At 41.8% G+C, this 264,602-nt stretch overlaps 2 protein-coding genes across 4 annotated transcripts; one reads left to right on the top strand and one right to left on the bottom strand.

Annotated features, from left to right (window-relative positions):
* Positions 1–1,949: 1,949 nt before the first annotated feature.
* On the top strand, positions 1,950–172,229 carry ANKHD1 (ankyrin repeat and KH domain containing 1). Of its 3 annotated transcripts, none has more exons than XM_070940827.1 (35): positions 1,950–2,374; positions 29,169–29,322; positions 47,668–47,824; positions 50,610–50,757; positions 51,474–51,621; positions 70,406–70,639; positions 72,087–72,181; positions 73,886–74,123; positions 75,823–76,014; positions 77,843–77,952; positions 87,365–87,452; positions 94,416–94,543; positions 94,715–94,858; positions 96,220–96,322; positions 102,085–102,831; positions 115,165–115,304; positions 115,417–115,528; positions 115,930–116,075; positions 117,396–117,538; positions 119,316–119,529; positions 121,523–121,698; positions 124,030–124,192; positions 131,797–131,892; positions 138,373–138,489; positions 141,674–141,848; positions 143,413–143,869; positions 150,037–150,180; positions 150,736–150,846; positions 154,451–154,600; positions 154,697–156,306; positions 165,311–165,469; positions 166,951–167,202; positions 168,722–168,897; positions 169,777–169,941; positions 171,707–172,229. In XM_070940827.1, the coding sequence occupies exons 1-35, from the start codon at positions 2,072–2,074 to the stop codon at positions 171,764–171,766; spliced, it is 7,755 nt and encodes a 2,584-aa protein (XP_070796928.1). In that variant the 5' UTR covers positions 1,950–2,071; the 3' UTR covers positions 171,767–172,229. The 3 variants fall into 3 exon arrangements, with proteins under 3 accessions (XP_070796928.1, XP_070796929.1, XP_070796930.1); XM_070940828.1 differs by having other exon boundaries at positions 167,002–167,202; XM_070940829.1 differs by lacking the exon at positions 102,085–102,831 and having other exon boundaries at positions 1,952–2,374.
* A 43,784-nt stretch (positions 172,230–216,013) lies between these two features.
* SRA1 (steroid receptor RNA activator 1) lies at positions 216,014–222,234 on the bottom strand. The gene is made up of 5 exons (XM_070939156.1): positions 222,117–222,234; positions 221,870–222,043; positions 221,203–221,375; positions 220,047–220,155; positions 216,014–216,743 (listed from the first exon to the last, which is right to left on the bottom strand). Exons 1-5 carry the CDS (start codon positions 222,139–222,141, stop codon positions 216,595–216,597), a joined length of 630 nt encoding a protein of 209 aa, XP_070795257.1. The 5' UTR covers positions 222,142–222,234; the 3' UTR covers positions 216,014–216,594.
* Between the last annotated feature and the right edge of the window lie 42,368 nt (positions 222,235–264,602).

A 264,602-nucleotide genomic window follows, 5' to 3' on the forward strand; every position in this document is an offset into this window, starting at 1 on the left:
GTTGACATCTTTGAAACTAAAAAGAAATTGTTCCTTGCTCTGTATATCTGGATTATGGATTTGCAGTCAATCAATGAGTGCCCAGTATAATGGGAACATATTAGTAAATTACAACATAGGAGGAGTCAAAGTAAATTCTGCTCACAATGATTTATTGTAGATTACAAAATTTGGATTACCATCTAAAAAGGTAACCATTTCAACTTTGAACATGTTAACCTTGAAATTTCAGTTACAAAAGTAAAGGTAAAGAGCCTTGATAGTACAGTGGTCTAAGCACCCTGTTATTAACACAGCTGCCTGCAATTACTGCTGGTTCGAATCTCTCCAAAGCTCAAGGTTGACTCAGCCTTCCATCCTTTCTAAGGTAGGTGAAATGAGGACCCAGTTTGTGGGGGCAATAAGCTGACTTTGTATAAATATACAAAAGTATGAAGGCTATTGCTTAACGCATTGTAAGCCGCCCTGAGTCTCCGGAGAAGGGCGGCATATAAATCAAATTAAAAAAAAAAAATATAGAAATGATGCTTAGGGAATAAGTGTGAGACCTGACTGTATTGGGTGAACAAAAAAAAATCATTGTAAGGAAGCTAAAAGCATTTAAGAGAATCCAGATTTGCCACACTGATCTATTTATTTTTAATATCTTTTTTGGTCCTGTATAGGTTTCTGAAGCACTCTCTAATCAAATTAAAACATAATCCAAACCAATGAAACTAAAAACCATAGCCAATTAAAATATAAATTTATGTAGGTGGGAAGCCAGTAGAGAACCTGTTTTGATTTACATTTGTTTGTTTGGATAAAGGGGGCCCTTCCTCTCCACCTGAAAAAATAACATTCATTTTTTGTTCCTTTCTACATGCTTTGTGAATGGAAACAAGCAGATGGGTGCTCCCTGGCTTTTGCAGTACAGACAGTTCCGTGCATCATCTTTACAACCTGATTCACGTGTTGCTTTACAGCACAAGGTGCCCAGGATCCAATTGAAGCGCTCTCTTCAAACTAAGCTCCTCTGTTTACAGAAGTAAGTACTTGGGCACATGCAAGAGATAAAAAACTAAAAGCAGACATTGCTCAGGAAATAGCTCTGCCTTGTGCTCTTCCACTTCAAGTTATTTTCCTGGCACAATACTGGTTTATGAATCCAGGTTTTGACTGCACACTAAGCTTTAGGCAGTAAAATTATGAAACGTGAGTAATGACCTCTCATCTAACTAATCACAAAGGGAGCACGGTTGTAACTTTGAAAAGGTCAAACGGAATCCTTTACAATTTTTTGCTAACACAATTACTGATTGAATTGGCATATCACACTAGAGTCGACCATGGTTGCTTAATTATAGTTCGTTAAGGAAAACAAGTAGAGTGTTTCGAATATTAGCCATCAAATCAGACCTCAGGTTCACTTTCCAAATCATTTTTGCCCAATCGCCTTTTGCTAAGGAATGGTTTGAAGTGGAATGCATATGCTGCAATTAACAGACACACGTTCTTTCCTATCCTGACGCTATTTTTTTTTAAGCGGGGGAGTTTGATTTCTCCGGTCGAACATTTTAATAGAAAGAGAGGAAGTTGGGAAAGAAAGAAAGCATACACCAATCGGACCCCGCCAAGAAGAGAAGGCTATGATTGATGCTTATTCTGTTTAATCAAGCTTAAAGGTATTTCGAAATACCGTTGTCTTAGCCACTCAGATAACAAAATTTGGAGGCTAGAAATTGATTGACATAATAGCTATCTAATAATATCGAAGCAGTTTCAGGAAGCGAGCTTGCAGGACAAGTGGTGGGCGGGCAGTCTAAACCGCCTCAGCGTGTACTCTCAAAGTATCTTGCTGGTGGGAGGGTGAAGGAGCGCGTGACGAGATTCTAGAGTGACAACCATTGTATCCAATGGGGCTGGAAGCATCGAGATAATGTGACCAATGGAAAAAGCGAACTGGATTGGCGAGGGCAGCGCGGTGACTGTGGGTTAGATAGGGTGTGAGAAGTTAGTGGCGCTGCTGCTGTGAGGGGACGGAGACGGCGTTCCCCCCCCCTCCCACGGCTGAAGCTTGGATCAACGCGCGATGCTTACGGACGGCACAGCCGCCCCGACTCCCACCGGCGATGAGGAAATAGACTCGGTGACGCCCCGTGCTGCCCCGGCCGCCATCGTTGAGGCCTCCACGGCCGGGCCTAACCCGTTGGGGTTGCGGGCCGTGCGCCTCTTCGGAGAGGCTGGGCCCTGTGGGCCGATAGGCTCGGCAACAACTTCGGGAGAGGCCGGGGCTGCTGCCGCCGCTGCCGCCCTCGACTTTAAACTGGCGGCCGCTGTCCTGAGAAGTGGGGGCGGCGGTGGATCTGGCAGCGACGAGGACGAAGTGTCTGAGGTGAGAGAGGCCTTCGCTCCCGCCAGGCTATCCGCGGAGGATGGTCGCCGTCTCGAACGGAGCTCCCTGCCGCGCTGGGTGCCAGCCCCGCCCGTCAAGCTCCGGGATCCTTTCTGCAGGCCCTTCTGGTCGCATAAAGGAGGGTGGAGACCCAGCCAGACGCCCCAACACCCAAATCGGGCCCCGGTTGCTTCTCCGATTTTAGTAGTAGGAGGGCCGAGGCCTGCTCTTCTTTCTTGATTCATTGTGTAAAGGGAGAGCAACTGGAGACGAGCCCTACTCGCTCCTTATTAGCCCGTCTCTCTCGCCTTACCTGTTCAGGTCTCGATGATGGCGGAAGCGATCTTCGCTTTCTGCAGAATCTTCTTTCCCGCGCCTGCGAGGGTTTTTATTGTGGAAAGTTGTGCTAATTGCTTTTTCGAGGCTGGCGAGAGATCTGAGAGGATAATAAGAAAACCTTTTTGTGTTAGTTTTAACGTGTAAATTTAATTCAGATCCGTTTGACTGGAATTGTACTTGTCTTGATAGTTTCGTGTGTGCTTAGATGCAATTGAGGATTCCTTCTCAATGTATGAGTCTTCAACTTCATCTCATAGATAAAAAAGAGTCTAAGCTGTATGTATTTAAGAATGAATGCCAGAAAATTCAGATAGATGATAGTCTGATCTGGATATTCATATGGCTTCTCACATTCAAACTTAAATGTGCCTAACTAGACATGTAGGAGCATCATTTACAGTAGTTTGTACATAATTGTGTGGTTTATTTCCTGAAACGAATAATTGCTTTCAGGTATGTGTGTGTGTGGAGGGGGGGACAGCAGGTACTATTTTCACCCTGAATATTATTTCTAAGGAGGTATGTGATAATGGATAATGTGTTTATTGAAATTTGTTGCATTATTTACTTTCTATTTGTAGCTTCACATACGAAGATATTATAAAATCTTTTAAAAGACCACAGAATAATAGTGATCTTAATAGGAAATTCTGAAGGCATTTATGTGTGGTATAGAGGATGCCATTAGAATTAAAAATTAATTGCAAATATTTGTTGCAAAATTAAGATCTGTTTTCCCAGAAGGATTTAGATAGGATAGCATTAATACATTTTAAAAAAAGGGTTACAGGTAGTCCTTGATTTACAACCATTCATTTAGTGACCATTAAAGTTACAGTGGCACTGAAAAAAGTGACTTAAGACTGTTTTTTACACTTAACAACTGGTTGCGGTATCCCCATGGTCATGTGATCAAAATTTGGATGCTTGGTAGCTGGTTCACATTTATGAAATTTGCAATGTCTCAGGGTCATGTGATTACCTTTTGCAACCTTCTGATGAGCAAAGTCAATGAGAAAGCCGGATTTACTTAGATTTACTAAACAAGTGCCATGATTCACTTAACAACTGTGGCAAGAAAGGTCCTAAAATGGGACAATTTACTTAATCTGTCTTGCTTAGCAACAGAAATTTTGGGCTCAATTGTGGTTGTAAGTCAAGGATTTCCTATAATTCATTGTTCTCCAATCTAATGTTTTTCAGAATTATTGAACTCTCACAATAAACTTTCCACAATAAAACTCCTTTAGGAATTTTTGCACACGTGGATGGCACTAGATTGGGCAAGGTTTAATTCATTGGTGCTAGTGCTTGGAAGATAGAATAGAATTCTTTATTGGTCAAGTGTGACTGGACACACAAGAAATTTGTCTCCAGTGCATAAGCTCACAATACTTATTGTACATAATTGAGTACAAATTCTCAATTCCATCCATATGAAACAGAAAAAATAGTTACAGAACAGTCAATATTGTTACATGGCTCTCTACTTGATTTTTTAAAATGGAAATTGATGCTAATTTGATGAGGGCCAGATTATTAAAACTAACCAGATCTTGGTTTAGTTCTCTGATTTTTATAATGAGCTACTGCAAACAATTTTCTTTAAACGTTTGTCTTTTGAAGGGGATCTTTCTCAGCAGCCTGGTGTTGGATCTGTATACAGAGTGATACAACTGTTAAAGAGAAATCATTATTAAAATATAGGCTATGTATGTTCAATTTACATGGAAATAGTACTGTAAATTGCTATGGCTGTAAGATTTTGAAGTGGTCTGCAGAAAAAGAGCTTTGAAACCAACTTTAGTTTCTATATCAAAAATGTAGATTTCAGTTGTTAATTATTTCATTTTTCATGTTTAGTATTCTTAGGATCAAAAGCTATGGCATGGCCCTGTTTATATTTTAACTTATAATATTTCCTCTGTCAGCTTGCCTGTGAATAATCTCCTGCATGACTGCTTCAGATTATTAGTTTGGGTATGATGTTTTACAGTGTCCATGCACATATATGATTAGATCTTTGTTGGGTCTGGGGGTTTCATTATTACCTTACTTGGGGGGGGGGGAGGAAGCAGCTTTTCAGGCTTGCTAGTCAGACATTTGAAGGTGGGCCATTGGTTAAAATTATGGCCAAGTCAGAATTTAAAATCACAAGTTATAGATACGTTTTGTAGAAAAGTACTCATTTTTGTAGGCCTAAATGACACATTTCACATCTGAGATTAATATAAACTTAATTTACCTTTTCAGATACTTAAGCTGGTTCACTCTATGCTAAACCATAAAATGATTCAGTTTTGAATCATAAAGTAATCCTTGTACAAATCCAGCTATTATAATAAACCAGGGTTTACAAATCTTAATTTAATAGTGCAAAACTAAAATACTAACAAATGACCATGCAAAGGTGGCTGATACACCAGCCAACATAATAAGTGACTAGTAAACTGACTGATTGTAGTTTGCTATATTAGATGATACAGTACCCACTTTACCTGTAATTGCATGAATCAGTCTGGGTTGGTCTTGCACATTGTATACTCACTGAAATAATAGAATTTTAGGATTGGAAGGGACCTTAGAGGTCATGTGATCCAATCCCCTGTCCAATGCAGAACTCTGACCATCCCAAACAAATGGCTATTCAGTTCTAGGAAACCTCTAGTCATGGAACACTACAGTTCAGGAGGAGGCTGTTCCATTGCTTAATAGCTCTCACAATTAAGAAATTCCTCATTTCAGATTTGGATCCCTTACTGTAAACTGCCACCCATTGGAAGCTCTTATTTTACTCTTGGTTGCTCTGAAGAATACATCAACACTCTCTTCTCTGTGTCATTCCTTCATATGTATTGGAAGACTGCTGTCTTATCCCCTATTACTAAGGTGACCAGATTTTAACATTGGTAAAGACGGACACCATTGTGGGTGTGGCTTATTTTGTGGGCGTGGCTAGCTGGTCATGTGACCGGGTGGCCGTGGCTATGTGTATAGGGACTACTCAGAGGGCTGAAAAAAGTCATTTCTGACAGGTCCTCGCACTTTTGACTGGTCCTCACACTTATGACCATCCTCACATTTATGCCCGTGCAGCATTCTTAACAACCATGTCACTCATTTCACAACTGCTTCTCTTCACCATAGTGATAAGATAGGGCAAAAAACGTAAAATGTGAGGACAGTCGTAAGTTTGAGGACTGGTCAAAAGTGCGAGGACCAATCAAAAATAACTTTCAGCCCTCTGAGTACTCCATATGCACAAAAGGACTACCCAGAGGGCTGAAAAAAGTCATTTCTGAAGGTCCTCACACTTTTGACTGGTCCTCACACTTATGACCATCCTCACATTTATGCCCGTGCAGCATTCTTAACAACCATGTCACTCATTTCACAACTGCTTCTCTTCACCATGATGACAAGATAGGGCAAAAATGTAAAATGTGAGGACAGTTGTAAGTTTGAGGACTGGTCAAAAGTGTGAGGACCAGTCAAAAATAACTTTTTCAGCCCTCTGAGTAGTCCATATGCATAAAAGGATACAGCAATAGAGAGGCTGAAGGAAGGGAAGGGAAATTAGAATAGGAGTGAAGGTAAGAGAGGGAGGAAGAGAGGAGGAGAAGGAGAAAGGAAGAGGAAGTAGGGAGGAGAAGAAGAGGGTGGGGGAAGAGAAAGTAAGAAGGAAAGAAAAGAGAGAGGTGGTAGGTTTGAGGAGAAAGATTGCTGTACAATAAAAAAGATGAAAGGGAAGAAAGCCAACCCCAAACAAATATAAAGATATTAAGATAAAGAATGAATTGTTAAACTTTAAAGAATAAAAGAGAACAAATATGAATAAATAGCAATAATTAGAAACACACATACAAACATACAATGTATTTTCTTTGGACAGAATATTTGGCTGGTTCACAAATTTAAACAGTGTTTAGTCATTTCAATTAAATTTACAATTTCTATATTTCCTTTTTGCCATATTTATTCCTCATCTATTTTTTTTAAAAAACCAATATTACCCTTCATCCTCATCTCTAATCTTAATCAAATTCAATTTTTCCCTTCTATATTATACCCCTTCCCATTGTCATCTATTTTTATATCCATCCTCACATTGTTTAATTATGTAATTATGTTGTTTAATACAAATTCAACATTTTAATATAAATCAATTAGTTATATAACTATCTTTTTTGTATATTAATCAATATGAACATGAATATTCCAATTATTTCCATGCAATCCAATTTCTTATAAATCAATTAATTATATTTACCAATAATAATAAACCAAATAATTTCCCCCATATATTCCTTGAAACCACAACTTAACCATTTCTGCTTTCAACACAATATACAATTAATAGTATCTCAATTATTACAATTCCCTAGTTAAATAGAGCTTTTTTTCTTTTGTGTTTTAAAATCTTGAACTCCCCTCCTAAATTTCCCATTGTTTGCAGTGTTGCACCTACCTTTTTTGGTGAGGAAAAAGAAAAAGAAATCTCTCTCTGCCTCATTTTGTCACGTTGCACCAAAGACCCTGCTTTCGCTTTTTCAGCATAGCTAGGGGGAAAAAAATCTGCTCCAGGAACTCTTTACACTGATCACCTGTAGGGCGGCCCTTTGAAGCCCCGCGGCAAGAGTTTAAACAGTTTTTTTTCCCTCTAGCCATCAGCTGGGGCTCAGGAGGCAGAATGAAAAATTGGGACTTTTTTAAAATGCCGCGGGACGCGGGACAAATTGCTGAAAATTGGGACTTTCCTGCCAAAAGCGAGACGTCTGGTCACCTTACCTATTACCCTTCTCTTTTTAGGCTAAACATATCAAATTCCTTTAACTGTTTTTCATAGGATTTAGCCTCCAAGTCCCTTACCATTTTTATTACTTTTCTTTGCACTCTCCAGTTTCTCAGCATCTTTTTGTCCTACTGCAACTGTGCACCATACAGTCATATATCAGTTCTCATGATTTTGTCATACCTCTTGGTACAGCCTAAAACTGCATGCTGTTTTGGTAACTGCAGTATATTGCTGTTCATGCTATGATGAGAAAAATACATAGGTGAGGGGGATGTAGATAATTGCAGGAAGAAAGTTAATTGAATTCTTACTGTTCCCTTTCTATTCTTAAAATCACTTAAAGTTGCATTTCATGGGGTAGTTCCCTGTTTAAAGGAAGATTGCAACTGGGATCTGCCACATCACCCACAAAGTGGAGTTTTTTTTAAAAAAAGAACACTAAGGAGAAAGCAGCTTTTTTCTGCCAATTATCTACCTTCTCCCCCCCAGCCCCCCTCCATCTGATTTCAGAGCTAGATTCCAGCTGGGAGGAAAAGCTTAGAAAACAAACGGAGTAAGTGAGCCATGTGTGAGGGAGGCTAGGATTTACTCACCATACCACTATGAATTTGACCCACTATTAAATATGTAATTGTACACAATTGTTTAAATGTTACTATCCTATATTTGCTGCCATCATATTTGTCCTAGAGAAGATTCTTAAAAGCTTCAGTCTGATTATCCCTTTAGAAAAGTTTATTCATCAAGGCAAGGACTTGATTCAAACAAAACATTAATCTATAATGTGGCTTGCTTGTTTGTAACTGAAAATTTGAAACTAACAATTGGCATTTCTAAACTCTGATCTGTCTTTAGTGATTATGTCAAGGAAAAAATCCTGAGCGCTCCACAAAATGCCAGGGTTCTCTCAATGCATTTAGAAACCATTTATCCATTGATTTGATGCACTTTTTTCAATAACATTTAGCAAAATAATTGGGTTTGTGTTGGATGAATTCAAATTCTAAATACCAAACAACTAAACTGTTCATAAACTCAATGAATGTAAATGTAATCTGTGATCAGTACTTGTCAAATCTATCTCTTGAAACAATCAGTAGATCTTTACAAAATGCAATTACAGTAGTTCCTTGTTTTTTCTTAATACCTATTATTAAATAGTTTTGTTATAAACCGTATTTCCATTTGCACTTTGGTAGTAGCTGCATCTGAGCCAGTTTGATGGCTCAGGCTAAGGCATCAGTCTAGAAACATGGAGATCATGAGTTCTAGTCCTGCCTTGGGCATGAAGCCAGCTAGTTAACCTTTGGCCAGTCATTTTCTTTCAGCCCTAGGAAGGAGGAAAATGGCAAATCACTTCAGAAAAACCTTGGCAAGAAAACTGCAGCAAGTTATAAAGGCAGTATCTGAGAATTGGAGAACTTTCAATTTTTATGACAACATAGATAGAAGATCAGTATTAACTTATGAGGCAGTGGTGAGCCAAGGACCTGAATTTACTAGCAGTGGTATGAAGTGGCTTGCAATATTTTCTGACTTTCACATTTTTATGAATGTGAATTTTTATGAACCACCACCACCCCACTAAATAAGCAGAACCTGCTTTTTTTTTTTTTTTTTTTGCATAGAACTATATGTTTTAGCATGGAAATCAAGTTCCTTGGTTCAGAATTCTTATATGTTTTTATGCTTTTTATTGTTTATGTATATGCTCTATTATCCTTACAAATAATTCCAATGTGGGGATATAGTTAACTTTTAAAAAATAAAATGTTTTAAAAGCTACAGTTCAAAAAAAATCAAGTAAAAACATTAAAATGTTTTACCCATAAATTCCTTACGTATCTGAAACAAGGCAACAGTGCCAAAAAAAGTGCAGAATTTAATTAAGCTTAGGTGAACAGATACAGTGAATAAGATGTTTTTCTCATATTGCTAATATAGTGAACTGATTGTCAGATGTGATTCTTTCAAGAAGACATCATCATTAAATCTTTTAAGTGATGAGCAGGTGTCTCAGACAGCAGGTGCTCCATCAAATATTTCTAAATATTGTATTTGTATATCATCCTGAAATTAAAGTAATGGCTAACTAATAGCCTGTTGAAACCCTTTAGAATGAGTATGACATGACTGGCATGGTATGGGTGAGCATAGCCTTTGCATATTTTGTGTAAACTATAACTTATGGAATAGCTTGATCTGGTCTTGGAGCTTTGAATGGATTAGTGTGGTCAAGTTATTCTTGGTCAACAAAGGCCATTATTGGAGCTTGAAGAAAGCACTCCATATTATGGAGTTTCACAAGTCTAAAATCTGCCCTGGTAGTAAAGCCCAATACTTTTGTGTCTCTTCATAAATGAGAATAATTGCAGAATTCTTGGGTAGTAATTTAATAAGGTTGGAAATAGGATTTGAATTTACAAAATTATCTTTAGCTTTTTTTGTAGTCAACCTATACTAGTCAGGGACTTGAAAGTTGAAATTACTATTTTTACAGTCATGCTTTAATATAGTTTTAGCATCTAATGGCAGATTACTGTTTAGTCCATCTCCTTGAAATATCAATATCAGCATAGTACAATTCCTTACAAAAATGTAAAAAGAGTTTTAACAAATCTGTACTGTTTAAGATTTGTCTCTAAAATCCTAAAAAAGAGTTTACTGCCAAACTAATCGAACAAGTTAATTTATATTTATATAAGAATGCAGAGGAAATGATAGGATGAAACTTAGCTTTAGTGTTGCGGATGCTTGGATTGCTCTGATCAGTGACAAATTAAAGTCAGGTTCACTTCCTAGCAAGCCTCGTACCAAAGATGCAATCAGAGCTATATAAATATTTATACGTAAGGGGCAGGGCAATAGAATCAAATGTTTCCAATTAGGTATTTCTATTTAACTTTTTCAGGCAAAAGCAAAGACAAATACAGAGGAAAACTGATAAGCTAGAAGCTGCTTTTTCAGTGTCTTTTTACACATATAACCATAATTAACAAGATAATCTTACTGCAGCAAAGATAAGTTTCATTTATGAATTGATAATGAACAAAAATCTCAACTGAAATTATACCACAAGGATAGACCATAGAACATCGGACTAAATCAACTCTTTAATGTGCATAGTTCTTAAGGAAACACTGTAAAGCAGCTGACATGTTTTTACTTCAAAAACAATACTGACATAGTTCAGAAACACTTTCTGAGTACCTCCTACAAAGTATTTTGTATATGTCTTCCCAGGTGTTGAGGTTGAGAAGGCAACCACCAAGTATTTCAATAATCTTATGCTTAATAATTTCCCATCCTTTTCCCATTTTTTTTAAAAAAAACATGACTTAAGATTTTTATAGTTCTTTAGAATTACATTAAGTGTAATTAACCCAAGTACCTAGGGAGTTTTTCTCAAGACAATAGATTTTTCTGGAGGATTACATCATTCTATGCCACGGTGTGTAGTGGTCTGCCAGGAAGCTTGAGGATGTACTTTGCTAGATCAGCAAATCTTACGATCAATGCAATTGTATAAAAATTAAATACATTTATTCTTTTTTGAGTAGGTATTGCTTTAGACAGATTTCTTCCATTGGCTCTAAAAATTACACTTAGTGTTCAGATGTTATTGCATAGTTTTTGAACAACTAGCAAGTATTTCTTTATGGAGGGTATGCCAATTTCCTCTAGCTTTTCTCCAGATATGAAAACAAAACCAGATTTCTTAAACTTACCACATGCTATATATGAATCTTCATATGTGAGATTATGTATTTTCCAGCTGAAAAATTAAACATTGATTAAAATAACTTGGCAATATCAACTTTAACTTTTTAAAACCTAAAAATGTTCGAACAGAAAATAGGGCAGAATTATAATAATACATTAAACTTGTATGCTACCTGATATTGAATCTGGATGGCTCACAACAATCCAACAAAGAAATAAAAATCAGTAAAGAATAGATAAAAAATAAAACATCCGAGGCATTATGAAAGGGGTCCACCTCTTCAAAGGCCTGAGTGAAAAGCCAGTTCTTTACAGATCATCTAAATGACACAAGGCATCATGTGACCACAACAGATTTATGACCTCACTTCAGTGGTTGTCATTATACAAATCACCCAAGATTGTTAAGCAAGACATCCTGTGACTTTGCAATTTTACTAGTGACTTCTCCATTGACGTTGCTTATCAGAAGCTGGCAATCAAGTGCACAAAGATTAATCGTGACTGTGGAACAGTGCAATGTTTGTAAATGTTACTAGTGGTGAAGCACACGAATTTCGCTTATGTGACTGCAGGGACATTGTGACAATCATTAAGTGCAAGGATTGTTCATAAAGTTTTTCAGTACTGTTCTAATTTAAACAGTTGTTAACAGAACAATCATTACATGAGGACTACCTGTTTCCTCAGGTCTGGATGGCCTATACCTGTGATGGTGAACCTATGGCACGTGTGCCACAGGTGGCACGTGAAGACATATCAGTGGGCACGCGAGCTCAGCTCCGGTGTGCATGCGTGCGCTGGCCAACTGATTTTCGGACCTTCTGGGCCCACCAAAAGTAGGGAAATGGGCTGTTTCCTGCCTCCGGAGGGCCTGCGGGGTGGTGGGGAAGGCCTGTTTTTCTCTCTCACCTGGCTCCAGAGCTGCTCTATGAGTTTGGGGAGGGCAAAAACGGCCTTCCCTGTTCTGTCCCCGTCTCACACACGCACACCAGCAGTCGACCAAGAATTAAAATAAACTAGCTTTCAGTTTTGTCTGTCACAAAGCCTGAATGGCCACCACACCCCCTTTTATCCCCTGTGGGGTGTGGTCCAGTGACTCAGCTTAATCTCTGGCACGCCTCCTTCTCTGCTGCATGCGCTTGTCTTTCCGACGCTGTCGGGGATCCAGCCAAGACTTATCTCCGTCACTGTCTAACTGCGGCTGCTCGGAAATGCCTGGCTCCTGGCCTATCTCTTCTCCTTCGGAAGACACCTGAGGCATTGCCAGAGAGGAGGGTCCTGGAGAGGGAGGCCTTGCCAACTTCTCTCCTTCACTTTCGGAGTCTTCTCCCTCTGATAAGATGGGCTTGGGGGTCGGAGTCACAACATTCCCTGCCCTCCCTGGAGGTCCTCCGGAGGCCAGAAACCGCCCGTTTCCCAACTTCCGGTTGGACAGGAAGTGACACCCCCCCCCTGGGCACGCGATGGCAAAAAGGTTAGCCATCACTAGCCTATACACAGAGTCACTGACTCTTGGTAGAACTCAGTTGGAGACAGTTCCTCCCCATCCAAACCTGCATAATCCTTGTCCTGGGACTGTAAATATTAAAATATTGTAATGTAGATTAGCAGAATTTTCTGAGCTTCGATTAGCCCTTTCAGCGTTCCTAGCATAGAACAAAACAGATTGTTCAAAGATATGTTCTAACCTCAGGACAAAGTGAAAAATTCTCTTCAACATAAACTGTTCTTATATCCCAAAATTATTTTTTTTAGTAATTCCACATCATGGCGACTTGGAGTGCAGTATGTAATGAAACATAGATTGTATCTTGTGCTATTTGATAATGCTGTTTGTGGGCAAGGAGAATTAGGGAGAGTCCATTAACTACCTGTTCTGAGTTTGAGAATAATTTTGAACTGTTTGCAGAGAGATGTAAAATGGCTTGAAAATCTTGAGTTTTACAAATATGGAGTCAACTGTTATCTACCCAGGCATTCCCTACCCTGTTTTGCAAAAGTTGGTGATACAAGAGAACCAGTTTGGTAGAGGTTAAAGTGATGATGCAAAAACCAGGAGACTATGAGTTCTAGTCCCACCTTAGACATGTAAAACCAGCTGGGTAATTTTGGGCCAGTCTCTCTTTCTCATTAAACAGGATTGTTGTTGTGGTGAAAATAGGAGGAGAAAGAAATATTAAGTATGTTTGCTACCTTGAGTATTTATAAGGTAATAAACATAGGATTCTAAAATTCAAATAAATAAATAATGCATATTTAATTAATAATTATAGGAAGTATTGACAAGGGAAGAAAAAACCTTTTTATCCATACTTTCCGATAACAACTTAGGAATTAGAAAGAAGTTTCCTTTGCTTGATTCACAACAAGATGGTAGTAAAGGGTCCAGAATGCAGTTTCAAGGACAGTATTGTATGCAATTGCTTTTGAGCTGGATATAAAAGATCTACACCCATTACAGAATACAGATCAGCAGAGTTTAGACAAGATGCCTTGTGAGACTGCTTTAGCATTTGCATAGGCATCTCCCTCCCTCCCTCTACCTACACACACACACACACACACACACACGGATGCGGTGGCTAAGACGCTGAGCTTGTCGATTGAAAGGACGGCAGTTCAGCGATTCGAATCCTTAGTGCTGCGTGAGCTCCCATTACCTGTCCCAGCTTTTGCCAACCTAGCAGTTCGAAAGTACATAAAAATACAAGTAGAAAAATAGGGACCACCTTTGGTGGGAAGGTAACAGCGTTCCGTGCGCCTTTGGCATTTAGTCATGCCGGCCACATGACCGAGACGTCTTCGGACAGCGCTGGCTCTTCAGTTTGAAACGGAGATGAGCACCGCCCCCTAGAGTTGGGAATGATTAGCACATATGTGCAAGGGGAAACTTTACCTTTATATACATATACATACATATACATACATACATACATACATATGAGAGAGAGAGAGCTTGCAGATTATTTCTTATGTACCAACTCTACCTATAAATACCCCATATATCATTTTGCAAAGATATATGGGATAATTATGAATAGTAGAACATAACACCATTATAAATTTAATCTCAGTTTCAGTGATGTCTTTGTATTTTACCTCTCCCATTTCATGGTCAGGTGGTGGAGCAAGAAGATAATCTGCAAGTGTTTATAATAGATTCTTTTAAAAGTTTTTCTGTATATGCTTATAAATCCATCACAGTTAATCAAATTTTGGAGTGTATTTTAGAACGTAAAATTTTTAGCTTAATCATGAGTATATATATATGTTCAAAATAAAATCAATATTATAAAAGTATTATTTTCTCAATGAAGATCACAATGAAGATTGTGATCAATCTTTGATCATTGTGATCAATCAAAGATTCTCAATGAAGATCACTTAGTATCTATCTTCTCATCCTTCCTAGTACCTGTCTCTTCCCACTTATGACTATAACCATGTTGCTTGTGTCTTTACAATTTATATTGTTTTATTTGTTTCCTAGTATGATTTGATTGCTTATTAGTAATCTATGACTAATAAGTGTTGTATCTTATGATTCTTCATGAATGTATTTTATTTTTCTTTATGTACAAATTCCTTGTGTGTCCAATCACACTTGGCCAATAAAGAATTCTATTCTATTCTATTCAAACTGTTAAAGAAAAGGCAGAACTATCACACAGAAATTATAGGCTGCATTTGATAGGTGTTACTATTTTGCAATAAGTGTTAGAAAACTAATTGTTTGATATAGGAATTTTAAAAATGTTTACAACATTTATAAAACTCATTTTCTTCCTTGGCCTCATTTCATCAGTTGATATTTCTTAGTACGTACAAATCCCCTCTTTAATTTATTGGCCATATTGTGTAAAGCAAGGGATCAAGCTCTTGTCTTGAACTCCATTGTTCTCTACAATGGAACACTTGAACCATTTCAAGTATTGTTTTGTTTGATTATTTGATTATAGAATACTCAAAGTATTTTGATTATTGTTCTGTGAACACAACCTACATGGAACATTCCAATGGAATGCTTCAGTAGAGCTGTTTTTTTCTCAGCTCAGCTCCTCCCCCCCCCATTTCATGCATGCTCTACCGTGTTTCCCCGAAAATAAGACAGGGTCTTATTTTCTTTTGAACCCTGAAATAAAAGGCTTGGCCTTATTATTGGGGTCTTATTATTTTGGGGGTGCTCATGGTTGCTGCTCTGTTGCACTCCTGTGGCAGCACAACACTGCCGCCCGAGGCTGTGCTTGTGTTCTCACATCCCTGTGCCTGGCTCTTCAGGAGCCTGCTTCCAAGAGAGCAGCCGCCCGGCACCTTTTGCCACTTGGTGCCCACCCAGCGGACACCCTCCTCTCTGGCCAGGCAGAGCGCCACTCACCGACCGAGCAGTATCCCAGGATCACGATGAGGGTGAAGCTGGTGAGCACCAGGTCATTGAGGAGTCCGTGCCACTGCCATCCCAGCACTGAGGCTGGCTTCCTCTGTGGTTTCCAAACCCTGGCTGGAAGCGGAGAAGAGGCCGGTTGGGTCAGCTGCCTGCTGCTGAGTCTTCAGGAGCCAGGGCAGAGAGTCTTCCGGCAGCCGGGGCAGAGAGGTGTTGAAGGGTAAAGGGAGCCGCAGCCCCGCATGGGGAGTCCATGCTGCCACCATCCCAGCACTAAGGATGGCTTCCTCTACGGCTTCCAAACCCTGGCCTCTTCTCCGCTTCCAGCCGGGGTTTGGAAGCCGCAGAGGGGGGTGTCCACTGGGTGGGCACCAAATGGCAAGAAGTGCCAGGCTGTTCTCTTGCTAGCGGGGCGGGAGTTTTCAGGCAAGGTGGGTGGATAGATGGATGGATGGATGGCGGGTGAGCACCAAGAACTCTGGGGTAGCTCCCAATCAGCTCAGCTGATCCACGGGTTGCCATTAAGGAGTCCAGCTGCCATTAGCTGACTGGTGAAAGGGAAGGGCTGCCTTCTGTGCTCCCCATGCCCAACCCTTCACTAGGGCTTATTTTCAGAGGAGGGCATATATTTAAGCCCACCCCAAAAATCAGGCTTGGCCTTATTTTCAGGACATGTCGTATTTTCAGGGAAACACGATACTAAAAACACTTTTTTACCTATTTAAATAATAAAAAATACAGAAGCTGTTAATTTTAAAATACCTTTGTATTTTTACTAAATGTAATAATGAACTGTTCCATGGGATAGCAACTACAAAGATTTATTCCTTTGAAACTCAGAAATGTTTATATTGTACATGTTACTATTTATAAAACAATACATGTTTTGGACATGAAAGATTTCTCCAATGGCACAAAGAATATTTCTGTATTAGCACTAAATTGTACCTAGAATTCTTCCCATGTCAGTTCAAACCACATTTCTTTCTTAAAGTAATTCATAAACAAATACTAATTAACTCATAGAGTATCTAGTCTTCCTTTTTCTAGTTGATAAAACATAAGGAAAAAGAGGAGAGGGACATAGTAAACTTGACAGAACATAAGAGTACTACTGGACTAATAGTGAATTTTGTTCTTCATAAAAATGTAAATACTTATATTCACATTTTCTAGTTATTAGAAAGTTTGGTAAAGAAATGAGGTTTTTGCATGCTTAATGTGGGTTCTAGATTTCTGAACTAAGGAAGCAACTTTATCCCAGCTTGCAGCCCACTTAAATCTGTTAAAATTATTCTATATGCTGTGTTATATATGATGCATGTTTTGTTCAAGTAATAACATTAAAATTCACTAAGAGTAAGTGAGAAGCTTCAGTGGAAAAAAAAGAAGTGATCATGGTGGTGGTGTGTATGGCAAAGTTTGGGCTTAAACAGTAATGATAAGAGTAGCAAAGTATGTATGTTTCTATTGTTTCTACAGATTTCTTCCCTTTAGCCCTTTACAGATAACCAGACTCTTTATAGATATACTCATTTATATCCACTTCAAAGATACGACCACATGTATCTGCTCAGGATTAGATATCAGTTGGGCATAACTAGAAGTTTATAGAGTGGCATCTTGAAATCTCAAGATTCTTCGGAGCTTGAGGAACCTGCATAAATAAGTAGATCCTTATACTACAAAAGCTCTGCCATCTATGCATTGGACCTATGGCTAGGGTTGGTATAGTTAGCTGGATATGAGAAATTTTCAATGCCTCTTTGAGGTACAGTGATTTAATATTAGTGTTGTAAGATATTTTAATGAGATCATCTCTTGATCTAATCAGGTTAGACAATGTCTGCTAACCTTGAATCCCTTGTTTTTGAAGTAGGTTTTTAAGGTGGTGGAGAATTAACTGACAGCATGATTATCGCAGAATTGTTTTTAGTAAGATTTACTAAATTCCAGGCACTAAATGAACAATTTCTCATTTAAAGCTAGTATATCTCCACATTTGGGCAGAGAAATTTGATTTTTTTAAAAAGAGCCTTCCTTTGTTCCAGTAAGGAACGAGTCTTGAATTTGCACCTGGCTGTTTTTCATAACGGTCTCATGACTGGTTTAATTCTTATAGCATCTTATCCCTCGAGCTCTCTTCCTCTCCTTCTTAGGATGTGGAAAGTCTGTATTTCCATACTCCAGGAAAAATCTACAGTTGAACCATAACATCAAATAATCATTAGAGGAAATTGATAATCTAAATGGATGGAGAGAGTATGGTCTGACTAGATTATTCAATTCTGTTTGATGCCATCAGCCATTATGTCCCTCTGTCAGTTTCACTTTTATCTTAGTGGCCAACTATCAGATAGTAATGGAGGAAAAGCAATTGAACCTGTGTTTCCTGTCTCCCAAGCATTAAATCACTGGGACAGGAAATCCCTGTTAGGCATCCTCAGATGTACGAAGTAAAGAAGATGACCTTGATGGAAATATGCAGGAGTTGCTGCCTAGGAACAAAGAGCTAGAGCACTCTCTAAGCCCAGAATAGCCAGATAACATACAGAAGAGACTCAGATAGATGCTGCCCTAATTCATTGAACTATATTGATATCAGCCCCACTAAATGGGCCAGATTGCAAGTTCAACTCCACCTTTGAAAGTACATTATTGAAATTGATTATTATAACAGAATCTTACAAGTCTGATTGTGCAATACAACTGCCTCCTTTTGTAGGGGTCCTTTGCCTAACTTCAGCTGGTGTGGGAGTTATAGCCCTTCTAGAATTGGGAGATGTTGGAGATCTGCATGTAGGTGGATTGTTATAGCTTGCTCTGTATGGTAATTTGATGATGATAAAAAGTTACAATTGGTATCGAATGGAACAGGCAAGCTCCCAATGGATGAACCCCTCCATTACAGAATAATTGCTATTTTGTGCTTACTGGAGTCAGTGATTTCAATTCAAAGTACTGGTCATTACCTGTAAAGCCTAACAAGATTAGGTAGCAAAATATTTTAAGGGTGAGCTTGTTGAAAATGTTTCTTCCCTTCCATCAGATAGCTGAGAAGGGGCCTACTTAGAGTCTTGTCCTAATCAGACAGCACAGTAACAACATTGTTATAAAAGTAATTTGGTAACTAATGTCTGCATTTATAACTTTCACAGGTCCCCTATCAAAATGGCATATGCTGCCAATGGATATCCCCTACCCCCCTTTTTAAAAGAGTCTTTGATGTTTCAGATGTTTAGTGGAAAAGGAATTTAAAAACTTACTACTTTTTATTCATCATATTTGGTTCATTGTATTTTGAGATTGCTCAGTTGAATTATTAGATTGGATTAAACAAATTTGATGAATGAATTGATTTTTTTGGCAAGGAGAAATGTCATAAGGTTTTAACCTTTCAAGAAATCTTTATTTTTCTACTTTTTCTGAGTAGCTGAAATTGTACCATTATTGCTCCTTCGAAACAAATGTGTTTAAAATATATAATTTGAGAGCTCGGAAATACCAAAATGCATTTGTATTTTTATACAGGTAGTCCTCAACTTATGACATAATTGAGGCCAAAAATTCTGATGTTAGTTGAGACATTAGTTAAGTGATTTTTTCCCCATTTTATGACCTTTTTTTGCCACAGTTAAAGTGAATCACTGCAGTTGATAAGTTAGTAACCAGGTGGTTAAGTGAATCTAGCTTCCCTATTGACTTTGCTTCTCAGAAGGTTGCAAAAGGATAACACATGATCTTGGAACACAGCAACGGTCATAAATATGAACCACTTGCCTAGTGTCTGAATGTTGATCATGCGATCATAGGGATGGTACAAAGGTCATAATTGTGAAGAATGGTCATAAATCACATTTTTCAGTGCCATTGTAAGTTTGGATGGTCACTAAATGAGCTGTTATAAGTCGAGGACTACCTGTCTTGCTGTTTTAAGTGGTACAAGTAATCCTCAACTTACTATCACATTTGGGACTAGAATTTCTGTCATGAGGTGATGCAATCATAAAGTGAAATGCCACATGGATGCATTACTTAGTGATCACAATCCCAGTTTTTTGTCATTAACTGAGAGCCCCCTCGTCTAAGACATCTGGGGCTTGGCCCCTTCCAGCTCTGAGCCTCAGTATGGTAAGGGATTTTTCCAATTCACCTACCCATCTCTTCCCATCTCTGCCCTTTGTTCCCTGCACCTTGCCTTGCAGGGTGACATGCAGCTCTAGCCCAGTCCCAGCCGCAATTGCCCTTGCAACCCTGCACTCAAAGCCCCCGGCCATCCTTGGCTGACCTTTGGCATTTTCTTTCTTTCTTCTACTGACCATGCTGGACTGGCTGTTGGGCCCGGACTGGCCTTGACTTCGGCTGAGAAAAAAAGCAGCTCCTTTGCAAAGACCTTAAGATTCCAAAAACAAACCTCAAAGCAGTCCTCTTGCAAAGAGCAAGGATGGGGCTGATCAATTTTTTTTTGTTTTTGGAACTCAAAGCTTAGCCCTGCCAAGAAGGTCTATGCAGAAGGACTTTTTTGTTCCTCAGCCAAAGCCCAGACCAGGCTGGACCACCAGTCAGGGTGGGCATCCCTGGTCAACTGCGAGAGCAAGAAGATGCTGAAGGGTGGATGGATGGCAGGTAGAGGGAGCTGAAGTGCCCCTGTAGTTGCAAGTACAGGTGGTTGTAAATTAAAGACTACCTGTAAAGAGTTGGTATATTGATAGGCAATATGAAAATTCAGGATTTACATTTATAAAGTAAAAATATTTCCAGGTGACTTAAACAACTGAAAAATAGAAAACTTTTAGACATGCTAATGAATTTAGGAATTGTTTGACAGTAGCATTGCGTATTTTATCTGAAATTTTCCATTTTTCTAATGAAAGACCAATTCTCCATATACTAATTTTTCACTTTAAAAGACCAAGCACAGTTTAGATACAGTATATAGAATATACTGTATATTCAGTATATACAGAAGTGAGTACACCCCCTCACATTTTGTAAATATTTAATTATATCTTTTCATGTGACAACACTGAAAAAATCCTGAAACAAAAGTAGAGGTGCGCAAGGTCTCTTAACATCCACCAGCTCCGTGATGTCTTCATAGAGGAATGGAAGAGGACTCCAGTGGCAACCTGTGAAGCTCTGGTGAACTCTATGCCCAAGAGGGTTAAGATAGTGCTGGAAAATAAAGGGGGCCACACAAAATATTGATACTTTGGGTCCCATTTGGACATTATTACTTAGGGGTGTACTCACTTTTGTTGCCAGCAGTTTAGACATTAATTGCTGTATGTTGTGTTATTTTGAGGGGACAGCACATTTACATTGTTACACGAACCGTATACTCACTACTTTACATTGTAGCCAAGTGTCATTTCTTCAGTGTTGTCACATGAAAAGATATACTTAAATATTTACAAAATGTGAAGGGGTGTATTCACTTCTGTGATATACTGTACATTATTTTCCTTCTAGCAGGTCAAAGAATAATACTGATGTTAATCATAATTTGGAGGATCAGGAGCAAATACTGTTTCTTTTATCTCTCGTGGGTAATCAAATAAATAATACATCAGATCCACCAAAATGTGTTTTGGACAAGCCATTCAAACATTTCATATGCATTAGAAGAACATTATCAGCAAAATACATAATAATATGGGCCTTGCCTTACAAAAAGAGCCTTGATAGTACAGGGGTTTAGTGCACCCTGTTATTAACACAGCTGCCTGCAATTTCTGCTGGTTCGAATCTCTCCAAGGCTCAAGGTTGACTCAGCCTTCCATCCTTTCTAAGGTAGGTGAAATGAGGACCCAGTTTGTGGGGGCAATAAGCTGACTTTGTATAAAATATACAAAAGAATGAAGGCTATTGCTTAACGCATTGTAAGCCGCCCTGAGTCTCCGGAGAAGGGCGGCATATAAATCAAAAAAAAAAAAAAAAAAAAAAAAAAGCAGCACTATTAAATTTTCTGGACTGGTTGGCCTACAGCAACAACAATACGTTGACTGTTGTTAACATTTTAACTTTTTAATATTCTACGCACACTTAGTCTAAAAAAGTTGGCCATTGTTTTATAGTGAATCAGAGTTGGTTAATTCAGGAAGAAAAGAAAGCCTACGTTTTGTCTGTATTTTTTTTTTTTAAATTGTGTACCACGAGTACTTAAAGCAGTATTACAGGTAGTACAATCCATTTAGTGACCGTTCAAAGTTACAGCAAACTGAAAAAAGTGACTTATGACTGTTGCAGCATCCCCATGGTCGCATGATCAAAATTCAGACATTTGGCAAATGACTCACATTTATGACAGTTGCAGTGCCCTAGGGTTATGTATGGGGAAGAAATGGAGGTAGTGACAGATTTTATTTTCCTGGGCTTCAAAATCACTGCAGATGGGGACTGCAGCCAAGAAAGTAAAAGACACTTGCTCCTGAGGAGGAAAGCTATTGCAAATCTAGACATCATACTGAAAAGCAGAGACATCACCCTGCCAACAAAAGTATGTATAGTCAAGGCTATGGTTTTCCCAGTTGCAATGTATGGCTGTGAAAGTTGGACCATAAGAAAGGCTGAGTGCCAAAGAATTGAGGCCTTTGAACTAGGGTACTAGAGAAGAGTCCTGCGAGTCCCTTGGACTGCAAGGCGATCAAACCAGTCAATCCTAGAGGAGATCAACCTTGACTGCTCTTTAGAAGGCCAGGTCCTGAAGATGAAACTCAAATACTTTGGCCACCTAATGAAAAGGAAGGACTCACTGGAGAAGTGAGGGGGAATGCTGGGAAAGATTGAGGGCAAAAAATGAAGGGGACGACAGAACGAGGTGGCTGGATGGAGTCACTGAAGCAGTAGGCGTGAGCTTCAATGGACTCCAGAGGATGGTAGAGGGCAGGAGAGCAGGAAAGGGCAGGAAAGCCTGGAGGAACGTTGTTCATGGGGTTGCGATGGATCGGATACAACTTCTCAACTAACAGCAAAGGGTTATGTGATTATCTTTGCAACCTTCTGACAAGCAAAGTCAATGGGGAAGCCAGATTGACTTAACAACCATGTTACTAACTTAATAACACTAGTGATTTTCCAGAGTACTGCTCCTGCAGTCCATGGCTGGGTTTCTTCATCATCAGTTCCTTTTGACTGGGTGATATTTTAGATACATCTCTCCTCGCCCTGTGGCCACGCCCCCTGCTCCCATAATGCACCAGTCTTTTCATTCAGTCACTGAAGACTGGTGTGTTTTTCTCTCTTCGCTACCATTGTAGGACTTTAGCTTTCTAGCGTTTAGGCCTTTATTTATTTTTGTTTAGTTTTTTTCTCTCGGTGAGAGCCGGTATTAAAAGGAGGCTGCAGGGAGCAAGAATCGAGTCTGGGGCGCCAGTCCGTTCCTCCCCGGGGCTTCTGACGGCCGTCAGACCGCAGCCAGGGGTTTCCGACCCTTCAGGGCGGTTCCCTGCCTCTAATTAAAGCCGTTGGTGTGAGCGCGGGTGTTGCGGATCGCTGCGATCACCCCCACACCCTTTCCTGTGATCTGCTCGTATCGGCTCTCGTAGAGGCGGCTCCGGAGTCTTGTATGGTTTGCCCTGCAAGCTCTGACGTTTCCTTCGGCGCTTGCTGGCTAGGGCGACGGTTAGCGCAGCCGGATCTCCTTTCCTACTGAGTGTGCTGCGCTGAGGAGATTCTTCAATCGTCAGTGTCTGGAGCACCGGGCGAGCCCATTCGGCGGGCGGTGAGAGAGCGAGGCGTCCGACCTTCGGGCGGTGCCTTTTGAAGTTTATTACCGGTCTGTGTTCGAGTCGCTGTGATTGCCTTCAGAGCACGCCCTGAGCTAACCGCTATCAGCCCACGCGGTTCCGAGTGCCGCGGGCGCCATTTTGGGGGCGGTCGTCGTTCCGGTGGCCATTTTGTGTTAATCTCTCGGCCGGTCGTTCCCCTCCCTTGGCGGCAGATCTTTGACTTCCCTCTCGCCCACGTTGATTGCAGGACCTTAGTTTGGCCATCTCTGCCTCATCGCTGTCCCTGTGGCTGGGACCTGAGGCTTGCCTTGTTTACGCTAGGCCACCTTATTGGCCTTCATCTTTGGGGCCTTTCTGGACCTTTCTACTGCGCCTTTGCTGCCCCATCATACAAGGCCACTGGTGTTATTGTATATAGTTCCTGAAATTTTACAGTTATTGTTTTTATAGTCTATTAAAAAAAAAATACCAAAAATATCAAAAAAATCATAAAGACAATATAAAAAAAAAAAAGGAGACATTTGTATATATAGATACTTTGGATCACAATCCTGAGATGGCTGACTCTTACCTGTCTTCTGACTTGGAACGGGAGCCCAGTCCACCAAGGGCCCCGTCTAAACATAAATCAAAATCGCGTGGCAGGTCTACTGTCGCTCCTACTGATTCTCGCCAGCACAGACCTTCAGCAGCGGCGGAGAAAGACGCCCAGCGCCGACACAGAGCGCTCGAGAGGCAGTACGATAAGGCCAGACAGACCTCTTTGGCCTCTGTCTTTGCTACCAGCCAACACCTTTTCCTACAACATGGCTCTTCTTTGGCATCTGAGGCCGTTCCTGATCTCGGTGAGGAGCGTGACACCTCCACCTCTCAGGCTCCGACTGGTCTGTTCCACGCTAAGAGGGCCTCTGTCTCCTTACCTGACGTTTCAACCGTGGGCCTTGCAGAGCCTCATGCTCCATCTCCTCGTCGGGCAGAAGCAACGTTTACCCCGACCGCTGCCGGACTTCGGGGCCCAGATGGTCAGCTGTTGGCTCCCCAGGTCGACTTACAGGCGGCGTTGTCCACTGCTCTTTCCTCTATTTTGGCTGCAGGACTCCACCAATCTGTTCTTCAACAACCCCTTCCAGCTCAGCTTTGTACTTCTCACTCATCGGCTCCCGGTCGTTCCAGGTCTCCATCCCGGTTGGCTCACATCTCTTCTGATGACTCCGAGCAGGAGGGAGAGCTTCTTGAGGAATTGGAATTCTCGGAAGATGAAGGCCTTGCACCGGACACCCCTGCCTTTTCCGGCTTGTTCCGGTATTCGTTGTTTAAATCTCTGCTGCATAAAGCTAGGCAGGTCACCAATATGGAAGTCCCGTTTGCTGAACCTTCTACTTCCTCGGCTCCTCATGAGGCATTGTTTTCGTCATCCAAGCCGGGGAAGGACTTTATTCCTTGTCCTCAACTTTTTGCTGATGTTCTACAGTCCCCCTGGTCTCAACCGGGCTCTCTGATGGGGCCTACCAGCCTGGACAAAAAGCTATATTGTGGGGCCCCGGAATTGGACTCCTTATTATCTTTACCTGTGGTTGACCATCCGATTGCAAGCCTCTCCTCTTCTTCGCTATTGTCTTCGGACGCTTTGGACGTTCTTAAATCAGAGGACAGGAAGTCTGAACTCTCCTTTCGTAAGGAGCATCAATCTCTTGCTTGGACAATTAGGATGGCAACTGCTCGTCGTTCTTTAATAGAGCCACGTTGCTTTGGCTGAGGCAACTTCAAGAGAGACTACCGCCGGAAGACACACGTCTTCACCAGGATATAAATAAAATTGTGGCTGCCACCGAATATTCGGCGGATGCCTCGTTAAACTCGGTGAAGTTTGCCGCGAGGGCCTTGGCCTCGTCTGTGACATCTCGTAGACTGTTTTGGCTCAGGAATTGGAGAGCTGACGCCAAAGCAAAGTGGAAGTTGGCAGCGGCCCCTTTTAAGGCCCCGAACCTCTTTGGTCCTGCCCTGGATCCTGTCCTGGATCGAGGACAAGGATAAAAGAAAGGTGATGCCCATGTCTTCGTACCGCAGACCGGAACGGCGCTACGCACCCTATTCTCAACGTCAGCCCTTTCGAAGCACGTCGGGGTCGGGGGGCCCCTACTCACAACGCAGTTTCTTTCCGGGGGCCGACCGCTCTTCAGACAGACAATGGTTTCGGGACAGGTCCAGAACCAGCAGCTCCAGACGCCCCTTCCGTGGAGCCGGTTTCCGCCAGTCCCATCGAGGCAAATGACTACAGTTTGCAGGATCCCATTGGCGGGCGGCTTCAATTCTTCAACCAACAATGGGAACACTCGACCAAGGAGGACTGGATTCTTCGGACAGTATCTCAGGGCCTAGCCATCGAGTTTCTGGGACGCCCTCCGGTTCGCTACGTCCGCTGCCCGACCCACCTGTCCCCCGACAAGGCGGCTCTTTTGCGGAAGGAGGTCCTCCACCTGCTCCTTATCCGTGCAATAGAACCTGTTCCATTGGATCAGCAGGGCAAGGGCTTCTATTCGACTCTCTTTTTGGTCCCCAAACACTCGGGGGGTTGGAGGGCCATTTTAAATCTGAAGCAGCTGAATCTGTCGGTTCACTACTGCAGGTTCAAGATGCACTCCTTGGGATCCATCCTTGCTGCAGTGCGACAAGGTGACCTTCTCCAGTCTGTCGATCTCAAGGAGGCGTATCTGCACGTTCTGGTTCTCCCGGCCCATCGCCAGTACCTGCGTTTTCAACTTGGGGAGGACCACTATCAATACTGTGCAATGCCCTTCGGTTTGTCATCTGCCCCAAGGACTTTCACAAAACTGGTGGCCGGGGTGGCGGCTGCCCTCCGGGTGTTGCCTGTGAGAGTCTTGTGCTATCTGGACGACGTTCTGGTCCTGTCCTCCAGAAGCCAAGCACCTCGGGACCTGGCCCATGTCATCGGCTCCTTTCAGGACCACGGGTTTTCGATCAACTTCCCAAAGAGTCATCTGCACCCGACCACAGTTCTCCAACACTTGGGGGCGGTGATCGACTCTGTTCGGGGCCAGGTCTCCCTATCCCCGGACAGGACGGAAAGCATTCGCAACCTGATTCGGTTCATCCAGTCCAAACGGACTGTTCCTCTTCTACTTCTATCCCAGTTGTTGGGAAAAATGGTCTCGTGCTTCTCGATAGTGCCATGGGCGTGCAGACACACGAGACTGTTGCAGTGGTTCCTGCTATCCTTTCAGCGCACGGGTCGCAGCGATTCTCTCCACAAGGTTTCTCTCCCCCCTCAAGTTTCCAGGTCCCTCGACTGGTGGATAGGTCCCAACCTTCTTCTCGGCACACAGTTTCTGCTCCCGGATCGGCTGACATTGACTTCAGATGCCAGTCTCCTGGGCTGGGGAGCCCATCTCAACGATCAGATGGTGCAGGTTCACTGGTCGTCTTCGGAACAAACGTTGAGCTTCAACATCTTGGAGTTGAGGGCGATTCGCCTAGCTCTGTCATTTCCAGTCCCTGCTGCGGGGCCAGCACATCCTCGTCCTTACGGACAATATCTCCGCCAAGGCCCATATAAACAAGGAAGGGGGCACGAGGTCGAGGGACCTGATGTTGGAAGCAGAGAAGTTGTTCTCTTGGGCCGAGGGTCTCGTTCTGTCTCTGAGGGCCGATCACATCACGGGCGTGGACAATGTCAGAGCGGATTGGCTCAGCAGGCAACTGATAGACCAGTCAGAATGGCAACTGGATCCCGAGATCTTTCAGGAAGCCGCCAACATCTTCGGCCTGCCTGTCGTGGACCTCTTCGCCAGTCCGGCGAACGCCCAGCTTCCCAGGTTCGTGACACGTTACCCAACTCAGATGGCGGAAGACCACAACGCTCTACGGTGCCGCTGGCCTCCCGGTCTCTTGTACCCCTTTCCTCCGCTTCCGTTGATTCCTCAAGTCATTCGGAAGCTATTGGAAGAACGTGCGGAGATTCTGCTGGTGGCTTCCAATTGGCCTCGTCGGCCGTGGTATGCTGACCTGGTAGCCCTGTCCATACTTCCCCCGTGGGAGATTCCTCCGAGCCGTCTCTCCCTACACCAGGGAGCGGTCTTCCACCCAGATCCAGGATGGTTCCAATTGGCCGTTTGGCGTTTGAGCGGGTCATCCTGTGCAAGGACCGTCTCCCCGACTCTGTCATAGCCACTATACAGGCGTCTCGCAGACCTTCGACATCACGCATCTACGAGGCCTCGTGGCGGGCCTTCTGCATCTGGTGTGATGACAACTTGGTAGACCCTACCTCGGCTCAGGTCGTTGACATCCTCTGCTTCTTACAGTCTGGCCTGGACAAGGGCTTGTCACCGTCTACCCTTCGTCGACAGATCGCTGCCTTGTCCACTGTTGTTCGCTGTCCACCTTACTCGTCTCTGTCTCAGCACCCCCAACTCAGAGAATTTTTGCATGGGGCTATGAACTTACATCCGCCTCCAGTTCGTCGATATCCGACCTGGGACTTTCCCTTGTTCTTCAAGCGCTGATGAGTCCCCCTTTCGAACCGCTGGGCTCTGTGTCTCTTAAGTACTTGTCCTATAAAGTCGCCTTCCTCTTGGCGATCACATCCGCGAGACGGATATCCGAACTTTCAGCTCTGTCGATCCGGAACGACTTATGTATTTTCCACGCTAATACTGTTGTTCTTCGCCTGGACCCGGCTTTTTTGCCGAAAGTGAACTCATATTTTCATCATGCTCAGGAATTAATCCTTCCTGACTTCTGTCCGTCGCCTAAGCATCAACGTGAAAAGGATTGGCACACCCTTGACGTGCGCAGGGCCCTCCGGCGTTATATTCGCAGAACTGAGTCGTTCCGGAAAACGGAGGCCCTTTTAATATCTTTTCATCCAAGATCCTTGGGTCAAAAAATATCTCCATCGACGGTGGGCAGGTGGATTAAGGCGTGCATCTCCACTGCTTATGAACGCAAGGACAGGCAGGCCCCAGCTGGAATTTTGCCTCACTCTACTCGTAGTGCGGCAACGTCAGCTGCTTGGGCCACTCAGGCATCTGTCTCTGACATCTGCCAGGCTGCCACCTGGTCCTCGGTGACACCCTTTATCAGACACTATAGGGTGGATTCATTTGCCTCGGCTGAGGCTTCCTTTGGCCGTCGTGTCCTGCAGAGTGTTCTGGCGACACAGGACTCCGGGGGCCTCTAGTTTCCCACCCTTGTTTTTTTCTGGGCTTGGGTATATCCCAGCCATGGACTGCAGGAGCAGTACTCTGGAAAACGAACATTGTCTTACCTGAATGTTCCTTTTCGGAGTACTGCGACTGCAGTCCATCCCCTCCCTTGTATTTTCATTTCTCTATTATTGAACTACCGGTGTCTGAGCCGGGTCGGACTTGTTAAGGTTGTCGACCGGTTGGTTTTTTTCTTGGACTAATTTAGGTGGTCGCGCCTTCATTCAAAGACGTGCATTATGGGAGCAGGGGGCGTGGCCACAGGGCGAGGAGAGATGTATCTAAAATATCACCCAGTCAAAAGGAACTGATGATGAAGAAACCCAGCCATGGACTGCAGTTGCAGTACTCCGAAAAGGAACATTCAGGTAAGACAATGTTCGTTCAGTTAACAGCTATCTCACTTAGCAACATATATTTTGGGCTCGATTGTGATCATAAGTTGAGGGTTACCTGTATTCTATCTGAAATTTCATGCTTCTGTAATATTTGTCTGGAAAAGTAAAATTCTTACGAGAGATGAGATAGGATATTTTAGTAACATATCTCCCAGTTTTATATGTTAGAATCAATTTTTATATTCTTTTTCTTCAAATAGGTTGAATCATTTATTTTGGACCAAGAAGATCTGGATAACCCAGTGCTTAAAACAACATCTGAGATATTTTTATCAAGCGCTGCTGAAGGAGCAGACCTACGTACAGTGGATCCAGAAACACAAGCAAGATTAGAAGCTTTATTGGAAGCAGCAGGTAAGTTTTTAAAAATTGGCAGTAGTTTTTGAGGAAATAAATATCATAATACTTAGCAGTTTAACAATTTGAGATTAAAGCTAGGAAGAGAAATTGAATTTCTGGAATTAAGCAATTTTTTAGAAGAAGTGTTTTTAAGGAATGCAAGAAGTAGGAACAAACTAACTTTTTAAATAGATTTTTCTAAAAAGAAGACATGGTTATCTCAATTAAGATGCAGATAGCATATTTCAAATAATGTAAAATTCTAGGACCATAAACATTTAAGTAATTCAATAACATTCTTTTCTCAGTGCAAGGAAACATTGACAGGTGGCTGTTCTGTATCTGGTTGAAAATATCTAGGGAAAGGAAGCTCATTACTTCTTCTTATAACTGCTTCTACTATTGAATTCTAAAAACTGAGAACCTTTCTAAGATTTAATTAGAAAATACCTTTTCTAAATCCATAAGTCTATAAAGTAGCAGAAAGAGAACAGGAAAGGTTTATTTGGGGAATGTGTCCCCAAAAGAAGCCTTCCTCTTCTCCTTCCAGTGCTTTGATAAGGGAGAAGAGGGAGTCAAACACATTTCTCAACATAGCGAGAAGGAGAAAAGAAAAATTTAGGAGTTGTTCAGCGAAATAGTTCATTTAATAACCACCACAATTTACATCTTAATGGCAGGTCCATTATGGTCATAAATAAATCATAAATCAAGGACTATTAATTTGCTAATATTTCTCAAAACCTTTAAAAATGTAGGTTTTGTCACTCTGTCTACTTAGCAAAATTAAGAGACAGATCATCATAATATTTTGTTAGGTTAGTTGTAAACTGTTAGTTACAGCTTGTCTGCCAGATACAACCACAGCAAACAGTACTGTCCTACCATTTGGTGACGTTTTTGTTGTGTTTGGATAAGTGCTGGCTGCAAAAATTGTCATTCAGATTTATAGCAGGAAAAAATAGTATTGGTTGGCAAACTGAACATTAGTAAGTGGTGACATTTGAAATATGGAAAATAGAGGAAGGATTAAAAGACAGAAATTGGACGTTGGTCTTACCTGATACGTCCTTTCTCAGCATGGGGAAAAACGTCAGTCAGAGTGGGGATACGTCCCGTCCAGCCAATGACCGAGACCTTTGAAAGCCAAGGCACCGCCCCTTGAGGCCGCCCCAGTTCTTCGTTGAGGCGAAGCAAAGGACTCGAATGACGTGTCCTCCTGAAACGATAAAAAAATTAATATCACCCCCCCCCAACCACCACCGGAAAGTACCCAGGGTGGGGCTGACTGACGTTTTTCCCCATGCTGAGAAAGGACATATCAGGTAAGACCAACGTCCATTCTCCATCGAGAGGGAAAAATGTCAGTCAGAGTGGGGACAAACCAAAGCTTGATGTCACCCGGGAGGGAAGGTACTAGTCCGGTAACTGTCAAGCGAGATGCATCGACTGGAGGACCATTCTTCCGAATGCAGCATCCGCAGAGGCGAAGGAATCAACTTTGTAATGCCTTATGAAGGGACTGATAGTGGTCCATGTGGCCGCTCGACAAACCTCCTCGAGGGAGACCTGAGTCACCCAGGCTGCTGATGTAGAGGCGCTCCGCGTCGAGTGCGCAGTGATGGAAGGAGGAAGTGGAGAGTCAGATTGACGGTAGGCTAAGGCTATCGCGGCTCTTATCCAGCGACCTATGGTAGCACTTGAGACACGAGTCCCTAGGGAGGAAGGCTACAAAAAGGGCCTCCGTCTTACGATGACTTGCAGTCCGTGCTATATAAATCTTCAACGCACGGCGGACATCTAGCGTGTGCCAAGATCTCTCCAGCCGATGAGAAGGGCGAGGGCAGAAGTCCGGGAGGACGAGCTCCTGCGCTCTGTGAAATGGCGAGTTCACTTTGGGCACAAACGAGGGGTCCAGCCGAAGTATCACTCTATTGGTATGGAAGATGCATAAGTCAGCCCGCACGGAGAGGGCTGCCAGTTCCGAAATCCTGCGGGAGGAAGTGATTGCTACTAAAAACGCAACCTTGAAGGACAAGAAGCGAAGGGAAACAGAGCGGAGAGGCTCGAAGGGAGGGAACATGAGAGCCTTAAGCACCTTATTGAGGTTCCATGTAGGAAAACGATGTATTGTAGGTGGCCGCAAATTGGAAGCTCCCCGGAGGAAACTAGTGATGATTGGATGATGGGAGATGGAATCCTTCGAACCGCAAGACAGAATTGAAGCAATGGCGGCAACTTGGCGACGTAAGGTGTTAGGTCGCAGACTTTTGTGAAAACCCGCCTGAAGGAAAGTCAAAACATGGAGGATTGAGGCTGAAGTGGGCAACACTGGAATAGTGGAACACCAAGAAGCGAAAGACCGCCACGTGGCCTCATAAATTCGCATTGTAGAAGGTCGGCGAGCTGCTTGAATTGTGGAAATGATGTCCGAAGGAACCTTGGCCTCCGTTAAGAGGAGCCGCTCAACCGCCAAACGGTTAAGCGAAACCAGCCCGGGTCCGGATGTATGAGAAGGCCCTGGGACAAGACGACCTTGGAGGCAGGGATTGTCAAAGGGGGGGCCACGGAGAGGTTCATCAAGTCCGCAAACCACGGACGCATTGGCCAGAAGGGAGCCGCTAGCAGAAGCTGAGCCCGCTCTTCGAGTAACTTCCGTATAACCCTGGGAATCACAGGGAGAGGAGGGAAGGCATACAGCAGTCCCGATGGCCAAGGGCTGCGGATGGCGTCCGTGGCTTCCGCCTGGAGGTCCAGGAACCTGGAAAAATAACGGGGAAGACGATTCGAACGAGAAGCGAACAAATCTAGGACAGGGCAACCAAATCTCGAAATGATGTCTTGGAAAAGCTCCTGGGAGATAGACCACTCGCCCTGATCCACCTGCGACCGACTGAGAGAATCAGCTTGGATGTTGTTGGAACCCAAAATTTCTGATGGAAACCAGGTGCTCCTCTGCCCAGGCGCCCAGCATACGTGCCTCATCCTCAAGAGGCGAGATCTAGTGCCCCCCAATTTGTTAACATGGGCCTTAGCTGTCGTATTATCAGTAAGGATCAAGACATGTCTACCTTCCACGAGATCCTGAAATTGCAACAGAGCGAGACGAATAGCCCGCAATTCCAACAAATTGATACTGAGCAGGGCTTCCTGAGGAGTCCACTGACCTTGGCCATACGATGGAGAATATGAGCTCCCCATCCAGATAGACTAGCATCTGTGGTAATTTGGAGTCTCTGAGGTTCCCTGAAGAAAGATCCCCGGGACAAGGCCGGCGAAGTCCACCAGTGGAGTGAGTGGAGAACCGGGTCCGGCAGTCGAATGCGACGGGAAGAGGCCTCCAGGCTAGCACGTTGAAATGGCAACAAAAGCCACTGAAGCTCTCTACTGTGCAGACGAGCCCACGGAGTGATGCCGAAGGAGGACACCATCATGCCCAACAGACGGGAAAGAACCAAAACTGTTGCTGTGCCCGCAGATAAACATTTAAGGGCTAGGGCACGCAAATTGGACTGACGGTCCGGAGATAAACAAACCGTAGACGAAACAGTGTCAATTAAGGCACCTAAGTGAAGAATCCTAGTAGAAGGAGACAACTGGCTCTTGGACCAATTTATTGAAATACCATGGTCCTGAAGCAAGGCTAGGACCAGGGACAGGTCCTCATGAGCTACCCGAAGAGAAGAAGACATAACCAAAATGTCATCCAAATAAAACTGAAGACGAACTGGGTGGGAACGGATGTGTCCAATCAAAGAGGCCATAATCTTTGTAAATACCCTAGGGGCCGAAGACAGCCCGAAGGGCAAAGCCCTACATTGGTAGTGAGCTCCCTTAAAGGCAAAACGGAGGAAACGACGATGTGAGGGCAAAATGGGGACATGAAGGTAAGCTTCTTGAAGGTCAATAGAAGAAAGAAAGTCGGAGGTGCAGATAGATTCAAGAATAGACGAGAGAGATTGCATTTTGAACCGGCGGTATTTAATGTGCCGGTTCAAAGATTTCAAATCTAAAATGGGCCGCCACCCCCCAGAAGCCTTCTGGACCAGAAAAAGGCGGGAATAAAAACCATGGCCTTGTTGAGAGACAGGGACCTGTTCAGTGGCATTAATCTGTAAAAGATGGTCAATCGCTTCCGACACTAAACCTGACTTCACTGGGTCCCTTGATATGGGACAAGGAAGAAAACGAGAGGGAGGGGAGGAGGAAAACTCTAATGCTAAACCAAAGGCAATGGTGTTAAGCACCCATGCATCAGAAATGGAGGACGCCCAACGCTCCCGAAACAGTGAGAGACGACCTCCAATCGGAAATTGAAAAATCTGTTTATCGAGCTCTGCGAGCCCAATGACCCCCCTTCCTCCCCGATATGCTCTCCGAGGGGGAGCCCTAGACCCTTGTCTAACCTGGGAGTCCGGTTGAGGTCTTGAAGGAAAGGGTCGCTGGGTCCGAGATGGGAATGAGGAAGAACCAAAGGTACGAAAGGACTGAAATCTTGAAGTTGAAAAACGGGAATCAGACCGACGAGTAGCAGGAGGAAGGATTTTGCGCGATCCCTGGTCTCAACAAGCAAGGGCTCCAAGGCCGAACCAAAAAGTGATCCACTGGAATATGGAGCAGAAGCGAGTTGCCATTTTCTGCGCATGTCGGCCTGCCAGTTTCTGAGCCATAAGAGACGGCGAGAAGTGACATTGGAGCCTAAAGCTCTGGCCGAGAAGCGGGTAGAATTCAGTGTGGCATCCGCTGAATACTCGAGCGCAGCAGTGATCTTATTCAGGTCCTGGTGTGATCTTGCATCTGAAAGAGGAAGCCTGGCCTGCAATTGTTTAAGCCATAGCAAGGCCGCCCTGTTAAAGAAAGAAGCCGATGTTGAGGCACGAATGGACCAGGCCGTAGATTGATGCCCTTTCAGCAGGGTCTTTTCAGCTCTCTTGTCCTCGGGTCGAAGAGAGTCCTCAGGAGGACCCATGGGATGAGAAGAATCCGTTAAAGCTACTATGGGAGAATTAACCTTGGGGGCTTGTAAAATATCTGAAAGCGGAGGAGCCGAATTATAGAGGCGCTTATCCAAGCCATTAGGGCTAGGGCCAGCCCCTGGCAATGTCCACTGACGCTGGAGCACGTCGGTAAACAACTTTGGAGCTGGAATAGTCTCGGGTTCACTGGTAGGTTCTGCAAACATAGCAGCTGCTGGATCTGCTGTAGAGGAGGAAGGAAGCGCTGGGGGAGAAGATCCCAAACGTGTGACGGCAATAGCCTTAAAAAGGAGAGATCGAAATAGCTGTGGCTTGAAAAGGCCAATAAAAGCAGGTTGATCAGGCCCCAATCCTTCGTCATCCGACCAGGCTTGATCTTGATAATCCTCCCCTTCTGAAACCGACTCATCTAAGGAAACTTGTAGGTCAGATTGCTCCTGATTTAGCAACCTATTCTGGCGAACCTCAGAAAGAGGTTGAGAAGGGGAAGGCAGTGCGGGAACAACTGGTGCCTGGTTAAGGCATTCAGAAATAGTTTGGCGGATCGCCCTAGAAATGAGCGCCTCCAAAGAATCTGCCATAGGAGTGGGTGGCAGAGAAGGCGGCGGTGGTGGAGGTGAAGGAGCAGGAGGTAAGGTCCCAGGTTGACCAGAATCAGGTAGGGTCTGGAAAAGCCTCTGTGGTTCTGATGGGGAAACCGTTTGAGGATCCCCTAGAATATCAGGGGATAAATCTCTCACTGAACGAGGGGAGAGTGACACAGAAGGAGGTCGAGAGGCACGTCGTTCGGATTCCAAGGCCTGGGATTGGGCTCTCGAAAAAGCTTTCTCAATTGCCTTGTGCCTGCGTTGTTCCTCACGAGAAGCCCTGGGTTCTTTCAATTGAATATTATTCTTCTTTGAACGAGATTTTTTGTTAGGAGGGGGCATCGAGGAAGATGATCCCTCAAGGGGATCGCTGGGATGACGCCTGCGAAAGGAATGTCCTGAGGTACTTTGCATGGCGGCCGCCATTTTAAAAGCCGTAGAGCAGCCGCGAATGGTGCCAAGAAACAAATGGAGGGCAAATCCTTGTTAAACGGCAAAATCCCCAGCTCAGACGGCGATCCGTAAAGTCGCAAGCCCTCCGGCTATAGGCGACCTCTAGAAGCAAGGCGAGCCTCCGCTCCAGCCGAAAATGATCGCATGAACCTCCGCCGCCCGATCCGATCTAAAAGGGAGGTTTTTCTTCGTCGCTAGCCAAAGGGCTATAAACGCGACTCAGGTGGCGGCGGGAAGCCTCCGGCGGCGGGAAATAGCTGCTTGGACAATGCCTTTTAAACGCAGCAATGAAATAGCTCGAAAAAAGTCTCCAGCTGACAGGCGCGAAGCCTGCAGTCCGAAAATACTTGCCGATGGAAGCAGGACTCGGAAATCGCTAAAACGAGCAAGAAGTGAGGGAAATCAAGTTCTTCAGAGGAGGACATGTCCTGTCAGGCGAAGACCGAGACGAAGAACTGGGGCAGCCTTAAGGGGTGGTGCCTTGGCTTTCAAAGGTCTCGGTTATTGGCTGGACGGGACGTATCTCCACTCTGACTGACGTTTTTCCCTCTCGATGGAGAAAACATAAGGAAACAATTGTTTAGCTTCATCCATAAAATATATAATGAAAAATGGATACAGTGGATTTGTTCATATTGCAAAGGGGGAATTGGAAAGTTCCTCCTCCCATCATTGGAGATTTTTAAGAACAGATTGGACAACCATTTGTCTGAAATGGTATAGAGTCTCCTGCTTGAGAAAGGAGTTGGATTAGAAGACCTCCAAGCTCCCTTTCCAACCCTTTTACTTTTTATTCTATTTTATTTATGCTATCATAAAGCATGGTGTCACCACTTAGTGACAATACTGACAATTCTATTACAGAAATATAACGTAAAATTAACATAGTCATCAAGTCAGATGTTGTGATTATCTGAGTTCCTTGCTTAATGATGGCAACGGAACCATCAGAATCGTCACTAAGTGGTGCCATCTCATGACATCACACTTTATGACAGCATTAATTAGCAATAGAAATTCCAGTTGTCATTAAGAGAGTACTACCTTGTACAGTATATCTATTCACAATATGTTAACTTCGTATAGAGCAGTGGTTCCCAACCTTTCAGGCATCAGGGACTGGTTCTGTGGAGACAGGTTTTTCCGTGGATCGGAGGGGGCATGGTTTCGCATGCTGCGTGCATCCTGAAAGTGGGGCTTTGCTTGTAGATCGGTGCCTAGGGACCCGTGGTATAGAGTATTCATTTTCATTTATGGTTGTCATGCTTTAATTATATCAGAAGTGTACTTTTGAGGTGTTATTTACGTGAGCTGCCTTTGAAAAGTTTCTGGAAACGAATGAAGAGTTGAAGAACTTTGGTTCTCCTGGCTGCTGAACTTCCCCTCCCAATATTATTCAGAATTAACCATACTAATAGAAACAGCTGAGAATTATAGTTCAATAACATCAAGAATGTCATACCCACCCAATTCTAGTTTCACTTGTTTAGAATGCCATAATCTGCTTGTTGAATGGATCAATTACTTAACATGTGACTCCTCTAAGATATGCCTGCAAAAATGGAGTGTCATTTTATAACTGGTAGTTCTTATTTTTAAGGTTCTAAAAGGCTTGGGGCTGTATAAGAATGGATAAACCTTCTCGTGCATACCTGCATATTAAGATACTTTTCAAAACATCTAAATCTGGTACCTGGGCTGTTTTTTCAGTAAATATAAGTGAACTAAGTTCTTGGTTGCATTTTGGATATAATATAGTGAATATGGTTTTGGGGTGCTTGTGTGCAATATTGTGGTTAAAGCTATGTATCCTATCCATTATAATGTCCTGCTGATACTTGAAACTTTTTGAATCTGCAATCTCTGTCCCATATGACCCTTAAAATATTTGTAGGAAGAAAATGGTTATTGTAGCATATTCAGAGGAACTACGTTGAGATGATGAACATACTGCAAACCAAGGGCAGTTAAAACTATAGGAAAGTTGATTAGAGGTAGTTTCTTAACTTTAAAAGGTTGCCTTTTTAACTGGTATGTTCTCCACTGTGTCGGGGAGAGAGTTCAATGGAATGGGTTTTCACTCCTCAATCATTTCCTGGCCATGCCCCCCTTTGTCTGCGCATGTCCCAGTTTTGACTCAGCCTTCGAGAGAGCGGATGTATGAGCAAAGTGCTGGAGAGGAAAGAGAAAGCATTCCATTGGACTTCAAACAGTAAGATCGGCTCCAGGATATTAGACAGCCATAGGAGGGCCAACAAAGCGGCAGCTTCGGGTTTCATCGACCCAGGCTGACCCGTAAAAGGGCAGCGACTCCATTCCCCGGAGCGCAGAAAACTCCACAGCGACTCCAATTCTGGAGTGCAGAGAACCTCGTGGCTGACTTCCCGGCTTAGCCCGGCACAGCAGCTAGCCCTCTCCCTCCCCAGCAAGGACAGCAGTGGCAGTTCGGAGTCACCAGCAACTCCACCTGCAAGGGGGGCGGTGTTTCCCTATGGCAAGGCGCAGGGACTTAAGGCTGACTTCCCGGCTTAGCCTGGCATAGCAGCCGCACCGCCGTTCCAAATTGCGGGCAGAAGCTCACAATATATGGAGCGGAGGGGAGCAATTGCATCTGCAGGAGCAGAGTAGAGGCGATAAGAGCAGGGGTGAAATCTAAAAATTTTTGCTGCCGGTTCTGTGGGCGTGGTGGTAAGGTGACTGGGAGGATGTGGCTTGTTGGTCAGGTGGGCGTGGCCAAGTCAATGTCACTTCTTTGCCTTTTTTTAACCTACAAAACACAACACAACACAACTGGCTCACCCACAATATAAAAGCAGCTGTGCTAGACCCAAAATGGCCCCTGCAACAAGCGGGAACCTCACACAGCCACAAAAAGCCCAAAAAACCAACTTTCACACTTTACACACACAAAATTCCACATACAGCTTTGTGAGATTTTGTGTGTTTGTGTAATTAGAGTGAAACACTACAGAAACACACTAAATCTCAGAAAGCTGCACAAATATTGTTTTTTTATTTTTATATAAAAGTAGCTAAATTTAAAACTTCCTAAACTTTAAATGGCTAGGTCTAAAAAAGGAACAACTTAAAAAAAAATCCAATTAACTATTTTTTTAAAGCTCCCAAAGGGGGAAAAAACTTACCCAATAGAACAGGGGTCTCCAACCTTGGCAACTTTAAGACTTGTAGACTTCAACTCCCAGAATTCCTCAGCCAGCTTTGCTTTGCTGGCTGAGGGATTCTGGGAGTTGAAGTCCACAACTCCCTGCCTGCTTGATTGCAGGCAGGGAGATTCAGTTGCTTGCTGATGCAATGGATTGCAGGGATTACAGCAAGGTGTTGCGACCAGCAGTAAGGTAAGCAAGCTGAGAGGGGGAGGGGGAGGGATTTTTGCTACCGATTAGCAGGCAACTCAGCTGGGGTCGTCAGAGCTTGGCTCATTAGAGCCATTTAAAAGAAAAAAAAAGGCTCTGATGATCGCACGGCTCAGCTGGGCATGGGGGGCGGGGGCAGGGATTTTTTTACCGGTTCTCCAAACTGTCCACTGCCATCGCTACCTACTGACCCGAGCCGGTCTGAACCGGGAACATATCACCCCTGGATAAGAGCCTGAGATAGAGAAAATGGCAGCCCACGTGAAATTGGAATCACTGGAGACAAGCGGGGAGGATCAGAGGTCTCCTGAACCAACTCCCAACTTGTCCCAAAGCTCTAAGCTTGCCACCAGGGCAGCAAGAGAGCAAGAGACAAAGGCTCCTTCCCAAAGGACTACAAGGGCCAAGGAAAGAGACGCCTGAAGGCATCACAAGGCCATTGGTAAAAGGATTGTGAGGGCCGAAAGGGAAGAGGAACAAAGGGGAGGATTTTCCCCGAAGAAGAAGGGATTGAAACTTCCCGCGTTTCACCTGGGCTGCTCCAAAAACAGCCAATGGTGGTGCAGCAATGTATCCTTTGTCCTCAATTAGTACCACTAGAGGTGTCAAGAATCAATTTCAAGGGAAACCTCTGTGGCAAGAAACTAAGATTTGTGCTGCTTCAAGCCTGTTGCAAAAGGCAAGCAGCGATGTTTTCTCTGCTATAATTCTGTTGCAGACAGAGGATCAAGAGGAACCTCATGTGAAGAGGGGGAGGTTGGCTCCAGAAGCCACATTTACCCCAACAGCCGCAGGCCTCCTCCCAGAGGGACCCCAAGGGTCAGAAACGATGATGCAAATGGAGAGAATGATTTCTGCTGCCATAGGTTCTCCTGTCAAGGAACCCACTCAACTGACCTTCACCACTGATGCCAGCCTTTTTGGCTGTGGGGGGGCACACTGCCAGTCTCAGATAGCACAGGGACAGTGGTCACAACGAGATATCAAGAACAACATCAATTGCTTGAAACTCAGAGCAACACACCAAGCCCTGAAACAATTCCAGGAGATGGTCATAGGGAAACACATTCTCATCCTGATGGACAATGTGACCATCAAGGCCCACATAAACTATCAAGGGGGCACTCACTCCAAAACACTCATGCAGGAGGGCAAACAGTTAGGACTATGAGCAGAGAGACATCTGCTCTCCATCAGAGCAGAACACATTTCAGGGGTAGCCAATGTACAGGCAGACTGGCTCAGCAGGGCCAGGCTCAATCAGTCAGAGTGGCGACTGCATCCAGACCTGTTCAGGGAGCTGACGAGAAGGTTCGGGGAACTGATCCTGGCCCAGACACTGGTGGTTCGCAAACCTGGTCAGTCTGTCGGTATCTCAGCCCTGGAAGATACTGCCGGACAGGATCTCCCTCAGCCAGGGAGCTTTAGTGCACCCAGACCCACATTGGCTACAGCTGACCATCTGGCACTTGAATGGGCAGCTCTAAGACTATGTAAACTCAATGATAAAGTCATACAAACCATACAGGCTGCCAGGCGGCTCTCTACAAACACAATCTACAATGCAACATGGAGGATCTTCAGTATATGGTGTTCCAGAAAGGATCTGGACCCAATGAACACATCTATGCCTAGGATACTAGAGTTTCTCCAGGAAGGGCTAGACAAGGAACTCTCCCCTAGTACCTTATGTAGACAGACTGCAGCTTTAGCTTCAGTGTTGTCATGTGGATTCCTTGACACAACATCCATTGGTACACAGCTTCATCAAGAGCGCAACCAACCTGAAACCACCAATGGTACACAGATATCCCACTTGGGAACTATCTAGGGTACTAGAAGCTCTCACCTCAGAACCATTAGAACCACTAAGGACATGTAGCCTAAAATTGCTTACTCTCAAGGTAGACTTTTTAGTGGCTATCACCTCAGCCAAACGGATATCAGTGCTAGCAGCCCTCTTCATAAGAGAGGACCTGTGTATAGTCCACTCTGTGGTCCTATGTCTGGATCCATCTTTTTTTCCTAAGGTGAATTCCTTGTTTCACTCTAGGCAGGAATTAGTATTACCAGACTTCTGTCCAAACCCAACTCATGCCCAGGAAAAGAAATGGCACACCCTGGATGTGAGTAGGGCTCTCAAAACCTATATCAAGAGAACAGCCTCTTTTAGGAAGACAGAATCTCTTTTTGTATCGTTTCAGTCTTCCAAGCTGGCAACAGAGTGACTCCATGAACCATAGGCCGGTGGCTAAGGTCTTGCATCACCAGGACCTATGAGAGCCAAGGCCTGCCACAACCAGGTTGAGTAACAGCCCACTCGACAAGGAGCGCAGCCACTACGGCAGCATGGAACACACAGACTTCCATAGAGGAAATATGTAGGGCAGCAACATGGTCTTTTCCATCCCCATTCATAAGACATTACAAACTGCATGCCTTCGCTTTTGCCAAAGCGGCCTACGGCAGGCGAGTGCTTCAGAAAGTACATATGGATAGGGGGACTCAGGACCAGATTGCTACCCACCCTTAGGACTGCCGGCTTTGGTATGTCCCATTCCATTGGACATTCTACCCGACACAGTGGAGAAGGGGCATTGGTCTTACCTGACACGCTCCTTCTCAGTGTAAGGGGACAGAGTCCAACCCCACCTGGCAGTCATCAGGGCCTGAGTCCAGGACAGAACAGAACCAGCACTGGAAATTGTCAAGTCAATCACTACAACTTCATCAAAACTGGGACATGCGCAGATGAAGGGGGCATCGCCAGGAAATGATTGACATAGCCTCAAGAGGAAGCGAGGAGCAAAAACCCATTCCATTGGACTCTCTCCCCTTACACTGAGAAGGAGTGTATCAGGTAAGACCAACACCCCTTCCCCTTCCCTAGAAATCTTCTAACAGGTGTTGAGTAAACATTTGTCCAAAATATTATACTAGAATAGATCTTGTACTAGTAGGATCATAGATCCACTAAGCAGGGAATTGGAAAAGAGGAGCTTTAAGCATTAAAGCTTTAAGATCCATTCTAACTTTTAATGGTTTTAAGAAATAAAGTGTTCTTACGTGCCTAAAAAATAGGGAAGTGACAGTTTTTACTGCCTCTGCCTATTAAAAGCCAACTGGGATGGCAGTAAGGAAATGCATAGAGGGATTGGGTGGGCTGATAAGGAAATAAAGTGGTAAATGTGAGTCACAGTAATAAGAATGAGGGACAGGTGGATTTTGGCAAACAATAGGAATGTGAACTGAAACAGAAGTGGTTAACATACCGTACTTTTCAGAGTACAAGACCCACTCCCCCCCCCCCGTAAAAGAGGGTGGAAATGTTGGTGCTTCTTAAACACCGAATATAGCCATTTTTGGCCTCCCGAAACCCTGCCCCACGCGTCCAGTTTTTGCCAAAAACACCTGTTTCTCGCAAAAATAGGGCCTGCAGAGGGTTTGGGAGGGCTGCAGAGTGCTCCTGGGGGCTGGGGAGGGCAGAAATGCGATGCATGAGGGGTTTAGGAGACCAACAACAAGCCCATTTTTTGCAAAAATGGGGCACACAGAGGGTTTGGGAGGCATGCAGAGTGCTCCTGGGGGCTGGGGAGGGCAAAAATGCGACGCATGGGGGGTTTGGGAGGCCAAAAATGGGCCCATCTCTTGATGTAGGTGTGAAGGGCTCTCCTAACATTGAAGGCGTGCCATTTCTTCTGTAGGGAGTGGGTTGGTCCTGGACAGACGTCTGGCAAGATTATTTCCTGTGCCCTATGGAACAAGGAATTCACTTTGGGAAGGAAGGAAGGGTCCAATCGCAGAATCATCCTGTTTGAATGAAATATGCAAAGGTCTTCCCTTATCTTCAAAGCGCTCCATGGCTTAGGACCCAGTTATTTACGAGACCACCTTCTGCCTCCGATAACCTCCCACCGGCCAACACGCTCCCACAGAGAGGGTCTCCTCAGGGTGCCGTCTTGTCAGGCAATGTCGGCTGGCGACCCCCCGGGGAAGAGCCTTCTCTGTGGGGGCACCCGCCCTCTGGAATGAGCTACCCCCAGGGATACGACTAATCCCGGACCTCCGGACCTTCCGCCGGGCCCTGAAGACTTTTTTATTTCAGCAAGCCGGGCTGGGTTAAAATTTTTAATTGGGTGAATTTTATGGGTAACGGGGTTTTAAATTGGAGAAGCCTAAGATAATTTAATTTTGTTTTAATATATTTTAATATTTGTATTGTGTGTTTTTAATTCTGGCTGTTCACCGCCCCGAGTCCTTCGGGAGAGGGGGCGGTATAAAAATTTAATTAATAAATAAATAAATAAATAAATAAATAAATAAATAAATAAATAAATAAATAAATAATAAATAAATAAATAAATAAATAAATAAATAAATAAATAAATAAATAAATAAATAAAATAAAATAGAGAGGGCCAGCAGTTCAGATATTTGTCTGGCCGAGGTGATGGCCCCGAGGAAGGTTACCTTGAAAGTGAGGCAGCGTAAGCTGGCTGATTGTATCGGCTCGAAAGGCGCCGAGGTGAGAGTTTGCAATACTTTAGGCAGGTCCCACGTGGGGTATCTGTGTACTACGGGGGGCTTTAGGTTAGCCGCGCCTCTAATGAAACTGCATACAGTTGGGTGTTGAACGAGAGACTCCAGATCCCCACAGGATAACACTGAGGCCAGAGCTGCTACTTGCCTGCGTATGTTATTAGGGGACAAGCCTAGTCCCTGCTGAAGGAATTCCAGAGTTGGGCAACTGAAACAGAGGTGGGATCAATGTGAAACTTGGAACACCAATCACAAAAGGTCCTTTAAGTTGAGTCCTAGATTCTGTTAGTCGAAGGCCTCCTAGAGGCCTGGATTGTCTGTATGACTTCATTGGAGAAGTTACTTTACCTCAGGATTCTCCGCTCAAATGCCAAACGGTCAGTTGGAGCCATTGTATATCTGGATGAACTAAGGCCCCCTGACTGAGGGAGATTCTGTCCTGGGGAATTCTCCAGGGTCTGGATACCGACAGACTGACCAAATCTGTGTACCACGGACGTCTGGGCCAGTGGGGAGCCAGGAGTAGGACCTCTGCCCTCTCTACTAGCACCCTCCTGATTACCCCTGGAATGAGGGGGAGAAGAAGAAAGGCATATAATAGCCCTCGGGGCCACGGACTGCGGAGTGCATTGACCCCCTCCACCCCCGGTGTTGCAAGCCTGGTGTAAAATCTGGGTAACTGGGCATTTGACGGGGAGGCAAACAGATCCAGGATCAGAGGGCCGAACCTTTCTGACAGCTCCCTGAATAGCTGTGGGTGTAGGAGCCACTCTGAGTGGTCGACCGTGGTTCTGCTGAGCCAGTCCATCTGTACATTTGATGTCCCTGAGATGTGTTCCGCTCTGATGGAGAGAAGATGTCTCTCTGCTTAGAGGCCCAGTTGTTCGGCCACTTGCATGAGAGATCTGGAGTGGGTGCCCCCTTGGCGGTTGATATGGGCCTTGGTGGTCACGTCCATCAGAATGAGCACATGGTGTCCAGAGATCATGTCCTGGAACCGACTGAGGGCCAAGTGGGCTGCCTTGAGCTTCAGCCAGTTGATGATGTTCCTCAGATCTGCCTGGGACCACTGCCTTTGCGCCATCTGGGACTGGAAGTGGGCACCCCAGCCAAAGAGACTGGCATCTATGGTGATGGTCATGCGGCTGGATTCCTTGAAAACACACCCCTTGATTATGGCCTGGGACATCCACCACTGGAAGGATTGAAGTACATTTGGTGGTACCTGAACTCTGGTATTTGAATTGCTCCTGCCGGACCTTTGACATCCCTGCTGTAGGCCTGCTATGGCCTCTGAAATCATACTTTTCATCTGGTCAACAATTCCAGGATTTATTCTCCTGTTGGCGAAGTCCTGGCGCTGTGGATGTAAAGGTGGCCTCTGATGCAGCTTTCATCCTCTGGAGGTGGATCAGCAAAAATCTCATTGCCTTCTGATGAAAAGGATGATTGAGGGAATTGCTCTCTGGCGCCATCTGGCGACCCAACCTGAGAGCATAGTGGAATCTGTTGCTTTACATCGATTGGCCGGCTTAACTGCTGGGCTGGTAAAGCGTGGGAAAATTGAACCATTTCCTCTCTAGGGGGACTTCCCCCCTCCTTTAGTCCGCTTCTCTCTCAGCCATGTCAATTCTTTCGTCAATGGCCTCTGATTCTTCCAAGCGTCCTTTTCCTCAGCTTTTGAAGCTCTTTGGGAGGAAAGGGCTTTTGCCTTTAATTTGGAATTCAAGACTTTGGCCCTGCAGAGCTTTTCGGATGCTCTGGGTCTGAGCTGGCAATCCCTGGTCTTTCTCACTCAGCCATAGCATTCCTGGGCTCATGGCGTCCGCCATGTTAGCTTTCTGTCCTCCACCCCCCCCCGGGCAGTGGCAGGCTTGTTCCTAAGCGGAACCTTGCTGCCGTGGCTTTTCCCACCTAGCCGCTTTGGAGTATGCACTAGGCTTCAGCTGGGCACTGACTCCAGCCCTCTTCGATGCCAGTGGGAGCTGGGTAGGGACCTTGGCTCTATTCTGGAGCCAGAACAATAGCGGCTACGCTGTACGGACCGGGGAGCCATCTGGGATGAAGATGGCTGCGCCTGACAGGCCGGGGAAGCCAATCATGATGAAGGTGGCTATGCCAGGTAGACTGGGGAGCCAGCTAATGAACAGACAGGGTGGCTTTGCCGGATGCAGTCGTGATGAGGGCAGCTATGCTGGGCAGACTGGGGGAGCCAGCCAATCAGAAGGGGTGAGACGGCTATGCCGGACAGACCAGGGGAACCAGCCTAGCCATTCACTGTCTGTAAAGGCTTACACGGAGCTGGGACCTTACTGTAAGTTTCCAGAATCCAAGGAATAACTCCGTTCTTTGTTCTAAGAGCACTCTTCTGCATGTCTCCTCTGAACAAAGACTGAGTCAAAACTGGGAATGCACAGGCAAAAGAGGTATGACCAAAAGATTGATTGACTCAGTCTCCAAGCAAGCAGAAGAGCAGAGTTAACCCATTTCTTGGATTTTCTGCTCAGCACACTGGAGAAGCTCCATCATAACCTCTGTCAGACTCATGCTATGTTATTAATATATATCATAATAATTGTAGTATATTGATAATGTTTCCTTTTTTCTTTTGGTTGGATATATTTCCAGGACTAAGAGAAGTAATGGGCAATCCATAGGTTATATATAGCTCCCTAGTATTCTTAAGAATTATATTGCCTACATGTAGTGGCAAAATTATGCTATGATCCATAGGAGCATAGGATTTTTTTAAAAATAGTAAATCAGACAAGGCAACAATTATACTTAGCTGAATTTTGTTGAATCCTTCCCCCTCCTTTTCTGAGCTAATTTAAGTCAATGGCAACAAGGATAGAATCTTTACACACTGTCTTATTAGCTAGTGCACTTTCTCTAATTTCAAGATTTCAAGGAAGGAAGGAAGGAAGGAAGGAAGGTAGAATGAACATCAAATACATTGATCTAATTCAGGACATTTTAAATGGATTTTTCAAGCTTAGCACATTCTGTACACCTAGAAAAAGAGATGACACAGTAATGCAGACCTCTCGGTTTGAGATTTTCTATAAACATTGGAATTTCTTCCAGATTTGATAGCTAACTTGATAGCATGCTAGCAGTATGGACCAGAAGGAAATGTGGGGTATTAGGAGGATTCAGGGTAGGTTGCCATTACTTGTGAATTGGCTGAATGAGGTGCGAAATAAAAAGGATATTAACTTTGGCTCCAACCATTTTATTTCATGAGTCATATGCATGCATTCCTTACCATAGACTTTGTTTGCTAGAGATAGATTCTTGATCCTAACAAGGTTTCTGTATATAAATAAATAATTGCCAGCATACTTCATATCATTGTTTGAATGTTTAAAAATATTCTTGCTCTAGAGCAACTTGAAATTTAGTACAATTCTTATATAAAAATTTGGTCTAGATCCCTTATGAGCTATAAGTGACACAATGAATTATTTTCCAGTGGTAGTATCTTTCTTGAAAAGTTCCTTTTATTATGAGATGATCTACTGGGACCAAGGGAAAATTAAAAACATTTAATTTTTAAACAAATCTTAAAGAATTTGTAATTGTTAAGTATGAAATAAATAAAATTTGCATTAGAAAGATGTAAAATCTATATTTCTCTACAGTGGAAAACTTTTAATAGTAGTACATGTATGAATGAAATAAATGTATTAATTAAGAAGGGTAAGGGATAAAGGAAAATAGCTAATGTACTGCAAAAAAATGGATCCAAAATTAATTATCCTCAGCTTTTTATAATGAATTACTACATAAAATCACATCAATTTCTAGCATTCACTGTAAGTATGGTTAATTCTGCATCCAACTCATAGTGATCTAAAATAGTTCTAATCATCTTAAACTTCTAGGAAATGGATTAATTTATATAGGTGCATGTAAACATCTTTTAATTTGAATCCTCACCAGTCTTTGTACTACCTGAAAATTTGGGAAAACTGTAGTTAAAAAAATAATGGAAGCCTTATATTCCATGACCCTGAGCCCTTCTCCTCCTTTATTTGGGAGGAGCCCTTCTCCTCCTTTATTTTGGACTAGATTCTATGGAGATTCTCAGTCATCCAGATGATGGTGATCCCAAAGGTGCTTTTTCAAGAGGCAGCTGGACTTTCTGGTTACCAGAAAGTCCAGTTGCCTCTTGAAAAAGCACCTTTGGGTCTTCAGGTCTAGGTTTTCCATAAATGTAGCAGCTAGAATTATATGCAATGAGGATTGTCTTAGCCAGCTTTAGTGGGTTTTTAAATAATATATTTAAGCAATTGAACATTTAGTTCTTTGGCATGTTTGCTACTGGTGCTAACTAATAATGCATGTGGTTGAAGTCTAAAATAGTGTCTCTGCATTTTTTGTGTGGCTTTCATACTAATCTGATTGATGAACACTCATACGCTGAAGGGATTGGTAAATTGTCCACTGCCGATGGTAAAGCCTTCGCAGATCCTGAGGTGCTCCGAAGATTGACTTCTTCTGTCAGCTGTGCATTGGATGAAGCTGCTGCTGCACTGACACGGATGAGAGCAGAGAACAATCACAATGCAGGACAAGTGGACAAGTATGCACATTTATTTGTTTGTTTGTTTGCTTGTTTATGTGTTTGGCAGGGAAAAGTAGCATTTATGATACAATAGTTCAAAGTTTAGAATATCTTGTAATTTATGGTTTTGAGTTCAGCAACTTAGAACTAAAGCAGATATCTAGATTTGCATTTCAGAAGTATAACTAGAATTATAAACTGATTTAGGGGTCATGTTTATAGTTTTGGCCTATGCAGAAGATTTATTCCAGAATTGTATGCTTATTTCATAATTACAGTTGTGCGTTCTCACACTACCACAGTGGCAATTATGAAAAAAGATGTCATCTTTACTTGTCTAATTTATTTCCTCCTAACTCTTCAGTTGTTATTTCTTCTGTGTAATGTTTTGGGGTTTTTTGAATGCATATATGTTTTTGACATAAATTGTAAAACAAATGTACACAATTTAACTGTTTTTCTTTTTTGCAGTAATGTGATAGGAATACTGTTATTAAAGAACTCTTGAAATAATACATTAGATAGTACAATTATGCAAGCGGACAGTCATCAGTATTTTGAATTTTGAAGATAAAGAACTCTTGAAATAATACAGTAGATAGTACAATTATGCAAGCGGACAGTCATCAGTATTTTGTATTTTGAAGATAATTCCACCTAGGAAAAGAAGTCAATGTAGTTAATATATTTTTTACATTTACTGACTGCATACACTGTTTAAATACCTGCTGATTTTAACTATATTAAGCTGCTATAATCTTACAACTTTCTTTCATTCAAACAAGAATTTTAGTAATTTGAGAAATTCATCTAAAAGCGAGGTTATAGCAGGTAGCTATTTAGCTTCTGGTTGAACACATTTACCAAAGGGAAGCTCTCCACCTCCCTAGGAAATTGGTTATACAGGTAGTCCTCATCGTACGACCACAATTGAGCTCAAACTTTATGTTGTTAAGTGAAAAAATAGTTAAGTGAGTTTTGCCCCCTTTTATGACTTCTTGCCATATTTGTTAAGTGAATCACTGCAGTTGTTAAATTAGTAAAACAGTTGTTAAGTGAATCTGGTGAATCTGGTTTTCCCATTGACTTTGTCAGAAGGTTCAAAAGGGATATCACATGACCCTGGACAATGCAACCTTCATAAATGTGAATCAGTTATCAAGATCTGAATATAAATCACATGACCATGGGGATGCTGAACAGTCATAAGTGTGGAAAATGGTCATAGTTCACTTTTTTCAGTGCCATTGTAATTTTAAATAGTCACTTAATGAACTGTTGTTAGACAAGGACGACCTGTACTTCTGACCTTCTCTTACTGTTAGAAAACTTTTTTAACATTTAATTGAAATCTGCCTTTCAATAATTCAAATCCATTAAACCACATCTTGCAACTTGGAGTGATAGTGCTAATCATCTTATGACATTGTTTGAAGGCAAACAAAAATATTTTTGTAACAGTTATACATTCCAAATTCTTCCTGTTTCTCCTCATAGGACTTTGTTGATCATCTTTATTACCTTCCTCTGAACCTCTTATATAATATGACTTAATTGTGCAAAGAATTAGATAAAGTGCATGGAATGGTGTCTGACCAATCTGGAATTAAAATAAAATAATCATTTCCTTTGATTTTGGAATTACATTAACATTGATACAGTTAGTTCCATACTTTTGTTCACAAATATTTTATTAAGTCAGTGCTTTTCTATACCTGTGCATTTGATTTTTACTTTCTAAATTCTTATTCTTCATTAAGAACCCCAAGCTAATTTTTTTTGTTATATCATATATATTTTGTGTGCTTCCAAACCATACAACCATTAATTAAAATATTCCCAAATTGAATATTTTATTTCCTGCTGCCATGATTAAGTTTTAGGAAGGAAGGTACATTTCAGGAGAAGAAATTTATTGCTCAATTTTGTTCTGCTTAGGTATAGCTTCACTTTCTATTTCCCCCTCCTACCCCTTGCATTTATTTATTTGTATCCCTCCTTTATTATTTTTACAAATGATTTAAGGCAGCGAACATATCAACACACCTCCTTCCTCCTATTTTCCCCACAACAACCCTGTATGGAGGGGTGGGCTGAGAAACCCTTCCTCCTTACCTACATCAGTTCTCCCAGCTTAAATTCTTCATATTGACTTTGCACTTTTAGAAAGAGTCAGTTAGAAAGTCTGTCAACGTCTCTCCATTTTAGGAAGTATAATAAAATGTAATTAGCAGGTACTTTAGAACTGTATATTATATTTTATACATTTTTTACAAAATAAGCTAAGAAAAAATCATATAAATTTAAAATTCGGATTTAATAAACAACACCCTTTATTTTATTTAACCTGCTTACTAGTAACATTTGTTTTTTAAATTGTCTTATGTACATTTGCATTATTCTTCCATTGCAAGATACTTTCTTCCCCTGAGAGTGAAAAAACAGTAAATTACTTTCATGAACTTAACAGAATGAGCTAGAAATAAAGCTTCCTGTTCAAATACCTTTGAACTAGAGCATTCTGAACGATGTGTAGAAATATAAATCTCACATATATGATTGTTGGATATCTAAGTAAAGGTTCTTATTCTTCCCAAGTTTAGATATTTCATTTTTTTCTGGAATAGTATGAAATGAGGCACTATTCTATTTTGGACGGGAAAACATTGAGCTAATAGTTGCTAGGTTACTAAGCCTTTTTAAAAATATTTCATTAACCAATTTCTTAAACATATCAGCTGTTCTTAAATTAAGATTAACAGTGACTAATTTTATACAATTTTATTACAAATATATCTTCTAGTCGCAGTTTGGCAGAAGCTTGTTCTGATGGGGATGTAAATGCTGTTCGTAAATTGCTTGATGAAGGAAGAAGTGTAAATGAACATACAGAAGAAGGAGAGAGTTTACTTTGTTTGGCTTGTTCAGCTGGATATTATGAATTGGCACAAGTGAGTAGAGTTTTCCACACGTTTTCTAGACTTTTTGGTGCAAATGTAGCTAGATTGCTAAAGGGCCAGCCACCAGAGTGCAGAATAACATCTATATTAAAGTTGCTGCATTGATTGCCAGTAGAATTTTGAATCTAATACAAAGAGCTGGTGGTTATTTTTAAAGCTATATACAAGTGCAGTTCTGGAATATATTGGACAATGATTGCCAGAATTGAACCTGCCTGTCCACTCTGATTTTAGAGAAGCCTTATTCAGAGTCTATCCTCCTTTTGAGATACATGGGGCATGGATAAGATGATAAGCACTGCCACTTTGTGGAAGACTCCTCCAGAAGTACTTGCAATCTAAAAATAAGTTAAAATCTGTATTATTTCATTCAGACTTCAGCCCCTGCTGATTGAGGGTATCTGGAGATTTTGATCATGACATTATTTTTACATTGTTTTTGTTTTGTTTCATTTTGTTCTGTGTTCTTTGAGATTGAATGGGTTATAAGTAATGTAAATAAATAATTAAATCGTAAGATGAAAAGTTATCTGCGCAGACAAAGACTATTGTGCAAATGACCAGCACAGAGCTGATGTGCAAATGACCAGCATAGAGCACAACATTTTTTTGTAGTTAAACTACTGATTCTTTCGAATTATTTAGAAAATAGCTAAAGCTTTGAGAATAGCAGGAAAAAATAAGGCTAACACGTTTAATTTGTGCAGGTGTTGCTCGCCATGCATGCAAACGTTGAAGACAGAGGGAATAAAGGAGATATAACTCCACTCATGGCAGCAGCCAGCGGAGGCTATGTGGACATTGTAAAACTGCTCCTTGTTCATTGTGCTGATGTGAATGCCCAGTCATCCACAGGTAAGGTTTTATAAAATAAATGAGAAACAATTAATTTTGGGTGCAAGTCCCAGTTTCCTATTTGCAGCCTTGTATTAGATTTCTGCTACAAATAGAATCATATTTTAAAAAGTAATGCTAAACATGAGAAATAACTTGTCATCAATGTTTTAAATAATAACGTCAGATAAAAGTTGAAGAAGAAATTAAGTATCTAAAATATTTGAAAAACAGCATCATGCATTTTGAGAAAAGATAAATGGATCTATTGAGGTTTGTTAAATCCAATATTTATTTATTTATTTATTTATTTATTTATTTATTTATTTATTTATTTATTTATTTATTTATTATATTTCTATACCGCCTTTCTCCCGTAGGACTCAAGGCGGTGTACAGTCAAGAAAAATATAGACACACAAACATCATAAAATTGCTAATTAAAATTATTACTTAGTTTGTTTAATTAAATAAAACCCAGAATTAGATCACATTTAAAAAATCATTCACATGTTCATATGTTTAGGCCCGCCTGTTAGAACATCAGGGTCTTGAGGGCACGGCGGAAAGCACGGAGATCAGGGATATTCCGTATCTCCGGGGGCAGTTCATTCCAAAGGGTTGGAGCCCTCACAGAGAAGGCCCTCCCCCTGGGAGTCGCCAGTCGACATAATTTGACTGACGGTACCCTGAGTAGTCCCTCCCTGTGAGAACGAACTGGTCGGTGGGAGGCTATTGGTGGCAAAAGACGGTCTCGTAGGTCCTAAGCCATGGAGCGCTTTAATGGTGATAGATAACACCTTGAATCGCACCCGGAAGACCACTGGGAGCCAGTGCAGCTCGCGTAGGAGAGGTGTTACATGGGCGTAACGAGCTGCGCCCATAATCACCTGCGCGGCTACGTTCTGGACCAGTTGGAGCCTCCGGGTGCTTTTCAAGGGGAGCCCCATGTAGAGAGCATTACAGTAGTCCATACGGGAGGTAACTAGGGCATGAGTGACCGTGCGCAAGGCGTCCCGATCCAGAAAGGGACGCAACTGGCGGATCAGGCGAACCTGATAAAAGGCACCCCTGGCCACGGCCGTCAAATGATCTTCTAAAGATAGCCGTGAATCCAGGAGGACACCCAAGTTGCGGGTCCTCTCTGTGGGGAGCAAGATCTCATCCCCTATTGTCAGTGATGGTACCAGCTGACTATACCGGGACGCCGGAAGCCACAGCCACTTGGTCTTGGAGGGCTTGAGTCTGAGCTTGTTTCTCCCCATCCAGATCCACACGGCCTCCAGGCAACGGGACATCACAGCAAGGGCATCATTGGGGTGGTCTGGGGTGGAGATGTATAGCTGTGTGTCATCAGCATACTGATGAACACTCACCCCGAAACCACGGATGATCTCGCCTAGCGGTTTTACATAAATGTTGAACAGAAGGGGTGAGAGGACTGACCCTTGCGGCACTCCACAAATAAGGTGCCTCGAGGTCAACCTCTGCCCCCCTGCCAACACAAAACTCCGAACGGTCAGAGAGGAAGGAGGAGAACCACCGAAGCAGGGAGCCCCCTATTCCTAACCCCTCCAGCCGGTGCAGTAAGATACCATGGTTGATGGTATCAAAAGCCGCTGAGAGATCTAATAGGACCAGGATAGAGGAGCAACCTCTGTCCCGAACCCTCCAGAGATCATCCACCAACGCGACCAATGCTGTTTCCGTGCTGTATCGTGACCTGAAGCCCGACTGGAACGGATCCAGATAGACAACTTCATCCAGGTATCGGGGTAGTTGTCATGCCACCACACTCTCAACAACCTTCGCAACAAAGCGAAGATTGGAGACTGGACGATAATTTGATAATATAGCCGGGTCCAGGGAAGGCTTCTTGAGGAGGGGCTTCACAACCGCCTCTTTCAAGGCAGCGGGAAAGACACCCTCACTCAGAGAAGCATTTATAATCCCCTGGAGCCAGCCTCGTGTAACCTCCCGGGAGGCCAGTACCAACCAGGAGGGACACGGGTCCAATAAACGTGGCAGCGTTAAGCTTGCCCAGAATCCTGTCCACGTCCTCAGGAGTCACAGTCAAACTCTTCCCAGATAACGCTCTCAAGACCTGCCCCTGTCTCCTCCCCTGGATCTACCCAATCGGAGTCCAGGCCTTCCCGAATCTGAGCGACTTTATCATGCAGGAATTGTACAAAATCCTCAACTCGACCCTTTAAGGGATCTTCCCGTACCTCCACCTGAAGTAGGGAGCGGGTCACCCTAAACAGCGCGGCTGGGCGGTTCTCTGCAGTTGCAATAAGAGCGGAGAAGTAGCTAGACTTCGCCGCTCTTATCGCCACTAGGTAGGTCTTAATATAAGATCTCACCTGTGTTCGGTCAGATTCAGATCGGCTTGTCCTCCAATCGCTCTCCAGGCGTCTTTTCCGACACTTCATCTCTCTCAGCTCCTCGGAAAACCAAGGAGCTAGACGAGATCGGCATCGGGTCAGAGGCCGCAAAGGCACGACGCGATCCAAGGCCGCAGTAGCCGCCCTGTCCCAGGCGACCACCAGGTCCTCAGTCGAGTCGTGAGCCAGAGTCTCAGGAAATGGCCCAAGCTCCATCAGGAATCTTTTGGGGTCCATCAGGCGCCTGGGACGGAACCATTTGGTTGGTTCCGTCTCCCTGCGGTGGGTAAAAGTGACTTGAAAGTCCATGTGAAGGGGCTTCCGGTTGCGTCATGCTAAATGGAGGACTAGGAATTGTGTAGCTGCTTATCCTAGTTCTCCCTTTTCTGTGTTTGGCGGTTGTTCCTGCGCCATCGTGAGCCGTGGAGAGGCTTGCGAAGAAGGGGGGGCATCGGGGCATGCGAGGAGGTGGCTTTCCCGCATGCCGGCAGATTTCTTCTCAGGATACCAGCGCAGAAAGAGGGCGGCGTGGGATCGCCCTGAAATCGTGACTATACCAACTGGAGAGGGGAGCCCGCCAGCGTGGTGTAAGAATTCTACTTTACTAAGTTAGCTCAGAGCTGACTGAACCTCCTGCCTAAGAAACATATAAGATTTGCCATTTACTGGGGGAGCGGCTGAAACGGAGAAACGGCTGTCTTGTAAACTTCTTGCTGCTAGCTGTTATTTCCCCCTCAGAAGCAGTTATTGATCTCCCTTTGAACTTTGATATTATCAAAACTTCATCATCTCCCTTTTTTTATTTGAATATATTGTCTGGTGGATGGAGAATAATTGACTGATCTTGTTGAAGACGTAGCGAGATTTTCTCTTTTACTTCTCTCTTTGTCACATTATCAGAAGAGGTGAGCTTTTTGCCACATCTTGACTTGATATTTTTTTCTTTTTTCCCCACTGCTGAAGACGGAGACTGCCCTTGGTTGGTCTTCTACTGCCACCTAGTGGTGGATTGGGATATTACAACTAAAGGAAAGGAAAAGAAAGGAAAGGAAAGGAGGCGGGAAAAAGATATATATACACTGCCTCATAGTAAACATTGAAAATAGACTAATTTGGATACATCAAGAGCTGATGGATTAACTTATTTGATTTAAAAGACTTGATTGATATATTTATTCAACAAAGAGTAGAGGAACAGTGGTTGTTTTCAGCTTCTAGAAGAACATCGGAAGATATGTCGGCGACGGGGAAGACGCCCTCTATGCAGGCTCTTCAAAATATGTTACAAGCCATCCAGGAATCAATGGCTAAAAACCAGGAGTCGACATCTAAGAACTTTGAGGACTTGGAAGCAGATGTGAAAGTGGAAATGAGAGGGGTTAAAGAAGAAATTAAACAGATGCGAAGTGAACTGGGAGATATACGACAGACATTAATACAACAAGAGGAAAAAATGAAGGAGATAGAGAAGAAGACGGAGAAATGCGAAGGACGGATGGACAGTTGGGAGAAGAGACAAATAACCATAAATAGAGACTTAGAAGAAGAAATAATTTTTCTGGAAATGGAGCGATCTTTTTTTTTACTTAGAATACAGAATGTGGCGGAAGAGAAAGGGGAAAAACTGGATGACATTGTAGGAGAAATAGTTGCAGAAACTTTGGAGGCAGATAGACTCATGATCCAACGGGATATTGATGAGGCCTTTAGAGTATTCACTAGCTACGCAAAAAGGAACAATCTTCCTCAGGAAATTCATGTTCGTTTTAACAAGAAAGCTTTGTGTGAAGAATTTTATAAACGAACAAGGGATCAAACTATTACATATAAAGGCCAACCGATGATAGTTTTGAAACAAATCCCACGTCGGGTAAGGGAACAGAGACGCAGATATCAATTTTTGACAACTTTCCTGAGGAAAAATGCAATTTCGTATCGTTGGTTATTACCTGAAGGTTTATTGATGACATGGAGGGATAAGGTGAGGATTCGGAGTCTTCAAGAAGCAAGAGAATTCATGGAACAACAATTTAATTTGTCAGAATTAGATGTTGAAGGAGAAGGGGAAAGTAGAAGTTTGGAGGAATCGCAAGAGGAAGAAGAGGTAGAGGAGAGGAGAGGAGAGAAGAGAAGGAAAGGCGGGAAAGAAGGGTGGGGGAATACGAAAAGTCGAGGAATTAACAGCACCTCAGAGGGAGACAAGACAAACAGTTAAGAAGGCTATAACAGCGGGAAAGTAAAAACTTAGGTGAGAAAAGGAAATGGGGGAATTAGTGCGTTTGATATCTGTAAATATTAACGGTTTAAATGCTCCTAATAAACGTAGTAGGATTTTGAATAAATTAAGAAAGGCTAAGTATGATATTGTCTGCATGCAGGAGACTCATATAAAAAAAGATCAAAACCATTTGTTAGAATGTCGGGCATTGGGTAAAACTTATACCTCATTAGCAGGTCAAAAAAAAAAAGGGATAGTGGTATATGTACGACATCATTTGAAATCCCAACAGGTTTTTGCTGACCAGGAAGGTCAGGTTCTCATGCTCGAAATAGAAATTGCCCAGTGGAAGTCTTTATTGGTTTGTATTTATGCCCCTAATGACAATCAGAGGACTTTTTATCAAAACTTATATGTTAAATTGGGGGAACTGGAATATGAACATGTCTGTCTAGTGGGGGATTTCAATGCTGTAATGGATAGAATGAAGGATTATGTCCCGGGAAACATACAAGAAAGGTTAAAGGATATTAAGAGAACATTACCAAAAATATGTAATGATTTAAGGGAGGAATTTGGATTACAGGATATATGGAGGTTGAGAAATCCCAATAAAAATCAATATACTTATTTCTCTCCCAGACACCACTCGTGGACCCGAATAGATATGGTATGGATGTCTCTTGAGTTGAGGGGGCTGGTCTCGGAAGTGGAAATAGGGCCCAATCAGTGGGCGGATCATAACCCGCTAATGGTAACTTGGAAGATCCCACATTGTAGGAAGAGTAGATGGAGAATGAATATAGGTATCCTGAAAGATGAAGAATTCATGAGTAAATTTAAGAAGGAGTTATATCTTTTTTTCCAGGAAAATAAGAAAGAGGATACTTCAATATACAATACATGGGATACGGTTAAGGCAGTGATGAGGGGATGGTTAATCAAATATATGATTGACAAACGTAGGGCGGGTAAGAAACACCGAGACAACCTCTTGAATAAATTACAACGGGTGGAAGAAAGGATGCAAAATGGATTAACCCAGACAACATTGATAGAGGAAAGGGAGTACTGGCAACACCAGATTAAATTATTAGATCAAGAGGAATTAGCAAATAAACTAAAGTGGACTAAACAAAGTTTTTTTGAAAGGGCGAATAAAACAGGAAAATGGTTGGCTTACCGGCTTAGAAAGGAGCAGGAACAACGGAGAATAGAAGGGCTGAAAGATGTAATTGGGAATTTCCATTGTACTAAGGAAGGCAAGAGAATGGTAGCTCAGGATTTTTTCACACAGCTTTATCAGAAAGGAGAGGAAAATATCTGTGAAATTCGGAAATATTTGGAAAAGACAGACTTGCCTGAAGTCTCGGAAACAATGAAGGAAATTCTTAATGCGGAATTTACGATGGAGGAAGTAGAAACAGTTATGAAAGCACAGGCGAATGGCAAAACCCCGGGTAGAGATGGCCTTCCAGTTGAATTATACAAAATAGTGTTTGACGTGATAGGAAGACACATGACGGATTTATTCAATGCGGTTATGAAAGAGGCTCAGGTTCCAGTATCTTGGACTGAGGCTTTTATTTCTATTATCCCAAAAGAAGGAACTGATCTATCTCTTATTAAGAACTATAGACCAATATCATTACTAAACTCCGATTATAAGATATTTGCGGGGGTTCTTGCAGCTAGGCTTAGCTGCTTCCTTAACCAATTCATTCAATCAGACCAAAACGGCTTCCTTCCTAATAGATATCTACGAGATAATCTTAGAATTATCATGAATACACTAGAATTTTTCGAAAATCGCCCGGATAAACAATTAGCTTTAATTTTTGTTGACGCCCAAAAGGCGTTTGACAGAATCAGTTGGGAATTTATGATTTCTCAATTGGAATATATGGAGTTTGGTAGGAATTTTATTCGGGCAATTCGAGCTATCTATCGGGAGCAGACTGCAAGAGTTCTCATAGATGGAGAGGAGACGGAGAGAATTCAAATTTGTAGAGGTACAAGACAGGGATGTCCCCTTTCCCCATTGCTATTTGTATTAACTTTAGAGCCCCTGCTTAGAGAAGTGAGAGGAAACACGGAAGTAAGAGGAATGAAGTTTAGGCAGGAGGAAGTTAAAGTTCAGGCTTATGCAGACGATCTTGTATTTATCTTGGATCAACCACTGGACTCGGGCCTGAAATTATTATGCCTGATTAGAGAGTATGGGAAGGTAGCGGGGTTAAAGATGAATGAAGAAAAAACTAAAATCCTAGTGAAAAATATGACTCAGATGCAAAGGCAACAGCTGGAGCAGTTAATGGGCTTAAGAATAACAAATAAAATTAAGTATCTGGGTATATGGTTGACCGCCAGATGTTCCTCCATAAAGGAGGATAACTATCTTCCTCTTTACAGCCAGATGCTCAGAGACTTAGAAAGATAGAAAAATCTCCAGCTATCAATTTTGGGAAGGGTGGCAACCATTAAGATGTGCGTGTTACCTAAATGGTTATTTCTATTCCAAACAGTCCCGGTAAGGTTGAATAAAGAGTTTTTTACAAATTTGGATAGGAGTATATCTAAATTTACCTGGCAGGGAAAGAGGCCGCGGATTAGACTTAAAATGTTACAAGAACCCAAAAATAGAGGAGGATTTGGACTCCCAAATTGGGAGCTCTATCACCAAGCAGCGAACTTGATTTGGGTGAAAGAATGGATGGTCCGACAAAAGAGACGACTTTTGACATTTGAGGGAGCCGGTCTTCAACATGGCTGGCACTATTTTCTATGGCCGGGAGCATCCGGCCACCCTAGACACTTTGATGATCACTATTTACGTAGGACGCTTGGGTACACTTGGGAAAAGGTTAGAAGAAGAGTATATTCAAAAGTTCCATGTTGGATTTCGGCGCAGGAAGCTCAGATTTACCCGATATTGTATAAAGGGGAGAAAACCTTGACGTATGAAGGTTTCTTGGATGTTCAGGGTAATCCGAAGTCACGAGAATTATTAACTCTTCAAGGATATAAGATAGACTGGTGGTCTTATTCTCAAGTGCACTTCAGGTATAAAAAAGATTTACATAGTGAAGGAATCTACCGTAAAAGATAAGAATTGGATAAGGTCTTATTAGAAGGAGGGAAAGGGATATTATCTAAATGTTATGCATATTTATTGTCTCTGCAGATAGGACAGGATGTAGTGAAGGATTGTATGATAGCATGGGGGCGAAATTTTGGATATCCCCTTGACTTCCAGCAATGGGAACAGATTTGGTTGAAAAATATGAAATTAACCATGGCCACCTCATATAAAGAAAATATATATAAAATGGTATACCGGTGGCATCTCCCCCCGGCGAGATTAGCTAAAATGTTTCCCGGGACATCTGCCTGCTGTTGGAAGTGCGGTTACAGCAATGGAACCTATTTTCACCAACGGTGGACCTGCCCGCAGGCGGTTAAATATTGGAAAAAAATACGGCAATGGATTTTGGAAATTACACAGATTAATTTGGAATTAAGACCTGAGATTTTCCTATTGGGGGCAAAACCTTTGAATGTTAAATCAGATATATGGTTCTTGTTGATTCACATTATCACTGCAGGAAGATTAGCGTATGCGCAGGAGTGGAAAAATCAATACTTACCGATAGATTTGAAAATAATATATAAAATTAATGAGTGTGCGGAATCAGATAGATTAACTAGATTGATCAATGGTAAAAAATTCAGAATTTTATAACAGTTGGAAAGTATGGTACGATTGGGTCCAGAAAAGGTGGGATAGAATAGATATATGATGATGTATATATATATGGTGGCAAATATGTATGTATAAAGGAATGATTTTATACTTATGGACAATGTAATCATATTATACCATGGTGGCAGGATTGTATATTTTATTTGTGTATTAGTGTATAGAATATATTAATAAAAATTATATATATATATAAAAAAAAGTCCATGTGAAGGAGAGAATGATCAGACCATGACAAGGGCTTGATGTCTATATCCCCTATTCTTAGATCATTCAGCCACTGATCAGAGACAAAAATCAAGTCCAGAGTGTGATTCCCCAAGTGGGTGGGGCCTTGAACTACCTGGGTCAGGTCCATGGCCTTCATGGAAGCCATGAACTCCCGAGCCGTCTCTGACATCTCACCAGCGGATGGCAGGTTAAAATCCCCCATAACAATAAGTCTGGGGGTTTCCACCGCCCACCCCAGCTATAATGTCGAGCAGCTCAGGCAGGACCGCTGTTACATGGCAGGGAGCCAGGTACGCAATCAGTAGGCCCATCTGAATCCCCTGACCCCACTTCACAAGGAGGGACTCACATCCGGCTATCTGAGGAACAGTGGCCTCCCTTGGGCAAAGACTTTCTCTAATGATTGCTGCCACTCCCCCACCCCTTCCCTGAGTCCTTGGCTGATGGAATGCACGGAAACCTGGCGGGCACATTTCCACAAGGGGAACTCCTCCCTCCTGGCCTAACCAGGTCTCCGTAATCCCTGCCAGGTCAGCACCCCCCTCTGAAATAAGATCATGAATGAGGGGGGCTTTATTTACCACTGACCTGGCATTACATAACATCAGCCGTAGACCCAGGGTCTGAGACTCTGAACAACCCAGGAAACGAGCAGTGCTTTGGGGGTCGGAGTGGGCAATTGCTCGTAAACAACGAGTGCGGACTCCCAAAACATAATATGGCCCCCTGAAGCCGTCATATCTGCCCCTCCCACTTACTATACTAATGCCCATCGCTTCATCCCCCTGCATCCTTGTCAGATTTCTGTCCCCATCCTCCCCACCGTGATCATCAGACCCATTACCCCTTTCAGTGGATTTATGGATCCCCCCAGATCCATTCCCACAATCCCTCCCAGAACCCCTTAAAATAGAACTTAAAGATTTATCTAAAAACCCCCAAAGCCATCGGTTTTTTGCAAACCACCTCTCGGGGTTCCAAAACCCGTCCTCAAGGGCGGCCCTTGATAACTGAGAGGGCCAGACATGCGAGAGGGGGAAATCTCGCAGTGCAAGGAGCTCCGCAGTTGAATACATCAAAGATAGGAGCAAGTTGAAGGAGATGAAGGATCATTTTCTTCTAAGAGTGTTAGAGATGGTTAAGACAGGTAATTTAAAATAAGGGAGGAAATAGATGTTAAAGGAAGACCAGTATGTTACAAATGTCAATACATCGGAACATCATCGCCCTCTCACGACGATGGGAAGTCTTGTGGTTGCAATAAGTCCATCCAAAGGAGGTGGGAGTAGAGGTCTCAAAGGGTCGTCCTCTCACAGCGACCAAACCATTTGAAACAAACAAAGAGAAGGTGGTCTATCTCCCCATAATCCAAGACTCTCGATGTCTGTATCTCCTCCAGTCCTGATACCATAAAAAATACCATTTTTTACATCAAAAAAGTAAGGCAGAGCCACTGGACAAAGTATTTAGGGTTAAATAATCAGGGTAATCTTGGGGAATAGGTGGTAAATAAAGCTGCAGATCGATCTAAGATTGCAAGTTAACGCTGAGTGGTCGTAGTAGACCTAGATCTGATAAAGGGACAGAGAGGGACAGTTGAAGGGGAGAGTAAGTCATCATCTCCAGTTCGTAATCCTCAGTCCCTATCCCTCACCTTGCTCAGGTTACTTAGTTCAATTAGTTTAATAAGTCCTCAGAGTTTCAAGAAAGAGGAGTGCAACAGATCCCTAGAGGTTGAAGGGATCCAAACATTTATAGCCTTTGCAGCATTGCCCTCTCCTCTATTAACAACGAGGGCTTCCTTGCAGCCTCCTGGTGTTGCCGTCGCTGCCATTAGCGCCATTCCCCTCGCCATTGTGGTAACCCCCCTTGCCATAGACATCACCGCCGTGTTGCTACATGCAGCGCCTATTAGCCCAGGCATCATTATCGACACCCTATCCTGAGTTGATGTTGCCACCGTCTCGCCAACCTTTTCATCAGCTGTATTAGACTCAGTGGTTGACCCGGTCGTGACAGCCAGGCTTTGATGTTGACATCCTCCGCACCGCCCTCAGTCTTTTTACCAACAAACAGCTGATCTTCGGGTTCAGCTCGGGTTTTATCCTTGGGCTCCATCCACAGCTCTATAGCCAAAAATACCTCAGCTTGCTGGGAGGGGGGTCTGTGGATGGTTAATTGACCCCCACACTCTTGAAAATGTCGAAACATCTCCCTCCTAGCCTCGGAGTTTCAGCTCTGAGCTGCCATTTTGTTTTGCAACTGTCAACGGAATTTTGAATATTAAATTGGTCTGATTATGAAACATTTGATCCAGATCTAAGAAACAATTTTCAAGTGTAAACATGGCATAGTTTGCTTGGAACTGAGGAATAAAGACATATTAAAATGCATTAACCGCATTTTAATATTTCTGCCAATTCAATCAGAGACAGTATATCAATGAAGAAATTGAAAATAACTTTTTCAAAACATAGCAGGGATGTTATTAATTTAAAATAGACTCTATAAATTTTTTTCATATAGTATTTGGAGCAAGATTGCCCTTTGTTTCTAACTGATGTTGGAATACTTCCAGAAATTTAATACCCTCCTAGAAGGTGATTTATTTAAGTTGTTGATACTATAGAAAGAATCAGCAGGCAAATATACTGTCCTTCATTCTGCATATATATTATTTGCTCTAACTCAATTTGTCTTTGGGCAGAAAGAAAAAACAATTACCAGTGTAAAAAAGATTTTTAGTTTATACATTATACGTATCCCTATTTGTGACTGAGTCTAAGATGTTGATTTTGATTACGATTCACATTTTCTATGTAAGAACATTTTCTATACAATTTTCTATAAGAAAATTTGCAATATTTTTTCAATCTCACCTGAATTTGAACAAAAAAGTTACTACTTTATGTTTTCTAACTCATTAACATTTCTTAATGAAAGGTAGAATTTTCAAAATTTTTGGAGCATAATACTTTAGTCTTCAAGGTTACAAACAAGAGGACATTACATCTACACTGCGCCCTTCTACAAGTTAATAAAAGTTGAATTAAATTATTTTTTCAGTTATCAAAATGCCATTTCTCCATTGAGAGTGGAGACAGCAGCCAGGATGGGTAGCAGCAGCCAATCAGCATGAAGGACTGAGTCTATCAATAATATCAAGTCCCGCCCTTGTTGCCGGGCAGACCCGCTTTAGACTCAGTCCTTCAGCTTGATTAGGTGTGTGGGTCTTTAGCTCTTACCCTTTCTGGCTATTTAGGTCTGTTTATTTGGATATTTCTGGTTTTTGACTTCGGATTCCTCGACTGCGATTTATTGGCTTCCTCCCTGATCGGTTTACTGAATTTCGGACTGTTGACAACGCTTTATTCTGGTATAGTTAAATTTGTGTATCCTCCTCTTCACGGGCCGTTTTTTCATTTCCCTATCGCCCCTGGGGGTGGGGGGCGATTGTTTTTTCTGCTGGCAGTGCGGCGCTGAGCTAATTTCTTAGATCTGCTTCGTTTGGGGTTTTTTTTTTTTATTTTGCCTCCATTTGACTCTGACCGGCTCGGATTGCCTGCTTCAAGTTGCGGCGGCCATTTTGTTTCAAATTGATTGTTTGCCGCCCTTTGCAGAGTTGGGATTTGTGAGCGGCCATTTTTTTTGCCCTCAAGACTTTGGCTTCGTTGTGAGGGCGGCGGCCATTTTGGAGGCTATTTCTTCACTCGTGTTCAAAGCCTCATTACCATCGGAGATATCTCTGCCCTTAGAAGGGAATCGCTTCAAGTTTTCAGCGGCGGCCATTTTGTTGCCTATTTCATCATTAATCCAGACCTGCCTTGGTTACTCTAAGAACTCTGAGCTGTCTGTTACTCTAAGAACTCTGAGCTGTCTTCAGCCCTGTCTGCTCCCCTCTCTGACAAACAGCACCACCTTCTACAAATTTCAAAAGTTTCAGGACTATTTGAACTTTGATTCTCCTTGATAACTGTCATCTGGAGGCTCCTGACATATTTTAACATTGCCCTATTGTCTGCTCTGTTGTACTTACAGCCTTGTCACCCAAAATAGCAGGCTTTGTGGAGCTTTTACGTCCCCTGCCTCATCTGGATTGTGCTATTTCAAGGGACTGCTTAGTGGGGACTAGCGCCCCCATTTCATTATTGAACAGCACATTTAATCTTGTGGACTTGTAATTATTTCCTGTGCTCCCTTGGGGTGATTTCTGCCAGCATTATGCCTAAAGCACTTGCAAAGTCCAAACACGGCCGCAGAGCCGGTACATCTGGCACTCACAGCTCAGACTCCCTGTCTGTTGCGCAATCATTGGCTTGGGAGGCCTCTCAGGAGCCATCCCCAGGCTCACATGCGCCTGGCGCCTGTTCCAGGCCTGATAAGTATGGCACTATATCCAAGGCTGAGAAAAGGAGGGACAGAGTTTTAAAGAAATTGTGTGATAAGGCCTCTGCTAACCTCCATGGTTCTGGCAACCAGGCATCTTTAACAAGCAAGATTCCAAGCCCAGCTCCTGCCCCTCGCTTCGTCACTCCAGATCAGATGTCACTACAGGATTGCCCCGTGACTATTTCTACTACGGATCTTTGGGGAGTTGGTACCTTCTCCCAACCTGTTTCCTCACAACCAACGCCCTTGCAAGATTCTTCTTTGCCTGGTCCCCCGGCTTCTTCTACTTCTGTGCCTCCATCCTTGCCTCCTCCTCCTACAGCTCCTGAGGCCCAGCTGATGTCTGGTCAGATCCCTGGCCAGCTTTCACCGGAACAGATTCAACGTATGATTGAGGCTGCGGTGCAGAGGTCCCTGGCTGCCCGTTCCTGTGTTTCCAGCCATGCAGGATCAGTGAGGTCGGTTTCTCCGGATTCTCCAGAAGGCCCTTCCTCTGAGAGGGCCCATCACAGAGTTCCTGGTTCCCCTTTCTGTTCCCACTCTAGTCATCTTTTGACTATGACGGATGCTGAGCTCAGCGACTCGGGCCTCTCCGACGATGAAAACCTTCCACCGGACCAGCCTGCCTTCACGGGGTTGTTCCCGCAGTCTTTATTCAAATCATTATTGTTTAAAGCTGTTTCCACGGCTCGTATGTCTTCTCCAGTTGTAGATTCCGTGCCTTCATCTTCAACTGACTCGTTAGACCCTATGTTTGCAGAACCGGCTAGGCCGACTACATCAGTGCCGACTCCGCCTCTTTTCCTGGATACTGTTAAGCGGCAGTGGTCCTCTCCAACTTCGGCTGCACTACCTTCGGCCAACGATCGCCGGAATTTTAATATGGCTTCGGAATTGGATTCCATCCTCTAAATTCCTTCTGTCGACGCTCCCATCGTCGCCTTGCTGCCTAACGTCAATATTCCAGGGGACGCGGATGAAGCTTTACGTCCTGATGAACGCCATTCAGATTTAGTCCTGCAGCGAGCTCATCAGGGTTCCGCCTGGGCTATTCGAGTCGCAACCACTGCCTCCTTCTTTAACCGGACTACTCTACTCTGGTTGCGGCAGCTGCAGGAAAAATTATCACCGGATGATTTGCAGATTAAGCAGGACCTTAACAAGATTGTCGCTGCCCTGCAGTTTTCAGCGGACTCTTCCCTGATCGCCGCCCGTTTTGCTTCCAAGGCTCTGGCTTCCTCTGTGGCCGTTTGCCGATTAGTATGGTTGCGTCACTGGCAGGCCGACGCCAGACATAAATGGCGTCTGGCATCAGTTCCCTTTGGGGGTGCCAAGTTGTTTGGGGATGCCTTGGACCCGTTTCTCATGGAAATGAGAGACAAGAAGAAGATCTTAGCTCCTATCTTCCGCAGGGGGGAGTCCCGTTTTTCTCCTTATGCCCCTCGTTCTCAATTTAGAGGTAACGAGGCGGGTGGGTCTTCCTCTTTTGGTTCCTCGCGGCCTTCTACTAACCTTAATAGGTTCCGGAGTTCTCAGGATAGATCAGCTCGGGGTCGGGCCTTTGTCACTAAACTGCCCTTTCGGGGGGGAGGAGGTCGCCCCTACCGACACCGTCGTTAGTTGCATCTCAGATCCTTCCATAGGCGGCAGGTTGGCCCTCTTTGTTGCCTCCTGGGAGAGATCAACCTCTGATAAATGGGTCCTGGCCACGTTAAAATCGGGTTTGGCCATCAAATTTCTTTCCCCTCCTCCGAGTGCCTTTGTTTGCTGTCCGATTTCTCGTAACCCGGAGAAACAGGTCCTTATGGACTCTGCGGTTCAGCATCTCCTTTCCATCCGTGCTATCCAACTTTTTCCCCCTGACCAACGGGGTACGGGTTTCTATTCCCGGGTTTTTCTGGTGCCCAAATCCTCGGGGGGGGGGGTGGAGACCCATTCTGGACCTTAAGAGATTGAATTGGTATGTGGTATACCGTAAATTCAAGATGCACTCGCCCTATTTGCATGTTCCGATTTGTCATTCTCATAGACGTTATTTGAGATTTTGTTACGGGGGGGTCCATTATTAGTACAGGGCCTTGCCCTTTGGACTTTCCTCTGCTCCCCGTACCTTTACTAAAGTGTTAGCGGCCTTGGCGGCCTACCTCAGGGTTCGTTCAGTTAGGTTACTTTGTTACCTGGACGATATTCTTGTTTTGTCCTCTTCTCCCCAACAGGCTGTTCGAGATCTCCAGCTAACTCTGGAGACTTTGGCTTCTCATGGTTTTTCGATTAACCTTGAAAAGAGCCACTTGGTTCCCTGTACCTCCCTGGTCCATTTAGGGGCTCTTATTGATTCCGTCCAGGGGAGGGTATTTCTATCATCAGAAAGACAGGATAGCCTGCGAGACCTGATTGTTAGGATTGAGAGGTGTCGTACTGTGTCCCCTTATGTTCTTTCCCAGCTCCTAGGGAAAATGATTTCCACCATAGCCATTGTTCCCTGGGCTCAGCTCCACGCCCGGGAGCTCCAATGGTTTCTTTTACCTTTGCAGAAGGCGGGAAGAGCCACCTCAGCAAAGCCGATTCCTGTTCCCCCAGCAGTTCGCAGGTCCCTCAAGTGGTGGAAATCACCAGCTCTGTCAGCCGGCTCCCTCTTCTTCGAACCTCAGTGGGTAGTGGTCACCTCGGATGCCAGTCTCCACGGTTGGGGGGCTCATTGTCAAGGGCAGATAGCTCAAGGAACTTGGACTGGTCGGGACGTCTCCCGTCCGATCAACTGGCTGGAACTGCAGGCTGTCTTCCTGGCCTTCCGGGCATTCCGTCACCTGGTGACCGGGGCACACGTGCTAGTGCTCACGGACAATGTCACTGCAAAGGCACACCTCAACAAACTGGGAGGCACCAGGTCGAAGTCCCTGCTGTCCGTGGCTCTGGCGATAGGGCTCTGGGTGGAACGCCATCTCAGCTCTCTTCGCGCAGAGCACATCTCAGGGATCAGCAATACTCAAGCGGATTGGCTGAGCCGTCAACAGGTAGACACTGCGGAGTGGCGGCTTCATCCTTGCATTTTTCGAGATCTGATTCTTCGGTTCGGCTCTCCTGTGATCGATCTCTTCGCCACGCACTTGAATGCTCAACTACCTCTCTTCATCGCCCGTTACCCAGAACCTCAAGCCGTTGCCGCCGATGCTCTGCGATCCCCTTGGCCTCGGGGCCTATTGTATGCCTTTCCTCGACACCTCTGATTCCCAAGGTCATCCGCAAAATCCTGACAGAGTGGGCGGAGGTGATATTGTTAGCCCCTCACTGGCCTCGGAGGCCTTGGTTTGCGGACCTTGTGTCTCTTTCAATCGCCCCGCCTTGGCGTCTCCCATTCGATCAGGACGTCCTCACTCAAGGTGCTCTATTTCATCCAGACCTGCCTTGGCTCAGCTTGACCGCCTGGCGGTTGAGCGGCAATGCCTGAGTGCCGCAAATATTCCTGGCGATGTGATCCAGATTATCCAAGCCTCTCGTCGTTCTTCGACAGACCGGATTTACTCGGCTACCTGGCGAGCCTTCTGCTCGTATTGTGCCAGTCATGATGTTTGACCCCTTCAGGCATCTATTGTGGACATGTTGGTGTTCCTTCGGAAGGGTTTCTCGGAGGGCCTTTCTCCTAACACCTTGAGACGCCAGGTAGCGGCTATCTCTTCCATTCTTCGCTGTGGTTTTCTCTCATCCTTGGCACAGCATCCTCTGATTCGACGTTTCCTCCGGGGTGCTGCTAACATATCTCCCCCGGTGTTGCATCGCTATCCAACCTGGGACTTGCCGTTGGTGTTGAACTCACTTATGGGCCCTCCTTATGAACCGTTGCGGACAACGAGTCTCCGGTTGTTATCCTGCAAGGTCGCCTTCTTAGTGGCCATAACTTCAGCCCGACGTATCTCCGAGATAGCCGCCTTGTCGATTCGCTCGGATCTGTGTGTTTTTCATGCTGATCGTGTGGTGCTCCGTCTGGATCCCACCTTCCTCCCGAAGGTGTTTCAGTGTTTCATCGATCCCAGAAACTCATACTACCTAATTTCTGTCCCAGACCATTTCATCCTCGGGAACGTCGTTGGCACACCTTGGACGTTCGTTGGGCGCTGCGAATTTACCTGAAGAGAACGGCTGGGGTCCGCCGTTCGGAGTCCTTGTTTGTATCCTTCTTACCCGTTTCCCTGGGTCTCCGTGTGACAGCATCTACAATTGGCCGTTGGATCCGGTAAACCATCGCATTGGCCTATGACTTCCGTTCGCTCCCGCGACCGGCTCGTGTAACAGCACATTCTACTCGCAGTGCGTCCATGTTGGCGGCCTGGTCTACTCAAGCTTCGCTATTGGAAATATGCCGGGCGGCTACGTGGTCTTCACCTGTTCCATTCATTCGGCACTACAAAATCGATACATTTGCTTCCGCTGAGGCTGCGTTTGGTAGACAGGTGTTGCAACAGGTGGTTGCTGGGGAGGTCGTTTCACACCAGTCTGGCCCCACCCTACCTTCGGGACAGTGAACTGGGGTATGTCCCATCCTGGCTGCTGTTTCCACTCTCAATGGAGAAGGGGCGTTGGTCCTACCTGATACGCTCCTTCTCGTTGAGTGGAGACAGCAGCCAGACCCTCCCTTTGTGTTTTGCCAGTCTGGTGCTTCTCTCTCCTTGTTTTCTTCTGGAACTTGGTTTCTTCGTCTCCCACACGCCGAGTCTATCTCTTCAGTCCTTCGTCAAAGCGGGTCTGCCCGGCAACAAGGGCGGGACTTGATATTATTGATAGACTCAGTCCTTCATGCTGATTGGCTGCTGCTACCCATCCTGGCTGCTGTCTCCACTCAACGAGAAGGAGCGTATCAGGTAGGACCAACGCCCCTTTTGCTTGACTGTTCTTTATAGTTGAATAACTCTATTGTCATCAGTTGTAAGGCTTGCCTTTCAAATATGAATAGTGTCTATAATAATCAATTCTGTGGCCAGAATTCTTCTTCATTGGAAATTTCACTTACGGAAATGCTAATCTCTAAAGATTCATGTTGTTTGGCCTTGCATCGTATTAGTTATATGCAGGACCCACTATTTTGGGAATGAAACTACTTAAAAATCCTGTAACATTCTGTTTTTCTTTCAGTCCAGATCATATTGATCTGGTTGTTCTGAGAGTGATCTTCCAGTATGTTCTGGAAGTTCATCTTCCCAATTTGGAAAGAAACCTCAGGATACCTCCTTTCAAACACCCCCCCCCCCCATCCAACCTACAAACAACATCTTCTGAAGATCTGAAAAAGTAGACTTTGTACATTCATAGTTCTATGATTGAAAGGCCTTGTTTCTTTCTATCTCATTTTTTCTGGTTTAAAATTGCTCAACTAGTATTACAACATATTCGGCATTGGAAGAAAAGTTGTGCTGATGCACTGGGTGGGAAGTCAGTTATGGGATTAAATGTCCAAGATTAATTGTCCAAGTTTCTCAAACTTCTGCTTGATTTAATAGCTTGACAACTTTTAAATCTATTTCATTTATTTCATTGCAAGCTATCACGCCACAACATAACTTTGGGAATTATTATTCCAAAATTGGTTACCGTACTGCCACTGTAACATTGCTAGTAATTTTACATTTATGATTTTATTGTAAGCTGCCAAGAGTTGGCTTTGGATAGTGAGATGGGCTGAATATAAATTTAAAAAATAAAGTTTCCAAACATTAGAAGTAAATAAGCTAAATAATGCAAATGTTGCTAAATATACATGTCTTAAAATTGTAGGTATATAAAATACATTAAGAGTTAAATATAACCCTTAGATGTTTCTTTCTCTTTTAGGGAACACTGCACTCACTTATGCCTGTGCGGGGGGATTTGTTGACATTGTCAAAGTCTTGTTGAAAGCAGGAGCAAATATTGAAGATCATAATGAAAATGGACATACTCCCTTAATGGAGGCTGCCAGTGCAGGTCATGTTGAGGTGGCAAGAGTACTTCTGGAATACGGTGCTGGAATCAACACTCACTCTAATGAATTCAAAGAAAGTGCCCTTACACTTGCTTGTTATAAAGGTATGGAATTTTGAAGAACTGTATATATTATAATGATACAGACATGTACTTTAATCAAATCTATAACAGATTTCCAATCTTTATAAAGAAATAGAGCACATTAGGAATTTGGAGAGCCTATTGCACTTCGGTGATCAGCACAGTAAAAAAAAAAAATCTCATCATTTACAAAAAGGAAATTGGCAGTGTTTCATGTAGTAATACTTTCTACACCACTACTTATTTAAGTTTTTAAATGCCAAACAGAATTCTGGGCTGCAGCTTATTGTTATTTATATTTTCTAGAAATGCTAATGGTAAAGGTAAAGGTTCCCCTCACACACATGTGCTAGTCGTTCTCAAATCTAGGGAGTGGTGCTCATCTCTGTTTCTAAGCCGAAGAGTCAGCGCTGTCTGATGACAATTCCGTGGTCATGTGGCCGGCATGACTAAACGCTGAAGGCGCATGGAACGCTGTTACCTTCCCACCAAGGTGGTCCCTATTTTTGTACTTGCATTTTTACATGCTTTCGAACTGCTAGGTTGGCAGAATCTGGGGGAAGTAATGGTAGCTCACTCCGTTATGCAGCACTAGGGATTCGAACTGCTGAACTTTCTGATCGACAAGCTCAGCGTCTTAGCCACTGAGCTGCTGGTCCCCTTAGAAATGCTAATAAGTATGTGCAAATCCCAGAAGCATTTTCAGAAATAAAAATATGGATGACATTGGTTCCTTAATACCAAAATAGTTTTTCATATAAAAAATAAAATAATAGTAAAAATGACAATGAAAGACTCTACAGGCACCAGGTTAGCGATTCATGAATTTGTTCAGATGGCATGATTGGATTTCTTTGGCATGGAATTTATTATAGAATATACATAGTCCTGAACATATATCATAGCACAAACACTTCGTTTGTTTGTTTAATACCTGCCGGTCTTATTCTTGTGATTCTAGGCAGCACACATTTAAAGACCAAAAATCAAACAGTACAATTAAAACCAAAACTATAATAAAAAAGGGGAGGGAGAGTACATTCTGAATTTAAATACAATTCAACCACTTAATGGACTGCATACTTCCATAGGATCACTAGGCCCAGTGGCAGAAGCATGTTTTTAGGATCTTCCAGAAGACAAATAGAGTTGGCCTCCAGAAATAATACAACCCTGTCTGGGCTAATTGTCAGTCTTATGATCAGAAAAGTACCCAAACAAGTAATTGTTTAATAGTCATTTGTTTAAGGAAGACTGCATAGTTAGGAAATCATTTCATATAACATATTTTATAACTGAGAATGCCTCTATCATGCTGCAACTGATAAGCAGCTTTCAGGACTTGTTGTGGAAAATATCTTCAAGGAATTGGTTCAAATTAGAAAACAGCAAAATTAATGTAAAATGTTAATAAGACATTATATCCTACAGCTAATGATTCATTTGTTTTTTATTTTGCACTTTGAAGGTCACTTAGATATGGTTCGTTTTTTGCTTGAAGCAGGAGCTGACCAAGAGCACAAAACGGATGAGATGCACACTGCTTTAATGGAGGCTTGTATGGTAAATCTCCAATGAAATAAATCTATTTTGTTGAGGATCTATTCTCTATCTTTTCCTTTCTGCCCCCCACCCAAGAAGACTTGATTGGAAAAATGTTTATGCGGGATAATTATTCCGAATTGTTCATTTATCACATGCATTTAGATTTAAACGTGTAATCTTTTGTATTGGAGCCATGGTGGCACAATGGTTAGAATGCAGTATTACAGGCTAAGTCAACTCACTGCCAAGAGTTTGATCCTCACCGGCTCAAAGTTGACTCAGTCTTCTATTCTTCCAAGGTCAGTAAAATGAGGACTCTGGTTGTTGGGGCAATATGCTGACTCTGTAAACCTCTTAGAGAAGGCTGGAAAGCACTGTCAAGCAGTATATAAGTCTAAATGCTATTGCTATCTCTAGTAGCATATAGTGTTAACACTATTGCTATTTTTCTTAGAATGGTAGATGCATGAAAAGCATAGGCATGCTGTCACTTATACAGATAGTTCTTGAGTTACAAATGTAATGGAGCCTGCCAATTGCATTTGTAGCCCAAGGTTTCGTAGGAGTAATTGTGTAACTTGACCACGATCATTCCCTGCTTTCGCCCATTCATTCGCTAATTGAATGTGTGGGTCGTTAAGTGCACATGAGGTATCTCAAGGTGAGAAAGGCCATGGGGGCCTAGCGATGGAACAAGCCACCTTCAGATCACCCAAGGTCTCCCCGACCCCCTGGGATACTCATGCTTCCTCCCCAGGGTCCCCACAATTGTTCCCCCCCATCCTGCTCTGGCGGGTCACTTATCTTGTGAAGATCTGTCTTCTCTCGTCTCTCCTATGGTTTCTTTGCCTGCTTGCAATCTTGGTGCGAAGAGCATTTTGAAGACGAGACTTTGGGATAGTGAAATCCCTTGCTTGAAGCCTCCCATCAGCTTGTAAACGCTCTGTGCCAAGACTGGGATGTTGCGAAAGATGTTTGCAAGCCGATGGGAAGCTTCAAGCAAAATTCCTGAAACTTTGGTTTCCTAGGTGCCAAGCCCATGAGGCAGCATGAAGGGACCCAGATATTGGCTACATCAGAAGCAATTATATTGGGCGGGATGGGGGGTTTGTCCTTAGGCTACTAAAGCAGTGGAGTGACTCCTAGTCATGACTTCTGGAGCAGGGATGGGAGAGAATGGAAAAATTAGGAGAAATTGTATTTCTGTATTTGAGGCTTTTCTTTAAAAAGGGGGTGGGTGGGATAAAAATTGCTTATGAAATAATTCTAAATACTCTTTAAAATAGTTAATATTTGAAAACATTAATCTATATTTTTAAATTGTGCCATAGTGTTTTTCTTCACTAATAAAAATTAATACATTTATGATTATTAACTAAATATGATTTGTTTGTTGGGGAGGGTTGTTTTTGTTTGTTTTCCAGAAATGTTACTTCTTGAATAGTTCCTGATACATTTTCTAGCACAATATGAATGCTTAGGTTGCCATCAAAATGGATTCTGTCAGGGAGATATGTCACAGAAACTAAAAATTGAGTTCCTGCAAGAAGTAAAATGTTTTGTTTTATTAAATACCCATGCAAAATTATGTTACTGTTTTAAGAAGTAGTTCACAAATTGTGTTTGCAATCATGACTGAATATAGTCTTCTTTTTTCATTCATATCATATAGAACAATTCCTTGGAAGGATATTTGTGTCACCTTTAATTTTTTTTTAATAGGATGGGCATGTAGAAGTAGCTCGTCTGTTGCTCGACAGTGGTGCTCAAGTGAACATGCCTGCCGATTCATTTGAATCGCCACTAACACTTGCTGCTTGTGGTGGTCATGTGGAATTAGCAGCTTTGTTGATAGAAAGAGGAGCAAATCTTGAGGAAGTTAATGATGAAGGGTATACACCATTGATGGAAGCTGCAAGGGAAGGTCATGAGGAGATGGTGGCTCTATTACTGGCACAAGGTAAGAGAAGGTGACCTCAAATATAGCTTAATAATTTTTCTGGTTCCCGTTATCAGTTTTTTAGGAAGTAATATGATTAGCAAAATATTTTTGTTGCTAATACTAATTGTATGGAAGATACTCGCTCTATTTGAATATAACTTTCATGATATTTTAAATTTTTCTTTTATCCTGCCTTTTATCATTTCTACAAATAACTTAAGATGGCGAACATAATATTCTTTCCTAAATTTCCCAATGCTGTGTGTGTGTGTGTGTGTGTGTGTGTGTGTGTGTGTGTGTGTGTGTGTGTGTGTAATTATAGCTTAAAGCATGGTCTGAATCCAACTATAGGTGGTAGTATTGTAATTACCGAATAAGCTAATTGCACAGACAGTTATTTGAGATTGGTTTGTTTTGTTAATTATAGTTAAGCTTGACCAGTGAGTCTGATGAATTCAAGCTTAAACAATGTTATACTATGATTTAATTTCTAAACTGTTCAAACTTGGGCCAATAATATTAACTTATAAATACTTTTTTTATTTGTAGTTTGAAGCCTAATACCATATCTCAGTACCTTCCAGAAACTTGAATTAAAATGGCTATTAACTTTGCACAGAGATAAGAGATGGTCAGATATGAGGGCAAAAACATTTATGTGGCAACATTTTCTACCCTGTTTCCCCCCAAATAAGACATCCCCTGATAATAAGCCCAATCGGGCTTTTGAGCGCTTGGCAATAAGGCCAAGCGCTTATTTCAGGGTTCAAAAAAATATAAGACATGGTCTTATTTTCAGGGAAACACAGTATATAAATGTGGGCTAGAAAAAGTAAATGCAGAAGTAAATTGGAATTTGTTCAGCTGAAATGGAAATGCATCAAAAACTTACGCAGTTTTGATTAAATTGAATATACCATTCTTGTCCATTGTGCCTTTACTTACACTGAATGGATTGGCATATGTCTGATCAGTGCTGCATGCACTGTTCTGTTTGAAGGAATTATGGATTAGCAAAAGAGGAGGGTCTCTAGAGGGTTCTTTGCTTTGCAATTGGCACCTAGGTTGATGATAACAATTTAAGATAATGATTGACAACCTATGCCTTTGGGCTGGATGTGACCTGTCACTTGAAGTTATATGTGTTGTAGTCCCAAAGAGAATTATTATATCCACCTTGCCCAATGTGGTCCTAAAAAATGAAGGGCACTACCTCAGCATGGACAGAACAACAAGTCCTTTATCTGTTTATTTTTTAAATTCAATTATTAAAATTTTATGCTACCCATATCCCCTATAACGTGACCTTTACCTATGATTAACGAGTGTGAACTCTGAGGTAGAGAAGGAAGAGGAAATTGCATCAGTGGTTACTCTTATTGCGCAACTCGTCTGAGGGGGGGGACCAAGCAAAAGGCAGAAACACACCTCCACCCAGTTTCCCCCTTCATAATCTGCCTGCCCATTACTCTCCTTTTCGTCCTCCTGCCTGGAAAATGAAGGAGGAGGAAGTAGCAGTCTCTGGCCAGTATAACTCTGACTGCTGCTTTAAGATTAAAAGCTTCGCTGGTATACTTCCTTGTTTAAAACATTATACACATACACAAAATTCACAGCCTAATACTTATAGCCACTGCTAAAGAAGTAAAGAAGAAATGGAATGCAAATGTTTTTATTTTTTAATAATTTTAATAATCATATAATTATTGTTTCATAGGCGCTAACATAAATGCACAGACAGAAGAGACACAGGAAACAGCTCTAACTTTGGCATGCTGTGGAGGATTTTCAGAAGTAGCTGATTTTCTCATTAAGGCAGGAGCTGACATAGAACTTGGTTGTTCTACACCTTTGATGGAAGCAGCACAAGAGGGCCATTTAGAGCTGGTGAAATACTTACTAGCAGCAGGTATGTTTATAGGTACAATTCAAAGTCTTAAGGAAGAATGACTTCATGGCCTGGTTCAGTTTTATGCTTAGCACTATTCCTGGCATTTAGACATAATAAGGCACGAGATGGGCAGCACACAAATCAAATAAAACAATAAAATAAAATAATAGCTGTCCTATTATGGAAATAAGAATTTGGGCTTGATTAAATCATATGGTGGCAAAAACAACAGTACGTACATAGGTGTTTTGTCTTGAAAGTTGCTTCAGGATCGCACAGTAAAACTACAAAAGAGCTGGATTAGGATCTATTGATGGGGTGTGTGTGGAGAGATTTATGTGATTATTGTAATTATTTTCCTTTTAAGTTTTTTATTTCTCTTTAATTTCACCATTTAAGAAATCTGAATTTTTATTTCCTGCTCTGGAAAGGATCCTTGGAATTTAAAAAGGACATTCACTTAATGATGGTTTGACAATCGTCTCCAAAAAAGTTAATTATGACCTTAAATTCAAACTTAAGTGTGTCACCCTATCACCATGGTCCCATGGTCACAATTTGGGCACTTGGGGTCCGGCTGGTATTTATAATCCATTGTAGCATCCTGCAGTCACCTGATTATGATTTTGCTAGTTTGTGGCAAAAAATGGAATTGGATTCACATTTACGACCACATGATTAGACATACAGTCTCATGGCTCAACTTACAATCATGGTAAAAATTGGTGTAAAATTGGGTATGGTCACATGATGACTCAACTTTACGACTGCAATGATTTGACAGAAATTCCAGTCCCAATTGTGATTGTAAATGAAGGATTACCTACAGTGGTGGGATTCAAATAATTTAACAACCGGCTCTCTCCCCTAATGACCGGCTGGTGGGTGATGATGGGCGAGGCCGGGGGGTGTGACAGGCAGCACTTGGCCTCCTGCACTTCTCTGGGAGCAAAAACGGGCTACAGAGGGGCTGCGCTGCACCCCCCCACACGCTCCGTTTTGGCCCTAGTAGGCCTCCCTGAAGCCGCCTGGGACTGAAAACGGGCTGTGGGGGGGAGGTGGGCGCCCCTCCGCACCCCGTTTTGGGCCTGGGAAACCTCCTTGCACTTATCTGGGAGCCAAAATGGGCTGTGGGGAGACTCCTGGAAGGGGCGGGGCCAGCCAGCAATTTAACTACCAGTTTGCCCGAACTGGTTCGAACTGGCTGAATCCCACCACTGATTACCTATATGTGTAATCCAGTTGTTTTCAACTCTTAGCAAGCACATAGATTTATGTAAACTGGTACAGTAATGTAAAACTTTTTCATCCAACTAATACTTCTGAAGAAAAATACTCTTCCAAAAAAAGCAATTCACAATGGTTGAATTGGAACAAAATGTTAGAAGGGTGCTTAGATAAAGTAATATTAAATAATGTTCCTTTGGCCTTTCTGATTTTTCAGTATAACAACAAATATGTTTATTAGATCATAGAGTTTATAAAGATCACAGTAGTAGAACCACTGGAAAGTATTTCTATTTACATACCTGTCTGATTAATAATTCCAAAATTTTTCTGATATTTTAAATTCTACAATAATGCTTAGAGGGATTGAGAAATGCATACATATATAATACATTACAAGAATATCCAGTAGTAATATTTAATATGCAGTCTACTATTAGTGATAACCTTTAAAATGTTTTTATAATCTGATAAATGGTTTTTTTAAAAAAAGTGGAACTTCTTCTACTTATGTGTATCTGAATCATTTTAGTACATTCTAGATGAAACCACATTGACAAACAATTTTTATTTAGAGTTCCTAAGCCCATTCTGATATCAATTCATTGATTTTCATCAGGTGCTAATGTCCATGCTACAACTGCAACAGGCGACACTGCTTTGACCTATGCTTGTGAAAATGGACACACTGATGTTGCAGATGTTCTACTTCAAGCTGGTGCAGATTTAGTAAGATTTTAACATGTCTTCAAAATATTCTCAGTTTAATTCCCTGCCATTACTCACATTTCTTTGCAAATGATACGCAGACAGTGTATAGATGCAGTGTAAATTACATAGTTATCTGGAAATATGATCATAGATTAACAACCTATGTTTTGCTGTGGCTTAATTTATCCCACAATATTCCACCAAATATTTCATCATTTTGTAATCATTTTATCGATTTTCAAAATAGTATTGCTTTAGGCACATCTCTATAGAGATTCTCAGTCATTCAGGTCATGGTTGTCCCAAAGATGGTTTTTCAAGAGGCAACTGGACTTTCTTTTTTTTTTTTTTTTGAAGACACATGAAATTTATACTTTTTTTCATTTTCTTATATCCGTTGCCTAAAAAAAATCAACAGCTCATGTTTTATTGATTAAAGCTTGTTCTTGTTCCAGCTCTTATCCATTTATATCGTGTTTTCCCAAAAATAAGACCCTTGTCTTAATTTTTTTTTTTTTTTTTTTGGTCTCCAAAAGAGGCATTAGGTCTTCGATAGCCCTGCCCAGCAGGAGCCCGTGTGGCTGCTGCCAGCCAACTTCTGCGGCCGCTTGCTGCCACTTGCACATGGTGCACAGCGCCCCCTGGCCTCTGTTTTGCCATCAGAAGGCTTCAGGAAAGGCCTCTGCAGCCGAGAAACAAGCTCTGATGGCGAAACGGAGGTCGGGTGGCTCTGCACGTCCAGAGCTCGTTTCTCGGCTGCAGAGGCCTTTCCTGAAGGCCTCTGATGGCGAAATGGAAGCCAGGGGGCGCTGTGCACTTCAATCTGGAGCTCGTTTCTCAGCTGCAGAGGCCTTTCCTCAAGGCCTATGATGGCAAAACGGAGGTCGGGGGTGCTGCACGGGTCAATCCAGAGCTTGTTTCTTGGCTGCAGAAGCCTTTCCTGAATGTTCTGCCCCAGCTACGGACCCCAAAGAACTCAGCACACACAAAGTCCGTACAAACCTTAATTTACTAATTAAAGACTACTAATGAGCTTTCTTAGTAGTAGTTCGAACACAAGTACAATAAATCAGTCTTTTCCGAACAAGGGCTGCTAATTTAACTTCATTAACAGCCGACAAGAATCCAAAGAATAATAACTAAGTTCTGAGGCACAGTATTTCAGATAACCATAATCTTACTGTGGTTGGCAGAATGCCCAGAAACAATTTGCAGGAAAACTGATAAGAGAAAAACAAGAGCTGAAATCAAACGTTTCTGTAATCAAGACTCGAAGGAATGTGAACGAAGTTGTTTCCTGCAAATTGCATCAGTCGTCGTCCTTCCTTAAATAGGCTAGGAGAGTGGCCAATTAGCCCCAAGCCTTACTGTCGAGGAGACCTCGTCCTGAGGAGCTACTCCTGCCTTTTCGCAGCTCTGCGCGCTCATGCATCGAGAAGAGGCTCCTCCTCTTCTTCCTCTTCACTTATGGGAGCTTCTGGAGGTTCTGAAAGCCCTGGCTGAATCCTCGCCTCTGGCACCACATCTTCTCCAGCCTCCTCATTGTCTGACTCGAGTGCCAACTGCACAGGCTGCTGGCGCAGCACCATACCAGCCTCCTCGCTGTCGGAATCAGCTACTAACTGCACAGGCTGCTGATGGGCCACAACACTATCCCTCACCGCAGGGCCCTTCCCCCGAGTCTGTTGATCCGGATGCGGTCGGGATGGGAACTGGTCATGAAAGGCATGTATAAGATCTGGAGCATGAATTGAGGTCGCATCCTCCCATGTGAAGTCCTCCGGCCCATACACCTTCCACTCGATGAGGTATTGGAATCGACCCTTCATCCACCGGGAGTCTCGAATGCTAGCAATCTCGTACTCAAGCGATTCATCTCTGTCAAGGGGTGCTGGCTGGGGACGGTCAAGTTGGCCGGGCAGACACGTAGGCCATTTGGGAACCAGGAGGGATTGATGAAACACAGGGTGTATCCTCAAAAACCGAGGCAGGATCAGGTGGTAGGCCACTGGATTGATGACCGCCTCCACAGGAAAAGGCCCAATGTAACGATGGTCTAGTTTTCTGACTGGCAAGTCTGAGGGGAGATGCTTCGTTGACACGCGATCCCCAACAGTCAACAGTGGTGGTGCCCGCAGAGAGCGGTCCGCAACCCTTTTATAATCTTCCTTGGCCTTGTCGAGATATTGTTTCACCAGTTGATGAACGGCCTGTAACTCAGTCAAAAATTCATCCGCTGCTGGAACCGGGGAGTCAAGGGGCGTGAGCGGGAAGAAACGCGGGTGATAGTCCAGATTGGCTAAGAAAGGGGTGGTTTGAGTGGAGGTCTGCTGGGAATTATTAAAAGCAAACTCCGCGACTGCTAAGTATTCTGTCCAATTGTCCTGTTGCTGATTGACAAAGCAGCGCAGATATTGCTCTAATATTCCAATGACTTTTTCAGTCCCGCCATCAGTTTCGGGATGATGAGCCGACGACAAGGTGATCTTGACATCTAAGGCCGTCATCAGCCCTTTCCAAAACTGAGCGGTCCTTCAGTCCGACACGACCCTATCCGGTAGGCCGTGTAGCCAAAAGACATGTTGGATGAACATGTGGGCGGTGGTGCGAGCTGTCGGCGATCCTTGACAGGGAATGAAATGTGCCATCTTCGTCAACATATCCACCACTACAAATATGGTCATGAAACCCGAAGACGGGGGCAAGTCCGTTAGAAAGTCCATCGAGATAACACCCCAGGATCTCTCTGGTGTTGGCAAGGGCTGAAGCAGTCCTGGGGGAGCGCACGCGGCCGACTTGGCCTGTTGACAACAGATGCAGTACGTCACGTACCTCTGGACATTGTGACAGAGACGAGGCCATCAGAAAGTCCGCGACACTAGATTGAGGGTTTTAAACAGACCGAAATGTGCCACCACACAGTTGTCGTGGCACTGGGACAATATAAGACCCCGAAGCAGCCCCGATGGTACATAAAGTCTCTCCCGGTACCTCAAGCGGTTGTCGGTAAACATCCAGGGAGAGTCGGGCCCTATTTCACGCTTCCGAAGATTGACGTAGGCGTCCTGCTGCTGGGCCTCCCGGATCTGAACCTGTAGGTCGACAGGTTCCTGGACTGCAGCGAACGACTCAACTGGAAGAATTGTCCAAGGTGGAAGCGGGTCCTTGACTTGGGCATATTCGGGTTTCCTCAAGAGCGCATCTGCCCGTTGATTGCGCCCACTCGGAATGTACGTCACCTTGAAGTTGAAGCAGGTAAAAAAGAAGGACCACCAGATCTGTCGTTGATTGAGTTTCCGCGCGGTCTGCAGAAACTCCAGATTCTTGTCTGTCTGGACTTCCACTCCCTCGAAGTGATGTCTCCAGGTCTCAAACACGGTCTTAGTGACCAGTATCCCTTCTTCCCAGATAGTATAATTGTGCTTGGAAGGATTCAGTTTCCGGGGATAGTATGCGCAAGGGAAAAGAGTACTGCTAGCCGCATGAGCCTAGAGTAACACCCCTCTGACCACGATATCCGACGTGTCCGTTTCCACCACAAACAGACGGTGAGGGTCAGGATGCTTCAGAATCGGCTCTTTCATGAAGGCCTGCTTTAAGGCCAGGAAAGCCTGCTGCTTGGGGGTACCCCACCGGAACAGGACTTTCTTCTGCAGGAACCGAGTGAGGGGCTCAGTCAAAGTGGCGAAGCCAGGGATGAATGTCCGGTAATAATTGGCGAACCCAAAGAGTCGCTGGACATCTTTCATCCGACGAGAAGATTGCCAACTTCTCAATACCTCGACCTTGCTCCGATCCATCACTATGCCCTCAGGAGAAATGCGATGGCCCAAGAAGTCTATTGTAGTCTGGTAGAATTGGCATTTCTCCAGCTTCACATATAACACGTGTTCCTGAAGCTGTTGCAAGACCAGGCGGAGATGTTGGAGATGACTTTTCCGGGATGTTGAGTAAATCAAGATGTCATCTAGATAAACCACGACAAACTGGTCCAAAAGATCCCGGAAAATATTGTTCATAAAATGCTGCAAGACAGGGGAGCGTTGGTTAATCCAAACAGCATGATTGTGTATTCAAAATGGCCATATCTTGTGCCGAACGCTGTCTTCCACTCATCCCCTTCTCGTACCACAACCAGATTGTAGGCGCCGCGCAGATCCAACTTGGTAAACATGGTATCCCCCCGGAGTTTCTCTAAGAGTTCAGGAATCAAGGGCAAAGGATACCGGTTACGCACCGTAATGGCGTTCAGCTTACGGTAATTGCAGCACAGACACAAGTCTCCGGTTATCTTCTTGACAAAGAGGACCGGAGCGGACAAGGGCGATGACGAGGGCCGAATAAAACCCCGGGCCAGGTTTTTGTCCACAAATTCCCTTAACACAGCCAATTCAGGGTCCAAAAAGAATACAACCTCCCTACAGGGAGCAGTGCATCCGGAATTAAGTCAGTGAGACAATCGTACGACCGGTGTGGGGATAATTGGTCCGCTTCTTTCTCGCTAAAAATGTCCACAAAGTCCGAGAGGTCGGCTGGCAAAGATACCACAGATGGACCCTGCACCTGGCCTGCGTATACTTGGCGAGTATGATCCACACATTGCAGGCTCGGGAACGACATGAAATTCTGGGACCAAAGGATGTGTGGATCATGAGTCCGAAGCCAAGACAGCCCCAAAACCAAAGGAAAATGTAATCCGGACGTGACATAAAATTGGATGGCCTCCTCATGCTTACCGATGGTCAGATGCATGGGTTGAGTGGCGGCCTTAATCAGCCCGGACAGAAGCATCTGACCATCAATGGTCTCCACGACCATGGGAGGATCCACTGGACACAGGGGACCGGCAAAGTGATTAACAAACGCCTCGTCCATGAAATTGGTCGTCGCGTCGGAGTCCACCAAAGCATGAGCCGGGATTCCTTGGGGGTTATTGGCAATGAAAACTTTGGTGTTCAAAATCAAATGACGAGGGGGTCCGGAATCCACCTCTGCAGAGCGTGAGCCGGTGTTGGTATGTGCCCGACCCAGGGTTTCCCCTAGATCAGGCTCCAGCCATTTCCCGATAGGGTAGAGTGTGACTGTGGTGCAGGGCCAGGAGCCAATGCCCTGTGTCGCTTCTTGGGGCAAGAGGCAGCAAAGTATCCAGGCTCCCCACAATATAAGCACAACTCCCCCTGCCCGTCTTCTGTCTTTCTCAGCTATGGACAGGTGGGGTCTGGCTGCACCGATTTCCATGGGCTCCTTCCTTGGAGCCGGATCCTCACGAACAACTGGGTTTACATGGGGTTCCTGAGGGCCACCGCTGTAACATCGCATCAATTCTGAGGCACAGACGAACCAGCTCATTAGGAGTCGGAGGAATGTCCACTCTAGCCAACTCATCCTGTAACGCCTCCAACAAACCCTCCTGGTTTGTGCTGGCAGAATGTGTATTTTGGAATACATCCAAAAGTGCTGCCTCGTTCCAGGCCGAGTCCTGGCTTAGCAAACGGAATTCGCTAATGTATTCCTGTAGGGGTAGCCGGCCTTGCTTCAAGGACTTCAACCATCTGGTGGATGTTTGTGCTTTGTTAGAGTCCTCGTACATTTGCCGCAAGTGCTCACAAAACCCCCGAAAGTCATTAACGCAACGGACTGTTCTGGACCAACAGGGGCATGGCCCAACGAGCTGCAGAGCCGGAGAGCAGGCTGATATCCGACTTTATCCCGGTCATTGGGAAAATCCTCAGCTTGCAAACTCATGAATAAATTGCATTGTCCAAGAAAAGCCGGAAACATTTCCAAATTACCAACAAACGTATATGGCACAGCTACCGGGCAGTTTCTCCGAGGAGGAGGAGGAGGAGGAGGAGGAGGAGGAGGAGGAGGAGGAGGAGGAGGAGGAGCAGATGAAGCCATTTGGGCTTGAAGCTGAGCCAGCTGGTCAGCCATCAAAGCTAACTGCTGCCGAAGCTGCGCGTTCTCTTCACTCAGCTGCTCCATCTTAATCAAGGTTTGTGTGTGTGTTTTTAGGCAGGAAACAAAATGTTCTGCCCCAGCTACGGACCCCAAAGAACGCAGCACACAAAAAGTTCCTACAAACCTTAATTTACTAATTAAAGTTTACCACAAGTAAACAAGTACAATAAATCAGTCTTTTCTGAACAAGGGCTGTTAATTTAACTTCATTAACAGCCAACAAGAATTCAAAGAATAATTCAAAGAACTCAGTTCTGAGGCACAGTATTTCAGATAACCATAATCTTACTATGGTTGGCAGAATGCCCAGAAGCAATTTGCAGGAAAACTGATAAGAGAAAAACAAGAGCCGAAATCAAATGTTTCTGTAATCAAGACTCAAAGGAATGTGAACGAAGTTGTTTCCTGCAAATTGCATCAGCCATCATCCTTCCTTAAATAGGCTAGGGGAATGGCCAATTAGCCCCAAGCTTTACTGTCGAGGAGACCTCCTCCTGAGGAGCCACTCCTGCCTTTTCGCAGCTCTGCGCACTCGTGCATCGAGAAGAGGCTCCTCCTCTTTTTCCTCTTCACTTATGGGAGCTTCTGGAGGTTCTGAAAGCCCTGGCTGAATCCCCGCCTCTGGCACCACATCTTCTCCAGCCTCCTCATTGTCTGACTCGAGTGCCAACTGCACAGGCTACTGGCGTAGCACCACACCAGCCTCCTCACTGTCAGAATCAGCTACTAACTGCACAGGCCGCTGACGAGCCACAACACTGAAGGCCTCTGACAGTGAAACGGAGGCCGGGGGTGACACATGCAAGCGGCAGCAAGAATCCTCAGAAGAAGTAGGTTGGCAAGGCGAGGCAGGTGTTGGGGCGTGGGATGTCTGGCTGCAACTGTCCTAAGGTAAGTAGGGCAACTCCACCACCCCCATCCCCACCCTAGCTTGATTTTTATCTGTGGGCCTCGCTCCACCTCATGCAACGAGGTGCAACGGAGTGGGTAGGGTCTTAACTAGGGTTTATTTTGGGGGGTAGGGCTTTTATTGAATGCACATGTAACAAATTAAGCTGTGTCTTATTTTCGGGAAAACACGGTAAATAAATTCCCCCTTTCCTTGAGATAGTCGCACCCCTACAACTGTCTCATTTGTCAGTTTCCTCCCCCCCCCCAACCCCTCACACCTTCCTCAGCACTGTTTTCGGAGCTGCCTCTGGAGAGGTGAGGTGCAACCCAAGGAATCCCCGTTGGCAGTGGGATGGCAGACGCTCGCCCCTTGCCAAACGGCCAAGGAGGGGCCCTGCCGCTGCCTTTCAGCCTTCTGGCATCCTTCCCCTTCCTCAGTGAAAGCCCTCTGCAAGGACTGCATGGTGGAGAGGTGCCAGGTGCTGCGACTGAAGAGCCGGCTTAGTGAGTACTACAAAGCCATCTGCAACCTCCTCAAAACAGTGGGCAAGGGGTGAACGGCTCCCACCAGCCGCACACCCCATTTTTTGATTGGGGGAGGGGAAAAGCTTCGTCCAGGATGGCGCACCCCCCCCCCATCTTTCAGCCTGGGTCCTGCCCAGTATCTCTTGTAGAAGTAGTCGGCTACGTCCTCTGAGACCCACTTGATGGTTGAGATCTTATCCAGGGCAGCCTGAGAGTGGGGGGGGGCAGAGTGCCAGAGCATCAGCACCCCCAGCTCCTCCACCTCTTCTCCTACAACACCAACCATGGCCCGTGCAAAGTTAAGAGCATGCATCTTCCCCCTCCCCTTCAAATGACTGATCAACCCACTCCCATTCCCTGCTATGCAAAGCGCTTTTCTCCCCGAATCCACAAACGCGGCGTGCGGCTGGTGCTGCCACCTAAAAATGCTTTTCTCCCTGGTTCCCTGAAGCACATTGCTGGAATGTGGCTGGAAAGGAGGGATGTTTCACTTTAGGGGATCCCAGGCGCAGAGAGGGTTTAGGCAGCGGTGGTGGCGGCTCACATTGCTGGGGAGTGAAGTCATCGTGGCCATTGTCTGCCCTGAGCTGCCCGCTGGGCGGCCATAGGGGGTACCAGCCGCAAACCATGAGGCCTGCCTTGTTCGCCGAAGCCACCGGGCAGATTCCCCCGCTCCCAGACTGTCCCGAAGAGGCTCGTTCCTCAGGCAGTGCCCCGACCCATATCCCCGCCGCTTGGAACCACCCGAAAATGCAACGCACGGAGGATGAAAATGTCTGAAGGGTGGGTGCTGGTGGGTGGGCGGGGCTACAGTCAGACTATAAGACGCATCCAGATTTTCACCCTCTTTTTGGGGGGAAAAAAGTTGCATTTTATAGTCCAAAAAATACGGTAAGTTTTTGCTAGGTCAGTCTCTTTGAAAAACACTTGAAACAAATGAAACATTGAGATGACAGCTGAGGAAATCAGAATGCAACATGTACTTCAAGAGGACTTTGGTCTTACTGGGTTTAAGGTATAAAATAGATAAGGGTTATTTTTAAAAGCATAGTTTCTCTTCTTTCTTCTAAAATATGCTTCTCCCAAACCTAGCCTTAAGGTTTTTTGTTTGTTTTTATTAAATTTATATACCGCCCTACTCCCGAAGGACTCAGGGCGGTGAATAGGCACAAAATAAAATACATAGATACGAAAGTTAGAAACATAATTAAAACCAGGTTAAATAATTTAGCCCGAGACAATTAAAAATCCCAATAATTTAAAACAAATTAAAATTTCGATTTTAAAACGGGGGAGAAAATTAGGCCAGGCCGGCTTGCTGGAGTAGGAGGGTCTTAAGAGCCTCATTCCAGATAGTGGGTGCCTCCACAGAGAAGGCCCTCCCCCTGGGGGCCACCAGTCGACATTGTTTGGCTGACGGCACCCGGAGGAGCCCCTCTCTATGAGAGCGTACCGGCCGGTTGGAGGCTGTTTGTGGTAGTAGGCGGTCCCGTAAATAACCAGGTCCTAAGCCATGGAGCGCTTTAAAGGTGGTGACCAAAACCTTGAAGCGCACCTGGAAGACCACTGGGAGCCAGTGCAGCTCACACAGGAGAGGTGTCACACAGGAGCACCATGTTGCTCCCATAACCACCCGCGCGGCCGCACTCTGCACCAGTTGGAGCCTCCGGGTGCTCCTCAAGGGGAGCCCCATGTAGAGAGCATTACAATAGTCCAGGCGGGAAGTGACGAGGGCATGAGTGACTGTGTGTAAGATTATTGTCCAATTTAAAAGATATCTCCTGGATAGAGTAGACAGTTTCCTGTGTCTTTTGAAAAATGAAAAAATAGGAATTTTCTCTAGAAAAAAAGTTTTCTCATGAACCAATTTTGTATATACACCATTGTGTTGAATTAAGTCTTTTGTTTAGAATGTGACTTCCTATGGCAGAATTAAGTGATCGTTATTGCATAGGGTTACTGGAAAACAGTAAATAATTTTAAGCTCATAATGGGATGTAATAATGTTTGTTAGTCTGGTTATACTTTTTAATTTTTTTTTAATAAAAAATAGGAACATGAATCTGAAGGTGGAAGGACACCATTAATGAAGGCTGCAAGAGCTGGTCATCTATGCACTGTACAATTTCTTATTAGTAAAGGTAAGTAATACAAACTAAGGGATTGCTTGATATATTAGAAGTTTTTAAAGTTTTATTATATTTACGTTTATTATATATTTAAAGATGAGGTTACTGTCTAATTTTGGAGTTAATTAGATATACCATAGTTAATTATTATATCAAACTCTATTATTATTATTATTATTATTATTATTATTATTATTATTATTATTATCATTATTATTATTATTATTATTATTATATTATTATTATTATTATTATTATTATTATTATTATTATTATTATTATTATTAATTAAATTTTTATACCGCCTTTCTCCCGAAGGACTCAGGGTGATGAACAACCAAGATTAAAATACATACAATATGAAAATTAAAATAATTTAAAACATAATTAAATCAATTTGACTTCCCCAATTTAAAACCCCTTACCCATAAAATTAACCAGTTAAAAATTTTAAGCCAGCCCGGCTTGCTGAAATAGAAGTCTTCAGGGCCCGGCGGAAAGTACGGAGGTCCGGGATCAGTCATATCCCTGGGGGTAGCTCGTTCCAGAGGGCGGGTGCCCCCACAGAGAAGGCTCTCCCCCTGGGGGCTGCCAGTCGACATTGTTTGACCGACGGCACGCTGAGGAGACCCTCTCTGTGGGAGCGTATTGGCCGGTGGGAGGTTATTGGTGGCAGAAGGTGGTCTCGTAGATACCCAGGCCCTAAGCCATGGAGCGCTTTAAAGTTGAGAACCAATACCTTGAAGCGCACCCGGAAGACCACCGGAAGCCAGTGCAGCTCGCGCAGGAGAGGTGTTACATGGGAGCGCCATGTTACCCCCACAATCACCTGCGCGGCCGCATTCTGGACCAGTTGGAGCCTCCGGGTGCTCCTCAAGGGGAGCTCCATGTAGAGAGCATTACAGTAGTCCAGGCAGGAAGTGACGAGGGCATGAGTGACCATGCATAAGGAGTCCCGATCCAGAAAGGGGCGCAACTGGCGTATCAGGCGAACCTGATAAAAAGCCCCCCTGGCCACAGCCGTCATATGCTCTTCTAAAGACAGCCGTGCATCCAGGAGGACGCCCAAGTTGCGAGCCCTCTCCGTGGGGGCCAATGACTCGCCCCCAATAGCCAGCGATGGCACCAGCTGGCTATATCGGGACGCCGGCAACCACAGCCACTCGGTCTTGGAGGGGTTGAGTCGGAGCCTGTTCCTCCCCATCCAGACCCGCACGGCCTCCAGGCACCGGGACATCACTTCAAGGGCATCATTGGGGTGGTCTGGGGTGGAGATGTACAGCTGAGTGTCATCAGCATACAAATGGCACTGCACCCCAAAACCACGGATAATCTCACCCAGCGGCTTCACATAAATGTTGAACAGAAGAGGCGAGAAGACCGACCCTTGCGGAACCCCACAAACAAGGTGCCTTGAGGTCGACCTCTGTCCCCCTGCCAACACAGACTGCGACCGGTCAGAGAGATAGGAGGAGAACCACCATAAAACGGTGCCTCCCACTCCCAACCCCTCCAGCCGGCGCAGCATGATACCATGGTCGATGGTATCAAAAGCTGCTGAGAGGTCTAATAGGACCAGGACAGAGGAGTACCCGTCCCGAGCCCTCCAGAGATCATCAACCAATGCGACCAATGCCGTTTCCGTGCTGTACCCAGGCCTGAAGCCGGACTGGAACAGATCTAGATAGACAGTTTCATCCAGGTACTGCGGGAGCTGTCGCGCCATCACACTCTCAACAACCTTCGCCACAAAGCGAAGGTTGGAGACTGGACAGTAGTTTGCCAAAACAGCCGGGTCCAGAGAAGGCTTCTTGAGGAGGGGCCTCACCACCGCCTCTTTCAAGGCGGGAGGCAGGAAACCCTCACTCAAAGAATTGTTTACAATCCTCTGGAGCCAGCCTCATGTAACCTCCCAGGTAGCCAGCACCGGCCAGGAAGGACATGGATCCAATAAACCTGTGGTTGCATTCAACCTCCCCAGCATCCTGTCCACGTCTTCAGGAGTCACAGGGTCACACTTATCCCAGATAACATTCTCAAGACCCGCCTCAGACATCCCGCCTGAACCTACCCAGTCAGAGTCCAAGCCTTCCCGAATTTGAGCAATTTTATCGTGCAGATATTGCGCAAAATCCTCAGCTCGCCCTTGCAAGGGGTCTTCCCGCGCTCCCAGGTGGAGAAGGGAGCGGGTCACCCTAAACAGGGCAGCTGGGCGGTTATCTGCCGATGCAATAAGAGCGGAAAAGTAATTACACTTTGCCGCTTTTATCGCCACTAAGTAGGTCTTAATATGAGACCTCACTAGTGTTTGGTCGGATTCAGAACGACTAGCCCTCCAACCACTCTCTAGGCGTCTTTTCCAGCGCTTCATCTCCCTCAGTTCCTCGGAGAACCAAGGAGCTGGGCAGGTTCAGTGCCGGGTCAGAGGCTGCAAAGGCACGACCCGGTCCAAAGCACTAGCGGCCATCCTATCCCAGGCAGCCACCAGGTCTTCAGTCGAGTCGTGAGCCAGAGTCTCAGGGAATGGCCCAAGCTCCATTTGAAACCTATCAGGATCCATCAAGCGCCTGGGGCGGAACCATCTAATTGGTTCCGCCTCCCTGCAATGGGGTGTAGCGGTCAGAAAGTGAAGCCTAAGGAGAGAATGGTCTGACCATGACAAGGGTTCGATGACTGTATCCCCTGTATCTAGGCCATTCAACCACTGACCAGAGACAAAAACCAAGTCCAGAGTGTGTCCTCCCATGTGAGTAGGGCCATGAATTAACTGGGTCAGGTCCATGGCTGTCATGGAAGCTATGAACTCCCGAGCCACCTCAGACGTTTCACCGATGGATGGCAGGTTGAAATCCCCCATGATCAAAAGCCTGGGGGTATCAACCGCCACCCTGGCTATTACATTGAGGAGCTTGGGCAGGGCCGCTGCCACGCGGCAGGGAGCCAGGTACGTAATCAGCAAGCCCACCTGCATCCCATGACCCCACTTCACAAGGAGAGACTCACATCCGGCTATCTGAGGTACAGTGGCCTCCCTAGGATCAAGACCTTCCTTTATGATAATCGCCACCCCCCCACACACCTACCCTGAGCCCTCGGCTGATGAAATGCGTGGAAACCTGGTGGGCACATGTTTACGAGGGGGACCCACCCCCTCCTGGCCCAACCAGGTCTCTAATACCCGCCAGGTCCGCTCCCCCCTCCTGAATCAGCTCGCAAATGAGGGGGGCTTTGTTGACCATGGACTTGGCGTTGCACAGCATCAGCCTAAGGCTCGGGCTCTGAGGCTCTTGACAACCCAGGGAACGAGAAGAGCATTGGGGGCCGGAGCATGCCACCGCTTGAAGACAGCAGGTGCGTGCCCCCACAACACGATATGGCCCCCCTGCTCCCACCATATCTGCTCCTCCCACCCACAGTACTGATGGAATCGCCCTCCTCCCTACCAACACTAACCCCCTCAACTCTCCACTCCGCACCTCCCATGACGCGACCCTGTGCCGAGCCTGGCCTCCCTCTTAACAAATCACCCTCCACACACCCCTCCCTCGCCAAACAACCTTCCCCCCCAAAACCCCTAAAAAGATTGGCTAACGACAATTTTAAAAAACCCCTCTTCGTGGCATGCCACCCCTCGGGGTTCCAAAGCCCATCATCGAGGTAGGCCCTCGATAGAGTGGAGGGACAATCCTGCGAGAGGGGGGAGTCTCGCAGAACAAGAAGCTCAGCTGCCGAATACATCTTGCCACAAGAAGATAAAAGTGACCATGTCCCAAAGGGTCCAGATGGAGAATAAAAGGTCCAGGGGAGAGCAAATACGATGGGAGCATCCAAAGTCCAAGGTCCAAAGTCCACTGTCCCCTCACAACAGTGGGCAGAGTCTCTTGCCAAGTCGACACAGCTCAAGGGGGATACAATCCAACCACCCTCTCACAGTGGTTGGTTTGATGGTCAGTCCCCTCTGCTGGCGGGATGGAAGTAATGAAGGAATGCAGTATCAAACACAGCCCAAGGGGCTAAAGTCCAAGACCATCCTCTCATGGTGGTTGGTCTGATGGTCAGTCCCCTCTGCTGGTGAGATAGAAGTAATACATCAGCTCCCATAGCATCCCAACGTATTTGACAATCCTCCAAACGGCTAAGGGGAAGGGCTCAGATGGAAATGAGCCAGATTTCAGCGTCAGTAAGTCAATAAAGCATCAGCCAGTCCGAGATGGACATAATGCAAAAGGGGAAGAAGATGGAAAATAGGGGGTAGATGGCCTCCAACCCCCAGCCCCCAAAATCCAAATGGAGGCCTCCCAGTGTCTGTGAGGAGCTGACCCATCAGCTGGGCAGCTCTCACGCAAGGTCCTAGACAATCCCGGACAGTAGATGTTTCTCTGCCACGTTGACCCCATTTACCACATCAGTAGGGCTGACAACCGACGCTCTCCTCCCCACCATCGTCAGACGGTCGCCATTACAGCCTCTGCCACACAAAAAATTCTGGCAGCATCCCAGAGCTCTCCAGAGAGTCCGGCAGGCCCCAAGGCACCCAGAAAAACTCCAGGGCCTGGGGCTTTTGCCGTGCCGTAGACGACCCCAGCGGACCCGTTGCCGCTGCTGCTCCGACCTCCGAACAGACTCCAGCTCGAGGAATGCCTCCGTCACCGCCCAGCTGCTATGATCCGCTTTCTTAATGTTTCTCTTAACAAATCAGTAACACATATCAGTCTTACAATCACTATATAAATATAGTATACAACTGAAAGAAAGTACTTCCCTAAGGCAATAGATTGGCTGAATGCATATTATTACAGGAGTTTCCATAAGTGTTTGTGAAAATCTAACAATGTCATAATTGAAATAATTTTTCAAAATGTCCATCTAGGTTAAATCCAGAAAGAAACCATTTCTAATCTGGCAATTATAAGACAACTTTGCTCTTTCCTAAGTAGCTCTGAAAATACTTCAGAATCAGAAGAGTTTACTGAATTAGATTAAGGTGCTAAAATCAAAAAAAGATTTATTTAAGTTATTTTTTTTTCAAAAAGAAGATATAATCTTTTCTGGAAGACAAAATCGCTCAACTTCATTCCCAGTTAGATGCCGGTGTGGTTGCTGGTCCAGTGGAAGCCCCTAGGGCAGGTTCTTGCCCTTTTATCTGGGATTGTTTTGACCCTGTTGCTCCTGAGGAAGTGGATAAGATTCTAGGGAGTATGGGTGCAAGCACCTGTGTTTTAGAACCTGGCTTGTGAAAGCTTCCTGGGAGGTGACAGGCGGGTGGGCTATGGTGGTGATTAATGCTTCCCTACAGGAGGGGGCAGTGCCCCAGCATTTTAAAGAGGCTGTGGTCCACCCTCTTCTTAAGAAGCTATCACTGGATTCCACCCTTTTGGATAATTTCCAATTTGTCTTCAATCTTCCTGTTTTGGGGAAGGTGGTTGAAAAGGTGGTTGCACGGCAGCTCCAGAGATTCCTGGATGAAACGGATTATCTATACCCCTACCAGTCAGGATTCAGGACTGGATATGGGAAAGAAATGGCGTTGGTCATGCTTTTGGATGATTTCTGGCAGTAGCAGGATGGGATAGTGCATCCATTCTTGCTCTACTTGACATCTTGGCAGCTTTCAATACCATCAACCATGCTATTCTTCTGGAGTGGCTTCGGGGGATGGGAGTGGGAGGCCCTGTGCTATCCTGGTTCACTTCCTTCCTCTGAGGCCGCTCTCAGTCAGTGTTGGTAGGAGGGGAAAGATCCAGCCCTCGCCCACTGCTTTGCGGCATCCCACAGGGCTCTCTCCACTCCCGTTCAACATTTATATGAAGCCGTTGGGTGAGATCATCCGTCACCATGGACTGAGGTATCATCAATATGCCGATGATACTCAGCTGTATGTCTCAGCCCCTAGTGAGTTAAGCGATGCTGTGTCCTCCCTCTTGCAGTGCCTGGAGACTGTTAGGGGCTGGATGGGGCAACGGGTTGAAACAACCCTGGCAAGGCTGAGTGGCTCTGGGCTTGGGGTTCAAAGGCCCATGGAAAATTACCACCTTTGGTCTTGGATGGGATGGCACTACCTCAAACAAACCTTGTGCATAATATGGGTGTTCTCCTGGGTTTGCGACTCCTGTGCGAAGAGCAGGTGGTGGTCGTGGCCAGGAGGGCCTTTGCGCAACTGTGAGTTGTGCACCAGTTACGGCCTTTCCTGGACCAACAATCTCTACTCATAGTCACTCATGCCCTAGTGTACTTCCCGTCTTGACTACTGCAACACGCTCTACATAGGGTTGCCCTTGAAGAGCATCTGGAAGCTCCAGTTGGTGCAAAATTCAGCGGTCCGCAAGGTTATCTGAAGGATCATCTCTTGCCAGTCACATCTACCAAACCCGCTAGAGCAGAGAGGCAAGGAATGTTGCGGGTCCCATCCCCTGGGAAGATACACCTGGTGGGACCCAGAAGAAGGGCCTTCTCCATGGTGGTTCCCTCTCTGGAGCATCATTCCCCCAGAGATTAGAATGGCCCTCACTCTAACACTCTTCCAGAAAGTGCTGAAGACCTGATTCTGCCAGTGGGCCTGGGGAACCCAGAGCGGAATGGAGCGCATTAAATGGCTTGTGTGATGTATTGTCGCCGGGGTGGGGGGCTATTGTATTATTGTATTATTTTATTATTAATTTTTTATATATGATGTTTTTATATCCCTGTGAGCCACCTTGAGTCATCATGTGCAAATAGGCGGCGATATAAATTTTCTAATAAATAAAAAATAATCTGAGGATAGGCAATCCAATTATTCATAATTTCTTCTTTGGATCTAGACTGCTTAGTGTAAAACCTCTTCTAAAATATGTAAAACCCTCCCATCGTTCTGTTTTCATTTCAAAAGTAATGATTTCCTGTAAACAAAATAGTTTTAAATCTGAATGCTAAGTAAAGATTACCTGCACTAATTTATTAATTAGAACTTTTCTTTAATTGTATCTTCTGTCATAGGTGCCAATGTTAATCGGGCTACAGCTAATAACGATCATACAGTGGTATCACTGGCATGCGCTGGGGGCCATCTTGCTGTTGTTGAGCTATTACTAGCTCATGGTGCCGATCCTACTCATCGTCTTAAGGTACTCCAAATAATTCAGCTTATTATTAAATTTATTAAATATTATTAATTGTCTAAGAAGTAAACAATCCTAAAATATTCTAACTATAACAGTGATTTGATAATATAATATTGAAAATTTGATGTCACAGTTTTCAGTTCTACTTATTTTCTACTCAAATTTATATCTTAGGATGGCTCAACTATGCTTATTGAAGCTGCCAAGGGTGGTCACACAAATGTTGTTTCCTACTTATTGGATTACCCAAATAATGTTCTGTCAGTTCCAACTACAGACATGACACAACTCACACCACCATCTCAGGATCAGTCTCAGGTCAGTGTTTGTCACTTGAAAACAGCTTTTTGCCTTTACAGAATGAGATTAATAAAAGTATAAATTTAAGTAAAAATAAATTAGATAAATTGAATTCAGTTAATTTCTGGATATCTTAAAATACATCTGCAATTTGTTATATCTGACTCTGGAGATAATTTGAGCCAGAGTACTGTATATGCTTCCATATGTTTTCTATATTTTAACTATAGAGAGATTAGAGAGCCAACATAGAAGTAAAAGTAAAATAGGTATATAAATATAAAAATGCATATGGAATGCATTTTTATATTGTAAACTCCCAATTTAGCACAGTTCAGTTTAGTAGACTTTGGATTGAACAGACAAAATCTATGTGCTTTTTATACACCCATAAGTCTGTTTTTATGAATATATAGAAGTTTCAGTATAATGGACTTTCAAATAGTGAATGCTTCTTTCTCCAATTGGTACATTAAAATGAACAATTGTTATAATGGTAACTGAAGGCATTGATAATATAATGCAAAGATCTTCAACAATCTTCTTTCCTTTACTAGCTTGTGTTCTTTTATGATGTGAGTTCAGGTACTGCATGCTGATTATAGAATATATAGCCTAGATCAGGAGTGGGCAACTACCACAACTTTACAACCTGTGGCATGGCTGGCTCAGGAATTCTGGGAGTTGAAGTCCACAAGTCGTGAAGTTGCCATAGTTGCCCACCCTGGCCTAGATGATCACTGCATAATCTATAAAAGTTAGCGCTATCATTAAGAATATCTAAAATTGGGATTAAGTTATTTTGCAGCAAATAATATATATTAATATATAATAGATGTTACAGAGTGAAAGAAGTAAAATCCCAAAGAAACATTTGAACATATCTGTGCTTTGGAAATCAAAGATGAATAAAATATATTGATTTAATCTTCACTTTGTATTTAGGATTGTGATGGCCATCTTCATTTTACTTAAATTATCCTTTTATATAACAATGATTGATTGTACTCTCCTTCCCTGGCTTATAGAAACATAAAAAACGTTTTAATGCTACTTCACAATTTCCTATTTACAATCCTATTTCTTTCATAGTATTTTAGGCATTGTGTTTAACATATAAGAAATAATGAATGAGAAAAAATATAGAGGTAGCTTATACAAAGACAGAAAAACTTAATTCAAATGGAGCAACTTTTATGATAGAGGTGAAGTGATGGAATAACTTTAGTACTGCTAAAAGCTAAACAAAGGGTTATATGAATAATACAAGTAAACCTAGAACTTTAAGTCAGAGTAAGACTGTTCTAAACATGTTGGAATAATGTATAGATTACAATTTACCATTGACATGTTGGTTTTCTCTTGAGTTGATTTTACAGGTTCCACGTGTACCAATGCATGCACTTGCCATGGTTGTACCTCCCCAGGAACCCGACAGAGCTCCTCAAGAAAATCCCCCTCCACTTTTGACTCTCCAAAAAGGTTAGTAAGTTATCTTTCTTACAGTTTATGGAATGTTAATATTCTGATTTGGGCATTTAGGGGATGAGTGTATTACTATTTGAAACTATTTTGTACAAATTTATCTTAACCATTAATAATAGGAAGTATTGAAAACATAATGGCAAGATCCATACTTTAAATTGTACTAGCTAGGGACATTGGTAAAATAATTTATATTTCACTCCATAGATTTAGATTTTAGAGGATTTGTTTAAAGAATTCATTCTATCATCTATAATGATCAAAATAATGCAGTATACATTAAATGAAATGTATTAGTAAAAAAGTGAAATGAAATCTGAGATCTGGCAGGATATATAAAATTATTTTCTACAAGAGTAAATTAAAATTGGAATGTTTACCTAATATTTTGTTAAAACTTGTTCAGTTTTTCTTATAATTGTTTTAAATGTCTTTTTTTTAAATATGAATAAAGTTTGTTTAAAATTTAAAATAAAATAAAATAAAATAAAATTGGAATGTTTAAGAAACAAAACGTGATGTGCAAACAGGACTAATAATATACAGGACTAATAGTGTACAGGAGTAATAGTGACTAGATGGGGGTTGAATAATCTAGTAATTTTTAAGCATTTTAAGTAAAAGCTGTTAATAAAATATGGAAAAATTCTCTCTCTATATATTATTTAAATGATGTTTTTCTTAAATACTCAGAATATTTGGGCAAGATATCCATACCTGTATATTCTATGCTTGAAATCTGCAGTCATTTTTTCAAAGAAAAAAAAATATTTGGATTATGCAAATTCAGCATATTTCAGTTATTTATTAAATCAGTTTTATATGCTATTTCCAATTTTAATACATATACAAATTGGGAGGGGGTACTATACTCAATTACTTGAGTATATACATTATTAACACCAATCATATGGACTATATATGGGTGGGCAGCTGTAATAAATTAATAACAATAATACTTAACTTTAGAAACATGAGTAAATTCTACTCGTGATCCTAAATACTACTCATGATCCTATATATTACTTTTTTACATGAGTTCTGAAATCTAATGAAAATTGATGAAGAAATGCAACCTTTCCTAAAATGGAAAGGTTGCAACCAGCGCACACTATTCTGTATGTAAATTTATAACTTACACAGCATCTGATGTTGTTCCAAACCTGCAGATTAGCTTGGGCCTATATGGGCAATTAATATTGATAAAGCAATGATTTAAGAAGATTAAATGAGCTTCCTGCTTGACTTCTATTTCAATCACTATGCTGCTGAATTTAAAAAAAAAAATTTTTTTTTAAATTAAGTTAATAATTTGGACAAGTCTATTCATTCGCTATTGATTACCTGCAGCATTAATACATGGTGCTGTAAAGCACTGCAATGACATGTAAAGTGGCATGAGCACCTACCTGTTGCATATTGAAGTAGCTATGGCTTTTCTGGGTAAACCTGCATTTGGTTTAAGGAGGCAAATGTTACATTTATATTGCCACATGCTGCAGAACTTTTTGCCCCCTTCAGATCTTAAGACCTCTAATTCAGGAAAAGAGTGGCTGAGTTTTATATTTTTTTTGAACCCTAAAATAAGCGCTTGGCCTTATTGCCATGCGCTCAAAAGCTCGATTGGGCTTATTATCAGGGGATGTCTTATTTTGGAGGAAACAGGGTAATAGAACCAAAAAATTATCCTGGTTTTATCTTTTTAAATGTTATTGGAAATTTGAAAAAAAAAAAAGTTAATTATTAATAATGCAATTAGATAGAAGCTGAAATGAGGTTGATGAGAGGAAGGTATATATAAAATACATGGAAATATCCCTTACCATAAGTTTTCAGTGGAACAAAATAATACATTTTTTAAAAGTTGATCATCATTGGGCTATCCCAGATAACTGGATTAGTAATTCACGAATGTCTGCAACAAATAGCTGGCAAGATTGCTATAGTTACCTTTTATTTTATATGATTTCATTTTAGATTTCTGCCAGATGTTGAAAGTAGTTTTGTTACAATACTGTATTTGAATTTTGTGTCAGTTGTGTGAACTTTCTTTCTGTTTGTTAATCTCTCATCTACTCCTTATCTGTATTGAAGAATTAGATGCCTATTCAATAATTTGCTGTATTGATTATTTTTCTGGATTATTCAAAGAATAAAGTTTGAGGTACTTCTTTAGAAGTATTTGTATATAATTTCAGATGTGAAATTAACTTTAGCAAAGGCACCTTTTTGTTTCAATTAGTTCAGTATGCTGTATTGTGAAACTTTGCTGGAGATTTTTTTTTAAAAAAAATATCTCCCTGGTCAATGAGAAGACATTATTACTAAATTATTACTAAAGTTCCACTATTTCTGTATCAGGAAATATCTACAAGAGGTTCTCTGGAAGGGATACGAATGAAGCTGCACACAATCTGATTTCATTAGTAGGAAATTAGTGTCTTGCAAGTTAAGGTTGTTGGAGGGATAGAAGAAGTCTCATTGCCTTGCCCTTCCCAGTGACACTTTTTCAGCATTCTGAAAAAGAAGACACAAGCTGCATGGGGAGGAAAATTTAATGCATGTGAACTATATCCTGGAACCACTGCTATTTTAGGGAACAAAAATATTTACTTATTTTCAAGTTTCATAAACAAAGGATTAAACTTGAATTGTTTCTCTACAGCTTTTTAAAAGGTGAGATGTGAGTGACAGTCATTTCTCATTGAAAAGATTTTCCTTTTTTAGCAGGTGGACTCAAAAAGAAAAGTACTATTTTAGAGATCTTGATTCCTCCTGAGTAGTTAATTTTGTTTCAATAGATTTTTGTAAAGACTACCAGTATACTGATTGTGAAATAAATGTGCACTTCGTGTTCATAATTTTGACTTGAAATATCCAGTTGAATTAAAAAGTTTGGGCAGCCCTTGTTAAATTGTGTTTTTAGTTGATCCTTAAGTGAACAGAAATGGCACAATATTTACATTATGGTTTGTGTGCAGTTGTTTGCAGATTCAGAGTAAAGGAGCAGTAAATATGAACTTTGCAGAAGTTTTGGCAGCCTTTTAATTGATTTAGTGCTACTTCTTTTAAACTGCTGTAAAGTTATTAATAAGATCCCACAAGATGATTGACCCATTAGAGAAAACACAGGAAAAGAAATTCTCTGAACCTTCATCAACCAAAATCTCTTCAAAGCAAGTGTGAATGAAGATAAATTCACCCTTCTTAAGAGATAGAAGTGATGTGGAATTATCAAAGTCAAAACGACAATTTGAAAGAAAACTCTGCTAGAGCTGCCTGAAAATTGTTCAGATCTTCAAAAGAGAACTATAGACATAATTATAAACAAAGTGTTTGTAAAGGTTAGTTAATGTTGGAAGTTGCTGTCCACAGTGCGGCTTTTCTTACACAACTGTTACGTGCATGAGAGAATTTTCAGAAGGATACATTTGCTCCAGCCTCATGATAAAAGTAATAATCCAATATTTTCAAAAAAAAAATATTGATATTCCTGAAGTGTTTACAAATAAAGCGTATGAAACGAAATTGAACTGTTCAGCTATACACAATAAAAAAGGGGGGGAAAGGATATGAAGCATTTTGGGTACACTTTGCTAACTTAAATAAGGGGATTTCTCTATTTTGCTTCGAGGATGTATAACAACCAGTGGCATGGGAAATATTGCTAAGGGTGGCTAGAAGTTGATGTCCCACAGTCAGTGGGAAAAAAACCTCAAACTTTAAATCAACTGTGTATTAAAGATTACTATCTGAAATCAGTCTTGAGGCATTTACAAGAAAAAAAGATAAAAAGTTTTGGAATAATCTTCACAGTCCTGGGATATTATTGAAAATCTGGGGAATCTCAAAACATGCAGTATGTGGAAGGAAACTTAAGAATGCTCAGATTTCTGAGTTAGAAGATTTCTGCAACTGAAGAGAGAGAGAAATTAAAAAACGAAGAATAAAAAAGGTTTTTGGCTGACTACAGGATAAGTTTAGAAGTGTTACTAGTGCAAGGTAAAAAAAGGTAAAGGGGTCCCTATGGATTGTACTCCACTAGTCGTTGCTGACTATAGGGGGCAGTGCTTCTCTCCATTTCAAGGCCATTGAGCCAGTGCTGCCTGAAGACATCCCGGTGTACATTTGGCCAGCATGTTATTACGGAGCGCTGTTACCTTCCCACAGAAGGTAGTCCCTATTTATCTACTCGTATTTGCAGGCTGTTGAACTGCTAGGTTGGCAAGAGCTGGGGCGAGGACGGGAGCTCACCCCATCCCATGACACTCGGGTCTCGAACCAAGAGCTGCTAGCTTTCCAGCTGACAAGCCCTGCATCTTAACCACTAAGTCACCGCACCACCCTACTACTGCAAGAGGGTTTGTTAAAAAGAACTGAGTGGTAGGGTATCCAAATTATTTTGATTGCTCTAGTCACTATTTCCTTCTTTTGAATCTGTAAACAAATGTACATAAAGATATGTAGTATAGCTTTAATATTAGAAACTTCAGCTGTAGTTTACATTGTAGGCAGAGGTCTATATTTCTGTTGATCTCTCTACATTGTCAAGATCTTAGTGTTAAAAGATCTTAGTGTTAGAGTTAAAAGTGAGAACTGACATATATAAAAATATCCTGATTCAGTGAGTTTCTGTAGTTTGAGAACAAAATTGTTCAGTTTAATTGTGGTGCAGCAGATTAAGTAATAGACTTTCTAAATCAAGAATGTTATAGGAAAAAGAATAGATTCATACAAAAGACAACTAGATACAAAAGACAACTAGAAACACAAAATAGCACATAATAATAGGAAGAACACAGAAGTACCTGTTAGTCTTAATAAGGTATAAGGATTTTAAGATTGCTTAGTTTAGGATATTTACACTTTTTTTAAAAAAAGGAAAACTGTAAGAACATGGCTAATGGCAAAGTTTCTATTGACTTTGTATAATTAGTATTTTTTTTAATATGAATTGTTATTTTTTTTAGAAATATAGAACTCAGTATCTACACATTGATACAATTTTATATAACCTTGGAGCAGTGAAATCAAATTATATATATATATATATATATATATATATATATATATATATATATATATATATATATATATATATATATATATATATATATTTGTCTTGTATACTATATAATAATATAATTTCTTGAATATGTATAAAGGTCCTCCTAAAATTCTTTGTTTACCCTAGAAAATATTTGATTCATTATGAATATTTTTTTAAGATTTTTGGATATTAGCACCAAATGTATTAGCTTGTGAAAAATATTTAGAATTTGGACTTTTGAACAATAAAGCTCCTATACCAGAATGGCTTGTATTTGCATGGAGGTTGAATTGGCGGTAATTTCTTGTTAGATTAGTTTGTGTTGCATTTGTAAACCTGCACAATTTTTCAAAAATCTATATTGTTTTTGCATTTATTTAGCACTTCTCTCTAAAAAAAAAAAAAAAAAGATGGGTGAGAGTGAATATCTGAGTATTGCAACTGTTTTGCAAGTTCCGTTTGAGTTTCCAAGTGTAGTAAATAATTTTCTGGTAGCCTACATTTCAGACAGAATCTTCCTTTGAGTATTAAAATTAAAGCAGGGGTCCATATTTAAACTCCGATCCAATGTTTTAATGTCTTTTCTGTTTTTGAGTAACGGCTTTGGTCTATTTTATCTTTAAATGATTACATTTGGGTGGGAAAAGATTGTGGGAGATATGGGTGAACTGCAGCATGGCACTTTTTCAAACATTTTTCGTGTGCTTAGGTACATCCAAGCAGAAGTCAACTTCCCTTCAGGTAGCAGATCAGGAACTACTATCACCTTTTCACCCATACCAGCCTTTGGAATGTATAGTAGAAGAAACTGAAGGCAAGCTCAATGAACTTGGACAGAGAATTAGTGCAATTGAAAAAGCACAACTTAAATCATTGGAGTTGATTCAAGGTGAACCTTTGAATAAAGATAAAATTGAAGAGCTCAAAAAGAACAGAGAAGAACAAGTACAAAAGAAAAAGAAAATACTGAAGGAACTGCAAAAGGTGGAAAGGCAGTTGCAGATGAAAACACAGCAGCAATTTACCAAAGAATATTTGGAGACCAAAGGTCAGACAGACGCTCCCCTTACTCAGCAGCAGCAGTGTCCACATACAGGTGTCCTCCCAGAACTGGAAGGAAATGAGGGCCTTCCTGGGGATAACCTTTCAGGGTTGTCACAGGTTGACAGTGTCCTGCATAAAGATGAGCAACAACACTCTCCTTCATCTCCTGAGCAAACTGAGTTTGCCCCTCTTCAGCCTCTCGCAACACCACAGTGTAACTTTTCAAGTAACATAGGTTGTAATGGAACAGATTCTTTTGAACTTCAGAAAGTATTAGGTAATCAGCAAACTATAGGACAGCAGCAACCAATTGCTGGACATGTTCAGGGACTGTTAGTTCAAGAACCAGATGGATTAATGGTTGCCTCGCCAGCACAGACGCTTACCGACACTCTTGATGACCTGATAGCAGGTGGGTTGAGAAATGTACCTTTTCTTGAATAAATATGTGTGTTATTAGTTTCTTTTGTTCCCATTATCTTTCGCAAAGTTTTCCCTTATTGTTTTTACAGTTTTTATTAGTTTTAATGTTGGCATTCAGTTATATCCAACTTTTTGGATTGTTTAATCCAAAGCAAAATGTTTTGCTTTATTGGATTTTTACTGTATTGATCCATTTGGTTTTCATTTCTGGTGTAATAACTATTATGGGAATCTTTTCAAGAAAATATGTCAGTTTATAGAATTGTGCAAATAGTTGATCAGGCAACATTTGTGAGAAGATAGTATGTTGGTGAATCTGATTCTTTGTAGGGGCTCTCTTCATAATCTCTAGATAGCATTCTCAAGTTGACATTGTTTGATTCAGAGGAATTTTTAGTTGAATTATATATCAATAGAACGCAATCGCTAATTACTTATTTATGTTATGTAGCTGTAGAATGTCACAAGCCTATAGTCAGTCATAAGATGGAATAGTTTTGAAAAGCATTACTCCACTAATTAAAGATAAAGACCAAAAATACTTGGAAGTGAATGAGGGAATGAGAATAGGTTATATTTGGTAATAAACATGGGCTTTATTTACTTACCCATTTTGTACTATTTGCATGTTGTCCCAATCATAGCTATCCCATCAGGATAACACTTCAAATTAGGATATTTGGACTCAAATGATAGATTAGTCCCTAGAGGTAAATAGACAAGCAGAGCCCCCCCCCCCCTCATACTCACACTCTCACTCTCTCTCTCTCACTCATAGGGACTGTGCTGAATAGAATCAAAATGCCCATTGATTAGCATATTTTCTCATAGTAGCCAACTAACATGAATGGGAAACTCCAAAGCAAGAGTAAACCCAATCCAGAAGTGGATATTGCAAGACTTGTTGCTTCTGTTACTAATAGTATATAGCTATTTTATCTGGCTAGCAATTGATAATTTTATTCTCCATAAAATTGATGAATCCTCTTAAAGGATACATACAACTTGATGTCATTACTACATATTATGGTATCAAATGATAGTGCATTGTGTGCTATATAAAGAAAAAAAATCATTTTATTTGTACTAAATCTATCACCATTCTTTTTCACTGGATGACTTTAGAAAGAGCTGTCCCCTTTAGAAAGAACTGTTCCCAGTCAAATTTCTTTGATTAGCAGTAGTTTAATCAGCTGCCCGAGGTAGGAAGATGGTCTTTGTTCACCCATTAAGGCTGCCCCCAGCTTCTCATGCATTGGTAGAGGCACTGCCACGCTTGCTGATGGGTGGCTAATTGTTCTAGAAAACTGTGACCTAAATAAAATGAAAATAGCTGTTGTAGGAGATGGATTAGTATGGCAGTGGGTCAGCTTTTAGCCTCAATTAGTTTTTATTTTTGGTCTGTCTTCAAAGTGGCTGATTGATTTCACCCAATGATAAGGTTTATTCTAATCAGTTTTCTTAAATTATTGTATCCGTTAAGAAGTAATTCTGCAGGTGTTTGTTTTTTTTAATGGTAAACAACATTCCATATTTTGGGAGGTTTTGTAACTGAAAAATGAAATTAAAAATGTATTAAACAAATGAATAATTTTGGAAAATGGAAAAAATTCAGGTATTATACTGACAGGTGGAGGAGTCATAATTCCTTACATGAAAATGCTTTCATTGAATTCTATTCTAAGTTTTTTTTCTGACCAGCACAGGTAGTCCTCACTTAATTATGCTGATTGGGACCAGAAATTCTGCCGTTAAGCAGCATTGTTGTAAGACAAAAAAACCTCACATAACTGCACCACTTAGATCTGATGGCAGTTCTGGCAGTCCCGATTGCCATCATTAAATGAGGGTCCAATAATTAGTATATCAAGTTACGATCACATGAGATTCTTGCTTAATACATAAGTTCTTAAGCAAGCATCTCATGTGACCTTGACTTGCGACTACTTGCCAGTTTCTACATTGACTTTGCTTGTCAGAAACCAATAGGAAAAGTCACAAATCGCAACTCTCCAAATAATTAGAAAACCTTACCAGTTTATTGTTAGTCATAAGAAAACCTTAACTCAAAAAAATTTATAAAGAACTTCAAAAGTACTAGTGCCAATGAAAATCTACAAGGACTTTGTTGATTGCATCTGGTGAAAACTGACCATTTATTCCTATTCACTAATTTACTTTCAATCTCTTGTCTGATTAACAGCTGAATTTGGTTTAGATGATTGGTTTTATCAAAAGCCTTTGTGTATCTGCCAGATTACCCCATCCATATTTTGTTGAACCTTTCAAAAGAATAGTAAAGAATATGCCATGATTTAATTTACCAAATTTATGTTGGCTATTCTTCAACAAGACTTAAATCTTTAAAATACTTTCAGTGGTCTCTTTTTAGTATTATAACATGTTCAACAATTCTAAAACAATTTACTTTCAGATAAATTTTAATTGAACTTTGATTAGAAAAACAGTTCTATCTGTTGTTACTACTTTTGCATGAACTGTTCAGATTCCGTCCCTCAAAATAATGATTTAGGCAATGGTTTCTTTTCTATTTCTTTCCAGCAAAAAGAATTTAAACAGTTCTCTTATCTATGTTATTTAGTGTTTAGCCCTTTTTAATATTCAGTAAATTATTTATTGTATGTGTAGGTTAATCTGGTGGAAAGTTAATAATTTAACTCCAAACCAAATACTTAAGAATTATAAAGGTAGCATCTAAAAATATAGGCAGTTCCAATCAGGTTAGTTTAAAAAAAACCTGGGGTGTTCAAGTCTGATAAATTCAATATTTCTAGATATTGAGAAAATCAAGGTATCGCTCCAAGGGCTCCAATAATTAGTATATTGATTTTTACCCTACATACATTCAACTTTCACCTGAAAGTCCTGATATTTTGTAATTTTTTCCAGTCATTTTTCCTTACTCCTAGCATCACCTGGAGTGGCAACACCAATGAACCAGACTTTATTTTCAAAAACTGTTATATCGGGCATGTTATAAACAAGATGCCTGTCTGTTTGGATCTTAAAGTTTCATAAGACCTTAACTGAATAATAGTAATAATTATTTGCTCACAAGAATGTGAAGTCACATTTGCCAGTACTTTATTTTGCATTGTCCTTCATACCCATCAAGTTCTTTCCAAGAACCTAGGATGTTGTAATGTATTGGTATAGTATATATGTGGATTCAAGCCTTTTATAATTGACGGGGAAATTTTGTCAATGTGCAGATTATCCAAATGCCATCCAAGATTTTTTGGTGTGGCATCCAGTGTGCCAATAATCACTGGGACCACCAAAGCTGGTTTATGTCATAATCTTTCAACTTCAGTTTTCAGATCTTAATACTTTGTGATCTTTTTCAATTCTAGTCTGCTATCCCCTGGTATTGCCACATCAATTATCCTTAATTTCTCCTTTTCAATCACAAACATCTAGTATGTTATGGGCTAAGTCTATCAATCTGTACTTAGAAAGCCCACAATATTTTAACAACATTTTCAACTACTTTTTCAACTGCTTGTTTCCACCAGTTTTTCATTACAGATACATGATAATTTTTACAGATGTTCCAGTGAATCATTTTGATGACTGTGTTACACTGTTGCTTATAATCAGTTTGTGAAATCCTTTTGCAAGAGCTGAGCATATGATCTAATATTCTTCTATTTCTTTGCACAATTTGCACATGATTTTTCAATTCTGAAACTTTGCTCGTGAGCACCTAAAATCATGCCTTCATTTACTTTTTTTTAATGTTCTAGTTATAAACCATTGCCAGGTTTTATATTTATCTACTTTCCCCTCTTTTTTTCTTTCTTTTTTTTTTTTTTTAGAAATTGGCCGTGTACAGTAGTGTGTTTTATTACCAGCATTCTGTTTGTGTTTTTATTACGTTATTCAATATTCATTTTTTATTTCCTCTGCATTTAGTAAATTCCAATTTTTAACTGGCATCAGTGGCTTTTTTTTTTCATAATCAATTTACACTTTTCTTCTTCAGTACTTTGTTTGACCTGTGCCTCCATTATTATTATTATGTATTTAAAAATGTATTGACCTTAATATTCTTGCAGTATTGCCCTTAAATATTTTATTTTTTTGCATTCCTCATTAGCTGGTTCCTGCATTTCTTTAGAAAACTTTCTATTTTATAAAAGTAGACTTTCATTTTTATGGCATTTTGAGGTCGCTTATTAATCCTAATGATTTATTAAAGTTTTTCTCACTTAAACTATACATTATTGCTGAGGTATTATTGTGTATTTGAATAACTCCCATTGTTGAGATTTTTATCCCTTGGATTTTTAAATTCCATTCTGTTACTGGTAGTCTTTGCATTACAACCATAATGGAGCCTACTCATTATGGTTGTCAGTCATAACAATCATAAAATGGGTCAATCACATGACCAACCCAATTTAATGTTTTTTGCAACAGTTAAATGAGCACTGCAATCTTAAGTGCAAACACTGCATTCATTAAGTGAACTCATTGTTTGAAAACTGGAAATACCAGCTTTCTGCAAAACTATAGTAAAACGCAGTCATGTGACCACAAGTCCCTGCAAATGGCCATGAATGTGGCCATGTTGCTGAGCACATAAATTCAATCACATGACAGGGGAACTGTTGGAACTTCAGATTCAGTTCGTAAGTGCCCATTTTCAGGTAAGTCACTAAGCAACTGGTCAAAAGTTGACGAAAGATTAAATTCAGAATCACTGCTCTTCTTGTCAGTTTGCTGACCAACCTTTCTAGCACAAAACCATTTAGAATATCATAAAGTTCAGGGAGAAGATTTTATCTTGCCATTGTAAATGGAATATGTGCCTAGCATACCCATATGAAAGTCAACATGGTTCCTCATAGTCCAAGATACTCTTCATTCTTCTTGATAAATTGGGGGACTCTTTAAGGTATTGGGGTTGCTGACCCAAGTTTTTACCATTGCAACAGTGTTCTCATCAGAAAATAGAATTATCACAGCTTCTTGGGCAAGGCCTCAAAATGTTGATTAGTTAGAAAAAGATTTCTTCTCTTTATCCTGGCAGAGTCACAGTGGGGACATATATATAAAAGATAACTCCCTCTTCCCTACAGACAAGAATAATTTCAGTAATTTAACACCTTCTCCAGTATTTCAGTAAAAAAAAGTATGACTCATTCATTATCAATAATGACATTATAAAAAACCTCATCATTCAATTCTAATTGGCAAAAGTCTCTTAAGAGCTCCCAGAAATAGTAATGTATATATTTTAACCCAATCAAATAAATCCATTTTGTAATCCAATTTATCACTTTCTTTAAGCAATAAAGCAAAAGAAATATTTTCCCATTTATAAACAGATTTTTAAAGCCTTGTCATTCAGTCCTTGTCAAAAAGAAAGTTCAATAGCTATGAGACAACATAACATATTAACCAAGATTGAATGAATCAAATTCTTTGCTTACTTTTCTGGTTCTTTAATCCCATCAAACTGTGTCCCCCAGTAATTTTTTATCATTTTCTCTTTGTTTCTTCTCCAAAACAGCTTGTTTAGTTTAACACATCCCCCTTGTAAATCCAAAATAAGATTTTCTGACTCCATTCCTCTGTTTTATTATTAATATATCCCCTTTAATTATTAAGACACCAGTTGGTTTTGTTTGTAAATCCATCTTTTCCACATCAATCTTATATTCTAGTATTTTTAAATCCATTTTCAGATTCACAGCATCTTTTTCCATTTCACTTTTATAATCTGGCATTTTTAAAAAATCCAAATCCACATTCAAATAAGTTTGACCCTCTGTTGTTTTTCTATATCCTCTGTTACAGTATCAGACAAACTTGTAAGTAATCTTTGAGTACGTTCTTCCCAAACACTTAATTTCTTCTGTAGTCAGATAGTATGGCACCGTTGAATTCATGGTTTATTTTCCTTTAATTGTAATTCTTAGCTCTCTCTAATTCCCTCTAATCAACCTTCAAGGTCCTTCTTATCTGTTTATCTTCCAATCAACAAAATTTTCCCACAAGAGGATTTCTTACAATTAATTTCAAAATGAAGGCAAATATACATGTCCCAGTGTAATGTTGCAGGATCCAATCTGAGTTGGTCACCGGAACTAGGAACATTTTAATTTCAAAATCTTTAGATATTCCTTATTAAGTGTTAAAACACCCACAGGGTCCATCAAGTCCATTTAGCCTCAGAATCAACATTCTATTTGCTGTTTAATCCTTAAACCTACATAAAACTTATTTCTTCTAAGATAGGAGATTCTCCCAGTAAAATAAACCTTGTCCTTCCAAAACTTCTAAACATCTAGAAAAAAACATAATAAGCAGCTTCCTAAAGTTGTTAAGAGGGGGAAAGTAAACCCAATGTCTCTTTAAAGGTGCTGAACTGCACCTTAGGCAATGATTTTCCTTCAGTTCTCAGAGTTGTCTGGAAATCACTATTTGCAATCTCTTCACATAGAGATTCTGTAAGAAGCAAAGTTATGGGTGATCCCTTTTCTTCTTCTCAATTCAGAGAGGAGTTCTAAGGTTCACCACTTCCTCATTTACTATTGTTGGCTATGTGAAAATGAAGTCATGTTCCAAATGAGGAGTTCCCCCTTTATTGATGCAAAAATATGTTCATTCCCCAAAATACATTTGTTATAAGACGTCATATCGCAATTTTTCAGAATGAAGCCCTCCTTTCATGAGACTAATATTCCGTAAAAGTGTCTTTTAATTGTCTTTGTTGGGACAAGAACATTTTCATAACATCTGAGATTCGGGATAGTATGCAAAATGGGTCTTAGACCCATACTTACTTTTATATTGCAATTTGCTTATAGTATTTATTTAATAAGGCAAATTATATGCTATGGGAAAGCATGGTACATGACCAGATTTTAAAGTTTAAGGGAATATTAAGGGCAAAATGAGTTTTATAAAGCTTAAAGTATATAATTTGCTCATTTAAAATCTCCAACCTATAGTTGAGCCAACTTTGAGGTCTACCCATTTTGGGAGTGTGACGCTTAATATGCTTCATAAACAATCAAATTGATGAAAATGGGTCACTGGTCTATGAAATAAGAAAAACAACTCACATCACATCAGCCCCGATTAGTGATTTGCATAAGGCTATTCAGCCATTTTCTCCTTTTTTCTTTAATTATATTAGAAAGCAATAAAAGCGTGAGTATCAAAATTTCTCACGGAATATAGCTACCTTCTTTGTGGTCTCTGCATATAAGATATTTGTAATGTTGCAGGGCCTTTATTACAGCTAAAGATTATTTTCAAGAGGAAGGACATTGTGTGGTGCATGTAGTTATGCTGTGATAAAATTAAAAGTTTTACTGGTAGTCCTCGATTTATGACCATTACAGAGCCTGGCCATTAGAGTTGTAAATTGTGATGGTCAGTTAATCTGATCACCTCACTTAGTGACCACATTCCCTGCTGTCCCCATTGCAGTATTCAGATTTTCTAAATGCTGAAAGTGTGGCTGCCAAATGCAACTCTTTTTCTTTCAGTACTCCTAATCTGGGAGTTTTGAAATAAAAAGTTGTCTCCATATGCCAGATAGTTGAGTCAGCACAGATATTGTTATAAGAGCCTTATATTAACAGCTGAACAGATTCAGGAACAGTTTTGTGAATAGAAATAACTTTTTATTTAGGCAGCCCATTTGTTTGCAGAATTTACTATTTAATAGCAAATTTATTTGTATACCTAATATTTACTGTTTTTATGTTAGTGTCAATTTGGGAAATCAAAATTAAATTATCTAACATAGTTCTGTTTTTCCCCTGGTTTTTACTTTTACAAAATATGTGTTTGATACCATTCCCTTCCTTCAAATCCCTTGTCAGACTTCAGTTCGAGGGACAACCTACATAAGATTGATTGTAGCCACTTATATTCATTAATGGAGAATATGAGAAAAATAATTCCATAAGAAAGAGTAATCCATCTGGCATCTCCAAAGTGTTTGGGAAAGGGCTGCAGATTTCCCATTTCCCGAAGTGCAGTGAAAGAAAATAAAAAGAGGTGATACAATGAGACCATGCTATTAGGAAACAGTTGTAACATAACCTATATGCATTCTTATTATGTGAACAAGATGGATTGAGAAGAATTCATAAAACAATAGATTAAAGAAAACAGTATGGAAGGCTTTAGTGGTATGTAAACAAGTGTCCAACAACTTTTTGTGACTCAATTTTCTAATGGGTAGATATCAGTGATCTTAATTCTCCTTTAATAGTTTTTTATTCAAAACCTTGTTAAAATAACTCAGTTTCTTAACTTTTTTAAGAAACACAAAAGTATTTAAATTTTAAAATAACTTGATTTAGGGATTTCAATTTTAAGATGTTTGTACACATTTTGAAATCAAATGTTTGATCTGCTAAACTAATTGAATTCTTAAGTTCAGCAACATAAAACTCACAAATTGGTATCAGTTACACATTTAAGTTTGTCCTGTCAACTACTGTTGACAGCCAATATTATGAACCTTATTTGAATATTTGTATATGCATTAGAAACGAAAAAAGATGTAGACGTTCCTGTTATACTCTTACAACAAATCAGGTGTGCTATAATAGCAAATTAAATAAACATTTTGCTACAAACTAATTGGGGTTCAGTCATATGTGTTGTAAAGTGGCTTTGGCTTCTTAAAAAGATTTGTTCTTGATCTCTATTTTAATACATTTTTAATGTTGACTTGGACACAATTTATCTCTAAAATGTCTTTAATAGAGTGTTTATAGTTGAATTGCAGTGACATTTATTGCTTTTTTTCTCATGCATTCCACCATATTCCACTTGTGTTTTAGTTGTACAGAATTTTGTGTCAGATTTTGAAAGAACATTTTCACAACTTTTGGGAGGAAGCAATGGATAAGCAATTAACACTTTTGCTTTATCATGATTATTATTATATTAAGTTAAAATGATTCAGGATAATAGTTTCATCTAATTCAAATCCAAAAATGTGAACTATAAAAATGCCTGCTTAAATGAACATTATTTAAGAAATGAAGAAAATGCTTTGTGAGAAAATCTGCTGTGACTTTATAACAATTTGGACATAAGCAGAACCTTTTGATGTAGTCCTTGACATGACTGTTCCTATGTCTAGGCAGATTCAGGCTTCAATAAAGTCCTTTATTGAGCTACTTTCTCAGGACAAATGGCCCTACAACAGCCAGTAAAACTCCACCCCAAACTTTCCTGAAGGCAGCCACCCACAGTCAGTGCAACACAGTCCCACAAACTAAAGCCAATAGTCACCAGAGCCGATTCACAAAGCAAGGAGGAAATCGTAGTCGAAAAACAAGATCCAAAGTTCACAAAACAAGGTCTAGTCCACAAGCAAGGTTGAAGTCCACAAGGCAGAAACATCTGAAGCAGAATTTACAAAGGCCAGGGAAGTGTCAAAGCAAAACAATTGTTCCTGACAAAGACATCCTCCCCCAGATTCTAATTAAATCATCTCAAGCCAGGTATTCCTTGTGAAGAAGAGCAGGGTAGCCTCCTCACCAGAAGCCTTGCAGACTTATCTCCGTGCCCTCGGATCGGGTTGTGGGGAGAGCTGTTCCTCATCAGAGGGAATCTGCTGCCTCATCATTACTGCCTGCCTACAGCTGATCCTCCCCTGCATTTGTGAGGGCAAGCAGCTCCCTGTCCAGTTGACTATCTTCCCAAAGCCGGAGGAGCCTTGGACTCTCCAGATATTCCAGGGGAGGCTTGCCATCCCCATCAGATGGTCCTAGTTCCAACTCCTCCTCCTCTGTACTGGATTCCAATGGGACTATGATAGTTTGCTTAACAGTGGTTCAAATTTACAACAATCTTGGAAAAAGTTACTTATGACCTGTCCTTGAAGTTATGACTGTTGCACTACCCCCATAGTCACACAGTTGCAATTTGAGTGCTTGATAGCTGGCTTGCATTTATGATAATTGTAGCATCCCAATTATGGTCATAAGTTGAGGACCACCTGTAGGTAGATGAAATAGTTTGCCAGTTTTCATTGATGGTGCTTTCAGATATCTATTTATTGAATGCTTTGAGATAAAATGGTTCAAATTATTACAATACATCGTAATTCTGTGTTATTCATCCCTTAGTCATATATGCATATATTTTTATCCTGTATCTGGTTTATACATTTTTTGCTGCTATACTGAGCTAAGTTCTTGTTTCATGTGTGCCTGTGGTACTACAGGTAATGACTTAACGACTATTTGAAGTTTTAATAGTGCTGAACGAAGGGACTTAATACCATTGCCCAAAGTTGTGATTGTTTTAGCCTCTCTTCACCCATGGGATTGCAATCTGGGTGCTAACTGGATGCCAAGTGCTCTAGGATCATGTGATCACCATTTGTAGTCTTCCCTGCCAGCTTCCCCAAAAGTTCAACGGGGATGCTGGCAGGGAATGTTGCAAGCTGCTGCTGCTTGCTAACTCCCTCATGTTTCTTGGGACTGGCTAAAAAAGCTCCATGCTGAAATCCAAGCAGCACTTTGGCACGGATGATTTCGGCCAACCCCCTGAGAACAAGAGGACTCCCTCTCATCTCTAGAAGAAGATTAGTCTTTTCCCCTCCTGACCAGCTCCTCCCTCCATAGTTCACTATGGCAGTCTGGCAGCGAATGTGAAGGCCAAGCCTATGATGGCAGTTCTGACAAGGACAGTGCTGGCCTCCCAGGGCCTCCCTCACTTCCCTGAGGCACTACATACTCCTTATCTGAAACTCCTCTCAATGACGTGAGATTGCTTAAAGACTGCAACTGGGAGTTTCCTAATTGTATTTGTTAAGCGAAGCAGTCATATGACATCTCAGTTAATGACCATTCAGTGATGATATTATGGTTCCAATTGTGGTCATGAGTCAAGGATTATGTGTAGCTTCCTCAACCTGGTGCCTTCCACATATTTTGGAACCATCAAGACCCAATGGCACATTCAGGATTTATAACATTTCAGTTTTTAATATTTTCTGAAAGCATGTATTTCAGAAGAAAAGTGTTTGGAAGTGCCAATGCTATGACAGAGAAATAGTGTCTTAAGAGCTTACTCCAAAAAAGTAGGGAATTATTAGAAAATTCTCTTTGAAATTTCATAGCAGGCAGGTCAAGATTGGATGAAAGGCAATCCTGGAGATAACTCAGCAACAAGCAAGACTTGAACAGTCAAAAACAAAACTTTGAATTGCACATGAAAGCTAATATGCAGCTGGGATTTAGCACATTGATGTCACTTGGTCATAGTACCAACTACTACTAACATATGTGCTGCTGCACTATGGACTGATTGAGTCTTCTGAATGTTCTTCAAAAATAGCCTAATGTGGCATATGTAACAGCAGTCCAAGTGGATGGTGGTGAGAGCATGAAATACTCTAGCAAGATCATTTCATTCTATATAAGGTTGCAGAGGGCTATAGCCTTAACATAGCTATACCACATAAACCATTAGAGAACCCCTAGTAGCCAATTGGCCAATCTAAACAAGGTAAGTTGAGTGATAACCTATTAGTGCAATGAGAGAAGATAAGTAGTTAGGCTTCTCCTTCCTTACCACCACAGACTAAGCTCATACTCAGTTTGTACCATGCTCCTGGATTCATGTTCCCTTAACAATACTCTAGGTGTGTCTTTCTACTGCTTTATTTTCTGGAAGACTTCAGTAAACCAAACATTTGCAAATTGCTATTTCTGGAATAAAGTCCCTGGTTATAAGCAGGCTGCTTTTATTTCCATTTCCTCTCCCCAGTTGCATCTGATAAAGATAGATCTGTAAGAGGGAGAGATCATTGCTTTTGCCAAACCTGGTTTTAATAATACTAAATTTAAAATAAATGCACATGCACAAGTAAGTCATGATGATGAGAGGTCTTACTGGAAACACACCTGGCATTTACTATCAATAGCCTGATTTTGTATTATTTGTAGTAAGTAAGCCAGGAGTTGGGAAATAAAATAAGTGGATGGCCACATACATAAGTGTATGTATAAAATATATTCCTTATCTGTTTGAAATGTGGACAAGATAGTTTCACAGTCACTAAATATAAACAGGCATGGTCCAGATTTTTCTTATACCATTCACGCTTTTTAGGATTTCCCTGACTTTTTTATTTGGACATTTGATTTAGAGTGTTAAATTAAAATTCCTTCTTATACATTTCAGGAACAAGAGGGTGGTTTTGTATTTTCTTTAACATGATTCATGAATATAATAACAAAACATGTCAGTCTCTTTGAAAGATGTTCTTCATGCAAGAGATATTGAGCATGTCGTTTTTCCTTCCCAGCTGTCAATAGCAGAGTGCCTACCGGCTCCAATTCCTCACATGTCATGGATTCGGCTACACCTGAGTCCTGTTCACAAACGCTCAGTATGACTTCTCAGTCTGTGGTTCCTACATACCCTTCTGTTGATATTGATGCCCATGTGAGTAATGTTGATTACTGATATAGCTATATCTTTTGAAAACTATTTTGGTTAAATTACACAATAATAACACAATTTAATACAATTGAAATGCATTTTTTCCAATCTTAAGACGGAGAGTAATCATGATACTGCGCTGACACTTGCATGTGCTGGTGGGCATGAAGAACTTGTCTCTGTGTTGATAGCACGAGGTGCCAGTATAGAACATAGAGACAAAAAGGGTAAGTTATTAAAGTGCTGCTATTTATCATTGCTTTTATTTTGAAATTAGGCATATCCAATCAAGCATCCCATTGGTTTTTCATAACTTTCTGATGACTCGCAACATTTGTGTTTTTTCCTAGCTGATGATAAGTATTTGGGCAGCAAATCTTTTTTTCTATATGCGATTTCAAGCCTTAATTAAATGAGGGGTTAGGATTTCAAAAACATGTTGCTTCTGTTTCTCCCAAATGTTCAATCACAAACTCAGAACTTTTATTTCAGTTTTGTATGTAGTGATCTTGATTGCTACTGTATTGAGAATTACTAATTTTGAAACACTCTGGTTTTACTGTCAGCATAACTTAACTTTGATTCTTGTTTTCCAAATGGCTTCTAATAATAGAATCATTTCTGTTAGGGTTTACACCACTAATTTTAGCTGCAACTGCTGGACATGTTGGTGTTGTAGAAATACTTCTAGATAAAGGTGGAGACATAGAAGCCCAGTCTGAGCGTACTAAGGACACACCACTTTCATTAGCATGCTCTGGTGGCCGTCAAGAAGTAAGTGTTAACATTTAAAAAAACAACAACTTTACATATGTTTCTGTTTAACTACTATAGTCATAGTTTGGAAGAACAGGATCTAGCATCCTGATAGTATGTCTCCTCATTTGGTACCGTATTTTACTGCATATTATAGTTATTGCATTTCTTAAATTATGAAAGCATGTATTGATTCTCCAAACCCACCCAGGTTGGGTGGACATCATCATCTTAGAATATATCCACATATGCTGTATGCTTCAAATATAAACAGTTTCCTATATCCACAGCTTGTTCACAGATGCTTCCCTTAATGCTCTCCAAGTTCTTTGCTCTATTTCACTTTTTACTTTTATTATAACCATTTTATTTATTTTTTAAATGGGAATCTGACATGCTACAAACAAAAAACATTCTTTGAATATAAAAATGCTGGATGCAAGTTATGTGTTAAGCTTCTAATTGTTTCCACTTGCATCCTCCCTCCAGGTCAATAGGACTGAAGGAGGGGGTTAGTCTAGGGTCCTCAATCTGAAATTTCATGAAAGAAGTCAATGAGCTGAAGAGGTTGAGGACTCTTTTAAGGAATAGAAAGTGGCATTCTGGTTACTCAGTGTTTTGCAATTAGTTATGGTCTCTGTGGAGCCATTTTATGATTTAGCAATCCCTCCCTTGCTGCCATATTGCAAGACTACAACAGTGAGTTCTCAAAATTTCAGATCTGCCAACCAATCCAAAAAGATTGGGAAACCTCAGTTAATTCTGAAATTACATGGAATGTATGAGCATTGTACATTCCATGTAATTTCTCAGATTAATATGAGTCTCCGATGTTTTAGGACTGATTTCTTGCACATATTTTTGCAGCTATTTTAAAAAAAGACTGTCCTGCAGTCCATTCTATAATCATGTAAATTTAAAATTTTATTCATAGAATAGGAATTCAGTAAGGCAGAAGTATGAAAAGTAAAGATTTGACCTTAACCTGTTTGTTTGTTTGTTTGTTTGTATCCTGCCTTTATTATTGTTACAAATAACTCAAGGTGGGAAACAAACCCAGCACACCTTCCTCCTCCTATTTTCCCCACAACAACAACCCTGAGATGGATTGGGCTGAGAAAGAGTGACTGGCCCAAAGTCACCCAGCTGGCTTTCATGGCTTTCATGATTAACTTACTATTTAATGTTATATATACATCATAATTTTTCAATGACCTTTTCCATACTTTTGTTATGCTCTGGAGCAGTTTGTTGCCAGATTTAAAACTCAATATTTATCCAGAGCACATTGATGCTATTGTCAATTTCTGATAGTGTTAATAATATTTGATATTTCAGGTGGTAGATCTTCTCCTAGCACGAGGAGCAAACAAAGAACACAGAAATGTATCTGATTATACTCCTCTAAGTCTTGCTGCATCTGGTGGTTATGTTAACATTATTAAGATACTACTCAATGCTGGAGCAGAAATTAATTCAAGGTAATTGGTTTAGAAAGATTTTGGATTCTCTGATGAATATAACATAAAGTAGGGTTGAATTCCATAGATTTGTTGGTTTTATCCATTCAGACATACTGAATAAACTTGGTGATCTGTAGATAACCTTTTTTAAAATAGTAATTTTATTTTTTAAAATTACAATTGCAGTAATAAAATATTAGTGCAAACTACAAACAAAAGAATATGAAAGACAGAATAAAAGTTGAAAAAAAGAAAAATAAGAATATAATAAAAATATATGAAAAAATAAGTTTTCCCTTCATTATATTTTAGTAACTTAAATGCTCTGAAAGTAGAACAAATGATCTCTTATTCCCATATGCCATCTCTTATCTATAAACAAATCCACAAATCTTTGCATTTTAGTCCTAGTGTCAGCAAAAGTCCATTAAGAATTACCAGGGATGATAACATATTTATTTTAGCCTTAATCAAATAAATCAATTTTATATTCCTTCCTTTTGCTTCTAATGATTTATTCCCTTCAAATAATGTCCCAGAACTTGATTTTTTTGCCTATTCTCACAAAATTCTTTGAAGTTTTAACAAGCCTTTTTTATAAAGCCAATGTAGGAAAATTATCCAGGTCATTCTCTTGATTGATTATTTGTATATCCTTTTTAATTATTAAGACATCAGCCAATTGCTTTTGTATGTCCAGTGCAACATCTTTTTCCATGTGATTCTGGAAACCTGCCATTTTCAAATCTACTTTCAAATCAATCTCAGTCTTGCCAGATAAAACCTGTTCTTCTTCCATTAATAACTTTTTAATGCAGACTGTAGAAGGAGACACTCTTAAAATTAATTTGAGTCCATTGTTCAACAATATTCTTTAAAATGTCCAACATTAAAATGTTTTGTTTCATTCTGTTGAATTTGAATGTTCTTTAATTGTAATCATTAGTTTCTTCGACTTCCTACTAGTGACTAATTTTTAAAGCATCAGTGTTTTTTCAAAAAAAGAAATTTTTTGAAAAAAAAAATCCCCACAGGAAGAATTCATCATAGTTAATCTCAGATTCTTATTTCAAATTTATCTGAATTTTTAGTCCGTTCATAACCTTCTAAAATCAAAGTTTTAATCACCCTTTTGCTATTTATTCTCTTTTTTTTCAAGTCCTTAGACTTAAATTTAAAACTTCTGTAACTAAAAATGGAAGGAAATTCATCCGCTACTGTAAAACCTGTTGATCCAAAGGTTCCAAAACAGTTAACAAGTAATTTCCAAAGCAATTAGAACAGAAAATATATGTGAACCCAGTGTCCTTTCCAAGACACAGATTTCAGTTTAAGCAAGATAATTATTGCAGTCTTTTGACAAGGAGCAACTAACTGCCTGTGTACCTCTGGGTGTTCTCTCCTTGATCAAAGAGGTATTTTTGAAGAACCACTGCTACTTACTAGCTCTTCATTCAACTGTTGCCCTTGACTCCACTTTCCATGGAGCCATCTTTAGTTGCTATTGTGATTTGTAGATATGCTATGCCAAGATTTTCAGAATTCCATCCAGTACTTGTATGTTGCTAGTATTCTTAGCATATTTCAAGTGCTTTTTGTTCTTCGTTTCTATTACTTTATATTTTAAAATCTAGCTGATTTTTATATAGTGTACTTTCCAGCAGTGAAATGAGGATGTATTTTATTACACAACACTCAGCTTTTCATAAAATAATTATACTGAAGAAATATTTTCCTCTACATTTTGTCTAGATTATGCCATTGTTATATTTTATTTATTGGCTTTCTTTTTTAGGACTGGGAGTAAATTAGGCATTTCTCCCCTGATGCTGGCAGCTATGAACGGTCATGTTCCTGCAGTAAAACTATTGCTTGATATGGGTTCTGATATTAATGCCCAGATTGAAACCAATCGGAATACCGCACTTACTTTAGCCTGCTTCCAGGGCAGAGCAGAGGTAGTCAGTCTGCTTTTGGACAGAAAAGCCAATGTTGAACATAGGGCAAAGGTAAGCAATCAATAGATTTCTTTCTCAGTTGAACTTTGATGAGCATGATCTTGTAATAAAAATTAAAATTGGGGATTGTCAAAAGGAAGTTTCCAGTCACTTTACCTGAGAGGTTCACCTGAGTGACCTCGGGGATATGGAGTGATTTAAACAAATAGGACTATGAGTGGGAGGCCCATAGGCAGTTTACCCACGATATAAAACCCACAGTATAAAATATTAAAGCAATAAATATTAAAATTAAAATTACCAACAAAGTAGCCAATATATAACAGGGTGAAGGTGGAGTCTTTTCTTAATTTACTAACCACCTCCAGCATGGCATGCCCTTCCCCCCATAAGAACTCAGCCCAATTGGTTGAGCCAAGTTTAAAACCCTTCCAGAAGGCCCAGGGGCTGGAGGTAAATTTCACTGCACAATATTCCAAAAGCAATAGCAGAAAAGGCTGTTCTCCTGAACACAACCAGCTGGAATTCCTTGACCGACAAGTTTTGCAGCAGGCCCAACAATGCACAACATACGCATTTTTTCATAGACGTTCTTTTATTATCTGTAGATGAAATGGATGGCACACAAATCTAATACATATATACATTATTTACCCTCTAGCAATATTCATGCACACTTATGGAAGGAGATTATGTGTGCACTTTTAGCAGCAAACACTACTTGTAAATGCTTAGAAAACATAATAAAACATAATGCTCAGAGCTCTACATTAGTTGAGAAGCAAATGGTTTTCATATTTAATTTACCCACTGATTCAAGATCCCAGGAGACTTCCTTCTAGGAGACATCTGGATTAAGGTCCAGCATTAAATAAAAGGCTGATAATTATATAACATTGCTTTTGGTGGGAAGGTCTATCAAGGTTCTGGCATTTTCAATACACCTAGGAGTATTGTCCAGGTATATACCCTGTTTCCCTGAAAATAAGACCTATCCCAAAAATAAGCCCTAGCATGTTTCTTTGTGTGCGCCTAATATAAGTCCTACCACCAAAATAAGCCCTACTTAAGAGCCTGGACAGCCAGCCACCTGCCCATTCTGTCTGGTTGCTCGCGGTGTTGCAGCAGCAAGGCGGGGTGGTAGTGGAGCTGCCTCACGTGTCCTGCACTGGCTTACCTCAGGGCCCCCACAGCCAGGCCATCCACACCATGACACTTGCTTTGCAGCGACAGCACCAGCACCAGCAGCCATATACAGCAGGAGCCCTCGTGGCCACTGGCTTCTGCTTGCTTGAGGCAACAGAGCAAGAGGCTGAGTGTTGTGCTGGTGCCATGGCTGCAAGGCAAGGCAGGTTTTGGGGTGTGGATGTCCTGGCTATGGGGCCGCTGAGGTAAGCCAGCTCCACCACCCCCCGCCCCACCTCATGGATGCTGTACCAGCGCATCACTTGGTCTCCTCCATTGAGGCCTCAAGCAAGCAGAAGAAGTGGGCCAGCAGCCACACAGGGTCCTGCTGGATAGAGCTGCCAGAGCCGCCACTGCGAAGTGTGTGTGTGGCCTGGCAGGGGCCTTGAGGTAAGCCGATGCATGCATGGTGCAGCTCCATCTCCCTGCCTCATGATGGCAGCACTGGCACACTGCATGGCCTCCTGCCCCGCTGTGAGCAAGCAGAAGTGGTCTCCTGTACATTGGGGGGGGGGGGAAGAGACACGCCCCGAAAATAAGCCCTGGTGCTTATTTTGGGGCCCAAAAGAAAATAAGACCCGATCTTATTTTTGGGAAAACACAAGTACTGAACTCGAGGAAGAGAGGGATTTTCCTTAATTTGCTCTGTAGAGGCTTTGGAAGAGTGATTTTTCTGTTCTGTGTTATAGATATTCCAAAACAAAAATAATGCAGGTAACAGATAGAAAGTATTATGAAAGAGTTTAGCTATCCTCTTTTAATGTTGATTGGACTGAAGTGTTTTTGGACTTGGAAGTGAAAAGAGTTAGTAGTAATTTATTCATATAAGTTTGAATTTCAAGCAAGTTATTTTAAACAGACTGGACTCACACCTCTCATGGAAGCTGCATCAGGAGGTTATGCAGAAGTTGGAAGAGTTCTTCTTGATAAAGGAGCAGATGTCAATGCTCCTCCTGTGCCTTCTTCAAGAGACACTGCTTTAACTATTGCTGCAGATAAAGGCCACTACAAGTTTTGTGAGCTCCTGATTAATCGGTATAGTATTTTCTGTTATATTAGAATTGCACAACTTGAACTACATGCAATTCCCCCAACCAGTCGGATCTGGCCCTGCTCTTCCCTTCTACTGCTTAACTTCAGTGGCAAATTTGCATTTCTTTGTGTATCCTCCCCCATGCTTTCTATCCTTGCCCTCACATGTTTGTCATTATTGCTGTTGCCTTTCTAGGTTTTGTCCTTTAATTTGTGTGTCAGAGCACCCTTGCACCTTGGCAAAAGCAAAACTTTTTTCAGCAAATATGTTCTGTGCCACCATTGGCCAAAAAACCATTTGTATAGGGCAAACGCAAACAGATATCTTTTTGTTTAGAAATGAGGCCTTTTGTAATAAATTTGCCTCAGCTGGCCTACATTTGGGGTTTGTTTCTGTGTTGTTGTAACTATTGGCCCTTCCCATTTAAAACCATTTCCCAGGTTTTTGTTTTCAATGTAATTTGTTTAGTGGCTGTTTTTTTTCAAAGGTACAATGCATGCTAGGCACTTTATTCCTCCTGTTCTGTCCCCGTACCACGCACACACACCCACAGACGGCCCAGAGTTAATAAACCACACGACAAAACTCTTTGATGATAAAGCTGGCAGCAACCCAGTGGCTAGCTGCCAATTCAGACTTTACTCACACAAAACAAAGATTAGACTGCAGCATTCCGATAAAACAGGCAGGGTGTCAATAATACAAGGATTAGTCCAAATGCAGTCCGATAAAGCAGGCAAAGTCCAGTAACGCAGAGATCATGGAGTATTTCCAGTTTTTGCTCGTCACAAACTGAACCGGCCATCACACCCACATTTATACCCTGTGGGGTGTGGTCCAGTGACTCAGCTAATCTCTGGCACGCCTTCCCCTCTGCTGTGCACGCTTCTCTCTGCGCCTCTGTCAAGGGTCCAGCCAGCACTTATCTTCCTCGTCGCTGTCCACCTGTGGCTGCTGGGACGTGCTTGGCTCTAAGCCTATCGTTTGGCCTTCGGTGTCCTCCGGAGGCATTGCCAGAGAGGAGGGTCCTGGAGAGGGAGGCCTTGCCAACTCCTCCCCCTCACTCTTAGAGTCTGCATCTGTCGATAGCCCAGGCTCAGGCAACGGAGCCACAAAACCTCCTTCATTTATTCCATCTTTATTGACCTGCCTTATCTCCTCATTGAAGAGATTGATCATTTCCCCTTGCCCAATTTAATTTAAAACTGAGAGATGGTAGAAGAAGGGAAAATCAGTTTTCGCACTTCAGACTAATGATCTCAAGTTAGGAAGTTGGGAACTGCTGTGTCCAGGCAACCCCAACCTTTCTTTCATTTATTAAATATCTTTCTCAAAATTATTCTTATCTTGTTAACAATATATATTTATAATTCACATCTTAATCAGAATTTTATTATAGGAGGATTGTAGGAGAAGTGGGTTATTCTCATAAATTAAATTTTCATTAAATCATACTCTTCATTCATTAGTTTGACTTCCATAATCAGATCTAAATAATTTAAGTTATTGTAATTTACTTTTCATTTACATTCTAATACCCCAGTACTTTTTGAAAGAGTACTGGATAGCTCAACAGACAGAGCTCTGTAATTTAACACCAGCTGTCTGTAATTAAAGTAAGATCAAATCCTGCCAGGCTCAAGGTTGACTCAGCCTTCTATCCTTTCTAAGGTAGGTAAATTGAGGACCCAGTTTGTGGGGGCAATAAGCTGACTTTGTATAAATATACAAAAGTATGAAGGCTATTGCTTAACACATTGTAAGCCGCCCTGAGTCTCCGGAGAAGGGCGGCATATAAATCAATTTTTTTTTAAAAAAGTATAGTTTAGAGACAAATCTGAATTATTATTTGTATCTTGCCTTTATTATTTTTACAAATAACTCAAGGTAACAAATATTCAACACACCTTCATTCTCCTATTTTTCTTACACCAACCACCATGTGAGATGAGTTGAATTGGGCTGAGACAGAGTCACTGGCCTAAATCCAAGATTTAAACTCACCATCTCCTGCTTTCTAGCCTGATGCCTTAACCATTAGATCAAACATGTGAAATATTTATTTCTAATCTTCTCTTGTGGCATGTATATGTTGATAATTAAAAGCAATATGGGGGCAATAAACTGACTTTGCATAAATATACAAAAGTATGAAGGCTATTGCTTAACGCATTGTAAGCCGCCCTGAGTCTCCGGAGAAGGGCGGCATATAAATTAAAGCAAAAAAGAAAAATGTTAACCAAGTGCCATTGATGTTGGTTTTTTGCAAAGTAAAATTTAATTTCAACTGGTATATGAATTATTTAATCCAATAAAATCTTATTTCCTTTTAGGGGAGCACATATTGATGTTCGCAATAAGAAAGGAAACACACCACTCTGGTTGGCAGCAAATGGTGGTCACCTTGATGTAGTGCAGCTACTTGTGCAGGCAGGAGCTGATGTGGATGCTGCAGATAATCGGAAAATCACACCCCTTATGTCTGCATTTCGCAAGGTAATTTTATTTGATGGTTTTCAGATTGGAATATTTGGAATTGAGGCGAACTGCAAATATTTGAATTACTGAATCTGAATTGCTATTACACACTTCTTTTTAGGTCATTGCATACATTTTATTTCATATCTCATTGATTGTTAAATGTACAAGTAATCCTCAACATAAAACCACAATTGTGCCCAAAATTTCTGTCACTAAGCCAGATAGTTGTTAAGTGAGTTTTGCCCCATTTTATGATCTTTCTTGCTACAGTTGGTAAGTGAATCACCGCAGTGGATAATTTAGTAACAGGCTTGTTAAGTGACTCTGACTTCCCCATTGACTTTGCTTGTTAGAAGTTCGCAAAAGATGATCATATGATCCCAGGACATTGCATAAATATAAGCCAGTTTATATGAACCAGTTGCCAAGCATCCAAATTTTGATCACATGACCATGGGAATACTGCAATAATAATAAGTTCTTAGATACTTTGTCCATGTTAATTTGGAAGGGGGGAGGAGGAAGAGAAGAAAAGAAGAGAAGGGAAAGAAGGAGGAGAAGGATTCTGAAAGAAGAAATCAATGGTTGCACCAATAGTAATAGGAATCTTTGGAGCAATACCCCACTCAGATGTTACCTTAGCAGCTCTTAGGTTCTTGGTTAGCAGTTGAACTGTTAAATCGAATTGAAGATTAAACCTTAAATAATAATAAATCTCCTGAAAGTTTTAATCAGGATTTTTCCCAAAAATTTCTTTCCATTCCCCAAAATCAAAGGCTCTCCTATAAATTGAAACACGTCTCTTAACATTTGTTTTCCAGTTAAATATAATGACCATTCCCCAATCTCCATCAGTCTTATTGAAAGAATCAATTTCATCAATCATCAGTTCTGCTAACTTTGAGTCTTTAAGATCCATAGCCTCTTCAGTTATCTCCAAGCAACCTGCCTTCAAACCAGACTCCGGCTTCGGGTATGCCAGCAACAAATTAAGTTCCAGTCCATCCGATCTTGGATTCGACAGTTGTTGCTTGCATCTGAGTATCATCTTTAAGTTGATTTAAAACCATTGTTGTGTTACCAAACGTTTTGACTAAAATTTCAAATAGGTCTTGTAAGTTGAAAAGCATTTTGTTTTCAAGGCTTCCCCAATTGTCTTTAATTGTCTTTAAGATAATTTATTGTTTCCATTTTGTTTTAGTTCAAGATTCTTCTGTATTAAACTTCTACAGCCAATCATAAACAATTTTCAGAGACAGAGGAGACACTATAACGAGCTCAAATACCATTGAAAAGATCTCCCTGTAATAAAAAGATACAAGGAAAAATCAAAAATTAAATAAATATTTAATTTTAGAAGTAAATAAATTACAAAATCCCTGTAGTAAAAGTCCAGTAGAAACACAAATCATTACCAATCCCTTTCACTACCCAAAAAAATACCATTGCTTCCATGCTGGCAAAGCAAAACTAAAATGATTTATGACAGTTATCAAGCAGTAAGAGAAAGCACAGGAAATTCATGTAAAACACTGCAATGGGTTAGAATAATACAGTATTCAATTCAGAGTAGAGCTGGAAAGGACCTTAGAAGTCTTCTAGTCCAACCCCCTGATCGAGCAGGAGACTCTATACCATTTTGGACAAGTGGCTGTCCAGTCTCTTCTTCATCAGTGAAGAAGCATCCACAACTTTTGTTCCAATGGTTAATTGTTCTCACTGTTAGGAAGTTTCTCCTTAATTCCAGGTTACTTGTCTCCTTGATTGGTTTCCATCCATTGTTTCTTGTCTTGCCTTTTTTTTTTTTTAATTTGATTTATATGCCGCCCTTCTCCGGAGACTCAGGGCGGCTTACAATGCGTTAAGCAATAGCCTTCATACTTTTGTATATTCATACAAAGTCAGCTTATTGCCCCCACAAACTGGGTCCTCATTTAACCTACCTTAGAAAGGATGGAAGGCTGAGTCAACCTTGAGCCTGGTAAGATTCGAACCTGCAGTAATTGCAGGCAGCTGTGTTAATAACAGGGTGCTTTAGACCACTGTTCTACCAGGGCCCTTAGCCTTCTGGTGCTTTGGAAAATAAATTCTTTGTGGCAGCCTCTCATATACTAGAACACTGCTATCGTGTCACTCCTAGTACTTCTTTTTCTAGACTGTCCATATCCAGTTTCTGCAACCATTCTTCATATGTTTTTGTCTCCAGGCCTTTAATCATCTTTGTTGCTCTTCTCTGCACTTCTTCCAAAGTCTCAATACTTTTTTTTGGAATGTGGTGACCAAAATTGGATGCAGTATTCCAAGTGTTGTCTTTCTAAGACTACATTCAATCTGTTAATTAGAATTAGAATTAGAATTAGAATTAGAATTAGAATTAGAATTAGAATAGAATAGAATAGAATAGAATAGAATAGAATAGAATAGAATAGAATAGAATAGAATAGAATAGAATAGAATAGAATAATAGAATAGAATTTTGATTGGCCAAGTGTGATTGGACACACAAGGAATTTGTCTTGGTGCATATGCTCTCAGTGTACATAAAAGAAAAGATACATTCATCAAGAATCATAAGGTACAATACTTAATGATAGTCATAGGGTACAAATAAGCAATCAAATCATATTAGGAATTTAATTTAATTTAATACGTTAAATCACACACCAATTAACATTTAAAAATAAATCTCAAAAAGAAATATTAAATTTATTTTTATTTTTATTTTATATTGGATTTCTATACCGCCCTTCTCCCTGAGGACTCAGGGCGGTGTACAGCCAGATTAAAAAACATGCAGAACAAATATTAAAAACAATTAAAAGATATATAAATTTGGCCCAATTAAAACTCATTACCAATTAAAAACGTTTAAAACATTTAAAAAACAGTTAAAAATTTCATCTTAAGCCAGCCCGGCTTGTTTAAATAAATGGGTTTTAAGGGCGCGACGGAAGGCACTGAGGTCTTGGATTCTCCGTATCTCTGGGGGGAGCTGATTCCAGAGGGTAGGTGCCCCCACAGAGAAGGCTCTCCCCCTGGGGGTCACCAGCCTACATTGTCTGGCTGATGGCACCCCGAGGAGGCCCTCTCTGTGGGAGCGCACGGGTCGATGGGAGGTCGTTGGTAGCAGCAGGCGGTCTCGAAGATAGCTAGGCCCTATGCCATGGAGCGCTTTAAAGGTGATAACCAACACCTTGAAGCGCACCCGGAAGACAACTGGGAGCCAGTGCAGCTCGCGCAGGAGCGGTGTTACATGGGAGCGCCATGCTGCTCCCGTCACTACCCGCGCTGCTGCGTTCTGGACCAGCTGGAGCCTCCGGGTGCTCCTCAAGGGGAGCCCCATGTAGAGAGCGTTGCAATAGTCAAGGCGAGAGGTGACGAGGGCGTGAGTGACTGTGCACAGGGAATCCCGATCAAGAAAGGGCCGCAACTGGCGAATCAGGCGAACCTGACAAAAGGTCCCCCTGGTTACAGCCGTCAGATGTTCCTCCAAGGACAGCTGCATATCCAGGAGGACTCGCAGATTGCGAGCCCTCTCTGTGGGGGCCAATGACTCGCCCCCAATAGTCAGTGATGGAGTCAACTGACTATATCGGGATGCCGGGAGCCACAGCCACTCAGTCTTGGAAGGGTTGAGCTTGAGCCTGTTCCTCCCCATCCAGATCCGTACAGCCTCCAGGCACTGGGACATCACTTCAAGGGCATCGTTGGGGTGGCCTGGGGTGGAGATGTACAGCTGGGTGTCATCAGCGTACTGGTGGTATCTCACCCCAAAGCCACGGATGATCTCACCCAGCGGCTTCACATAAATGTTGAACAGGAGAGGCGAGAGGACCGATCCCTGCGGCACTCCACAAATGAGAGGCCTCGAGGTCGACCTCTGCCCCCCTGCCAACACAAACTGCGACCGGTCGGAGAGAAAGGAGGAGAACCACCGCAACACGGTGCCTCCCACCCCCAACTCTTCCAGCCGGTGCAGCATGATACCATGGTCGATGGTATCAAAAGCCGCTGAGAGGTCTAACAGGACCAGAACAGAGGAACAACCCCTGTCCCGAGCCCTCCAGAGATCATCAACCAACGCGACCAATGCCGTTTCTGTGCTGTGCCCAGACCTGAAACCCGACTGGAACGGATCTAGATAAGATGTTTCCTCCAGGAATTGCGGAAACTGTCGTGCGACCACACTCTCAACAACCTTCGCCATAAAGCGAAGGTTGGAGACAGGACGATAGTTGGCCAATATTGCCGGATCCAGGGACGGCTTCTTGAGGAGAGGCCTCACCACCGCCTCTTTCAAGGCGGTGGGGAAGTAACCCTCACTCAACGAAGCGTTGATAACACCCTGAAGCCAGCCTCGTGTAACCTCCCGGGAAGCCAGTACCAACCAGGAGGGACACGGGTCCAGTAAACATGTGGCCGCACTAAGTCTCCCCAAAATCCTGTCCACATCATCAGGAGTCACAGCATCAAACTCCTCCCAGATAACATTCTCAAGACTATTCCTCGTCACCCTGCCCTGATCTACCCAGTCAGAGTCCAAATCCCCCCGGATCTGGGCGATTTTGTCATACGGGTATTGTCCGAAATCCTCCGCCCTGCCTTCTAAGGGATCATGGTTCTAAGGGTTAAAACCAAGGTTGGCTTAAAAACCAGAAAGCCGAGAGGAAATGATGCTCCTACCAAGAATTGCAGTCAATTAAGATTCCTCATCAGGTAGGTCTACAGCCATCTGAGAGTCATCTTGAGTCATTCCTAGTAACTCCTATTTGATCCAGGGAACAATGTGCTGCAATCAAAGAAACCGCTTTTGCAGCAAAGACAACTGTCAACACGAAAAAAACCCCACTCTTGCCCTGCTCAGCAAACCAATTTGGGGAGGAATCTCACATTTGCTTGTCAAAAGATTGCAAAATGTTGTCACATGACCCCACAACACAGCAACTGTTATAAATAGGAACCAGTTGCCAAGCATCTGAATTTTGATTACATGACCATGGAGATGTAATAATAATAATAATAATAAGGAGAAGGAGAAGAAGAAGAAGAAGAATTTTATTTCTATACCGCCCTTCTCCCGAAGGACTCAGGGCGGTGTACAGCCTATTTAAAAAAACAAAACAAAACAACGATTAAAATTTAAAATCATTAAATAGATTAGGCTCAAATTAAAATCCCAGAAATTTAAAATACCCCAATTTAAAATTATTATGTTGATAGCCTGGCCTGGCAAAACAACAGGGTCTTCAGTGCTCAGCGAAACACCCGGAGGTCGGAGATCTTACGTATTTCCGGGGGCAGTTCATTCCACAGGGCTGGGGCTCCCACAGAGAAGGCCCTCCCCTGGGTGTTGCCAGCCGACATAACTTGGCCGATGGCACCCTGAGGAGACCCTCTCTGTGGGAGCAGACTGGTCGGTGGGAGGCTATTGGTGGCAAAGTCGATCTCGAAGGTACCCGGGTCCTATGCCATGGAGCGCTTTAAAGGTGGTAACCAACATCTTGAATCGCACCCAGAAGACCACTGGGAGCCAGTGCAGCTCGCGCAGGAGGGGTGTCACGTGGGCGCAACGAGTTGCGCCCATAACCACCTGCGCGACCGCATTCTGAACCAGTTGGAGCCTCCGAGTGCTCTTCAAGGGGAGCCCCATGTAGAGAGCATTACAATAGTCCAACCGGGAGGTAACAAGGGCGTGAGTGACCATGCACAGGGCGTCCCGGTCCAGAAAGGGCTGCAACTGGCGAATCAGGCGAACCTGATAAAAGGCCCCCCTGGCCACAGCCGTCATATGCTCTTCTAAAGACAGCCGTGCGTCCAGATTGCGAGCCCTCTCTGTGGGGGGCAAAGATTCACCCCCAATAGTCAGCGATGGCACCTGCTGACTATATCGGGGCGCCGGAAGCCACAGCCACTCGGTCTTGGAGGGGTTGAGTCTGAGCCTGTTCCTCCCCATCCAGACCCGCACGGCCTCCAGGCAGCGGGACATCACATCAAGGGCATCGTTGGGGTGGTCTGGGGTGGAGATATACAGCTGAGTATCATCAGCGTACAGATGATACTTCACCCCAAAACCACAGATGATCTCACCCAGCGGCTTCACATAAATGTTGAACAGGAGGGGCGAGAGGACCGACCCTTGCAGCACTCCCCATGCGAGACGCCTCGAGGTCGACCTCTGTCCCCCTGCCAACACAAACTGCGAGCGGTCGGAGAGGAAGGAGGAGAACCACCGCAGAACGGTGCCCCCTATTCCTAACCCCCTCAACCGCTGCAGCATGATACCATGGTCGATGGTATCAAAAGCCGCTGAGAGATCTAATAGGACTAGGACAGAGGAACAACTCCTGTCCCGAGCCCTCCAGAGATCATCCACCAACGTGACCAATGCCGTTTTGCAGATATTTCATTACCAGATTAGGTAACATCATCATTGTAGTGCAGGGGTGTCAAACTGAAGGCCCGGGGGCCGGATCTGGCCTATGGGTGCTTAGATCTGGCCCTCGGGGCTGCTCTGGAAACTGCAAAGGACTGGCCTGCAGTGCCTCTTCCAGGAAAACAGAGCTCCATTTTTGCTGGCAGAGTGTTGCAGGAGGCTGACGCTGCCCGTTTTCTCTGGCAGAGCACTCAGGCCACCACAGGCACCCCTGGCAGGACTGACATCATGCTGGCCACACCCACCCCAGCCCCCCAACGTCAAACACAACCCTGATACAGCCCTCAATGAAATCGGGTTTGACACTCCTGCTGTAGTGCATCAGAACAATCTGTTTCACTCTCAGATATGTCATACTTCTCATTTGAAATGTTTTACCTATTGTTTTTATTTTATATTTTTATTTCATTTGTTTGGATATGTTTAACTTGAATTGTACTATAGGTAATCTTCTATTTATGACAACAACTGAGCCCAAAATTTCCATTGCTAAGCAAATTAAATAAATTTTGCCCCATTTTATGATCTTTCTTGCTATAGTTGTTAAGTGGATCACTGTAGTTGTTAAGTTAGTAAAATGGTTACCAACTGCAAACATCATAAATACATGCCAGTTGCCAAGTGTCCAAATTTTGATCACGTAACCCTGGGATTTTGCAATGGTTGTAAGTGTGAAAAACGATCATAAACCCCTTTCTCAGTGCCATTGTAACTTCAAAAGGTCACTAAACAAATGGTTTTAAGTTGAGGACTACCTGTATTTCTTTCTTTTATGTGTTTATTGTACTTTATTCCAGGAGCTTTATTTAAATAAATAAATAGTGATAGGCAAGCTGTCTTTTGGAAAGTATTAGTGTGATCTTGTTATTGAGAAAATCCTAATACATCTCTGGGTCTTTCACTGAGAATGTTATAGCACATTATAGTATTATGTCCTGATAATCCAATTCTATATAATGTATGGAAATACTCTAATTTTGCATAAATCTCCAGTTCTTTATCTATTCAAGTTTCTATGTGTAGAATAAGAGACTTTCGTTTTCTATAAAGTTGATATGTTAACACTTGCAGAAAAAAAGTACTCAAAATAAAAGAAATATATTAAATTGGCACAATCTAGTATGATATTATAAGTGTTACAGAAGAACTGCTTCCAATTTCATATAATTAAATCATTCTTTTTTAGGGTCATGTGAGAGTAGTTCAATTTTTGGTGAAAGAGGTTAACCAGTTTCCTTCGGATATTGAATGCATGAGGTACATAGCAACTATAGCAGACAAGGTGAGTGCCAAGAAGCTAGTAATTGTACTGAGATAACTTGAGACTTCACCTGTAAAATATACGTTTTGTATAGCAATTTTTCGCATTGCTGCTATCATTTAGCTAAGATAAAAAATAAAATCTCTTTCAAATGAAATAACAGAAGAACAGAGTTGGAAGGGATCTTGGAAGTCATCTAGTCCAGAGGTCACCAACCGGAGGTCCATGGACCATTAGTGGTCCGCGAGAAAATGTTGGTGGTCCACAGCACACCCTGGTGGAGGAGCTGCTATGGGATGACCAATGAGCCAGTCCTGGTATCAGCGTTCCAGAAAAACCTCTGCTCCAATTAAAAAGTCTGAGTCAAGCATTTTCTCATAGTTCCATTTATTAGAGTAGGTATACTGGCACATCTTGGGAAAACCTGAATCTGAGAGTTCCGGGTTTTCCCTCAGTAAATCAAAAACCCCAAAACCACCCCCTCATTCATCAGTCGATCACATGCTCCAATCACTATCCATTCCATCTCGAGACAGCACTCCAACCACTCCTTCTCCAGATGCAGGCTCGTCCTGACCTTGACCGACAGGAAGAATACTATTTTGTCTAAATACAAAACCCTCAAATAAATCCCCCCCTCCTATTTTCCCATACATGAGAAGGTGGCAGCTTGGAAGCTTCCGGCCTGATATGGCTTCCAAAGCTGACACTGACTAGAGCTCTGGATTATGGGACCGGCCAGGCAGCTCGTGGTGGGGCTGGAAATCTCCACCGTAGAGGGAGGTACGTGCAGCTTGTAACTTTGCAGGTGGTGAACATGCAAAGAGTAGGGCAGCTCTCGCCGGCCAGAACAAGATAATGGTGCTCTTGTGGCAAGAGTGGGTGGCGGTGCAGGCGGGCCAAAGCAACGGGTGTCGGCAACCTGCGGCTCTTTCGTCATCCTGCTGTGGTTTCTTGTTGGATGATCCTGCCACTGGCTGTCCCTGCCCCTCGCCCTCCCAGTCACTCCTCGCCTGGCCTGAGAAGAGAAGGGCGGGGGATGGAGATTCGCTCCATATTCCAGAGCGGGAGCGAAGCTTCATCTCTTGCTGGGTCTTGCGGGAGTTTCTTCTAGCCCTTGTTGGTGCTATACGCACCTCGGTCGCGCCGGAGAATCAGCACGAGTGAGAGGAGAGAGGAGAGAGAGATATGGGAGAGAGGAAACAGACAGAGAGAGAGACAGAGAAAGAGAGATGAGGGGGAGAGAGACATGAGAGAGAGAGATACTGGTGTTTTGTTTTCTGTGGGAAACGGGTCCAAATGACTTTTTGAGTGTCTAAGGTTGCAGAAACAGGCAGCCAAGCTAAGTGCCTGAAGGGCCCCATCCCGTCACTGGGAGTCCAGGCGCTTCAGCGAGCAGCGCGCTAGATTCATATTAGTGGTCACAGGATTTAAAATTATGAATTTAGTGGTCCCTGAGGTCCGAAAGGTTGGTGACCCCTGTTCTAGTCCAACCCCTACTCAAGCAGGAGATCCTATACCTGTGATGGCGAATCTATTGCACACGTGTCACAGGTGGCACGCATAGCCATATCAGTGGGCACGCCATCTTAGCTCTGGCGCACATGCGTACACCGGCCAGTTAATTTTCGGGCCTTCTGGGCCCACCAGAAGTAGGGAAACAGGCTGTTTCCTGCCTCTGGGGGGGGTGGGGAAGGCCTTTTTTTTTCTCACCTGGCTCCAGATCCTCTCTATGCATCTGGGGAGGGCTCTGGAGGCTGGGGACAGCAAAAAACCTCACTTCCTGTCCCATTGGGAGTTGGGAAATGGCCTGTTTCAGGCCTCCAGAGTGCCTCCGAGGGAATGGGAAAGGCTGTTTTCGCCCTCCCCAGATGCTCAGAGAGGATCTGGAGCCAGATGAGAAAGAAAACGGGCCCACCGGGCCATTGCGTGCCAAGGGGGGGGAAGGGGGGGTTGCATGCGCAGGGCGGGGCGCATAGAATTATAGGTGTGGGCACACGCGAACTTCCCCCATGCCCCCCCAGCACGCGTTAGCCATCACTGTCCTATACCATTCCACACAAATGGCTGTTCAGTTTCTTCTTAAAAATCTCCAGTGATGGAGCAAGACATTCCATTGATTAATTGTTCTCACAGGAAATTTGTCCTTATTTCTACTGTGTTTCCCTGAAAATAAGACCCTGTCTTATATTTTTTTGAACCCTGAAATAAACCCTTGGCCTTATTGCCATGTGCTCAAAAGCCCAATTGGGCTTATTATCAGGGGATGTCTTATTTTGGGGGAAACAGGGTAGGTTGGTTTTTCTTGATTAGTTTCTGCCCATTGCTTCTTTTTCTGCCATCAGGTGCTTTGGAGAATAGGTTGATCCCCCACTCCTTTGTAGCAGCCCTTTAGATGTTGGAACACTGTTATCATGTCCCCCCCCCCCCTTATTCTTTTCGTTAAATAAGACACATCCAATTCCTTCAACCATTCTTCATATGTCTTAGCCTCCAGTTCCCTACTTTTCTGCATTTTTTTCTAGAGTCTCAACATCTTTTTTATATTATGGCAACCAAACTCGATGCAGTTTATTTATTTATTTATTTATTATTTATTTATTTATTTATTTATTTATTTATTTATTTATTTATTTATTTATTTATTTATTTATTTATTTATTTATTTATTTATTTATTTATTTATTGGTTTCGATTTATATGCTGCCCTTCTCCGGAGACTCAGAGTGGCTTACAATGCGTTAAGCAATAGCCTTCATACTTTTCTATATACCTGCTTAGTAGGGCTTTCGCCCCCCCCCCCCAAGCGGTGTTCTTTTTTATACAAAGTCAGCTTATTGCTCCCACAATCCGGGTCCTCATTTTACCTACCTCGGAAGGATGGAAGGCTGAGTCAACCTTGAGCCCGGTGAGATTTGAACTTGCAGTAATTGCAGGCAGCTGGCAGCTAAGTGCTATTTAACAGCGATTTAGTCTGCTGCTCCACCAAGTGGAAAAGGTAATGTTCCAAATGTGGTCTTAAACTGGTATTATCACCTCACATGATCTTGATGCTATGGCTCTTGTAGATGCTCTATCACTGGACATTTTCAAGAAGAGATTAGACAGCCATTTGTCCAGAATGGTACAGGGTCTCCTGCTTGTGCAAGCATTTGGACTAAAAGACCTCCAAGGTCCCTTCCAACTCTTATTCTGTTCTGTCCATATTCGTTTTCTTGATAACAATACAGAATTTGTCGTTATTTTCTTTTGAGGTATTAATTTGACATACAACTGTAGAATTGCCTGGTTTTCTCCTGTACTAGTACTGATCAGACCATACCATGTTTAGATTCTATAGCTGAACAACAAGAGCCATTTCCTGTACAAAATAGCTTGTTAATGTAATTGAATTAAATAGCAACAGAGAAAAATTGCTCATAAAATAAATATCAACGGTTATAGATTTTCTGTTTGCATACACCAAGCATTCTTTCTCACAAACTGCTTTCATACACCAAACCAGATGTACACACCTAGGTTTTCCTTTCTTCTAGGAGAAACAACACAAAAGAAGGGGGGAGAGATAGAGATCTGTGATAAGGAAAAGTATAGTAAAGTAGAGACTCTGTATATGTCATGGTAAGGGACTATTGAACTTAAGCTAATGAGTAATAAAGGCCATCGTCAACACAATATAAATTAGCCAACGAAATTGTACATCATAGCAAGTTCTTAACGCTTATTATTAAAATCTATTCTGACTTGGATTAAACTCATAAAACGGAATTATAGATTCTGTAAGTAGATCCAAATTTTAGATATGGTGTGAATAAATTAAAATCTAAGAGAATAGCTTCCTGTTTGAGTAGAAATCTATGAGCGATTTACTTTTAAGGAAGAAAGTTATATCAGACATCAAGGCATATTTCCACAGTTTGGTTAATTATTCTTCCATTGAAGGCATCAGAGAGCCTTTTCAGTGCATGTAAATTTTCTGTAGTAGTTACCATATATAGAGCTAATTCAATATACTTTCGGAAGAGTTGTGGGTGCTCTCTTCCTGGAGGTTTTCAAGAAAAGATTTGAAAACATTTATCTGGGATGATAAAATGATTCCTGCCTTGGATAGGAGGTTGGACTAGAAGACCTCCAAGGTACCTTTCATCTTCTTCTATCTGTCTATATATATGAAAAAGACTATATGTATGTATGTATGTATGTTCTAGCATAACTCTGGAACGCCTCGAGCAATTTCAACCAAACTTGGTAACACAGATGACTTACTCCCTGGAAACAAATACTATGGGGGTAAGACACCCCTAGCACCCCTAGGTGTGTGTGTTTGTTCCAACATAATTCTGGAACGCCTCAAGCAATTTCAGAATTGGGATATAGAAATAACTGGGCAACGCCGGGTTATCAGCTATGATTCTATAAAACTGGACAATGGGGCAAAGATACGTGCCTCAACCAAGAAAGAAGAAAAGAGAAACCTTATTTTAAAAGTTTAAGCTTTCAAATCAAAATCAACACTTCATGACTTAATGGATACATTCATGCAGTTATCTTTATAATAGTGTAGACATGTTTTGTCATTGTCTTTTTGCACAATGCTTTCTGCATGTGATCTTGCTTATAGTCCTACTATTCCTTTGTAGTTCCTCAGCTAAACATTCCTTGGGCTGGATAGCTTACTTCCAAGAGAAAAGTTAATAAAGTGTTATCATTTTATTAGTTTTATTTAGCAGCTGTCATTTATAAACTTTCTGGAAGGGCTTAATCGTACATCCTCATTTGTAGTTTGCACTGAATATTAACATTCCCTTTTACACCACAAGAATGAATTCCTTACAGCAGGGGTGTCAAACTCAAGGCCTGCGGGCTGCATCCCACCCACGATGTGGTTGGATCTGGCCCGTGGGGCTGTCCTGGGAAATGGGGCTGGCCCACGTTGCTTTGGCCAAACCCACCCCAGCCTGGCGGGCATGCATGCAAAAATAAAGCATCAGGCCTACTGTGTTTCCCCGAAAATATGACCTACTCAGAAAGTAAGTCTTAGCTTGATTTTTACATGTGCGCCCAATATACGTCCTACCCCCACAAAAAAATAAGCCCTAATTAAGACCCCGCCCACTCCAGGGTGCATGGGTAAAAATTAAACTAGGGTAGGGATGGGGGAGTGGAGCTGCCCTACTACTTACCTTTGGATAGTTGCAGTCAGGCCTCACACACCTCGCCCCATTTCTTTTGCTGAAGGCCTCTGTAGCTGATAACAGAGCTCCAGATCGATCAGGAGCTGTTGTCGGATAGAGAGGCCTTTCCTAAAGGCCTCTGTAACTGTAAGCAGTTATCGGCTAGAGCAGCGGTCACCAATTGGTGGTCCATGGACCATTGGTGGTCCGCGAGAAAATTTTGGTGATCCACAGAAAAATTATTTGCTGCAGAGAGTCTCCCCCTTCTAGGTCTTTTTGTGTGGGTCAGAGGGGGGGAGAAATTCCTACTTGGGGTCTGTTTCAGCCTCCTGGTGCGGGGCTTTGGGTGAAGGCTGGGGGAAGTGCCTCTGGTGGGGAAGGGAAGGGGGTCTCCTTCTGCAGAGCCAGCCATCAAAGGAAGTGCCGATCCACCCCACCCCCCACCCCCTTTGGAAGGCCAGGCCAGTGAGCAGCCAGGAGGCGAGGTTAAAAAGCCAGGTATCTCCAAATATTTTGCTGATAAACTGATTCACACAGAGAGACCCTCTCTGTTCATTTTGTAACTTTAGTGTTTCCTAACCTTGGCAACTTTAAGCTATGTCGATTTCAACTCCCAAAATCTCCTAGCCAGTTTAGTAGGGAGAATTCTGGGAGTTGAAGTCCACATAGCTTAAAGTGGCCAAGCTTGGGAAAAGCTGCTAGAGAAATGATCAGCTCTATCTGTCTCTCTGGCTTGGGGCTAACAAGCCATCTCAGCTCAATCACATGATCACCCAGCTGGCCACACCTAGTGAACGGTATCAAGCTAGCCATGCCCAGTGAGCAGTGGTCAAACTGGCCATGCCCACCCAGTCAGCCACAACCACCACCACTACCCCCCTGTCCCCCCCCCCGAGGTCAACCATAGCCTTGATGTGGCCCTCCATGAAATTGAGTTTGACACCCCTGCCTTAGAGAAACCAGAGCATTAAAATGTACATTAAATATACAATGCTCTTTTAGTTACTAAAGATAATTTTGATTTTACCTGACTTTTAAAACTTTTACCTGAATCCCTTCCCTTTTGAAGGGAGGAGGGGGGAATCAAACCATACCCTAACTAGATAGTTAACTTCACAGATATTTATATCTTTGATGAGTTATACATACCTCTTTCTAATTCTTCAAATTGCTGTGGCTTTAAATGGCTTATTTATTTGTGGAGTAATGTTAATTGATTTGAATTGATTTAATTATTTGATAGTGAAATTTAGTTTAGTGCAAGTTACTGTGAATATATTTTGAGTTCTCTGTCTTACATTTCTGCAAAACATTTTTAATTGAAAAGGAATTGTTGAAAAAGTGTCATCAGTGTGTTGAAACCATTGTGAAGGCTAAGGACCAGCAAGCAGCTGAAGCAAACAAGAATGCAAGCATCCTGCTGAAAGAGCTAGATTTGGAAAAGGTGAGATAGACAATTTCATCATGTTTCTTAAATAACATTCTATTTACAGATAGTCCTTGAGTTATGACTGCTTACTTAATGATGTTATGAATTAACAAAGGTCTTTGAAAAGGGTGCTTTACAGCCTGTAAAACACTTCTGACCCTCACAAAACATTACCCAAGCACAGTGACAAACAGGCATGATCTAAGTGCTTAGCAACCTTACAAACAGTTGCCAAGTGTCCCACAATCTCTGCCAGTTTCTCCAGAAAGTCAGCAGGGAAGCCAGTAGGGAAAATTGCAAGATGCTGTTGCCTGCCAAGAGGACTCCCTTTTGTCTCTGGGGGCTGACTGAAAGAGTTACCGTATTTTTCGGAGTATAAGATGCACCAAGATTTTGAAGAGATAGGTTTTTTAAAAAGGTTTTTGCCCTCCCTGGCCCCCAGGAGCACTCTGCAAGCCTCCCTCTGCGCATCCTGTTTTTCACAAAAACGGGGTGCGCAGAGGGTTTGGGAGGCCTGCAGTGTGCTCCTGGGGAAGGGCAAAAATGGGGATGTTTTTGCTCTCCCCAGCCTTCAGGAGCACTCTGCAGGCCTCCCAAACCTTTTGCGCACCCTGTTTTTGTGAAAAACAGGCCCATATTTTGCAAAAATGGGACAAGCGGGATGGGGCTTCGGGAGGCCAAAAATGGCTGTATTTGGTGTATAAGACACACCAACATTTCTACCCTCTTTTAGGAGGGAAAAAAGTATATCTTATACTCTGAAAAATACGGTAATTCTCAAAGGATTTCAACTCCATGCTTGCTTGCACTGAGATGAAATTCTTCAGCAGGCAGTTCTTTCAGCCAGCCCCCAGAGATTTGAGGGAGCCAAAATGCAAGTAGGATTTTCAGTCATTGAACAGAGGCAGCTCAGTAAAGTGAGCACAGGCAGCTTCAAGATGGATGGAGGATGCTCTGGAGGCCTTACGCAGGCTGTTTCAGCATCTCTATTCAGGAGCTGAAAATCCTGGGTTTTGGCAGGGAGGATTTTCATCTCCTCAGCGAAAAGGCAGGTAAGCCATGTGGGGTGCATCAGGGAAGGAGGGGAGGTCCTGTGCATGCCATGTGCAAGTGTCTTTCCCCTCGTGGGCTGAAAATCTGACTTGAATTTCAGCACAGCGAATTTTTACCTCCTAGATGGAGAGAGAACAGTTAGCCTATTCTGAGTGTACTTACTATGAACTCCGGTTAACTTTACTTTACTTTTACTTTTATTTGATTTATATACCGCCCTACTCCCGAAGGACACAGGGCAGTGAACAGCCAACAATAAAATACATACACAAAATTTAAAAAGCAGAAATAAAATCGAATTAAATAGTTTGGCCCAGACAGATTAAAAATCCCCAATCAATTTAAAACAAATTAAACTTTGAATATTAAAAATATTTAAAAATATTAAAAATTATTTAAAAAGAGGGAGAAAGTTAGGCCAGGCCCGCCTGGTGGAATAAGAAGGTCTTAACAACCCCAAGCTTGCTTAATAACTGCAACCAAGAGTATCAATATCAAGTTTGTTGAACAAAGCAGTCACATGACATTTTGCTTAATGTCTGCTTTGCTCAACGAATTGTGGTCATTTACCTGAATAGTGAAAAGCCATTATATTTTGATACCATAGATGCAATAGAAAATCTGAGACTGAATAATGTATTCTTTTTCTTTTATACTTTATTCAACAAAAATTATATTCTGCACTAATAGCTACAATATCTCTTAAAATTGTCCCTAACAAAGAAAATTGTTAGATGGGTAATATTTTATTCATATATCTTATTAATTTACATGCCACCTTGATCACAAAATGACTCTAAACATGTTATAGAATAGAATAAAAACAAGACAAAAGAACAAACTTAACATTAGAATACATGGCATTTATTGTGAAAGTATAATTAAATATACTCCCAACCTAAACATGAAGAAACGTAAGAACTAAGACAGCATATATTATCAGTACCTTGATGGACTTTTATGAACATCCAGCAATCAAAATTTTAAGCTGCAATTTTTTTGTTACTAAAAAAATAAGTGTGTAATTGAAAAAATTAACTTAAAATTTTAAGCAAAACTTGATTGTCTCAGAAAAGCTGATTAAATAAGCTTCATTAGAATGTAAATCTGAACTAATTCATAAACATATATTAATAAGTCCCAAGTAAATCTTGGGGCACAGTTCGATGGCTTGTACACACACTAACTTGAATTTCTGTTTGTACGCAAGCATTTGTTCTACCTCAAAATCCTGACAGCCTTGTTAACCATTATAGACTCCAAGTTAGTGTATGGAGGCTAACAGAATTTTCTCCTGCACAGCCTGAACAAGCCAGTAACAAAATCAGAATTTTCTATAGTTGCTGCTTTAAGGGAAAAATATGAAATAAAATAGCGTTTCTCAACTCAGCAACTACCGTGTTTCCCCGAAAATAAGACCCTGTCTTATATTTTTTTTTGAACCCTGAAATAAGTGCTTGGCCTTATTGCCATGCGCTCAAAAGCCCAATTGGGCTTATTATCAGGGGATGTCTTATTTTGGGGAAAATGGGGTATAAATGTGTGGACATTGACTCCCAAAATTCCAAGAATAAGATGGGAAAATACAAATCTTCCTTTATGATGAAAAACTGGATGTATTATTTCCAGTGAAAAAGTTTCATGTCATGAAATTACAAGTTTCTATTGCTTTTTATTTTGTATAGATTTAATTATTAAAGGAAGTTTTTTATTTGTTTAAATCCCAGCCTTAACTCGAATGAAATTGTTTTATTATTGAAGGGGAAGTCACAGAAAAGATCTAGGAATACCTCATTTAAGATACAGTCAGGAAGACTCAGATACAAATCCACTCTTAGCTATGAATATTTACCAATTGTTTCTAAGTCAGTCGCTATCTCTAAGACCAAAAGATTACAGACATTTATTTTTGTGAAGAAAAACTGGAAATGAAAATTTGTGGGGAAGTGGGGAATATACTTAAACAAATACATAACCTGTAACCAATACTTGAGAGGCTAACATAACTGCTGTATGGTTTGTTGAACAAAGGGAAATAAATGGGAATAATCCCACACTCTTCACCTATTTGTGTTTGCATTACATTGAAAACATTAAGAAACAATTCTTAGTATCAATATATACTATACATTGTCAATTTTTATAGTCAAGAGAAGAGAGTAGAAAGCAGGCTCTTGCCGCAAAAAGAGAGAAGAGAAAAGAAAAGAGAAAGAAGAAAAAAGAAGAACAGAAAAGAAAACAAGAGGAAGATGAGGAACACAAACCAAAGGAAACGCTAGAGCTTCAAGAGGATGAAGAGGAAGAGGAAAATGATGACGATGGTGAGGGGCGCAATTCATACTCTCTTGAAATCATAAATGGCATTCTGATGTTGATGGACTGCAATTCCAAACATATTTCCATTATTTGGGAACCAAACATTTAGCCCTTGGTTTAAATTATGTATTCTTAAATGTACCTATACACCCTGAAATGTAAATGGCAAGTCATTAGAATAGGAAAGCATCTTTTGCATCATATTGCTTGCTAAACTACCATCAGTTATATAGTGTATTTCTCATATTTCTTATGTAACAGTTTATCTAGGTCAGTGATGGCTAACCTTTTTGCTGTCGCGTGCCAAAAGCAAGGGGAGCGGGGGGGAGGTCGCGCACATGCGTGTCCATACCCATAATTCAATGCCCGCCCCGCGCATGCATGCACGACCTGAAGCCTCCCTGAAGCCTCCAGAGGCTGGAAATGCCCATTTCCAGACTTCCGGTAGGCCCGTTTTTTGCCCTCTCAAGGCTCCAGAAGCTTTCATGGAGCGTGGGGAGGCCGAAAACAGCCTCCCTCATCCCTCCCAGAGCCTCCATGCAAGCCTTATACTTACCTGGCATCCAAAATGGACTGCGTGGAGACTCCTGGGAGGAGAAGATCAGCAGGGGCGGGGCCACCGAGAATCAGCTGGCCAGTGCGCACATGTGTGTCGGAGCTGAGCTAGGGCAACAGCTTACGTGCCCATAGATATGGCTCCGCGTGCCATAGGTTCGCCATCACTGATCTTGGTCTTTCAGACAGAGATGTTTTGCTGTGTTAAATATTTCCCAATTTGTGTGATACTGCTTTCTCAGGATACTCGTGACCTGATAAAATTTTTATATGACCATAGTGGCTGGAAACCACCCTAGCATATCTTTCTATAGTATGAGTAATGTGAATCCTTGCTGCAGCTCTTCTGAAATTCTAAGAACAAAGGGAATATTAGAGCAGTTTCCCATTTTGGACTAAGTTTAAAAAATAAATCCAAATAATGCTTTTTTTTCTCCCTGTTATGAGTTGTACCTTCTGCCCTAAATTTTCTGGCTTAATTATTTATTTCTCACTTCCAGTAATACAATGCATTTTTAATTGTCAGTTTTCATAAACTTTCATTTTGTTTTCAATTTCTTACCCTTATATTGGTCTTCTGATAAATATAAAACCTTCTTAAGTAACACGTTTTCAGAAAAATGACCTTTATGCTTTCCATTTCCATTCAAGGTCATATTAAAAAGCGAAGTTCCCCCAAAATCCACTAAATTCTCATGTATACATCCATATAGTTTTCTTCCCAACAATGTAGAAGTGATTTGCCATTGCCATATTTTGGGGTATTTGTTTTTTCAGATCAGCAGCCTAAATTACCATCTAAATTTTGGTGGTCTCCATCCAGTTATTAACCAAGTTTAGTCTGGTTTAGCTATTTCAGGATCAAGTACCAGGATCTTTAGAGTCTGGTTTAAGTTAGAGAAAAATATTCCACTTTGGACACTATGGTACAAAACAATGCAGTCTGTATTATATTTCTAAAAGTCACTTTTCTAACTATCAAATGTCTAAACTTTTATAATGTGCTTGTTTTAGTTGATTCAGAAATTCCTTTAGAGCCTCCAAGTGCAACTACTACAACTACTATTGGAATATCTGCAACTTCAGCTACTTTTACAAATGCTTTTGGCAAGAAGAGAGCCAATGTGATAACAACTCCAAGCACAAATAGAAAAAATAAGAAGAATAAAACGAAGGACACTCCTCAAAATGTGCAAATAATTTTGCCAGATCAGCATATAACTCTAGCACAGCAAAAAGCAGATAAAAACAAGATTAATGGTGAGCCAAGAGGTGGTAGTGCTGGTGGGAATAGTGATTCTGACAACTTAGACAGCACGGATTGCAATAGTGAAAGCAGCAGTGGTGGTAAAAGCCAAGAACTGAACTTCACTATGGACACACATTCTTCAGGTGATAAGCGATATGCCTCTGTACTGCTCCCTTCTCAGGAAGATAAGACTAACTCCTCAGTTTCCAAAGTACAAACCAGGTAAGTTATGAATCTTATTTTGTGAACTTCCTTAATGCTCTAGAATGACTCTTTCTCCTCTAACCTTCAATGCATCCCACCCCCCCAAAAAAACAACAACTAATGTTTTGGGTGCTAGAAGTGAAATGGTTCAAACATTATAGATCCCAAAATGTTGATTATGAAATTTCACTTTGGCAATTCTTTCTAATTATAAACACACAGAAACTATTGTTGACTAAGACAAAATGTGCCAGTATATCTATTTTCAACTTGAAGAAAAGAAAGACTATACTGTATAATAATAATAATAATAATAATAATAATAATAATAATAATAATAATAATAATAATAGTTGTTGTTGTTGTTGTTGTTGTTGTTGTTGTTGTTGTTGTTGTTATTCAGTCAAGTTTTGACCTGACTCTTAGTTCTTTCTGTCTGCTTCTTTATATTTTGTGTTGCTCCATTTCAAACTTTCAAACATTTTCATTTGAGGAACCAATTAAGAAAAACATACTGCGATTCTTCTAATATAAAACAGCATACACTTTTGCTGGATTTGGCCTAGTAAGCATTAAATTTAATCTTTACTGCATTATGCTAAGACTGAGATTCCCAAACACCCTTCATTCATGGCACCCTTCATGTCTCATCACACTGCAGTTTTGTGTAATGTCCAATATAAATGATAGTCCTTGACTTAACAAGTTTGTTAAGTGACTGTTTGAAGTTACAGTGGCACTGAAAAAAGTGACTTATGATCATTTTTCACACTTATGACCATTGCAGCATCCCCATGGTCATGTGATCAAAATTCAGATGCTTGGCAACTGACTCATTTATGATGATTAGTGTGTTCCAAGGTCATTTGATTACCTTTTGCAACCTTCAGACAAGCAAAGTCCATGGGGAAACCAGATTCTCTTAACCATGTTACTAACTTAACTGCAGTGATTAAGTTAACACCTGTGGCAAAAAAATGGAGCAAAAGTCAACAACTGTCTCGCTTAGCAACAGAAATTTTGGGCTCAATTGTGATCATAAATTGAGGATTACCTGTACTGCTGGGTTTCTCTTGAAATTTTAAATATCCTGGGGCACCACCATGAGTTCACTATACTGCTCTGTAATGCTGCAATATACTTTGGGAACCACAGTGCTTTAAAAAAAATTACAGATTATAATTACAATAGTAAAAACTAATGTAAATGAAAAGAGAAAAGAGTAAAAAGAAAAAAGAAAAAGGAAGAGAGGAAGGAAGGAAGGACTTCCAACTTTCATCACACCTGTGTCCCATCATTTCAGTCCTGGTGTCAGTAAAAGTCTACTAACGGTCTCCATTTGTAACTTTCTGAAATCAAGGTCCTAATTAACTTTTTGCTAATTTTTATTTCAACTTTTTAAAGTTTTAAGATTGTAATTTTGTCTTTCATTAGATTGAAGGTAGACTCATCCAGTTATAAATCCAAAGATTTCTAATGAGTAGATAAAATTGATTTCCTAATGTGATTTGAAAAGGAAGTATGCAAACTTAAGTGTCCTTTTAAAGTTGCTGGCTGTGGTTTGAGCAGGATGCTATTCCCTCCCAGGGTGCTCAAACCTGTCAAAGACTGCTGTCTTGTGGTGGTCTCATGAGAGCAATTCTCTGTAGTACTTGTGGGTGATCTCCCATTTTCTTCATGCATCGGCTCCACTTTACACAGAGCCATCTTTAATCCATCATTTCTTCCTTCGGAACTCCAGGAACTGCAGTTTTATTAACTTCTGATGTGACTAAAAAAAAAAAATCTACAGATAACTTGATATAAAAATATATTTACGGTTAAATATTTCTTGTATTTCTGCCTGAAATATATTTGTAATCGAAGACATATATATATATATATATATATATATATATATATATATATATATATATATATATATATATGATAAAAATACATGTAATACAAACGTTTAAAAAAAAACCAATTAAAATATATAAACACTCTGGTCCTAGATAATTCAAGACATCCCAGTTTAAAATAAAATCAAAAGCAATATAAAGGGAAAGTTAGGCCAGGCCGGCCTGCTGAAACAGGAATGTTTTGAGGGCACGGCGGAAAGTGCGCAGATCCGGAATCTTCTGTATCTCTGGGGGGAGCTCGTTCCAGATGGTGGGTGCCCTCACAGAGAAGGCCCTCCCCCTGGGGGCTGCCAGTCGACACTGTTTGGCTGACGGCACCCTGAGAAGCCCCTCTCTATGGGAGCATACTGGGCGGTGAGAGGCTATTGGTGGCAGAAGGCGGTCTCTTAGGAACCCCGGTCCTAAGCCATGGAGCGCTCTAAAGGTGGTAACTAAGACCTTGAAGCGCACCCGGAAGACCACAGGGAGCCAGTGCAGCTCGTGCAGGAGGGGAGCCACATGGGAGCGCCATGCTGCTCCCATAACTACCTGCGCGGCCGCATTCTGGACCAGCTGGAGCCTCCGGGTGCTCCTCAAGGGGAGCCCCATGTAGAGAGCATTACAGTAGTCCAGGCGTGAAGTGACGAGGGCATGAGTGACCGTATTTAACGAGTCCCGATCCAGAAAGGGACGCAACTGGCGTATCAGGCGAACCTGATAAAAAGACCTCCCGGCCACAGCCGTCAAGTGTTCTTCTAAAGACAGCCGTGAGTCCAAGAGGACGCCTAAGTTGCAAACCCTCTCCGTGGGGGGCAATGACTCATCCCCAATAGTCAGTGATGGCACCAACTGACTATATCGGGACGTTGGAAACCACAGCCACTGGGTCTTGGATGGGTTGAGCCTGAGTCTGTTCCTCCCCATCCAGATCCGTACAGCCTCCAGGCACCGGGACATCACTTTAAGGGCATCATTGGGGTGGTCCGGGGTGGAGATGTATAGCTGAGTATCATCAGCATACTGATGTTACTTCACCCCAAAACCACGGATAATCTCACCCAGCGGCTTCACATAAATGTTGAACAGAAGGGGTGAGAGAACCGACCCCTGTGGCATCCCACATACAAGGGACCTCGGGGTCGACCTCTGCCCCCCTATCAAAACAGACTGCAACCGATCAGAGAGAAAGGAGGAGAACCACCGCAACACGGTGCCCCCCACCCCTAACTCTTCCAACTGGTGCAACATGATACCATAGTCAATGGTTTCAAAAGCTGCTGAGAGGTCTAATAGGACCAGGACAGAGGAGCAACCCCTGTCCCGGGCCCTCCAGAGATCATCTACCAATGCGACCAATGCCGTTTCCGTGCTGTATCCAGGCCTGAAGCCCGACTGGAACGGATCTAGATAAGCCAATTCATCCAAGTACTGAGGAAGCTGTCGCGCTACCACACTCTCAACAACCTTCGCAACGAAGCGAAGGTTGGAGACTGGACGGTAATTAGCCAACACTGCTGGGTCCAGGGAAGGCTTCTTGAGGAGAGGCTTCACCACCGGCTCTTTCAAGGTGGCGGGGAAGGCACCCTCTCTTAAGGAAGCATTTATAATCCCTTGGAGCCAGCCTCGTGTAACCTCCCGAGAGGCCAGCACCAGCCAGGAGGGACACGGGTCCAATAAACATGTGGCCGCGCTCAGTCTGCCCAGTATCTTGTCCACGTTTTCCGGAGTCACAGAATCAAACTCTTCCCAGGTAATATTCTCAAGACTTGCCTCCATCCTCCCTCCCGAATCTACCCAGTCAGAGTCCAAATTTTCCCGAATCTGAGCGATTTTGTCATACAGATATTGTACAAAGTCCTCGGCTCTACCCTCCAAGGGGTCCTCCCGCGCTTCCTGGTGGAGCAGGGAGCAGGTCACCCTAAACAGGGCGGCCGGGCGATTATCTGATGACGCAATAAGAGCGGAAAAATAGTTACACTTTTCCACTTTTATTGCCACCAGGTAGGTCTTAATATGAGACCTTACCAGTGTTCGGTCAGATTCAGAACGGCTGGCCCTCAACTGCTCTCCAGTCGTCTTTTTCGGCGTTTCATCTCCCTCAGCTCCTCGGTGAACCAGGGAGCCAGGTGAGATCGACGCCGGGTTAGAGGCCGCAAAGGCACGACCCGGTCCAAAGCTCCAGCGGCCGCCCTATCCCAGGCAGCCACTAGGTCTTCAGTCGAGCCGTGTGCCAGAGTCTCAGGAAATGGCCTAAGCTCCGTCTGGAACCTATCCGGGTCCATCAGGCGCCTGGGGCGGAACCACCTCATCGGTTCCGCCTCCCTGCGGCGGGGTGTGGCGGTTCGAAGGTCAAAGCGAAGGAGGGAGTGATCTGACCATGACAAGGGCTTGATCGCTATATCCCCTATCTCCCACTTTAGTATTTGGTAGAAGGATACTTGGTTTGGTAGAAGGATACTTGATTACTTATGATTTTGATTTCTTTTATATAACACAATTGTGTTATATTTTGTACAGTTTTAGAGCTATGGAATATTTACACCCATTTTAAAAACCCTGCTTGATGTTGCTAAAGAATCTGGGAGAAACTATTCTTTATTCCACCAATGTCTTTATGAAATTTAGAGTCCTTCATGCTCTTCATCTTAAATAGATAAATGCTCTGGTGGCCTTATTTAGGGTACATGTCTGGGCTGCAGAAATGCAAACAATTTTTGCTGCCAATCATTAAATGGCAGCAAAGAGATGTAGAAAGTTCTTAAAAATTTTTCCATCTAATTGTAGCCTGTGATTTTATAACCCATATACAGGAATAAAATAGCATTTAGCAATCTGATTCTTGCCTCTTCATGCTCAGCGTGATACCAGTTTGGAAAGATTAAATAAAAATACATCACCTTGTATTCTCATGAGACGATCTCATGCATTACCACCAGTGGGTGTTTTCTGTCCCAGTAATCCTTCACATTCCTTAATGTAAATATTTCAGACCTCTTATACAAAGGGACCATTGAACTCTTAGCAGAAAATTGCTTGGCAGAATTTTTTTTCTTTTAGATATTTCAGAATATCTCCAAAGATCTTATTTTTCAGCCAACACTGAGTTTCTATAAAACAAGTTTTACTGAAAAGTTTGCAGGCATGGCCATTTGCAAAATTTTGAAGAAGTGTAAAGCTACAGTATAAGGTGTTTTATTATATTACAGTTTTTATATTATATGAAGGACAGGCATCTTATAGTTTTCCCCTGTATGATATATTTGATAATGATTTTGATATATTGTTCAGCAATGCTTTTGTGATTTGCTCAGTACCAATTATCTGGCATATCCATGAGAGTCACTGTAATCTCTGTTGTATTGATTCAGCTACTTAATCTAGTAAAAATTTCACTGTCAAAGTTTCATTTCTGCTTAGTATGTCAGTATTTGTGATATCTCTTTCAGTCAGACAGTACTTACTGAGGTACAGTCACTGTTCTGCCTACACCAGATAATTTTTCTAGGCAACCATAAATCATTTATAGGCAGAACAGAAAAAACAGAAACAGAAAATCATTTAATTAAAACATTTTTTAATAGTCATTTGGGCAAACATTACAGTCCTCCAGCCTATTTCATGGGCTCACAGGTTCTTTGGTGATTGATATAATGCATTAAGGCCACTGTGCCAGTTAGTAACTACATAGTAGGTACTGTAGAAAGAGGCATGCCTTTCTTGCATGTCCTATGAGAAAAATCTCAGCTTTCGAATATTGTACAAGTAGACCTCAATTGAGCTCAAAATCTCTGTTGCTAAGTGAGACATTTGTTAAGTCAGTTTTGCTTCATTTTATGACCTTTCTTATCATAGTTGTTAAGTGAATCATTGCAGTTGTTAAGTTAGTTACACAGTTGTTAAGTGAATCTGACATCCCTATTGACTTGCTTGTCAGAAAGTCGCAAAAGATGATGACAGGTCCCTGGGACATTACAACTGTCATAAATATGAATCAGTTGCAAAGCGTCTAAATTGTGATTATGTGACCCATGGGGATGCTGCAACAGTTGTAAGTATGAAAAACAATCATAAGCCACTTTTTTCAATACTGTTGTAACTTTGAATGGTCACTAAATGAACTTTTATAAGTTGAGGACTATCTATACAATGGTTCTTTTCACCAGAGAGGAAATCTGTATGTACAATTACACAAATGATCATTTGAAAAAGAAAAGGTAAAATAAACAATTCTATTACATGTAAGTAGATGTTTTCCAGGGTTTAGTTACAAATAGTTAATTACTGCATTATCTTTATGTTTAGAGTTGAAGGAGAAGCTAATTCAAGCTTAGCAACAAATTATAAATCCGTATCCTTGCCTCTGACATCTCCAAATATAAAACTGAATCTGACTAGTCCAAAAAGAGGCCAAAAGAGAGAAGAAGGATGGAAAGAAGTAGTAAGAAGGTATGTTTTCAGCTTCATGAAATCATATTTCATATGCGAGTGTGTCATTTCATGTTGGTTGCATATTAGCTCAGTTTCTCCTGCTAGTGAGTAAACTTAAAATATATACTTAGAATTGTAAACTCACTCACTTCTATACTGGACCAGTGTTGCTTCTGGCTAGCCAGATATTCCTATAAGGTACAATGCAGTTGCATGCTGGGAGCAATGGATTCTTTGCAAGTTCTGAAGGAAGTCATTGCTGCATCTGACCATATTAGGTAACTTTTGTTCTGTCTGCAGCCTTACCTTTCTAATTAAGATTCCTGAGAAGATCGTGCTTTGAAGAATTCTGAAGGAAGTGGGTATCTGGCCCCCTTTTGGTCGGGTTTCCTGCCTCCTGTTTTCCCCACATCAACAACCCTGTGAGGTTCATTAGGCGGAGAGATAGTGACTGGCCCAAAGTCATCCAGCTGGCCGTCATGCCTGTATCTGGGTTTTGGGATTAAAATCTGTAGTCTATTTTTTGTTGTTGTTGTTGTTGCCTATGAAACTGCTTTTTTTATTACTTGACAGGCAAGTGGGCAGAGTTTTGAAAGAGACATCCCCTAGCAACACTCTACAGTCGACTCCAGTTGAACAATTTCAGTTGCAAAGGGGAGGACGCTGCTGTTCAGGCGCAAAAAGGTATACTGGGGTGCACTCAATTTAAGATTGTGTATTGGACTGTAAAGAGAGTTAAGAATAAGTAAAAAGCAAAGTTAAGATTGAAATATTGATGCTGTTTAGCACCGTAGCAATTATTGCAGTGAGGAGCATTAAGAGTCTGTTATCATATTTTCAGATCACTGTATGAAAGTTAAGGAGAGTAAGAATTTGGAATCCGTAAGAGGAATAGTTGGGAATTTTAACTTTTATAACTGTTGGAAGCTTTTAATATATTTTTTAAAAAATTGAAATGAGTAAATGATTAGAGCAAAATATCATTTCAATAAATGAGTAAAAGTAATATGAATACCTTTTAATTTTGAAAGTAAAATTTAAGTATTCCTGCTGCTGGCAATGTGATCAATAGCTATATAGAAAATTGAAATTGTTTATAGCATTGTAATTGTGCAAATAATTTTCTGAAATACTGTATGTCTAAAATAATTTGCAGTTTCAAAATACTTGTTTCCAGTTTGGTAATAAACCTTGATACCTGTAAGAAATTTCAGAGAATAAGAAAAATCTTGATCTGGAATGCAGAGGCAAAATTAGTGTTTGAAAACCTCTTAGAATTCTTGAATCACAAGGTTTAGGCATGAAATCTAACCGACATCAATATCACAATATAGACTAAATCATCTCAGATAAGAATCTACCCTTCCATGTTAATCCTGAACACATCCAACAACCAGGAACCCATTATCTCTTTAGATAATTAGTTCCATGTTGGATCCACTCTTATTATTAAAAGGCTCACATAGCATTCAGTCAAGATTTGCTTTCCTATAATTTTGAAATATTTATTTATTTATTTATTTATTTATTTATTTATTTATTTATTTATTTATTTATTTATTTATTTATTTTTAATTTGATTTATATGCCGCCCTTCTCCGGACTCAGGGCAGCTTACAATGTGCTCAGCAATAGCCTTCATCCTTTCGTATATTTATACAAAGTCAGCTTATTGCCCCCACAACTGGGTCCTCAATTTACCTACCTTATTGACCTAATTTATGGGATTAAGGATCAAGCTGTGGTATTCTCTTACTTGAAGAGTGCTATAAAATTCCTCTTCATTTGTATTTTTGCAGCTTCTGGTTTCCAGTCTCTTGATCATTGTTCTTGTCCCATATAATCATATAGAAATGCAGTGACTGTATGTAGATATTTCACAGCTGTATGGCTTTCAAATTATATGGTATATACCACGAGATTTGGTTTAAATTTATAGTGATTATGGAGTTTGAACATTAACTGTAAAGATCCTGGCTGGGAATAAAGAAGAGAAGTGAGATGAGCTAGTCTTCTAAAATTCAATAATTTTAAGTATGAGTTAACTTTAGTAGTAATCACTTTAAAAAAATCAAATTAACTGAAGATTCACTTCAAAAACTAGAAACACCTTTGATAGTAATTATTAAGTTAAAAGAGCAGTGCTTTGAGTTTGGCTCTGTAAATTTAATAGATTAAAAAATTCAACAGATTGTCCACCCCCCTCCCCCATTGTGCATTTATCTATAGTGCAGAATTTGTTAATAATAAAGCCTGACAACAATCATAACTGAGGATTTTGTTCAGTATCTGATAAAATCGATAAAATCACTCAGATTCAGGAAGGCCTGGTCTCTGACTGGGTAGGTACAGGCGGGATGATGGGTGCTGGTCTTGAGAATGTCATTTGGGATGAGTTCGATCCTGTTGCTCCCAAGGACGTGGACAGGATACTGGGGCGGCTGAACGCGACCACTTGTTTACTGGACCTGTGTCCCTCCTGGTTGGTGCTGGCCTCCCGGGAGGTTACGCGAGGCTGGCTCCAGGGGATTATCAACGCTTCATTGAGGGAGGGTGTCTTGCCGTCCACCTTGAAAGAGGCGGTGGTGAGGCCCCTCCTCAAGAAGCCTGCTCTGGACCCAGCTGTTTTGGCTAACTATTGTCCGATCTCCAACCTTCCCTTCTTGGCGAAGGTTGTTGAGAGTGTGGTGGCGCGACAGCTTCCGGGGTACCTGGATAAAGCTGTCTATCTGGATCCACTCCAGTCCGGCTTCCGGCCTGGGTACAGCACAGAAACGGCATTGGTTGCGTTGGTGGATGATCTCTGGAGGGCTCGGGATAGGGGTTGCTCCTCTATCCTGGTCCTGTTAGATTTCTCAGCGGCTTTTGATACCATCGACCATGGTATCTTGCTGCACCGGTTGGAGGCGTTGGGAGTGGGGGGCACCATTTTGCGGTGGTTCTCCTCCTATCTCTCTGACCAGTCACAGTCGGTGTTGGCAGGGGAGCAGAGGTTGACCCCGAGGCGCCTCGTTTGTGAGGTGCCGCAAGGGTTGGTCCTCTCGCCCCTTCTGTTCAACATTTATGTGAAGCCGCTGAGTGAGATCATCCATGGCTTTGGGGTGGAGTTCCATCAGTACTCTGATGATACGCAGCTGTACATCTCCACCCCAGGCCATCCCAACGATGCCCTTGAAGTGATGTCCTGGTGCCTGGAGGCCGTGCGGATCTGGATGGGGAATAACAGACTTCGACTCAACCCTTCCAAGACCGAGTGGCTGTGGCTTCCGGCGTCCCAATATAGCCAGCTGGTGCCAATGCTGGCTATTGGGGGCGAATCATTGGCCCCCATGGAGAGGGCTCACAACTTGGGCATCCTCCTGGATACACGGCTGTCTTTGGAAGAGCATATGACAGCCGTGGCCAGGGGGGCTTTTCATCAGGTCTGCCTGATTCGCCAGTTGCGGCCCTTTCTGGATCGGGACTCCTTACACACAGTCACTCAGGCGCTCGTCACTTCCCGCCTGGACTACTGCAATGCTCTCTACATGGGGCTCCCCTTGAGCACCCGGAGGCTCCAACTGGTGCAGAATGCGGCCGTGCAGGGGATTATGGGAGCAAGAGGGCGCTCCCCATGTGATGCCTCTCCTGCGCAAGCTGCATTGGCTTCCAGTGGTCTTCTGGGTGCGCTTCAAGGTGCTGGTCACCACCTTTAAAGTGCTCCATGGCATTGGACCTGGGTATTTGCAAGACTGCTTTCTGCCGCTGATAGCCTCCCACCGACCAGTACGCTCCCACAGAGGGGGACTCCTCAGGGTGCCGTCAGCCAGGCAATGTTGGCTGGCGACCCCTAGGAGGAGGGCCTTCTCTGTGGCAGCACCTGCCCTCTGGAACGATTTGCCCCCGGAGATACGAAGGATACCAGATCTCCGGGCCTTTCGCCATGCCCTAAAAACTTTTCTTTTCCATCAAGCAGGGCTGGCGTGAAACCCTCCCCCCCCCTTTTTTTTTTTTAGCTCTTTTTAGCTTTTTAAGTGTAAATTGGGTTTTAATTGGATTGTTTTAAATTGTGGGCCTAAACTGTATAATTCTTTTAATTGATTTTAAATTTTGTATTGGTATGTTTTTTATCCTTGGCTGTGCACCGCCCTGAGTCCAATAGGAGAAGGGCGGTATATAAATTGAAATAATAATAATAATAATAATAATAATAATAATAATAATAATAGTAATAGTAATAGTAATAGTAATAGTAATAGTAATAATAATAATAATAATAATAATAATAATTGCAACCTTTAATGTTTAGGTCAAAAAAGCTGTCTGTTCCAGCATCGGTTGTGTCTCGAATAATGGGAAGAGGTGGGTGCAATATCACAGCAATTCAGGATGTTACTGGTGCTCACATTGATGTGGACAAGCAAAAAGATAAAAATGGAGAAAGAATGATCACCATAAGGTAGAGTTCATAAAATTTTGCTTTGATTTTCAGTTGGATTAAATTGCACTAAATAAGAATTGTGTTTTACAAATGACATAACTTTCTCTGTTTCAGGGGTGGAACAGAATCAACAAGATATGCAGTACAACTTATTAATGCCCTTATTCAAGATCCTGCTAAGGAACTGGAAGATTTAATTCCTAAAACTCATATAAGAACACCTGTTTCCAGCACTAAATCAATCCATACCAATTTTTCATCTGGCGTCAGTACTGCTTCAGCTTCAAACAAAAACTCATTTTCTATTGGAGCTTCATCTCTTGTCACGTCTCAGTCGTCAACACTATCTACTTTCCAGTCTGCTAACAAATTAAGCAAAAATGTCCCAGCAAATGTGCGCTCTTCTTTTCCAGTCTCTTTACCTTTAGCTTATTCCCATCCTCACTTTGCTTTATTGGCTGCTCAAACTATGCAACACATTCGACATCCTCGTTTACCTATGGCCCAGTTTGGAGGCACATTTTCAACATCTCCAAATACTTGGGGACCATTCCCAGTGAGACCAGTTAACCCAGGCAGCACAAATAGCTCTCCAAAGCATAACAATTCAAATCGCATAGGTAACCAGAATGGTAGTATTTTACAGTCTGAACCTACAGGTTTAGCTTCTAGCAGTCCTGGTAGTGTCTCTTCAGCAGTTCCATCCTCTCAGCCACTTTGTGTGACAAATAATCGGACTCCATCATCAGTCAGGAAGCAGCTGTTTGCTTGCATTCCTAAAACAAGTACCATGACGACAGCAATCTCAACTGTGACAACAACATGTAGCACACTACCTTCAACTTCTCCTGCACATGAAAATACTGGGAATGTTCCCACTACATTTCTACTCTCTAATGTTCCACAGGCACAGCAATCTGCACTTAAACCAGATGCTATTCCTTCTGTTTCAGTACCCAAAGAAAAGGCATCAGCGCCAGAACAATCTGTTGGCATTGCATGTGTGTCATCATCAGTTGCTACTAGCAGCAGTATCACATCTTGCAGCAGCCCAGGAGTCCTAGAGTCATGCACATCCAGCAGTCCTGCACCTCCAGATAATGTCCCAAATGAAACACTGCCAGCTAATATGCCTGAATTAAGTCCTCCCATAACTATGCCTTTTTCTTCAAGTTCAGAATCCACTCCATTAACTTTATCATCACCTAGATCGGTTGCTTCGGAAAATCAGGACAATGGTAACTTACCTCAGTTAGCTGTACCAGCACCAAGAGTTTCTCACAGAATGCAACCTAGAGGTTCTTTTTATTCAATGGTACCAAATGCAAATCTCCATCAAGAAACCCAGTCTGTTTTTGTTACAAATGCCGTACCTTTAACACCGTCTCAAGGTCCGTCTACTACAGTTCACTTATCATCACCCATGAACATTATGAATGGTTCTCAGATGCATATTAATCCATCAAACAAGCCTTTGCCTCCTACCTTTGGGCCAGCAACACTCTTTAATCATTTTAGTAGTCTTTTTGATAGTAACCAGATGCCAGCTAACCAAGGATGGGGAGATTGCCCACTGTCCACACGAGCAGCAGCAGATCAATCTTTCACTGTCCAGTCTACTTTCTTAAGTAACTCTGTATTGGGGCACATGGAAAGTGTACATCCTGATAACTCTAAGGCTCCAGGGTTCCGACCACCTCAGAGAGTTTCAACAAGTCCTGTAGGTAAGTTGCTAAGTTTCCATATGGAAAGGAGAATTTGTAGTCTCTGCAGTGTAACTGAAATGCTATAGAGATTCTCAGCCATCCAGGTCATGGTTGTCCCAAAGGTGCTTTTTTAGGAGGCAACTGGGCTTTCTTTTTTTCTTTGAAGATGTTTCACTTCTCATTCAAGAAGCTTCTTCAGCTCTGACTGGATGGTGGGGAATGGAAGGATTTATATTCCTTGCAGACAGCTAGTTATCTGCATCCTTTTATTGAAGCACTTGGAGGTTTATCTGTGTCCTAAGGGTTATCTGAATAGTGCTAATGATTCCTGTAGTCTGCAATTTTTCTGGAATCCGTTCATATTCCCACACAATTTGAAGGGTATTCATCCCGAGTGATGTTGGGGGTATGAACGGATTCCAGAAAAATTGCAGACTACAGGAATCATTAGCACAACTCGGGTAACCCTGAGGAGACAGATAAATCTCCAAGTGCTTCAATGACCCTCTAAAAGAATGCAGATGACCAGCGGTCTGCAAGGAGTATAAATCCTTCCATTCCCACTATCCTGTCAGAGCTGAAGAAGCTTCTTGGATGAGAAGCAAAACTTCTTCAAAGAAAAAACAAAATATCCAGTTGCCTCCTGAAAAAGCATCTTTGTAACTCAAACTATTTGCAGAAAATTATCGCTTATCCTGAGCCAAAGAAATATGGAAACAGATATTATACTGGATCTTTAGCTATTTTTATTTGGCTGATATCATGTAAGGTGATTTAATTTAATTAAAGGATCTGGGAATTAAGTTGAAGCATAATAGTAAATCAACCCATGAATTGATGAACATTTTGACTTGTTTTAGAAATTACTTAATTTTTTTTAGATTTGTATCTAACTTTGCTATTGCCTCTTCAGTCTGATTATCATTCTCTAATACAATTTGTTATTAGTGTTAAGCTGCCTCCCTCAAACTAGAGCTGTCCAGCTGTTGAGTAATAGTTTGTATATTCCTAGGAAGCAGTCCTTAGTGGTTGCAGTAATAGTTTTAGTCCAGCTTGTCTAGTATGGGGAAGGGTGCTGTGAGGCTGATTTGCTGTTTTAAAATTTTCAAAATGTGGGGGAAGGGGGATGATAAAAATCTGCTGGAAAATGCATACATCACGGTCATCTGAGACCTGTAAGAAAATGTTGCTGCATAAAGTGCTTTCATTTACTCCACTGATCATTCAGCCATACTCTGCCTGAACTATATTCTTCTGTGTGATTTTTCATATTTTACACATACACGTTTTCTCAGTTGTTAACAATCCTCTTGCAGAGAAGAATTATCATTTTGGCTAGTGGCACTGGAAATGGAAACATATGCCCTTGAAGTATTTTTTAGAACTGTATCCCTAGCAATCATAGTACTTTTGATTCTGAAAATTAGTTTGTCTGCACTTTCTAAAAGTATAGTATAATTTTTTTTGTGGAACTTTTATAATATATTTTTCTTTCATATGACTCAAACTTTGTTTATATCCAATTATACCATTACAGTGTAGGTTCAGTGGTAACTATATAATTATTATAATTATAGATACAGCTGTACCATCTTTTACATCAGATTAGATCAAATCTATTTACCTGTTAGGGGAGATTTTTTTCATGGTTGGTTTTTTTATTTTTTGGTTGGTTTATATATTTTTTATTTTTTAATTTAAACATTTCATCTTCCATTAAACAGTGTGTTGTCTGGTTACAAATATCCCTGTGCAATAACAATCAAGATTCACAGAATTCATTACATTGATATTGATTCTCTAATCTTACAATAATAATAATAATAAGCATAATAAACCTATTCATTTCTCCCTCTTAACGTATCTTCTAATAAGAGTATAATAGTAATATTAGACACAATAGTCTTATCAAACATATTAGCAAAAATCATAATATTGTTTGTGTTTATATATTTTCTGTATTTCACTAATCTCCATTTATTTCTAGCTTCTGTTTTTGTTCTCCAGCCACCCATAAAATAGCTCCCATGTCATACAATATTCAGTTTGTTCTTTCTCCTGTATAGCCAACGTTAATCTATTCATTTCTGCACATTCTAATATTTTCCTAATCACATTCTCCCTCTTCACTGAAAAGGGAGAATTGTATTGTGCAAATACAATTCTAGCCGCAGTTAATACATCTATAATTAAATAGCAAAATCCCCAACAAAAATATTTCTGGTTTTAAGTCAATGTACTGCTTTGTAATCTTTTCCAACCACCTTTGTATTTTTGTCCAATATTTTTTTGCTTCTACACATGTCTACCACATAGGATAATATGACCCAGGTGTCTGGTGGCATTTCCAACATTTAGCAGATTTATCTTTAAACATCTTTGCCAATCTCGCCGGTGCGAAATGCCATCTGTAAAGCATCTTGTACAAATTTTCTTTATACAGAAATATTGTTTATATAAATATTCTTTATATAAGTTGACATTGTTAACTTATAATTCCTGTTCCATAACTTCTGCCATTTGTCTAGTTCTATTGTGTAACCAAAAATTTTTGCCCATGTTATCATTGTCTCCTTCACTTGTTCATCTTCCAATTTAATGGTCAATAAATAATTGTACAGCTTTCTTATCAATCTTTCTTCTGTCCCTGTTAACATCTTATCTAATTCTGTATATTCGCATATCTGGTATGAATTCTAAATGTTTCATCAATTCCATCAAGTATTTTATCTTTAGTCACCTCTAAGGTGCCAGCAACTCTGCTAGTATCTCTGGTAGGTTCTCTCACTTTTCTTCCTCCAAGTTCTGAAACCGCTGGGAAGATTTTTTTTCATGTTATGTACCTGCAATAGTTCATGCTTCTACATTAATGCAGTACATGGTACTAGATCCTTCCTATATGTAGTCTTATGTTTCTGTAAATGATTTTTCTGTTTTACTTGCTTTTTCGTACAGGTTTATTTCAGGTGAATATCATAATATCATAATAGGATGATTGGGTTTTTTAGAATTTTAGGAGGAATATTTCATTAACTTTTAACTTTTAATTTAAACCCATGTACAATATTCATTTTCATGTTTGATCAAAAGCACTTGATTTACTGTCTGTGGCTTTTCTATTCTTTTGATTTAAAAGAATTGGTTTGTTTGTTTATTACAATATAGGCTGCCAAATCCTAAGGACTCTTGGCAATTTACAAGAAAAATACACAAGAAACAGTATACTGTACATAAACATATACAAATAAAAAGTTTATAAGTTAATGAAAACATAGTAAATTAAACAATTATAAGCAAACCCAAAGTAGAAGCAAGGCCAAAATGCCTTCCAGAAAAGCTCTGTTTTGAGCAGTTTCTGGATGGCAGTCAAGATGAGTTCCATTCCCAAGTCTCCTGGGAGGCCATTCTAAAGGAGCACCACAACCTCTCAAAAGCAGGATCACCAAACCTTGGTCAATCAATCTGTAGTAAGTCTCTGGTAATATTGTTTCCCAGTTAGATCATTCTTTTGTGATTGTCTTCTTTGTGATCTACTGTATATGGATGAATAACAAGCTACATTTTCTGGCAAGGACAGATGTATTACATGAGAATATTGTTTTTGTAAATGATTCATATTATAGATAATATATATCTTATTAAACAGAAGAAAAATGATTTAGTTTGAATTTAGGGATCTAACCAATAGTAACAGATAAATGGTGGTGTTTGTAACTATTTCTTTCCCAGTCTGACATATCAGAACTCTTTGCATAAATTCCTTTCTAACCAAAATAGTAGAAATAAAGTATTGATATATTGATGAAATAATTGAATTATTTCAATCATCTACCATTCTGTCCTTTGTCAACAAGTCAGAGAATTGTTCTTATAACCTGAATAGCATAAAAATGTTGAAAGAACAGTTTGGTCTTATTGGAAGGCAAAAATCTTGGCATATTTAATAAGAAAAGAAAGGGTCAGATGATGGTGGTAAAGATGTGGATCAAACAGTTTATAATAGGCTTCTGTTTTTGGCCTTCTGTTTTTCCCATGGAATTTCAAAAATAGATTTGTATATTCTGCATCTGCTTGCAAACCTAACCTACATAATAGTTACCAATGCGTGAATAAATAAAACAATTTAAAAGACTTGTCTGTTAACATGTTCACGACTACAAAAACATTCCACAGAATAGTTATGTGATTCTTAGACCCAACACTTCAGTCCTCCTGGGCGCTGCCATCTTGTAAACACAGTGCTGGGCTTCCCGGCAAGCTCTGCAACTTTGTTGTCTCAGTCGCAGCCTGATTCTGCAAGCGGCTCGGGAAGTGCGGAGGTCAGGACTTATTTGACGAAGCGGGCGCTTCTGCGCGAGAGATGTAAGGCAAGTTGGCTCGCCACCCAGCCTGCCCCTTCTCCAGGCGACCCAGGCGGAGGGCGGTCAGCTTCTGCCCGGGAGTCGGATCTGGCCAGGAGGAAAGAGAAAGTCAGTCTGCGGAAAAGGAGGAGGAGGGCACGAGGCTCTGCGAATTGCATTGGGGAATTGGGGAGAAAAAAGAGCATTGCCTCCATGATGCTCATTTTTGGCAATCCCCGTTGCCTGGAACTGACCGAAAATCACCTTTCCAGGCGATGGGGATTGCCAAAAACGAGTATCGTGTTTTCGGTCTCCGCACGCTGGGAGATGGGCGGCGCGTTTTCATGAGGGCATGCGGCACTGTGAATTGCATCAGGGAATCGGGGAGGAAAACACCGGAAAATGCGATGCATGGAGGCGATGCTCTTTTTCCTCCCAATGCAATTTGCAGAGCCTTGCCTTACGCCCCCTGTGCTACCACCTGAAAACACTTTCCTCCCTGATTCCAAAAACCGGGCGTGCAGAGGCAAAAAAAAGAGCATTGTGTTTTCGGGCAGTTCCAGGTGGCGGAAATCGCGGCAACATTGTTTTCGGGTGGCAGTACCTTGCCTTACACCTCCTGCACAGTGCCCGCTTCACCAAACGAGTCCTGACCTCCATGCTTCCCTGGGCCACTTTCGGAATCAGGCTCCAACCGAAGCAGCAAAGGCGCAGGGGGCTTGCCGGGAAGCCCGGCATTGTGTTTACGAGATGGTAGCATCAAGGAGGACTGAACTGCTGCGTCTCTATCAGGCCTTGCTGCGAGAAAGCCAGGCTTTCAACGCCTACAGCTATAGGTAGGAAGACGGGGGCATCTTGAGAGTGGAGCCTTCGATGCCAAGTCCCTCTTCTGCCCCTATGAAAATCATCCCCCACCCCACCCACTCCAGTTATCGCGCGTAGAGCAATAGAGTTTGTTTTAAATGGATAAAAAGATCTGCTACTCGTTATCAAAATCCGAGTGGAAGTGAGGACGCTGCTGATCCTGATGCTGGTAGGCAGAGGCAGAATTATTTTTTTCTTGTTTTCCTTCCCAAAAATTAAGGTGCGTCTTATAGTCCGAAAAATACAGTATATTGAATTTTCTCTAGATAGGGCACCAGAATTTGGGAAATCTGAAGCAATGTTTATATTTTTTTCAAGAAAGTCAGAGAACACTAAGCTTTCCACATCTGCTTTTTCTAGGCAATTAACTATGTCTAGTACTGTCCTATCAAATCATGGATAAATAGCCACCAGTGGTTAATACTGCTTTTATATTTAGGAAAATGGCAACTATAGCTGCCTTCCAAAGTGATTTTCCTTTTTAAGATGTTTAGGGAGTGCTTTCTTGGTTCCAAAATGTTTCTTGAGCTTCATAGGCGGTATTTTGACTCACCGCTATTCTTCCAAGATCAGCTTCAAGAAACATGTGGAGAGAGAAAGTTTCTGCCATAGTTGTATATCTACAGGTAGGACATTTGGGAATTGTCCTGGAATTTTTTTTCCCTATGAGCCTATTTACTCTTTTTAAAGCTTTAGCCAGCTATCTTCAAACTCCCTGCATAGTCATGTTTTGAGATAGAATTTTTTAAAGAAGATTTGACAGTGGAATTGAGGGGCTATCCTGCTTTTCCAGTCTGATTATGGGAGGCAGGATAGTTCCTTCCACTGGCACAACTGGCAGTTGTGGATCACACCTACTCTTTCCAGTAGAAGATGCCCAAAATGTGAAATGCCCTTTGTGAGTCTCAGAAAATAGAATTTCACAATAAGTCCAAATGTCTGCTTTGTTATTTACTCTTCAGTGATTATAGGGTGGTAGTGATATCACCGAAGGTATGGTTCAATACATTGTTGTTGTTTTTAATGAGTGTGCAGATGTGCTTTAAAGTGGGAATTGGATATTTTAAATCTTGAGGAAAGATATATATTTTACCACACGATCATCAAGAAAATAAAATAAAATTAGTTTTCTAGCTACTTTCATAGAACCATATTAGTTTACGGTGACAAATAAGGAAGACCCTTTTTTAACTAACAAATTTGTTCTAAGTAACAAATTTATGGAAAGGCCTTCATGAGCTTAAATTATTAAGATTTGTTAGTTGGAAAAGATGTCACTAGACTGTTACGCTTCAGACAGTCATTTTCTGTATTCTAGTAAACACAGAGTTAGAATTGCCCTGGATAAGATTAGGGGTTGCAGGAAGCCCACAGAAATTTTGATAAAATGTCAAGAAAACCACTGAATGCAAATAGATTTTCAGAAAGGAAGAGTAACCAATCATTGGTGTGAGGAAAAAGTACAATAATATTTAAAAATGGACATGTAAAGCAATTACTGTATATTCTTGAAATTCTAGGATAATGATTTTATTTTTTCTGGGAATCAGTAATGATTTGATCAGATGGAAATATAAAAATAGGCAAATCTTGAGGTCTCTACAAGCAGACTTTTTGTGTAATTACCCAAATACTAACCAATATTTATAATCAGAATCTAGTGATTTTGTGATGGTCCTGACGAATCTGCAGTTACTGTTTTGCTCAACACAAGGACCTAGAGAGATAGCCACAATAAAATCATTACATATATTCAAGAGCTGTTATGTGATAACATAAAGCTTTGTTGACCATATAGACTTGCACTATACCATTCAAAAGATTCCAAGGACATTTTTCACTCCACTTTCAAAACTTTACTATAGATACATGAAAATCATCCATGGGTCTACCTTAAGTCAGAATTTTGAGTTTTTTCCCCAACCTTTGGCATGAAATCTTTGATCTGGACCATGAAACTTAAATTCCTTATTTCTGAAGTGAATCAGATTCTAGAGTTTTCGGTTTATTTATTCTGCAGACCGCCAAGCCATTTCAGCCTGTAATAACCACTGTTGGTTTGATATGAAATGTTTTTGGTGATAGTAATCAATTTTATTTGCTAAATTAATGAACCCTGTGCTTGATCCATTTTTTCAAACTGTCATCAAGACTCAGAGCTGAATTTTCTTTCCACAAATTGGACTCCTCTTGTGTATCACCCAAGAAATTATCCTTCTCATATTGTATAGATGACGTACAACAAAAGCTTCACCACTTAAATGCTTATCATATCCTTTTTAGTCAGATCAAATCTTTTTGCATGTCATAGCACCATACTAGAAAACTAATTTCTGCCTATTATTTTCCTTTGGTTATGGACACAAATCAGTAGGTTACCTTCTGATGCATTAGTTCCTTCTGTCTGTGCATAAGGGCCATTCAAAGGCAACTATTATACATGCTGCCTTTGCCAAAGGTGTATCACCATAATACATCTGCCAGGCAGCTGTATGGAATTTTCCATCTTTTTTCATTTATCACTATTATATAGCTGTCCACTACTGTCCAGCACTACTGTTTCCTTTCATAAAGACATTTGCTCTTGATCTTATTATATATTCCATTATGTAAGCTTGCTATCCTCTGATGTATGATCCCCAGAGATCATGAAAAATAATTGCAAGTTAATTTTCAATAACTCTGGTTCTTCAACCACTCTATGCATTCTCACAATCTTTGTTACAGAGGTTAATTTGTTATGTTTATCCCACCATATCAGTATTGGAACTGAAGAAATTGCTAACTCTCAGGGTCCTGCCAGACTCTTAAAACTTTCCTCAATATTGGTATGTGCAGCCACAAAGCCTTATGTAAGCTCATGTTATTTTAGTGGCACAAACTAAATCTTGAGAAAGGACAGGAAACAGGAATTAATACTTTCAACATATCAAAACTGAGGTCCTCTTTGTAGAAAGTTCTCAGTGTTTCATTCCTAGTAGCATGTGAGAGGCAAACAGATAATTATTGTTCCTAAAATCTAATAGGTCCTGATTAATTATGTCATTCCTTGTATATGAGTAGATAGTATGTGTATCATACACAGTCTTCCTTTTTGAATCACAGTGATCCCCCTTTTTCAAAGGCCAAATAATATAGACACATTCCTTGCAATTATGTCAGAGCTCACTAGATTACTTTTGGTGGTCCCTTGTGAGATTGGAAGTTGAGTTGCAACTCCCAGCTTCTGAAATAATGTCTGCTGTACCATTTTGAGCTGATCTTTCTCTATATGCACTCTGTAAGATTATTATTTCTATTAACTTATTAATATATAGTCTTAACAAATGTGAATGTATGCATCAAAGTATTTGCAGTTAGATTTAATATTGTCCCACTATGAAGAAAAATTAAAATTGCAAGTTGCATATAATTGTCTTCTCAAGATCAATGGTTATTTTAGAATTTTGACTACAAACTTGAGAATGCTAGTTTATTTTTTGTATTTTAGCTTGCCATGTAGAGTTTGGTATTATATACATATATTTCTTTTTCTATCTTAAATATAGCTTCAGGGATATAGTATTTGGTGGTAAACAATTCAGAGCAGGATGCTTCTTAAATATCTTTCTAAAAGCTCTTTAAATAATTTAATTAAATTTCAGTGAGAGAGATTAAATTTGTATGCCACCCATCTCACTGTCCCAAGATTTTTGTTGTGTTCTCTGAATATTTTTTTCCTGAACTTCATGTAAGTTATACAACAGATAACATATTCTTGATCTCTGGATTTATTTTCTCAAATATACTTGAACTAATTTTAGATTTCTTTTCTTTAGATCCATCCAGCAATTCCTCAAACTCTTCTTCAACACCTATGGCAGGTTTTTCTGCAAACATTCAAGGAGCACGGGTTTATCTTCAAGGACCTGTTGGGACTCCCAGTTTTAACAGGCAACATTTTTCTCCCCATCCTTGGACAAGTGCTACAAATTCATGTAGGAGCTTTGGTGGTTTGTCTAATTCAGCCTATGAGTCTGTTCATATAGCCTTTTACTTATTGTGTGATTTTGTTTGATTGATGAGGGAAACTGGCAGCTAAAAGACAGAAGATTTCTAAATAGAATTAAACTGTTATCCTTAAATCTGAACTGTGCATGAGACTGAAGGGCTAAGATGAAGGATAGTTTCAGGTTTCCCCTTAGTATTTTCTGCTATATACAATTTGTTAAACCCTTCTCTGCAGTAAAATAAGGAATAGTGCATTACTTTTCTTATACTGGTTACTCTAATAGTAAATTATAAATTTGAAGGAAACATCCATAGAATTGCACATCACTTTTAGTTTTTAAAGCTTTAATTATCCTGCAAAAAAGGATAATTTAAATATATCCTTTATTCTTTCAAAGACAATATTTTAATAAAGTCCTTTATTCAAAGATTGTCTTTGAAAAAAATAAAGGATATGTTTACTTAAGTTATCCTTTTTTGCAAGATAATTAAAGCTTTAAAAATTAAAAGCAATGGGCAATTCTATGGATTTTTCCTTCAAATTTGTAAGTTACTACTGGAGCAAACTTAATCTTAAAGTTATATATACATTGAACCTATGAACTGAATCTCAAGTATCAACACACATCAGATATTGTTGTCATTGAAGAATGTATAATCAAAGATATAATAACTGGTGAATCTGAAGCAATCTCTGGCTTGACAACCACCTCTTCCTTATTCTCCTGTTTTTGCTCAGTTATTATTCACTGACCAATTAAGGAGAGGTTAAAATCTGATATCACCATGCACAATCATGAAGAATTGGTGTGAATGCTGAGAAGAGGAGGGGCGTCTATGCCTAGCTTAGCCTACAGCTCCATCTGCTACTGGCATTGAAATTAAATCAAAAAATAGGCTGCAGCATAAAAGCTATCCACCCCTGAAATAATTCCTACAACTTTATTGCTTAATAAAAGCTATTTTATTTATTTATTTATTTATTGGTTCGATTTATATGCCGCCTTTCTCTGGAGACTCAGGGCGGCTTACAATGCGTTAAGCAATAGCCTTCATACTTTTGTATATAACTGCTTAGTAGGGCTTTTGCCCCCCCCCCAGCGGTGTTCTTTTTTATACAAAGTCATCTTATTGCCCCCACAATCTGGGTTTACCTACCTCAAAAGGATGGAAGGCTGAGTCAACCTTGAGCCTGGTGAGATTCGAACTTGCAGTAATTGCAGACAGCTGGTGCTAGTTAATAGCACTTTAATCTGCTGCACCACCAAGGCTCTTTAGAAATGCAATTCATTGTTATTTTAACAATGAATTGCACTGTGGAGACCTGTTCCATCCATTAAACAGTTTATCCTTATGTCTATTAAATTAGAATTAAAAGGGTTTTTAATATCTTTCCCATAAGGAGAAAATTAAATATTCTAGATAAGCCTTCATATTTAATAAAGCAAGAGAACTGTTTTTCCATCAGGTGAATCACCTATTCCATCAGTTTCCTCGGGATCATCTTCTCCTCTTTCAGCTGTATCTGCACCTTCTAATCTGGGACAGCCAAAATCAGGGAGCACAAGTCAAGATCGAAAGGTGCCACCACCTATTGGAACAGAACGACTTGCTAGAATTAGGCAAGGAGGTTCTGTAACCCCTATGCCCCTGGGAAGCAACTTCACAGCTCCTGTCGGACACAGTGGCATCTGGTCATTTGGCGTTAACAATGTTTCAGGTGAGATCATATTTAAGAGGAAGAGAAAGCTAATTTGGAGACTAATACAAGTAGTCCTCAATTTACAATCAAAATTGAGCCCAAAATTTCTGTTGCTAAGTAAGAAATTTCTTAAGTGGGTTTTGTCCCCGTTTTATGATCTTTCTTGTCACAGTTGTTAAGTTGTTCAGTTGTTGCTAGTAACAGGATTGTTAAGTAAATTGGGCTTCCACATTGACTTTGCTTAATAGAATGTTGCCAAAGGCACAAAAATGGAGGGACACTTTGATACCCACAATGGACGAATGACTGCAAATGGAGTTAGCAGAGAGGGCTAAACTGACTTATTTGATAAAAGAAAAAATGATAATTACTTTTGTTTCTACTTGGAGACCGCTTCTGGACTTTGTGCTTGAGGTGGAAAAAATGAAACTTTGATTTTAGGTTTACCAATTAGATAGGTTTGTAGATATGGCTAGTTTATATTATTATGTAAAAGTAAAAAGTTGAGTTTTGATGTTACTATCTTATTTTATTGCAGCAGAGGGAGTTAGAAGTCAACGCCTTTTCTTACTTTTCCCTTCTTTTCTATACTCTTCCCTTCCTTTTGCCTTCCCCTATTTTTCCTATTACTTGTTTTTGTATTTTTGTATTTTATACTATAAACTAATAAAAGTATAAAATCGAAAAAAAATATTTAAAAAAATGTTGCCGAAGGCGATTACATAACCCTGGGACACTGCAAGCATCTTAAATATGAGTCAGTTGCCAAGCACCTGAATTTTGATCACATGATCATGAGGATGCCACAATTATCGCAAGTGTGAAAAATGGACATGTGTCATTTTTTTTCAGTGCCACTGAATGAAGTAGGGTAAATTGAGGACTACTTATACATAGAGAACCAAAAATATCTTGAGGGTTTTTAGCTTTTTCTGTAACTGTAAGATACAATAAAGATGTTAATCATTTTGCAGGGCTTGATCATATTCACTTGCACCATCTCTTTCCAAGTATAAAAAGGTGGTAAAATATCCTGTAAGAGAATAGAGGAGTGTTCCTCAGAAAAAGAGTTGCTGAGGTGGATGAAGAAATGTAATTGTACACTTGTTTAAGTTAGTACACAACTGAAGATGACACAAGGAAAAAGACTTTGGGAGATGGAAAGAAAAACACATTTTGGATTTTTAGATATAGGAAAAGAAGGAAGACATTGTTTCTTTGAGGTACAATAAAGTAAAATGATGAAAGATTTATCTGCTGAGAGCTGGATTTTTTTTTCTTGACTACTGCAAACATTTTCACTAAAGAGACAAATTACTGTGTCTCTTAAGTAGCATGTGTGCTCCTTGGCAGAAAAGATTACTGCATTGCTTTAGCAAAATCAAGAAGCTGTTTTTAGCTGCTAGTATGAAATTCTCTGGGCAAAGACTGGAAAAAGTGACAGTTCTATTTTCATAATAAGATTACAGATGAAACTACAAGAGGATTTTCCAGGCATTTGTCCAATTTTTAATAAGTGCTTTTTTTATCTTTTTAGAAGGCCTATCCAGTTGGTCCCAGCCTGTAATGGGAAATCACGCAGTGCATCAGCAACTCTCTGATCCAGGCACTTTTTCCCAACATCAACCAATGGAGAGAGATGATTCTGGAATAGTGGCTCCCTCAAATATTTTCCAGCAGCCTATGCCAAACAGTTTTGTGGATTTCTCTAAAGTACATTTTAGTGTATTTTTCAATGTATTTTAATGTATATTTTCTCACATACATGCTGCATTTTCTACAAAATTTCTACAGTAGAGTTAATAAGTTTCATTTCCTTTCCATACTTTTTGCAAGAGTATTTTCATCGAAATTTTCTATCCCAGACACTTTATTTGAAAGTTTCAAAATCCTTGCACAATTACCTAAATAAATTTTAAACTTTTTCTCTAGTCATTATACTTACAGAGATAATACAGTATTATTCTGTTTCACTCAGAATAGTTGCTATTAAATCCAATTTAAAAGGGCAATCAGGTGTCAGTGATACATGAGTTAATTCTAAGAAAAGGCAATATTCAAATCCAAAGTGGGCAAGGATGCTCAGGAAAATAGGTGTGTATTTAAGAATGTATTGATGGGGAATGACCATTCATTGCTGTCCTGTTCTCAAAAGTGCTGCAATTCTCCAGAATCCCTTTAAATTATTATTAGAAATAACATTTAAGTTACAAAGGAAGCTTTGGAACCTTAGATTAGAGGAAGGAATTTGGGGATCAGCCAAATAAACAGGACTTTATTGAGTTATATTAGTTTTACATAAATGAAAATAAATTGGCACTATATGAAAAATGTATCTCCATCCAAAACAGGTTTAAAATGTATCTTTAAATTGTATGAAAATCTGGGGAATATTCTTATGCCTTTTTGTATATTTCCTAACCTTTTAGAATGTTACAGACTTCTTCCATTGTCTCATTCTGTTGTATTGCAACAAATAGAAAATGCTTTAGAATAAGCTTCTATCTTTGTATCTTTACTTACTACTTATAAATAATTGTAGGCCAGGTTCTGTCCTGTTAGATGTAAATTATTACTCCTTTCCTGTTCCAGGGCCTACCAATTTCCATGTATGGAGGCACTATAATACCCTCTCATCCTCAGCTTGCTGATGGACCAGGTGGTCCTCTTTTCAATGGACTTCATACCCCAGATCCAGCATGGAATCCCATGATAAAGGTTGTTCAAAATTCAGCAGAATGTACTGATGCTCAGCAGGTGCAGTAATCATCTTTTAAGTTCAAACTTTTGCCTGAAATAATAAAATTGAACATGAGAGCAGAGATTCTGTTTTCCAAGCTCATGCAAATTAGTACAAATTAAATGTGAGCCTATGAGATAAGAAACTGAGAGACTTTATACACAATGCCACTTTGGTGACCTTGCACCAGTCCCTCTCTGTCAAGCTTAGGAAGCAGGCATTGCCAAACCAGTTCTGAAAACTTGCCAAGGAAACTACAGGGACTGGTCCAGGTAGTCACGAAGAATCAAACCTGACTCAAAGGCATGCATGTGCGTGCGTGCACACACATCTTAGATCATTCCAATGTGATTATTCAAATTAGATTTCTGGATAAATTACTGAAAGCCATGACCTCTTAAAATCAAGTCACACTAAAGGGTAACAGCTGGTAGGAACTACTTAAAAGTGAAATATTACTTTATGATGATTAGGTTTCTAAATTCTGGTCACTTTTCATAGTATCAAAGGTTTAGAAGTCTTCTAATACAACCTCCTGCCCAAGGAAGGAGTTCTTTAACCATCTTGGACAAATGGTTGTCCAATTTTTTCTTGAAAGTCTCTAGCAAGTGAGCACTCAAAACTTTGGGAGGCAAGCTATTCTAGTGCGTAATAGTTCTTATTGTCAGGAAATTCCTTCAAATTTCCAAATTGGTTCTCCCTTGACAAACTTTCACTCATTGCTTCTTGTCCTACTCACAAGTGCTGTGGAGAATAAATCAACCCTCTCTTTCCTGTTGCAGCTGTTCAAGTATTGGAAGGCTGTTATCATGTCTCCCCTCAGCCTTGTCTTCGTTAAGATAAAAATATCTAGTTCCTTTAACCATTTCTCATAGATTTATCCCCCAGACCCTTTATCATCTTATTTGCTCTTCTCTGCACTTTTTCTAGAGCCTCGGTACCTTTTTTGTATTGTGCTGATGAGATCTGGATGCAGTATTCCAAATATGGCCCCACCAATGTGATATAGTACTATCACCTTGCATGATCTTGATGTTATCCCTCTGTTGACGCAGCCTAGAACTGCATTAGTTTTTTTTGACAGCTGCAGCACACTGCTGACTCATACTTAAGCAGTGCTGCATCAGGACACACAGATCCCTCTCATAGGCTGTTAAGCCAGGTGTTGTCTTATCCTGTACCTGTGCATTTGGTTTTTCCTGCCTAAGTGAAAATTGACCTTACTTATCTTGCCATTGAGTTGCATCTTGTTGAATAGGGCCCAATATGCAAGTCTGTCAAGATCCTTCTGAATCTTGAGTTGATCTTCCAAAGTGTTAGCAGTTCCCCCAGCTTTGTGTCATATGCAATTTGTTTCTGCAATTTGCAGAAGTTCCCCTTCTGTTCCTTCATCTTTATTTATGAAAATGTTAATGGGCCTGGCAGAACCTTGAGAATCCCTATTGCATGCTTCGCTACACTTAGATGTTTTTTTCTTTGAGAACCACATGCTGAGTGCAGTTGATCAGCCAACTGCAGATCTATATGTTGGTGTGATATCTATCCCACATTGTTCTATCTTGCCAAGAAATAGGCTGTGTTCTACTTTTTCAAATGTCTTAAATTATTAACTACACTGTATTCATAGCATTTCCTTGGAAATCTGAATTGGAATCGAGCTTAATTAAGCTAGGTGCTTAGATTTGGGATCTTCTAAATGTAATTTTCTTTAATTAATGCAGTGTTGTTCCAAGTATTCCATGAAATTAATACTCTCGTTTTATGTTGTTTTTCCCATTGTAGATTTGGCCTGGTACCTGGGCACCTCACATTGGAAACATGCACCTCAAATATGTCAACTAATCTAGGAGGGCCTATATTTCCTTTTCTTTTACTTTTTTTAAAACTTTCTTTGGAGAAGTCTCTGACCTTGGAAGAACTTGGGATTTTTTTTAATGTGCCTAACTAAACTATTTTTTCCACTGTGGGCTGTTACAAGGGAAACTTGTTAGCCCATTGTTATAAGAACAAAATGAGTTACCTATTCAGCTGATTCTGTTCTCCAGTTAGTTTAGCCATTTTGAACTCAAATCGGATAAAGCTAGTGCTTTTGGCTAAACACTACTGAATGCTACTTGTATGCAACAGAGAACTAGGTGATTACATGATTTCAACCTTTTAGGGTGGTAAATACATGTATAATTGTTTACATACTTAAAAGGAAAATGTTGAGTAAATTTCATGTCGTATAGTGGCTCTACTTTATGTAGCCTGTATTAATGTGAAATATTTACCTGAATATTCAATAAAAAGATGAACATTACAAGATTTTGTGTACTAATCTTAATATATTGATTGAATGGTAATACCCAGTGGTGTTGCATTTAAATCTGAGAATTAAAACATTTTACTTTTTTAACCTGGATAAATTAGTATAATATTTGCAAATCTTTTAAAGGTTTTCCTCAATTCATCACTGTTAATTATATTAACAACTATGGATCTTGCTAAATGAGGCCATCAGATTGAACTATTTTTTTTTTTTAAATTTGATTTATATGCCGCCCTTCTCCGAAGACTCAGGGCGGCTTACAGTGCGTTAAGCAATAGCCTTCATACTTTTGTATATTTATACAAAGTCAGCTTATTGCCCCCACAAACTGGGTCCTCATTTAACCTACCTTAGAAAGGATGGAAGGCTGAGTCAACCTTGAGCCTTGGAGAGATTCGAACCAGCAGTAAATTGCAGGCAGCTGTGTTAATAACAGGGTGCTTTAAACCACTGTAGTACCAAGGCTCTTGGTAAAATATATGCAAAAGTCCCTGTTTAATAGCATAATTCTAATGAAAGCAATGTTATATTCATCAGGAAAAGATGAATAAACAGGTATTCAGAACACTGAAATATTTCAGATTAAGGTGCTTTTGAAATGAAGTAAAATGACAATTATTTTAAAATATTTCTCTTATTCATCTTTTTAAAAAGCTCAGTCCGTTTTATTACATGTAGACCATTACACAATGTTTACACAGACATGATGCAATCCATTTTACAGTGAATTCCATGTAGCTGCAAGACTGCCATGGCAAAAGTAATCACAATGTTAGATTTCGAGAATATGATAATATAATAAAAAAACATTTTTGTACTCAACACAGTTTAAAAGATAGGCACATCTAAAGTATCTGATCCTGCATAGGGAAACAATCTAAACTTTAATCTGAACTGGCAGCATAAACTATTTTTTGTGCAACAGTATCTTCTATGGATCACTGCCATTCACAATTCAAAAAAGTCTGTGGGGTATGTCTGCAAATTTTTTGGTGAGAATCTTTTTATTCATGACAATGCCACTCTCAGAACTGTTAAAGTGGTTGTGTCCTCCTAAAGTTTCATGTAGCCACCCTGAAGGTTTTCCCAGGTTGTCAGGGCATGCACATGCATATGCAAAAAAATGTAACCATTGGAATAAGTAGCAAAGCATGACTTCAGCAGTAATGCAGGCAGTCTTCTGTGCATTCATAGCTACAGAATAAGAATGGCCAACATGTCTTTAATTTGACTCTAGGATCCTTTATTGTTCACCGTTGACCATGCTTGTTACAACTGCTGAGAACTTGAATTTCAAAATAGCAAATTTCATAATCAAACTATAAAATGGTGCTTATGCCAGAAGTCACATGGTGACTGTTGTACTGCAGTAAAAAAATAGAAAATTTTGTGTGCTAAGGGACAAAATTATAAATGAAGATCTGTTCCTTAGTTTTTAATTCTGAAACAGTAGGTTTTTAATCCATAAAAGCAGCTTTTAAATAAAAAGTGCTTTGATTGCCCTAGTGAATGACTTGTACTTGAGGAAAGAGAGTATAACTCTGCCAATTCTCTTGGACCTCACAGCTTCATTCAGAACTATAAATCATGAAGATTTACAGTACTTACACTGAGCTGGGTTCATTCATTCATGACAGAATTAAATCACTGTCACAGCTGTAAAAAGACTAGATGGTCAAAACAAGCTACATTTTAATTCTCATGGAATAAAAGTATTGTTGGTAATATTGCTTGATTTGGGGATTGGATATGCTACCTTTGAGCGTTCTTCTTGGAGATACAAATGATATATGTTGCAAGGAGTATTGTTATAAAATAATTTCTGAACATTGATTTGCTAATTATTTCAGGCTAAATTATACTAAAATGCTCTATATACAGCTATTGGTGAAAAGGGTGCAGCCAGACCACTGATGCCGTACTTCTATTAAATTAGTTTAGCTTAAGGATATTTAAAGACTTAAAACAGTTTGAAATTTGGATCCCTTAAAAATCATTTTCTAACCTAACTTTTTGCCTTTGTGTCTCACTGGTCATCTAGGAACTATTTCAGATCCTTTAGCTAGCTAATAGTAGTACGATAGCTGTTTACAGTGGAATGCAAGACTGAAAAGGTCCTGATGTTTGAGAATGTGAAAATTATTGATTTTAAAATGCAAAATTAAAAAATACCACTTTTATAAGTTATTGTTATGCTTTTAACATTGAGTTGCCTGAACAGCAAAACTGACAGCAAATAAATTTGAATAAATAAATCTATCCTTGTGTGAATATTTAAGATTCTTTTATCTTCAAAGGGAGAAAACTACTGCCTTTCTAACAGAATAAAAATGTGTCTGCTGTCAGATTCTAAATGTTTTTTTGATCACTTTTGCTTCATAGTGCCAATAAGCTTGGAACACACTCGGTCAAAGATGAAATATGAACCTTACACTCAACACTTACACTCACTTTCAAAAAAAAAAAAGAGCCTTGATAGTACAGTGGTTTAGTGCACCCTGTTATTAACACAGCTGCCTGCAATTTCTGCTGGTTCGAATCTCCAAGGCTCAAGGTTGACTCAGCCTTCCATCCTTTCTAAGGTAGGTGAAATGAGGACCCAGTTTGTGGGGGCAATAAGCTGACTTTGTATAAAATATACAAAAGAATGAAGGCTATTGCTTAACGCATTGTAAGCCGCCCTGAGTCTCCGGAGAAGGGTGGCATATAAATCAAATTTTAAAAAAAACAACAACTAAGCTTTTGAAAATTTGCCTATTTTTTTTTGAAAAATAAAGTTTGTATACTATTTTATTCTGGTTCCTTTCCAAAGGAAGAATGGAAGAACTATTGACCTGTCCATTACCTCTGTAGAATGGCATAGCTACCTTAGACTGCTCTTATTTTTGTTAAACTCTGGAATTCATAAGAATATTTTCACATTCTCAAATATCAGGACCTTTTCAAAATAATTATTTTTTAAAATCTTTTTGGATTAAAAAGATTAAAGATTTTTGCCTATGTTAAAAAAGATTTTTTAACCCCTTTTTGGAAGGGATTATCCTAAAACAGAGAACCTGCAATATAGGTATAGGTTCCTTCATTTTAAAAAATCTTGATTGTCCTAAGTCATATCAAGCATCTTGCCTCAGATTATGGTGCCAGCTGCAACTGAATCTCTTTCCCCTGTGAGCAACTAGGTGAGGGAGGAGTTAGGAGTGATGAGTAAGGTACGGATGAATAAGGTATGGATGAGTCAAGAGACTCAGATTTGTAACTGGAAAAGAATATTTTGCTTCTAAAGAATCTCATATAGAATGTTGATTGGATGTACTCATGATAATTTCAGTTAAGAAACTGAACACTAACACTTCCGGTGTTGGGTGTTGAAATAGGTGGCAAAACCAATGCCTGCCATTTGTTCCGAATACAAAATTTATAGCACCCACAGTCTTAAAGATTAAAAAATAGTCACTTTGTTTCTCAGTAGCTTAGTACTAAAAACTACATTACAATATCTGCATTAACAATGAATATTCATCGTATAATGTGAATTAAATATATATCTCCTGTGAATCATGAAGAAAATATGAATCTGAAAACTAAAATGAGAAACCACAGAAAATATTCGTAAGCAAGTAACAGTTTATTGAAGAACCAGGGACCTGCATGTTTTATCAAGTCAAGTCAGAGGAAATTGTCCCAGTAACATACCATGTTAATTGGATAAACAAGTGCTGGCACAAGAGGACTGATAAAAAAAAATGATTAAACTGAATCCTGGAGACCTGGAGAGGAAAACCAATGTACTGCATTGCGGTGTAGTGGTAGTATTGCTGCAACAGCCACTATTAAATCACCATTACACAGATCTAACAAAAGAGGAGATAGAGTTGCGTTATATATAAAAGATCACATCTCTAGAAATACACAAAATCAAGGATGAAAACCTAGAATCCATATGGGTCAATATAAAAGGGGGGGTAAACTATATTGCTATAGGAGTATACTACAGGCCAACCAATCAAGCAGAAGAAATAGGTGAACTCTGCTAATCAATTAACAAATGTATGTAGGAAATGTACCATAGTAGTAATGGGAGACTATATCCTGATATCAATTGGGAGACAAGCTGCAGCAAGTGGGAGATCAAACAAATTCCTAAGCAACTTAGCTGACAATTTTGTGATTGAAAAGATAAGAGGAGGGAACTAGAAAAAAAACTATACTTACTAGTCAAGAAGTGATCGAGGGAGTTGCCAGAACCTTGAGTGAGAGTGACCACGACATATTGGAATTCAATATAATGCAAACACAAGCAACAGAATATAATCCAACCAGTATTTTAAACTTCAAAAGAGCTAATTTTAACAAACTCGAAGCCTAAGCAAAATTTCATGGATAAAAATCCTAAAGGGGAAAACAAATCAAGAAGTGTGGGAAACACTGAAAAATATGATCCTAAAAGCCCAGTCCAACACAATATCACTAAAAAAAGAAAAACAAGAAATCCAAGAAGAAACCAGTATGGTTGCAGTTTATCTGATAAAGTGAAAGACCAAAAGGATAAGTACAAAAAATGGAAAGAGGGACACATAACTACCGTATTTTTCGGAACATAAGATGCACTTCCCCCAAAAGAGGGTGAAATGTAGCCCACCCGCCAGCCCACACCCTTTTGCAGCCTCTCAAACGGAGAGCCTCTCAAACGGCCTCCAAAAGGTCCATTTGAGAGGCTGCCTTTGCAAAGAGAAGTTCCTTTGCAAATGGAGCTTTTGGAGGCTACAAACACAGCCTCTCAAATGGAGAGCCTCTCAAGCAGATTTTTTTTTCTTATTTTCCTCCCCAAAAAATAAGGTGCATTTTTTTTATTATTATAACATAAAATGACACTACAAGTCATACATTTATATATATACTCTTAACAGTTATTTCGTGATGATCTAGTATTTACATTTTCTCCCTTTTCCTTTTCTATTAATCCAGTTTCTTCTTGTCCCCTTTTAATTACAATTTATTAAGACCCCTATTAACTTTATATTTTCTATTCATTGACATATTCATTCTTTCCTTTTTTACATTTCACCCCTATTTTTCTTCTCCGTTATTCCTATTCCTATTCTCCAGTCACTTATACCATTTGTGCCAGATTATATAATATTCCGTATCCTCTTTTTCTTTAAGCTCTTTTGTTAATTTATCCATCTCGGCACACTCTAAGAGAGCGGTTCTCAACCTGGGGGTCGCGACCCCTTTGGGGGTCGAACGGCCATTTCACAGAGGTCGCCAAAGCCCTCTCTCGCCCCCCCCCCACACCTTCACTCACCCTCACCCTCTGCCTCTGTTGGATTGTCGGTCGCCAGTCACTTACCCCGCCCACTCCCAATCTATTGCTGCCTCCGGAGTCCCAGCTGATGGCTAGAGGGAAAAAAACTTTAAATTCTTGCCACGGGGCTTCAAAGAGCTGCCCTACAGCTGATCAGTGTTAAAAGAAAACAAATGAATAGACCGGTGCCTGCAAAAATAGAAAAAACAGCCCCTTTCAGCTTCAGCATAGGTTAATTACCATAAGTTGATTTGATCAGCCTGCGGACTCTCAGCTGTTTTGTGGAGGGCTCTGTTGCTAGCTAGCTGCAAAGAGGTAAATTCCTGGAGCAGATTTTTTTTCCCCTAGCTATGCTGAAAAAGTGAAATTGAAAGTAAAGCAGGGTCTTTGCTGCAATGTGACAAAATGAGGCAGAGAGATTTCTTTTTCTTTTTCCTCACCAAAAAAGGTAGGTGCAAAACTGCAAACAATGGGAAATTTAGGGCAAAAGAGGAGGTTCAAGATTTTAAAACACAAAAGAAAAAAAGCTCTATTTAACTAGGGAATTGTAATAATTGAGATACTATTAATTGTATATTGTGTTGAAAGCAGAAATGGTTAAATTGTGGTTTGGAGGAATATATGGGGGAAATTATTTGGTTTATTATTATTGGTAAATATAATTAATTGATTTGTAAGAAATTGGATTGCATGGAAATAATTGGAATATTCATGTTCATATGGATTAATATACAAAAAAGATAGTTATATAACTGATTTATATTAAAATGTTGAATTTGTATTAAACAACTGTATTACATAATTACATAATTACATAATTACATAATTACATAATTACATAATTACATAATTACATAATTACATAATTAACCAATGTGAGGATGGATATAAAAATAGATGACAATGCGAAGGGGTATAATATAGAAGGGAAAAATTGAATTTGATTAAGATTAGAGATGAGGATGAAGGGTAATATTGGTTTTTTTAAAAAATAGATGAGGAATAAATATGGTAAAAAGGAAATATAGAAATTGTAAATTTAATTGAAATGACTAAACACTGTGTTGGAAGAAATATCCTTCCGGGTTCTGCTCCAAGTGGGGAAAAAGACACTGGAAACATGGAGACTGCTTGGAAAGATGGTTTAATGGTGGACAGGATCACATGGCTTGAGTTCCTGAACAGAAAAGGGGCAGATACAGTAAATCCTCGGGATTTTATGCTCTCTCTGGCTTTGCATTTCTTGGGGCCCTGAAAGAGTATCCTGATTGGTTGTCAGACTCCCAGGGAGTGGGGGTCTTAGCTAGCCTTGCTGGCTGATGGTCACATGTGCTTCCCAGGTCACGTGTGGTGAGTTTCAGTTGCTAGATGGGGCCCATTGTTGTTAGTTTCTGTTGCTATTGTGTTGCAAATGTCCTTTGACAAAGGATTGACTTTCTGCCTCTGGCCCATTAACAAAGGGTGCGGGGCAGGAAGGTGGGAGCTGCTTTGTCTGTAAAATATGCTTCTCCATTTCTCATCCAGGAAAATATAATATTCTGCCTTTTTAATATTTCCCAAAATATTTCATTTTTCTAGGAAAGGGGTGGGTGCTAACCTCCTACAACTGTTTAAATTTGTGAACCGGCCAAATACTCTGTTCAAAGAAAATAGTTGTATGTTTGTATGTGTGTTTCTAATTATTGCTATATATTCCTATTTGTTCTCTTTTATTCTTTAAAGTTTAACAATTCATTCTTTATCTTAGTATCTTTATATTTGTTTGGGGTTGGCTTTCTTCCCTTTCATCTTTTTTATTGTACAGCAATCTTTCTCCTCAAACCTCTGTCTTTTCTTTCCTTCTTACTTTCTCTTTCCCCCCCTCCTTCTTCTTCTCCCTACTTCCTCTTCCTTTCTCCTTCTCCTCCTCTCTTCCTCCCTCTCTTACCCTCACTCCTACTCTAATTTCCCTTCCCTTCCTTCATCTCTCTCTATTGCTGTATCCTTTTATGCATATGGACTACTCGGAGGGCTGAAAAAGTTATTTTTGACTGGTCCTCGCACTTTTGACCAGTCCTCGAACTTACGACTGTCCTCACAATTTACGTTTTTGCCCTATCTTGTCACCATGGTGAAGAAAAGCAGTTGTGAAATGAGTGACATGGTTGTTAAGAATGCTACAATGGGCATAAATGATGACCAGTCATAACTGCGAAGACCGGTCAAAAGTGCGAGGACCTGTCAGAAATGACTTTTTTCAGCCCTCTGGGTAGTCCTTTTGTGCACAGGGACTACTCAGAGGGCTGAAAAAGTTATTTTTGACTGGTCCTCGCACTTTTGACCAGTCCTCGAACTTACGACTGTCCTCACATTTTACGTTTTTTGCCCTATCTTATCACCATGTTGAAGAGAAGCAGTTGTGAAATGAGTGACATGGTTGTTAAGAATGCTGCACAGGCATAAATGTGAGGATGGTCATAAGTGTGAGGACCAGTCAAAAGTCCGAGGACCTGTCAGAAATGACTTTTTTCAGCCATCTTGAGTAGTCCCTATACACATAGCCATGGCCACCCGGTCACATGACCACCTAGCCACGCCCACCCAGTCACATGACCTCCAAGCCATGCCCACAAAATTAGCCACGCCCACAGAACCAGTAGTAAAAAAATTTAGAACCCATCCCTGATTGGGGGTCACCACAACATGAGGAACTGTATTAAAGGGTTGTGGCATTAGGAAGGTTGAGAAACACTGCTCTAAGATTTTTTTTATCAACTCTTCTTCTGTTAGTATATTTTCTTTTTCCCAATTTTGTGCATATACTATACCGGCAGCTGTTATGATGTGTAAGATAAAATATTTTATTTCCTTGGTGTATTTTTCCATAAATATCCCTAATAAGAATGTCTCTGGTTTTCCGCTCATAGGTTGTTCTATTATTCTACTATAGCGAGGGTCCAGCAGTCATTACAGGGTTAACTTGGAGTTGACTGAGTCAACTAAGTCCGCAATTTGTGAAGCTCCTCCCACATCCACTGGCTTCCCAGATTTTAGACTCAGTCATTCTGGTTAGACCTATTTTGGCTGAGCTGGGAATTATTCTTTAAATTAGATAATAATTCCTTTTGGTAGTTAGTTTCTTTCCTTCCTTGCAGGATTGCAGAGCTCCCAGAGACCTGGTTGAGCTCTGCTTTCTCCAGCGAGGCGGGCTCATGTCCAATACCGCTGAGGACCGCTTTTTACAGTGGTGGGTCTGCTGGCTGGCAGACCCAATTTGGCGACCCTGTGGTGTTGCTCCATACGTGTTAGATCAGGCGCAGGAAACGAAGACGTGACCAGCTTGATACATTAAGTAACTTTATTAGTTACAAGTAACAGACAAGACAAGACTGGAACCGCGCTGCCGGAGCTCTCCTTATATTCGCTCCGGCAGTCGCACCGCCCCTGACAGGGATTCAAACTTTCCCGCCCGGTGGCTGGCAGCCAATCCGGGCGGATGTCCTTATAAGGACATAACACTCCTCCCCCCTTAGTCCGGGAACTGTCAATCTTCATCAATAAAAGTCACGTAATCACGCAGGTACATAGGACGCCTCGGCACCCTAGTTGACCTGCGCAGTCTCACTTCTTCCTCGTCCCCAACCTGGACGGACGGGGCTTCTGTGTCTCCTGGTTCCCACCCCGGAACCAGGTTCGGTTCGGCTGGCAAGTGTGCGGGGTTACCCTCAGCGCCTCCGGCCAGACCGCAAACCTTTGATGGCTGGTTCTGATGGTCTTCCTCCTGGCCTGTGGATCTGTCGTCTTGTCGCGGCTGCTCGGTTCCAACCCGGGAAGAGCGTCTGAGTCTCGGTAAGTCCCAGGCTGTCACTTGCTCCTCCCCGGTCTCCCGGGTACCGTGGTTCGGCTGCGGTTCGGCTGGTTGTTGTCTGGTGGGTGGTCCGGATCGGTGCCCTCGGGTCTGGTCTGCCAGCTGTGGGTGGTGTTGTCTCGTGTCGCGTTGTCCGACCTTGCAGGGGTGGCGCAGGTCCCCTTGGTTGGGCTGGCGTTGGCCTACCCCGTCGGGTCGGCGGCAGTCGACCTGGCCAGGCTGTTGTTGAGCAGCTACCTCTGCGGATCGGCGGAGGTCTCCCCTGCCGGGGTGGTGCAGGTCTCCCTGGCCGGGTTGTTGTTGGCTTTCCCTTCGCCCTAGTCCCTGGTCTACCGCCGGTTGGTGACTGGGGTCGTCTGGGTCAGGTTGTTGTTGCTGGGCTGTCTTCTGTGTTGGGTGGGGGTCCCCCTCGCCGGGGAGTCGTATGCCACCCTCACCCATGGGTAGTGGGGTGCCCGTCTTGGCTAGGTCCCGGTCTACTCGCCTGGAACGGAGGTCTCCCTGGCCGGGCTGGCGTTGGCTGCCTTCACTGGCGGGGTGCGATGCTTCCCCTCTGGGCAGGTCCCGGTCTACTCGGGGGCTGGGTTGGTAGTCCCTTGCCCTGTCGTGCCGGGTGCCCACCTCGCTGGGTTGGTGTTGCCATCCCCCATGCGGCTGGCCCCGGTCTACCTCGCTGGACTGTCGATGTGACAGTGCCTGGTAGTGTGCTTGGCCGGCCTTGCTGGGATGGCGGTGGTCTGCCTCGCCGGGGTGTGGTAAGCCTACCTCGTCAGGGTGTTGTAGGCCTACCTCGTCGGGGTGTTGTAGGCCTACCTCGTCTGGGTGTGGTAGGCCGACCTCGCCGGGGTGTTGTAGGCCTCCCTCATCAGGCTGGTTTTGGTGCGCTCCCCCCCACCTTTTCCGGAGCTGGTCGATGTGACGTCTACAGACCTGTCCATCTTCCAGCTCCACGGTGTAGGACTTCGGGCCGGTTGTGCTGTCTATCTTCCCCTTCAGCCACTTAGGAGAGCCATTGAAATTCAGCGCGAAAACTGAATCTCCCTTGCTGAAGGCGCGAAGCGGGCGGCTGGCGGTTGCGGTCACTTCTGGGCTGTATTGGGGGTGCAGCCGGTCCAAGGGCGACCTCAACCTTCTGCCCATCAGCAGTTCGGCCGGGCTCTTGTGGGTGGTGGCATGCGGCGTGATGTGCTGGGTGACGAGGAAGTTGTCTATCCGTTCCTGCCAGTCTCCCGTGCCCATCTTGGTGAGTGCCTCCTTGGTGAGTCTCACCATCCGTTCCGCTTGTCTGTTCCCAGCCGGCCTGTATGGGGCAGACAGGGCATGGCGGATGCCCAGTCCTGCCAGGAATGATTCCATGGCCAGGGATGTGAGTTGGGGCCCATTGTCGGAGACCAGCACATCCGGTAGTCCATGTGTGGCGAAAAGGCGGCGCAGGGCTCGGATCGTTGCTTCTGTTGTGGTAGATGCCATGGGTACCACCTCGAGCCACTTAGAGAAGGCATCTACCACGATGAGGAGGTGTCGCCCTTGCATCGGACCCGCGAAGTCGATGTGGATCCACGACCAGGGGTTGCTGGGGGTCTCCCACTTCGCTGTCTCAGTTTGTGGCGGCGCTGGGCGTACTTCTTGGCACGGGTCACATCTGGAGACCCAATCCTCAATGTCTCTGTCCAGTGAGGGCCACCAGACGTAACTCCGTGCCAGGGCCTTCATGCGGACGATGCCCGGATGCCCTTTATGTAAAGTCTCTAGCGTCCGCCGTTGCAGAGTGCTTGGGATCAGCACCCTGTCTCCCCATAGCAAACAGCCCTTCATGGTGGACAGCTCCTTCTGCTTCCTGGCGAACGGGCTGAACCTCTCCTCCGTCTTCTCCGATGGCCACCCCCTGAGGATCCAGGACTTCACTTGGCGGAGTGTGGGGTCCTTTTGGGTGTGGACGGCCACATCTGCGGATGAGACTGGACAGCTGGCGTCATCATCTATGTGGAATAGGTGGAGCGTAGGGGCTGGGTCTTCTACGGGATCCTTCAATGGGCATCTGCTCAGCGCGTCGGCGTTTCCTATGGCTGTGCCTGGCTGGTCCACGAGCCTATAGGAGTAGCCGGCTAGGAAGATGGCCCATCTCGTCATCCGTGGGGACATGAAGGTCGGGGTGGGTTGGTCGCCTGCGAGGAGCCCCAGGAGTGGCTTGTGATCGGTGACTATGGTGAAACGTCTCCCATAGAGGTATTCATGGAAGCGTTTCACTCCTGCTACAATGGCCAGGGCTTCTTTGTCCAGCTGGCTGTAGTTACGTTCTGCGCCGGATATGGTCTTCGAGAAGTATGCTATGGGGGCTTCTGAGCCATTGGGTAGTTCGTGGCTGAGGACTGCCCCCACCCCGTAGGGCGACGCGTCGCAGGTTAGCTTGATGGGTAGCGTCTCATTGTACTGGATGAGGATGCTTTTGGAAGTTAATAGTCCTTTTATGGCTCGGAATGCCGCTTCCTCTTCTGGGCCCCACTTCCAGGAAGCCGCTTTCCCCAGCAGGCGGTGGAGTGGCTCAGCAACTGTGGCTTTCTGTTTAAGAAAGATGGCATAGAAGTTAAGCAATCCAAGGAATGCCTGAAGTTCCGTTTTGTTTTTTGGGCTTGGAGCTTCATGGATTGCTTTCACTTTTGATTTGGTGGGGTGGATGCCAGTACTATCTATGAAATAGCCCAGGAACTCAACTTCCTGTACTCCTAGGATGCACTTATCACGCCTGACCCTCAAGCCCTTAGCCTTGAATCGCTGCAGGACAAGCCTGAGCCTTTCAAGGAGTTGTGCTCGTGAGTCTCCGGAGATAAGCACATCGTCAAAGTAAGGCACCACCCCTGGAACGCCTTGGAGAAGGCGTTCCATCATAGATTGGAAAATGCCGGGGGCAGCGCTGACTCCAAATTGGAGGTGGTTGCATTTGAATGCCCCCCTGTGCGTGACAATTGTTTGTGCCTCCGCCGTTTTTTTGTCCACTGGCAGTTGCTAGTAAGCCTGGGCCAGGTCCAGTTTCGCAAAAATTGAGCCAGATCCCAGGGAATGCAGCAGATGTTGCACTACTGGGACTGGGTATGCGCTCTGTGCCAACGACTTGTTGATTGTACAATGGTAGTCGGCGCAGATGCGCACAGACCCATCATACTTCAGTGGGGTCACAATGGGGGTCTCCCATGAGGCATGATCGATCGGTTCCAGGATGCCTTGGGCGATCAGCTTATCCAGCTGTTCGTCTACTTTCGGCCGCAGGGCAAACGGAACCCGGCGGGGCTTAAGTCTAATTGGGGTGATTCCCTTGTCCAGATTAAAGGAGATTGGCCTTCCCACAAATTTCCCCAGTTTACCATCGAAGACTTCTTTGAACTCTTTGATGAGGTTGTCGAGTTCATCCCTTTGAATTTGGTGGATGCCTTCGATGGAAAGCCCCAGCGGCTTAAACCACTCCACTCCTAACAGGTTCGGTCGGCTGTTCTCCACGATTGTGATGGGCAGCTCTCCTTGGAAATCCTTGTATTGAATGTGGATTGTGGTTCTGCCCAGGACTCCAATGGGATTTCCGCTGAAGTCCACAAGCCTCGACTTCGGGGGTTTCAGCTGGGTCTTCTTGCAGGATGGCTTCAGCTGCTGCAGATGCTGCCAGTCCATGATGGAGTAGGCGGACCCGGAGTCTACTTCCATCTTGCATGGTGACCCCTCTGCCAACAGTGTCACGTGGAACTTGGTGGTTCCTTCGTCGCTCGTGTGGGCGATGGTGGTCTGGTGCACTGCTCTGTTGTGGGGATATTCTTCTTCTCCGCGCCGGGACTGGTTCAAGGACCGTTTGGATGTCCTCTGGGTTTCTCTGCGGTTCTCGCGGAATCTTGGCCTGGGCGGTTCCGGGGCTGGATCTGTTGCTCTGCAGGCCTCGGTGATGTGTCCCCTCTTCAGGCATCGGCGGCAGGTTGCGTCTCTCCATCTGCAGGTTGCCCTGGGGTGGTCGCCTTTGCAACTGCCGCAACGTTCTCCCCGGTCGCCATGTTGAGGGTTTTCCCGCCTGGGGGGGCGGGAAACCTTGTGGATGGCCATTTCCTCATCAGACTCTGATGGTGTGATCGAGTCATCTGATGAGTTCAGGCCAGACTTGTGGATCTTGTGGATCCCTCTTGCCTTTACCATCACGGCTGCTGCTTTCTCGGACGTTTCAGCCACTGTGGCTTCGTCGAGAACTTCCTTGAGCGGGATCCTCTTTCGGCTCAGGAATTTCTTCTGCAGGCCCACATCCCACATTCCGAAAACAACGCGGTCTCGGATGGCATTATCCACATTGTCGAATTCGCAGTTGGCAGCAATTTGGCGGAGCGCTGCCATGAATTCTTTGATGGATTCACCTTCCCGCTGGTTTCTCTGTTGGAAGGTGAACCTGTTGGCGATCGGGGTGCCTGTGGGTGCGTAGTGCTCCTGTAGGACTTCCTGCAGGTCATTCCAGGACATCTCCTCAATGTCCCTGGCGCCACGAGGTCAATTGCCATCTCCAGGACATCGGATCCGCAGTGAGCCAGGAAGAGGACTCTTTTCCGCTCGTCGTCGAGGTTCTGGTAGCCGTTCCCTCGCAGGAATTGCCGGAATCGGACCATGTACGACCTCCATTTCTCTCGTGCCGGGTCGAATGGGTTCAGCGAGGCAATCGGAGCTTGCGGGGTTGCCATTCTGAAGGTCGCTGTGGTTTAGTGACTTCAGCTCGGTTGGCGATCGTGCCACGAGTCTTGCTCAGGTTCTCTTCTCTAGTCCTTCGTCGCCAGTGTTAGATCAGGCGCAGGAAACAAAGACGTGACCAGCTCGATACATTAAGTAACTTTATTAGTTACAAGTAACAGACAAGACAAGACTGGAACCGCGCTGCCGGAGCTCTCCTTATATTCGCTCCGGCAGTCGCACCACCCCTGACAGGGATTCAAACTTTCCCGCCCGGTGGCTGGCAGCCAATCCGGGCGGATGTCCTTATAAGGACATAATAATACGCATGCTGGCTGTGGCTTACTCCGGACTCAGCAGGCCTGAAGAATCAGTGGTCCATGTGAGGCTTCTCCAGAGGTCTTTGCAGGCAGCACTGGAGCTTGGTAAGCCCGTTCCGGCTCGCTTCGGAGGGCTTTTTTTGGGTGTTTCCCCCACACACACCTTTAAAGGAGCCTTGCCTTTGCGGAGGTTTTAGTAGCTTTTTGTGGCGGTGGCCATTTTGGGTTCCCTTGCAGGGGCGGCTATTTTGGTCTATACTCCACTGAATACCGGCACAGGAATTTAACCTCTTTCCAGCCGCTTCAAGCCACGCCTTTCTATGGCTTCCAAGCCTCCCTCTCGCCCTTCTAAGAGACCGGCTCCATCTCAGCCCTTAATTTCCTCATCTACCTGTTTGGATTCGGGCCATTCTAAAAGGAGCAAGGTTTCTGCTTCCAAAGCCCAGCCTGCTCAGAAAGGGTCTCGAGCTAGTGAAAGGGTGGAGGCTCAAAGACCTAAGTCCCTGGAAAGGGCAATTGAGAAACCAGTACAGCAGCCCACTAGAGGGGAGTTTCTCCAGTCTCTGGCTATGGAGGCTTCTGCTGTGGAGCCTATTGCTTCTCCTAATCAGCCTGGACTGGCTTCCTGGTCTCCAGATGTGAGCACAATTCCTCCTTCTCAAGCTGAGGCTAGTGCTCTTTTGGGGGCTGTTCAGCATTCTCCTCCACCTCCCCATATTTTTCCTGTTGTTCAGGTTATAGCTTCCCTTCAGGTGGCCCCTCAGGCTCCAGTCTTAACTCCTCAACAGGAATCAGTTCAGTCTCCTCCTGAACCTATCGCCACCCAGGGAGAGACTTCTCTTCCTCCTTCTGGGATGGTTCCTAGCCAACCTCTTGATTTAGCAGCCCTTATTCAAGCAGCTGTGCAGCGGGGCATTGCTGCAGAAATGCAACGTAGAACTGGATCTTGGGTTTCAGAACAGGTCAGGACTCATGGGGCTTTACTCACTCAGGGTTCTGCTGACCTTGAACAGGCACAAGAGCAGGATTATTCTGGAACCTATGCCGGTCAGGGGTCTGCTACTGGGGAGGAGCTAGATGAGCCTGGTTTATCTGATGATGAAGATCTTTCTCCTGATCAACCTTCATTCGTTGGGTTATTTAAACCTCAGGTTTTCAGATCCCTTCTCCACAAGGCCAAATTAACCACTGGCCTGGGTCTTCCTTCACAGAAGCCTGACTCTTCGGGTGTGGAAGCAGGGGCCTCCTCTTCCCTATTTGAGGAACCTACTCCGGAAACGGAGGAAATCCCAGGTCCCAAGATGTTTAAGGATGTTATTACTAGACAATGGTCAGCCCCAGTTTCCAGGCCTAATCCTAGTTCGGTGGACAGACGCATTTATAATCTGGATTCTAACATCTCCTCAATTTTGCAGGTTCCAACAGTGGATCCTCCTATTGTGACTCTATCTAATTCTTCAGTGCTCACAGGCCCTCCGGAGGAAGGCCTCTATCCTGAGGACAAGCGTCTAGAGCACTCCCTGACTAAGGCTCACCAAACTGCAGCATGGGCCGTTCGAGCTTCTTCGGCAGCCTCTTTCTTTAATAGGGCTACCCTTATGTGGGTTAGACAACTGCAGGGTCACTTACCTTTGTCTGATACTAGGGCTCTTCAGGATAACAATAAAATTATAGCGGCTCTGGAGTATTCTGCAGATGCCACTCTTAACGCCTCCAGATTTGCAGCTAAATCCATTGGTTCCAGCATCACCTCTCGCATTCCAGGACGAGCTGGAGGGCACTCACGTTCTAGTCAGGACAGACAACGTAGCAGCCAAGGCCCATGTGAATCACTTAGGGGGAACGCAGTCACGATGTCTGATGGAGGAGTCCGACCTGTTGGCCTTTGGTCGGAGAAACACCTGGAATCCATCAGAGCCGCCCACATCTCCGGAGCAGCGAATGTGCGAGCAAATCTTCTTAGCAGGGCCACAGTGGACCAGGGCGAGTGGCGTCTTCGACCAGCCATCTTCCGCCAGATCTCCCGACGGTTCGGGGCTCCAGCTGTCAACCTGTTCGCCTCCAGCAAGAATCATCAGACAAGCAGGTTCTTCTAGCGGTTTCCAGACCGGGGGGCAGAAGCAGCAGATGCCTTTTGGAGTCCCTGGCCACCGGGGCTTCTGTACGCCTTTCCACTGTTGGCGATTCTTCCCAAGGTCATCCAGAAGCTTCTCGTCGAGGAGGCCGAGCTGATCATCATCGCCCCCCATTGGCCTCGCCGTCCTTGGTTCGCGGACCTGGTGGCTTTGTCGGTGGCTCCTCCTTGGCGTCTTCCTCAAGACAAGAGAGCTCTCAGTCAAGGAGATCTTCTGCATCCAGACATCGAGTGGCTTCAACTAACCGCATGGAGGTTGAGGGGCAAATCTTCCGCAATCAAGATCTCTCGACTGACATCATAATTACCCTTCAGGCATCTCGTCGGGCTTCCACGAACCACATTTACAACTCCACCTGGCTGTCCTTCTGCCGTTGGTGCTCTCGCTCTGGCCTGGTCGCTTTAGATGCGTCAGAAGAGCATCGGGGCATGCGAGGAGGTGCTCTCCCACACGCTGGCAGATTTCTTCTCAGGGTACCAGCGCAGAAAGAGGGTGGCGTGGGATTGCCCCGAAATCGTGACTATACCAATTGGGGAGGGAAGCCCGCCAGCGTGGTGTAAGAATTCTATTTTACTAAGTTAGCTCCAAGCTGACTGAACCTCCTGCCTAAGTAACATATAAGATTTGCCATTTACTGGGGGAGCGGCTGAAACGGAGAAACGGCTGTCATGTAAACTTCTTGCTGCTAGCTGTTATTTCCCCCTCAGAAGCGGTTATTGATCTCCCTTTGAACTTTGATATTATCAAAACTTCATCTTCTCCCTTTTTTTTTATTGAAAAAGTTTTTCAAATACAAATTTCCCCCCCCTTTTCTTCCCCCCTCCTCCCTAACCCTCCCTCCCCCTCCCCTCCCCCTGTGGCTTCTCCAAAATAAAACCCAAATTAATAACAGATTATATAATACTTTACCATCCTTTTACTCCACCCCCCATATACTGACCCTTTCTAACAATATTATTATATCCCCCCTATACTATACATTTCAGAACGACATTCAGCTGTAAAAATATATAATAAATCCTAATTTGGCTATTTCAACTCATAATCTACCCATTTCCTCTTCCCCCATACATATATCTCTTAATTCAAGTCTTTTACGTATATTAGTATAACATAACATCCCTTTTCCTAAACTAAACAATCAGTAAACTAACCCAGCTCCACCCATTTTCCTACAGGTCTACCATACATAATATTTTTAATATTTTTGTTCTTCTGCCCACACCACTAAAAAAATATTTCCATATGTAAATAAAATCCTCAAATAACTTTAAGCTTGTATTCCATATGATATCTTCTATAATGTCTTTCAACTGGATTGTTAATTCGATCACCCATGTTAGGGTAACATCACATTCTAGTTCCAACAGTATGTTTGGTATCTTCAATTACCATCTGCCCCCATCAATAATAAATATTTTCGTATATAAAAAACCACCCGAGTGACTTTATATTTATATTCCATATAATGTTTTCTGTAATATCTTTCATCTAGATTATTAATTCCAACCACCGTGTTAGGGTAACTACCAGATCTTCTGCATGCCCCAATCCCATAATTCTCTTGCCTTGTAGCTCAACATAAACGTAATCCATTTGTCAAAGAGTCCAAAATAGAAAGTTCCAATCCACTCAATTAAAGGCCATCTTCCACATCCCAAAAGCACAGCACTGCAGAGATCTGTCACTCTCCTCAAAATAGTATAAACCAATACTTTGCCTCAACTATATTTTCATATATTTAATCGTCTCTTAAGTAACTGGCATTAGACTGTTGTTTAGTCTAAAATTTTTTAGTTTTGTAGAACCTGCTTCTTCTTTTCTTAACTTTTTGTGGCTTAGATCTCCATCCTGGTTGCCTTTCTAGGACTTGTATATCAGCTGATTGATTTCCATGCTGGTCTGTAACTTGATAAATCATCACATTAGAATCCAAAGCTGCCTCTCTTGTATTTATAGGTAATCCAACTATAACCTCTGAAGGAGAATCCAAAAGCGGCTCGTCCAAAAAAGCCTCTGTAACTTGTTGTTTTTCCATTACCTCCACCTTCATCTGCTTAGCCTGAATTTCAATCTCTTGTTGATTTTGCTTTTCTTTATTCCCCTCGTGTATTATACATGGAGATGTTGAATCCATTTTAAGAACCTTGTAGTAAAATTCTTCCGCTTTTTCAACAGTATTTAGTTGATATCTTTCTCCTTGATATCTCAATATTATACCAACTGGAGCATCCCACCTAAATGGGATGTTTTGTTTCTTTAGCTCAGTCACCAAAAATCCAAAATCCTTTCTATCTTTTAACATCTTGGGCAGCAGCTCTTTAAATATCCAAATCTTCCTTCCATGCATTTCAAGAGTGGAGTTAAAAGACTTTTGCACAATATCATTTCTTATTTCTTTATCAGTAAAATAGATCACCATATCTCTAGGCAGCTGCCTTTGCTTTGCCACCCAAGAATTAGTTCTGTAGGCCTTATCAATCTTGCAGGATACCTCTTCAGGACTAACCTTTAAAATCCCAGCCAGAACTTGAGCAGACATCTTTCTCAAATCATCTCTGTTATTTTCCTGTAGTCCCCTTATTCTGACCGCAAATTCCATGGACTTGTATTGCATCATTGTAACTTCTTTTTCAATCCTTTGTTTTATATTATCTGCATTATAGGTCCTGTAATCAGCTTCCTTTATTTTAGATTTTACTTCTGAGCTATTATCTTGAATATTTATCAAATCATTTTCAATTCTTTGTATTTTATTGTCCAGATTATCAATCTTATCATCAACTTCCTTCATTTTAGACTCTATTTCTAGATTAATCTCTTTATCCATCCTTATAATTGCATCTAAGAAACTTTTCAAATGTTGCTTCAGGATATCATACTTTTGTTGAACCAACTCTTTAATTTCCTGTCTAAAATTTTCAAGGTTCTGATTCACAATCTTATCATGTCTTGCCATCTCCTCCAGTACAAATTCCTTTAGGTCTGTAAAGCCATTCTTCTGCATCTGCAAGCTCACAACTTGTTCATGTGGTTTATAAATGGGGAGCCCCCCCCCCCACAGCTTGGTTGTCTGGCTTTGTCAGTTTTAATGCCATCCTGCCCCACAAACAGAGAGAAAGACTTCTCTCCAAACAATATTAATATCAAGTCTCTAAGAAGAAAAAAGCATGAAATAAGAATTTTTCTCTTCACTTCTAGCCAGCGCTGTTGTTTCAGTTACTTTGTAACCTATTAAACTATTCAAACGAAAGGACTTTCGCTTTCGGCTTTCTTCTCAAGCCTCAGCCAGTCGCCATTTTAAACTTTCTTTTTTCCCCCTTTCACTCTTCTTTACTTTTAAAATCAGTCTTAGGGTTGTTAGAAATACTTGCAATTTAAGATCCCAGATCCGGATTTCATCCTACTTATTCAGATGATCTGTTAGTTTCGTTAGTTGGTCTGGTCCCATCGCCTGGCTCTGCAAAACGCAGAGTTCTCCCGAAGCCCGGAGCAGCGGCAAGCGAAAATAGGGAGCCTCATCCTGCTTCCTCCCCAGAGGTAAAAAGGAACTCTGGGGACTTCGCAGAGGGCTCTACCTGCCCTCGCCGGCTCTGTCTCACATTTCCTTAAGGAAATGGAGTTTTTCGAGCCGCCTTTCAGCTGTAAAGGCGGCTCTTTATGGGCGACGGGCCTGGCGGTCTCAAAGGACCGTCTAGTGGCAACGGAAGCCAAACCAGAAGCCTCTTCTCCCTTTTTTTTTAATTTGAATATATTGTCTGTTGGATGAGGAATAATTGATTGATCTTGTTGAAGACATAGTGAGATTTTCTCTTTTACTTCTCTCTTTGTCACATTATCAGAAGAGGTGAGCTTTTTGCTACATCATGACTTGACACTTTTTTCCTTTTTCCCCATTGCTGAAGACGGAGACTGCCCTTGGTTGGTCTTGTACTGTCACCTAGTGATGGATTTGGATATTACAACTAAAGGAAAGGAAAAGAAAGGAAAGGAGGAGGGAAAAAGATATATATACACTACCTCATAGTAAACATTGAAAATTGACTAATTTGGATATATCAAGAGCTGATGGATTAACTTATTTGATTTAAAAGACTTGATTGACATATTTATTCAATAAAGAGTAGAGGAACAGTGGTTGTTTTCAGTTATGTCTACATCTTCAACTATTACCACAACAAATAAGAAAGATATCTCTCTGCCTACCACTGTAACCCCAAGTTCGACGTATTTAGTTTGTAGAAGAACATCAGAAGATATGTCAGTGACAGGGAAGACGCCCTCTATGCAGGCTCTTCAAAATACGTTACAAGCCATCCAGGAATCGATGGCTAAAAACCAGGAGTTGACATCTAAGAACTTTGAGGACTTGGGAGCAGATGTGAAAGCGGAAATGAGAGGGGTTAAAGAAGAAATTAAACAGATGCGAAGTCAACTGGGAGATATATGACAGACATTAATACACCAAGAGGAAAAAATGAAGGAGATAGAGAAGAAAACGGAGAAATGTGAGGGACAGAAGGACAGTTGGGAGAAGAGACAAATAATGATAAATAGAGACTTAAAGGAAGAAATAATTTTTCTGGAAATGGAGAGATCTTTTTTTGTTAGAATACAGAATGTGGCGGAAGAGAAAGGGGGAAAACTGGATGACATTGTAGGAGAAATAGTTGCAGAAACTTTGGAGGCAGATAGACTCATGATCCAACGGGATAATGATGAGGCCTTTAGAGTATTCACTAGCTATGCAAAAAGGAACAATCTCCCTCGGGAAATTCACATTCGTTTTAACAAGAAAGCTTTGTGTGAAGAATTTTATAAACGAACAAGGGATCAAACTATTACATATAAAGGCCAACCGATGATAGTTTTGAAACAAATCCCACGTCGGGTAAGAGAACAGAGACGCAGATACCAATTTTTGACAACTTTCCTGAGGAAAAATGCAATTTCGTATCATTGGTTATTACCTAAAGGCTTATTGATGACATGGAGGGATAAGAAAGTGAGGATTCGGAGTCTTCAAGAAGCAAGAGAATTCATGGAACAACAATTTAATTTGTCAGAATTAGATGTTGAAGGAGAAGGGGAAAATAGAAGTCTGGAGGAATCGCAAGAGGAAGAAGAGGTAGAGGAGAGGAGAGAAGGAAAGGCGGGAAAGAAGGGTGGGGGAACATGAAAAGTTGAGGAAATAACAATGCCTCAGAGGGAGACAAGACAAACAATTAAGAAGGCTATAACAGCGGGAAAGTAAAAACTTAGGTGAGAAAAGGAAATGGGGGAATTAGTGCGTTTGATATCTGTAAATATTAACGGTTTAAATGCTCCTAATAAGCGTAGTAGGATTTTGAATAAATTAAGAAAGGCTAAGTATGATATTGCCTGCATGCAGGAGACCCATATAAAAAAAGATCAAAACCATTTGTTAGAATGCCAGGCATTGGGTAAAACTTATACCTCATTAGCAGGTCAAAAAAAAAAGAGGGATAGTGGTATATGTACGACATCATTTGAAATCCCAACAGGTTTTTGCTGACCAGGAAGGCCAGATTCTCATGCTCGAAATAGAAATTGCCCAGTGGAAGTCTTTATTGGTTTGTATTTATGCCCCTAATGACAATCGGAGGACTTTTTATCAAAACTTATATGTTAAACTGGGGGAACTGGAATATGAACATGTCTGTTTAGTGGGGGATTTCAATGCTGTAATGGATAGAATGCAGGATTATGTCCCGGGAAACATACAAGGAAGGTTGAAGTATATTAAGAGAACATTACCAAAAATATGTAATGATTTAAGGGAGGAATTTGGATTACAGGATATATGGAGGTTGAGAAATCCCAATAAAAATCAATATACTTATTTCTCTCCCAGACACCACTCGTGGACCCGAATAGATATGATATGGATGTCTCTTGAGTTGAGGGGGCTGGTCTCGGAAGTGGAAATAGGACCCAACCAGTGGGCAGACCATAACCTGCTAATGGTAACTTGGAAGATCCCACATTGTAGGAAGGGTAGATGGAGAATGAATATAGGTATTCTGAAAGATGAAGAATTTATGAGTAAATTTAAGAAGGAGTTATATCTTTTTTTCCAGGAAAATAAGAAAGAGGATACTTCAATATACAATACATGGGATACGGTTAAGGCAGTGATGAGGGGATGGTTAATCAAATATATGATTGATAAACGTAGGGCGGGTAAGAAACACTGAGACCAGGGCCGGATTTAGATGAAAAGAGGCCCTAGGCTATTCCACTTATGAGGCCCTTTCACCAGTGGTGGGATTCAATTTTTTTAACAACAGGTTCTGTGGGCGTGGCTTAGTTGGGGGTGTGGCTTGGCAATCATGTGACTGGATGGCCGTGGCTAGCTGGTCACGTGACTGTGTAGGCGTGGGTAGCTCGTCATGTGACCGGGTGGGCGTGGCTATATGCATAGACTTTTTTCAGAGGGCTGAAAAAAGTCATTTCTGGCTGGGCCTCGCACTTTTGACCGGTCCTCACACTTATGACCATCCTCACATTTATGCCCGTGCAGCTTTCTTAACAACCATGTCACTCATTTCACAACTGCTTCTCTTCACCATGGTGACAAGATAGGGCAAAAACGTAAAATGTGAGGACAGTCGTAAGTTCGAGGACTGGTCAAAAGTGCGAGGACCAGTCAAAAATAACTTTTTCAGCCCTCTGAGTAGTCCATATGCATAAAAAGATACAGCAAGAGAGGGATGAAGGAAGGGAAGGGAAATTAGAGTAGGAGGGAGGGTAAGAGAGGGAGGAAGAGAGGAGGAGAAGGAGAAAGGAAGAGGAAGTAGGGAGGAGAAGAAGAGGGGGAGGAAGAGAAAGTAAGAAGGAAAGAAAAGAGAGAGGTGGTAGGTTTGAGGAGAAAGATTGCTGTACAATAAAAAAGATGAAAGGGAAGAAAGCCAACCCCAAAGAAATATAAAGATATTAAGATAAAGAATGAATTGTTAAACTTTAAAGAATAAAAGAGAACAAATATGAATAAATAATTAGAAACACACATACAAACATACAATGTATTTTCTTTAAACAGAGTTTTTGGCCGGTTCACAAATTTAAACAGTGTTTAGTCATTTCAATTAAATTTACAATTTCTATATTTCCTTTTTGCCATATTTATTCCTCATCTATTTTTGTAAAAAAACAATATTACCCTTCATCCTCATCTCTAATCTTAATCAAATTCAATTTTTCCCTTCTATTCTATATTATACCCCTTCCCATTGTCATCTATTTTTATATCCATCCTCACATTGGTTAATTATGTAATATTAGTTGTTTAATATAAATTCAACATTTTAATATAAATCAATTAGTTATATAACCTTTTTTGTATGTTAATCAATATGAACATGAATATTCCAATTATTTCCATGCAATCCAATTTCTTACAAATCAATTAATTATACCTACCAATAATAATAAACCAAATAATTTCCCCCATATATTCCTCCAAACCACAACTTAACCATTTCTGCTTTCAACACAATATACAATTAATAGTATCTCAATTATTACAATTCCCTAGTTAAATAGAGCTTTTTTTTCTTTTGTGTTTTTTTTTTTTGGTGAGGAAAAAGAAAAGAATTCTGCCTGCCTAATTTTCCAACCTTGCAGCAACAGCAAAGCAGTTTCAGTTTCGTTTCTCAGTATAGCTAGGGGAAAAAAAATCAACACTCTTTGCACGGAAGCAGAAGAGCCCTGAGCAAAACAGCTGAGACAAATCAGCTGAGAGCCGGGAGGCCAATTAGCCTATGCTGAAGCTCCGGGGGCCAATAAAATTACAAAAAAAAAAAACACCGAACCCTTTGTTAAATTGCTGGCTCCCCCGCCCCTCGCCCACCACTATTTATTGGCAATAAATAGTGGTGCGGAGGGGCGGGGCAAGCCAGCAATTTAACAATGGGTTCGGCTGCACCACTGGCTCTAGGGCGGCCCTTTGAAGCCCCGTGGCAAGAATTTGAAGGTTTTTTTTCCTCTAGCCATCGGAGGCAGCAATAGATGGGGAGTGGGCGGGGTAAGCGAACGGCCGGCGATCCAACAGAGCAGAGAGTGAGGGTGAGTGAAGGCGTGGAAGCGGCTTTCTCCATCCTGCTCTCTTGCGTCCGGAGCCGGTGGGGAACCACGTGGCAGCCCACGTGGATCCCAGGCAGCGGAACTCAGGCTAGGGAAGGGGTGGGCAATTGTGGCTCTTTTACAACCTGTGGCCTTCAACTCCCAGAATTCCTGTGACAGCCAAGCTGTCTCAGGAATTCTGGAAGTTGAAGTCCACAGGTTGTAAAACAGCCACAATTGCCTACCCCTGGCTACGGTAGGCTGGCGCTGCGCGGGTGGGAGGTGAGGGGCGGGCGAGCCAGCAATTTAACAAAGGGTTAAATCGGCCGAACCCCCTAGAACCACCAGAATCCCACCACTGTGTAGGCCCCTCTTGATCTTGAGGCCCTAGGCTGAAGCCTAGTTAGCCTATAGGAAAATCCGGCCCTGACTGAGACAACCTCTTGAATAAATTACAACGGATGGAAGAAAGGATGCAAAATGGATTAACCCAGACAACATTGATAGAGGAAAGGGAGTACTGGCAACACCAGATTAAATTATTAGATCAAGAGAAATTAGCAAATAAAATAAATTGGACTAAACAAAATTTTTTTGAAAGGGCGAATAAAACAGGAAGATGGTTGGCTTACCGGCTTAGAAAGGAGCAGGAACAACGGAGAATAGAAGGGCTGAAAGATGTAATTGGGAATCTTCATTGTACTAAGGAAGGCAAGAGAATGGTAGCTCAGGATTTTTTCACACAGCTTTATCAGAAAGGAGAGGAAAATATTTGTGAAATTCGGAAATATTTGGAAAAGACAGACTTGCCTAAAGTCTCGGAAACAATGAAGGAAATTCTTAATGCGGAATTTACGATGGAGGAAGTAGAAACAGTTATGAAAGCACAGGCGAATGGCAAAACCCCGGGTAGAGTTGGCCTTCCAGTTGAATTATACAAAATAGTGTTTGATGTGGTAGGAAGACACTGTTGCGATATTTTGAGGATCAGACTCAATAAATGATTCAAGAATGAAGTATTCAAACATAACACTATTTATTTACAGTAGGCATTCTATATTCTCTGAATGATTGTAGATAGAAGCAAGGAGGAGGTGCATACAACTCCTTTTATATTAACAAGGCGGAGTAAAGTATGGGAGTGGTTACATATGAATATATTAAGGGAGGAAGAATAAATTAACCCCTAATACCCCATGTATATACAATTCCCCTATTAGAGAATAAGGCATTTACTTGTGACAAATCCCCCTCTAAATGCCGATTCGATATACAACAATAATTGCATTCAGATTCAGAACAATACAAAACTTGTAATTTAGAAGTTAAATATTTGTGTTGTTTAGATGGCAAAGGCTTAGTCAATACGTCAGCTATTTGTTCTGATGTTTCGCAGTGAACTGCTTTAATAAATCCATCTTGAGATAATTGTCTCACGTGCTTGAACTTTATATCTATATGTCTGGATCCTTGACCAATAGCATCAGATCTAGATATCTCAATAGCAGCTTTGTTATCTTCATGTATGATAAATGGTAATGAAGGATTTTTCCAAATATTTGATAATAAATCATTAAACCATACAAGATTGTTGGAGGCTTTAGACAAACAAACATATTCTGCCTCGGTTGTTGATGTAGCTACTAAATCCTGTTTTCCAGTATACCAGTAAACTGGACAATCGTTAAGAAAAAATATATAACCTGATGTGCTTTTTCTACATATGGTATCACCTGCCCAATCCGCATCAGCGTAACAAGTGAGGACGGGCTCTTTGACATTATTAGGTTCCAGTAGTAAACAGAAGTCTAAGCTGTGCTTTAAGTACCTTAATATTCTTTTAACGGCTTCCCAATGGTACATTAAGGGTTTGCTAACGTACCTGGATAACAGATTGAGAGGCAAAGCAATATCAGGTCTAGTCCAATTAGAAATATACAAAAGGGAACCAATAACTGATCTGTAAAGTGTATTATCCTTAAATTCAGGGGATGTCTCATCCATGTTTCTTAAGAAATCTGTTTGCATAGGAGTGCCACAAGTCTTAGCATCATTCAAATTACATTTGTTTAGGAGTTCTATAATTTTATCTTTCTGAGAAAGTTTAAATCCTTTTTTGGTTTTACTGATTTGAACTCCAAGATATTTATTTACCTTTCCCAATGATTTTAAAGAAAAATGTTCATTTAGTTTTGTTACAAATGTATCTCTTTTTTCTTTATGTTTACCGATATACAAAATATCATCCACATAAATTAACACAAATTCTAGGGAATCACCCTCTTTTTTGATAAAGAAACAGTTGTCTGCAGTGGTGGCATTGAAATTCATAGTTTTGAGTACTTTGACTAAACATTCATACCAACGTTTGCCAGATTGTTTTAATCCGTACAAACTTTTATTCAATAACCAAGTTTCATTTTTATTTGTGTATTGACTATGAGGTGCTCTTACATATATCTCTTTATCAAGTTTTGCGTGTAGATACGCAGTCTGTATGTCATATTGAAATACATCAAGGTTAAGCGCAGATGCTATAACTAAAGCTGTCTTGACACTCTCAGTCCTTACTGTGGGAGAGTATGTGTCTGTGTAATCCTCAGGATATTTTTGAGCATAACCTTGTGCAACTAATCTAGCTTTGTATAATGTGTTGCCTTCTTCCAGATTTTTAATTTTGAATATCCACCTGGTGCCTATAATAGTTTTATCCTTAGGTGCAGGGGTAGGTGTAAATACACTTAATTCTCGTAAACTGTCCATCTCCTTAGCCATGGCTAGTTCCCATTTTTTTCTTTCTTCAATGGGGAGCTTTAATACTTCCTCGTATGTGTTTGGCGTTGATGCTTCACTATCCATGTACATTACGTAATCCTTGTATTTACTTGGCACTTGATTTCTGTTACATCTGATTGTTTTTTCTGGTTTGCTATCGTTATCGTGTAGGTATCTTGCCTCTTTTTTTGTTAATGAATCTGTCTTTATTCTGTGTTGACTATTTGTCCATGTTTTATTTTTGTTTCTATGAGTGTTGTGATTGCGTTCTTCTCTATCTATTTTATCTTGATGCTCAGTGTCTAAATTTGTGGTTGGGAATATTTCATTAAGATGTATTTTAGACCAATTGGCCTGTTCATGAAATACAGCTGTTCTAGAAATTATAAATTTGTTGCTATTATCAATAAATCTGTACCCTTTTGTGCCTGTTTCGTATCCCATGAATCTAAGTCTTCTGGATACGTTCTCTCCTTTACGCCTCAATTGTTTTGGTATGTGTACATCTGCTGTGACTCCGAATATGTGCATGTGTGTTATTTTGGGTTTTCTATTGTACATTAATTCGTATGGTGTCTTGTTTATAATGCTGGACCAAGTTCTATTTTGTGTATAATTGGAATATTGTAACGCTTCTGACCAGAATTGTTTTCCTAAGCCAGCATCTTCTAATGTGCATCTAATCATGGTTTGTAGTGTCGAGTTCTTTCTCTCTACTACTCCATTTTGAAATGCAGAGAAAGGGCTAGATGTGAAGTGTAGCATCCCTTTGTCTTTTAGCCATTGGGAGAATTCTTTTGACATGAATTCAGATCCCCTATCTGTCATGATTTGTTTTATTTTAATATTATGTTGTGTTTCTACACGTTTGTAAAACTCTTTAAATTTTTGAAATGTTTCATCTTTGTGTTTTAAAGTGTAGACAAATCCGTAACGACTATAGTCATCTACAATAGTCAGAAAGTATCGTTTTCTATATGTGATTGATGGTGTTAATGGACCAACCAGATCCATATGTACCAAATCAAAAATTTGATTAGTTGATCTTGTTGCCTTTCTTGGTTTGGGACTAGTTCTGAGTTTTGTGGACTTACATACTGAGCATTCCAAATAGTTTTTACAATTTTTTATTTTAACACCTTCAGCATGTTCAATCATTTTTTGTACTACAGGAAAACTAGCATGTCCCAATTTTCTATGTAAAATATGTGCACATTCATCGTGGATTGGTTTTCCAATTGTAGGTTTTTTGTTATTGGATGTGTCATTAATAGATGTGTCTTTGTGGCTATGAATTGTTTCATGTTCCTCATTATCACTATTGTTATTGTCTTCATTTTCTAAGTTATTGTCATCTTCCATGTTTAAATCAGTGTTGTGTAGCCATTTTTCTTCTGTGATTAAATATGGTAGGCCTCTTTTGATAACTACATTACCCATATTTGTTTTGTTTTTCTCTAGATTTGCTTTTCCTTTAGAGAACACTATATTTATGTCAGAATCTCTGCTCAGCTTTATTACACTAAGGATGTTATGAGGTACTTCGGGTACTAATAAAACCCCCTCTATTTTCCCTAGACCGGGTAAATTTACATTTCCCTTTCCAATAACTTGGACTTCTTTTTGATTGGCTAGCTTAATTACAAATTTATCTTCTATGAAGGAAGATAATATATTCTTATCATGTGTTGAGTGATCAGTTGCTCCAGAATCAATGAGCCAGGCATTATCCCTTGACTTTTGTATGTTAGCTACATTATGTTTATCTATTCCATTTAATGATTCAGATTTTCTATCTCTTGAATTATCTCTGCCCCCTCTACGCTCTCTAAAGTTTGGTGAGTTCCTATATCTATATCTATCAATAGATGATTGTCTGTCATGATATCTACTTCTATAATCATGGTTTTGTCTTTCTCTATGAAACTTAGGGCAGTCTCTTTTAGAGTGTTCCTTGGATCCACAATTGTAACATTCAATTGTTTTTTGATGATTCTCTTGAAAAGCTACTCTTTTGGTCTGCCTGTGTTCTGTGTGTGTATTATAGCGGTTTTTTCTCAGATTATCTTCAGCTATTAGCTTATTTGACAGATTTTCTATAGATAAGTATCCCAGATTGATTGAGTCTAAATGTGTTATGTAGTTATCCCATGATGAGTCTAATGAGTTAAGGATAACACTTTTCATTGTTTGATCTGATATTATTTCTCCCCTTAAATGTAGTTCTGCTCTGATTTTGTTTAGAGATATTAAGTGTTCGCTTATGGTGGTTCCAGATTTTAACCTGGCTGAGAAGAAATCTTTAGACATTCTTGTTGTAGTTGCTACGCTTTCACTATGGAACAATTTAAACATGCAATGAATTATTTCTGAAACCGTGAGATTATGCTTAATACTATAATACATGGCAGGAGATATACTAGAAATTAGTACATAGAATGCTCTGTGATGCAGGCAGTCCATTTTTAGAGTCCAAGGTCTTTTGGGAGGATTAGTTATGAAAAATAATAAATTTTCTTTCAGAAAGACAACCTGAAGCTGTTGATACCATTCCTGTAAATTAATGCCATCAATTCTAAGTTTTGGGAAATCGCTAGGTAAGTTCCCAATATTGTTATTCCCACTACTTACAACCGGGGGTAGTCCATGGTCCCGTAAGTGTTGAAAGCCGCAGAATGGTGTGGGTATTCTGGTAATGAGCCTGAGTGGTTCTTCCTCTTCATAATGTCCTCCGTAGTTCTCTGTGCTCATCTGCGCATGCGCGTTGATCATTTCTCCGCTGAAGCTGCCAGGAGAGGTTCTCGTCGCCGCAGCTCCCTCGCAGTGTTCTTCCTCCGACGACTCGGTCTCTGGCTCGATCTTGGGCGTTCTGCCGATAGCTGGTGTTCGCCTTCCCTCGTTAGAGCCATTCCGTTCGAAGTTCTTTACCTTTGGGACCGTCTGCGGCGTGGGAGAGAACTTGCAGGGTCCTCTGGGTTCAGGTGTCGTCATCCTCGCTGTCCGGATTGAGTCGGGCGTCTGCTTGCTTGCTTGTCTTTTTTTTGTTTTTGGATCATCAGCGTCCGTTGATTTTTTTGTAATTTTTAAATTTGGGCCAAATGTTTTAAATAGTTTTCTCATGGCTGTTTCGACTTTTAGTTTAACAGATGTTTCTTCTGTGTCCGTATCTGATTCTTCTGAAGAATAAAGATTTTCTTTACTATTTTTTGTATTGTGTAGTGTTTTTCATGCCAGAGATTTTGAATGGTGTATCCTGATTGCTCTGCTTCGCTCATCTCAGTGGTCGGTTGAAAACAAGATGGCCTGTCTCCACTCACTTTCCTACAAGACTACCATACTTAATAATTCGTAATATCTTTATTCTTCTGCCCACACCACTAAAAAATATTCCCTTATGTAAATAAAATCCTCTTAAAAAAGACTTTAAGCTTGTAATCCATATGATATCTTCTATAATGTCTTTCAGCTGGATTGTAAACTCCATCACCCATGTTAGGATAACATCACATCCTAATTCCAACAGTATGTTCGGTATCTTCAATTACCATCTGCCCCCATCAATAGCAAATATCTTCATTAAAAAAAAAAAAAAACCCCACCCGAGTGACTTTATATTTGTATTCCATATAGTATCTGTAGAGGTGTCTTTTATCCAAATTATTAATTCCAACCACTGTAATAGGGTAACAGCCAGATCATCTGCGTGCCCCAATTCCATAACTCTCTCGCCTTGTAGCTCAGCATAAACGTAGTATATTTATCAAAGAGTCCAAAAAAAAAAAAAAAGATAGTTCCAATCATTTCAGTTTAAGGCCCTTTTCACATCCCAAAAGTACAGCACTGCAGAAGTCTGTCACTCTCCTCAGGATAATATAAACCAATACTTCGCCTCAACTATCTTTTCATGTATTCAATCATCTCTTAAATAACTGGCATTACACTGTTGTTTGGTTTAAAAGTTTTTGTTTTTGTGTGACCTGCTTCTTCTTTTCTTGACTTTTTGTGGGTTAGATCTCCATCCTGATTTCCTTTCTATAAATTGTATATCAACTGTTTGGTTTTCATGCTGATCTATAACTTGATCTTGTTGGTTTTGCTTTTGTGGCTTAAATCTCCATTCTGGTTCTATGAGTTTTATATCAACTGGTTGATTTCCATGCTGGTCTGTAACTTGATAAGTCATCACTTTAGAATCCAGAGCCGCCTCTCTTGTATTTATAAATAGTCCAGCTGAGACCTCTGAAGGAGAATCCAGAAGTGGCTCATCTACGGGGACCTCTGTAACTTGTTGTTTTTCCATTACTTCCACCTCCTTTTGCTTATCTTGAATTTCTATCTCTTGTTGATTTTGCTTTTGGAAAACCTTGTAGTAAAATTCTTCTGCTTTTTCAACAGTATTTAGCTGATATCTTTCTCCTTGATATCTTAATATTATACCAACTGGAACGTCCCACCTGAATGAGATATTTTGTTTCTTAAGCTCAGTCACCAAAAATACAAATTTCTTTCTATCTTTTAGAATCTTAGGCGGAAACTCTTTATATATCCAGATCTTTCTTCCATACAATTGTAGAGTAGAATTAAAAGATTTTTGCACAATATCATTTCTTATTTCTTTGTCTGTGAAGTAAATCACCACATCTCTAGGCAATTGCCTTTGCTTTGCAATCCAAGAATTTACTCTATAAGCCTTGTCAATCTTACAAGATACCTCCTCAGGATGAACCTTTAAAATCCTGGCCAGAACTTGAGCAGATATTTTTCTTAAATCATCTCTATTATTTTCCTGTAACCCTCTCATTCTAACCGCAAACTCCGTGAGCCTGTATTTCATCATTGTAATTTCTTTTTCAATCCCTTGCTTTATATCTTCTGCATTGTCTCGTGAGCAGCTTCCTTTTTAGACTTTACTTCTAAACTATTGTCTTGATTATTTGTCAAATCATTTTCAATTATTTGTATTTTATTGTCCAAATTATTAATCTTATCATCGACTTCCTCCATTTTGGACTCTAATAACTTGATATTTGTATCCATCTTTATAACAATTTCTGAAAAAGCATTAGTCACTGTTACAATCTTTCATTGCAAATTGTCATACTTTAGTTGTATCATTTCTTTAATTTCTTGCCTAAATTTTTCAAGTTTCTGGTTCACAGTCTCGTGATATCTTGCCATTTCCTCCTGGACAAATTCTTTTAAATTAAAGCCTTTCTGCTGAGTCTGTAAGCTCAGAACTTGTTCACATAATTGTAAATGGGGGAACACCCCCCCCACTGCTTGTTTGTTAGTTTTAACGCCATCCTGCCACACAAACTCTTTTTAAAGAAAGAAAACTTTTCCCCAAGCAAGATCAAGTACAAATCTCCGAGAAAAAAGAAACTTAAAATAGATATTTTTCTTCCAGATTCTAGCCAGCACTGTTTATTCCGCTACTTTGTAGCTTGTTATGGAAGGACTTTCACTTTCGGCTTTCTTCTTCTCAAGCCTCAGCAGTCGCCATTTTAAACTTTCTTTTTCCTTCACTCTGAAACGCTTGTAAAATCATTAAAAATACTTGCGATTTAGGGTCCCAAGTCCAAATCTCGTCCTTTTTAATTAGTCCATCTGTTAATTTCGTTGATTGGTCCGGTTCCAGCGCCTAGCTCTGCAAAAAGGCAGAGTTCTCCCGAAGCCCGGAGCAGCGGCAAGCGGAAATAGGGAGCCACAACCTGCTCGTCCCCAAGAGTAAAAAAAAAACTCTGGGGACTTCGCAGAGGGTTCTACCTGCCCTCGCCTGCTCTGTCTCACATTTCCTTCAGGAAATGGAGTTTTTTGAGCCGCCTTTCAGATGTAAAGGCGGCTCTTTACAGGCAACGGGGCTGGCGGTCTCAGAGGACCGTCTGGTGGCGATGGAAGCCAGACCGGAAGCCCCAGATTCAATTTTTTTAACAACAGGTTCTGTGGGCATGGTTTAGTTGGGGGTGTGGCTTGGCAATCATGTGACTGTGTAGGCATGGCTAGCTGGTCATGTGACTGTGTAGGCATGGCTAGCTGGTCATGTGACCGGGTGGGTGTGGCTATGTGCATAGGGACTGCTCAGAGGGCTGAAAAAAGTCATTTCTGACTGGTCCTCGCACTTTTGACTGGTCCTCACATTTATGACCATCTTCACATTTATGCCCGTGCAGCATTCTTAACAACCGTGTCAGTCATTTCACCACTACTTCTCTTCACCACGGTGACAAGATAGGGTGCAAAACGTAAAATGTGAGGAAAGTCGTAAGTTCAAGGACCGGTCAAAAGTGCAAGGACCGGTCAAAAATAACTTTTTCAGCCCTCTGAGTAGTCCATTTACTACCGGTTCTGTGGGTAATGTGACTGGGTGGGCATGGCCAATTTTTTTTTTAACTTTTACTTTTAAAAGCATTTTTTCTACAACCTTAAGAGGTTGCAGAAAACAATGCTTTTAGAAGCTTCTGACAATCAGGCAAATGTGCTGGGATCGCCAGAAGCTTTTAAAGGGATTTTTTTTCCTACAACCTCCTCGGCTGAGGTTGCAGGAAAACATGCTTTTAGAAGCTTCTGATGATCACACAAATCTGCTGGGATCGCCAGAAGCTTTTAAGGCGATTTTTTTTCCTACAACCTCTTCAAAAAATCCCTTTAAAAACCTCTGACAATCTAAGCTGAGTTGCCTGGTCCTCAGAAGCTTCTAAGAGCATTTTTTTTCTGCAACCTCTTCAAGCTTCTGCCTTTTCAAGGCAAAAAAGGGCGAGGTGGGGGACACACGTGTGGCAGTGAGATATTCCACAGCTCAAACCTCCCCCCACCAGAAACCTTGGAAGATTTCCTGTCTCTAAACTCTAATTTTGTGCTCAATTGTGGTCATAAGTCAAGGACTATCTCTGCCTTCCTCCGCATGGCAGCCTTGTCCTAATAAACGCCTTTTCCTTTCTGGCAATTTTCCTCTCTGTTGGAGGCACCAAAACAATCTAGACGATATAAGGTTTCCTGCTGGAGCAGGGGGTTGGACTAAATGGCCTCCAAGGTCCCTTCCAGCCCTAGATTGCTATCCTGTTTCAAAGCATCTTCTGAAACCTCATCTAGTGCCATGGTTTGTGGTCCTTCCTTCCTGCCTTTCTCTTCTTTTTTTCTCTTTCTTTCTTTCTTTCTCTCTCTCCCTTCCTTCCTTTCTTTCCTCCTTCCTTCCTTCCTTCCTTTTTCTCTCTTTTCTCTCTCTCTCTTCCTCCCTCCTTAAATGCCAGCAAAACCCACTACTTTGCTCCTAAAATGGTCTAGGGCAGAGGTCCCCAATCTTGGCAACTTTTAGACTTGTGGACTTCAACTCCCAGAAATCCTCAGCCAGCAAAGCAAAGCAAAGCTGGCTGAGGAACTCTGGGAGTTGAAGTCCACAAATCTTAAAGTTGCCAAGGTTGGAGACCCCTGCCCTAGGAAAACAATCCACGTTGCTAAAACAAACAAACAACCCACATTGCATCTGTTTTAGGGGAGGAGGTTCAATTCATTGCCCAGTTGAAAGACTGAAATGAAATGCTCCAAGCTGACAGCATTGCTTCTAATGACATTCGGCTCCAGATCAGATCGGGCTTTTTTTTTTTTTTTTTGCATTAAAGAGGAACACAGCGAATGAAAACAAAAAGCCTCCAGCCACTGAAGTGAAACAAATTAAAGCCTCTTTCTCTCCTTCCCTCCCACTGCTTCCCTTTTACCTTTGTTTAATGCTCTGGAAGTTTTTCTCTCCCAGGCAAGAAGCAGCAGGGGACAGAAGCAGCAGCCACTGACTTGCAGACCAAATGGAGCCGTTCACATGTTCTCCGGCAAGCAGGACCGGATTTTCCTATAGGCTAACTAGGCTTCAGCCTAGGGCCTCAAGATCAAGAGGGGCCTACACAGTGGTGGGATTCTGGTGGTTCTAGGGGGTTCAGCCGATTTAACCCTTTGTTAAATTGCTGGCTCGCCCGCCCCTCACCTCCCACCCGCGCAGCGCCAGCCTACCGTAGCCAGGGGTAGGCAATTGTGGCTCTTTTACACCTGTGGACTTCAACTTCCAGAATTTAGTAGCTACATCAACAACCGAGGCAGAATATGTTTGTTTGTCTAAAGCCTCCAACAATCTTGTATGGTTTAATGATTTATTATCAAATATTTGGAAAAATCCTTCATTACCATTTATCATACATGAAGATAACAAAGCTGCTATTGAGATATCTAGATCTGATGCTATTGGTCAAAGATCCAGACATATAGATATAAAGTTCAAGCACGTGAGACAATTATCTCAAGATGGATTTATTAAAGCAGTTCAATGTGAAACATCAGAAAAAATAGCTGACGTATTGACTAAGCCTTTGCCATCTAAACAACACAAATATTTAACTTCTAAATTACAAGTTTTGTATTGTTCTGAATCTGAATGCAATTATTGTTGTATATCGAATCGGCATTTAGAGGGGGATTTGTCACAAGTAAATGCCTTATTCTCTAATAGGGGAATTGTATATACACGGGGTATTAGGGGTTAATTTATTCTTCCTCCCTTAATATATTCATATGTAACCACTCCCATACTTTACTCCGCCTTGTTAATATAAAAGGAGTTGTATGCACCTCCTCCTTGCTTCTATCTACAATCATTCAGAGAATATAGAATGCCTACTGTAAATAAATAGTGTTATGTTTGAATACTTCATTCTTGAATCATTTATTGAGTCTGATCCTCAAAATATCGCAACAGTGTCTTCCTACCACATCAAACACTGTTTTGTATAATTCAACTGGAAGGCCATCTCTACCCGGGGTTTTGCCATTCGCCTGTGCTTTCATAACTGTTTCTACTTCCTCCATCGTAAATTCCACATTAAGAATTTCCTTCATTGTTTCCGAGACTTTAGGCAAGTCTGTCTTTTCCAAATATTTCCGAATTTCACAAATATTTTCCTCTCCTTTCTGATAAAGCTGTGTGAAAAAATCCTGAGCTACCATTCTCTTGCCTTCCTTAGTACAATGAAGATTCCCAATTACATCTTTCAGCCCTTCTATTCTCCGTTGTTCCTGCTCCTTTCTAAGCCGGTAAGCCAACCATCTTCCTGTTTTATTCGCCCTTTCAAAAAAATTTTGTTTAGTCCAGTTTATTTTATTTGCTAATTCCTCTTGATCTAATAATTTAATCTGGTGTAGCCAGTACTCCCTTTTCTCTATCAATGTTGTCTGGGTTAATCCATTTTGCATCCTTTCTTCCATCCGTTGTAATTTATTCAAGAGGTTGTCTCAGTCAGGGCCGGATTTTCCTATAGGCTAACTAGGCTTCAGCCTAGGGCCTCAAGATCAAGAGGGGCCTACACAGTGGTGGGATTCTGGTGGTTCTAGAGGGTTCGGCCGATTTAACCCTTTGTTAAATTGCTGGCTCGCCCGCCCCTCACCTCCCACCCGCGCAGCGCCAGCATACCGTAGCCAGGGGTAGGCAATTGTGGCTGTTTTACAACCTGTGGACTTCAACTTCCAGAATTCCTGAGACAGCTTGGCTGTCTCAGGAATTCTGGGAGTTGAAGGCCACAGGTTGTAAAAGAGCCACAATTGCCCACCCCTTCCCTAGCCTGAGTTCCGCTGCCTGGGATCCACGTGGGCTGCCATGTGGTTCCCCACCGGCTCCGGACGCAAGAGAGCAGGATGGAGAAAGCCGCTTCCACGCCTTCACTCACCCTCACTCTCTGCTCTGTTGGATCGCCGGCCGTTCGCTTACCCCGCCCACTCCCCATCTATTGCTGCCTCCGATGGCTAGAGGAAAAAAAACCTTCAAATTCTTGCCGCGGGGCTTCAAAGGGCTGCCCTAGAGCCAGTGGTGCAGCCGAACCCATTGTTAAATTGCTGGCTTGCCCCGCCCCTCCGCACCACTATTTATTGCCAATAAATAGTGGTGGGCGAGGTGCGGGGGAGCCAGCAATTTAACAAAGGGTTCGGTGTGGTTTTTTTTTTGTAATTTTATTGGCCCCCGGAGCTTCAGCATAGGCTAATTGGCCTCCCGGCTCTCAGCTGATTTGTCTCAGCTGTTTTGCTCAGGGCTCTTCTGCTTCCGTGCAAAGAGTGTTGATTTTTTTTCCCCTAGCTATACTGAGAAACGAAACTGAAACTGCTTTGCTGTTGCTGCAAGGTTGGAAAATTAGGCAGGCAGAATTCTTTTCTTTTTCCTCACCAAAAAAGGTAGGTACAAACAATGGGAAATTTAGGGAAAGATTTTAAAACACAAAAGAAAAAAAAGCTCTATTTAACTAGGGAATTGTAATAATTGAGATACTATTAATTGTATATTGTGTTGAAAGCAGAAATGGTTAAGTTGTGGTTTGGAGGAATATATGGGGGAAATTATTTGGTTTATTATTATTGGTAGGTATAATTAATTGATTTGTAAGAAATTGGATTGCATGGAAATAATTGGAATATTCATGCTCATATTGATTAATATACAAAAAAGGTTATATAACTAATTGATTTATATTAAAATGTTGAATTTATATTAAACAACTAATATTACATAATTAACCAATGTGAGGATGGATATAAAAATAGATGACAATGGGAAGGGGTATAATATAGAATAGAAGGGAAAAATTGAATTTGATTAAGATTAGAGATGAGGATGAAGGGTAATATTGTTTTTTTTACAAAAATAGATGAGGAATAAATATGGCAAAAAGGAAATATAGAAATTGTAAATTTAATTGAAATGACTAAACACTGTTTAAATTTGTGAACCGGCCAAAAACTCTGTTCAAAGAAAATACATTGTATGTTTGTATGTGTGTTTCTAATTATTGTTATTTATTCATATTTGTTCTCTTTTATTCTTTAAAGTTTAACAATTCATTCTTTATCTTAATATCTTTATATTTCTTTGGGGTTGGCTTTCTTCCCTTTCATCTTTTTTATTGTACAGCAATCTTTCTCCTCAAACCTACCACCTCTCTCTTTTCTTTCCTTCTTACTTTCTCTTCCTCCCCCTCTTCTTCTCCTCCCTACTTCCTCTTCCTTTCTCCTTCTCCTCCTCTCTTCCTCCCTCTCTTACCCTCCCTCCTACTCTAATTTCCCTTCCCTTCCTTCATCCCTCTCTATTGCTGTATCTTTTTATGCATATGGACTACTCAGAGGGCTGAAAAAGTTATTTTTGACTGGTCCTCACACTTTTGACCAGTCCTCGAACTTACGACTGTCCTCACATTTTACGTTTTTGCCCTATCTTGTCACCATGGTGAAGAGAAGCAGTTGTGAAATGAGTGACATGGTTGTTAAGAAAGCTGCACGGGCATAAATGTGAGGATGGTCATAAGTGTGAGGACCGGTCAAAAGTGCGAGGCCCAGCCAGAAATGACTTTTTTCAGCCCTCTGGGTAGTCCTTTTGTGCATATGGATTACTCAGAGGGCTGAAAAAGTTATTTTTGACTGGTCCTCGCACTTTTGACCAGTCCTCGAACTTACGACTGTCCTCACATTTTACATTTTTGCCCTATCTTGTCACCATGGTGAAGAGAAGCAGTTGTGAAATGAGTGACATGGTTGTTAAGAAAGCTGCACGGGCATAAATGTGAGGATGGTCATAAGTGTGAGGACCGGTCAAAAGTGCGAGGCCCAGTCAGAAATGACTTTTTTCAGCCCTCTGAAAAAAGTCTATGCATATAGCCACGCCCACCTGGTCACATGACGAGCTACCCACGCCTACACAGTCACGTGACCAGCTAGCCACGGCCATCCAGTCACATGATTGCCAAGCCACACCCCCAACTAAGCCACGCCCACAGAACCTGTTGTTAAAAAAATTGAATCCCACCACTGGTGAAAGGGCCTCATAAGTGGAATAGCCTAGGGCCTCTTTTCATCTAAATCCGGCCCTGCCGGCAAGCTGCTTTCTCTACCCTGCTCTCTTGCATCTGGAGCCGGTGGGGAACCACGTGGTAGTTTTTCCTGGTTGCCATAACCTCGGCTCGCAGGATCTCTGAATTGGCAGCTCTCTCTTCTCGTTCGGACCTTTGCATCTTCCATTCGGACCAAGTGGTTCTCCGATTAGATCCTTCCTTCTTCCCTAAGGTTAATTCCCCATTCCATAGAGCTTCGGAACTCATTCTTCCCAATTTCTGTCCCTCACCTTCTCATCATAGGGAACGGACCTGGCACACTCTGGACGTTCGTAGAGCCCTCAAGATTTACCTTAGGAGGACTTCTTCGTTCAGGCATTCAGAGAGTCTCTTCGTTTCTTTCCTATCTTCCTCTATGGGTCTGAGGGTTTCCTCTCCCATCCTGGGTCGGTGGCTTAGGGCCACTATTACCACTGTTTACGAGGCTCAGGCATTGCCAGTGCCTTCCCGAATCACTGCTCATTCCACTCGTAGTGCTGCCACGTCCGCGGCCTGGGCCACTCAGGCATCCCTGGAGGATATTTGCCTGGCAGCCACATGGTCTTCCCTTTCTCCATTTATTCGTCACTATAAGTTGGATGTATACACTTCTGTGGAGGCGGCCTTCGGCTGCCGAGTTTTGCAGCAGGTGCTTCAAGGGGATTCTCTTTCGGACCGGTAGTTCCCCCCCAATAGAGGTTTTGCTTTGGCATGTCCCTGTAATGACTGCTGGACCCTCGCTATAGTAGAATGGACGTTGTCTTACCTGAACGTCCCTTCTGCGTAGCAGAGGGTCCAGCAGTCATCCCCACCCTATCCGGTCCTTCTTCTTCTTCGTGTTTCGTGGTGGTGGTGGGATTTCTTTCTGTTCTTTGTTGTGGTTTCCCAGCTCAGCTATTCGGTCTGCAGAATCTCCCTCATCAGAAATCTGGGAAGCCAGTAGATGTGGGAGGAGCTTCACAAATTGCAGACTCAGTCATCACCGGAACTCCAAGTTAACCCTGTAATGACTGCTGGACCCTCTACTATGCAGAAGGGACGTTCAGGTAAGACAACGTCCATTTTCTCTAGCCATTCTTTGATTTTAGCCCAGAACTTCTTTGCAGCTGGACATGTCCACCAGAGGTGGTAGTATGTTCCATAGCTCTTATATTTCCAACACACTGAAGATTTATTTGGAAACATCTTTGCAAGTCTAGCTGGGGGTAGATGCCATCTACGAAACATCTTCAACTGGTTTTCCTTGTATGCCGTGGACATTGTTAGTTTTGTATTTATTTGCCACATTTTTCCCCATTTCTCCAATTCTATTATGTGGTTAAAGTTTTTTGCCCATTTAATCATTGTATCCTTAACTATTTCTTCTTCCATTTTATATCACAGCAAAAATTTGTATGTTCTACTGATTAATTTCTCCTCTGTCCCTTGCATAATTTTGTCCAATTCATTTTGTTCAGTGTATATCGCATTTAATTTTGTGTCTTCTTTATATTTCGACTGAATTTGCGTATATGTCCATCAATCGATTTCTCTGTTTAGATCTTGTTCCAATTCCTGTTTGGTTTTCAGATTTCCTTGTTCTTTTAATATATCTCGATATCAGGGGTGAAATGCTACTGGATCGGATCGGATTGGCTGATCCGGTAGCGATGATGGCCGGTAGTTCGGACAACCGGTAGCAATGGCAGCTGGAGGCTCCGCCCACCCACCCAGAAGTCATTACTTCCTGGAAGTGGCCCAACAGGCAGAAGTGACATGCCCAGAGAGAGACTCCGGCCTTGCCCCAGAGCCACCGCCTGCTCGCCCTTCGCCTTGGGTCAGAGGCCAGGGCCCAGGGATGTGCCATTCACCGAAGCCCCGGAGCCGCCATCTGCTCGCTGCCTGCCTCAACCAGGTCAGGGAATGCACCATTCCCCGACTCAGGCCTTGCCACGGAGCCACTGCCTGCTCACCCTTCGCCATGCGGTATATCCTACTGCTCACCTTTCTCCCGCAGCTGGAAGGCAAGCGCTCAAAAGTTACCGGAGTCACTCCTTCTTGAATGTGCCACCATTGCCGCTCTGGTCCATGCGCCAGCTGCACAAGCGCACACCATTTATTTAATTCACTCATCAGCGGCAGGTTGGGTGTGCGCTTGCATAGCCAGCACGTGGACCAGGGCGGCGATGGTGGTGGCACATTCAAGGAGAGTGAGTGACTCCGGTAACTTTCAGGCGCTTGCCTTCCCTGACAGCCAGCCGGGGAGAAAGGTAAGGACACACCACTTGGCGATGAGAGAGCGGGCAGCGGCTCCGAGGCAAGGCTGGTATCGGGGAATGGTGCATTCCCCGACCTGGTTGAGGCAAGCGGCGGCTCCAGAGCCCCAAGGAATGGCACATCTCTGGACCCTGGCCCCCGACCCAAAGCGAAGAGAGCGGGTGGCGAGTGGGTGGCAGAATAGAAATTTAAAAAGTTTTCCTTCCGGGTTCTGTGGGCGTGGCTTGGTGGGAGTCTTGTGACTGAGTAGGCATGGCTGTGAGTGACACCGAGTTGGCCATGCCCACTCAGTCACAGGACACCCCCCCCCCCAACCAAGCCATGCCCACAGAACTAGTAGGGAAAAATTTTAGATTTCATCCCTGCTCTATATCTTGTTATCTTGTCCCACTCAGTTAAATTTGGATGTTTTAATGTTTCTGTAGGTGAAATCCAAATTGGTATTTTTGTGTAATGTTTTTTAATATTGATCCAAATTTGTAGCAATGCATTCCTTAGTATATGTCTTCTAAAGTAACCATGTATTTTATATTTTTCGTGCCAAAATGGGAGGCAGAGCCAGATTTTTTTTTCCTGTTTTCCTCCCCCAAAAAAGTAGGTGCATCTTATACTGCGGAGCATCTTATATTCTGAAAAATACTGTAAGTCAGAATATCAGCAGAGAGCCAGAATCTGCAAAGGCAAAGTCAGGAAAGCAAAGGCTCAGAATGAACAGGACTTGCAACAAAAGTCAAAGATAATTAAAAAAAAGCTACTTTCAATATATAAATAACAAGAAAAAAGTCAAGGAAACAGTTGGTCTACTAAAGAGAGAAATGGCAAGGAAATAACAGGCAGTAGAGAGAAAGAGTGTTCTGTCCCAGCTCCCAAAACACCACACCCTCTGACGTGAATTCAAAAGATTCCTTTATTAGGATTGCTGGCAGCCTTGGCAAAAAGTTCCTCTCGCAGGGTAACAAGGCCGGCCTGCCAGAAGATGAATAGTTGTCTGCCACATCTATTCATCTCCGCCCCCTGCCTTTTATCCACAGAGCTAGGGTGGACCTTAGCTAGCAGCAGTGGCTCTTCCTTCCCCAGGATTGCCCCATGGCTTTCCACTGCTCTCCTCTTCTCTGCCTTCTGCACAGCCACACATCAGGCACTGGACCCAGCTATTCCTCCTCTTCATCAACCACCTCCAGACCTGGGGACTGTTGACTCTCCATCTGAGGGCTGACGGATGGCCCAGGCTCCGCCTTTGTCTCTCTCTCTTTGCCAGCTCCATTCCCTCTTCTCCCTCGGAGCTCTTGGGTTGCCCTGATGCCGACTCTAACTCCCACGCCGCCGTCTCCTCTGATTCGGCTGCTGGAGGGGCCAGTGGCCGATAGGCCACAACACAGAGCTGCTTAACTCATTCTTTGCATCAGTCTTCACACAAAAAGAAATTATACCCCAACCTACAAAAAACAACTGTAAAAGAGAGACTAGAACCGTGATGGCAAACCTATGGCATGCATGCCTAAAGTGACACGTGGAGCCATGTTGCCTGGCACGCGCGGCGGCACCCGTTCCTCTTCTGGGTTACTGGCGCGCATGTGCGTGCAACAATCAGCTAGCCTTTTACTTGTGTCAGAGCTGGTCTCCCATTTTCCGGCATGAGCATGTGAGCTGGCCAGCTGATCAGCGTATGCGCATGCATGCCAATAACCTGAAGACTTGCCAACGGCGTGCATGTGTACGCTGGAAACCAGAAGTACATTTTCTGGCATGCGCTCACCAGCTGATAGGTGCATGCGCAGCAGTAATCTGAAGACTTGCCCGCAGTAAAGAAGAAGAAACCTGAAGAAACTGCAAGTACATTCTCCAGCACGCACACACCCCTGGGCAACTCCTATTCCTGGTCTTGGCCCAGACAAAGTGCTCCCTTTTCGGCATGTGGTGCCCAGTATGCGGTGCCAAAAAGTTCACCATCACTGGACTAAAAATAAAAATTGAAATAAGCAAAAAAAATGGCAAAAGAACACCTGTCTCACCTTGATGAATATAAATCACTGGAACATGATGGATCCCAGAGTTCTGAAGGAGCTGGCAGATATTATTTCAGAACCATTGTATCATATCTTTAAAAAATCTTGGGCGTGCTGGAGAACTACCAGAGGACTGGAAAAGAGTTGATGTGGTTCCCATCTTAAAAAAAGAGGGAAAAAAAATCCAGGAAACTACAGACCACTCAGCCTAACATCAATACATGGAAAGAAACTGAAAAAAAAAATCTGTGAACATCTAGAAACAAACAAAATTATAACTAGAAGCCAGCATGAGTTTGTTAAAAACAGATCATGCCAAACCAGTGTTATTTCATTCTTTGACAAAATGACTAAATTAGTAGATCAGCGAAATACTATGGACATAGTATATTTAGACGTCAGCAAGGCATTTGACAAAGTAGATCACAACCTACTTCTTGTTAAGCTAGAAAAAAGTGAGATAGACATCACCACCAGATAGATTTGTAAGTGGCTGGCAAACCGTATTTAATGAGTAGTCCTTAATGGTACTACATCTACATGGAGGGAAATAACAAAACAGGTTTTGTTTTCTGTTTTGTTTTTTCTTTTCAACAGGCACACTTTAGAGAACAGAAGGTGGAGTGAATTCTGCAAGCAAACATGGAACAACACACTTATTGAGAAAATAAAAATAAATAGGAAGACTTTACAGTAGCTATATGAAGAAACTGTTTAGATTTAACACCAGTATGGCACTTAGGATTCATTATACAATTTAAAAGTAGTATTTGCAAGATTGCTATTTTTAACCTGTCATCTTCAAAAAGTTGCACTTCTTAAACAAGTGTTTAATTCAATCAAAAAAATGTTCATTGATTATGATGTGATCAAGTTGGAAAATGCAACTTTGATTATAGCTGTAAAAGAAATAAAATTATTCCTCTAGTGGTTAAGAAATCAAATCTCCCTGGACCAGATTGCCTTTCAGACAGGGTCCGTTTTCATATTGGCCAGTTCCTAGGCTCAGCAAATCTTATAAGCATTCAGATCCAAACAGGTTGACTCCATGCTCATGCTCTATTGCAGTGGATCTCCTCCAGGCAAGTTCTTTGTTTCAGCAATAAGCCTTTTGACTCCAACCATCCACTGGCATACTTCAGCAACATGGTCCACCATTAGCGAACGATGAATCTCATCAGCTTCATCCCAATGCTGACTCTTGAGCTCTGAAAAAAAAGTAAGAAAGCATCCCAAATCTTATACAGTTGCTTTCAATCTATAAAATATAACCATAAATATTCCAAAACAATTTTAAAACAACACATCACACTTGGAATTTCTCAAAGGCACATAATTGCATCAATTATGTTTATTGGACCCGTGTCCTTCCTGGTTAGTACTGGCTTCCTGGGAAGTGACACGAGGCTGGCTCCAGGGGATTATAAATGTTTCGCTGGATGAGGGTGACTTTCCCGCCGCCTTGAAAGAGGCGGTGGTGAGGCCTCTCCTCAAGAAGCCTTCCCTGGACCCGGCAATGTTGGTAAATTATCGTCCGGTCTCCAACCTTCGCTTTGTGGCGAAGGTTGTTGAGAGTGTGGTTGCACAACAGCTCCCCCAGCACCTGGATGAAACGACGTATCTGGATCCGTTCCAGTCGGGCTTCAGGCCCGGGTACAGCACGGAAACGGCATTGGTCGCGTTGGTTGATGATCTCTGGAGGGCTCGGGACAGGGGGTGCTCCTCTGTCCTGGTCCTGTTAGATCACTCAGCGGCTTTTGATACCATCAACCATGGTATCATGCTGCACCGGTTGGAAGAGTTAGGGATGGGAGGCACTGTGTTGCGGTGGTTCTCCTCCTTTCTCTCTGACTGGTCGCAGTCTGTGTTGACAGGGGGACAGAGGTCGACCCCGAGGCCCCTCATATGTGGGGTGCCGCAAGGGTCGGTCCTCTCGCCTCTCCTGTTCAACATTTATGTGAAGCCGCTGGGCGAGATCATCTGTGGTTTCGGGGTGGAGCACCATCAGTATGCTCACGACACCCAGATGTACATCTCCACCCCGGATCACCCCAACGATGCCCTTGAAGTGATGTCCCGGTGCCTGGAGGCCGTACGGATCTGGATGGGGAGGAACAGGCTCAGGCTCAACCCATCCAAGACCGAGTGGCTGTGGTTTCTGACGTCCCGATATAGTCAGTTGATGCCATCTGACTATTGGGGGCGAATCATTGGCCCCCACGGAGAGGGCTCGCAACTTGGGCGTCCTCCTGGATTCACGGCTGTCTTTAGAAAAGCACTTGACGGCCGTGACCGGGAGGATTTTTCATCAGGTTCGCCTGATTCGCCAGTTGCGTCCCTTTCTGGATCGGGACTCGTTACGCACGGTCACTCATGCCCTTGTCACCTCCCGCCTGGACTATTGCAACGCTCTCTACATGGGGCTCCCCTTGAGGAGCACCCGGAGGCTCCAGCTGGTCCAGAATGCGGCTGCGCGGGTTGTAATGGGAGCGACATGGCGTTCCCATGTAACACCCCTCCTGCGCGAGTTGCACTGGCTCCCGGTGGTCTTCCGGGTGCGCTTCAAGGTTTTGGTTACCACCTTTAAAGCGCTCCATGGCTTAGGACCTGGGTACTTGCGGGACCGCCTACTACCACCAATAGCCTCCCACCGGCCGGTACGCTCCCATAGAGAGGGGCTCCTCCGGGTGCCGTCAGCCGAACAATGCCGACTGGCGGCCCCCAGGGGGAGAGCCTTCTCTGTTAGGTCACCTACTATCTGGAACGAGCTCCCCCCAGAGATACGGAGGATCCTGGATCTGCGCACCTTCCGCCGCGCTTTAAAGACCTTACTATTTCACCAGGCGGGCCTGGCCTAATTTTCTCCCTCTTTTATAAAAGATTTTTAATTTTTAAATATCTTTTAGTATTTTATACATTCAATTTTAAATTGGTTTTAAGTTTGGGGTTTTAAATTTGTCGGGGCCAAAATTATTTAATTGTTTGACTGTGCACCGCCCTGAGTCCTTCGGGAGTAGGGCGGTATAGAAATCAAATAATAAAATAATAAAATAAATAAAAATAAACAATGACCGGCTGACGCAACAACTTGGTTCACTGCATTAGAGAAGAACCAAGTCTTCAGCATCTTATGAATGGCCATCATGCCATCCCAATCTCAGAGGATACATTGTTCCAGAGGACAGGTGCCATGACAGAAAAGGGGTATTTCCTGGGTCCCATCAAATGACACTGTTTGACAATAGGGACCCAGAATACACTTGCCTTGTCAAATATTGTGGGATGTGAAAAAATGGTTGGAGACCAGCAGTCCTAACAGCTTTATAGGTAATAGCCAACAGCTTGAATTGCTCCCAGAAGATGCTGGAAGCCCATACAGCTCAGGAAATATATTATATGAGTGTACCACACATAACTAACTGCACCACTGCATTTTGGAGCAGTTGCAGCTTCTAAGTGATTTGCAATAGGACCTCTGTCTAAGAACAGGTATACTTTGCACATAGGAGGATTCTGTGCAAAAACAGTAATCCTTTCCTCTGCGACCCTCTGAAGTTGTAATCTGACCACCAACTCAAAAACCTTCCTCTAAAAGGGAAGACTGGAGACAAGATTAAAATTATCTAGTATCATTGGGTCCAGCAATTGTTCTTTGAGAAGCAGTCAGATCATTGCCTCCTTAAGTGCGAGTGGGACTAACTCCTCACTATTGCCAAATTGTATGTTTTATCCCATTAGGTCTTAACTAGGCAGGAAGGATATGGATCTAAAACACATGAACTGAACCCTAAGGATTCTGACCACTCTTAAGATCAATTGGCTCAAACTCTTCCCAAATAACTAGATAAGATCAGTCAATTTCACTGCTCAGGGCAGACCTAAGTGACTTTTTCCCATCAGATGCCCTTGAGCTCTTATATCTGCCCTGCAGGTGTTTCCTGACCACTCTCTTCCCCAAAAGGATTGGGTCAACTAAAACAGGATCTCTTAATTGAGGAAACCGAATAAGAGTAGAAAAACTAGTGACATTTCCCTGCTCTGTTGGCCACAGAAAGGGTTACTAAAGGCTCTTATCCAACTTCACTTATATTCATTTCCTCCAATGGCATTCTGAAGCCACAGTGGTACAATCTGAGCCAATGCTACTGTTGCCCTTCAATTCCAAACAATGAAAAGTTACTCAAGAGCTTGAGGGACATTCCCAAATTCTAAAACCCAAAAGGGTTCATTAGGAACCTGAGGCAGAATAATAAAATAGATTCTGCCTCCATAATAATCAATAGCTAAAAATAAACAGGAAAAATAGTCCTAGTCAACTACCCTTTAGCAGTATCACACATTGCTAAGAAAACTGTTTTTGTTTAAATATGTGCAGAGTTCCCTCCGATGGAATTTTGCCAGTTCTATCAAAGCAGTATTTCTGCTACCTCTAGCACAATACACAGCTGAGGCTGAAGATTACAAAAAGAAACCACTACTGTGGTATAGCAGGCCATAGGTATATTCCTTACCTTCTGTCAGAATTCCCATCCTTTTTCTTACAGGGGAAGATAATTTGCCTTGTGTCCACATTTCCTGCAGAATTACCAAGCGTTTATGGATATCATCACAAACCTGTTTCTGAAAACAGAAGCAAATTCTTATCAGGTATCTACTTTGGGGATCATATTTATAAATTCTAGCCACAGCAGAAGGCCATTCTCATGGTCCTTTCCTAAGATGCAGGAAAAGCAAAGCATTCAATAATGCTATGATCCGACCAAATCAACAACTCTGGAATCATTTGCTTACATACATTTTTACCCTCTCAGCTAATCCCACTGCAGCCTCTTGATGTACAGCCAGTGCCTAAAGCTTATCTATAGAGACTTTATGACAAGAATAGAATTAAAACATTGTAAAAATCACACACAAAAAAATTCATGTTGCATGCCACATTTTAAACCAGCTGTCACAAGTTTTGAGATGTGGGTTTCTTTAGAATTTTGTAAATATGTTGTGGAACTTTTTAAAAAAATAGATTACTTTTTATATAACAATAGATAGAAAAGGCTCTCTATTGAGCTACAAATACTAATTTTCTGGAAGACTGATAGCAATAGCAATAGCACTTACATTTATATACTGCTTCATAGTGCTTTACAGCCATCTCTAAGCAGTTTAGAGTCAGCATATTGCCCCCAACAATCTGGGTCCTCATTTTACCCACCTCAGAAGGATGGAAGGCTGAGTCAACCTTGAGCCTTAGATCTGCCAAACTGCTGGCAGCCAGCAATCAGCAGAAGTAGCCTGCAGTACTGCACTCTAACCACTGCGCCACCACTGCGCCACTCTATTGGATATTCCAATATAACCCTCCCCTAAGATCATATAAATGAACTTTGGTTTTGCCTTAATTGCAATAATCCCTTTTAAAGATGAAACATCATCATCGATATTGCAAACTTTTGAGTTACAAAAAGAAGCAAAACATTATTTTAATAGGAAAACAACTACAGACAACTTTAGGTTAGCTCTCCAATGGCAGGGACTGAAACGGAGATGGCATGAGGTCATCTGCCTTAAAAACAGTTAGAGACATCTTAGTGTTACAAGTAAGACATGATGATGAGACACAAACAACTTCATTCTACAGTAAAATCCTCGAAAAGCTGGTAGCGCTCTCACCTGCACAAAGCTTCTACAGTTGTTCAGAGCCTCATGCAAGGAAGAAAGCACACCCTCTATCTCATATTCCTTGTCAGTCTCTACAACAGATGGTGTTGTGGCATCTGCTCTCTGAAAAGAGGTTGGTGGTCCAGGAGGAGGCAGGTTCAGAGACTGTGGGACAAGCAATCCAACTGTGAGAGTAGACACAGATTGTGTTAAAAGAAAGATGTGTACAGCATTAATCCACTTTAGTGCATGGAGAGAAAAAATGGGCCTTAAATTAAAAAGATGGCAGATAAATTAAGCATAGCTGCTTTGGCAATACTAACCCCTTAGAATCGAATACATTTACCCCAATTTTGGCCATTCTTGGGAACTGCACGTAAATAAAAACATTGGAATGGAAACCTCAGGGATGTAGACTAAATTAGGAAATAAGAAAATAATCTCGAAAGAGGCACTGGGAGATCTGTACTGCTGCCAAAAAAGCTACATGTGTTCACGAAGTCGCAGAGTTGTTTCCAGCATGATCTAGCAGACCGAAACCAAGAATCAGAACAAAATAAGAGAGAATGGGAAAAGTAATCTGCTCTCTCCAGGCACAAAAAGCGATGCACACTCCTAAAAATAAAATAAAATACTATTATAGCGCAGTATTTTTACAGATTTTCAAACCGTCTCCAACCTGGGCTAGAGGCAATTGGGGGGTGCGGCACCGTTTCGGGCTCCTTTCCTTCACTTGCCGCCGCCACTCTTCTCCGGAAGTGACCCCGCTGGGTCAAGCCGCTGGAAAGAGCCGGACGCTGCTGCAGCCCATAGGAGAATTCCGGGGGGTCATTCCAGCCGCGCTGCTGGTTCCCTGCAAAAGAAACAGACGATCAGCCGCCAGCCTCGCGAAAAAAGCACCACGTTTTCTCCGCCACGCAGCTCACCGGGCTTAACATAGAGCTCCGCCATCACCGCACTTCCGCCCGGCGCGCTTGCCTAAATGGCGAGCGGCTCTCCCACAGCCCATTTCCCGTCGTCCACGGTGACGTGGCGGCCTCCTGGCAGTCTTGGGGGAGGGAAGTTGACGGAGGAGGAGAGAGGGCGTGGCCCTGCGGTCCGGCTCGGAGGACGCTGACGCTCAGTGATGGTTGATACATCCGGAATTGGGCATTCCGGCTAGGGTGGCCTTGGCGTACCTGAAGGTCGCAGGCGAACGAGGGACGAAGACCATTTTGGAGGAAAAGACGGAGCGAGAAAATGCTTTCATCCATTTCGTTCAGTTTTCATATAAAATGCAGAATTTGGTATCAACGGTAAAACAACTAAGCATTTTTTACTTTGTAAGCCGCCGCTGTCACCTGTGGTAAGATGGGTGATCAATAAAATTTACAAATAAATAGGAATAAAATACAAAACAGAGAATTTAGCTCGTAAGCGTGGGCCTGAAAAAAAGTCAAATGAGACTCCACGACCAATCCATCGGTTGCCTCTCTGGAGGGGGGTGGGGAGTTTGCAAGAGAGGGTCGAAGTTCCACCTGTTTTTTTAGGAACATCACAATTTTTTTTTACCACACTCGACATTTGTCTATATAGCCTGTTTAAAGAAACATATCTTACAAATATAAGCACCGCAGGGATTTGGTTGTTCCTTTCCAAATATTCCAATATATCAACAATTTGTCTTACATTATTTTTCATTTGCCTGCCTCGTATAAAACCAGATTGATCAGCATGAATCATTTTTTGCATTACTGATATTAACCTATTTGCCAATATCTTAGCAAATATTTTATAATCTGTATTCAATAATGATATAGGTCTATAATTCTTTGGGTGTGTCAAATCTTGATCTTCTTTTGGAATTAATGAAATAAAGACTGTTTTCCATGAAGGTGGTACCCCTTCTCCCAACTGTATTCTGTTAAACAATTCTTTAAGAGGTACAACCATTTCCAATTGTAGATATTTATAATACCCAGCCGTTAATCCATCCGTACCAGGAGCCTTGCCGGTTTTTAACTGTTTAATTGCTAAGAGGATCTCCTCCTCTGTTATTAATTGGTATATTTTTAGATGCGGAAAAAGCTTTTGATCGATTGGATTGGAAATTTTTATTGAGAATGGTTTATAGGATGCAATTTGGGAATTGCTTTATGCAATCTATAAAAGCAATATATCAAGAACAGACAGCTCAGATAATTGTTAATGGCAGTTTAACAGAAACTTTCAAAATTGAAAAGGCAGGGATGCCCCTTATCGCCATTATTATTTATATTAACTTTAGATCTGTTGTTGAATAGAATACATAATATAGATGAGATAGAGGGAATTAAAGTTAGAGATCATGAATATAAGGTACAGGCATTAGCAGACGATTTGGTTGTGACCTTAACTCAACCAGTGGAATCAGCAAAGGTTCTGATGGATATAATTAAACAGTATGGTCAAGTGTCTGGGTTTAAAATAAACATTGGAAAAACAAAGATGATGACTTCCGGTGGCGATCTCAGCGCGTTAGGGACGAAAGGGGCGAAGCTCCGCTCCTGAGTCCCTAACAATCCCTCATCTGGAGCCGAAACAGGCGCTATTGATCTCGCAGTGATCAATAGTTTAAAGGGGAACATCTTAGGACCTCGGAGGAGATCGCAACTTCTCCGAAGGTACAAGATAAAGCCCTTAATCCAGAGTGAGGAAAAACCAGCCTTACGGGGCTGGCCGGAGGCGCTGATAACTGTATAAGAGGGAAGCGAAGATTGAAAACTAAAAGAGGTCATCAACAGAAGACCATTAGCTAGAAAAACCCAAAAAACTACCTGATAGTAAGAAGCAGCGCTGGTGGAAGAGAAACCTGAAAAAAGAAAGAGGATAAGCGGCGACGGAAGATAGATCGGAATGGAGCCATTTTAAAAGCAAAGTGACAGCGCAAAAATCTGAACAGCTGAGTGTACAGTGAGAGCGGAAGAGCGGAAGAAGGTAATTCCTATGAATACTGCGATGAGAATAGTGACTAATTTAAAAAGACTTGGATATTATTATTAGATCTTATAAGTGTGGACTGGATTGAGTGGAGAGAATTGGATAAAAAACAAAGCAAGAACGGACCGTGCAGCATCGGAGTGAGCGGAGAGAGTGTGTGCAGCGTGGAGTGCCGGAGATCGGAGGAGAGGAGAGGAACTTGGACGGACCTTTACAAACTGATCGTATTGGATTTTACTGACGCGGAGTTGCCAGAGTGGATTGAACTAGATAATTCGAGAAAGAAATAGCTTGTGGGAGAGTACGGAGAGAGTTGGGAAAAACTCCGGTAAAATTGACTGGAGTGGACTTATACAAAATATCTTTTAGTGATACTTCTTGTGAAGATTAGGATACAAAACTGATACAAAGTGTGAGAGACTTTGCCTATTTGACTACCAGAGACTGAACTGTTTGGATTGAACAATTTAAATATTGACTAATAGCTGATGAACCAGACGATAAGGACTTAAATAGAGGATATAAGATATTGAACATTACACCCTTGGGACCGGACGTGGATTCTAATAATAGGAACACAGAGGACTATAGATTAAATTGGATGGTGGAATAATCGAAGTGAACAGGGTGATCCAGACCTTTGGAACTGTATTTGGTTGGAAGAAAGATAAGTTTACATAACACCAAGAAAGATAAAAGACTATAGTTAATGGACAATATATATATGCTTGGTTTGATTTAAGTTTATTATACTATATATTATACTATATATCATAAGATACTAGACCCAGAAAATAACCTTTAATAACTTATTAGTTTTTCTCTTAAGCAGTTTGTCTAATTTGTCTATTCAAAGTTAATCAAACAATTATAGCATATCATCTTTAATTATATTTAATCAATTTATCCATATACAGTAAATTAATTTAAATAATCAGATAGAACTATAATAATTAAACTGATATTGATTATATTTTAGAACTATTATAATAAAATACATTTTATTCTGTAAGTAATTGAAGAATAAGGTAATTAATGAATTGTTAGAAGCCTACATTTTCTCCGTTGTTTCCCCCTTTTCTTGCTTCCTCCCCCTGCTTTCCTTTTTGCTCTTTTCCCAATATCGTATTATTAATTAGAAATATTCTGAAAAAACCTTGTAAAAATAATCCTGCATCCAGGTTATAAACATTATATGAGAGAATTTTATGAAATTGTGGGCAAAAATAATAAGCATAATAGATATGGCAACCTCAAGCATACCAACTACTGTTAAATCAACCAAGAAAATATCTCCAACTCAAACACTATTGGTGGCTTCCCCGGTTCAGCAGAAGACAGGGGAAACAACAGATAAAGAAAAGACTACCATAGGTATCCAAAACATCCAAGCTGCCCTTGCAATGATCCAGGAGGGAATGAAAAGGATGGAAGATAAGATGACCCTCAACCATGATGAAACTAAAAGGAACCATGAACAAATGTGATTGGATGTAGGGGAAATCAAAGATGAGATTAGAAATATAGATGAGAAAATAGAGAAAATTCAACAAAATATAACCGAAAACGAACAGAGAATCCATAAAGTTGAGGAAAAGGCGGAAGCCACAGCTACCAGGTTGGAACAGATGGAGAACCAACAAGTGATAAGGAGTCGAGATACCGAAGATGCATTGACATTCCTTGAAATGGAAAAGGCATCTTTCTACCTAAGATTCCAAAATATAGAAGAACAGAGAGGTGAAGACTTGGGCGAAATCATGGTTGGAATCTTGGCAGAGGCGACACATAAAGATAAAGATGAAATAAGAGGTGGTATCGATGAAATTTACAGGGCCTTCACAAACTACGCAAGAAGAAACAAACTCCCTAAAGAAGTACACATCAGATTTACGAAAAAAACAATGAAAGAAGAAATATACCGAAAGATGAGAGAGGAGACAGTTATGTACAAAGGGAGGGAAGTTCTAACGCTAAAACAAGTACCGAGAAGGGCCAAGGATAGGAGAAGAGAATATAATTTCTTAACCCGACAGTTAAATAAACTCAAGATAAAATTTAGATGGCTTATACCAGAAGGAGTACTCATTTCTTGGGAAGGAAGAAAATTTTGAATTGACACCATAGAAAAAGCCCAGGACTTCGCAGATCAACACTTAGGATATGAAGGAGAACAGGAGAGCAGAGGAGGCAGAGAAGATTCAAACCCCAGTGACCAAGAGGAGCAACCAACAAACAAGGAGGACAAGGAATGGAAGAGGGGAAAGTTGGGGAAGGAGGAAATGACGGGGATTACACAAAGAGTCACAAGAAACACAACAAAACTTAAAATAACAGACAAATAAACAACAGCAGGACTGGAAGAAGAACTAAAACTCATTTCTATAAATATAAATGGTCTAAACTCACCAAGCAAAAGACATCAGACATTCACTAAACTCCAAAAATTAGGAGCAGATATAATCACATTACAAGAGGTACACATAAAAAAACAACAGAAAAAATTACTTGAAAATAAAAAATTAGGAGTAATGTACACATCCTTAGGCGACTGTAAAAAAAGGGGAGTGGTAATATATGTTAGAGACCATATAAGAACAAAGCCAATATATGTGGACAAAGAGGGTCGAGTTTTAATAATAGAAGTAAAACTGGAAACAAAAATAATACTGTTAGTAGCCATTTACGCTCCAAATGGAAACCAAATAGATTTCTATAAAAAATTACACGATAAATTAAAAGAGCTGGATTATGAAAATATCTGCATCGTCAGAGATTTTAATGCAATTGTCAAAACACGAGAAGACTACTATAGTAACAGGAAGAATAAAATCAAAAGGAAGACACTGCCACAAACATTCAAGGATTTGGTACAAGAAATGAGTCTACATGACACTTGGCGAGAATTAAATACTAAAACCAAACAGTATACATACTTTTCTGGCCCACATCAATCGTGGTCAAGATTGGATATGGCTTGGATGACACCTCAACTAAGTAAAGAAACACACGACATAGAAATTATTCCTAATATATGGGCCGACCACAATCCCATTAAAATAATTTGGAAAGGCTCCCGAAAACAAAAAAGATGGAAAATAGACACAAGTATTATAAAGGAAAAAGAGTATCTACAAATGATAGAAAAGGAGATCAAGATATTTTTTCAAGTTAACACAAAGGACCAAACGTCGTTACAAAATTTATGGGACACGGCGAAAGCTTATATTAGGGGCTTAATCATTGTATACGTGGCAAAAAGAAAAAAAGAGAAACAAAGAATCAGGAACGACTTATTGGAAGAAATCAGGATAGAGGAAACTAAATTACAACAGCACCCTAATAAGAAGATAGCACAGCAAAAACTTAATTTGGCTAAACACACATTGAATTTGACTACAAAAGTTGATTTGGCACAAAAAATAAAAATGGCAAAACAGACCAATTTTGAACATGCAAACAAAACTGGACGCTGATTAGCTCATAAATTAAAAAAACAAACAGACAAAAGAATTATACACCAACTCCAGGACGAATCAGGAACTTTACTCCACACACACCTAGATAAGAAAAACATAGTCAAAACATTCTTTCAAAACCTCTATCGACAGGAAGATGTCCTGGAAGACCAAATTCGAAAATATCTTAGTAAAGTGAATATTACACAATTCGAAGAAGAGCATAGAGAGACCCTGAACCGCCCCATAACAATGATCGAATTGACCGAAGCTCACAAAAAACAAAAGAACAATAAAACCCCAGGACCAGATGGAATTCCTACTGAATTTTATAAACAGTCCCAACAAGAAATAGATGAAATATTGCTACAAGTCTTCAACGCAGCATTATTGACAGCTGAAATTCCAAAATCATGGACAGAAACCATTATTATGTTAATACACAAAGAAGACTTAGATCCGACCCAAGTTAGAAACTACAGACCCATTTCATTACTCAATGTGGATTACAAACTATGTCAATATTAGCGCAGAGACTTAAAACAATAATTCATAAATACATACACACAGACCAAAACGGCTTTATACCCAGGAGGCAGATTAAAAATAATTTGAGAACGATTATAGATATTCTGGAATATTACGATAAGAAGATAGACAAGGAAATAGCTTTAATATCTCTCGACGCCCAGAAGGCCTTTGACAACTTAAATTGGTCCTTTCTCACAATACAACTCGAATCGATGAATTGCGGAGAGAAATTCCTTAAATTGATAAAAAAAATCTACTCCTGTCAAACAGCCAAAATTGCAATAAATGGTGACATGACACAGACTTTTGACATTCAGAAAGGAGTACGACAAGGCTGCCCCATGTCACCTCTATTATTTATAATCGCACTGGAAGTTTTATTAACGGAAATTAGGAAGGAGGAAGACATAGAAGGCCTTAAGATCCGGGGAGAGGAGTATAAACTACTTGCCTTTGCAGACGATGTGATTTTCATACTGGAAAACCCAATACGATCTGGAACCAGGTTGATGACAATGATAGAGGAATACGGGGAAGTTGCGGGCCTCAAAATAAATAAGCAGAAGACGAAAGTATTGACGAAAAATATGACCCAAACACAGAAATCAAAATTAGAAGAAGAATTAGGACTTCAAATAGTAAAGAAAATAAAATACTTAGGTATTTGGTTGACAGCAAAAGCAACTACAATCAAAGAAGATAATTATACCAAATTGCTAAAACAAATCAAAAAAGACCTGGAAATTTGGAGTAGATTACAACTCTCATTGATGGGCAGAATTTCCTCAATAAAAATGAATATATTACCAAGAGTATTATATCTATACCAAGTGATACCAATACACCCCGGAAGAGATTTCTTTAAGAACCTCAACAAAACAACAATGAACTACATATGGCAGGGAAAGAAGGTCAGAATTAAAATCAAAGCTCTACAGGATTCACGAGACAAAGGAGGCCTAGCAATACCAGATTGGGAACTCTACTATAAGGCATCAGGACTGACCTGGATTAAAGAATGGATGAAACTGGACAACAAAAGAACTTTATATTTAGAAGGCTTTGACTTAATAAGAGGATGGCACGCTTTCCTATGGGACGGATTGGACAAACGACACATGTATTTCCAACGTCATATAATTCGAGCTTCATTATTCAAGATCTGGCTGGATATTAAGAGAACTCACTATACTAGAATACCTAAATGGTGGTCCCCGATGGAAGCATTGATATACCCGAATACCCTCGAAATAGGAAAGATGATGTGGTACCAAGATTTATTGAATCATGAAGGCGAACTCATCTCAAGACAGCAACTCCAAAACTCTGGCATAAATATTGATTGGTGGCCCTATACACAAATACACTCAAGACACACAGCAGACAAAAAGCAATATGGAATCTCGAATAATTTGAATGAATTGGACAAGATTTTACAAGGCCCAGAACAAAAGATGATAACCAAAATATATAACTATCTTCTTAGATATAAATTATTGGAAGAAACAGTAAAAGAAAATATGATAAGGTGGGCCAGGGACATAGGGCACAACATTCAATTGGCAAACTGGGAGAAATTGTGGAAACAGAACATCAAAATGACAAGAGCCATACCCTATAAAGAAAATATCATAAAAATGTTTTACAGATGGCACTTAGCACCAGCCAGATTAGCCAAAATATACCCGAATGCCTCCCCACACTGTTGGAAGTGCAAAACAAAAAAGGGGACATACTACCATGCCTGGTGGAAATGTATAAAGGCCCAACAATACTGGAAAGACATAAAGGGAACTATTGAAGAAATAATAAACCAACAAGTAGAAAACACTCCAGAATTCTTTTTATTTGGAATGATAACAACACAACACAACAAAGAGACAAAATATCTCATCATACACATTCTGCCAGCAGCACGGTTACTGTTCGCGCAAAATTGGAAATCAGACCAACTCCCAACCAAAGACAAATTAATCTCAAAGATAACAGAGTGTGCCGAAATGGATAGATTGACACTGGAACTCCAGGATAAGGAAGAAAGTGAATACTATCTTTTGTGGCACCAGTGGTATCAATGGCTGGAAAAGAAAATCAGTACAAATATAGATGAAAGAAAATAGGGTAGAAAATTTAAAATTGGAAATGAATAAAGAGGAGATGCAAGATTATTTCTAATTTAAAACACCTGAATTGACAATGTATCATTCATACATTAACTTACAAAGCAATATATATTCTGATGATGACCAAAACATATATGTAAAATATGGTGTGGGTAGGTAGGTGGTGGGAATCTGTTTGTCTTTGTAATGTCTTTGTATTTTTTGTATTGTCTTTATATCTTTGTTTAAAATCCAATTAAAAAAAAAGAAAAACAAAGATGATAGTTAAAAATATGACAATAGATCAAAAAGAGGAGTTACAAAGGGTAACGGGATGTGAAATAGTTAAAAAAGTTAAATACCTAGGTGTTCATATTGCACCTTCTAATGGGAAACTGTATAAATATAATTATGAGTTGTTATGGCATAAAATACAAGTTGAAATGGATAAATGGAAAAAATTACAATTGTCCTTGTTAGGTAGAATAGCAGTTATAAAAATGAATATTTTACCTAAGTTTTTATTCCTCTTTCAAATGATACCAATACTAAAAAAGGATGCCAACCTGGAAGAATGGCAGAAAGGTATTAATAAGTTTGTATGGCAAGGTAAGAAACCAAGGATAAAATTGAAAATAATGCAGGATATATGAGAAAGAGGGGGGCTGAAAATGCCCAATTTAAAATTATATTATGAAGCAGCTGTCTTATTTATTTATTTATTTATTTTATTATATTTCTATACCGCCCTTCTGCGGGACTCAGGGCAGTGTACAGCCAGGATAAAACATAGCATATAAAATTTAAAAACATTTTAAAAAACAATTAAATATTGGCCCGAATTTAAAACAACCCAATTAAAACCGAAATTCGATTAAAAACTAAGAGGATGGGATCAAGCCAGCCCAGCTAGATGGAACAAGTGTGTCTTCAGGGCCCGACGAAAAGTCCGGAGGTCTGATATCGTGCGTATCTCAGGGGGCAGGTCATTCCAGAGGGCAGGCACTGCCACAGAGAAGGCTCTCCCCCTGGGGGTCGCCAGCCAGCACTGCCTGGCCGACGGCACCCTGAGGAGGCCCTCTCTGTGTGAACGAACTGGTCGGTGGGAGGCTATCGGCGGCAGAAGGCGGTCTCGCAAATACCCCGGCCCTAAGCCATGGAGCGCTTTAAAGGTGGTCACCAACACCTTGAAGCGCACCCGGAAGACCACAGGAAGCCAGTGCAGCTTGCGCAGGAGAGGAGTTATATGTGAGTGCCCTGTCGCTCCTGTAATCCCCCGCGCAGCCGCGTTCTGGACCAACTGCAGCCTCCGGGTGCACCCCAAGGGGAGCCCCATGTAGAGAGTAGTAGTCCAGGCGGGAAGTGACGAGTGCTTGAGTGACCGTGCGTAGGGAGTCCTGATCCAGAAAGGGGCGCAACTGGCGTATCAGGCGAACCTGATAAAAAGCCCCCCTTGCCACGGCCATTGTATGCTCTTCTAAAGACAGCCGTGCGTCCAGGAGGACGCCTAAGTTGCGAGCCCTCTCCGTGGAGGCCAGTGATTCGCCCCCAATAGCCAGCGATGGCACCAGCTGGCTATATCGGGACGCCGGAAGCCACAGCCACTCGGTCTTGGAAGGGTTGAGTCGGAGCCTGTTTCTCCCCATCCAGGCCCGCACGGCCTCCAGGCACTGGGACATCACTTCAAGAGCATTGTTGGGGTGGCCTGGGGTGGAGATGTACAGCTGAGTGTCGTCAGCGTACTGATGGAACTCCACCCCAAAGCCACAGATGATCTCGCCCAGCGGCTTTACATAAATGTTGAACAGAAGGGGCGAGAGGACCGACCCTTGTGGCACCCTACAAACAAGGCGCCTCGGGGTCGACTGCTGCCCCCCTGTCAACACGGATTGCGGCTGGTCAGAGAGGTAGGAGGAGAACCACCGCAGGACGGTGCCCCAGCCCCTTCAACCGGTGCAACATGATACCATGGTCGATGGTATCAAAAGCCGCTGAGAGGTCTAACAGGACCAGGATAGAGGAACAACCCCTATCCCGAGCCCTCCAGAGATCATCCACCAACGCGACCAATGCCGTTTCCGTGCTGTACCCAGGCCGGAAACCGGACTGGAGCGGGTCCAGATAGACAGCTTGGAATGTACGGAAGCCTGATGGGCACATATCTACGAGGGGGACTCCCCCCTCTTGGCCCAACCTCTTGAATAAGATCACAAATGAGGGGGGCTTTATTTACCATGGACCTGGCATTGCACAACAGCAGCCGAAGGCTCGGGCCCTGAGAGACTGAACAGCCTGGGGTGCGAGAAGGGCTTTGGGGACCGGGGCGCACCACTGCTCGAAGATAGTGAGTGCGCGCCCCCACCACATGATACGGCCCCCTGCTCCTGCCATATCTGCCCCTCCCACTCAACGCGTTGATGGAAAAGCCCTCAACAGAATGGACTCTAATGTCCCCCTTACCCCCGGAATCTGCACCCTCCATGGCCCCATTGACAGCTGGGCCGGACCCCTCCCCCCGCGGGTTAACCCCCAAACCCACACAACCCTCCCGCCCCTTAAAATCCCTTAAAAATCTATCAAAAAGTTTCCCTAAAAAAACCCTCAATCCCCTTTATGCAACATGCCACCTCTCGGGGTGCCAACGCCCGTCATAAAGGGAGGGCCACACCTGCGAGAGGGGGGAGTCTCACAGAACAAGAAGCTCTGTTAGCGAATACATCTAATCAATTAATTAATCAATCAGTCGGGGGAAAATCGACGGCCTGGGGGTAATCAAGATAGTCCAAAGTCTGGAAAGGGATATTCAATCAATTCCAAGTCAGTAAACTCCACTGCTCTCTCACAGCAGTGGATGGAGTCTTAGGCCGCTTCGAGGCCAGATGTTAATTAGTGACTGGATTAATTTAACAAATGGAAGGATTCTGAACATTGAAGGGCATGATTTGGTTTACGGTTGGCATGCTTATTTAGTGTATGATAAAAAGGTGGATAGAGCATTTAAGAGCCATATATTGAGGAATGCTTTATTGCATGTCTGGAAGAAATATCAATATAAGTTAAATGAAAAGATACCTATATGGACAGTACCCAGGCACGCAATAGAGAATACGAGTATAGAAAGCAGACAGGATGTAATTACATATATAGATATTCTTAATATGGAGGGAGGTATACTAAAATTAAAACCTTTGAATGTGTTGAAAGAGGAGAAAATAATTCAAACTTGGTTTCAGTATGTACAACTGCAAGCCAGATGGAGAAAAGATCAGAAAATTGGTATTATACAAAGTGATGAAAATTTAATAAAACAAACTAGAGACCAAAGTTCAATGCATATAAAAAGATTGTATAATATATTGATAGAGATAGACTCAGAAACAGAGCTAGTTAAAGATTGTATGATAAAATGGGCGCAGAATTTTGAACAACCAATAATGATGGAAATATGGGAAAAAATATGGGTAAGAAATGTGAAATTTACACAAGCGCAAAACCTAAGGGAGAACTTTTATAAAATGTTTTATAGATGGCATCTAGATCCAAAATACTATCTTGTATGTATCGAATGTACAACCAAAATGTTGGAGATGTGATTATGAGGATGCTACATACTTTCATATTTGGTGGACATGTAAAAAGGTTAAAGCGTTCTGGATAAAAATTTGGTGGATTTTACAAAATATTCTTAAAAAGAGGTTAAAATTTACAACACAGTTGTTTCTGCTGGGTATAGTTACGGATTGTACGGTTATAGAGACTAATTTGATTTTGAATTTAATAACTGCAGCAAGATTGTTGGTGGCACAATATTGGAAGAAGCAAGATTTACCTACAATACAAGAATGGACAATGAAAGTAACGAACCTAGCAGAGATGGCAAAAATTTCGGCGTACTTGAAGGAACATTCAAATGAAAGATATTTAAGGGACTGGAGAAGATGGATAGATTATATCCAAAGTAAATACCGGAATAAGAAGTTGCAGATAGGTTATGAATAAATATGTAGATATTTGGTGTGTTTCTAGGTAATTAAGTTAGCAGGGTAATTAGGGAATTGAAGGAATAAGAGATGCTGAATGTTATAATTATTTAGATTAGGAAGGATTATGATTGTTGAATGTTATACCCTGTAATTTGTTCTGGGAAGAGGGGGGGGGAAGGTGGGCGGATGGGAAAGGGAAGGGGTGGTGGGAGGGGTGGTGGGGGGAAGGGAGGGGAAGGGGGGGGTAGGGAAGGGGGGGAACAAACATGTAAACTTTCTGTAAAACTTTTTTAATTAAAAAAAAAAGGAACATATCTTACCATATTTAACACGAATACTGTAACCTTTAATAGAACATTCCATAATTCCTATCATCTTTGGGGAGTCTTTCTCCCATTCACCCATACAGACTGCTCTCATTTGTCAGTCAAATTTTTATTATGATCTTTGACCAGCATAAGATAGAAATCTCAGTACAACCACAGAGTATAAGAATAATGTTTAAAATGTAAGTATTTTAAATAAAAAGTCTTCAAATAAAAAAGTGAAATAAAATTTAAACAGATTAATTTACAACAAAAGATATTTTAACAGTAGCAATACAAATATAATTGAGTTTAGTATCTTTAACAACAAGAAATTATTATGTAAAAGTTCGCTGGAAATTTGACTACTGCACCAAACTTTGCAACACTATGTTACTGAGTTGTCAGAAAATAAAAAAAAAAATAAAATTGAGTTGAGGAAAAATGTGACAATTAGAATACTAAGCCTCCATCAGTTCAGAAGCTTCTAAACAGGGTTGAGGTGCATCTCCCCCAAACAAGCCAAAGAAAGAGAGTGAAAAAAGCAAACCAAATAAAGGTTCCTGTCAGCCTCCGCTTTTGCTACTTTGGCTGCCATAGGAACCGGGAGGGGGGAGAACTAGGAAGCTTGGGGGGAAGCATGCTGGAGGAGGGGCGTGGCTTCGGAAGAAACGAAACCGAATCCTTGGAGTGGCTATCGGGTAACCGTCGTGGTATTCCTGATTGATGACGCTGCCAGACGTGCTTCCACCTGACCCTGGAAGACCTTTGGATTGGATGATTTACGTTGGACAGTGGGAGGGGATGCTTTCTATATGCACTTTTCGCGCCTATTGCTTTAATTTCAGCTTAGCCATGGTTGCGTTCATTTCATTTCTAGTAAAAGTACCTGTCTCTATAAATCATGGAGTCTGGGTCATTCTTTCCTGGATTTTGAAGGAAGCACACCTGACATTAAAAGACAATTTTGGTGGCCTGCACTCAAAAAGGACATAGAGGCATATGTAGCTAGTTGTCCGGTGTGTGCCTCAGCTAAGAGAACTCCGGGGAAACCGCCCGGTTTGCTTCAGAGTGTGGCAAGGCCGAATGCCCCTTGGAAAGAAATATCCATGGATTTTATTGTGGACCTACCAGAAAGTGAAGGCTGCACTGTCATTTGGGTGGTAACGGACCTATTTTCCAAACAAGTGCATTTCATCCCGTTCTAAAATCCCTTCAGCTAAAACCCTTGCAAAATTGTTTATTCATCATGTTTACCGATTACATGGGGCTCCAAAACGTATAATTTCGGACAGGGGTGTACAATTTACTTCCCACTTTTAGAAGAAGTTTTTAAAGTTGATAGGCTCCGCCCAGGGGTTAAGCTCCGCCCACCATCCCCAAACTAATGGGGCTTGTGAGAGAACAAATGCCGTGTTAGAACAATACTTGAGATGTTACGTAAATTACCAGCAAGATAATTGGGTGGACCTATTACCATTTGCAGAGGTGGCGTACAATAACTCCATACATAGCAGCACCGGATTCACTCCGTTTAAGGTAGCATCTGGTCAGGAGCTTGTGCCGATCCCTGAGCTACCACAGGATGACCCACAGAACCCCTCTTTGATTGAGTGGATAGAACAGCTACGGGGTACTTGGGCAGTAACTCGAAAAGCTTTAGATGACGCACATCGAGCACATAAAACCCAGGCTGACAAAAAAAGGTCCCCGGCACAAGTGTACCAAGTGGGTGACAGGGTTTATCTTTCCACCAAATATTTACAGACTTCCCAGAAATCAAAAAAGCTTGGACCCAAGTTTGTGGGTCCTTTCCGAATCACTAGACTCATAAATCCAGTAACAGTTGAATTAGAATTGCCAAAAATTCTGAGACGAATACACCCTGTATTTCATGTCAGCTTGTTGAAACCAGAACACTCGTCCCCTTTGCGCCCGGACCAAAGTTCTCCCCCAGTCCCTATACTGATAGAGGGGGAACAACATTTTGAAGTTAAGGAAATTCTAGACTCTAGGAAACACCATGGTAAAGTGCAATATCTGGTGGCCTGGAAACATTTTCCTTTATCTCAAGCTGAATGGGTAAATAAACAGGATGTCCGGGCACCCAGGAAAGTACAATTGTTTCATACCAAATACCCTGATAAACCGTAATTTCTGTGTTGCATTTTTCTCTTCCCTGTTTAGGATTAACATCTCTTCTGCAGAGGGGCCGAATGTCAGCCTCCGCTTTTGCTACTTTGGCTGCCATAGGAACCGGGAGGGGGGAGAACTGGGGAGCTTGGGGGGGAAGCATGCTGGAGGAGGGGCGTGGCTTCGGAAGAAACGAAACCGAATCCTTGGAGTGGCTATCGGGTAACCGTCGTGGTATTCCTGATTGATGACGCTGCCAGACGTGCTTCCACCTGACCCTGGTAGACCTTTGGATTGGATGATTTACGATGGACAGTGGGAGGGGATGCTTTCTATATGCACTTTTCGCGCCTATTGCTTTAATTTCAGCTTAGCCGTGGTTGTGTTCATTTCATTTCTAGTAAAAGTACCTGTCTCTATAAATCATGGAGTCTGGGTCATTCTTTCCTGGATTTTGAAGGAAGCACACCTGACAGTTCCTCTGTGGATCCAGATTGTTAGTTTATGAGGAACACCCGTAACACATAAGGTGTGAGGGCTTACACTCTTGGGTAAAAATATAAAGAGGCCTAACTAAAGACTTTCATTCTGTAATCATGATGTTCTACTTAAGAAGTGATCTTGCCCAATGACCTCATCATAACCCTTAGAAAATAAGAAAAATAGTGCAAATTCAAGTGAGGTCAGTTTTGATTTACGTGATTCCTTGTACTTGAAAATCATCTATAATTGTTAAGGAAGCAAGGCCTGTGGGAAAACTGAATCCTAAATCACCAGTTAAAGTACCTTTCATTTAGATTAGACCCATTAGAATTAGAATTAGATTAATCAGAAATAAAAGCAAGAAACTGAACTGTTGCTTAAAATAATTAAAATTGGGCAAGCTTAGAAAGTCTTATGTGTACTCCATTCAGGAGCTGTACTATCAATTTAACTTCACATAATTTGTCGGTGTATTATCTCTCTCTCTTGTACAATGCTTTTTTTTTTTTACTACCAGTAGCACTCTTGAGCATTCAGTACTACATAAGTGCCATTTCTGTTACTAGAAGTTTGGAAAACTATATATTCCAACTATATATAGCCATGATGGCGAATCTATGGCACGTGTGCCAGAAGTGGCACACACAGCCATCTCCCGGGCACGCCAGCCATCGCCTGCTGCTCTTCTGGATTCTGCCACCTGGTCTTCGCATGCACGGGACTGCTGGAAAACGGAAGAGGGAAGCTGAGCTTCTGGTTTCCAGCGCGCGCATGCACACCAGCCAACTGGTCTTTGCTTGCGCATGCATGCCGGAAACCAGAAGCTCAGCTTCCCAGTGCGCACATGCACACAGGGAAACTGCTCTTCTGGTTTCTGGTGCTCCCACGCGTGCGTGCTGGGGAGCTGCTCTTCTGGTTTCTGGTGCTACCCCTGCGCGCAAGCACGTGCTCCCATTTCAGCACTCAGTGCTGAAAAGGTTCGCCAACACTGATCTATAGCATGGAATTTGCTTCATTTTGTGCCCATATATATTCCATTTATGAAAGTTTGATCTCTTTGCAAAGACTGTGACTTTAACTATAATTGATTTTTAAGGGATCTTCCTCACAATGTGAAATGTATTGGCTGGATCAAGGACGATGGACAATGCGAAGATCATGTAATTAACCGTTTATTAACAACAGCTGGGCTAACTGCCACAGCTATAACTGAAACTGCTTGGAACTCTGCCTGTCAGCTCTTATAAAGCCAGCTGTCAGGCAGCTTAACCAATCAACGAACAGAACGTTACTTTAACCAATCAACGAACAGAATGTTACTTCCTACTTCAGCAGACTTAATACATTGCACCCCTTTCCACCTGGATGGCGCATACGTAGTCCTGGAAGTATGCCGGTTGGCGCCGGCTTCTGATCGAACATCTTAACCCTGCCTCGCTCACAGACTCTTGCAAGGAATTACTTTCCCCAGCAGTTCTAATAACTACAGGTACGTTACTGCTTTCGACCTGTGCTTCAATTTCTCCCTCGGGGTTTGTATTGTCCGAAGTAATCTGTTGGCTCAAAATCTGTTGCTCAGCATCTGGAAGCTTCTCAGCTTCTGGTATGCCCCTTAACCCCTGGCTGAAACTTTCTCCTGCCTGGTTCTCTCTTTCTGTTATATCGTGTTCAGTACCCCATCTGACCCGTAGCTGGTCTTGGTGACGTCTCCAAACCTTGCCTTGTCCCATATCAAACTTATATGAGCATGGACCTGTAATATCCACCATCTTACCTGGTAGCCATAACGGCTGACCCTCATAATTCCTGGCGTACACTTTATCACCCACACCAAAAGGTTTAGATGTCCTATTTGAATCCAAAGGCTTGGCAGGGGCGTAACGGGGGTGTAACCTAAAATTGTATGCAATTTTGGTAACACCAAAATTGTATGCAGCCGGCGACCCATCAGTAATTCTGCCGGACTCCGATTGGTAACCTGACAAGGGGTGGTGTGTTGCACTAACATATACTCCGCTATATGGTCATGCCATTTCCCTGGTCCCATGCGGCCTAATGCCTCCTTTGCGGATCTCACAGCCCTTTCTGCAAGGCCCTTACTGGCCGGGTGGTAAGGAGAGATAAGTGCATGCCTGATACCTAATTGGGCAAGGAACAACTCAAATGTGGTAGAAGTTAATTGGGGCCTATTATCCGACACCAATAGATCGGGCAACCCGTGGGTTGAGAATAGTGTACGAAGGGCCTTTATGATGGCCTCTGAGGATGTTGAGTGCATAAGTATCAGTTCAATCCATTTAGAGTACATGTCAACCACCACTAAAAAGATTTGACCATGAAATGGCCCCACAAAGTCTATATGAAGGCGGGACTGTCACAAGTAAATGCCTTATTCTCAAATGGGGAAAATGTACATACACAGGGTATCAGGGGTTAATTTATTCTTCCTTCCTTAATATATTCATATGTAACCACTCCCATCCTTTACTCCGCCTCATTGATATAAAAGGGGATGTATGCACCTCTTTCTTCGCTTCTATCTACAATCATTCAGAGAATATAGAATGCCTAATGTAAATAAATAGTGCTTTGTTTAAATACTTTGTTCCTGAATCATTATTGAGTCTGATCCTCAAAAATACGCAACAATCTGGTAGCAGAGGATGGTTGGACTGACTCAATAAAAATTAGATATGCCTAAGAGAGAAAACTCCAGAAACAAAAGAGAAAGACCCAACACCAGGGCACATAATAAAGAGATGGAAACGGATCAAGAAATGATCGATGAATCCACAACTATAATAACAAAAGAATCTGAAGACTGCGCTACAGACAATGAAGAGATAATCGATGAAACTGATGACCAAGAAGAAAATGAGATAGAAAACAACGAACTCAGATCAGAGATACTGAGACTATTGAAAAGCCAAAAAGATGACGAAAATCTCATCGCGAACCTCCAAGACATCATAAAAAACAGCGGAGCAGCGAGAGAAAAACACATCGTAACAGATGAATCTAAAGAACTAAAAATGGTGAGCGAATTGCCTATAGATAAGAATATAATGAAAAGGAAGACTAACGGTCCCGCACAAAATTTTGAATGGCAGCCATCTTGGTTTCAACAGACCATTAAAATGAGCAAAGCAGAGCCAATCAGAAAACAGAATTCAAAATGTCTGGCGCCAAAAGCCCTACATAGTGTAAAAAGTAAAAAAGGAAAAATCTACTCTTCAGAAGAATCTGATACAGACATTGAAGAAACTTCAATCGAACTACAAATAGAATCAGCAATGAAAACTCTCTTTGCAACATTCGGCCCGAATTTAAAAATCACAAAAGAACCAACGAAAGCTGGCAATCAAAGAATAAAGAAAAGGCAAGCAAGCAAGCAAACGTCTCGGAATCTACCCGCTTCTATCCAAACGGCGAGAGCACCTACGCCTGAGCCCAGAGAACCCTGTAAATACTCCCCCACGCCACAGATGATTCCAGGGGCCAGAGACCTCAACAAGAACAACTTCAGCGAAAAGAAGCAAGCGCCAGTCGTCACCTGGACACCCAAGATCGAGCCGGAGACCGAGTCATCGGAGGAAGAACACTACGAGGGAGCTACAGCAACGAGAACTTCTCCCGACAGCTTCAGAAGCGAAATGAGCAACGCGCATGCGCAAACACACGCAGACAACTACGGAGGACATGAAGAACAGAGAGAACCATTCAGACTCGTTGCAAGCATACCTACGCCATTCTGCAACTATCAACATTTACAAGATCATGGACAACCTCCAGTTGTAAGTAATGGAACAAATAATATTGGGAACTTGCCCAATGATTTCCCAAAACTGAGAATAGATGGTATTAATTTACAGGAATGGTGTCAACAACTTCAGGTTGTTTTTCTAAAAGAGAACTTATTATTTTTTATAACTAACCCCCCCAAAAGGCCTTGGACTCTAAAATTGGACTGTCTGCACCACAGAGCATTCTACTTATTAATATCTAGTATATCTCCTGCTATGTATCATAGTATTAAGCATAACTTGACTGTCTCAGAGATTATTCACTGCATGTTTAAATTGTTTCATAGTGAAAGTGTAGCGACCACTACAAGAATGCCTAAAGATTTCTTCTCAGCTAGGATAAAACCTGGGGTTACTGTAAGTGAACATTTAATATCTCTAAACAAAATCAGAGCAGAGCTACATTTAAGGGGAGAGATAATTTCAGATCAAACAATGAAAAGTGTCATCATTAATTCATTAGACCCATCGTGGGATAATTACATATCACATTTAGACACAATTAATTTGGGATACTTATCCATAGAAAATTTATTGAATAAGCTAATAGCTGAAGATAATTTAAGAAGAAGCCGCTGTAATACACACATAGAACATAGACAAAGTAAGAGAGTGGTATTTCAAGAAAAATATCGAGAATCAATTGAATGTTATAATTGTGGATCCAAAGAACATTGTAGAAGAGATTGTCCTAAATTTCTTAGAGAAAGACAAAAACATGACTATAGAAGCAGATATCATAACAGACAATCGTCTATTGATAGACATAGATATAGAAACTCACCTAATTTTAGAGAGCATAGAGGGGGCAGAGATAATTCAAAAGATAGAAAGTCTGGATCATTAAATGGATTAGATAAACATAATATAACTAACACACAGGATTCAAGGGATAATGCTTGGCTCATTGATTCTGGGGCAACTAATCACACAACACATGACAAAAAAATACTATCTTCCTTTATAGAAGATAAATTTGTAATTAAGGTAGCCAATCAAGAAAAGGTCCAAGTTATTGGAAGAGGAAATGTAAATTTACCCGGTCTAGGGAAAATAGAGGGGGTTTTATTAATACCAGAAATACCTCATAACATACTTAGTGCAATAAAACTAAGTAGAGATTCTGACATAAATATAGTATTCTCAAAAGGAAAAGCAACACTAGAGAAAAACAAAACAAATTTGGGTAGTGTGGTTATCAAAGGAGGTCTACCATATTTAGTCACAGAAGAAAAATGGCTACACAATATTGATTCAAACATGGAAGATGACACTAACATAGAGAATGAAGACAATAGCAATAGTGATAATGAGAAACATGAAACAAATCACAATCACAGAAACACATCTATTAATGACACACTCAATAACAAAAAACCTATGATTGGAAAACCAATCCACGATGAATGTGCACACATATTACATAGAAAGTTGGGACATGCTAGTTTTCCTGTAGTACAAAAAATGATTGAACATGCTGAAGGTGTTAAAATAAAAAATTGTAAAAATTATTTGGAATGCTCAGTATGTAAGTCCTCAAAACTCAGAACTAATCCCAAGCCAAAAAAGGCAACAAGATCAACTAATCAAATTTTTGATCTGGTACATATGGATCTAGTTGGTCCATTAACCCCATCAATCACATATAGAAAACGATATTTTCTAACTATTGTAGATGACTATAGTCGTTATGGATTTGTCTATACTTTGAAACACAAAGATGAAACATTTCAAAAATTTAAAGAGTTTTACAAACGTGTAGAAACACAACATAATATTAAAATAAAACAAATCATGACAGACAGGGGATCTGAATTCATGTCAAAAGAATTCTCCCAATGGAAAAAACAAAGGAATGCTACACTTCACATCTAGCCCTTTCTCTGCATTCCAAAATGGAGTGGTAGAAAGAAAGAATTCGACACTACAAACCATGATTAGATGTACATTAGAAGATGCTGGCTTAGGAAAACAATTCTGGTCAGAAGCATTACTATATTCCAATTATACTCAAAACAGAACTTGGTCCAGCATCGTAAACAAAACGCCATATGAACTAATGTATAATAGAAAACCCAAAATAACACACATGCACATTTTTGGAGTCACAGCGGATGTACACATACCAAAACAACTGAGGCGTAAAGGAGAAAACGTATCCAGAAGACTTAGATTCATGGGATACGAAACAGGCACAAAAGGGTACAGATTTATTGATAATAACAACAGATTCATAATTTCTAGAACAGCTGTATTTCATGAACAGGCCAATTGGTCTAAAATACATCTTAATGAGATATTCCCAACTACAAAAACAGACACTGAACATCAAGACAAAATAGATAGAGAAGAACTCAATCACAATGCACATGAAAACAAAAATAAAACATGGACAAATAGTCACCCCAGAATAAAAACAGATTCATTAACAAAAAAGGAGGCAAGATATCTACACGATAACGATAGCAAACCAGAAAAAACAATCAGATGTAACAGAAATCAGGTGCCAAGTAAATATAAGGATTACATAATGCACTTGAATAATGAAACATCAACACCTAACACATACGAGGAAGTATTAAAGCTCCCCATTGAAGAAAGAAAAAAATGGGAATCAGCTATGGCCAAAGAGATGGACAGTTTGCGAAAGTTAAATGTATTTACACCTACTCCTGCACCTAAGGACAAAACTATTATAGGAACCAAGTGGATATTCAAAATTAAAAATCTGGAAGAAGGCAACACATTATATAAAGCTAGATTAGTTGCACAAGGTTATACTCAAAAATATCCTGAGGATTACACAGACACATACTCTCCCACAGTAAGGACTGAGAGTGTTAAAACAGCTTTAGTCATAGCATCTGCACTTAATCTTGATGTCTTTCAATATGACATACAGACAGCGTATTTACACGCAAAGCTCGATAAAGAGATATATGTAAGAGCACCTCATAGCCAATACACAAACAAAGATGAAACTTGGTTATTGAATAAAAGTTTGTACGGACTAAAACAATCTGGCAAACGTTGGTATGAATGTTTAGTCAACGTACTCAAAACTATGAATTTCAATGCCACAACTGCTGACAATTGTTTCTTTGTTAAAAAGGAAGGTGACTCATTAGAATTTGTGTTAATTTATGTGGATGACATTTTATATATCGGTAAACATAAAGAGAAAAGAGATACATTTGTAACAAAACTAAATGAACATTTTTCTTTAAAAACATTAGGAAAAGTAAACAAATATCTTGGAGTTCAAATCAGTAAAACTAAAAAAGGATTTAAACTTTCTCAAAAAGATAAAATTATAGAACTCCTGAACAAATGTAATTTGAATGATGCCAAAACTTGTGATACTCCAATGCAAGCTGATTTCTTAAGAAACATGGATGCATCATCCCCTGAATTTAAAGATAATACACTTTACAGATCAGTTATTGGTTCCCTTTTGTATATATCTAATTGGACTAGGCCTGATATTGCTTTACCCCTCAATCTGTTATCCAGATATGTTGGTAAACCTTTAATGTATCACTGGGAAGCCATTAAACGAATATTAAGGTATTTGAAGCACACCTTAGACTTCTGCCTATTACTGGAACCCAATAATATTAAAGAGCCCATCCTCACTTGTTACACTGATGCGGATTGGGCAGGTGATACTAAATGCAGAAAAAGTACCTCAGGTTATATATTCTTCCTTAATAATTGTCCAGTCTACTGGTATACTGGAAAACAAGATCTAGTAGCCACATCAACAACCGAGGCAGAATATGTTTGTTTATCTAAAGCCTCCAATAATCTAGTATGGTTTAATGATTTATTATCAGATGTTTGGAAAAATCCTTCATTACCATTTATCATACATGAAGATAATAAAGCTGCTATTGAGATACCTAGATCTGATGCCATTGGTCAAAGGTCCAAACATATAGATATCAAATTCAAACATGTGAGGCAATTATCTCAAGATGGTTTCATTAAGGCCATTCATTGCGAAACTTCAGAACAAATAGCTGATATATTGACTAAGCCTTTGCAATCTAAACAACATAAATATTTAACTTCAAAACTACAAGTCTTATATTGTTCTGAATCTGAATGTAATTATTGTTGTATATCGAATCGGCATTTAGAGGGGGATTTGTCACAAGTAAATGCCTTATTCTCAAATGGGGAAAATGTACATACACAGGGTATCAGGGGTTAATTTATTCTTCCTTCCTTAATATATTCATATATAACCACTCCCATCCTTTACTCCGCCTCATTGATATAAAAGGGGATGTATGCACCTCCTTCTTTGCTTCTATCTACAATCATTCAGAGAATATAGAATGCCTAATGTAAATAAATAGTGCTTTGTTTAAATACTTTGTTCCTGAATCATTATTGAGTCTGATCCTCAAAAATACGCAACAGGGACCAAGGGCCAGTGGGGTCTTCCCATTCCCTGGGCTTACCCTTAGGGGGCATTGGCCGAGACTCTTGACAAGGGCGGCAAGTGGCTACCCAGTCGGTGATACATTGATCAAGAGCAGGCCACCAGAGATAGGCTCTAGCTAGAGCCTTCATTCGGACTATTCCTGGATGTCCGGAATGCAATGGTTTTAACACAGAATCCCATAAAGATTTTGGAATCACCACCCTGTGTCCCCACAATAAACAACCCCCCATGGTAGATAATTCTGTTTTACGGATAGTGTACGGTTTCCACTTCATGTCCATGGGCCCTTGTGGCCACCCCCTTAGCATGCAGTCCATGACTGTGGAGATCTCTGGATCGCTGGATGAAACTTGAGTGATGTCAGCCGCCGTCAAAACGAAAGGTGAGTCTTCAATCATCAGGACTGACGAGGCGGGAGCTGGGTCAGAAAGCAACGTTGGCACCGGGCACCGGCTGAGTGCGTCAGCATGGGCCAGATTCTTGCCTGGCACATACAGGAGCGTGTAGTCGTAGGTGGATAAAAACACAGACCACCTGGTGAATCTCGGGGATAGGAATTGCGGAGTTTGATGGTCAGCTGCTAGTAGACCAAGCAGAGGCTTATGATCCGTCACTAGTGTAAAAGGTCGACCATATAGGTAATGATGAAACCGCTTGACTCCAGCTACCAATGCTAGAGCCTCCTTGTCTAGCTGTGAATAATTTTGCTCCGCTGAAGCCAAAGTCTGGGAGAAAAATGCAACGGGGGCTTCACGGCCATCAGGGAAATGGTGACTTAAGACTGCTCCCACCCCATAAGGAGAAGCATCACATGCTAGCACGAGGGGTAGGGACTTGCAGTAGTGAGCAAGGACAGAGTTTGAAATGAGTATACGTTTGACATTAGTAAATGCAGCGGCTGCAGTTGAATCCCACTTCCAACGAGTCCCCCAGTTCAGCAAACGATGCAAAGGTTCTGCAATAGATGCCTTGTGTGGTATGAAAATTGCATACAAGTTTAAAAGGCCTAAGAAGGCTTGAAGTTCGGCCTTGTTGGTGGGAGCAGGGGCATGTAAAATAGCATTCGTCTTAGACTTTGTAGGATGTATACCCTTACCATCAATTAGGAAACCCAAGAACTCGATTTTGGAAGCAGCTACAATACATTTGCTTTGCTTAACTTTGAGCCCCACTCTCTGGAATTCGGTTAGAACCGATCTGAGTCTTTTAAGGAGTTTGGTGGTGCTGGTGGCCGATACTAATACATCGTCAAAGTACGGTACAACCCCGGGAATTCCATGAAGTAAACGCTCCATCATGCTCTGGAAGATTCTCGGGGCGACTGAAACCCCAAATTGGAGGTGGTGGCAACGGAAAGCACCCCAGTGTGTCACTATAGTTTGTGCGTCCGCTGTTTGGTCATCCACAGGCAGTTGTTGATATGCCTGTGCTAAGTCTAATTTAGCAAATACGGAGCCACTACCCAAGGAGTGCAACAAATGTTGCACAATAGGAATGGGGTATGCATGCGCCTGTAATGCACGATTAAGTGTTGCTCGGTAATCTGCGCAGATGCGCACTGAACCATCCGCCTTCATGGCAATAGCAATGGGGGTCTCCCATGATGCATACTCAACAGGCTCCAGGATATGTTGTGCTATTAATTTGTCAAGTTCAGCATCCATCTTTGATCGCAATGCAAACGGTACTCTTCACGGCTTAAGACGGCGAGGCTGCACTTGAGGGTTGAGACTGAACGAAACTGGTTGTCCAGTGTATTTTCCTAATTCCTCAGAGAAAACTGAGGGGAATTCATTACATAATATGTCCAGTTCAGATGATGAGATGGCATTAACCCCTTGTATAGTTAGACCTAATGCATCGAACCAATTAAAGCCCAACAGGCTGGGGAATTTTCCTTCCACAATGACTAGTGATAATAATCCACTAAACTTCTTAAATTATACTCGGAATGTGCCACTTCCGACAATTGGAATGTTGGCTCCTTGGCAATCTTTTAGCAGGAGATGGCAGGGGTCTAGTTGTTGTTTAGCCAGTTTCGGAACTAGTCATTTAATTGTACTCCATGACACCAAGGATGTAGCGGAGCCGGAATCAACTTCCATGGTGCACGGTTTCCGTTAGATGAATACTGTAAGGCGAATCTTCTGCTGGCTCAACATATTTGGTGGTGTTACTAAATTCACATCAGAAGAAGATCGTTGGTTACTATTACGAACTTTAGACATATTAGGACAATATTGTCAGCCCCCATCCTGCAGCACATGTGATTTGAACTGTGGCTGAGGGGCTCTGCATACTCTGGCAAGATGACCTTTGCGGCCGCAGCGGGGGCACTCTGCGTTTTTTAAAACGGCAATTAGCGCGCAGGTGATTTCCTCTGCAGCTGAAACATGCGTTCGGCCCCCTTGACATGCTAGTTGGGCCAGAGTTTTGTTTTCTAGACTCTTGAAGACAGCACACTTCAAAGTCACCATCAGAATCTGACAGATTCTCATTTGTCTCATTTACAGAAAGACTCATTTACGGAGTCTTTTTCCGTCTTAGGTGGAGTATAGCCACGGGGCAACTCGGCTAGTGACAATGCTGCCAGTTCTGCAGCACACGCCTCATCCAATGCCATTTGAAATGTGAGGTCGTGATTCGCAATCAGACGCCTTTTAAGACTTTGGTCCCTGACCCCACTGACAAGTCTATCGAGGAGATAATCTTCTAAATCAAAGAATTCACAATGCCTGGCTGCCCTCCTCAGAGCCGCAACATATGATTAATAGTCTCTCCAGGGGCCTGATCACGATGGTAAAAGTGTTGGCGGTGGGCTATTCTTGAGGGGGCTGGTGCATAATGTTTTTTTAATTTTTTTATAAAGTCTTCCCATGTTCCCGAATGTACAGATTATGGGGCCATTAATGTCATTGCAGTATCAAACATTTCAGTACCACAGATCTGCATATTTACCAGCTTAGGTGTACAGAATAATATAATAACTATCAGGTCCCATAGATTCCTATAGGGACGCTGTCATTCTGCTGGGAGAGGGAAGGCTTAGGGCAGGGGTGAAATCTAAGATTTGTTACTACCAGTTCTGTGGGTGTGACTTGGTGTGAGTGGGGGGGTAATGTGATTGGATGGGCATGGCCAACTTTTTTTTTTTTTTTTACTTTTAAAAGCATTTTTCTACAACCTTAAGAGGTTGCAGAAAAAAATGCTTTTAGAAGCCTCTGAAGTTCAGGTAACTCAGCTGGGATCGCCAGAGGCTTTTAAATGCATTTTTTTTCCTACAACCTCTTTGGCTGAAGAGGTTGTAGAAAAAATGCTTTTAAAAGTCTCTGACGATCCCAGATCAGCCGTGCGATCATCAGAGGCTTTTTTTTTTACTTTTAAAAGCATTTTTTCAGCCAAAGAGGTTGTAGAAAAAATGCTTTTAAAAGTAAAAAAAAAACAGTCTCTGATGATCGCACAGCTCAGCTGGGCATGGGGGGGGCACAAGGATTTTTGCTACCAATTCTCCAAACCCGCTGCCATCGCTACCGGATCGGGCGAACCGGGAGCATTTCACTCCTGGCTTAGGGGGATCTCTGTATGGGGTTTCTGTTTCTATTTCTTGCTTTGCTTTACTGTAACTTTCGGGCCCCTGGGAGGGGGAAAGGAATGTGCCTTGAGCAGCTGCCTTATCACATCTCTGGAGAAGAACAGCAGCGTTGCCTTGGAGACCAGTGTTTATCACCTTCTTGGCCTGAGTTTCCCATTAACATCTTCACACTATGATGTCTTTTGGAGGGGCTCTGTCTGTAATGACTTAATCTAACATTTCAAGCGGGAAAAATTACTTCCTGTCTACATCTCTTGTTGTCACAATCCTCCAATAAAAGTTTCCTTTTTTTTTTTTACGTTTTATTTACTTTATTTGAATAAAATAAAAATTCCATTTCAATCAAACTGTTGTCTGGGTACAGTTGTTTTTAGGCAATCGTAATCAAAATGTTTACAATAACATTCATCACAATGACATTGGTACTATAATAACAATAATATTTTGTTTGTCTATTTTATCAAATTTCCATTTTAACATTTTTATGTCCCTGCATTTCTAACTTCTGTTTTTAAATAAATCTCATGTCAAAAAGTATTCAGTTTCTTCTTTGTCCTTAATAGTAAGTGTTAGTCTATCCATTTCTGAACATTCTAATATTTTCTTAATTACACTCTCATATGTCACGATCTTGTCACACTTCTATTGTTGAACATATACAATTCTACCTGCAGTTAATACATGTAAAATCAAATATATAGTCCCTTTGTCATATCTTTCCAGGAAAATGCCCAATAAAAATATTTCTGGTTTCATATCTATATGCTGTTTTATCATTTTTCCAACCAAGTATGTATTTTCGTCCAGTATTTTTTGGCTTTTGGACATGTCCACCACATATGGTAATATGAACCATGTCAGGGTTCCAAGTAACACCCCCAACGAAAGAAAACTCCGAGGCTGAGTTTCCTCAAAGTTCCATTTTATTAGAGATGTCATATTGGCACATCTGGGAAAACCCTAATCTGAAAGCTTCCAGGTTTTACCCACCCAAAAGAAAGTTCAAGTCCCTGCCCAACACCCACATGTCCATCACATGGCCCAATCCAAGCACCGTCCCAACTGGAGATGCCTCCCAGTTCCATCCGTCCAGGGGCACGGGCAAGATGTCCTTGACTTTCTGAGAAAGGAATGTTATTATGACAATATATCACCATGGCTCCATACAATCCTCCCTCCCAGTTTCCCACAGTAGTAGATGTGGCAAGCCTGAAGGCCCAACGAAAAAGATGGCTTCCAGGCCTGACAAACCAGGTATTTGGTTGCATTTCCAACATTTAGCAGGTCTATCCTTATACATTTTTGCCAGTGTTGTTGGTGCAAAATGCCATCTATAGAACATTTTATACAAATTTTCTTTATAAGCAGTTCACATAGTCAATTTAACATTTCTATCCCACAATTTCTGCCATTTGTCTAGTAGTTTTATTGCATGTCCAAAAATTTTAGCCCAAACAATCATTGTCTCCTTCCTTTACCTGCTCACTTTCAAGTTTGATGCCTAATAAGTAACAATATATTTTCTTTATTAGTTTTTCATTTGTTCTGGTTAATATCTGGTCCAATTCTGTTAACTCTTTATTGAAACCAGACATTTTAGCATCTTTCTCATATCGAGATTGTATCTGCATTTGTGGCCATCATGCAATGTCCATCCCTTGACTACTAAATTCCTACTTGGTTTTTAATTCCCCTTTTTCATTCAAAATATCTTTATAGTTTACAATTTTTTCCATGTTAATAACATTAGGATGTATCAATGCTTCTATTGTGGAAAGCTAGAGTGGTATTTTCAAGTAGTGTTCTTTAATTTTAAGCCATACTGATAACAGTGCATTTCTAACATAATGTCTTTGAAAGTAACTATGTATCTTATTCTTCCCATACCATAGAAAAGCATGCCAACCTAGTTGAAGGTCATGTCCTTCTAAAGTTAATAATCTTTTATGCCTCAAATTGATCCATTCTTTCACCCATGTAAGTACAATTCCCAATCTGGCAGCCCAAAGCCCCCTCTTTTTTTGGAGTCTTGCAACATTTTCAAACCTATTCTTGCTTTTTTTCCTAGCCAAATATATCTTAATATTATTTTATTTAGTTCTTCAAAATATTTTTTCCCCAATTTTATTGGAATTGTTTGGAATAAATATAATAGTCTTGGTAAAATATTCATTTTTATAGTAGTTATTCTTCCTGTTAATGACAGTTGCAGATTTTTCCATTTCTCCAAATCTACCATGTTTCATTGAAAATACGACATGTCCTGAAAATAAGGCCAAGCCTGATTTTTGGGGTGGGCATAAATATATGCCCTCCCCTGAAAATAAGCCCTAGTGAAGGGGTGGGTGTGGCCAGCACAGGAGGCAGCCTTTCCTTTCCCCGGTCAGCTAATGGCAGCTGGGCCCCTGAATTATGACCCATGGATCAGCTGAGCTGATCGGGAGCTGCCTCTCTGTTCTGTCTCTCCCCAGTGTTCTTGGCGCTCGCCTGCCTCCCATCCATCCATCCATCCCTCTTGCCTGTAAACTCTCACCCCACTTACAAGAGAGCAGCTGCCCGGCACCCCTTCCCATGTAGTGCCCACCCAGCGGACAACCCCCCCTCCGGCCAGGCAGAGCACCACTCACCGACTGAGTGATAAGTGGCCAGTTGGGCTATCTGCCTGCTGCTGAGTCTTCCAGGAGCCTGGGCAGAGAGTCTTCTGGCAGCGGCCACTCTGGGAGTGTGCTTCCCATTCTATGGTTCCAGCTCCATGCGGGGCTGTGGCTCCCTTCGCCCTTCGCTGCCTCTCTGCCCCGGCTGCCAGAAGACATGGCAGCAGGCAGCCGGCCCGACCAGCCTCTCTAGGAGTCTCTGGAGGCTGGGGACAGCAAAAAACATCACTTTCTGTCCAACCAGGAGTTGGGAAATGGGCCGTTTCAGGCCTCCGGAGGGCCTCCGAGGGGGTGGGGAAGGCTGTTTTCGCCCTCCCCAGATGCATAGAGAGGATCTGGAGCCAGGTGAGAAAGAAAAACAGGCCTTCCCCACCCCCACCCCAGGCCCTCCAGAGGCAGGGAACAATCTGTTTCCCGACTTCTGGTGGGCCCAGAAGGCCCAAAAATCAGTTGGCCGGTGCGCACATGCGCACCAGAACTGAGCTGGCGTACCCACTGATATGGCTACATGTGCCACCTGTGGCATGTGTGCCATAGGTTCGCCATCACGGCCCTATATTATTTCAGACAAAGTCTCTTTTTAAAGGCCTCCAGTGATAGAGCACCCACAACTTCTGAAGGCAAGCCATTTGATTGGTTTATTGTTCTCACTGTCAGGAAATGTCTCCTTAGTTCTAGGTTGTGCCAGGGCTGCCTACGATCAATCCCTAGGAAAGACGACCCTTGACTCCATGGATTCAGAGAAAATGTACTTTTACTAGGAAAGGACTGATTACAGCAAAAGTCAGGCAAGGTCTGTGCAAAGAGACAAATTGAAACTAACCCCAGAGCCCGCCCACCCCAGAAGCCACGCAACCAGAGTTCAAACATCAGCCAAGAAGATGTTTGGGGAGCATCTCTGGTCCAGGTGCATCACTCCTCTTTCGTGCATGCCGATCACAGGGTGGTTGGCCTTGAAGACATTAAACAACCCAAGGTGGCCTCTCTGAGTCCAGGCCTCCCCATTGCTTCTCAGAAATTCCAGTTTCACCTTCTGCACACTTCCCTTCCCAAATACTTATTGCTTCCCCCCCACCCCACTGTTTCCATGGCAGCTGGCAGCAAGCTTGAAGGAAAGTGAAGATGACCAGGCTGACATCCCCCCCCCATAACAGAGGCATTAGCCCTAAAACAAGAAAATAACAAAGACATAGGTAAAGCAATATAAATCAAGTAAAATCACTGATCCATCGAGGGTTTATCAGGGTATTTTCTGTGAAAGATGTGGAGGAGTTTAGGTGCCCGGACATGTTTAGAATCTATCCACCCAGATTGCGAGGGAGTGAAATGCTTCCATGCAACTAGGTATTGGACTTTCCCTTTAGGACTCCTAGATCTAGAATCTCCTTAATTTCAAAATGCTGCTCTCCTTCAATTAAGATCGGCTCCCTGGGGGCCAGGGGGGCATAAGGTGCAGGGCGAAGAGGAGAAACAGTTTCAGGTTTCAATAAACTGCAATGAAACAAGGGGTGAATACGTTTAAGGTTCTTAGGCAATTCCAATTGTACTGTACTGGATTAATTATTTTAATGATGGGGAATGGTCCAACATATTTAGGACTTAGTTTCTTAGACTGTTGGATGGACTGTAGATATTTTGTGGAAAGGTAAGTCCTATCACCACTTTAAAATCTTTTGGTTTCACATCTTTTTTGTCATCTTGTTTCTTATGGGCTCAACGTGCATCTTCCAGCACCTTACGGGCTACTGGTTAAGTGTTTTGGAGTTGTGCTATCCACTCCACCAAGGAAGGTATTTGAGGTTTCTCTTGAGGCAATTCTGGCATATCTACAAAATCCTGACCAGAGGCTACCTTAATCAGGATAAACCCTGTGCTACTATGTATTGAATTATTGTATGCCACCTCTGCAAATGTCTTGTTGGCTTAGGGTTAGGGTTACTTAGTTCTCTCACATGCCTCATTAGTTTGAGGATGATGGGAGGAGCTTAAGCCCCGGGCAATCCCTAACAGTTCAAATTTATGCCAAAACTGTGATGTGAACTGTGAACTGAGATAATGAGATAGTGCATTCAGGAGCATTATGCAACCTATACATGTGTCATACAAAAAGCTTGAGTAATGTTTTTTGCAGAGGAGATTTTGGGGCAAGGGACAAAAACACCTGTTTCAAAAAAAGATCAGTAACAACCCAAATAAGTGTCCACCCCACTTTCAAGCAGTTCCACAATAGAGTCCATTGATATTTCTTTTATTTAAGATCTCAGGCTCCTTTTTCTCCTGAGACCTAGTGGTTACTGGGGCTGCTTCAAGGGGATGACTGGTTGAATCACTTCAGCTTTAATACTATTGTATTGAGGCAACCTGGACAAAGTATTGCCATAAAAAATTTCCTCCTGGAATATAGCACAGAATGAAATTGAACCAATTAAAATATTGAGCCTAGTGGATTTGTTTAGTGGATTACTGGCGTGGGGTTTTCAGAGCCTCCTGATTTTTATGATCAGTCCACACCTCAACAGTGCTTTTGCCCCCTCTAGGAAATACTGCTAAGTAAGCAGGGCCCACCACACTGCATATGCCTCCTTCTATACTGTCCACCTCTGTTCAGTCTCAGTAGTTTTTTTAGAGGTGTACACACAGGGTTTTAGCAGGCCCTGGACATTCTTTTGTAACAGCATAGCCCCCACAGCTACATCACTTGCATCCGCTTTTTACAAAATGAGAAGTTGGGTCAAGATTGTCAGCTGGATCTCCAGCATGGGTTTCTGCAACGTGCTTGCCATTGGCCGCCATAGAAATGGGGAGGGGGGCATGGGCATTTGGGATGGGGAAGCGAGCTGGTGTATAGTAGTCCCATGAGAACTGGAAGGGAGGTTTGCACTCATGAATTATGGTGCTGCTGAGTGGAGTTGTTTATACTCTGTCAAGGTCAACTGTCCTGAAACTTCAGATGCAAGAAATACTTGAAGGGGAGCTTTCCCACAACACCATACTGGACGTTGGTTGGACTCTCGGTGCTGGACCCTGGGGGGAGGGATTTGGGGTAACTTTCAACGTGTAATTTTCATGTGTTTTGAATCAGATCTTGCCTTGCTTTCACTACTATCATTCCAAACTTAGTAAAAGTACTTCCTCCCCAATTCAGTGGAGCTGGGGTTTTCTTCCTTGAGTTTTGAATGGATGCAGGTCTGAGAAGGGTGCATTAGCACAGGCTGTGACACAAACAGCCCTTTCAGTTTTTCACACTTCGCTTGGCACTTCATAGTCCACTTAAATGGCTGATCCAGCTTCAGTTTGCCCTCATCTTCAATTTTTAAAAGGTTGCTGATTGGTAACATGATTTTTGTGAATGAAGGGATGAATTGCCTATAGAAATTAGCAAATCCTAGAAAACTTTGCAATTGCTTCCTAGTGCAGGGAGGCGCCACTCTAACACTGCCCACATCTTTTCTGAGTCCATTTCTATTCCTTCATGAGATATATGATAACCCAAGTAATCAATCTTAGTGAAATTCACATTTAGAAAGCTTGGCATACAATTCAACTACTCGGAATCTTTTTAGGACCACCCGCAGCAATTTCACATACTCTTTAATAGTTTCAGTATATATTAAAATATCATTCAAATACACCAACACCATGTTGTACAAGTAGTCATGCAACAGCTCATTGATCAGTTGCATGAACACAGCTGGGGCCCCTTGCAAACCAAAGGGGAGTACTCGGAACTGGAAACACCCCAGAGGGCAATTGAATGCAGTTTTCTATTTGTTGCCTTCCCTGATCCGAACCCAGCAATAAGCTTCCCACAGATCTAATTTAGCGAAGATTTTGCCTTTGGCCAGATGAAGGATAAGCATGTCCATCACCAGGGTAGACATTTTATATGCCCACTGCGTTTAGTTCCCTATAGCCAACGCAGAGATGAAGAGTTCCATCTTTTTTCTTTATCCTTTTTATATTTGGAGTTAATCTGAGCATAAGACCACCAATCCAATTCCATTCCCTGCAAAGCTAATTCGGTTCTTGTTTTTAAGCAGCCTTGGCTATCAAGCAACTCACGATAAGATAAATGTTTTTCTTTATTATATAACGAAGTATATGTTATGGCTTCTAGCGGGACCAGCCAGGAGGGGGTCAGAAGATAGAATTTATCTTTAATTTTCCTCCAAGGATAAAGAGCAAGGAGGTATAGATAAGACCCTGCAGGAGCTAGATAAGATCATATTAGGGAAGGAAGAAAAAATGCTAGCTAAGATTTACAAACTTTTAATAAGTCATTGGATAGGAGACGAAATTGTCAAAGACTCGATGATTGCCTGGGGGAGGAATATTGGCCACTCAATTGATTTGACGAAATGGGAAGAAATTTGGTCTAGACAATTGAAATTTTTGATGGCAACTGCTTATAAGGAAAATTTGTACAAGATGGTGTACAGGTGGCACCTTCCTCCTGTCCGATTATCCAAAATGTTTCCTGGACTCTCCCCAAACTATTGGAAGTATGGGGAGCTAGGTACTTATTTTCACGTATGGTGGACCTGTCCCAGGGTAATTGAATTTTGGAAACTTATTCAGAGGTGGTTGTTAGAAATTACTGGATACAAATTACAATTGAAACCTGAACTTTACTTACTAAACATTAGGCCAGATAAAATAGGCACTAACAAATGGTATCTGATTGTATTACAACTGCAGCAAGAATATGTCTCACCCAAAATTGGAAGGGAAAAGACCTACCGTCTGAAGATTTGATTTTAGGGAAAATTATGGAATGTGCAGAAGCCGATAGGCTAACAAAAATTTTAAGAGATCAAAAAGATTCTGTATATTTCCAATGTTAGGACCTATGGTATGTTTGGTTAAATAACAGAATAAAAAGAGGACAATGTTAGTTTAGTTTTTATTTCTCATTTGTATATTTGGACTGAAGGTAATGTATTGTGTAAGGTTCTCACCACGATCTGTTTGTTGATAAATTTTCTGTTTGTATTTTTTTTTTAACGAAATAAAATTCATAAATTAAAAAAAAAAAGAGTTCCATCTTTTTTCTCATGGAACAATACCGGTACTGCTACCTGCAATCTAGCCGGCTGAATAAAATCCTGTTTTAAATTTTTATTTATGAAGGTGCGCAGCTCTTCTAGCTCTTGCGGAGTCATTGAGTAAAGTTTAGGTTTTGGGAGTTTAGCCCCAGGAAGGATTTCAATACTACAATCAGAGGGGTGATGAGGTAGAAGTACATCAGAGCCCTTCTCACTAACCATATCCCATAGACCCCAGCACTCCTTGGAGATCCTGGGCTCCCTTTTTGGGTGCTCCTTTGTGACTTCCCCTAGCTCCCTTGGTTCTTTGGTTTTCTTGCCTCTGGGCATTGGATTCTCTTCCCCTCTTTTGACTGCCTTATTTTTTTTTTTAATTTGATTTATATGCCGCCCTTCTCCGGAGACTCAGGGCGGCTTACAATGCGTTAAGCAATAGCCTTCATTCTTTTGTATATTTTATACAAAGTCAGCTTATTGCCCCCACAAACTGGGTCCTCATTTCACCTACCTTAGAAAGGATGGAAGGCTGAGTCAACCTTGAGCCTTGGAGAGATTCGAACCAGCAGAAATTGCAGGCAGCTGTGTTAATAACAGGGTGCACTAAACCCCTGTACTATCAAGGCTCTTTTGCCGGAATTTTAAGAGCCCTCTCCTCCAGTTCACATAAGGGTACCATGTCTGGAGCCAAGACAGTCCAAGCAGGAGGGGGATGTCCATTCCCAGCACAACTATAAAATTCAGAATCTCTGTGCTTTCTCATTCTCATTTCCATTGGCTCAGTTATAAAATGAGCCATGTCCCACCTATCCACTGTCCCATCCAGTTGGCAAAAAGCTATTGTCATCTACAGTTGTTTGGGGTCTCCCCTATACTTCACTCCCAATACTGGGACCTTCGGGGCCTGGCATCTCCGAGGGGCAGCTCCTGCAGGTGCAGGGGCTTGCAGAACAGCAGGTGCTGGTGGCAACATCACTAGTGCTGGTGCCAGTCCAGGTGGAGCAGGTGCAATTGTCACTGTGATGCCAGCACAGCAGCTCCATTCCTGGCTTGGCTTGGGGTAGTTGGAGGAGCCTGAGCGGTCATCTGCGTGAGAGTTTCCTGGGCTCTCCGATTCTCAACCACCAGGTACTTGCAACAGATACAGGGCATGGCACAGCATGGCATCCTCCAGATCCGCATCAAGAAGGGGGACTTCGCCTCTGTCCCCCTCCCATCATTCCTGCCTGTGGGAACCTTTGCTACCTCATGTAAAAGTTACCCTAAGGATTGTTCCTTTGTCTTCCTTTCACCCCATGCCCAATGACCATCTGGGTCTGACAGGTTCCTTGTCAGTGTCTAGTTCCCCCATCCATCTTGTTTTGTCTTGGACATGGCGCAGTCTGGGAGGAGACCTGCCTGGAGCCCCGGGTTCCTCCAGTTTGCCTTTGTGGCTGAACATTTAGATGCTCGGTTCCCATGGTAAACTGCAGCCTCCAGGTTGACCATTAAAGCAGACCTTGCCTAATGTCAGGGCTTCCACCAATCGATCCCTAGGAAAGACCCTTTTCTTGATAGATTCAAGAAAAGGTACTTTTAGGGGACTTCCGGTTTGGAGTCGTGGCGAGACAGTTGGGGAAATAGTGAGCTCTGATGAGTCCCACGAAAACCCCAGCTGTCAAACCACTGCCGATGGGTCTTTGGACAGGATCCGTCCTGCAGGGACGGGGGAAAAGGAGGGGCACCTCGGATGACCAAGAGGAACAGGCAAGTTCCTCGGAGGTCAGAGGGAACCCTCTGTGAGTTGGCAGCGGGGGGAGGCAGCCATGGTGGCTGCCATGAAACTGTGACAACCAGGCTAAGAAAAGTGCTGGAGGAAAGCGGATTGAAATGGAGCTCTTTGAAGCTGGGTGAGTGACAACAAACCCAGGCTTGTAACAACGTGTGGAGCAATATTATTACTTAGAAGACTCCTAGCCTAAAATAGCGGCTGTGCAACAAAGGGGCTTTGGAAAGTTTTAAACAGCAACCTTAAAGAGACAAAGACCCAAGAAACAACTAATTTTTGTATAGAACTAAAGGAATTAATTATTGAGATATGGTAAAAAGACTGGATACTTTAATTCGAATTGGATTTAAAAAAAAAGATTTGGTACTTTTAAAATTAAAAGAAGAATTGCACAAAATGGATGCTTGCATGACTAATGGAAAATGTGGATTGTAGAGAGACACCATCTGGTTTAAAAAGGAACTTTGTAACTTTTTTTCTTTTTGTTATGGAAAATTCTGAGTTCTACAAATAAAAGCCATGGGACGTTGTGGAGGAGTCTTTTTTTCCTGTCTGCAGACAGCTGGATTTTGGTGAAAAGAAAAGGAACTATAATGGAACTCCTATAGTTGAAATAACAATAATTAAAAATTGGCGCAGGAACAAAAGAAGGAATAAGCGCAGGCCCAAGAGAGGGAGATATGATACATTATATCCAGAATAAAAATAAGAAAAAGATTTAATATGATTTGTGGACAAAACTGAAAATTTTGAAAATGGAGGGAATATATGTTTGCAGGCAAGAAAATGAAGAAGTAAGATAAACACGACTGGAAAAAGAAAAAAGAAGATTTAAACAATGTGATTTAAAATAAAATAATGTAAAGGTGGATTGTAATAATAAAAAGGGTGTCAGGTGTGCTTCCTTCAAAGTCCAGGAAAGAATGACCCAAACTCCATATTTTATAGAGAAAGGTACTTTTACTAGAAATGAAGTGAACACAACCAAGGATAAGCTGAAATTAAAAGCAATAGGCGCGAAAAGTGCATATAGAAAGCATCCCCTTCCACTGTCCATCGTAAATCATCCAATCCAAAGGTCTCCCAGGGTCAGGTGGAAGCCCGTCTGGCAGCGTCATCAATCAGGAATGCCATGACGGTTGACCCGATAGCAACTTCAAAGATTCAGTTTCGTTTCTTCCAAAGTTTCGTTCTTACTCCAACACGCTTCCCCCCCAGGCCCCCTAGCTCTCCCCCCTCCCGTTTCTTACGGCAGCCAAAGCAGTAAAAGCGGAGGCTGACATAGGTTTTTTTTATAGACATTAAGAATGTTAAATGGGAATTTTTTGTCAAAGGAATTGATGAATATATTTAAAGATATGTTTGAAGCAAGAACCATGTTTTAATGTTAAATTGTTATGAAAAAAAATAAGGATAAGTATGATTAATTTAAAATGTTAAAAGGAATTTATAAATACATTGAAAGGTTTGACTTAAGCAAGAACCATGTTTCAATGTTAAATTGTCATGGAAAAGGATAAGGATAAATATGATTATCTGAAAATAAGCAATGTATAGATGGATGGGAACAACAAAGAAAGGATTAAGAAGGGATCAATAGTTAAACTAACTATGATTATGCTGTGTTTAACAGCCAAAAAAATAAAAATAGATATGCTGTGTAACAGCCAGAAAATAAAAAGTGCTATGCTGTATTTAACAGCATGCTCTGCGCATGCTCCAAGATGGCAGCCTCCAGCTGATCCTCTGTTGCCGGAGGGGGTAATTTTCGGCATTTTTCGGGGGTTTGGATGGGTCAAGCTTCTTTTCTTGGCCCGACCCGGCTAGATGAAAATGTTCCGGTCCCATAGAGAGCTTTTACGAGCTTGTGCTCTCCAGAACATCTTCGGGACTGAGAAGAGCCGAGAGGAGTCGATGTGAGGGCGGACGCCACTGGGAGGCCTCGGCGCCGACGATTGGGGCGGCGGCTGCAACTGCGGCTACTTGGCGTGTTGCTGGGGGCGGTTACAGCAGTGATGGCAGCCAGAATAGCGGCGGCAGCATTTACGGCCGCGGCGGCGATGAGGCGGCCTTTGTCAGATCCCTGGGGGCTCATGGAGGACTCGGGGGATTATTTGGCTGCTGGCGGCGGCGGCGGCTATGATGGCCGCCGTTGGGACAGCACCGAGAGAAGTCAGCCTGGTCATATCATCTGCGGTGGAGAATGAGAGGAGCTCTCTGGTGGCTTATCCTAGAATTGCTCCGGATGGGAACTTTGGAAAGATCTGGGAACCTGGGAGCAACTATATGACTTATAGGATTGCTGGAAGATCTGAAAGAGACTTGGAAGGGCTGGATGGCCACGGACTAGTGGCTGGTTTGTTGCCCTATTCGGTCTCCTTTTCCCTTATGGCCTGGTTTCAGGCATTATTTGGTCATCTGCCATCCGGACTATTTCCATCCGCCATGAAAAACTCTTCCCTGGCCTTGAAAAACCCTCCCTGGATCCATCTTATCCTCTCTTTCTTACCATCTTTAGTCTGCCCCCCTCGTCTTGGCTCTATATTCCATCTCATACCTTTTAGCCGTAAGGAGAGTTCTTGGCCTTTGGATTGTGGGTACTGAGGGAGCCTGGTTCACTGCTGCTGTTCTGTTACCAGAGGTGACAGTCCATCTTTTTAATGCCAGCCACCGTGAGAAGGTGGTTTTTGGCATCTTTATCCTGTTTTTTTCTGAATGGCTGAGACTCCTTTTTCACTGCCGTGAGAGGGCAGTGGACTCCAGATGACCCATACCCAAAGGCTCTGTATCTTCTCTTCGGGACCATTTTTACTGTCAATCATGATTGAATCCCCAGCCATATATCATCTTTACCCCAGGCTGTTTTTGGATGTATTCAGCGGCTGAACTTTTGGTGTTGCGAGACTCCCCCCTTTCACAGGTTTGGCCCCCCACACTATCGAGGGCCTACCTTGATGATGGGTTTTGGAACCCTGAGAGGTGGCATGCAGCAAAAAGGAGGCTGAGGAGTTTTCTCTCTAAATTTTTAATTAAATTTTTAAGGGGTTCTGGGGGGGGAAGGGTTGGATTGGAACTAGGGTTGTGGGTTTGGAGGATAACCCACTGAGAGAGGAACTAGGCCCAGTTGGGGGGCATGGCACGGGAGGTGCAGGGTTCCGGGTCAATGAGGGGGTTAGAGCTTGTAACGAGGGCCAGTACATCAGTACTGTGAGTGGGAGGGGCAGATATGGCTGGAGCTGGGGGCCAAACCTGGTTCTGGGAGTGCGTGCCCGCTGTCTTCAAGTGGTGGTGCACTCCGGCCCCCAAGGGTCCTCTCGTTTCCCAGGGGGGGGTTCCCCTCGTTGAAATGTGCCCTCCTGGTCTCCATGCATTTCATCAACCGAGGTCACAGGGTAGGGGCGGTGGGGGTGGCGGTTGTTATAAAAGAAGGTCTTGGTCCGAGGGAGGCCACTGTTCCTCAGATTGCCGGTTGTGAGTCCCTCCTGGTGAAGTGGGGTCATGGGGTACAGATGGGCTTGCTGATCACGTACCTGGCTCCCTGCCACATGGCAGCAGCCCTGCCCGAACTGCTCAACGTTATAGCCGGGGTGGCGGTTGATACCCCGAGGCTTATGGTCATGGGGGATTTTAACCTGCCTTCCATCAGTGAAACGTCTGAGGCGGCGCCTCAGTTCATGGAAGTTCATGGCTTCCATGACGGCTATGGACCTGACCCAGTTAGTGCATGGCCCTACTCACATGGGGGGAAACACTCTGGACTTGGTTTTTGTCTCTGGTCAGTGGTTAATGATCTCGATATTGGGGATATAGTGACTGAACCCTTGTCATGGTCGGATCATTCCCTCCTTCACCTTGACCTTCAAACCACTACACCCCGCCGCAGGGAGGCGGAACCGATGAGGTGGTTCCGCCCCAGGCGCCTGATGGACCCTGATCGGTTCCAGATGGAGCTTGGGCCGTTTCCTGAGGCTCTGGCTCACGGCTCGACCGAAGACCTGGTGGCCTGGGATAGGGCGGCCGCTGGAGTTTTGGATCGGGTCGTGCCTTTGCGGCCTCTGACCCGGCGCCGATCTCGCTTGGCTCCTTGGTTCACCGAGGAGCTGAGGGAGATGAAGCACCAGAAAAGACGCCTGGAGAGCGGTTAGAGGGCCAGCCGGTCTGAATCTGACCAAACACTGGTAAGGTCTCATATTAAGACTTACCTTGTGGCGATAAAAGCGGCAAAATGTAACTATGTTTCCGCTCTTATTGCATCATCAGATAACCGCCCGGCCACCCTGTTTAGGGTGACCCGCTCCCTGCTCCTTCAGGAAGCGCGGGACGACCCCTTGGAGGGTAGAGCTGAGGACTTTGTACAGTATCTGTATGATAAAATCGCTCAGATTCAGGAACATCTGGACTCTGACGGGGTAGATTCAGGGGGGAGGATGGAGGCAGGTCTTGAGAATATTATCTGGGAAGAGTTCGATTCTGTGACTCCCGAAGACGTGGACAGGATACTGAGTAGACTGAATGCTGCCACATGTTTATTGGACCCGTGTCCCTCCTGGTTGGTGCTGGCCTCTCGGGAGGTTATACGAGGCTAGCTACAGGGAATTATAAATGCTTCTCTGAGTGAGGGTGTCTTTCCCGCCGCCTTGAAAGAGGTGGTGGTGAGACCTCTCCTCAAGAAGCCTTCCCCGGACCCGGCAATATTGGCGAATTACCGTCCAGTCTCCAACCTTTGCTTTGTTGTGAAGGTTGTTGAGAGTGTGGTAGCACGACAGCTCCCTCAGTACCTGGATGAATCGGCTTATCTGGATCCGTTCCAGTCGGGCTTCAGGCCTGGGTACAGCACGGAAACGGCATTGGTCGCATTGGTTGATGATCACTGGAGGGCTCGGGACAGGGTTGCTCCTCTGTCCTGGTTCTATTAGACCTCTCAGCGGCTTTTAATACCATCGACCATGGTATCATGCTGCACCGGCTGGAAGAGCTAGGGGTGGGAGGCACTGTGTTGCGGTGGTTCTCCTCCTTCCTCTCCGACTGGTCGCAGCCAGTGTTGGCAGGGGGGCAGAGGTCGACCCTGAGGCCCCTTGTATGTGGGGTGCCACAAGGATCGGTCCTCTCGCCCCTTCTGTTCAACATTTATGTGAAGCCGCTGGGTGAGATCATCCGTGGTTTCAGGGTGAAGTACCACCAGTATGCTGATGACACCCAGCTGTACATCTCCACCCCGGACCACCCCAATGATGCCCTTGAAGTGATGTCCCGGTGCCTGGAGGCTGTACAGATCTCGGTGGGGAGGAACAGACTCAGGCTCAACCCATCCAAGACCGAGTGGCTGTGGTTTCCGACATCCTGATATAGTCAGTTGGTGCCATCACTGACTATTGGGGGCGAGTCATTGGCCCCCATGGAGAGGGCTTGCAACTTGGGAGTCCTCCTGGATTCACAGCTGTCTTTAGAAGAGCACTTGGATCTGTTGGATCTAAGTCAGCAAAACTTGGCTCATTTACACTATATATATTCAACCACTCATTTGAGCACCAGTAGAATTGTCAGGAGACGGAGACCAAACATAAAGCAAATATAGCTTTAATATATATTAGTACTTTATTTGCACAATGTAGATAGATAAAAAGTATCACTGAGGTAGACTTGAGTCTATCTTCATCCAGGATTACTTAATAAGTGAAAGAAAAGGAATTATATCAAGAATGAAACGTAAACATAAAGTGTAATGCATTTGAGATCCATCCTTCTTCCTACCAGTGTCATCTATCCATTGTATAGATTTCATAGGTAAGTGATCTAGTACTCATTTTCACAATGCTAGTGCAACAGGCATTCAATACTACATCTTTTGAAAAAGAAACCTTCCTTTTTATTATTTCTCTCTTGTAGGAATCATCAATATTGGCTCATCAAATGATGATCTCAGTCTAGATGATGCTTCCAATTGAAGTGAGACTGGTAGAATGGACATGTTATAAATAACAGTCATGTATGCAAGAACTATGCATGCATAGTTTCTTACAAACATTTTGTTAGAAAGCACTGGGATTATGTGCATCATTTGATCTGCTTATTGTGGTCAGGTACTTGTTTCAGAAGAGTTGTTTCCTAGTATCTGTATGATTGGCAACATTGATGATGTTCAAATGT

This window comes from Pituophis catenifer, unplaced genomic scaffold, assembly GCF_029215685.1.
Source record: "Pituophis catenifer annectens isolate HBS135680 unplaced genomic scaffold, rPitCat1.0.hap2 SCAF_3, whole genome shotgun sequence".
NCBI classification, from domain to species: domain Eukaryota; kingdom Metazoa; phylum Chordata; class Lepidosauria; order Squamata; family Colubridae; genus Pituophis; species Pituophis catenifer.

Coding starts and splice junctions, on each gene's coding strand:
- ANKHD1 (XM_070940827.1), top strand. CDS start 2,072: ATGCTTACGGACGGCACAGCCGCCCCGACTCCCACCGGCGATGAGGAA. Junction 96,323..102,084: donor ACTTTTGACTCTCCAAAAAG/GTTAGTAAGTTA, acceptor TCGTGTGCTTAG/GTACATCCAAGCAGAAGTCA. Junction 117,539..119,315: donor GGAGCAGAAATTAATTCAAG/GTAATTGGTTTA, acceptor TTTCTTTTTTAG/GACTGGGAGTAAATTAGGCA.
- SRA1 (XM_070939156.1), bottom strand. CDS start 222,141: ATGGCGGAGCTCTATGTTAAGCCCG. Junction 222,044..222,116: donor GGAGCTCTATGTTAAGCCCG/GTGAGCTGCGTG, acceptor TTTCTTTTGCAG/GGAACCAGCAGCGCGGCTGG. Junction 220,156..221,202: donor ACTGTAGAAGCTTTGTGCAG/GTGAGAGCGCTA, acceptor TTCTGTTTTCAG/AAACAGGTTTGTGATGATAT.